We start from the raw sequence: 248,513 nt of genomic DNA, 5'->3' as shown, positions 1-248,513 counted from the left end.
CTGCAGAGGTCGGTAGGAGAGGGTGGTAAGAAGAGGGGGGACCGAAAGAAGAAAGACGGGAAGACGACAAAATCGTCACTGCTAAAGTTTGCGGATGAGCCAAAAATTGGGGAGGGCAATGAAGAGGCCAGGTCACTCGTTCCAAGCGACCTGGGCCCAAGCAAACCATGTGCATTCTAACTGCAAGTGTGTACATCAGGGGTAGGCAACCTATGGTACGTGCGCCGAAGGCGGCACGCGAGCAGATTTTCAGTGGCACTCACACTGCCTGGGTCCTGGCCACCAGTCCGGGGGGCTCTGCATTTTAATTTAATTTTAAATGAAGCTTCTTAAACATTTTAAAAACCTTATTTACTTTACACACAACAATAGTTAAGTTCTATATTATAGACTTACAGAAAGAGACCTTCTAAAAACGTTAAAATGTATGACTGGCACGCGAAACCTTAAATCAGAGTGAATAAATGAAGACTCGGCACACCACTTCGGAAAGGTTGCCGACCCCTGGTGTACATCTTGGAACAAAGCCCTTCGGCCATACTTACAGGACGGGGGACTCTGAAGAAGATTTGGGGGCTGTGGTGGATCATCAGTTGAACATGAGCTCCCTGCGTGACACTGTGGCCAAAAGGGATCATGCCATCCTGGGATGCATAAACAAGGGACTCTCAAGTAGGAGCAGAGAGATTATTTTACCTCTATATTTGGCACTGGCGTGTCCGCTTCTGGAACCGTGTGTCCAGTTTGGGTGCCCACAGGTCAAGAAGGGTGTTGCTAAATTGGAGAGAGTTCAGAGAAGAGCCACAAGAATGACTGAAGGGTTAGAAAACCTGCCTCACAGTGATAAGCTACATAGACTGAGCAATTTGAGTTTAACAGAGAGAAGGTGAAGGGGTGACTTCGCTACAGTCTAGAAGTATCTACATGGGGAACCAAGCTTTGATAATGAGATCTTCAGGCTAGCAGAGGAAGGTCTAACACGATCCAACGGCAAGACGCTGAAGCTAGACAAATTCACACATTTTTTAAGAGTGACAATAATTAGCCACTGCAACAATCTACCAAGGGTCATGGTGGATGCTCCATCACTGGCAATGTTTAAATCAGGATTGGATGTGTTCCCAAAGCTCTGCTCTAGGAATTATTGTGTGATACAGGAAGTTGGACGAGATCAATGTTTCCCAAACTTGGGATGTCGCTTGTGTAGGGAAAGCCCCTGGCGGGCCGGGCCGGTTTCTTTACCTGCCGCGTCTGCAGGTCCGGCCGATCGCGGCTCCCACTGGCCGCGGTTTGCTGCTCCATCCCAATGGGGGCTGCAGGAAGCGGTGGCCAGTACGTCCCTCGGCCTGAGCCGCTTCCAGCAGCTCCCATTGGCCTGGAGCAGCGAACCACGGCCAGTGGGAGCCGCGATTGGCCAAATGTGCAGACGCGGCAGGTAAACAAACCGGCCCAGCCCACCAGGGGCTTTCCCTGAACAAGCGGCGTCCCAAGTTTGGGAAACACTGGACTAGATGATCACAGCGGTCCCGTGTGGCCTTGAGATCTCTGAATCTATGGACCCGTAAGAGCGGTTTGGGCTTATCTTTCTGCAGAAAGATCTGGCATGTAAATCAAACACCATGGGATGAGGGGAGATGTGTCCAGATGGCAACGTAATCTAGTGGTTAGAGCAGGAGGGGACTCTGGATTCTGTGCCCAGCTCTGGGAAGGGAGTGGTGTCTAGTGGTTACAGCAGAGGGGACTGGGAGAAGGGGGTGTAGTGCTTGGAATGGGGGGAGTAGGAGTGAGGGCTACTGGGGTCTATTCCCAATTCCAGGAGGGGAGTGTGGGATAGTGGGTAGATGGGGTGTGTGTGTCTGGGAATCAGGATTCTGGGTTCTGCTCTAAGCTCTGGGAGAGGAGTGAGGTGTAGTAGCTATTGGGGAAGGGTGAGGAGTGGGGAATTTCAGGACTGCTGGGCTCTGTTCCTAGTTCTGCCGTGGATTAATGGTGCTCCGTATTATAACTATTGTACAGAGAGGGCCCATCGTCCCAGTGTGGGTGCGGGTTTGGATTTCAAACCCCCCTTTGTTTCCTGGATGCCTAGCCCTGCTAGGGCTTTGGCCCCGGCCTGTTTCTGGTCCCAGCCCCATTCCTGCTGAGTGAGTTATGGGTGTTGTTATTTAATCTTTGAGAGGGTTTTTTATTATTATTTTATTTCTTATTTCAAAACCCAAAAGTCTAATTGCTGCCTGTGTAGGAGGTGCTGATTGACTCAACAGTTACGCACCTTTGGGCATCTGTTATCAGGAGCGTAGATCAACACCGAAGACTGCTTCTCCAGCTGCACATGGGAAAATGCTGGTCGGCTGGCAGATTGGCCAGGAGTACGGCGAGTGGATGGCTGTTCCAGACTCCATGGGGTTATCCCAGCCAGAGTAATTTACAAACTACCTGCCTGAAAAATAAATAAACAAACAAACCCCCTCATTTGCGGCCAAGATTCTCTTCGCCTTCCTAAACAGCTGGTGCAAGTTGTTAAGACAGCTGCCAAGTTCCACCTCAGAGGTGGCTGCATTTCAGTGGTGGGAGGGTGATGCCTACATACACAGTTTGCAAATCCTTTAACACAGAACCTGTAGGGATGGCAAGAATGCTTTACGGGCTTGCACAAGCTGTCTCCAGGGATTGCTGGGATCATCCATCGCTGAGCGGCAGCCATCTCTGGGATGGAACCGGCAGCTGTTTTACAAGGACGAACTCTAAGCAAGAGTTTAGGACAGGAAGGAGAGGATCCTGTATCCAGCTGAAAGTGCAAGAGGCTGATTTAACGAGGTATAATAGAATTGAACCTATCTGAGCAACCCAGCTGCTGTTTGCCTTTTGAACAAGCAAAGGGAAGATTTAAGAGCATTATGCGCTGAGCAATTATGATTTGTTTACGGTAGCACCTAGGAACCTCCGTCATGGACCAGGACTGATTGTACTGGGCACTGCCCATTATTTATTAGGTGTATTACTGTAGCACTCAGGAACCACAGCCATGGCCCAGGACCCCATTGTGCTAGGAGCTGCACAAACACAGAACAAAAGGGCAGTCTCTGCCCTCAAAAGCTTCCAATTTAATTCCACTTCCCCTGCAACTCGTGTGCTCTTAAGGCAAAGCTGGAGTGTCGTCATGTCACAGGCAATGAGGCACAGTCTCTGTTCATTTCTGTGCGGATTCAGCCATCTAATGGGACCTTCTTTTTTTTAAAACTAGGCTCCTTCGGGACTTTTCCCTTATGGGAAGGCTAAGACGTTCTACTCCCCCACCCTGCACATCTGACTTGAGCCAGCAAAGATGCTGTTCCGGTCCAGACCTCACCCCAAAATATCCCAGCCTCTCACCCCTAGAATGGAGAAACACTGATCCAGACCTCCAGAGTTACTGGTGCTGGAGAATATATCACCCCACTCCCTGAGCTCTCTGAGTCCGCTCAGTTTTATCTGACTCAGACACCTGTTCTGGTCCCCACCCAAATTAGTCCAGTTTCCACCAGCCCCCAACTGACCTACCTTTAGTCTGAGCCCCCCCCACCCCCGCATATGCAGCCCACAACTTTCCCTATACCCCTCCCCCCACAACTGCGTCTGGAACGGCTCATTGATACTGTACTAATTCCCCTGCCTGTTCTGAGCAGATCACAGAATCACAGCACTGGAAGAGACCTCCAGAGGTCATCGAGTCCAGTCCCCGGCACTCTTGGCATGATGTTCTAGCCCTCCTCCCCCTCCCAGCTGTGTAGAGGATGCTGTCCTAGAACCTCCCAGTCTGGTTTAGATCCCCCCCTTAACTATGTCCTTCTGCTCTAAATAGGGTGACCAGATGTCCTAATAAAATCGGGACTGTCCTGATATTTAAGTGTTTGTCCCAATCTTTGGTCAGGACGCAATTTGTCCCAATATTTTGCTCCACCGGACCCCCCCACACACCCAATGTGTCCCGATATTTTCTTCCTCTCATCTGGTCCCCCTAACTCTAAAGCACCTCATCTAAGGGAGCAGAGCAGAGGCGGTTCTAGACTCGCTAGCTCTTCTAGAACCCAAGTTCCAGACCTCTCTGGGCCAAGGTCCTAGTCTGCGTCTGCTGTTCTAGGCTCCCCCTGTACAAGACTGGGCGAGCCGCCGCCATTGTTCTAGACCTCTCTCCTGCTCTAGGCCCCATCGGCTGCGGATGGCCGAGCAGCAATTCGTGTTCTAGATCCCACCCCTGTTCTAGACCCGCGCTCCCCCCCCGGGTCCCAGCCGCACCTGCCGGGCTATTAGGAGGAGTTCGGCCCAGCCCGGCAGCCGGCAGCGCCCCGGGCATCTCGCTGCCCGCCCCGGGCCAAGCCCGGCCCCTTTCCCGGAGCTCGGGCGCCCCGGGACGGGCGGCTCGGAGACGCGGCCCGGCCCCTGCCCCGCCCCGGGTAACCCGGCAACGGGCCATACAAACTGGGGACATGGGGCGCGCGGGGGGGCTGAGATACAGAGCGGTTTGGGGGGCTCGGGGAGAAGGTGGGTCTCGGGGGGGCTGAGATACAGAGGGGGTTGGGGGGCTCGGGGAGAAGGTGGGTCTTGGGGGGGGCTGAGATACAGAGGGGGTTGGGGGGCTCGGGGAGACGGTGGGTCTCGGGGGGGCTGAGATACAGAGCGGGTTGGGGGGCACGGGGAGAAGGTGGGTAGGGGGAGCTGAGATACAGAGGGGGTTGGGGGGCTCGGGGAGAAGGTGGGTCTCGGGGGGGCTGAGATACAGAGGGGGTTGGGGGGCTCGGGGAGAAGGTGGGTCGGGGGGCTGAGATACAGAGGGGGTTGGGGGCTCGGGGAGAAGGTGGGTCTCGGGGGGGGCTGAGATACAGAGGAGGTTGGGGGGCTCAGGAGGGAGATGTGGTCAGAGAGCTGGATATTCAGATGAGGGTGGGGGCTCAGGAGGAAGAGGGGTTTGGGGTGAGGAAAGAATGGGAATTTGGGGGTCCTGGATATACAGGGGGTTTGGGGACATCCAGTGCTCCCAGATGAGCGTGGCGGTGTTTTATCCCAGTGTCAATGATGACATGAGATGTCCCTTGATTTAAGGACAGGAAGTGAAGGAGAATCCTGCAGCCCATGAAAACTGGGGAAGAGGGGGGGTGTCAGGATGGAGGGGGGCAAAATGGAATTAACTCTCTAGTCTTCCAAAAAGCCCCTTTATTATTCACAAGGACTTCAGGGCAGTTGAAAGATCTGGGCGAAGCAGGAATAACCTATTGTCAGCCCACCAAACAAGTGGCTTGTTTAGGAGTGGGGAAGTTCTCCCTCCCCCAAGCCCTTTAATACCAGAGTGGGCAGTTAACATGTCAGGTTAATACAGGTGAGGAAACTGAGGCACAGAAAGGTGCAGATTCCCATGACAAACCGGATAGGATTAGGATTAGGATTCACCACACTGAAGCTGCACTGTTTTAATGCAATGCTACAACCCTCTGCACCAGTATAAAGGTGCTGATACAGGCAGGGAAGAGGACCAGGCTAGACTGGTATAAGGCACTTTTATTCTGATATAACGGCATCCACACTAGGGGTACGGGTGGAGCTGTATTGGTAAGAATCACACCCCTAATCAACATGACCACACTTGTACAAACACTGGGAAGAACAAGCCTACCCAGTTAATTCAGGGCACAGGAACATAGGACTGGCAGGGACCTCCTGGGTCACCAAACCCAGTCCTAGCTATCGCAGGCCCCTCCTTCCGATAATCCCATTTGTGGATGTATCGAGCGGAAATCTGAGCACGCAGCCCTTTGCAGCTAGGTGGGGAATGGATGTGGGTAGCGATTGTGTGGGCTGGAGTCTGTTCTGGTGTGGAGCTCCATTGAAGTCGGTGGAACTGGCCCCCATGTGATTTTTAACATCGAGGTAGCTATCTCAGTGTAAGATCCTAATGCAGGTAAGGCGGAGAGGTAGCAAGTTGTGGTCACGCCTGTATCCCCCCATTTGGGGTTTACACCATGACTTGCTACGTGGAGGTTAAAGACAACAGAGCCTTGACTTTGCTAGGAGATAGACCAGTGGTTCTCAACCAGGGGGATATGTACCCCGGGGGTACTCAGAGGTCTTCCAAGGGGTCTCAACTCACCTAGATCAGTGTTTCTCTACTTGGGGTTTGCAGCCCCGAGGGTGGTCCCTGGACTGGTTTAGGGGCTTGCAAATGCAGAGCTGGCATTAGGAGATGGCGAGCAGGGAAGCTGCCTGGGGGCCCACGCCATAGGAGCCCCCCACGCAGCTAAGTTACGTGCTTCAGCCCCGAGCGGCAGGGCGTGGGCTTCAGACGAGGCTCACAAGTGAAAAACGGTCAGTCTCAGTGTCGCACTGAAATGTCCGTGTAATACTTACATTCCAATAGATTCATTTTATAATTCTGTGATAAAAACAGCCCCGCCAGCAATTGTTCAGTGACAGCGCGGCTGTGCCACTTTCGTATTGTTATGTCTGATTTTGCAAGCAAGTCATTTTTTACTTGCTCTCGAGCACTCAAGACAAATCAGATTCCTGAAAGGGGGACAAATCGTCTGAAAAGGTTGAGAGCCGCTGGGCTAGACAATCCCCCTCGTCTTGCTAGACCTACCCTGGATTTCCACACTCGCTCAGCCCACTCCCAAGGCAGATGAAGAGAGAAGGGGCTGTGTGGATTCTTGTCTCAGCTCTGCTGCCCGCCGGGCCAGGAAATACAGGCACCAGGTGGCACAAAGGGGATCCGAATCTCTCCTATTGTCTCCAAAGCCACATGCTCCCAGCCGCACATGCTGAATGAGACATGCCTAACTGTGGCAGCCATGCGCTCTCCAACCAGTGGGATGTTTGCTTGCTGTGTTGTGGTACAACACACTGTTGCCAGTACAGCCGTCCGCTCCATTGTCTGCCTATGCCTTCCCTAGCAGAAGATTAGGGAAAACCCAGGAATTCCCCTCTGCTTTTGTCAGCCCATAGGTAACAGACCATCTCTGGCTTGCGTCAGACTCTGGTCGAGGCCAGATTTGCTTTCCTGTGATAAGCCGGGCCGCACACACACACACACCAGGCTATTATCTCCATAGCAACGCTACACACAGACATTAAACAGTGTTTTACTTCGGAAGTCGGCAAAGCCGCAGGACGTCACTGTGGTTATTCCAGCTATGCGAGGCCTATAATATAACACTTAATTCAGTGCAGGTTGCCCATGGGGGCTGAAGCTAAGACTTTTTTTCTCTCAATGCAAATCTCTGTAATTTGAGCAGCCGTCGACACCCCCGCCCCCAACTGTTTTTTTTCTGCCATAGCAACAGGCCGTTTTATTGACTGTGGGTATCCCCGTGCAAGTGTCTTTCCCGGAGTCCCAGACACAAAGTAACCAAGAGCCCAGGAATGACAGTCACACTCACACGTAGAATCCAGAGATCTGAAAATACTTCAGACATTGGTTAACTGTGCCTTGAGACCCCTCCCATCTCCTTTGAGGGAGAAGTTATTAGACTCTTTGTATAAAGGGGGAAACTGAGGCACAGTGAGACAAAGGAATAGCTCAAGGTCACATAGTGAGCCAGGGACTGATTTTGAGTCCTGACTCCAAGTCCCCCGCTCCAGCTGGGAATACAACTGAGCAACCCGGAGCCACGGTCCCCTCCTGCTCTAACCACTAGAGATGGGCATACAGCCTGTTTGTCCCCTGCTCTAGCTACTAGACAACATCCTCCTCCCAGAGCTGGGACTAGAACCCAAGAGTCCTGAACACCCCCCCACACACACACAGAGACAGCTAGGAGGCTCCAAATCTCCCCCATTTGGTGTTGCGAGGTGCTGAGAGTCAATCAGTCAGATCCCCAGCTGGCCTAAATCAGCCACCGTGCCACTGGAGTCAATGAGGCCCAATCCCCAGCTGGCCTAAATCCGCCACCGTGCCACTGGAGTCAATGGGGCCCAATCCCCAGCTGGCCTAAATCCGCCACCGTGCCACTGGAGTCAATGGGGCCCAATCCCCAGCTGGCCTAAATCCGCCACCGTGCCACTGGAGTCAATGGGGCCCAATCCCCAGCTGGCCTAAATCCGCCACCGTGCCACTGGAGTCAATGGGGCCCAATCCCCAGCTGGCCTAAATCCGCCACCGTGTCACTGGAGTCAATGGGGCCCAAGCCCCAGCTGGCCTAAATCCGCCACCGTGTCACTGGAGTCAATGGGGCCCAAGCCCCAGCTGGCCTAAATCCGCCACCGTGTCACTGGAGTCAATGGGGCCCAAGCCCCAGCTGGCCTAAATCCGCCACCGTGCCACTGGAGTCAATGGGGCCCAAGCCCCAGCTGGCCTAAATCCGCCACCGTGCCACTGGAGTCAATGGGGCCCAAGCCCCAGCTGGCCTAAATCCGCCACCGTGCCACTGGAGTCAATGGGGCCCAATCCCCAGCTGGCCTAACGTAACATGACTCTATGGAAGTCAATGGAGCTCTGCCAATTTTCACCGGCAGAGGCCCTGGCCCAGAAGGTGGAGCGTTACCTCGCCTCTGGCTCTGTCCAGAGCTGACACATCTTGCTTCAGCCGCACGTGGTTGTAGTGAGTCAACATGACTGGGGTGGCCACTGCAGTCTGGCCATGCCATGTGGGTGTCTCTGTCACTCAGACCCAAGGGGAATTGGTTAGTCGGGCCATGGCTTGGTTCCTCAGCTGGGGAGCGCTCCCAGGCACGGATTCATCGTGAGTCCCAAGGCACTGGGTTTAATACTGACTCGGAGAAGAGCACCTCTGACTGAGTTACCCACACCAATCCCTGCAGCACTGCACCCCCTAGCATCACATTGGGGTCAGCACTGTCAGGGAGGGGAGAGCGCCCCCTACTGAGCCCCCCACCCTGCTCCCTGCAGCACAGCGCCCCCCAGCACCATGCTGGGGCATGGAGCTCAGCGCTGACTTAGGGGACAGAACGCCTCCTGCTGCGTTGCCCACATTGCTCGCTGCAGCACCCTGAGATTTCCTTGGTAGCCGCCCATCCAAGGAGTAACCCACGCCAATGCTGCTGAAACAAGCACAGCCCCATGGACGTACAGCAAAGGGTTTCGCTGTATTTTAAAAATCTTTTCGCCTATGGGGAATAATTATTTCATTTCTTTTCAAGTAGCACTTTGGGCAGTCAGTGAAGTAGAAGAGTGTCCACCTACCTACTCTTTTTCTTTCTTTCTTTCTTTCTTTCTTTCTTTCTTTCTTTCTTTCTTTCTTTCTTTCTTTCTTTCTTTCTTTCCAAGATCAGAAGGGACCTCTGTGATCATCTAATCTGACCTCCTGTGTAACAGGCCAGAGAACTGCCCTCCACACATTCCTAAAGCAGAGCTTTTACAAGAAAACATCCAGTTTTGCTTTTAAAATGGCCAGTGAGGGAAAAGCCACCACAACCCTTGGTAAATTGTTCCAGTGGTTAATTACCCTCACTGTTAAAATTCTATCCACCCATTCTCCCCTCCCCTCCCCATGCACACCTCTCTCTCTCTGAGACAGGGGACTTATTCCCAGAGTGTCTGGCCGCCCCATGGTTCCTACAAGAAACAAATGCCCATATTTGCCAATCCTTCCCAACTGCCCCAGCCTGGCCCAGGAGGGGTTAACTAATGGCGCGTGCTGTGTGCTGTGCTCTGGCTGAATATTGCAACCTCACCACCTCGGTACTGACTGGCGTCACAGCGGGTCACCATGGAGACGCTTGGAAGTTCCTAAATACAATTATTGTGAGGTTTTAAATTTCCTCTATGCTCAGAATGAAGCTAAACAATAGCAGGATAGAAACAATGTGCCTTGTGCATCCCAGTGTGGGGACCAGCACTGGCTCTCACGCACACTCCCTCCGGTGTGCTACCCCCTCTGTCCCACACTCCCTCTCCATCGCACTCTCTCATGCCACACACGCGCCCACACTTTTCTCTCATGTCCTTTTCACTTTCTGCATCTCACTTTCTTTGTCCTTTTAATACTCCTTTTGGTCTGTGTTTGTACAGCGCCTAGCACGTCGGTCCTGGTCCATGACGATGCTCAGAGGCGCTAATTGATAACGTGCAGCCGCCCTCACTCGTCGCACAGATTCACAGCAATGAATTCATACGCAGTGGTGCAAACAACTGCTCAAGGGGCAGAGAGACAACAACCCAGGCCCTGTCCCACATACAGCCAACTACTAACCCTGCTCTATAACTGCGGGTTCTGGGAGGTGTCTGACTGGCAAGTGTGTGTAGGAGCTTTTCGCATGCTAGTGACTCACTCCTCCGCTGGATGATGGTGCATGGGCTTCTTCCTTAGTTTTGCTTTTGTTTGGTATCCCTGCACCATGTTGTCATGTTCCACGCTCCAAATGTCTCCCTGAAATGCGGGCTGCAGCAGACCCACAATGAGGGCAAATGAAAACCCACAAAGCTAGGGAGAAATGTGACCTTAGTGTTTAAAAATAAACCCAGGCAGCATAACCAGGATATAGGGCCGGGTTGGGTTTTTTTTGTTTTTTCCCCCTTTCCTTTCTTCTCCTCAGGGCTCTACCTAGACAATCACAGACTGTGGCAGCCCGTCCAGCTGTGTCCATTCCCCATCGCCTGGCCCAAAACATCTGGATTGCTCCAGAATGCTCACTTCCTGTTGGCGCCCAGACGATGAAAGCTGGAGGTAAAAATAAAATTAGTCCTTTGGAAAAGCTAAAGCGGGCAAACCACATTCTCTCAAGTGCCTCCAACTGCTCCGCTCAGACATTTGGTATCAGTTAGGACAGACTTTTTTTTTCCAGTTACTAATTTTAAATGTACACACGCCGTATTCAGCTACACACAAAGAACATTCACACACACACACTGAATTCAAATAGTTACCCACACATGCTATATACAAACGCACACAAACGTGGCTTCAAAACACTATTCAAACACACGTACACATAGGCTGCCTGCACACACAGACATGCTGCGTTCAAATACACACACAGCCGCTGCATTCGCTCTCTCTCACACACAAGCAAATGCACACAGAGGTACAGCAGAGCTGAGATTGAATTTAAAAGACTCAAACTGAGAATCTGTCCATGATTATCCTTGTGTGACAATCTGGGTGAGAAATCACCAGAAAGCACAAATACTAGTACTTTGGGGGCAAATTTACAGCTGACCAGCTGCCTGTGTGTTTCTATCCAAAGCTCTCACAAGCAGAGGGATTATTAACGCCGTTGGAAAGATGGGGAAACTGAGGCACGAAGCGAGGCGGTCGTTTCCCCAAGTTCACACATGTTGACTCAGGATAACAAGCAAGTGGCCCAGCTCCTACTGCCACCTTCGGCCATGTTACGGTGTCTCGCCAGGTGATTTTACCATCACTACGGTATCTGCGCACATAATGCTTTTGCCAATGTTTGTACGCGGTTATGGCTCCTACGATTCTAAAGGAACTCCCAAAGCCCTTTCAAAAACCGCTAGTGATCACTTTGCTTTGCCATGGAAACACAGGCCCCTCTAGAGTGGGCCACGGCTCTATGCTATTTGGTTGCTGACCACCCAGATCATAGGTGGCTTCGCTATAGGTGTTTACCTGTGGATCGGCATCTTCCAAGAGGAAACACACTAAACAACTGGAAGATATTATTCAAGAGGCAGCTAAGAAGGCCCCAGAGGCAGTGGTACCCAAGGTGGTTAGAGAAGGTGGAGCTGGGAGTCAGGACTCATCACTCTGGGAAGTAAGTGGGGTCTACTGATAGAGTGGGGCAGCGGGGTGGTGGAGAGCCCTGACTCCTAGGCTCTATTCCTGGCTGTGGGAGGGGAATGGGGTCTAGTGGTTAGAGCAGACAGTGAAGAGACTTAGGATGCATTCCCAGTTCCAGGAAGGAATGCTGATGAATGGCTAGTGGAGTAGGGATCCAAGCCAGGACTCCTGGGTTTCCTTCTTGTCTCTAGCAGGAAGTGTTGCCTAGGATTGAAAGCACAGGGCAGGAGAGCTGGGCCAGATGTAAGTCAGCATCGCTTCATTAAAGCCAGCTGAGGACCAAGATCCTGCATTCCACTGGCAGCTGTGCCACTCACTCACTATGTGCTGGGGGCCAAGCTTCTCCCCCGCTCTGTCCCTCAATCTCCTCTTCTGTAAAATGGTGGTAGGGGCTGGGGGAAGGCGGTGATGACATTCCTCCATCTCCGGGCAGTGGGGGGAGGGTGCGGCGCCGTGGGGGCTCGTCGTTGACCAGGGACTGCAAAGCTCTCCCCGATCCACGAAGAGGGCAAGGGAGTCTGACCATGAGCCAGTCAACTTTCCCTTCACTCAAGGCAGACATGTGCTGAACATGCATCCCACACGTATGTGCACACACTGGCAGTTTCTACTGGAGACACAGATTTTCCAAAGCAACTGCCTCACTCCCCTGGCACTCCCCTTCCCGTAAACAACTTCATTGCAGGCCGGAGCTTTAATCGCTCTGGCACCGTCGCCGGTCTGAGGACGCTGGCTGGATTTAGCCCCGGCAGCAGCGGCTCTCCAAGACATTTCAGCAACCAGGGCCTGATTAGGAGTTTAAAATCCCCTTTTCAAGTGCCGTGCAGACCTCCATTAAGCTTTAATTTAAAATCCCTGGCTGCCCCCTCCTCCTGCCTCTCTATAAATACAGGGTTGCTATAAACTGAAGTCTCAGCGACTGTTGTTTTTTTCTTCGGTGGAAGGTTTATTTTTTGCGTTTGATCTTCCTGGGTGGAATGGGCGTCGCTTCCAATCCAACCGCGCTGATCACTCGTTCGAAAGAGCGATTCCAGCACGAAGGGCTAGGACTCCTGGGTTCTGTGCCCAGCTCCAGGAGGTCTAGAGGTCAGAGAACAAGGGACTGGGAGTCAGGATAGTCCAGAATCTGGGAAGAAGTGTGGGGAGAGCTGGAGAATGAGGGGCAGGACTCCTGGCCTCTGTTCTGAACTCTTGGGCAGTGTGTGGGCCACAGCAGAGATTGAGGGAATAGAGTCAGTGCTCCTGTCCTCTACCCACAGCTCTGGGAGGGGAACGTGGTCCAAAAAATAGTGCAAGGAACTTCAGGAGATCTCTGTTCTATTCCCAGCTCCGCCACTGGCTCATCTTTGGGAAGGTCATGTTACTTTTTGTGCCTCGGTTTCCCTGTCAATAACACATGGGTGCTAATACTTCCAGACTCCCCGGGGGACCAGCCAAGCTACATTAATTAACGTAAATACTCTCCCACAGGTACTCTGGCCGGTATTTCAGAGCAGTCACTGGGGACCCTGCCTGTGCTATATTAACTCTTAAAACGCTGGCATCCTTCCAGCCTGGCAGCCAAATGAATATTTAGGAGGACGTCCGCCTGTCTATCTATCTAATCTCTCCAGAGACTCGTCTAGTGGCTAAAGTGCAGGAGACAGCCAGTCACGAGGCCTGGCATCTATTCCTGGTCCTGAGATTGACTCCATGGGTGACCTTGGGCCAGTCCCTTCCCCTCCCTCTGCCTCAGTTTCCCCCGCAGTGTAAAATCGGGGGGAACTTGACCTCTCTCCCACGGGGAGGCAGGTAGATGGTGAGGCTGAATTTATTAATGATTACAAAGGGTATGGAGCTCTTCAGAGGGGAGTTGGTGGAAAGGGCAAATACTTGGCCCTTAGCATTCTCCCCTGCACTACCGGGGTCAATAGGAGTTTTGCCATTAGCTTCAGTAGGAGCTTAGAGGGCATCTACCATTCTGGGATTTCAACGGGCTCCAGAAATAGCAATGGGGCTGAGTGGGAGGGTGGCCTTGTGGTTATAGGGCACGGGACTAGGACCCAGTCAATATAGCTTCTAGTCCTGGGTCTGCCACTGTCTTCCTGGGTGACCTTGGGCATGTCACTTTGTCTCGCTGGGCCTCAGTTCCCCAATCTGCAAAAGGAGGCGGAGGATCCTTCATTTGTCTGACTCCTGTCTAGTTAGTCTGAGGCTGCGACTGTCTCTCCCTATGTGTCTGCGCAGTGCCCAGCACTATGGGGCCCTAATCTCAGTCTGGGCAGTACATGGTACAGTGGGGGCCCTGATCTCACATGGGGCCTCCAGGTGCCACTGTAATGTAATAGCAGCCTGTTAGGAAGCAGGGAGGCCATATGGGGAAACTGAGGCAGAGAGAGGGGAAGTGACTTACCAAGGTCACAAAACAAGTTGGGGGCAGAGCCATGAATAGAACTCAGGCACCCTGTCCCCCAGTCCTGTACCATCACCACAAGCCACCGTTCCTTCCTTAGATGTTGTGTTTGTACAGCACCCACCACAACGGGATCCTGGTCCATGACTGAGTCTCCTTGGTGCTCCCACAATATACCTAATATATAACGTACAGTGCCCAGCCCACTAGGGTCCCGTCCATTTGATGAATAAGAAGATACATTTGCCTTTAGTGGTACAGGGTAGGGTGAAAAGGAAAATAGGGGATTCAGGGCACTAAGGGGATTACAGAGGGACAGGCCCACCGTTCTCCCGGGTGTCACGTGGCTGATTTATTAAAGCACCAAGTGGTGTCAGCGTCCCTGTTCTAAATGGATTTTGAATGCGAGGAAGATCTAGTCGTTGCAGACACGGGCGTGGCAGGAGGGGGCCAGGAGCCAAGGGAGCTATTTCTGTGTTCATATATTTAAAATCCCTTGTGTCTTTCCCGCAGGGCCACAGGAATCAGACAGCCCCAGGACTGGATAGAGCGCTAAGGCCCATGCCCAGGGCCCCAGCACCTGGAGTTGCGTGGTGAGATCAGAATCTCAGTTTTCACTACAAAACTGCCATGTGTTTCTAGCCTTCCTGGATGCAGAGGAAAGCTGGATAATGCGAACTGAGGGGACGCAACGCCTGCCTGAGCCATGACACTGGCTCTGAGATGTGGAACTGTCCTATTCATCTTCACCTGCTGGCAACCTAAGGGCTGTGGGGCCACAGAATGGGGGGTGGGGGTTGCTGTCATAGGGGAAGCCCAGGGTTGAGCTCTGGACAGCACCAGAGTTTGCAGGAGGCCTTTCTGAGCCGGTGTCACTGAATTGGATTGATTTTTAGGCCTATGGAGCTATGGTTTCAGGGTCTCTGTAGACTCGGGCAGGCATTGGTTACACTCAGATCACACCATGCTATTTGGACATGTTGTTTCCATTCATTTTAATGGGAACCAGTAATCCAAATCCCTTAATCCACTTTGAAATCCTCAACCCACTCCGTGTTGCAGCTCCATGCCCGCCGACATGCTTTTTCTGAACCACAAGCCCGTGGAACTCATTGCCACCACATGCCAAGCGCTGAGCAGAATTCAAGACCAGCTCAGTATGGGGAACAGGAATATCCAGGATTGGTTTAGTAAGTATGAAATAAATAACCAAGTAAACTCTCCTGCGGGAGGGCCCCGGGCAATTGCTTCGCTTGCTACCCGCTAGTGCTGGCCCTGGCTTTTATATGCAGAAAAAGTTGTTATGGCCCAGGTGAGCAGTGGAGTTTTTATAGCATGTTTGGGGGGCCTCAGAAAGAGGTTGAGAACCCCTGCTCTAACCCATGAGATGAAGGAGAACCCCTGCTCTAACCCATGAGATGAAGGAGAACCCCTGCTCTAACCCAGGAGATGAAGGGAACCCCTGCTCTAATCAATGAGATGAAGGAGAACCCCTGCTCTAACCCAGGAGACGAAGGAGAACCCCTGCTCTAATCAATGAGACGAAGGAGAACCCCTGCTCTAACCCATGAGATGAAGGGGAACCCCTGCTCTAATCAATGAGATGAAGGAGAACCCCTGCTCTAACCCAGGAGACGAAGGAGAACCCCTGCTCTAATCAATGAGACAAAGGAGAACCCCTGCTCTAACCCGTGAGATGAAGGATAACCCCTGCTCTAACCCAGGAGACGAAGGAGAACCCCTGCTCTAACCCGTGAGATGAAGGAGAACCCCTGCTCTAACCCGTGAGATGAAGGAGAACCCCTGCTCTAACCCAGGAGACGAAGGAGAACCCCTGCTCTAACCCGTGAGATGAAGGAGCAGTTTTCCCACCTGCTTCTTTCGGTGTTTCCTGCACTTTCCTCTGACGCATGGACTGCCGGCCACTGTCTGAGACGGCCTATCAGACTAGATGGGCCATGGGGCTCTGATCTAGTCTGGCAGCTCCTGTGTGCCAGTCCCTCACACTGGGTATACGCAGACACATGCCACTGACTGTAGCGTATCACTCCACCTCCCCATGTGTGACCCACTGACGAGTGTGTGTTACAGGCCCCCCCGCCCCCCGAGCCGATCCGCAGAAGCGATGAGTGCATTACAGCTCTAGCTACAGCCCATCACCTCTTAGCTCAAGCTTTTAGCTCTGCAGGTCTCCAGGTCAGTCCCTGGTGCCAGCCAAGGGGGGCAGCCATAAAATGGGGATAATACTACACTCGGAGTCCGCTTTCCTGACGCCAGTCCATTGCTCTAACTGCACTGCCCTAGGGAAAGCGGACTTGCCCTTTAAATCTGATGATCACCTAGAAACTCAGAGCAGCGCTGCCAACTATTACAGTATGCCGTGTTTCTCAAAGCCCCAGCCGCCGGAGCCAGGTGATGACTTAGAACCTTGGCTTTCGTTTCAAAAAAATAAAGTCAGCTTCTAGTCCTTGTAATCATTCTCGTGGCTCTTCTCTGAGCCCGCTCCTCTTTGAATTTTGGACACCAGAACCGGACACTGGGCCAGCAGCGGTCACACCGGTGCCAAGGGAACATAACCTCCACCAGGACCCCCCAAGACCTTTCCAGGTCGCTGCTGCCCAGGGTCAGGCCTTGAGGAAATTCAGAAGCCTGGTAAATAATTTACCTGGCTTCATTTTTATTTGTACTGATCGAGTGAGGGGCTGGCGGGTTTAAAGAGATGCGGCTGCTTTTGTTCTTTGGGGGCAATAAAAATTAATGAGTCGGCCGCATCCGGGACCTCCGGCGTGCTGGGGGAGCAGCTGCTTGTGCTGTGTTGAGGGCAAGACAAGGGTTGATCAGGGAGGTGGGGAAGGGAGCGAGACCTTTCTCAGGAAAAGAGAGGAAGCTGAAAGGGGGGATTGGAGCATTTACAACCTCTGGTCCCTTCAGTCTCTGCTAGTAAAACAGAAGGGCCCTAGTAAGGAGGTGTAGGTAACTATGGTCACATGTGGCATGCAAGAAGGTTGAGCGGGGAGGGATGTTGGCTGCTTTCAGGAGTTCTTGCTATGGGCCCTTTGTCCCTGGATGACTGCTTCCTGGTGACCTGCACCTTACCAAGACGGTTGGGCTCTTGGTCAAATCGGGGCTGAGGAGTGTGCTCTGGCCAGGAGTCCTTTTCCAGCCCAAGAGGGACTATGGGGCTGAGATCTCAGGTGTTCGTGTAGCCCAGGGCCTGGGGAAGGGTGAGCCAGGGATCCCATGGCACTCGTGAGTGGAGGTCCCAGGACAGGACTATATGGATTCGAGAACAGGTATATCCTAGGGAATGGTTTCAAGCCCCAGTACGCAGGCTTTTGTACGTACACATCGAAGATTGTCCCTGTCGCAAGGAGTTTATAATCCCGAAATGGACAAGACAGACAAAGGATGGGTGGGAGAGGAAAGTGAGGCACAGAATGAGGCTATGACCGGCCCAAAGGTCAGCGGTAGAGCTGGGAATGGAACCCAAGCGGCCCGACTCCCAATCTGCTGCCCTATCCACTAGGCACCACTGCTTCTGCTCAGACGCAGCTTGCAGACTTGGCACACAGAGCCAGAGTTCCCCCAAAGCCTTCGGTCTTCTGCCTCCTTCGCTCCAACTCTGACCCTCCCCCTCCTCAGCTCCGCACTCTGCCCAGCTGCTCCCAGCTGTAACAAAAACTGTGAAAGAGTCCGGCCAAGGTGCTGGCTGAGAACAAGTTCTTGGCCTCCCCCTTCCCTTCCTTCAGCCTGCCTCTGCGCCTTCAACCAGAGAGAGGCCCCCCGAGGTGGCTGGCAAGCGGCCCCACTCTCAGCAAAATCCCAAGGCAGAAATGTCCTTTCTAGGTAATTACTGTTAACCAGACGGCAGGGTCCTCCGAGCTGGCCCTGCACTCAGCACACCCACACGCCCAGACGGGACGCATTCCACCAGCCTGACTCACCCGCGCAGGGTGTAGGGGGGGCGCGCGCCGGGCAGCGGGAATGATTGTTTTGACTATTATGGGATGTGGGCAGCTAAGCCGTGAAGGAGCCAAGGAAAGGAGATCACAGCTGTTTGCGCTCCATTTGCTCACGCCCTGGTGTAAATCAGGAGTGACTCCAGTGAAGTCAACGGGGTTCCGCTGGTGTAAATCAGGAGTGACTCCAGTGAACTCAGTGGGGTTCCGCTGGTGTAAATCAGGAGTAACTGCACTGGGAAGTCAGTGGGGTTCCGCTGGTGTAAATCAGGAGTGACTCCAGTGAAGACAACGGGGTTCCGCTGGTGTAAATCAGGAGTGACTCCAGTGAAGACAACGGGGTTCTGCTGGTGTAAATCAGGAGTGACTCCAGTGAAGTCAACGGGGTTCCGCTGGTGTAAATCAGGAGTGACTCCAGTGAAGACAGTGGAATGTTGCTGGTGTAAAACTTGTGTCCATAAGAACGGTATCAGCCCCCTGCACCTTCCAGCAGACAGGCCCACAATCCTGCTGATTGTCCATTCACACAACCACATGCCTTCCCCCCATGCAGGCACTTGTGACCGTGTTCACTACTACCCATAGGCGTGCGCCGCACATTTCATTAGGGTGTGCACCCAGGGAGCCCTGCCCTAGCCCCGCCCCCACCCACTCCCTCCTACTTCCCACCCCCCTGACTACCCCCCTCAGAACCTCCAAGCCCCCTGCTCCTTGTCCCCTGACTACCTCCTTCTGGGACCCCTGCCCCAACTGCCCCCCCAGGACCCCACCCCCTATCTAAGCCTCCCTGCTCCTTGTCCCCTGACTGCCCCCCTAGGACCCTACCCCTGACTGCCCCGACCCTTATCCACACCCCCACCCCCAGACAGACCCCCGGGACTCCCACGCCTATCCAACTGCTCCCCACCCCCTGACAGGACCCCCAGAACTCCCGACCCATACAACCCCCCCCCCCGCTCCCTGCCTGCCCCAACCCCTCTCCACACCCCTGCCTCCTGACAGCCCCCCCAGAACTCTCGACTCATCCAACCCCTCCAGCTCCTTGTCCCCTGACCACCCCCTCCAGAGACCCCCCACCCTAACTGCCCCCCCAGGACCCTCCTTGCTCCCTGTCCCCTGACTGCCCTGACCCCTATCTACCCCCCACCCCCTGACAGACCCTGGGACTCCCATGCCCCATCCAACCCCCCCTGCTCCCTGATTGCCCCCTCCAGAGACACCCCCCCCGCCCCTAACCACCCCCTCCGGGATCCCACCCCCTATCCAACCCCCCCTGCTTCCTGATTGCCCCCTCCAGAGACCCCCCCGCCCCTAACCACCCCGCCGGGATCCCACCCCCTATCCAACCCACCCTGCTCCCTGTCCCCTGACTGCCCCCACCCCTTATCCAACCCCCCAGGCCCCGGATCCCTTACCATGAGGCTCCTAGCAGCATGTTTGGCTCCGCGCAGAGCCAGACACGCTGCCCCACGGGAACGGGCAGCCCCGCCCCTCAGAATGCTGCGCGCGCGGCGGCATGGCTCCGCATGAGTGGGGAGAGTGTCTGCCTCCCCGCAGAGCCAAACACTGCCCCGCGGGAGCGCACAGCCCCGGCCCCCAAAGCGCTGCGTGCGTGGCGGCATGGCTCCAGGGGAGAGGGGAAGGCAGGGGACAGGCCGGCGACTTGCTGTGCTCGGCCGGGCGCTCCGGCCCAGGAGTGCGGACCCCGCGGCTTGCCGCGCCAGGAGAGTGGGACCATTTCCCCACCCCTGCATTAGGGTGTGCCTGGGCACACCCGGCACACCCCCTGCGCACGCCTATGCTACTACCACAGGCAGCACAAACACAGGCATAAACACCACCATGCCCAGCCCCAAATGCTGCATATTGGCCAGTAACATTCACACCAACCACACCTACTCCTAGATACAGGCACAAATGATGTGCCCACATGAGGAACTGTTCACATCCACCCACAAACTGTACGACCCATTGACTGAGTGTGATCAACACACATGGCAACACACAATATTCATACACACACCTCCCCCTGAATCACAACCTCAAGCCTGCGCAAACACAAATCATACCATTACTGGTAATACTCGCTCAAACACACACAGCATTCACAGTGCTACCTAGTGGGTAGAGCACTAGATTATGACTTAAGAGACCTGGATTCTATTCCTGGGTCTGGGTGACCTTGGCTATGTCACTTCCTAGCTCTGCGCCTCTGTTTTCCCATCTGTAAAATGGGGATAACAATACTGCCCCACCCCCTTTATAAAGCACTTTGTGATCTGTTGAAGAGCTAGCTGTTATTATTTTAATATTAACACAACAACAACACAACACATGCACTTACACCCACAACCACATACACAATTATACACAACACACATTCAAATGAACATTCTCTTTGTCTCAATGCACATTCACATACGACCGCAAACAACATCCCAATATACAACCACAACGCACACCTAAGCTTCATGCTCAGCCACAGAGTACTAAGCCAGGCTGTACAACAAAGGAGAAGAGGCACAAAGAACACACACAAACACTCCCCCACTCTGCAAATATTTGCACACAACCACTAATAAGGCTCCAGCAAACCCCACACAAGCACAACCATGAGATGGTGATGAATTAATGTCTGTATGTGGCCACACATCACACACACACAGCTATTACAATTGTGCAACTAGTATTCAAATGTAAACCCCACCACAGTCTCAAATATTCACATGCAAGCAACATTCATAGCCAGAGTATGGATCACTCTCTCTCTCTCTCACACACACACACACACACACACACACACACACACACACACACACACACACACACACACACACACCCCTACTGAATTTGTACAATTAATATTCAAATACAGTATGGCCAACCCTGAGAGTGCAAAAATCAAGAATCAAACCTAAAAAATCATGTGATCTTTTAGAAAAACATGGGTTTCTTTGCAATCGGGTTTCTGAGCTATTTGGATGGGCACTTGGATCACATGTTCTGGATTTTCTCCGCAGTTGCGAGGCCTAGGAACTTCCTTTTTTTAAAATGAAAGCTGAGATTCTAAGCTAACCACGGGACTCCGGGATTTACGTGACTCACCAACTATCGTGACCAAATCGTGAGAGTTGGCAACACTACAAAGAACAACCACGCTCTGAGTCCCAGATACCCAAACACCACTTCAAATCACAGCCTTGTTCACACACCCCTCTCCCTCCCTGGAGTCTGTTTCTGAGGAGTGGGTGGAGAGATTTGCCTGACTTGAACCCGTTAATGAGTCACTGGGCTGCTGCTGTGAGGGGCACAGATGTAGATGCTTGCAAACATACATCCCTGGCTCACACACACATGGCCAGACACAGGCATTCCAGATGCTACGCGGACTCATGCACCTTAGAAAGCCAGCAGACACTGACAGATGATCATAGGCTGTCTTGAGGGATGGACTGCAGGGGTGTGTGTGTGTGTGTGTGTGTGTGTGTGTGTGTGTGTGTGTGTGTGTGTGTGTGTGTGTGTGTGTGTGTGTGTGTGTGTCCAGTTACCTTTAGATTACCCCACCCAAAAAAATTCCATAGCAGTTTAACTGCCACCGTCCCAGATCTGCGTGGGAATAAGGGATGTTTTAATAACGGGCTGGATCCAAGACTTTATTCAAAGCTCCTCACTCAACAACAGCTTGACTCCATTAATACTTCCCCTGACTTCTCCTCTTTGTCCTAAACGTACATGGCTTTATCAAGGGCCCGCTGGCACGCAAGCCTGAGCTGGGGTTTAATTGGGTCCTGGCCCTGCTGGGCTGTAGCCAGATCCCCCCTGATGAGCTTAATTTTGTAACGCAGAATAGACCTTTATTGCTGTTTTGTAACCGACTGAGTTTGTCCCAACCTGGGTGGGGAGTCCACATGCCTCTAACTCCCAGTCCTCTCTGTCCCACACTGAAATCCTGGGGCTACAAACAAACTAAATAGTTCACAGAGCAGGAAGGGCTGAGCATCAGGACGCCTGGGTTCTGTCCTCAGCTCTGACAGAAGAGCGGGGTCTATTGGTCAGAGCTGGGAATCAGGACTCCTGGGTTCTATTCCCGGGCCTGGGAAGAAAGTGTAGCCTAGTGGTTAGAGCAGCAAGGAACTGGTTTCTATTGATTCGAGGCAGCCGGGTTCTGTTCACACAGCTCTGGGAAGGGAGTGTAGTCGAATGGGGTTGGGAGTTCTGGGAAGGGACGTGTAATCTAATCGCCTGAGTCCTTTGTACTCCCATGCAAACTCCCACCTAGCACCTCCAAAGAATCCCACCGCTGTCGCTGGGTCTCCTCCTAGCATTACCTGGCAGCATGCTTCCTGGCATAGGCCTTCTTGGTCTTTCCCACGCATTGGGCCACATTTGAGTAAGGAGATTGCCTTTGAGCCCCGCCAGTCTCATTCACTCACGACTGCGCGTGCAACACACCCGTGGCCCCCCTCCCTCCCCTTTGCTGATCAAATAACACCAGGCCTATTGCTGCCATGGAAAAATAATATTAGGAGGCGGGTGTCACATCCTCTCAGCTTCTTTCAATGCACTTTACCAGCTGGGAACAAGGGGGAGGAGCCAGAGGTTGGGCCAAGATTTTAGTTCAGGTTCAACTCCAGCTCCAATTGTAGTACCATAGTCAGGAGCCAGGTTTCCAGCCCAGCCCAGAGCTCGAGGTGAACTCGGCACGCAGAGTCCTGCAAAACAATCCCACCTGGTGTGCGCCGATCGCCGTTCACTGTTGCCTTGGGCTTCCCACAGAGCTGTTTGTTGTAGCCACCTGTCAGCATCTGGTCTGACACACCGAAGCTGGACTGTTTTCACGCTACCGGAGTGGACGCAGTTAGATTGGTATGAAGGGGCTTAGACTGGGATAGGATACAGCTATCTCACCGTGGGGACTAAGGCATTCAAAAGAGAATAGACCCCCGGAGCTCCTAAATCCCCGTCCAGGGTTCTAGCCACTAGGCCACTGATTAGTTGAAGTAGAAAAACATAATCCAAAAGAACTTTTGGGTGTACTTACGTCCTTACTTCCCTTCCCGTACCGGTGTCTATGGGACTCAGGGGGCTCCAGGTGCGAGCCCCTGCTTCACCATTGTCTTCCTGTGTGGCCTTGGGCAAATCACTTAGTCTTTCGTGCCACAGTTCCCCCACTGGTAAAATGGAGGAAACGGCCCTGCCCTGTTGTGGGGCTAAATACACTAAAGATTGTGAGGTGCTCTGATAGTATGACGATGTCAGCCGACAAGTATCTTAGAATAACAACCACCTTGCTCTCCTCGAGTGCTTTTCATCTGTAGATCTCAAAGCACTTTCCAAAGGAGGTCAATATCATTATTCCCATTTTACAGATGGGGAAACTGAGTCACGGGGAGGGGCAGGGACTTGCTTAAGATCACCCAGCAGGGAAATAGGAGAGTTGGAAATAAAACCCCGTCTCCTTAGTCTCACTCCAGTGCTCTCTCCACTAGACCTACATCCCAAAGAAGTCATCCAACGACCAGATTTTGCTTCGCTGCGCCAGTGTGTTATGCCAGTCTTTGTCCTGGTGAGTAATACTGGGAATACTGACTAAGGATTGAGCAAGGATCTCCGGAGGTGGCTGTCTAATAATAATAATAATATATTGCGTTTATAGCCAGCCTTTGATCCCAAGAGAAATTAACGAGGCGCTGCTGTAATTAGCAAAGTTCTGCTGTTCATTGAAGTAACTCACTTCAAAGCCTTTGTCGTGGGGGTGCTTTTAAATCTTATTAGTCAGCCACTAGGTAATGGCTTCCCTTCTAATCGCTGCAGGTTCTAAAGGGCCTGTTTTTACCCAGCACTAGAGTAGATCAGATTATTCGGTGCAAATGTTTATCCTGACAAATTTGCCTCTTTTTCCACTTCGGGACTCATTCTCAAATCAGTCCAGTCTGACTGTTGGTGCTGACTGGAAAAGATGGGAAATGTATGTCACCAAATGGAAGAAGCAGGGAGGAGGAAAAAAGGGAACAGAGGTGAGGGAGGAAGAGAAAAGGGGAAAAACACCAAGAAAACAAAAAACACATTGAAAAATCAGAATACTCTGAACAAAAACGCACATTTTGGGGATTGGAAAAAGGCCATTTTTTCATTTAAAAATATTGATTGAAAGATTTCAACCACTTCTAAAACTTCTCTTTTTATCTCCGAACACCCCCCCTCTTTCCATCCATCCATCCATCCATCCATCTCCACACCACCCCCCCATCTCTGGATCTAGCCACACAGTAGCAAAGCCAACAAACCAAAACAGGGAATTACCACGTTTAGTAGCAGCCAGTTTGTCATTCCACTCATGCACATTCACTGCATTTGCCACCGTGGGGGAACACTCAGAGCCCGTGGCCTCTCCTGCGTTCCAAGCTGGCAGCTGTTGAAATGTGTGAATGAAGCAGGATGTCAGGAGAAAGAGATGGCCCCTGTGTCCAGGTAGCCAGCTGCATGGAGAGGAAGGATGGTTTTGTAGCTGAAGCACAGGCCTGAGAGTCAGACCCCCCGGGCTCTCGTTGCAGCTCAGGGAAGGAAGTTGGGTTTAGCTGTTAGAGTCAGGGGGAGTGAGAGTTAGAACGCCTGGGTTCCATTCCTTGCTCAGAGAGGGGAGTTGGGTCTAGTGGTTAGAGCAGGGGGGGCCTTTTGGTCAGGATTCCTGGGTTCTATTGCTAGCTCTGGCAAGGAGGTGGGATCTCGTAGGAGAGGGAAAGAACTACAGAGCAGGTGAGCAGACCTGACACCGCATTTCACCTTGGAACCTTGGCCCTACGGGCTCGGAGGAGTTAACCACCTGCCTGCGTAGATGATAAGCCAGAGGCACAAAGCACTATTAAAGCAATCTGAACTCAGCCCTTTCAGTGCTCGGTGTTCACCTTGAGCCCTGCATTGCACCTGGCCTTCTACAAGCGCACATGTCAACCTGCAGCCAGTGAGTAAAAAAACGTACACCCCGCCCCAGCTCCTGGGTGTTTTCCTTATATGCACGTGGGCCAGATCCCCTGCTGGTGGAAATCAGCATGGTTGACTGAGTTACACAAGCTGAGGATTCAGCCTTTATACTGTTGAAGACGGCCGAGGTTTTTTACACCGCGTGTCATTCACACCAGTGAGTGTGAGAGAGCAGCAAGTCCGAATGGCCGTGTTTTAAGCCTGGGAGTAGGTAGCCACACACAGGGTGCCAGGCAGGGGAGAGTTCAGACAATTTAATAATTCAGCAGGGCGGAGGCTAGCATGGAGCCACTCATCTGCCCAGAGGGCTGAGAAGAGGCAGAGTTGTATACACACCCTGTCTCTCAACCAACAGCCGTTTGCTCACCCTCTGTAATGGTGCTAAAATACTACAACGAGAGCTACCTTGGGAATACCAGGGAAAGAGGGAGGGATACGCAGAGATGACCATTCTAGCACTACAGATCCAATTACACTTTTCCTACAAGCTGGGGTCTTATGAGATTCATGCACCAATCTGTTTGCAGGGGAGAACAATCAGGAGCGAACCCCGGGGTCCTAGCCAAACCCCATCCTGGTTCCCTAGTCTTCACACATGTGCGTCTTCCTGAGCGGTCTGCAGCGTTGTCCTGCTCTGTCCAACAGCTCATCCTCGTGGCCCACCCCAGTGGTAGCCGCGTTTCTCCCTGCAGTGTACTGGGAGCCTTTGGTATGAAAGGTGCTGCTAAAGTAAATGCCAGGTAATTATTGTCATTATAATAATCTCTAATGATCAAGGACATGTTCAGCAGGCTAAGCCTGTGGGAGGCAAATCCAGGGCTTGGAACCCATGATGGGTTTTATAATCCCGCGGCAGGTACCAGAAAATTGCCTGATGCACCTTGGCTGCCTAAGGGTGAATTTGGGGAAGACCTTTTGATTCACTGAGCGAGTAGGATCCAGTCCAAGGCTAATGTTGTGTGTCAGTTTCCACCCATCAATTATCTGAAGGAGAAAGAGAAAAGCATCTCGGCCTGCTGCTGGAATGGGGCACCTTTTCACACGCAGCCCGGGGGCTGTTTCACAATAACAGCCACAACAAAGGGCAGGCGGAGGAACTCTGTGTTCCAGCGCAGAGTTACTAGGTGCTGTGGAGTTTCGGGATGGGTTTATTAATATGATCACAGCTGGGAGCTAGTGGAGAACCTCGGTGGCCTGACTGAGCTGATCTCCTTTGAGGGACTTGGGATTGTTGTTTTGGGTGATGTGCTAGAGGGTTATGTTTAAATGCTACATAATTTATGGCAAGCATGTGGGGGGGGAGGGTGTGTGGAAGAGAAGCAGGGAGGTGCAATTGACAATGGTTCATCGGTTGAGAAGTATCAGGCATGGGGCAGGGGAGAGGTGTAAGTTAGTTGTTTCCTATTGCAGGACCGAGGCAGGGCTGGAATTGGGTCAGGTCAGTACACTTCTCTTTCGATGCTGCTCTTGTATTCTCCCAAATGTTAGCTTCCGCTGGAAAAACAAAGTAAGTCTCTAGCACGAATGGTTGTGAAAAAATGTGAAACAAATGTAAACTGAGCCTGCCTGAGTTTGCAGAGAGCCTGAAACAACTGCTCTGAGACGTATGGGGGCGAATGGCCCCGTGCATTCCAATGGGGTGTTTACGCAGATGCTGCTGTCCAACATGTACAGAGGGAAAGGCACCAGGCACTGGGAGTTACATCACATTTTGGTGCCACAGGTGGGTGGGTTTTTGGGAGAGGTATTACCACTTTCTTTCCTCCCCAATTTGACAAGTGGGTGGAGGAGTGGGGCAGAGGGAATGTCTACACTGTAATCCCAGCTTGTGTAGACATAGCTGTCATCGAGCTAGCTTGGGTCCAGGAGCGGCGACGCTCCAGCAGCACCGGCTTCAGTGCGAGTTGTACAAGCCGGCCATGGCTTAGCTGTTCCGGTACCCAGCCTAGCCCGGGTATGTCTACACGAGCTGCAGTCACCCCGTGATAGCGGTGTCGTCATACCCAATGGCAGCTCACGGGGGAGACAATCGCAGGGGTTCACCCAAAGTCCTGGTGTCACAGCTCCTAACTCAAAAAACAATCAGTCAATGCCAGGCGGGGTTGGCAGGAAATGCCACAAGCCGTTCACCTGGGGCATGTCTGGGTTGGGCTCACATTACTTGTGCCTTATGAGCTCACACCAGTGCATCATGGGAACAGCTGCAATCGGGGGGGGGGGGGGGGGGGGGCTGGACCGCACTGTGCTATGGCTATTTTCTGCACCCCAGGGCCCATAGGGGCAGACAGTGAGTTACAGCAGCCCCGAGGCTGCTCTAATTCACACCAGACATCAGGAAGGTCCCTAGACTACAGAGAGGTGGCTAAAAGCCTCCCCCCGCTTCCTGCCCTCCCCCACAGAAACCGAGTCATTAAGAGTCAGCCCCTCATATGTTTATCCACAGGGGCAGGGACAGAGGGAGCAGCCCCCATAATGCCCCATTTCCACCAATCAAGATGGCCTGATATCAGTGGAGGGAAGGAGCCCTAAAGGGTCTGTGGGATCCCCTTACGCACTGCACCTTTTACATCATACCATGGGAGGGAACAACTCAGTAAGGGAGTCCTTGCCAGGTACGGAGTTGGTGTAGCCAGCTCTGCACAGCTTCCTCCACTCCTCAGAGCAGGGGGCATGTCGAGGGAGGAAGGGGGGTGCGGCTGGGGTGTTCTTTCACCCCACCTTTTCCCTGCTATTGGGCACAGCCTCAAGCTGCTCTAAGCTATGTTATGGGCCAAATTGGCCTCTGATGCAATTTTGGGGGTTTGTGCCTTTAAGGGCTCAGTGCCCTGCCCAGATTCTCTGTCTGGGAAGCTCAGCCCTTAACAGCACAGAGCCCCATACCAAACCCAGCAAGGGCTGGCACAGGGGAGGCACAAAGGTGGAGTAGGACTGTCCTTGCCCTCCCAGGAGACCTTGGTGCCTGCACTCAGCCAGGGAGCAGAATATGACCCAGAGAGGAAAAGGCAGAGGTGGGGAAAGAAAGAAAGATGGTGAGAGGCAGAGGAAAGAGGAGGAGAACGGGTTTGAGAGAAAGGGAAGGAGATACAGAAAGGCTGGAGCCAGACGGAGTGCTGGGAAAGAGAGAGTGAGTTAGCGGAGGGAGAGAGAGGTAGGATTTCCCTTTCCTCTCCCCAGCATATTTTCAGTTTTCTCCCGCACCCTGTTCTCCTCTCCACCTGCTTCCTTCCTTCCTTCGGAAGCTTGTTTTGTTCTCTGGAAGAAATCGTGTTTCCACGGCCACACGCAGGCCCCCTCCCACCCAGCGCACACTGGCTTCCTCCAGCCCTTCTGGACTGCAGCCGGCCAGCGGGAGGATTCTAAAAAAGGAAAGTCTCCCAAGAGAAACCCAGCCCAGAGGCAGTGGGAAAAGCCCCAAAGATCTGGGAAAGCCATTCCCAAGCAGAAACGCAACGAGGACCTGGAATCCAGCAGCGTGGGGGCCTGGCAACTGGGATTAGCTAGATGGGAGCTGCCCAGACCGACAGTCATTAGCTGTCTCTCTAGCTAGAGGGACCCCGCGCCACCCTGTCTTTTACCCATCTATCTGCCTGGGCAGTGTGGTCCAGTGGCTAAAATACTGGACCAGAACTCCAGACACCTGGATTCTATTTCCAGCTCTGCCTCTGACCTGCTGGGTGACCTTGGGCAAGTCACTTTCTCTGTGCCTCCCCCCCTCCCCCCCCCCCCCATCCTTTATCTATAGCTGTGAGCTCTGTGGGGCAGGGCCTGTCTCTCACTCTCGTCTGGGTAGTGCCCAGCACAATGGAGCCCTGCTCTCAGTTGGGGCCTCTGGACCTGACTGTAACATAAATACCACTAATAATATCTATCACCGGACTATACAGGGCGAGGGGGTGATCTTACTGGTAGAGCACAGGACTGGGAGTCAGGACTCCAGTCTTCTGCTCCCAGTTCAGGGAAGGGAGCAGGTCAGAGCAGGGAGGCGAGAAGACAGGGTTCCTTGGCTCTAGCCCCAGTGGGAGGGGTGTGGGTCTAGTAGTTAGAGTAGACGGGAGTGGGAGGTGGGTTAGGGAGAGGAGTGGGGTCTAGTGGTTAGAATGGGAGGGGGAGGTAGGGTGACCAGATGAGAGGAAGAAAATATCGGGACACCGGGGGGCCAAAAAAAAAGGCTGAGTGCTGCCGGTGGAGCGAAATATCGGGACAAATTGTGACCTGACCAGAGATCGGTCGGGACGCGGGACAAACAGCTCAAAATCGGGACGGTCCTGATAATCGAGACGTCTGGACACCCTAGAGGGAGGCTGGTTGTCAGGAGTCTTGTCTTTTATTCCTAGCGCTGCCATGGAGTGAGTGCGCTTGGGGAAGTCACCCCACCTGCTCACAACCCAGGCCTCAGTTTACCCGGGGGATGAGGAGCACCACAGCGTTCGGAAAGGAATTAGCAGGATTCCTGGCTGCCTGACGAGCAGGGCCGCACGTGGACAGCCGTGCAATGGCCAGATGTCCACAGCCAGTCCGAGAGCCCTCCCCCCTTGCAGGACGCAGCAGTCGGAGGAGGAGTGGGGGAACGGGATGCCCAGAAGCGTAAGGAGAGCTGGATTGCAGCCTAAGCCTGACCACATCTGAAGGCAGAGTCCTGCCTCGTTCCCAGCCCCCAGGCCCCAGCTTCCTGGAAGTAGTGTGTGCTCCTTGCGAACAGGCGGCTGGGCTGCGCCAAGACGCAGGACGGCCTGAGCCTGGGAGCCTGTTTGTTTTGTTCCTCGTGGGTGTGGGGAACCTCGCTCGCTGTTGCCAGGAGACGCAGTGTTTGTTAATGCTCTAAAGGGGGGCGTGAGTCACGGCACAATGACTCACCAGGACCAGAACCATCTCGGGCTGGCCGGCAGCCAGACAGCAGCCCTGTAAGACACGGTTCCAGCTCCTGCAACATCCCCTTTTCCCCAGGCGCAAGGCACAAATGACTTGCTGCTTTCCTGGGTAGGGCGGGGACGTTTTCATGAGGGGCGCTCATCTAAGAACAACTTGGGTCCCGAATCTGGTTGCCCCTGACAACCTGGATCCTGAATTTGATTGCCACCTGACCAAAAAAAAACCAAGGAAATGAACTGGTCCATTGGTAACACCATGGCTGCTACAATACATGCCAGGGGACCCCGAACGACCACAAAGGGTCAGGGCTTGCTTCCTACCTCCCGTGAAATCCCACAACGTTCTTATCTCTTCCAAGGTGGGCCTGCAATAGCAGGCAAGGATCTGATTCATTCTGCACTGGCAAATCTCTCCCTGATCTAACTTCCTGGAAGACCCAGGGGTTCCCCCAGGGACGGATCGAATCCCTTGTGCATTCAGCATGTCTAAGCACTGCTGCGGATTTGCCCTGATCTGCTATTCTCTGAACATCTGTCTCCTGTGCTGGCCTGGCGGTCGGTAGGTGCGACGAGCTGCCGGTATGCTGGCCTCAGCCAGGCTCACGGAGCTGGATGGACCTCTCTGAGCCACAAAGCCCAGCCCGGCAGCCCGTGAGTGAGAGCAGGATCTGCCCCAGGGGAGCAGCTGTTTGTGTATCTAATCCTTGTCCTCAGAGCTGAGTAAACGCCACAGAGGCAGGGATCTTGCAGGATTGGGATGCCAAGGCCTCGCCTGCACGAGGGGCATCAGCCAGGCGGCTCTGCTTCTGAAAGCCTCCCCCAGCCCCCCACTCTGTGCAAACACCCATGCTGCCAAGCCCTGCTTGAAAGCAGGCTAAGCTGTGCCAATGCAAATTGTGCTAAGAGCGGCATTGCCCACCTTGGAGCTCGCACTGCGGGGACGGGGCTGGAACTGGGGCAAAGGCTCCACTGAAGACAAGGCCAAACAGCTCTGTGTCCACAGTGCTCCTCCATTCCTCCTCCTATCATCCATCTGGGTCCCATCCCAGCAGCTGGACATCCCCAACACAGCTCCCTCCCTCTGCTTACCCACTGGCAGTCCAGGCCTACCTCTGGCCCCCTGGCACCAAGCCTTGCCTGCCATTGGCAATCCCTAAGGCACTGATTGCAGGCCAGTCCCATACAGCTCATATGGGAATCATCTCTCATCCACAAAGCCCACCAAAGTTAAAGGAGAAGCTCTCGCTGAGTTCAATGGGCTTCTGCCTAGGCCCCCCCACTCTGCAGCTGCTCTAATTATGGTAGAGATTCACGGCCTAACTTTTGTAAGTGCTCTAAAATCCACACACTGACTCGGAACATCTTGAAAACGGCTGAGCCTCATGGAGGTCTGGAGCAGGGCTAGGGAGCCAAATTTGGGGTCATTTGAGCAAGGGGTTTGCAAGATAAAGCCCCCCCCCCAAAAGCTGTGTGATATGAAAATGTGCTGATTCATCCAACAGGGCTTTTCCCCCCCTCGACACACACCTGGAATTCAAACCACGGCATTTAACTAATCGTTTCTCACACTATTTAACGCTGCACTGAGTTTCAGGACACGCCTTGTGTTTGAAGCCCGGGTGTGCGTGGAACTTACTACCAGGACCGTGCTGTATATATAACACTGCAGAGCTCTCCCAACACGTGAGAGATGCAGACAGAAGCCAACATGCTTAGGCCTGGTGGGTAGCACCCAAGTAGCATAAAGGGGGCAAAGCCCTGCCCCAGATGGCCACGCCCTAGTCAGCTTTGCAGAGAGAATGCCCCTCTAATCCTACGACCCTGTCCCCCGCCCCAGTTCAGTTGGAGGAAATGTAAAAAATTGCTACATCGGAGCAGAGTGATCCCATGCGATCCAGTTGGTATCCCCGGCTCCTGAGATCCAATCCAGTATTGGTGCCTCTCTGCTGTAGCAGATCAGGGTAATGGGCCCATCTCACCCAGTATTCCCACCTCCCTGCAGCACCAGGTCAGACCAGTGCTCCATCTAATCCAACATCTCTGCTTCCTAATCTACCGGATCAGACCAAGGGGCCCATCCAAACTAGTTTTGCTTCGCCGCTGTGCGGTATCTAACCACTAGGTCCAGTCAATCTGCTCTCGTGCTGATCCACTTGACACCATCAGCCCCTCTAGTCTGACACCCTGCTCCCAGTGCTCCAAGAGAGGCGTAACCCCCATGCCCCATAATGTCCCTTCTTTTCCACAATAGTGGGGAGGGGGGAGTCCCTCGGCTAAACTGTGGGGTCCCAATGCTTCTCTCCTATAAAATATCATAGGCGGGGGCACGGGTGTGGGTGGGGTTTGAGATCCAGCCTAGGGAAGTTGGGACCTACCCAGGCTTCCCCAAATGCTCCCTCCTCCCCCAGGGGATCTGGGGTGCCACGTTACTAGGGGCAGGGGCAAACGGGGCACCAGGTTTTAAGCCAGAAGTTGGGCTGAGAAGACGGAGAGCAAGAAGCATCCGGAGGAGGCAGCTGATTAACCCGTGGGAGAGAAAGTGAGCGGCACCGGTGACTCATCATCCGGGACGGCCTGGGGCAGAGGCTTGCTTCTGCTGGGCAAAGGGGGCGGTGGTTCCAGGAGGGCAGTGCCCCTGCAGTCCTGGAGTTGCCCTGCGACCCCAGAAAGCCGGAAGGGGTTAAGTATGTACTGGCAAGAGCACCTGCTCCCGCTGCTCCTGGCACCGATCCCTCCCCCCTCCCCGTGTGGGAGGGCAGGGGGAAGGGAGGTCTGACGGGCGGTGAGTCAGGCCCTAGCAATGTGCCAGTGAGTCACCCGCTGGGTGGGGTCCCGGGCGACAGGATTCCCACTCCAGTTACACAAAGGCGCTTTGATACTCAGAATCCTCCATATGCAGCCTTGGCGGAAAGAGCCCTGTAAGTCCCCTCCCCACACCTCACAGCGGTGCCAGGCCGCCTGGGTCCTCGCCATCAGCAAAAGGGGCCCGTGTCCCCGTGCCCAGGCCTAGAGAAATGTTCTACATCCTTCAGAGTAGGTGCCGGCTGGGGGCTTAGTCGGGGGCGTTCTCTGCCAGTCAGTGCTGACCCCACTACCCCAGTGCTGCAGGGTACAGGATGGGTGTCTCAATAGGGGGCTCTCTCCCCTTGCAGCCAGCCCAGTGTGGCACTCGGGGGCTCTGTGCTACCCTGGAGTGTGGCAGGGGGCTCAGGAGGGGATGCTTTCCCTTTAGATTCAGTGCTGACCCCAATGCCTCCGCATGGCGCTGGGCTGTGCTGTGCTGCAAGGAGCAGGGCGGGGGCTCAGCAGGGGGCGCTCTCCCTTGGCAGTCAGCGCTGACCCCAGTGCACAAGGATGACACTAGGGGGCGCTGTGCTGCAGGGAGCAGGGTGGGAGCTCGGCCGGGGGCCTATGGAATCAGTCCTGAACCTAACGCCCCAGGGCCTGGGCATTTGTGACTATTGGTACTTCTGGCAAGAATTGTGTGTTAGCCCTAATGTCCTCCAAATGCAGACTCTTATTCCCTGCTAAATTCCCCCTGCCGCTGCAACTTGATTGCAGGACTCTTCTTTGCTTCCTATCCTAAAGTGATGGGCAGTGTTACTGTGGTAATCAGCTGCCACGTTTCACCCCAGAGGGGGCTGCATTTCATTGCTGGGTGAACCGATCCACATCCCTCGTTGGGATCCTTCGACAGGCCTGTGGGAATGTTTGATGCCATGGAGGGGGTCTCTACATGGGGTGAGAGAGGGATCCACTCGCCCGGCGAGAATCCTGCACCACGTCTCTGAAGCACTTCTTACCCACAATAACTCCACGCCCCTGCCCGGTGCCAAGCAGCCTTCCCCTTCAGCTCTGCACCACACCAGGCTCCCTTGGCATCCCTCTCTCCCCACTCACTGACTCAACCGCCCCTCTGCTCCGAGGAGAAGGCGGGAGGGGCATCGGCAGCCTCTTGCCGCCCGCTGCCTTCTTGGCGCCTGGCAGGCTGGGAATGGGCGGCCCAGCCTTAGCTATAAGGGATGGGCAGGGAGGCCTAGCGGGCACCTCCCTTTGAAGGCTGAGTCAGAGGGGTGGGACCGGTGCTAGCTGACCCCACCCCGAGCAGGTAGCTCTGGGCACTCAGTCAGGTTTCCATGGCGCCCTGGATCCACATCGAGGCTTCCCCAGACAGGGGGGCAGTGAGGGGGGGAAGATGTGGAGTTGGAGGGCCGGGGTGACTGGAAGTAAAGAGGGGACTAGGCGGGTGGGGAAAAGGGGGAGGGGGCACCTAGGAAGGGGTCGGGGTATGAATAGGGAAATGGGGGGGAGAGATTGGGATGGGGAGTTCTAACAGGGAATGGCAGAGGGGTGGAGGGGACTGAGTAGAGGGTGGGTTTGGAAGTGAAGCTGGAAGGGGAAGAGAAGGAAGGAGAATGGGGACATTGCAAGGGGCAGGAGTTAAGCGGGAGCTGGGCAGAGTAGGATGAGGGGGACTGGGGAGGCTTGGGGGCTGAGGATGCATGAAGGGGAACCAGGGATGGGGTACTGGGGGGGCTGAGAATTGGAGAAGAGGGATCCAGGATAGGGGACATGGGAGACTGGGAGGGGGCTGTGGATGAGTGAGGGACAGGAGAGTGGGAGTCTGGGGTGGTTAATGATGGACAAAGGGGGAACCAGGGATGGGGAGTTTTGGGGGAGCAATTGGATTCCCCCATGCCACCCCTCCTAATCAGTGTATTCTCCCCAGCCTGCCTGGGCAGCGCAGCCCACGCCTGTCCATGGGCTGGCGTTCCCTGCCTGGAGAAGGTGGCGGGACGGGGAGCTCCCCAGGTGCCCCTCCTTGCTGCACACAATAGCGCTGTTTCCGGTGGAAAAAGCCCGGCCACTTGTTATTGTTGCCCAGCGCTTTTCCTGATGCACAAACACCTCACCAGTGAGTACAGGACAGCCTGGGGGCGGGGGGGCACAGCCCCCCAGGGACCCCGCTGCTGCCTGCATTGTGCCCTCATCCGGCTCAGTCAGCACGGTGTGTGTACGGGGGTGTCTGTCCAGTTCACTCCCCCAGAGGCCCAGCAGAGGCTGGGAAAAGCCATTGGCTCTGGGGACGAGCCCTGGCCCGTGTGAACTGGATAGGCCCAACGGTCTCTGGGACATCTCCTGGGTGGGTAGGACTGGGGTGGAGGATGGCAGCCCATTTCCCAGGTGTCTCTTCGGCACAGCCACTGCCCAGTCTCCGAGGCACTGCAGGTTAGACCAGGAGCTCTTTAAATGCAGGTGCCAGGACCACAAGGTGCGAACTGAGGATCTCCATGCGCCTGTGCAGCGGTAATGACTAGACCCAGCAGCTCTCCTATGGATCAGCCACTAAAGGGGGCCAAAGACCCACACGCACCTAGTGGGCCCTGCATGGGCAGCCACCCAGCTCTCGCTAAGCCCAGGCCCAACGTGCACTGGGCTGAGACGTGGCCTGGACACCAGCACTCAGACTCTTGGTCCCACTGATTCCCTCCCCGCATGTGGGTCAGGGGTCTGGGAGGGGACGGTTTAAGCTTCCGTCCCACTCCCCATAATCTAGGCCCGTGCCTGGTCCCCAGTGTAACTCAAAGCTGTCTTGGGGCTGCTCTAACGCCCCGGGCTCTGGGAGGCAGAGAAAAGCCTGAGTATAGCACACTCCTTACAGGGGGAGCAGGCTGGGGACAGAGTGTTTCTACACCAGCCCCCTATGCAGGGTGGGATACTCAGAGGGCTATCTCCACCCCCTTTGCCCTATCAGAGTGCCCTGCCTGGGCGGATCCCTAGTGAGCCCATGTGCTTGGGGAGGAGATAATGGGGAGAGGGTCAGTGACCCCCCCAGCAGCATGTCGGGGCACTGGTCTAAGGGGCAGAGAACCACTTTGTGAATCATCCGCATGGCTTCCCACAGTGCCTGGGTGTTCCCAGCCCAGCACCGGCCTGGCTTGACCTTGCTGAGCTGGCGAGAAATGACAGCATCACAGCTCCAGGTGCGAGGAGTGCTGGCAGAGCTCATTCCCAAAGCTCCTCACCTCTCCTCCCCACACAGCGCAGGTTGGAGCCGGTGAAAGGTACCTCTGCAGAGCGGGGGCTGGAGAGTGGCTGGTTTCAGTGGAGCTGCTCCAGCTTACACCAGTTGGGGATCTGGCCCCGTGACTCCGCTGGAGGGGCCCGTTTACACCACTTGAGGATATGGTCCCATTCCCTCCAGTGGAGCGACGCCCTGGTACACCAGCAGGTGTTCTGGCCCTGAGGGTTTGTGTGTCTTCGCAGAACAAACACAGCCTGAGGAAGCGCAGAGTGAGCTTCCCCTGCCACCCAGCCCTGCACTGCAGGGACCCTCTGTAGGGATGAGCAGCGGGGGCGCCGTGTGCATGGCGTATCCAGTTCTCTGCCTCTCCGCAGACTGCCGAGGAGGGGTGGGGAGTTGGCGGCCAATGTGCAGGCAGCGTCTGTGACCTGGATGCCCGTCCCACTAGGAACAGACTGAGACCTGACAAACTCATCTCATGCCCGTGCCCCCAGACACTCATCGGACAGGAATGGCTTTATGTCGCCAACCGTCTTTTCCCCTCTGGCCCATGCTCCCCCCCGCACCTGCCCGAGTTATAAAACTCTCCTGAGGCCCGGGCCTTTTATCTATCCCTCTTTGTAACTCTCTTTCCTACCGAGAATAAAGCTAGAAGCTGGGGGGGCGGGGAGCGAGGAAGGAAACGATATCCTCCCCTTTGTTAGAAATCAAACAAGAATCCCTCCTGACTGGAGCTCTTGTAAAAATGCCACCGGGCCATAAAGCGGAGGCTTGGAGGGAGCTGGGGTGAGGTCTCGCTGTCTGGGAGGCAGTGGGGAAAGCCTGGCAGACGGAGGAAACGGGGGGTTAATGGGATGGGATATCCCCACCCCGTAGGAGAGCTCGGAAAGGCAGTCCAGTTCTCTGTCCCGGTGTTACCAGAACTCCAGCCAGGCTTCTGGGCCCAGAATCTCCTCTGGTGTAAATCAGAAGTATCCCTATTACAGTCAGTGGAGTCGCCTTGGTGTCAGATGCTGTAAGTGAGAGGAGGTCCTGGCCCAGGCTGCTTTCCAGTGGGCCTGATGCTCATCACTCCAGTCACTTCTAAGGGGATGCTTTACAACAGGGCGAATGAGTGGGGAGTCGGGCCCCAAGGAGTCACTTCGCATCTCCACTAGGCAAAGGAGTAGTGGGTTTCTTCCTAGCTCTCCCTACAAAATAAGCTTCACCCACATGAGATACCACTTCCAGGAAATTCTGTAGACTTATGTTCCAAATGTGATAATAGTCCACTGGGCTTGACTTCGCTGTGGGGGGCGCTCATCGTCTCTAGCGATCTAGCTGACTTCAGTGGGAGTTTTGGATACGCAGGGAGTGCAGGCTCAGGCCTTAACTTGTCTTCTCACCCATCCCAGACACTCACAACGTCGGGAAAGAACGCGCCACGCTCCTACTCTGTCTGTTTGTTCTCAGGGCTGCTCGGAAAGACAGTTACGCAGCTAGAAACTCACTCTGCAAGAGCTTCGGCGCCACAGACCTCCCACTTTCATGGGGCTCAAGTCACACGTGCCAAAGTGAGATCAGGATCGGGCCCAAAACACAGCCAGTTTTTGAAGCCTGGAGTTAGATCCCAGAAGACGGGCGGCTATCCCTAATATGCACAGTGAGGACTCCAGTGCCCAACCGTTTTAGCTTAACAAAGAGAAGGTTAATATCAGTCAATGAGTACTTCCATGGGGAACAAAACTTTGATAATGAGTTCTTCAGTCTAGCAGAAAAAGGTCTAACAAGATTCAAAGGCTGGAAGTTGAAACTAGACAAATTCAGACTAGAAATAGGTGCAAATTTTAAACAGGGAGGCTACTTAACCACTGGAACAAATTTGTCCAGGGTTGTGTGGATTCTCCAACACTGGCCATTTGAATCGAGACTGGATATTTTTCTAAAAGAACTGCTCTAGTTCAATCAAGAATTAAATCAGGGACGTGCTACGGCCTGGGTTACACAAGACGAGATGATCACAATGGTCCCTTCTGGCCTTAGAAGCGATGAAGAAACGACCCAATAACCACGGGGAGAAATGTTACACAAAGGCCTGCTGCAAAATGCATTGCAAAGGAAATGCACTGGAAAGAAAAAGCGAGGCGAAATGGTGCAGAGGAGAGGAATAGGAGCGGAAAGCAGGTGTTAAACACTCAAGGAATGTTTCCAGTGAAAGTGCCAGACACTTCAAGCAAACACACTTTCCCACCCCCTTATTCTGCAGAGAAGAGGTGGAGATGTTTTTCTAAGGCATACAGGGATATTTTTGTTTCAGGAAAGTCATTCTCCTAATCTCCCGATTCCTCCCCCCCCCCTTTTTATATTTTCCAAAGTTCTTTTCTAAACATTGATTCTCCGTCTTTTTATTATGGCATCTGACTGGGGGACGCTGGTTTGATTTGGGAATATTGTTATAGGAAAGGAAGAGAAATGATTATCAGTGCAGCTCTGCTGGTATCTCCGGGTTTCATGGACCTTTGCAGCCATCCCATCGATTGGTCTGCTTTTGTGTTATGCCCCTTTCTCCTAAGGGCATGTCTATGCAGCTTAAGCTATGCATGAACTAGTTTACCCAAGCTAGCTTGAATCCGGCTAGTGTGGGTCACAATAGCAGTGAAGAGTGTCCACCGCAGGCTTCAGCATGGGTAGGAAAGCTTGGCACAGATCTGGGTACATACTCACCTAGCTAGTCTGCTCTGAAGCCTGCGCTATGCTGTCTTCACTACTATTGTTACTTGCACTAGCTGTAACAATAGCTATTAGACTGTGCGCTCTTTGAGGCAGGGACTGTCTGCTACTCAGTGTTTGTACAGCATCTACCACAGCCCGATATTCATTGGCCCCGAGCCACTACCATAATAAACATGATGAATAATAATTTTCTTAAAGCCCCAGCTCCTGGAATCAGGTGATTACATGAGAGCCTCGTCTTTCTGATAAATAAATGAAGGTTCTAGCCCCTGTGGTTGCAGAGAACAGCTTGAGAACACGAGCCCTACAGGCTCAGAAATCAGAAAGCAAAGGAAAAAGACCTGAATTTGATTATTCTAAACAAAACTCAGGATTTTTAAGCCAATCTCATGATTTTTGAACCCTGACTCATGGTTTTTGAATGGTTTGGGTTGGCAACACTGGCATGCACACGCGCTCTTTCTCTTACACACACACACCCCATACCCACTGCACATGCTCCTTCCCTAAACGCACAGGCCAATATTTTATCCCAAATCCACAGTCAGGCACCTCCATCTGAGCTTGATTTTGCCTAGTGCTGAGGGTTCTGCAAAGCATTAAGCACCCGTTTAACTTGAAGCACACGAGTGGTGCCAGAGCTATTGAGAAGACGGCTCATGTACTGGGCTGCTTTGGTAAGTCGGGGCCAGAGGGCTCAGCCCCCTGCAGACCTGAGCCCCACGTGAGCTGATTCTGAAGGGTGCTGAGCTGTGACAGCTCCCTTTGAAGTGAGTGACAGCCCAGGGGGCTCAGCGCCCGTGACAGCCCGGCTACTTACTCAGGTGCCTTGGGGTGGATTCATTATAGGTCCCTCAGCTTGAATGTTCTGACACTCACAAGCGCACACCCATGCAATGAAAGGCACACTCAGCCAGTGTGTTAGACACCAACGCACAATCACTCATAGAGACAATCACGCTGTCACAAGAACCCACACATAACCGCACTCTCTCTTAATCTTTCCCCCTCCCACACACACATAAGAACATAAGAACGGTCATACGGGGTCAGACCCAATGGCCCATCTAGCCCAGTGTCCTGTCTTCCAACAGTGGCCAGTGCTAGATGCTTCAGAGGGAATGAATAAACCAGGGCAATTTACCTAATGATGCATCCCCTGTTGTCCAGTCCCAGCACCTGGCAGTCAGAGGTTTAGGGACACCCAGAGCACGGGGTTGTGTGCCTGACCAGCTTGGCTAATAGCCATTGATGGACCATTGATTGGTGTGAGAGAGAGAGAGAAAAATATGCCCCCCCAACACTTTAAAAAAGTTAATTTATTAATTATTTTTTTCCTACCAGCAGGAAGGGGAAGTCAGAGATTACAGTAGAGGCCTCTGGGAGTTACAGGAGGGCAGATGGGGGTTCTAGGAGAGGGAGATGGGAGTTAAGGAGGGGGAGATGGGACTATATATAACCCCGACGTCTGCATCCATTTTGCGAAGCATGTGGACTTTCCATTGTCGGTAGCTGGGCAGGCTGGCAGCCTGCAGTGGAAATCCGAACGGTTGGCTAGCGAGAGCCGTTGCCTCTCAAAGGTGTCCATTGTGTGTCACTTTGGAGGGGTAGGAAAGAAATGGTGCTTTGAAGAAAAAAAATAAACGGGAGTGAGTGCTAATTAGTTTCTCAGCTGGCAGAGTTCGGGCCAAGACTTCTCAGGGAAGCCTTGGTTAAGAGGCATCCAGAGCGAATCGCTGGGCTTTCCAGTCTGCTATAGAGGATTCCTTGGGAAGCCAGTGGTGTCCCCCTCCACAAGGGCCTGATCCTGAAACGCCTCAAAGTCCATGAGTGCCGAGGGCGTTGAGTCCCTTTCAGGACCAGCCCCCGTACTTGGCAAAGTTTATTCTCATGGGGCTTTTGCAGGGGCATGACTTCAATGGGAGTTAGCTGCCTAACTTGCTTAGCTGCGTTTGAAAACCCCACTAGGCACCTAGCTGCACCTTTAGGCGCCTGAAACCCTTTAACATCTGGCCTTAAGTCACTTTTGAAAACAGGACTTCGGCTCCTGAGTCACTTGGGTACTTTTGAAAATGTCACCCCAGTCTCATTCTCTCTCCTTTACTCCACTGCTGTTGACAACGGATTGAATTCTGCTGCAAATGCTCTCAAACCTTCTACAAAAAATTCTCTCATCCTTCCTCTTATTCTGGGTTTTCTTCCCTTCTTTCTGACTTACTGGTTCCTTTTTCCCCCTCATCCCCACATCCCACCCACATTACACATAGGCCTAAAAGTCAAGAATAAAACATAGAAGACAGATGCTGAGAGCAAACCCCGATTTACATCTGTCTGTCTAGCTATCTACCCAAACCTAGAGCCTGTGTGTAGACCTGGCTTTCTAATCTAAACACATTGGAAAGTTCCCTAAATGGTCTCCTTTTCATGGCTCTTTCCACCCAATCCCACACACAGTACAATTCCTCCTGGCACCGGGTCCCTAGCTGCTGTAAACTGCCACCCTGCCTTTGAAGTCCAATTGACAGGAGTCAATGGGGCCAGATTCCCAACTACTGTAAGTCTGGTGGAGCTACACTGATTTACACACGCTAAGGATTTGACCCAGAATACGGGGGGGACGGACCCCTCCATAAGTAAGCAGGAGGAGGCAGGTTCTCCCTCATTGCAGGGGTGGGAGCCCACAACTGTAAATCTTCATATTCCCCTGATGACCCGGGCCTCCGCTCCCGTCCACCCCAGGGCTGTGCCTTGGTGCTACCAATCAGCTCTTTACATCAGCTTGTGTATTTTAAGCCCTATGAAAATCCCTCCTAAAGACTCATTTCTCCTGCATTGCTCACAATACGTGAGTCATTAGTAAAACAACAAAAATAGTTCATGTTATTCCTCCTCTGGGCTTCCCGGCACATCCTGCCTTCTCCACGGCCGTCTTTTAAAAGTCCGATTCTGCAAAAGCTAACCACTGGGCGTGGTGCTTACTGAGCCACTGGTATCCCTGGGACTATTTTCTGAGTGAGGTCCCAGTCAATGGGTACAATGCGCCAGAATAAGGCCTAGGCACCCTTCAGCCCCTCTTTTGAGGTGCACAGACTTCACGTCCTCTGACACCGTTTGAAATTCCATCTCTGAGGTTTAAGGATAGCACAGCAGGGCCTGTAAGAAATCAATAAGCAAAAAGAGGCCAGAGTCTGATCACCGTTATACTGGTAGAAATCCGGAGTCGCTCTCTTGGCTACAGTAGAGCAACTGGAGCTTGACACGGAGCATCTGAGCTCAGGTCTGGCTCTATTCGATTTGACGCCCTAGGTCTCTTGTGCCACACCTCTCCAGGTGGTTGAATTTCACCCAGGATTAAAGTTGAGGGGTGACTTGATCAGGCACAGGCAGAAGAGATCTGATCCGAGAGAACTCTTCATTTAGTAGACGAAGACTCAACAAGATACAACCGCTGGAAGAATTCAAAGTGGAAAGTCTTTTTAATAGCAGGGCTGATTAACCACTGGGCCAGCTCACTGAGCGAGACAGTGCATTCTCTCTCTCCTGTAGTTACAGGGCCCGTATTGCTGCAGTATCCGAGCACTGCAGGGTTTGAATAGTGCATAGGCCTTATGCTGAGCCCCTCACAGCCCCCCATGAGGTCGGGCAGGTCTATTACCTTCCTTACACAGATGGGGAACTGATGCTTCGAGAGAGGTAAGTGACTTGCCCACAGTCACATGAGAGCTTCTAGCAGAGCAGGGACTTGACCCAAGGTCTCCCAAAGTCCCAGGTTAATACAATAACCACTGGGCGACCCTTCCCCTCTAGCCAGTGTTTGGAGTCTTTAAATCCCAGTGCATTCTGACAACATACTTTGTATCCTCATGTGGGCAAGGCCTGAAACACCTGCTGTAGTTCAACCACAAATGATCAGGCTTACCAGGACTCAATGGCCATGTCTACACTAGGAAACAAGGTTCATACAGCACAGTTTTACCAGTGTAGTGTAGACAGGGCAGTAGTAGTCTTAACACATGCTAACTGATCAGGGTAGCCTCCAGTTTACCTCGACCAGCTAACACATGTTAAAACTACAACTTGCCTTATCTACACTAGGATTTGAACACATGCTAACAACGGGAAGACAAGACTATTGGGTGAATTCCTGCAACCTGTGTTCTGAAGCAGGACAAACTAGAGGATCATAATGGTCCTTCCTGGCCTGCACATCTACGAATCTTGCAGTGAGGGTGGTAGAATCTTGACTGGAAGTCCCTGGGAGCTCAGACCATCTTGACTGTAAGATCCAACGCTGCACTACTAAGGTCAACATGAGTTTTGCAGTTGACTTCGACGGGCTCATGACGAGGCTTTGCGTGTCTTACCCAGTGCTAAGTGCACTGGTATTAATCCTACTCACACCAGGCTAGCAATGCTTTCCATGCTGCTATGTATAACACACACATGGACAAAAACGAGGTGATCATTTCTTTCCACTTGGAAAAAGAGCTTTCAAAAACTTTTATTGGGAGGCATAAGTTGAAAGCGGCTGAAGAAACTTTCCACATGCACAAAACACCCCAATAATCTTTGGGGTGAGACCAAGGCTAGAACAGCTCACACCACAGAAAACAGATGACTCCAAATGCTCCTCTTCTCTTCTCTTCTCTTCTCTTCTCCCTCTTGGTGGCCCCATTGTGCTGGGTGCGGCACAGACACATGGTGAGAGACAGTTGCTGCCCTAAAGAGTTTACAATCTCAACAGGCAGGTCAGCTACAGGGAGGAAGATAGGAAGGATTATTACTAGAGTGGGGAAATTTTTTCTTTCATAAAGTTTTTTGTGACAAAAAAATGGCTTTTTTAATAGAAATGAATATTTTCATGGAAAATGTCCATTTCCCTCCGAATTTTTTAGGTTTTTGGCCCCAAAAGATGACAACTTTATTTTATTCTTGGTACCCACACAACAGTAAAATTTCAGCTAAAAACTGAAAAATAAAATAAAAATTGAGGGTTGATATTTTTGACTTGTTGACAAAAACCTGAGAAATTTCAGTGAAAAAAAAATAACGCCTGTTTTCATCAACATTTTTCTTAGGGGAATAAAAAGTTGTTTGACTAGTTCTAATGATCGCCCCCCCGGACACAGAGGGGAAACTAAGGCACAGATCAAGGCCTGGTCTAAAGCCATATATGCCAATTTCAGACCCAGGGACTTGCCCAAGGTCACCTAGTGTATCCCTGGCAGAGGCAGGAATTGAAGCCAGAGTGTCTACGTCCCAGTGCAGGGTTGTAATCACAAGACCCTCTTTCTTTTCTCCGCTTGTACAAACAGGGGTTGTGATAGAAACTGGGCTGCAGCCCAGTAAAAGGCTGTACTGATGTAGCACCATCTGAATACACACACAGGTGATTGAGAAGAGCCGTTAACATCAATCAGACTTTTCACGTGAGTACCTGCTCACCAGTGAAATCCATCTCTGTGCAAAGAGCCAGCACCAGGTCTATGCACCACTTCAATCCTAATCAGAAATCTTAAGTAACATGTAGTCGTCTTCTGACCCCTCCACACGGTGGTAAAATTCCCCACTTTGAGTAAGGGGCCTGTAAACAGACAAAAAAACTTGTCCAGATTCTGATCACTACGATACTGGTGTATTAGCTTCAGTAGAGCGACTCCGGATTTACACGGCTGCATCTGAGATCATTCATTTTCCACCTCGCTCATTTGTTCCACTGTTTCCTTATTATTTCTGCCCTGCCTTATTATTTATTAGTACTATTAGCAAGAGTTGGAGCTGAGCCAGAAAGTACTGGATCCAGATCTCGGCTTCACCCGAGATTCAGGATTGGTTGGGATTTTGTGATTCGGCCCAATCCAGAGATCAGGGTTAGCTGTGATGTTTGGAATAGGATCAGAAGTTCCCGACATTGTGTTTGTTCAGTTCTGGGGCTTCCGTTCAGGGCCCAACCAGATAGAAACAGTTGTTATGAAACACCATAATATTTGATAGATGTTCTTTCTTCAGACTCTTAATTCAAACCATCCCTCCACAGAGCCTTTTAGCTGTATGTCTGTAGGGGGACCGTATAGCTAGTGAGAGGGAGAGCACGCTTCCGTAGAAAAGACAGCTAGGACTGCTGGGTTCTAATTCCATGCTTTGCCACTCACTCACAGTGCGTCCTTGGGCAAGTTGTTTCCCTTTTCTGTGCCTCAGTTTCCCCACTCGTAAGAAGGGGGATCCTAGCACTCACTTATGTGCTTTGATGATTGTTTGGTGTTATCATTATATAATGAAAGAGCAAACTGGCACATGGGAGATGTTCGGTAGCATAGTGCCATGCTATACTTAAGAACAGTTTCTTGTGACTAGATGGAACGGACATCCCGAGCATGGCATGCCCCCTGCTGGAACGTTTTGACATAACCTGCGTCGCATTTCAGCTGTAGACTGTCCACACTGTTTCAAAAGAATGGATAATGTGACAAAGATAAAGGACACACAGTCTGGTACACCAGTGTAACGTGTAGGTAAAATGACGGGTGGAGGGCCAGTGATTGGATTTAGCTGATGCATGTTCATATGCTGTTCTGGCACCTCTCTCAAGCAGCTCTTTTGTTCCTCAAAATCTCAGCTGTTGTTTAAAAAAACCACCTTCTAGCTCTCATGATTGTGAAAAAAAACCCTCCGAAATGTGACGCGAAGTGAAGCAACATTGCCTGAGTCTGCAGAGAGCCTGGAAAGATAGCTTGGAGAGGTGTGAACCACCCCATTCACCTTAGGGAGGAGTTAACACGGTGTCCCAGTGCTGATCCGTTACATTTTGACATTAACTATTTCATCTGTCCTGTAAGAGAGAAGGGGATGAGTACGGATTGGCACAGTTCACTGTGAATGACGTCTCATTTTAGTGCCACAAGCAGGGCCGGCTCCAGGGACCAGCTTAACAAGCAGGTGATTGGGCGGCCAAGGGAGAGGGGCGGCACCTGCGGCAATTCGGGGGCGGCAGGTCCCTCACTCCCTCTAGGAGCGAAGGACCTGCCACTGAACTGCCGCCGCCAATCGTGGCTTTTTTTTTTTTCCAATTGCTGCCACCGGTCGCGATTGCGATCGCGGCTTTTTTTTTCGCTTGGGGCAGCAGAAACGCTGGAGCCGGCCCTGGCCACAAGTGGCTGGTTTATGGGAGATCCCCCCACTCATAGCTCTCCCTGATTAAGAAGCCAAGCCCAGCTGAGCCCCCAGCACGTTCAAGCCACATCAAGGGGGAGCCAATTTCAAGCAGACCAGTGGAGCACGACCGTTTTGAACATCTGCACAGTTTACTGTGAGCAGCATCTCAATCTAGTGACTCAAATGGCAGAGCTTATTTAGTGGGCAGAACTTGGAGGAGACCCCCCACCGCACAGTCTCCCCAATTTGACCCCAGTGCAGGACAAACATGAATTGGTCCCAGTGTTCTCTGTCCTTTTTTACCATCTTCAGATCTCAAGCATCTTACAGACATCCCTGAATTCAATTTCACCATCCCACCAGGAGATAGGTCAATACTATCCCCACTTTGCAGTTAAGGAAACTGAGGCACAGAGCGGGGAAGTGACTTGGCCACGGCCACATGGGGACAACAGGACGGTGAGTATGGGATGGAGCAGGGAACAGAACCAGGAATCCTGCACCTTAACGAAAGGACAACCCTTCATCTCTAATAGCAAATTTCCTTGCCACCACCTGAAAACAAGCACTCAAAAATGTGGAACCAATAAGACGTGAATGAGTATCACGCCTGCTTTGGACATCCCCAGAATCGGTCTCTGTACTGCGGTCCTTGTCGTTTCCAGCCCCTCGTCTTTTGTCCAGTTGCCCAGTCCTGCCGCCAGAAGCTCTGCTGGCTTCAGTGAGATTTGCTGCATCCCTCACCTGCTGAACCTCTTCAATTAAAGATCATGAGGTGCTAAGATCCTACAGTGGTGGGAGTGAGATAAGTACCTAGGCCCCATCCTCAGAGAAGCCTGAAGGAGGGTAAAAGATCTGCTCCGAACCCCCAGTTACAGTCTCATTGTCCCCTTTCGGGGCAAGAGGCAGAAAGGGAACAGTTAGGGTGACCAGATGTCCCAATTTTATAGGGTCAGTCCCGATATTTGGGGCTTTTTTTAATATGGGCTCCTATTACCCCCCACCCCCATCCCAATTTTTCACGCTTGCTATCTGGTCACCCGAGGAACAGTTAAGGAAACCAGTGGATTCACTCCAAAACCCCCTGTGTGGTTCTCAGTTTCATATGCCTCCATATGGAGTGGTTCTGTATCGTACCTACATCTTATTGTGCTCTCCGGGGGCAGTACAGAGCTGTCCACTCCACCAGGAGTGGTTCCTGCACAGACTGCACTCTGCAGAGAATAGTGTGACACATCCCTCAACCACCCTTCACACCCATGGAGCCTCAACCCCACGGATCTTGCATGGAGGGACTTCTGCAGCGTCTCAAGGCTGGGAGAAACACACTTTGCCCGATTCAGTGGCCTTTCTGCCCCATTTACTCCCCTCTGCACTTGTGAGGACAGAGAAGCACGTAGCCCCTTAGTAGTTCATCAAATCAAGTGAAAGCCTTATATCCTTATACATACTTTTCACATAAAAGCTCTGTGCAAAGGCATGTCTCAAATTCCAAGGGAAACCTAAATAACCAGTTCCAGCGATTGCCACAAGGGGGCAGCCAGACATTGCAAAGAACACGGCTCGAGTGTAGATCCCAGTTACAAAGATTTCCCATTCCCAATTAATCAGTCCCCACTGATATTGGGAGATCACTTCGCAAGGGATAGGACCTCATCTGGAACTTCCGCCCTGGCTGAACCAAGCCAATGGAATATTTTAGATGGCAAATGGCATCAACAGATCTGAGTTATATGAAGGAATTGACAAGCTTCATTCAGCAGCTGTAGGACATGCTTGGTTTCAACGGATGAGTCCTGCGAAACCCAGGCCGGTTGGGAGGTGTGTGATGTAGGGGGCTCTGTCCCCTCTGAGTCAGTGCTGGCCCCAGTGCAGTCCTAGGAGGTGGTGTGCTGCAGAAAGGGACTCAGTAGGGGGCACTCTCCCCTCGGAGTCGGTGCTGGCCCAGAGTGGTGCTAAGGGGAGCTATGCTGCAAGGACCAGTGTTGGGAGTTTCAGTAAAGGGGGACTCTCCTTGCAAAGTCAGTTTGAAACTAAATACCCTCCCGGCAGTTTCAAGCAGACATGGGATTCTTCTTCACTTCTGATCCCATGTTGTTGCTCGGTGACTGTTAAAGAGATGCCACATTCCACCCAGAGCCAGTGGTTTTTCAGCAGCAAACAAGAGAACCCTGTACATAATTTATATAGCTTATGTGTTGTCAGTATATTGCCTTAAAACCCTTTGGGACAAAGGCTTCTGCTGTTGATAGAAGCCCTCATTATCGCAGGGCTGCCTTATATCAACCTGGAAAGTCACAACTCTTAATACATCTATTTGACATTTTCAAATAAAACTGTTTTTGGGGGGCCCCATGGACACAGACACCCTATAGAAGGTGGCGGTTTCAACTCCCCCCCTTTGCCCTGTGGTAGTAACAACATCCCAAGCTGAGCAGTTTAATAAAGATTCCTCCGAGTGCTCCAGTAACATTGTCAAGCTCCAAGAAACACAAACCCTGCGTTTAACTCGGACCGAAACTCACCTGAAGGGGCAGGAAAGTGAGCCCCCATCCTGTCCCAGCCTTGGAATGTCCTGACCTGGACTGGCTGCCCCTTGCCGCGCAGGTATGTAAACAGATTCCCCCAGCCCCTCCAACTCCCTGTTGTTGCTAAGAGCCATCTGCCTCCTCAGGAAGACACCCCACTGTTAGCCCTTATCCCAAAGGGTCCTGTCCAACTGGGCAATGAAGAGGTGGAGGAGCAGGGAGGAATCATCCCTGGTGGTTCCTTAATGAGCCTTCAAAAAATGCACTGTCGGTGCAGATTGCCCTGAGGAAACGGTTTCACACGGCGGCAGAGACAGCAGAGTCCAATGGTTAGGGGGCCGGACTGAGTTCTAATCCTAACTTTACACAGAGTCGTACCTGATTTCATCAGCAGCCCCATTCATTTCAGTGGGACTTCTCCTGGAGTAAGGTCTTACTGCACATAAGGGGAGTGATGAGAAGCTGGCCCTGTGTGACCCTAAGGCTGTCTACACTACAGGCCTTACAGCGGCACAGCTGTACCGCGGCAGCTGCGCCGCTGTAAGGTCTCCCGTGTAGCCGCTCTGTGCCGACGGAGAGAGCTCGCCTGCTGGCGTAAGTAAACCACCCCCAGCGAGCAGTGGTAGCTGTCGGCGGAAGACGCGGTCCCAGCGACCTAGCGCTGTCACACCAGTGCTTTTGTCGGTGAAACTTATGTCAGTCAGGGGGGTGGTTTTTTCACAGCCCTCACTGACAAACGTTTTGCTGACAAACGTGCTAATGTAGACAAAGCCTAAGCAACTCACTTCCCCTTCCAGAGCCTCAGCTGTAAAAGGGAATAATGCTCTTGACCCCCCTTTGTAAAGTGCTTTGAGATCTGCTGTTGACAAGTACTGCGTGAGTCAGTGGGACCATTAGTTTAGGATCCTCCACTTTATGCCATATTTATACCTAGAGACATACTCGGGAGAGGCACAACAGGTATTGCCTCAATGTTACCGTGTGCTCCCTCATCTTAGACTCACACCGCAAGCTCTTTAGGGCATGGGCTTACCTTGGGTGGCTTCCGGTCAGCAGCGCAGCGGGGGTGCTAAGGCAGGCTTCCTGCCTGTCCTGGCACCGCGGACTGCACTGTGCCCCGGAAGTGGCCAGCAACAGGTCTGGCTCCCAGGCGGAAGCGTGCATGCAGCTCCGCGCAGCTCTCGTCCACAGGCACTGCCCCCACCCCAGCTCCCATTGACCGGGAACCAGCCAATGGGAGTGTGGAGCCGGTGCTCAGGGTAGGAGCAGCGTGCAGAGCCCCGTGGCCCCCCCATCTGGGAGCCAGACCTGCTCCTCGCCCTTCCGGGGCGCAGCGAGGTGTCAGAACAGGTAGGGACTAGCCTGCCTTAGCCGGGCAACACTGCCGACGGGATTTTAAATGGCCCGGTCAGTGGTGCTGACCAGAGCCGCCGTGACCCCGTGCCTTAGATTCCGCAACCTAGTACTGAGTTGTGACCCTCACTTTGAAAACCACTGCACTAGGTGGACCAGCCACTAGATAGTGGGGGAGTCCACAGCCAGTGTGTGGCACTGGCCCTGTGGATAAACAGAGGCCTTCAGTCTCTGGCACATTTTGCCAGTGTGAAATATTATTCCTAATAAACTTGCTCTCACAGCAGCTGATGGCTAGGAGAGGGTCCCTAGTTTTGGTGGTGCAGCGTGTATGTATGTGTGTGGGTATGTGTGTTCTTCCGCTGGTGGGGCAGTGTGTGTGTGTGTGTGTGTGTGTGTGTGTGTAACCTTCCACTGCCAGTTCTGATCATAAACAGAGTCCTTTAGTCTCCAGAACTGTCGACCTGGCACCTTTCATCAGTGTAAAAATAACTCACTGTGTGATGATTGAGAGACTTGGCTTCCATTGACAATCTCCTTCCGATCAGCTGGGGTGGAGGTGGTTAAGTCCTGAGCCTGAAGCGTAGTGGTAGTGCTTTGTTCGGCCCATCCCAATGCGTTAATGGGTATAGCACTGCCTCTTTATCGATCTGTTTCCATCTCTCTCTCCTCTGCCCTGACCACAATCTAACGGTTTCCTGCCCGCACCAGGATGCAGCAGCCTGGAGAGAAGGCTTGTTTTTAACATACCTAAGCACAGCTGTGCCATGGGGCTGCTGCTTCTCCCTCCTGACTCTGCAAAGGGTTGTAAGTTCTGGATTGTGTCAGTGTCATTATTATTATTATTTATATCATTGTAGCACCAAGTAGCCCCAGTCATGAACAGGACCCCATTGTGCTAGGGGCTGGACATTATTTATTAAGCGTATAACGGTAGCCCAAGGACCCCAGCCCTGGATCAGTATCCCATTGTGGTAGGCACTGTACATTGTTTATTAGTTGTATTATGGTAGCACCTAGGAGCCCCGGTCGTAGACCGGGACCCTATTGTGCTAAGTGCGGTACATTTTTATTAGGTGTATTACGGTAGTGCCAAGAAGCCCTCGCTCTGGACCAGAACCAGGATTACACTAGGTGCTGTACAGACACAGAACAAAAAACAGTCCCTGCCCCAAAGAGCTTCCAGTCAAATTAGGCTGAAGTTCAGGTTTGCAGGGTTGCCAACTCTCACCGTTTTATTGTAATCCGCCTTGGAATATTTGGTGATTTTCTTCAAGTCGCAGGTCCTGGAGGCAGGTGACTAGGTGAGAATTTCACCTTTTATTTAAAAATAAAATATAAGTTTCTCGCCCTCCTGGTTGCAGAGGAAAGTTCGAACTCATGACCCAAGTGTAATCGAAAGACTCAAAAAACAGAAGGCAAATAAAAAGAATTTTTAAAATGACGATGTTTTAAAAATCTCTCTGTTTAATCCAGTCTTGTGATTTTTGCTGGCCTGGCTCGTGATTTTTGAACGCTTAGCATTGGTGATACTGGGTATGAGACAGAAGGAGAATGAAGCTTCGGGTTCAATGGGGCAGGAAAATTGTGAGCTGTTGCTGCACCAGGATGGAAAAAGTCTTGTGAGATTAGTTGATATTGTGCAAGATTTCCACCATCTTGAATCACTGAAGTCTGGTGAGAGAGAGTGTCTCATATGTAACACTGGGAGAAATGACTTGTCCAAGATTGCAAAGAAAGACACATCAGCAGAACCAGGAATAGAACCCATGAATCCTATTTTCCACATCTCAGAGTACTAGATCCACTCCCCATCTGCAGTGCTAGAGCTTAAAGCCAGGAGGCCTGCGGCCAAGGCCCCTCCTCTGACCACTAGATTGCACTGATACTATCCTCAAAGAATCTTGACTCCTGGTCCTGGATTTTGTCCAACCCCCCCCCTCAGAACTGGGAAGGGAACCCAGAGGTCATGAATCACAGTCACTTGCTCTAAGCCAGAGGTGGGCAAACTACGGCCTGCGGGACCCTCCTGCTTGGCCCCTGAGCTCCTGGCCCTGGAGGCTAGCCCCCAGCCCCACCCCGCTGTTCCCCCTCCCCTGCAGCCTCAGCTCACTGCGCCAGCCAGTGCAATGCTCTGGGCAGCCGGGCAGCACAGCTGCAGAGCCACGGCCTGAGCCGCGGCTCTGGGTGGCGCGGCTGTAGCGCCGCCAGCCACTGGTGCTCCAGGCAGCGCAGTAAGGGGGCAGGGAGCAGGGGGGTTGGATAGAGGGCAGGGGAGTTTGGGATGGTGGTCAGGGGGTGGATAGGGGTCGGGGCTGTCAAGGGACAGGGAACAGGAGTGGTTGAATGGGGGCAGGAGTCGTGGGGGGGCAGTCAGGAAGGAGAAGAGGGGTTGGATGGGTGGCGGGGGGCAGTCAGGGGTGGGGAGTCCAGGAGTGGTCGGGGACAGGGAGCAGGGGGTGGTGGATGGGGCAGGAGTTCCGGGGGGGCTGTCAGGGGACAGGGAACAGGGGGGGTTGGATGGGGCAGGAGTCCCCGGGAGCGCTGTCAGGGGGCGAGAAGCAGGGGGGGTCGGATAGGGGTCAGGGGCCAGGCCACACTTGGCTGTTGGGGAGGTACAACCTCCCCTAACTGGCCCTGCATTCAATTTTGGAAACCCGATGTGTCCCTCAGGCCAAAAAGTTGCCCGCCTCTGCTCTAAGCACTTGGCCAGAAATGCCAGTTGTTAGTCACTGGAACAAATGACCAAGGAAGGTTGTGGCGGTTTTTAAGAATGGGATAGACAAACACCTCTCAGGAGCGGTCTAGAATACTTAGTCCTGCCTCGGTGCAAGGGACTGGACTAGACAACCTCTGGAAGTCCGTTCCAGCCCCGCGTTTCTATGATTCATGTGTGCAAATGCTGCATTATTAACCTGGCTCTTCTTCACACAATCTGCAGCCTCTTGCAGGGGGAAGCAGTTTCTTGTGACCGATTCTGCCAGGAAGATAACACTGTCCCCTTTAAGAGACAGCCCCGGTTCTTGCAGTGCTCGATGATACCTAAACTGCAACAGTAACAGCTGCTGTCTGCCACCTGCACGGGGTTATGGGAGATCACAGGAGCTGAGCTGGCCCCATGGGCCCTGGAGCTCAGCATCCGGATGCCAGAGCTCTCTCTGCTGCAGCAGGGCGGCCCCTTCCTCTCCCGGCCCAGCTCTTTAGCGAGTCCCCCACACACAACATAAAATCTGCACGCCCACACACTCCCTTACACATACTCCCTTGTGTGCCCAAACACACACTCGGTCTATGCACACATACTCTACCTTACGTGTACACACATGCACACGCATACACAGACAGGCATACATTAGCTATATACACAGGGGGAGTCACACAATCTAGACACATACACACACAAACTGTACACGCTCATGCACAATATATGTACACACATATACCTACACAATCTATGCACACATTTTCTACACCCCCCCCACACACCTTTTCTTATACATACACACATTAGCTGTACACACACAAAGGCATATACAATCTACATACGCACATCCTTCCTTACATGTACATACATTAGCTGCACACACATACTCCCATAATAAATTTAGACAAAAGAAGTTTGTAAAAAAACGTCAAAAACAAACATATTGAAACAAAAACATTTCAATTGACCCAAGTTGATTTTTTTTCTAGTTCATCAGTTCACAAATTTTTTTCAGGTTTTGACTTTTCGTCTTGATTCAGGATGGGAACATTTTCTAAATCTCAAAAATTCTTGGGGATGGGAAACATTAAACGTTCAATATCTGTCTATCCCCATTCACCCCATCTATCTATCTATCTATCTATCTATCTATCTATCTATCTATCTATCTATCTATCTATCTATCTATCTATCCCCACACACCCCATCTATCTATCTATCTATCTATCTATCTATCTATCTATCTATCTATCTATCTATCCCCATCCACCCCCTCTATCTATCTATCTATCTATCTATCTATCTATCTATCTATCTATCCCCACACACCCCATCTATCTATCTATCTATCTATCTATCTATCTATCTATCTATCTATCTATCTATCTATCCCCACACACCCCATCTATCTATCTATCTATCTATCTATCTATCTATCTATCTATCTATCCCCACACACCCCATCTATCTATCTATCTATCTATCTATCTATCTATCTATCTATCTATCTATCTATCTATCTATCTATCTATCTATCCCCATACACCCCATCTATCTATCTATCTATCTATCTATCTATCTATCTATCTATCTATCTATCTATCCCCATCCACCCCCTCTATCTATCTATCTATCTATCTATCTATCTATCTATCTATCTATCTATCCCCACACACCCCATCTATCTATCTATCTATCTATCTATCTATCTATCTATCTATCTATCTATCTATCCCCACACACCCCATCTATCTATCTATCTATCTATCTATCCCCACACACCCCATCTATCTATCTATCTATCTATCTATCTATCTATCTATCTATCTATCTATCTATCCCCATACACCCCATCTATCTATCTATCTATCTATCTATCTATCTATCTATCTATCTATCTATCTATCTATCTATCTATCTATCTATCCCCACACACCCCATCTATTTATCTATCTGTCTATCTATCCCCACACACCCCATCTATCTATTTATCTGTCGCTCTATGGATGGCCTTGTACTGCTACCCATAACCCTCTGAGCATCTTCTGTAGAAAACAGATTGGGCAAAAGCAAAGTCATGACTCCCTGGCCCTGAAGAAGCTCATGCCACAAGTTCTGCCCAGCTTGGATCCATCCATCTGCCTGAGGATCCCCCATTCACATTCCCAACAGCCTCAGGGGAAAACAGCTGCTATTTGCTCCAATTCTTTAATAACGTTTAAATCCAAAGCTTCTCTGGCAGGGAACCAAACGACCCAAAGCCCTTTTGAACGTGGTTGGTTCCCACCTCGAAGTGAGACACGCACAGGAGAAACCTCCCTCCCCTTGTCCAAGGAGTGGCTCGGGGCTGTGGTTAGGAGACTCGAGGGAGAGGTGCTGTCGGTTTAACTGATGCACATAGCAACCAGCACGGTCCAGGGCTTTGGTCAGAACGTGTGCAGGCTTTGGGCTCTCTCGAGGCTAACCACACAGTGAATGTTAGAGATGAGGAACTGTTATTGGGCTAAAACGTATTGCAGACATATATAGCATTGCTCTACCCAAGCCTCTTCACTCTGCCTCCTGGGGTTAGTTTGTAACAAGAATAGTTTGATCTTCCTTAGCCCTTTTCACACGAGATCACAAAGCTCTACAGGCGTTAGCTAAACTGAGCCTTATTACTTCCAGGCCAGTGAGTCAATATTGTTCGAATCTATTTTACACATGGGGAAGCTGCGGCACAGAGCGATGAATTGACTGAATGGCACCAAGGCACATACAGAGATGACCAAAAAAACCCCAAACAAAACTAGACCTAGAACCCAGGAGTCCTGATTTCCAGTTCCCTGCTCTAATCACTCTTACACAAGGCTAAGAACAGAATGCTGGCTTTCAGCTGCCACTGCTCTAACACCTAGACCACACTTCCCTTCTACAGATGTGAACAAAAGAACCCAGAAGCCCCGTACTCTAATCACTACCCTCAAAGCTAGAACCCAAGAGTCCTGATGTCTACTCACCTTCTTTCAGTGCTAGCTCACACTCTCACCTGATGCTAGGAATAGAAACAGGGAGTCTGGATTCCCCGTCCCTTGCCCTAGCTGCCAGAGAACACTCCCCCAAGCGAGGAACAGAATTTAGGATGCTCATTATTCTCCTGCAAGTTACAAGTCACTCCAAGCAGATCTATGCTAGTGCTGTCCAGCTGACCTACAGCATCTGCACTGTTCTTCTGTAATATGAAATAAATCACGACTCCAGAAAAACTGGCTGCTGCTAAAACTTTCCATCCATCCCCAGTGGGGCTCCTGTTCTTTAATGCCAGGCTTACTGGACCAAAGCATTAGTGTCCCAGTTGTTCACTGGTGCATCAAATTCAGCTTTCAGCTGAAATGTGTTTACCGCATACGACTGAAAAGGAGGCAATGTGGCCTGGTGGTTGGGGCTGGGGACTGGTGATCGGTGATCAGAGCTACTGTATTCTTGGCGTACCTCGGGAAGGGAATTCGAGATCTTGGAGCTACAGTAGCAGTTTAGGTGTCAACACAGTATACTTTAAGGTTCTTAGATTCTAGACTCACTTGTGGAGGACAGGCCAGAGGAGCTACCAGCGTAGAAGATGAGGATACTTAGGTCCCCGTTTTCCCTTCCCTCAGCAGTATATGAAGAGCAACCACTAAAATCAGAGAATAAAAATTACAAACAACAATTTTATTATCTAATGCTTCCATGCTTCTGCTGCTCTCAGTAGCTCCAGCATCCCAGCTGGCTTTGTGGCCGGCAGTGGCCCAAGAAGACAGACACCGAGTCTGCCTGCAGGCATCCGGGAGCTGTCAGGAGTATAAACCCAGCAGAGGGCAGTGTTGGGCAGGACAAGTATGGCTCTGAAGTTGTGGGATGTACCCATCCCTGACATGACTTTCTGTCTGGCTCTCCAGTGGCATTGTCCATGGGGAATCTCCTTCGTGGGGGAGGGGGGAATAATCCACTATACAAAGGTCTAAGAGGGAGAGACCAGAGATGAGCCCTCTGGAAGGATTTGCTTGGTGTTTAAACACAATCACAACCATAGAAAAGATGGAAAAGGCCTAGTCTCTATTACTATGCATATTACAGCAGTGCCCATGGCCTCCCAGCTTAGATTAGAGCTCCATTGTGCTGGGTGCTGTACACAAAGAGAGAGACAGTCCCTGCCCTGAAGAGCTTATTGTCAGGGAAACAATGGGAGAGGAAACTGAGGCATGGAGAGGAGAAGTGACTTGGCCAAGGCCAGAGACAGAGCCAAAAACAGGACCTAGGTCTCCTGGGTCCTAGTCCAGTGCTTTATATACTAGACTATGTTAGCCTAACGACTAGATAGCAGCCAGAATAGGGTTATCTATACAATCTACTCCCCATGGCGCTGGTTTGAAATGTCCCAAGCAGTAGAGTTTTCATTCCTTCCCTGAGGGAAGCAGTTCTCACTGATGGGAAATATTTCCTGTCTGTCTGTTCATACTAAATATTCCGTCTAGTTATACCACCACTCAAAATTCCTCACCCCCCATTACCAGAGGGGTAGCCGTGTTAGTCTGGATCTGTAAAATGCGACAGAGAGTCCTGTGGCACCTTATAGACTAACAGACGTATTGGAGCATGAGCTTTCGTGGGTGAATACCCACTTCGTCAGATGCATGCAGTGGAAATTTCCAGTGGCTGCACTACATGCATCTGACGAAGTGGGCATTCACCCACGAAAGCTTATGCTCCAATACATCTGTTAGTCTATAAGGTGTCACAGGACTCTTTGTCGCTTTTCACCCTCCATTGTGTTCGGGGAGAGTCCCGGACTCATGGACTCTATTCCCAGCGGAGGAGTGTAGGTTCTAGTGGTTAGAGCAGGGTCAGGAATTGGAACTCCTGGGTTCTACTGGTAGCGCTGCATGAATTAATGGTTAGAGCACGGGGGGACTCAAGATGGCAGAAATCTTGCATGATAATCTCAGGAGATTTCTTTTGCCCATTTCATCCAGCTGGGACACAAGAACACTGCTCCACTGTCCCTCATAGACTCTGCCATACTGAGTCAGGACTTGTAGGCTCTGTTCTGAGCTACAGGTGTGGAGCGGGATCCAATCGTTAAAGCAGTGGAGCTGAGAATCAGAACTCCTGGATGGAGTTTGGTCTAATAATTCTTGGGGATGGGAAACATTAAACATTCAATATCTGTCTATCCCCATTCACCCCCTCTATCTATCTATCTATCTATCTATCTATCTATCTATCTATCTATCTATCTATCTATCTATCTATCCCCACACACCCCATCTATCTATCTATCTAATAATTAGAGCAGCAGGGACTGGGAATCCTGATGTCTATTCCAAGGTCTTGCACAAACTTTTTGTGGGATCTTAGATAAATTGTTTCCTCTCTCAGTGCCTCAGAGTCAGATAATGATTCTTCACGACTTGACTGTGAAGTTAATTTAATTAATGTTTGTAAAGCCCTTTGAGATCTTTGGATGGAAAGTGCTAGGGAAAGGAAAACGATTATCTTCAATGCACAGCTCAGTCCTGAGCTAATTCAACTTCCCAATGCCCCTGTGAACATAGAGAAGTAATTTGCTCCAAAGTTATTGTCCTCTGCTTGGATGTTGGAAGGTAGACAACCAATACACCACGTTATAGCTTTGGTCCTAGTACTCAGCCCCACTCTGAGACATTACTGTCAGCACTGACCCCATGGAGAGAGTGCCCCCTACTCAGTCACCTCGCAATGCTCCCGGCAGTACAGTGCCCCTAATTTCTTGCTAAGGCTTTTGGGCAATGCTGACTCAGAAGCAAGCGTGCCACCAGTACTGCTCCTTTCAGGGCCCTGGGTTTTCCTGGCAGTTTTCAATGCAAGAGTTAACCTGATTTGCGTTTGTTCAGTTTTTGAGATCCCAGACTAAGGTGGTATGGAGGCAGGCTGTCTGGCTTGTCAGGAAGTCACAGGGGCCACCAATCCCCTGGGTAGCTGGTAAGATCCCAAGACTGCTTCATTCTCTAGTCCTGCTCCCCAGGAGACCTGACCAGGAAATAAGAGGGCGAGAGGGGGAGAGTGTGGGGGATAACAGCCTGGAAAGGGTATAATTATTATTTACTCTGTCTTGCTGGCACTGGAGACCCAGGAGGTGGGTCATTAGGTAGTAAATAATTAAAGACTCATGGAATAATGTGCAGGTTTCCAGATCCAGGGGAGGCTCTATGTAGGGGGGAGGGGATGTAACTGTTTCTATAAACATGCAAGGATTCAGTTGGAACCCTGCCCATCCCATACTCACCAAAGCAGCCTCCTTCATTATAGCTTGTAGGTACCCCTTCCTTCAAGGGCCTCGGCACCCCTCCTTTCTCCCCCTGTATACGTTCACCACACACACATGCTTTTCTCCAGATCTGGGAAAGGCAACGGGCCTCACTGTCCGTTGTACCAGTGCAAAGTGGGTTTAGAATGGTAGCATTTTTCTTTAATCTGCCCTGGTGTCATGACTGCACAAGGGGCAGGGCAATGGAGAATCAGGCCCCTTGCCTGTGTCCTGTCTGGTTCTAGCAACGCCTGACCCAGCTCTAGGCGGGGAGCAGTAGGCATCTGTCCAGCACCAAGTGCAGATGCTTTCCCATCCTCACTGGGGCATCTATGTGCTGCCATAACATATATGATAAACCATCTTCTATCCAGATTTAATATAAACATAATCATAGACGTTAGAGATGGAAAGCCCCCCACCCCTGCCCCCGTTCCTCTATTTCAGCTGGTAGAAGATTATTGACTATTGTACATTCACTAGCAGTCTAGTTCTGATGTCGCAAGGGAAGGAGCAGGTCAGGCAGGGCAGGGTACACAGTGGTAAAAACCCCACACCTCCCTTTTCACTACTGGTAGGACCCGATGAACTAGGGAGTGAATTCGGGTGGGGGCTTGATTTTACTGGAGTAGCTGCATCAGTGCAGGGCCAGACTCTGATCTCAGTGACTACGGTGTAAAGCCGGGCGATCCCATTGACTTTGCTGGAGTTATTCCCAGTGTACACTGTTATTGTCACTGACACAGAAGTTGGCCCTTCCTATTGCCGCAGATTCCAGCACAGCAGGGTGAGCCACGGGAGGGAGGGGTGGCAAGCTGCAGACGGGAATTTCCTGATTGTCATCTGCATAGAATCAAGCAGAACGGTCCATCTGCCCAGGGCAGGCTTGTTATTCCCTGGGGCTTTGCCCAGCCTAGGGTTAAACATCCCAGTGGATGGTGGTCCCACGCCTTCCTTTAGGAGCCAGCTCCACTATCCAACGGATTGTTCAATCACTTCTTCTTTTCCAATTCATCCACAAGTTCTCTTTGCTCATTTCACCCCATTACACTTCATTCAACCCCCCGGTTCCACCCTAAACACCCCCCCGCCTTCTTAGGGCCAGATCCTGAGCTGGTGTAAGTCAGTGGAGCTCCATGGGCTCCAGTGGACCTGTGTCCATTTACACCAGCCGAGGCGCTAGCCCAGACAGACCAGTTTGCTCCCATCGTGACAAGGGAGCCAGTGCGGGATCATTCTCTACAGGACATTTTCTAGCCTTTTGTCCAGTTTTGAATTCAAATGCCTGCAGGCAGGGGGGCCTGGCAAGACTACTGCCCAGTAGAGCTGTCACACTCCAGCACCCTGACTCGGACAAGACGGGGTCCCTTTGCATAGAGCCATGTCCCAAATTCATGCACCGCGGGGTCCAGGGGGCGGTGAGGAGAGGGTCCTTGGCAAAGATGGAACAAAATCACACGCCCCAGGGGGGGAAAAGGAAAGAGGAGGGGGGACAAATCACTCCGCTTTTAGTATCCTCAATGGTTTCTTCTTGCGCGTTGCAGCCTGGCAGACTGAGGGTTAAAGTCTGCTACTTGGCAGCTTGTCTGCAACCCCCCCTTAGATATCCAAGAAGTGAATGTTCTAAAAAAAATATCAGTCTTTAGGGCCCGTGGCCAATGAGAAAAGCCCTCGGCTTTCCAAGCGGCCAATCCTGTGACACCATCTGCCCTGATATGACCCCCCTCCACCACCACATTCCCCCCCCCTTTTCCTGGCTGCCCACATATGGGATGTATGTATATATTTATATATATATAACTATATATTCATATAGAGAGAGAGAGATTTGACTGGGGCTTAGGGGAGGGAAGGCGAGAATGCGAGAGCGACAGAGAGAAGGAGCGTGTGTGTCTGGATGCCCCCAAATAACCTCCCTGAAACTGTAACAGACAAGAAGAGACAACTTCATCTTCAGCCCTCCCCCTCCCAGTCCAATTTACAGTAGGAGCACAATAAGGAGATCTCATTAGAAAGCACTCCATTTATTTTTCTTCCTTCCTTCTGTGTTACACAGCTGGCTACCACACACACACACACACACACACTCCTTTACAACAGCAGCACCCTCAACGCCACCTGTGAGTATCTGAGTATCTTGCTGGGGGGGGGGGGAGATGTTGCATGTGGGGTGGTGGAAGGGCAGCTAAGATTTGCCTGCTTTGCTCCTTCAGTTCTACCCAAAGCATCTCTTTGGGAATCGAGCTCGGGGAAGGCTCGAAGACTATTCAAGGATTTTTTTAACCCCTCTCCCCTTTTTCCAAACCTTCCCCCAGATTCCTGACCCCCCCCCCTTTGCTCCAATTAACCGAGAAATGCAACAACAACATCAATGAAAAGCGATGGGGGAACTATAGCAAAGAACGGAGAGAGACAGGCAGCATCGGGGGGGGAGCCCTGGAAATGCACAACAGAAAGATGTTTCCGTCCAGATCCCCACATTCACACACCCACCCCGCCGGGAAAACGGCCCATGTCCACTCCGCTTTCTTGACTCTTATTGTTATTAATTTTGCAGCTACCGAAATTGCAGCCCGACAGCCGGGGAGACCCAGGCTCCGAGCAGCTAGACCCGGTAAGTAGCGGGTTTGTTTTACTTTACAAAGCTTTGTGTGGCTGTCCCACCGTGAGGGAAGCGTGGCTTCAGACTGCAAGGTCCCCAATGCCTGCAACGCCCCCCGGCCTCACCCCACCGCTCCTGAGTCCCTGGCTGATTTGAAGCTGGTAGGAGACATTCCTCTTGCTTTGGGCTCCCCTCAGCGAGCCCTTTCCTACTGATCAGTTCGATGAGAGCAGAGAGAGCGAGACAGCTCCTCCTTGTCTCTACAGCCATCAGCTCCTCGGAAGTCTCCCTGCGATCTTGGAGAGGTCAAGAGCGACACTCCCCTCTTTGCAGCAGTCCTTGGGCTTCCCTCGCCACTCTTCTTTCCAGCCTGGAGGGTGGGGCAGGAGGGGAAAGCGAAGATCTTTCCCCTCGTCTGGCTCCGGCGGGAGCCGGCCTGTGATGCCGGGAAGGTGCAGGAGCTAGGGGTGGGCACACCCCCCCTTGACTGCTGGGGAGAGAGAGCCTTTCCTTTGATCTCACGCTAATATATTGCAGGCTGTGTCTCTCTCATGCCGTGTAGGTATTAACTGATGTTTCTAATGGATGGTAAAGTTGGTGGGAGCCCTTTGGAATGAAGGGGGTAAGAGACATGGCCATGGTTTGGTTTTTTTATTTTACTGATCAAATGGGAAGGGGATGCAAAAAGGCAAATCCTTAAAGGGTGCAAACAGCCAGAGCTCCATGGCCTATGCTGCGTTATCCCAACTGAGGGTCTGGGCCAGTCTTTATAGGGAAAATCAAGGGGAAATTGACTGTCTTTGGTCCAGCCTGGTACATTCCAGAAGTCAAATGGGAAAAAAACATGGTAGAGGCAGTGATAAAAACCATCCCTGAGCAGAGATGGTTTAGTGCTAGCCACCTCCAGAGGTGGGGGAGGACAAGGGGAATGAACTCCAGCTAGGGAAGTCCTCTCATCAATTCCACAGCTGATAGCTTGGACCCTCAGTCACCTGGAGGGTCCTTTTGCACATCTCAGTTAGAGAGGCTTCACATACAGTGAGGATCAGATATAAAGGGTGGCAGGTCAGTGAACTGGGGAGGATTTCAAGGCATCATTTATTTTTGTCATAGGTAGATACAGGGGTAAGGTTGTAATACTACACTTATGGGGACTGTATATGTAACCTAGACAGATAGACAGGGCCTGGTTCTGACCTCAGTCATGCCAGTGTCAATCGGGAGTAACTCTAGTAACCAATGCAAAACTGGTGTAAGATCAGAACCAGCCCCATAATCTATCATGTAATCAATTTCTATTATGACCATTACTGACAATATTATCTATATTGTGGAACCTCAGTCAGGGACCAGAAACCCAACATGATAGGCACTGTACAAACACAGAACAAAAGACAAAAAGCCCTGTCCCTGAAAAGTTTACAATCACAGATAGATCGTAGCGATAGTAATCTATATCATTTCATCTGTAGCTATGTCAGAGACAGCTATGGCCAAATGATGGGTCTGATCCTCAGCTCTTTCTTATACCAGGGTAAATCAGGAGTAACTACAATGAAGTCAGTGTGTAGTTACACCAGCGTAAAATGCCATGAGAGAAGCATCGGACCCTCTGATCTTAGTGACACCAGTATAAAACAGGAGTAACTCTGTGGACTTCAGAGGAGTCACTCTGGATTTGCACTGGTATAAGTGAGATCAGAATCTGGCCTCTAGTCTGCTGAACATTTTGGGATCCTGCAGCATGGAAGAGCATACAAGTATGGAGCCTCGTTTATGCATGGAGTAAGGGATAGGTCTCGCCTGTGCTTATTGTGCTACCACCGTTTCAATACCTGTCCCTGCTGATGTAGCTTCCATTGCAGGGTGCTATTTGCCCATACAGACTGGCGCTCCGATGTGCCAGGGGTGCTGCTAGCTCTTACGTTTTGCTTGGCTTTGTAAGGAGACATGCTTGAGAGAGGCTGCACTGCCAGGCAGCTGTGGAGAAGAGGGAGGCAGAAGGGAGGGGCGGGAGAGGCTGATCCTGGAGAAAGGGAGGCTCTGAATCTGCAAATGACGTGGAAGTCTAAGGCTACGTCTACACTAGAAACTTCAAAGCGCTCCCGTGGCAGCACTTTGAAGTGTGAGTGTGGTCATGTGCGAGCGCTGGGAGAGAGCTCTCCCAGTGCTCCTGGTAATCCACCTCCACGAGGGGAATAGCTCCGAGCGCTGGCTGGCAGCACAGCTCCCAGCGCTTGGAGTCTGTCCACACGAGCGCTTTAAAGCGCTCAAACTTGCTGCGCTCCAGGGGGTGATTTTTCACCCCCCCCCCGAGCCAGCATGTTAGAGCGCTATAAAATGTAAGTGTAGACAGGCCTTCATGGTGTTAATGAATGGGAAACAATGAGCACGTTTACAGAGTGAAGGAGAAGATCTGGAAGAGGAAGGACAGAGAGTCTGGAGGAGACCAAGAGCCCGTTCTTAATAGATGCCAGCCCCTCCATCCCCTTCTCTGGAATCCTTAAGGGCAGGAAGGTCTCATTCTGGATCAATACTGTCTGCCTGTTTCAGTCTGGAGGTCAGGGGTCAAGTCCATTTCTCTGCAAAGGCGGAATATGGCCTCCCCAATAAAGATGTCCTAGCCCTCCCCCGGAGCGTCTCAATGAGCTTCACCACCATTAAACCACTAAGGCTCACCCCACAGCGCACATGATGTGGGAATCATTATTCCCCATTTCACAGAAAGGTAAACAGAATCAATTGACCTAAGGTAGCACAGCAAGTCAGTGGGCAAGGCAAGAACAGACTGCTAGTCTCTGTTCTCCCTGACCAATAGATCACACTGCCCTCCCAGAACTGGGAATAGAACCCAGTTATCCTGACTTTCAGCTCCAACTGCTCTAACCACTAGACTCCATTCCTCTCCAAGAGCTGGGAATAGACCCGAGTCCTAATTCTCAGGCCTAGGATTGACCTGAATTCCATGCTCTCACTAGGTCAAAATGCAGGGCTGTGAAACTAAAAGAGGGATGAATCATACCATCATTAGAGCCACATAGGACCAAATATTCAAATAGTCTCCTATTTCTATTTCCTGCCTGTTGGATTTCCAAGCATGTCTGTATCCAAACTGGTTAGCTGCAGGTACAGTTGGATAGCTGAGCATGCCCCTATGTGATTAGCATGTGCAAAGGACTGTAGTGGCAAATATATTGCAGGCACCATTAAGAAGGCCCTTTGGGAATGTGGCCCTTAAAACTCAACTAGACAAAGCACTGAGGAACAGACTGTGCAACAGGACATGCTCTATTCATCTGTGTTAATCTCGTTAGCTTGATTTATATCCCTCCCTTCTGAGTCGCTCCCAGCTAGAGAGGTTTCCTTTGTGTGCTGGTGGGGGAACAATCCTCCAACAGACAGGGAGATGGGCCCTAACAGTTCTTTTTTCTATGGGAGGCAGTATGGCCTAGGGACGAGATCTGGGTTCTATTCCGCCGCCTGACCTTGGGCAAGCCACTTCACCCCGTGCACATTGTCCCCACCTATAAAACGGAGATAAAGATACTGACCTCCTTTCATGAGCTTTGAGATCTAGGAATGAAAAAGTACTCTGTAAAGAGCTATGTATTGTTATTGTCCGTCTTGAACTCCCATGAGTCTGTCACACCCGCCCAAGGAGCACAGGGCCAAGTTCAGCCCTGGTCTAAGCAGGTGCAACCACACAGACTCCAGCAGAGTTACAACTGTCGTTAACACCCCACTGGGATTTAGCCAATCATTTCTACAGGCTCCCTTCCTTGGCTGCTACCCGCTAAATGTGTGTTGCTCACCTAGTCAAAGGCACCATTTCATGCTGAGAGAAGCAGTTTGGCTTAGTGGATACAATACTGGACGGTGACTCAGTAGGCCTGGATTCTCTTTCCTGCTCTGCCAATGGCCTGTTGGGTGACATTGGGCAAGTCACTTCACCTCTCTGTGCCTCAATTCCCCCATCTGTAAAATGGGAATAATGATACTGACCTTTGCCCTGCACCATGTATATTGAATTACACCAGTGCAAAATGGGTGTCAAAACACCCCTGTTCTGATCTGGACCTTGCACTCACTTTTGCCCTGATGTAAATGACTGCACGAGGTGAAGGGCAAATGGAGACTCAGTCCCAATGCAACTGAGGACACTGCCTTTATCCTTTATTTAAACACAACTTTCTTCCAAGGAGATGACACACTGATGGCGCTTCTCCCCATCAATTACAGCATCGCAACTCCCAACACTATAATTACGGTGGTGTCAGCTTGTCGCCAGACCTTGCTTTAAGGGGATCAGAAAGTTGGCTTGCAAAGTCCTTTCTCCTGGTGTCGGGCTTGTTCATACAGATGAAAGGGGGGATGGGGAGAAAATCTTTTTGGATGTTTATGAAATTGTTTGAGTCAAGCAGGTCTGCCTGCCTCTGGGCTATAGGGCCTTGTATCCTCTTGTATTGCTTTTGTTCCAGCCTAAGTTGGGAGTGACAGAAATCTGAAGGCTGGTTGGCAGCTGGTGTGATGTAGATTTGCTGGCTCTCAGTTCTGCTCGGTGTAGAAAGGTTACAACCCACCATGCAGTTGTCCCTAAGAGGCCCCCCCGTTGACTGAATTATCCTCTCCCCCAGTAGTATACCCAGCAGTCTATTCCCTAGGAAGCCTTGTGTGCTGATACCAGGCAGTACAGGCTGGGAGCCAGAGAGAACCACAGGGTCTGTCTGTATCCCACAGTCTGAATAAAGAATCTCTTTTATACTCATCCCAGATGACTCTAGTTCTTCTTTACCAGGAGGAACATTACTCCACTGAGAGGTGGGCCCCAGATCGGGCTTGAGGCACCCTCAGGTAGCAGCATGTGATGGGTGCTGCCCAGGCTGTCCCTAAGCCTGCAGGGTGGTAAATCTGGCGCCTTTCAGCAGCTCAAAATTCACACAATTAAAAAGAAACAAGACTGAGTGTTGCAAAAAAAACCCAAGAACTTTGCCATCAATGACAGATTTGCTTTGCTAATCTATTCAGAGATTCCAAAGCCAGAAGGGACCATTGGCCTTCTGTATAACACAGACTAGAGACCTGCCCCAAAATAATTCCCAGAACAGATCTTTTAGAAAAAACAAACCATCTTGATTTAATAATTATCAGTGATGAATCCACCATGACCCTTGGTCAATTGTTCCAGTGGTTAATTACCCTCAGTGTTAAAAATGTGCACCTTATTTCCAGTCTGAGTTGGTCTAGCTTCAACTACCAGCCATAGGCTCATGTTAGACCTTTCTTTGCTAGACTGAAGAGCCCATTACTAAATACTTGTGCCCCATGTAGATACTTATAGACTGTGATCGAGTCACCCCTTCACCTTCTCCTTGTTAACATGAATAGATTGAGCTCCTGGAGTCTATCACTATCCGGCAGGTTTTCTAACCCTTCAATCATTCTCGTGGCTCTTCTCTGACCCCTCTTCAATGTATCAACCCCCTTCTTGAATTGTGGACAGCAGAACAGGGCACAGGATTCCAGCAGCAGTTGCACCTGTGCCAAATACAGAGGTAAAATATCCTCTCTGCTCCTCCTACTCAAGATTCTCCTGCTTGTGCATCCCAGGATGGCATTAGCTCTTTTGGCCACAGCATTGCACTGGGAGCTCAGGTTCAGCTGATGATCTACCCATGACCCCAAATCTTTACCAGAGTCCCAGGATAGAGTCACCCAGCCTTTAAATATGGCCTACCTCCTTCGTTCCTAGATGTATATATTTACATTTGTCTGTATTAAAACATATATTATTTGCTTGTGCCCAGTTTACCAAGCAATCCAGATCACTGTATCCGTGACTTGTCCTCTTCATTATTTACCACTCCCCAAATCTTTGTGTAACTTCGAAGATTCGATTTCAAAAAACAAAATTGAACTGGCGAGTGATTGCTCATATCATGTAATCTGAGAGGGTGTGGAGTCTAATGGTTAGAGCATATGAGTGGGAGTCAAAATCTCTGTTTTCTATTCCCAGCTCTAAAAGGGAGTGTGGCCTAGTGGTTAGAGGGTCTGCTCCTCGGTATCCCTTTGTTCTATTCCCAGGAATGGGAGAGAATATTGATCTGGGGAAAGGAGGGAAGGCACAAATGGGAGTGAGGTGTCCAGTGACTTTCAGTGAGATATGGGCTCCTAATTGCCTTTTGTGCAATAGAGCTTGTGATTCGGATTCAGGATATCTGGCTATTTCTATTCCTAGTCCCTGGAGGGCGCGTGGATTTAGTGGTTAGCGCATGTACTGGGAGCCAGGACTCTCGCAACCTATTCCAAGCCCTGGGAGAGGAGGGGGGTCTAGTGGTTAGATGAGGAGCCAGTTTGTTCCTGGCTCCACCACTGACTGGCTGTGTGAACTTGGGCAAGTCACTGCATCCTACACCTTTAGGAGCTCTCCTACGCTTGGGGATGGCAGTGAAGGAGGCACGCAATGTGGCACATAGAGCCTCTGAAGGTCCTCATCACACTGGGGCCAATTAAGGAGACCTGAAAACTGAGGGGCTGCCAGATGTTCTACCTGAGGCTATGCCCAAAGGCCACTTGGAAGCTAGTGCAGAATCATAGACTCCTAGGACTGGAAAGGACCTCAAGAGGCGTCTAGTCCAGTCCCCTGCACTCGTGGCAGGACTAAGAATGTGCTGCTCCCTTTCTGCCCATGGGGAATACTTGTATTCCAGGCTCAGCCCATGATCTTCCAGGTGCTATTCAAGGTGGTCTAGACCCTCGTTATCTTAGGGCCACCTAGGCTGCTAGCATTGCTCTGACGGCCTCTAGCCTGGAGCTTGTGGAAGTCTGGCAGGAAGGTGTCCCTAGCCTCTGTTTGCCAGAAGCTGGGAATGGGCAACAGGGGATGGATCACTTGATGATTCCCTGTTCTGTTCATTCCCTCTGGGGCACCTGGCACTGGTCATTGTCAGAAGACAGGATACTGGGCTACATGGACCTTTGGTCTGACCCAGTCTGGGTGGTTCTTATGTTCTTAAGGTGTGCTTTGTAGCAGACCCTCGCCTCTGGAATTTGCTCCCATCAGAAGTAAAGTTAAACTGTGACATGGCTGTATTGAAGTGCATGCATTAGCCGAGGCCAGGCTTCCCCTTCCCACTGAGTGCAGGCCGTGAAATCAAGAGGGTTTAGGCTACAGGCTGGTATCTCCTGTCTCTGGACTTTTCAAGGGGAATTGGGTAGGTGTGAAGGATGGATCAGAGAGTACATGCTCCGCATTTGGGGGTGGGGGAATTTCTAAAGGGTCTGTGTTCAGATCTGGTTTGAAATTTTCAAAAGCACCTAAATGACTTAGGCACCTAAGTCCCATTTTCAAAAGTCACTTAGGCACCTAAGAGCCTAAGTCTCATTGTGAATCAATAGTGCATAGAGACCACAACTCCATTTTGCTGGACCTGCACAGACATATCGTAAGAGACAATCCCTGCCTCGAAGAGCTTACCACCTATGTAGATGACAGACGACAACAACAAAAGACCATTGTCTCCATTTTACAGATGGGGAAGTGAGGCCCAGAAAGATAAAGTGACTTGCCCAAAGTCACACAGGGTGTCCGTGGTAGATGCAGGAACTGAACACATATCTTCTGAGTCATACTGCAGTGCCTTAACCAGAAGACCGTGGTCCCTTTCTAAAAGTCAGCTATGGGTTTTCTAAGAGTTTATGCTGTGTCCCTGTACAGAGCTTGTTTAGATGGCTGCATGGAATGAGGGTTAATATTGTGAGGAACTGACTTCTGTGCCCTTCTCTGGATGGAATCAGAACTGCTCAGCTGTGAGTCATGGACCCTGCACTGCTGACAGCTAGCAGTGATTCTCCTTTCGTTCAAGTGGTAGTCCACCTGTGCTGTTTGGAGCATGATGTCCTGAGATTTATCTCCACTGTTGCTGTGAAGTTCTGAGTAGCCCAGCTGTGCAGCACAGTGGTGACTGTAAAATCCTAGGTGGTCATGGAATTGTTATATTGCTACCGGATCTTCTTCTGATCTTTCAGATAATTATAGGGCTTGCTACTGTTCTTTAAAAACGAGGGTGAAAGTGGCATTTGCAGTGTCAGCAGCAGCAAAATGTTGTGGTTCCACTGATGTGCTTTGCAGGATCTTGTGTTTTCTATCTAAATTAGTGCAGTGGATGGTTATTTTAATAACCCAGGAAACATCCCTGAATAACTCTCCAAATTTATTCATTCCACTGGCTTCACTTGCACCAAAGATGAATTCAGTCCCTTGTGTTTTGAATCAGGCTGGGTGGGAAAGAAAATTCTTCTTCCTTCCCTGTCCTACACACTAAACAAATATGGACATTGCTGTAAAAAACTGCTGCATTTCAGTGAGGTAGTGATCTCTCTGTATGTGTATGTATAAACGCACACACAAACACAGACACACACATGTTAGTGATTAGAAGAGGACTGTGTGAGGATAGACAGATAGATAGGTAGGCAAGCAGTATGTATGGGGATGGACAGCTAGCTAGCTGGCTAGTTGGCGGTATGAGTGGGGATAGACAGATCAATAGAAGGGGGTTTGTATGGGGATGGATGGATGGATAGATAAGATTTTGTAAAGTGCTTTGGGATTCTTTAGAATAAAACGCACTAGAGAAATGTAATCTATCATTATTACTCTTTTAATGCCATGATGACGTTAATCCAATTCCAGGTTACTTTTAGAGCAGTTAAATAGTCTTTCAAATAATGTTCATATTCTGGGGAGGCTAGAGAGCCCCGAATAATGTAGTTAGAGAGTGCTGAGAAAGCCTGGGATTGCCCCAGTATAAATGGAACGAGCCATCAAAATTCAGAATGGGCATCGACTCTATTCCCAACCAAAAAGAAAGAACCAAGCGAGAGTATTCCTTCTGAATTTGGAGGAAAGTTGCTGGATGGAGACAAAGTCTCTATTCTGTCTGAAGATAAAGTGACCCTGTTGCTCCCGCTTTTCTATAGGATACATGTTGATCCAGCGCTTAGGGAAGGAAAGATTCTGTTCACAAACAGAACACAAGACCAGCCTTCTCCCCTGGGGGTTTAAATAAAAGACAACACAAGGAAAGAAAGTTCAGGGTAAAATTTACCCTGTCCACAAGGAATAAACCCAAGAGAAATGGGAAGGAATTGTTGATCCGTTACTTCTGCCTGGCTCAGAAACAATTAGCTGCAGCAGAAAGGGGTAGGGGAGACCAAAGGTCCCATCCATTATCCCACTGCACTATGGGAAATCGCCACAACCTCCAGAATCGGTTTCATCAGCTCTGGGTAGGCTTTGATTTGTTGGGGATGGTTATGATGACCAGAGGAAGTGTCAGTGTGTGTATTCCCATGAGAAACTAAATGGAAGCCAGGGAGGTGACACTATTATTTAACCTTTATGCAGTAGTAGCGCCTAGAGGCTAACCAAGTTGGGGCCCCCATTAGGCTACATGCTGTACAAACAGAGAAAATGACAGTCCTTGTCTAGCTAGGTAGGTCTCCATATCTGGGCTGGTGCAGTCAGCTCCCACCCTCTCTGACAGACACCAGCCCGACTGCAGATCGATGAAGAAATAATTAATTCATTTATCAAGGAACCATGTGGTCCAAATTCATCCCTCCTGTAACTCCACTGACTTTGAGGGAGCTACAGCAGGGATGAATTTTCCCAGCCTGCCTCCAAGCACAAGCAACACCAGAAACTCCTCTGGGTCTTCCCTTTTATGGGGCCCCCTGGGAAGACATGCAGCTCATGGTCAAGCCCATTCTTCTGAAAGTCAGAGACAGTGGGGCGCTCCCACCCTGATTCCCCGGCCCCTCACATCTTGGGGCTCTGCAAATCATGGAGGTCAGCGAAAAAACGTTCTTTTCCCCTCCCACCAGCAAGGATACCTTGTGTCCTGTTTGCAGAAATTCAGCCAGCGTTTAAAGCAGGAGGAGCCAAGATCCTTTTAGTGTATCAGGGAGACAGGCTGTGCGCCATGTTTTGCGGGGTCATATATTGTCAGAGAAGTCACCCTTTTAGCACCTATCTTCCCCCTCCCCCACCATCCTGTGCCACCCCAACTCAAGAAAATCAAACCAGGGTTTGTGCCACCAATTTTTGCCTTCTCTAACATGGAGAGGGGTCCCCACCCCCACCCAACCCCACTTACAGGCCAGAAGAGATGAGAAACCTCCTCGTTCAATGTAAAATCCAAGCTGAGCCTGGATTCTTTTGGTAACTTCCAGTAACTGGGAGGAGTCTAATTTGGCGGGGGGGGGGAAGGAGCGGGGGGATGGAGAATTTGGCTGCCTCCAAATTGATTTTTTTGTCTTTTTGGTGCCTTTTAATTGAGCCCCTGCCCAGTGCTCCGGGTTTTATTTTGAGCAGGGAGCCTGCCATGGTGAATTAATCTCAGCGAGGGGAACTGAAATTGGGGTCTGGAGCTCAGCCTCTCCACAGACCTACAATTACTGCTCCTTTGAGTTTTATTTATAGCTCCAAGAGGTTTACTTAAAGGAACACACCCACTGAAATTCACTATAAAAAGGAAAAATGGCCCCTTATTGGAGGCCCACAGAGCACTGTTAAAGAGACAGGGTTTTCTTTTTTCTGGTGGCTGACTCTGCCAGTTTCAGAAGTTGTCTGATACCTCACACACACTCACACATTCAGGCACTCGACAAGCAGACACACACACACACACACATACAGATTACATAGTCTCATACACACACAGACATACTCATACAGTCTGACAGGCACACAGTCACCCACCCACATGTACAGACACACGGTAACAGAGATATGCAGGCACACACACACTATCACACAGACACTGATACACTATCATTGACACACAGAAACACAAATACAGTTTGACATATAGACACTTACACAAATACACATACAGGCATGCATGTAGACCCACACTCACTGATAGCACTTGACATAACACGTACACTCAGGAATACACAGTTGCACACACATACACAAATACACATATACAGGGAAACACAGTTGAATCTGAACACAATGGTGGTAACATACAATCATTTTACTTCTGATATTTTTTGACATTGGTTTTGCATTTGAAATGAATTCTTTCAGACTAGATAAGCATAGATTGGCATTTATGTATACTCCAGCCTGGCTCTGACCATAGATCCTGTATCCCAAGGACTTTTTCACTGCGCAGAGAGTCAGCAATAAGAATGAAAAACAATAGGAGGAATCCAAATGTCTTTCAACACTGCAAAAAGGCTCCCACCTCAGAGTGGAGATTCAGAGTGATTGGTTTGAGTGGGGGGAGGGGGTGACGGCTGAGAGGAGTTGTTTTGGATTTCCAGGTGAAGATTCAGGGGTTCAGGATTTTGGGGTCAAGGTTTAGAAGAAGGTTTCTAACCACCAGTGGGGGCAAACAACCTAAGTGGTTTGAAGATGGAGCTTGATAAGTTTATGAATGGGATGATATGATGGAGTTGCCAGTGATATAGCCGCGGACTGGATTCAATGACCCAAAAGGCCCCTTCCAGTCCTATGTTCCGAGGATTTGGGTTGAGAGGTCATATGAAGGCCAGAAGGGACCATTATGATTATCTAGTCTGAGCGTCTGCCTAACACAGCCAGAGAACCTCACCCAGTAATTTCTACATCAAACCCATAACGTCTGTTTGAGCTAGAGCATCTCTTGTAGACAGACATCCTGGCTTGATTTTAAAACTTCAAGTGACGGAGAACCCACCACATGATTGTTCAAGATTTGGACCTAAGTTAAGCTTGATCCCTATTGTATCCTCATTAGGTCGCTCCCAAGTTGAAATCTGTTGTTAGTTAATTATTTTATTACAGTAGCCTGCCCAGGGTCCCCAGCTGAAATCTGGGCCTCATCAGACTAGGCACTGTACGTAATATGAGAAAGCCCCTCCCCCCCCCCCGAGTTTGGAAACTAATTAAACAGCATTCTCCTTATGTTGTAGACGTTCTGTGCTGGGGATTTGTTTCCTTGCTGGATGGCTTCACATAAGAGAGGAAATGGGGAAAGAGGCCAAAAAAATCGATGCCTATAAATAACTTTTCATGAGATTAGATTGGGGTGGGGGAGAGGCTGAGGCTCATGCTGGAAAGCAGTACATGCTCCTATTTCACTACTGAAAAAAGCAGAACAATGTGTCTAACAGCCAGGAGGAGAAGAGCCAATAAAACACTCTGCAAAACGTGCAACTGTCCAGAGCACGTCGTAACACGGCCAAGATAAAAAGACCTTGTGCTCCATGAAATACGAGCTGCTTTCTCTTGTGACAAGGAGAGCAAGTGAGTCTGTAGGGTCAGAGCCGTGGAGCGCTCCTCTGTGCTGTATGGAGAGAATGAAGGGAGCTGGTCCAAGACAGGGAAGGGAAGAGAGGCAGAAAAAGAAGGAGGGAATGTGCAGAGAGAGAGAGCTAGATAGACACAGAGAAGAGAGGAGGGAGACACAGGATAGGGAAGAGGCTGACAGTGTGAAGTGCATGTGTGTGACAGACACAGGGATGGAATGTGTGTGACAGAGAAAGAAAGAAAGGGAGTGGAGTGTGGAGGAGACAGAGCAAGACAGGGAGCGGTGCCTGACTGAAGGTGTGTCTGATGGAAAGAGACAGTGTGAGGGGGAGGGAGACTTAGATGGGAGTGTTTGCGATGAGAGAGACAGAAAAAGGGAGGGAGTGTGTGAGGGAAAGAGGAGACAGGGAACACCCTAGAGATGGGTCTGTTCAAAATGCATATAATGATGGCGTTACAGGACAAGGGAGGAGCTGGGATGGGGCTGGAGGGAGAACAGCTATAACAGGTGTCAAAGCAAGGAGATGCATCCCAAAGCTATAATAGCCCGTGACCTCCCTCCCCTCAGTGCAGGTGCTGGGAGCTGACATGTGAGTAGCTCGGGGTGCTAAGAGATGCAAGCAGTACCACTCAATCCCCTGTCACTCCAGCCACAATGGGGGCCTTTGTCTGCCTGGCAGCTCCCAGTGCTGCTAACTAGGCTGGGACACAGAGGGAGAGCAACACAGCTCTGTTTATCCCACAGCTGCAGGGCATGGCTCGTGGGCCTTTCTCCCGCAAAATCCCGCCTCTCTCATTTTTTCCTGGCAATACCTAGCCATGCAAAAGAATGGCCATGTACTCCAAGGAGTGACCATCTGCAACACCCAGAAGTGACCAACTATAGCACCAAAGGGTCACTTGGCCCAGAGGACCAAAGAATTACTTTCCAGATCAACCCGGTGTGAGAGCACCCAGAGCTGCAAAGAATGGCAGCAATCGTCTATGCTAAGAAGATCAATCCAGGACAGGGGGTAACCGACCATGCAAAGCAATGACTATTCACCCTGGGGTAGTGTCTTGCTATTCTGTGCGATGACTCAAGGCTGATCAGCCATGATTGACCCTTGAGAATAACCATCTTCACTGCAGGGGTGGCTTACACACTGGAGAACCTCTTGTCTGTGCCTGGCTATGTATCTAATGCCACCATCATCATGGACTAGGTATCATATATACAAAACTGCATGACGTTCCGGCTACAATCTGATTTAAACTCTCCACCTCTGTGTCCAAGGGGGATCACACAGATGGTTGTGTTCCTTCCAGCAGACTGTTGCTGAGTTGTGCCGCAGTTCCATTACTGTGAGAAGGCCTGTGCAAAGAGGTGGCCCTTGCACCATAAAAAGACTGGCCTTCCCAGCAATATTCTTTTGTATTGCAATAAAGTCCAGAGACCTAATCGGAGATTACAGCCCCATTGGGCACTGAGAAATACAGAGCAAGAAACTGTGCCTCAAACTGCTTCCAGCCTAAGCACTTGTCTACCCAGGAATTTTTTCCAGTAATACGGCTATAGTCAAACTGCTGTAGTACTACCAGTATCACTCCCCATATGGACTCGCTCATTCCAGAATGAGAGTGGCAGGGAGTTTATACTGACAGAACTATAGTGGTTTAAATTCATATCCTATCTTATACCAGTATAACTTTGCTGTGTAGACAAGTCCTAGTTAGACAAAGGTTGGGAGGGGAAACTGAAGCACAGGGAAGCAAGTTTACACAGCAGGTCTGATACTGGTTGTGACGTGTTTAAACTTCATGCTCTCACACCATTTGCACTAAAACCGCCGGAAACGTGCCTGTATCTCTTCAGAACACACCCTTGCTAGCTCCTTTGGAGGAGGCTTCGGTACAAGCTGGCAGATATAGAACCCCACTGCACTAGCCACTGGTCCATGCTAGCCCTCTAGCATGCCCTAAATGTGACAGCACTTGGGCTCCTTCTGATTGCCAGGGGGAGGAGCAAGGAGTGGTTGGGAGCCTAGCACTCCACCCTATGCTTTTGTATTTGATTGACTATTTTAAAAAAAGTGATGGAGGCCGAATGAAGGGAGGGCTACTTTGTGGCACCAGGGAATCTAGGAATTCAAAGTGGGAGGGGCTTGGTGTGGCTCATTTCCATAGGATTACCCAGCAGGCTTGGTTGGCTCAGAGCTGTTTGACAGCAGCCTAAGCCCTGGGAACGAACTGAAAGGTCTGGGCTTTGCTTATGGCTGCACTGAGCTTGTTTCAGTTTTAGGGGTTTTTTTGCATTAAATGACTTTAATTTCTATTTTCCTAGGAAGGCTCTTTAGCTTCGCAATGGGATATCAATAACTTTTCAGTGGGAGGGGGTGATGCTGCTGTGGTCTCTCCAGCTACTGACAAACAAAGTGGCCATTATTTGCCTTTCTGAGACTTTTTTTCTTGGGGGCCCCTTTAAGGTTTATTGCTTAACTATAAACACCATTATGTCACCATGAGCCAATCAGACGGCAGGGTAAGAGTGGGCTTTGCTGCAGGTCCTGGTAGCTTCAGCTTGCTGAACTCCTACCTAAAGGCATTAAAAATGAATTGGTCCCAGAATGGAGTAAGGAGAAACACTGATTTGTAAAACTGGATTAAAGGGGGTGGATCTTGCTTTATACTGTTTGGGGTGAAAGGACGGTGTGGCAGCGGGATCAAGGTTTATTTTATTTAGGAATTGTCATCTAGTGATTGGAGCAGGGGTGGCTGGGAGCTGAGATTCCTCAAATCTATTTTCCTGTTCTTGGAAAACATGTTCCCAAGTGGTTAGAGCAGGGGTTGATAAGTGGGTTCTGTTCCTGGCTCTGGAAAGGAATTTGGTATAGTGGTTAGGGGATGGGGGAGACAGGGCTCCTTGGGTTCCATTCCCAGCTTGAAGAAGCATTGTAGGCTGGTTGTCAGAGCAGAGGAGTGGGAGTCGGAAAACCTGGGCTCTGGTACACCTTGGGCAAATCACTTTTGTTTCATTGTCCTTAGTTAATTTGGACATGGCAGAGTTCTGGCTGGCATAGATGGGGCACTGTTGTGAAGGAGTTCACAACACTGCAGTTGGTTGGCTTCGGCTAGGGACTTCTGTGAAGAAGTCTGCCCTACCTGGAGCTGCTATCGAAAAGCTCACACTGTTGGGTAGAAGCCAGCTTTTGCAGAGTAGAGCTGTACAAGGGAGCACGGCCACCACCAGCAGGAGATTGCTGGTGTACCTTCAACATGGCACTGAGTAGCAGAAACAGACGCCAAGTCCTGGGGAAGAACACACTGGGGGTTGGGGGAGGTCCAGGAGCATGGCTGGAGGTGGGGGGAATAGGGAGAAGGTTACTCATGGAAATTAACAGCATAAAAAGCAGCCAGACCTTGGGACAGGAAACGCAGTGATTTCTGCAGACTCTGTCCTGTTCTGGCCCTACACATCTGAAAAACACAAGAGGTTCAAAAAGCTCGGCATTAATGTTTAAGGAGCTTGGTTTGAAGTACGTGCAGCAGTGAGGCCTGGCGGAATGAAGCTGGGCACAATATGTATCTGATTTATAATTAATAAAGGAGATTTATTTCCCCTGTGTCTCTCTCCCTTGCTCTGATTTTGATCTCCAAGTTTAAAGAGGCAGATTGTGTGTTGTTGGTTTTTTAATGCACTCTTTGTCCATTAATACTGCACGGCTAGCCTTGCATAGCTGGGCACACCCTTCCGGCTTTACCCTTTTACCCTGCGTATTCAATCTGCTTCAATTATTGGTCCGGCTTTCTCAGTGCTGCAGTTGCTTGATTTCGTTAGTGCAGAAAGCAGAGAGGCACAGCAGTGGGTAGATTAGATACAGCCCAGAGCGTCTGGGGAGGGGTGGGACACTGTGGGTTTATTCTCAGGGTCTTAAGCACAAACAACTGGTCATCTGGTTTGCTCTGCCCATCTCCAGACAAGAAGGGAAAGCAACTTGCATCACAAAGAGGCAGCCAGGATGGTCCATTCACTTCCTCTTGCAGCAGGAAAGGCAACATGCCCTCAGCCCTCCCTTCTAGTATTATTAGCCCTGTTTCACATATGGGGAAGCTGAGGCACATAGAGGGGAAGTGACTTACTCAAGGCCATGCAGTGGTAGAGTCACGATCAGAACCCCAGATGTTCCTGGTTCCTAATACCATGCACAGGTCACTAGACCATACCGTAGTTCTCACTGCAAATTGGATACTGGCGGCCACAAGGTAAGAATTTCAAGGGCACAATCTTGCACCCCTTAAGTGGGGAGAGGAAGAATGGGATGTATAGGACCCAGTTTCTTCTCTCTCTCCCATCACTCTAGTGGGTGAAGGGAGAATGGATTAGTATGCATCATGGTCGAGATCAGAGTGGATAAAAGCACAGGGTGGTATAAACGATATATGCCACATTGGACTGTGTTTTATTCCCTGATAGCTAGATTTTAACTGGCAGGCTTGGGGATGGGCGGAGGGGGGAGAGATGTTTTCTTAACAGCCTCACTGTCTCTCTCCCTCTATGTGCGGTGTTCACATTTGACCGTGGCAGGCTTGCTTCTCAGTCGTGCCAGTTTTAGTGGAATAAAGATTAAATATTAATAAATAAAGCAAAAAGCCAAGTATCCTGCAAGCTCCAGCCAATGGAGATTACAGTGAGGAAGAGGCTTTCTGGACAGGTTATTTCAGCGTTGTGACAGCAGGGATCCTTGCATCTCCCCCCGAACAGCCAGTCAGAGACAAGCTTCTGGCCTACATGAACCTCTGGTTTGATCCAGTCCGGCAATTCCTGTGTTCCTGTGGGTTACTCCTGATTTACACCATCGTCAGTGAGGTCAGAGTCATACTCGTTACGTGCAACAAGAGGAGGGTGGCTTTGTGGTTCAGTTACAGGAGCAGGGGTCAAGAGATCTGGGCTTTACTTCTGGTTCTGGGAGGGTGTGTGGTCTGGTGGTTAGAGCACTGGCTGGGGGATAGGACTCCTGGATTCTAGTCCCTGCTCTGGGAGGCAGTGGTATAGTGGTTAGAGCAGAAAACTGGGAGTCAAGACTCCCAGGTTGTACTCTTGGTTTCGGGAGGGAGTGTGATCTAATGTTTAGAGTACAGACTGGGAGACAGGACTCCTGGGTTCTATTCCCAGCTCTGCCACCTACTTCCCATGTGATGCGGGACAAGCCACCTCAGTTTCCTTTCTGTAAATGGAAATAATAATATTGACCTGCTTCCCGGGGGAACTGTGTAGCTTCATCCATGAATGTTTGTAAAGTGCTTTGAGATGCTTATTTGGGAGATGCGAGAGAAGGGAACAGTCCTATTACTTTTATACCTTGGCCAGCATTTCTTGCCAGAGAAGTGAAAGCATTCTTTCATGGCAGCTCCACCTCAGGAGGCTGTGAAGATAGGGCCTGATTCAAAGCCCACCGAAGTCAATGAAAGTCTTTCCACTGACTCCTATGGGCTCTGGATCAGGTCCACACGGTGGGGGAGAGTGTGATGGCTGGGGCAGCGGGTGTTCATGTTGCAGATTGCTAGTTCCACCCCTAGGGGGCTCTGCTTAATGGCTCCATTGATCAAGATGTCCCTTTTCTTTTCTTTCCCCCCCCCCCCCCCCGCCCTGAGCTGTTCCTTGTGCTTGTCGTGGCCGAGCACAGCATGGCCAGAGCAGACAAGACGTCATTGAGATGCTCCAGTTGGCCTGATAGAACAGAGCCGAGCGGGAGGAAACATCATATAAAATAAAGATGACAGCTTGTGAAATGCAGGGATGCTGTCTAAAAATAATCAACCCTCCCCCCCCCCCCCCCCCCCCCCCGGCTCTGCAAAGGAACCACAGCTGCAGTGCAGATCCAGCCACAGCCACGCCAGAGGAATGGGGGCGTTGGGGAAGTTGCCCTGTCTGCGGGAAGGGCTCTCTCTCCAGAAGGGTTAATAATCCCCGAGGTGATACGTTAGCATTCATGAAGAAGACTCAAAGCTGCATCTAGGGAGCGATGGGCGCAGCCCGGGCATGTCTGATGAACTCAGCCCGTGCGGCTGATAGATTCACAGCCAGGGAAAGCTTCCAGGACAAAGATACGAGACAGTAATGGCTCTGACAGTCCCCATTACAAGCAGGAGCTGCCGAGGTCAAGCTCAGGAAAAAACATTGTCGTTCCAATAATCTCTGTTCTTTCCTTCCCCTTGTTTCACCCATTCCTCATTTCCCCACGGTGCATTTGGTGCCCATCCCCCAGACTCCCAGAGGGCAAATCAGCTGATGCTTTTAATTCTTAAGCTAGACAGCCCTTGACTTCCTGCTTGCAACTGTGAGAACTATAATTTCTCTTGAGTCACAGAAGTTTCCAAAAAGCAGATGGAAAGAAGGCTGAGGATAGAGAAATGAAGTGTGGAAATCGGATGATGAATGGGAAACAGAAGCTATTTGTTCAGAATGCAGACACAAATCACACACAGTAACATGGACCTATGCCCAAACACAAGCACACAGACATACAGTAACACAGTCACTGAGACACTCACAAACACAACACAGCATAGATACAAAACACACAAACACAAAGACACAACAATGTAGATGCACACACCAAGGCCTGCACATAGATATTACTACAGATATGTACACTGAGATGCTCCAACAAAATAACAGCGATGTACAAATGAAGACACAACCACACCATAACAGCAACACACAAACTGACACACACACAATAATACAGAGGCATAAACTGAGATAAACTCACATGCTTATAATCAGGGTAATACATCCAGTAACAGGGACATGAAAGTTGAGAGCATCTCACGACACACACACCTGCATGCACACAATATCAGGGATACACAAACTCTCACAATAACAGACGCACAAACTGAGACAAAAAACCCACAGTAACAAAGATATGTAACTTGAGATGTTCTCACCATAGCACACACACGTACATCTAGATAGCTTGACACATATAACAACAAAACTCACACAATAACAAAGACACATGCTGAGTCACATACACACAAACAGACTAGTGCTGGTTTTCCTAGCGGGGTCCATAAATCCAAGGAACCTGGCTGTGGTCTGTTTGTTTTTTGGCTAAGCAGTTTGGATCCAGTCCCTCGCTAGACTCCCCAGGGACCAGTGCAGTGGCTACAGGGGGAATCTCAGATATCCTAGTCCTCCAAACTCGAAGGAACTGTACTCTCTATTCATCAATTCTTCCCTCCCCACGGAGTCCACCAGACACACAAAAGGCTCGGTCTCTTCTGCATTAGGCCATTAAAAGCAATCTTTATGTGCTTAATTGGAGGATATAAACCTTATTTGACCTTTGGAAGTCAAATCCTACTGAGGAAAATAGAAAGGAGCATAAACACCGGCAAGTCAAGTGTAAAAGTATAATTAGGCAGGCCAAAAAAGAATTTGAAGAGTAACTAGTAAAAGACTCGAAAACTAACAGCAAAAAATGTTGTAAGTACATCAGAAGCAGGAAGCCTGCCAAACAATCAGGGGGCCACTGGATGATCAAGGTGCTAAAGGAGCACTCAGGAAAGACAAGACTGTTGCAGAGAAGCTAAATGAATTCTCTGCATTGGTCTTCACTGCAGAGGATGTGAGGGAGATTCCCACACCTCAACTATTCTTTTTAGGTGACAGATATGAGGAACTGCCCCTGATTGAGGTGTCAGTAGAGGAGGTTTTGGAATAAATCGATAAATTCAATGGTAATAAGTCGCCTGGACCAGGTGTACTCACTCAACAGTTCTGAAGGAACTCAAATATGAAATTGCAGAACTACTAACTGTGGTATGTAATCTATCACTTCCTTGCTGATGACTGGAGGATAGCTAATGTGATGCCAATTTTTAAAAAAGGCTCCAGAGGTGATCCTGGCAATTACAGGCTGGTGAGCCTAACTTCAGTACCAGACAATTGGTTGAAACTATTGTAAAGAACAGAATTGTCAGACACATAGATTAACATGATATATGGGGAAGAGTCAACACAGCTTTTGTAAAGAAAAATCATGTCTCATCGCTCTATTAGAATTCTTTGAGGGGGTCAACAAACATGGACTAAGGTGATCCATTGGGTATAATTTACTTGGACTTTCAGGGGTCACCTAAAGAAATTAACAGGCAGCAGGTTTAAAACAAACAAAAGGAAGTATTTCTTCACACAACACAGTCAACCTGTGGAACTCATTGCCAGGGGATGTTGTGAAGACCAAAACTTAACTGGATCATTCATGGAGGATAGGTTCATCCATGGCTATTGGCCAAGATGGTTGGGGATGCAGCCCCATCCTCTGGGTGTCCCTGAGCCTCTGAATGCCAGATGCTGGGACTGGACAACAGAGGATTGATCACTTGATGATTGCCTTGTTCTGTTCATTCCCTTGGAAGCATCTAGCACTGGCCACTGTTGGAAGAGAGGATACTGGGCTAGATGGACCATTTGTCTGACCCGGTATTATCATTCTTATGTTCTTACAACATGGGCCTGGCAGGGATTAAGGAAACAGAGAGTGAAACAAGGAACTAGAATTAATTGTCCTGTGGATGGAGCAACTAATTGCAGCATAGGTGCATTGTACCTTTAGCTCTGTTCAATAATAGCAAGAGCAATTTGTACATTGAGGGCCAAATTCTGCTCTTTGTTACACCTGTGCGATGACACTGACTACCATGGTGGAACTGAAAGAAGAATCAAGCCCAATGGGTCCAATTGTCAAATCTGAGCACATCATTCAGAACACCCAGTTCTACTCATGATACTAGGCACCCAAGTACCCACATTACATGCCCAGTAATTAAAAACAGCCAATGCATTTGGCACTCCACAGAACGCACAAGGAGACATAGGCACTGGCCCCTAGTAGCTTAGCACAGACACAGATAAGAAACATAATCCCCTGTATGACAGTTCAGACACAGAGTGGAGCAGATCAACATGGAAATGCTTCTGGGTGCCTTTCTTGATTGCCACTGACTCCCTGTGTCTCTTTCTATGCTGCAGGTTTCCCACCTGTAAAACTAGAGTGGAGAAAATGGGAGAGCTGAGATATCAGCGGGAACTGAGTTATAAAGGAAACTGTTGCAGTTGCGGATCAGAGCAGTGAGAGGGGAAACTGATTTTGCTGGGAGCATTTTGGATGGGTTGAAGGGGGAAGTTTGCAGTAGATAACTATGACATGGCAGCAGTCCAGGGCAGCTTCCCGGGGTGATGCGGGAGGGTCTGATTTTAGAGTTACTGAAACAGGACAATAGGGCAGCATTCTGGGATGTGAAGGGACAAGAAAAGCGCTGGGGGATGCAAGCCTACATGACGAGACAAATGTCAGCATTGTCTTTCTACATCCAGCTATACCCATTCCCTAACGTGGAACCAGACATGACTTCCTCCATCTCCGTATCTTTTCTCACCATGTCAGTGCTGGCTGGAATAGGGACCTGTATGTAATTGGGGCACCGAGCCGGATGCCTTCCCTAAGCTCCTTACTTTCTTTCTAATTTGCTGTCAGAGCTGAATAAATTAATGGGGATGGCTATCAGCATGATAGGCAAATCCCAGCAGGGCCCCGGGCCTCCCTGCAGATTAATCTGCCTGTCTCGCAATAACCTGTCTCCCAAATCACCACCTCTTAATTCAGATGGTGCTCTGAAAAAACCTGCCATAATGCCGTGCCCTTGCCCCTCCCGTCACTGCCAGGGAGAAGATCACAGGGATGGGGGAGTAAATCATCATGGAGGTATTAAAAGGAAACAGACAGTACAGTGAGCTTCAAAGCTGTGGCTCAAAAAGTCAGTGGCTGGGGAATTGATTGCATCTTTGCATTATCAAAGCAGAGAAGAAGGGGTGGGGGAGTTTGATTTTAAAATGGCGGCTTGCCCAACCAAAATGTAGTTTGTTGTTTAGGTTTTTGAAATCAATATCAAGTGGATTTTAGATTGTCTTTAATCCTAGTTTAAATTACTGCACAGGTGGTGTCGTTCCCAATCACCTTATACATTCAGGAGACACAATCGGGAGGGAGGGAGAGACTGGGCCCTGACAAGGAGGTTTCTTTTTGCCTCCAGCTTATTTGGAGGAGAGGGTGTGCAATGTATTGTCATTGCTGGAGAGAAGGCGTTACGTTGTTTCCTGCAATTAGTTCCCCCCAGTCTTCGATCCACTATCATGAGACCAAGATTCAGAGCCTGTGATAGCAGGGCTGGGGAGTAGGAATCATAGCGAGGGTAGCTTGCCTGTCCCTCTCATGCATGCATACATGTTTAGTATGTTTATGTGTAGTGTGGTAGTGCCCATTGTGCTAGGTGCCACACAAATATAAATAAAAGATGTCTCTGAGCTGAATATCTTACAATCTAAAGCCTTGTCTTCTCTAGGAAGAAAGATGTTTTCTAGGTTCCCATGGAGTCTTCACCTTGACCTCGTGTGAGAACTGCAAACTACTTTGTCTTCACTTGGATTTTACCTCGTTAGTTACTGCGTGTTAGCTAACACATGGTCAGAAAACAGCTTTTTTCCTAGTGAAAACATACGGGAGGACAGGAGACAACAGATGGAGACAACAAAAAGGCAGAGGGATCCCAACCTAACAATGAGACGCTGATAAGCTATGTAATAAGCGACAGTTATGCCTCAGCATGCATAGCCCCCATTCCCACATATTCACACACATGCACAGACCCATCTGCAAAAATAACAAAGACCTAAGCCTAGGTTATCTGAATATGATGCTGGCTTTTCTTCCCTTGGTATTAATTTGCCAGTGCCAGGCCGAGGCAACGTCTTTGTATTTCAACAGCACCTTCTATCCAAAGATCTCACAGCACATTATGAACATTCTTTAATTAAGTTTCCCTGTGAGGTCGGCAAGTAAAATATTAACATCCGCATTTTGAAGACACAGAAACAGAGGTTTGCCTCAAGATCACACAACAAGTCAGCAGCAGGGTCAGGAACAAACCTCAACAGTCCTGATTCCCTGTCCTCCCTTGCTGTAACCACTAGACCACATACCCTACCAGAGTATATAGAACAGTAGTGTTTAAGGCCAGAGGGGTCCATGAGCTCATCTAGTATAACGCAGGCCACAGAATTTCATGCAGTTACTTCTGTATTAAACCCGGTAACTTGTGTTTGGCTAAAACATATCTTCCAGGAAGGCATCGAGTCTTGATCTGAAGACTTCAAGACCTGAAGAATCTGCCACTATCCTGGTACTTTGTTTCAATGGTTAATCCCCTTCCTTGTTACAAATGTGCACCTTATTTCTAAGGCTATGTCTACACTAGCACTTTTGTTGGAAAAACTTTTGTCTCTGAGGGGTGTGAAAAAACGCTCTCTCGCTGACATAGCTGCCGCCGCTATATCTGTAATGTGGACATAGCCTAATATGAATTTGACTGATTACATTCCAGCTATAAAGTGTTCAAACTCCCAGCTTCCTGCCCTATCCACTTCCTCTCAAATCTGGGTTTATAATACAGGTCCCCAGTTGTCTATCTTATCCCTTTTAACCACTGGACACCAATGCCTATGAAACTATAAAAGAAGGATTATTTTTGTAATGGGGGTGTACATTTTTGTTGTTGTTGTTGTTGGTTGCCGAGACAAATCCTTTTATCAGTTACACTTTGCCCAACCCTACTGGCTTCCATGGAACTGCATGGGTCTGAAAGGAGAATCTGGCCCAAGGCCATATGAAACTTTTAGGACATTTAAAAAAAAATCATTGAAAACTGTTAGTATTATCAGTTTAAATTGTCCCCTGAATTGCTGAGATCCAAAACTCAGTGATATATTGATGTATAGTGTAGTAGGAGAAACAGAGTGAAACTGACAAGAAAGTGAAACCAACTAACCTATTAGCACCATCTCCAGCTGAGTGAAGTGCAAACAAGTAAACAAACAGCCAAAAGGAAGAAAAGTAAATTTAAATGTTCTTTAAAATCCTTTGAGTAATTTCAGGTGTTAAAGAAACTGGGGCTCTCAGTTACACCAATGTAAATTCAGGGTAACGCTGCAGGATTTACATTGTTATCACCATGGGCAGAACTGAGCACGAGTTTTATTTTGACATTGTTCCTTCTCTGCAGACCTCATCTGCCGGGGGCCAAATTATTTCTGGCCCACAGGCTCAGGGATTTCTTTTCTTTCTTTTGTCAGCTGAGGGAGGGTGGATCAGAAAGGATGCACGCCCTTAATTCTCTAAGCCCCTCATGAATTTAATATGATGCTTGAATTAGCACCCCCATACCGTCTCACACAATGTATATGAAGAACCTACTGACAATATCTGCAATGGGGGAATAATGTGGGTCTCACTGTATAATCCCTCCTCTGCAAGAAAATCTCCCAAGGTTATTGGATTTATTCAGTCTGCACTCCCTTGGCTCAAGAAGAGAGCTGCTGAGGGGTGTGTGAGTGTGTGTGTGTGTGTGTGTGTGTGAAGGGTGCATGGTGGGGATCGAGAGGGGGAAGGAAATCCTATAGAAGAGCATTTAAAAACGAGCAACATGAAAAGGTTGCTGGATGTTTAAATGCAGTGACTCACTGCAGCAGGCAGGCTGTGTCTAGACAAACTCCTGCAAATCTCCCAGGCACTTATCCCTTCTCATTCATTTCTGATGGACTGTCTAGTGTGAAGTGAACACAGCTGTCTACTGAGGAATGGAGCCCTTGCATGAAAGGCCACGGGCATGCCTTTTATCTTCCTTTTGATTTTTCTTTGACATACCTTTGTTTCCCTTCTGGACCTCTCCTGCCTTCCATCTCCATAATCTCCTTTATAGAAAGACATATACAGGTACATAAGGAACTTTAACTGGAGCATTAGGACTTGAATACATACATAGAATGTGCTTAACTGAATAAATAGTTAAGCAACTCTTGTCCACAATACTCTCAAACAAAAGGCCTCTACCCCCTTACAGCCTGGTGGGATATTCATTGCAGCGCACGGAACAGGGGTGCTGTCTCTGTGATCACAGCCACTCCCAGCAGCAGGTAAGAGTTGAATGATGGCTGTAAGGGGTGCTCCTGGCTACCGCAATCCCAGCCTCTCCCAACAGAGGCACTAAAGTGGACAGTGCAGCAGGGTGCTGGCTGTGGGGAGCTGGCACTTAGATGCTACAGTGATGAGCACAGCACAAACACCTAAATAAAACTCACAGCTCCTCCATTCCCAGGAGGTGGTGCTGTAGAGAATAATGTCGGAGCGCCAGCTCTGAGGGGAGGTCCCTGCTACTCCACTTCCATCTTCTCCCAGCAGGAAGTACTGTAGGGAATGGTGCAGGAATGCTGGCCATGGGAGGAGCTCACAGCTAGTCCAGAGGCCATGGCCCTCAGCTAGAATCCCTCTGGCAATGATATGAAGCTGCTCCGTTGTCTCTGAGCGTATGTCTACACTGCAGTTCAAAACCCGTGGCCGGCCTGTGCCAGGTGACTCGGGCTGCGGGGCTCTTTAAATGCAGTGTAAACTTCCAGGTTCAGGCTGCAGCCCGGGCTCTAGACCCCTGCCAGGTAGGAGGATCCCAGAGCTCGGGCTGCGGCCCAGGCTGGGAAGTTCACATTGCAATTAAACAGTCCTGCAGCCCGAGTCAGCACAAGCCAGCCGCGGGTGGCTAACTGCAGTGCAGACATGCCCTAAAGCCAGGTCTCTACCGCAAACTTACGGCACTCAGGGGTGTGAAAAATCCACGGACCTATATACCGGTTATACCGACCTAACCCCCGCTGTGTCGATGGGAAGCTGCTCCTGTTGGCACAGCTCCTGCCTCTCACGGAGGTGGATTAACTACGCAGACAGGAGAAGCTCTCCCGTTGGCGTAGTACAGTCTTCACTAAAGCGCTGCAGCTTTTGAAGTGTCGACCTGCCCTAAGGGACCTCCCAGTTCCTCCAGAGAACCACATTTCTGAGATGGATGTGCTGCGAATGACAAAAGAGCACTAACATTTCACCCAATGGAATTAATAGGCAGCAGGTATCAAACAAACACAAGGAAGTATTTCTTCACACAACGCACAGTCAACCGGTGGAACTCCTTGCCACAGGATGTTGTGAAAGCCAAGACTATAACAGGGTTCAAAAAAGAACTAGATAAATTCATGGAGGATAGGTACATCAATGGCTATCAGCCGGGATGGTGTCCCTAGCCTCCGTTAGTCAGAAGCTGGGAATGGGCGACAGGGGATGGATCACTTGATGATTCCCTGTTCTGTTCATTCCCTCTGGGGCACCTGGCATTGGCCACTGTCGGAAGACAGGATACTGGGCTAGATGGACCTTTGGTCTGACCCAGTCTGGCCATTCTTATGTAGCTACTCCTCCCCATGCCTGTCTGAGGACATTCTCTCAAACTGCACCTTGACAGATACTTTATCTACTTTGTGTGTCCATTGTTCCTTTCCTATGAGGATCTCAAAGCCTTTTACAAAAATGAATGAACACGCACTGACCCGCCTCCAGAGGTAGATCAGTCTTACCACCCCCATTTTATAGAGTGGGGGAACTGTGGCACAGAGAGGTGGAGGGACTTGTCCACAGGTTGGCAATGGTAGAGCCAGGTACAGAATCTACAAGAACTAATTCAGAGTTCCTTGCTCTAATCACTGGAGCAGGCTCCTCCCTAAGCCAACATTCCTGGAAAGATACGGGTAGTTGATAGGATGCTGTGGAGGAAGAGAGAGGGGGAGAATGCCAGCAGTAACTGGAATGCTTATTACATAGATATTGTTGTTTCTTTATTGCAGTGATACTTTTTCTTTGCCTTCTAAAAGAGACATGACGCAAGTTCATTTGGACACGTAGAGGCTGTTGTTTCACTTTGGGCCTCTACCATCTCATCACTGCAGCCCCTCAGGAAGGTAAGAAGGTTACTTCCACTGCCCTACCCAAACTGGTTAGGAATCCAGGTAGCTCATACGCTGGTTTGACAGGGGCTGGGATCACCGTGAGCTGACACAGTCTCTGCTGAGGTGAGGCCCTGCATTGTTCCCTGTCCTGCGTCCCTTAATCTCCAGCTGACTCAGAAGCAGCACTGAGCAGTTTCTGAGCCAGATACATCCACCTGTCATGGAAGACAGGATGGATGTGACTCAGGCTTTTTAGTCTGATGATGGGACAGTAAATGGAGGAGAATCTGGAAACACACTCATCCCTTTCCCCCCCAAATTAGCCACGGGAACATATATTTGCAGAGACTTGTTTCTCTTCAACCCCAAGCCCAGCCATCAGCACTTGGCATCAGTTGTGATTACTGGAAAGTTCAGAGCAGCAGCAGTGGGCGTGGACGAAGGATGGGCCAGGGAGCAACAGATCAATTGATCAGAGCTAAGTGCTACCCCTAAATCAATGGAGACAGCAATTTCTGGCCAACCCGGGATCCAATGAATCCCTGCCAGTGACACACCCCCTTAACCAGCGCCCTGCTTCCCCCACCCTCCACATACCCCCTTTCCCTGTATGACTGGGGCCTGGTATCTGCAGTCAGTCAAATCCATCATGAGCTTGCTGCTGGCCCCTAAATAGTTCTAGACATGAGGGGAAAGGTTTGTCAGCACAAGGGAGTTGAAAGAGCAAGATAATTCCAGTGGGATTGAAAAGAGGTGATGCTGTGGAGGGAACAGCCATCTCTGGCTCCTCTCTTGTAAGCTACACTCCACCCTGAACCATAAAGCTCCATATAGATGGAGGGTGGTGGGGAGAGTATCTATCTATCATTTGTATATAAACCCTTTTGTGGATTTATTATCTATCACTTTTATGTAAAGCCTATCAACGCAGGGTGAAATACTGACCCTACTGAAGTCAGTGGCAAAACTCCCATTGACTTTGATGGGGCCAGGCTTTCATCAATGGCATTTTGAGAATGATGCTCCTACTCCCTTTCCTGTGGGATTCTGGAGGGGACATAGTGGGGCCTGAGTTTGCACTGGATCCAGGGGCCACAGCTCCCCATAATCCACCCTTGCATGAGGCAACAAAGTGGTCTGAAAAGAACCCCCTAAAACAGCCTGAAATGGAAGGGCTTATCCCACACCATGCACGTACACACCACGTTTGACTCATGGAAGGGAAGCTGAAGGCTGTGTCAGTGTTGCTGGGTAATACTTGGAGGGTCTTATGTAAAGAGATTGCAAGAGGCAGGCAAGAGCTGCATTAAATATGCAACACACTGGGTCTGGTTGAAATTTATGGAACCGGTTGCACAGAACCTGTCACGTGGCTTGAAGGGGAGGGGGAAGAAGATGTCTGTGCCGGCAAAGAAAAGAGAAAGAGACTTTTTGAACATCTTTGCATACTGTTAATATAAAGCCATGGTTTTCTCGGACATACTGTACCCAAGACATCTCCACAGTAAGAGGGAATGGAAAGAGCAGAGCTAGAATTGTAAAAGAAATCAGAGTGTGCAACAAAATTCAAAAGAAAAAAAAGAGCTGCTGGATTTATTCGAAATGGTCAGAGTCCATTTCATCCCACTCACTCCAAGGAAGATACCCGAGTGGACGTGAGGGCAGAATGTGACCTGTTTCCACTTTACAAGGGTATTTGAAGGGCTAGATCCTCAGCATAGCTCCTCTGTTGACTTCAATGGAGTTTTACCAGAGCTGCGGATCAGGCCCAGGGTTTTAGGTTCTGTGTAAAGACACAGATTCAGACTCCCCGTCTACAAGCGGGATGCAGGGAGCACGGTTCCTACTGTGGCCATACTCCGGGGGCTTGCGCTCCATGAATGCAAGTGTCCATTGCATGGCGTCTGGCATCTGCTGCAATATGGTGCCCTGCTATACCATCCCACCCGTCAACTTGGCTACAGCTCCTAAAGAACGTGGTCCTAAAAGCGTGCACGGGTATTTGGTGCAGCATTGTCTAGTTCTACCAGCAGCTGGAGCAACATTCACTCCTGGGCAGATTTCCCCTGGGAAATTTGCTATGCTCTGGGAGCACGCCATGTCAAGTAGCTGCTGCCCATCCCCCTCGTCACATACTCCCTCCTGACCCACAGTACCCCAACTCTGCAGTACGTCTGGGAAGGGGCTTCCGGAGGCTGAGAGAAGCATATTGCATAACTGCGGCTTCTAGCTAATGTAATCTATTCTATCTAACCTACGTTTTTATACCCTGCTCATCACAGTGGTATCTGAACTTATCCCTAGCCAATTCCACTGGCTTTTTTGTTCCTGTGTAGGTCAGAACAGTATGGGGCCTTCAGTTTGTAAAGCATACTGGAATTTTTCAAGATGAAAGGGTCTCTCTCCATATATATTTAAAATATTAAATAAAAAGTTGTTTAAAACTCTCAACCCTGCACACCTACTGGCTGCACAGAGTAATATCTAGTCCTTTTAAATTCTCTTAATCAGGAACATTTTTCTGAATGGATACAAAAATATGGCAAGAGACAGATTTCCCCTGATAGGTTCATCCTGATCTGCTGCTACTACCAATAGGAAGGGATGGCTGGGCTGCACTGCCACCTGCTGGTACTGATAAAGTAATGCACAAACAAATTCTTTTAGGGTCATACGTTGCCTGATGTTGTTGAGTGGCCCTCAGCTCTCAATGACTTCAGCAGGAGCTGAGCGACCTCAGGAGTGTGCAGGATTGGATCCTTAAACAGCATACGTTTCTACTCTGCAAATAAGTTGAGCAAGGAAAATAGGATAATGCTCCCCTAGTCTGGCATCTTTCATCTGTGGATCTCAAAGAGCGTAACAGATGTCAGTTAAATTAATCTCATACTGTAACCCTTCTATGAGCTAGGTGTGGATAATAACAGCTGTTTCACAGATGGCACAGATGTGTGGGTTAACAGATCAAGGTAAAGATTATGGGGATGCCTACGGTTTACTTTGACCTTGTGTTAAAACTACACATTGCCTGTCTTCACTAGGATTTTATCTCATGTTAGTTACCATGTGCTATTTTACACTAATTAAGAACACACTTTTTCCCTAGTGAAGAAACACCCTGTAGCTATGGGGAAGACTAGGTTTTTCCTTGACCAGCTAGCACTTGTTCAAACTACAACTTGCCTCGTGTTCACTAGGATTTTAACATGTGTAAGGTGTCATGTTAAAGTATATCATTTCTTAGTGAAGCCAAGACCTTTAATGTGAGTCGTTACAGTCGTTTTATCTAGTTCTGTCTAATTTCCACTTTAAAAACTCTAATCTTGGCTTGACTAGTGTTTTGGGCCTTAGTTAGGGGTATGTCTACATGGGGAAATTGACTTGCATAGCTATAGTGGCATAATTATGCCACTATAACTATGCCAGTATAACGCCACATAGCTATATTCAGTGGTATAATTATTCTGCTATAGCTACACCGGTCAGTTTCCTCATGCAGATCAATGATTCAGCCCTTAGACTAGGACAAAAGGTACTTTTTTTCAACGGAGCTGGCTCAGCTGAGATTGAGAGTTTAGTTTAATTCAACTGAATACTCCACATAACACCAATGTACACAGTTTAACACATTTAACTTGATTGTAGCAGGTCGTCTACATGCTTGCCTGTGGCTATAGTATTTCTGCAAAATTGATCAGCAGTGAAATAATTAAATGACTTTAATGGCCTCTAAAATTGTTCTTTAAATCCTCAGCATTAAGCTTTGTCATCAACACCTCATTGAGATGAATGGGACATTTCAGACTTCCCTCAGCACGCTGTTACCCGCTGTAGATTCAGACAAGTTGGCATGTGTTTGTGTTTGGAAGATTTTCTGCACAACCACAGTGCTGGAAATGTGATTTTTTTTTTCCCTTATAGGAAATCATAAACTCTTCAGAAATAGATGTGAGCTTCCAGAGAAGGAAATTCATCAGAGTGATTAAGGCAGGAAGGCCTTTTCTCACTAGGGACATGTTGCTCTGTCTTGTATTAGCCTTTCTCATCAGACTTCTCTTGTGTGCAGGGAATGGAACAGCATGGAATGCCATCTGCTGAGGTGTTGATGTGAGGAGCTTGAAGCCTAGCATTGCTGGAATTCCCAAGAAGAAACCCAAGATCTACTGTACAGAGAGGGCCAGCCAGAGACAACGTGTGTGTGTGTGTGGGGGGAGAGTGTGATGCAGGGTCATATGCCCCCCCCCTCTAATTTGCTGCTTGGCTTGTATTGAGCATGCTCAGTAACAGTGCTGAAGCCAGCTGCCCTCATTCTGCTCCCCCCTTTATCGGCAGGCACGGGTTGTCTGTGCCCAGCAGTGAGTTTCATATCTGCAAGCTCCTCAATCATCCTTCTCTTTGTAGAAGGGGAACACAAAGCCAGATGCAGTCAGTATGAATAAGGTGTTGAATTGGTGCTGAAACCTCTACCCACTATGGTATGCACTACAAAATTAGGTCAACTAATTTAGGTCGACCTAAAGCCACAGCAGTAATTCAATTGGCTGTTCGTGTCCACACTACCCTCCCTCTGCCAATGGTGCATGCCCTCACAGGAGAACTTGCGGGGCACCAACTGAACTGGGGCACTGACAGCTGCACAGGGCTCACAGCTGGAGCCCCCCACCTGCCACGGGGTGACAGCTCAAGCTGTGAGCCTGGTGCAGGGCTCAATTTCATAGCAGGGAGCCTACCAGCCTTTCTTGTCAATTTCATGGTGGCCTCAGGTTCAGAACAGCAGGCAGGGGCTCACAGCTGGAGTCCTGAAATTGACAAGAAGAGTGGGTAGACTGCGCTGTGAAATTGAGTCCTGTCCAGGGCTCACAGCTGGGGCTGTCACCCCAGAGTAAGGGGCAGGAGCTCCAGCTGTGAGCTCTGTGCCTGGCTGACCACTGGGGGTAGGGGACAGCCGTTGTAGACACAGCCTGAGTTCGTTTCTCTGTGCTTGTCTATACTGTATATTGGGGCACAATTCTTTGAGTCAGAGGAAGTCACCATGCAATGGTACTGAGGTGAGGGCTAGGTAAAGAGGTGCCTTCCGCTATGCTCTAATGCAGGGGTTCTCAATCTTTTTCTTTCTGAGCCCCCCCGCAACATGCTTTAAAAACTCCAGGGCCCAGCGGGGGACGGGGGGGGCTCGGGCATAGATGTAGTTTGACCTCTATTTTGGCTGGGCAGGAGCCGGCGGGGCTCGAGCCACCTCCGCATGGTGGGGTCTGGGGAGGGAGCACCACCTCCACCCCGACTCACCTCAGCAAGCCACCCAGCCTGGGTTGTGGGGTGGGGGGGCAGGGGCACAACCAAAAATGATAACGCAAAGGTGGGGGGCTCATCTCAAAATGTTTGAAAAGAGCTCAGGGTGCAGGGAGGGGGGTAGCTAGGGGCTGTGTGCTGGGAGGGCTGCCCTGCGGGTCCCTGTTCCCCAAGGGCTCTGCCAGCCACAGAGCTGGGTCCCCCGCCCAGGCGGCTCTTACCGGCTGCGTGAGCAAAGGGGCCTGGGCGCTAAGGAGCAGCTTCAACCCCCTGGAGCAGCAGGGGCCAAGGGAACAAAGCTGCCTGCTCTGCCCGGCTCTTGCTTCCCGCCTCCGACCTGGCTAGAGGGTGGGGAGAGGAGGTGGAGCTGCCCCGGGACTACCCTGCTCTTGCACTGTAGTTTCAGGGAGGGGGCAACATCTCCGTGTCCCCCCCAGCTCTGCCCATGGGCTCAGGGTTTCTTCCCCATGGGGAGTACTGGGGCTCTGGAATTCAGCCCTGCTGCTCCCGGCTTCAGCCCTGCAGGGGGCACCAGAGATCGGGGCGTCAACCCCACGGCTCCTGGCTTCAGCCCCACGAAGGGAGGTGCTGAGACTCTGGGTCTTAGCCACAGGGCCCTGTAGTCCCCCGAAAGGGTTTGCGGACCCCCAGGGGGCCATGGCCCCCCCTGTTGAGAACCGCTGCTCTAATGTAAGCAAGACACAAACTCCTCTCCACTAGGGAAGTCCACAGGCAAGAGTCCTCTCCTGAAAATTCCTGGCCCCGATCTCTTAAAAGCTTTGTGCTGGATCTGTCCGTTGTTCATATCAGATATCAAGACAGAGGGTTCCAGGAGGGCTACTAACATTAATTGTTGCAGTCATGCCACCTCAACTCGAGATCTTGTCACATCTGCCAAGCTAAGAATGACTGGGCAGGCAGGGTCATTGGGGGGCAGGGGGAGATCTCTAGGGCTGCAAAGTGATGACAACTTGCTGATGTGTTTTCATGCAGTGTTGTAATACAAGTGTGGCCTACTGGACATGCTCACAAAGGTGGCAAACCTGGGGAGTTCCCTTCTGTAAGTACACCTTCCACTGTCTGGGGTGACTTCTGCGCGGTTTTGTTTGGACTAATTCTAAAGAAGAATTGATATCAGTTTCCACTGGTCTATCCTAAATGACTAGCCTAGAAGAGCTTTCAGGCAAATAAATAGGGGCTTGCAATATTATGCCACATCAGGCCCCATGCACATCATCATGTGGTGGCAAATCTGTGCAATAGATTAGTATTGCAATCTAGTCTGTTAATCTAATCTCTCTTTCTCTTTCTCTTCTAATCTAGTTGATCTCTTTCTCTATGCTTTTCTAGTGCATCCATCAGCATAGACTCACACAAGAAAGAACCCCCTAATCGAGAGAGGATGGAGAACTTGGGATGAATGAGCTAAATTGAACTATTATTATTAATAACCATGTAGGTAGTGTTGTAAATGCCTATGGCTCTATAGAGTCAAGTCAGGGGATAATAAATAAGAAATCCATGCTCCAAAAGGACTTGTCCCTCCCTACAAATAATTACTACTGTGGGTAGCCTTGACTTCAATGGGGCTGCTCACGGTGGTAAGTTCTATGTGCAATAAGTGTTTATGAGAGCAGGCCCCAAAATCAAACTGAGCAACACAAGACAGAACATAAGTGGACATACTTGGCTACTATGTTTCATAAACTCAGTGGGGCTTAACGGAGAGCTTGGTGTATATTAGTGGGAAGGTTACTCTAGGTATATGGGTGGAATAGAGGAAGTTGTCAAAGGAGACAAGGTCCAAGGGTATATTTAAACAGCAAAGAAAAACTCACAGCTGGCCTGTGCTGACTCGGGTTCACGGGAATCAGACTGTGGGGCTGTTTCATTACCATGTAGACTTCTGGGCTTGGGCTGGAGCCTGGGCTCTGTGACACCTTCAGGGCTGAGCCTAGAAGTCTACACAGCAATGAAACAGGCCCACAGCCTGAGCCCTGCGAACCCAAGTCAGTTGGCACGGGCCAGCCATGGATTTTTCTTTGCTCTGTGGATATACCAAAAAGGAGCAGTGAGAAGGGTAGCTTGAATGGAATATAAGGAGTGGGGAGGAATATAGGATGAGATGAGGGCAGAAATATACATGGAATAGAGCAGTCCTGCAGGTGAGGAGAGGCAAATGAGAGATATGGAAGCTAGATGTATATTTAAGGAGTCAGGAGACATGGTCGGAGCAGAATGAACGAAGAATGACGATGGCAGCTGTATTTGGGATTGGATCGGGCATAGGAAGTGGGGGGAAATAACAGAAGGAGGGCAAAGCTGTCTGTTGTGAGCCAAGACTCAAAATGTCCAGCAATGCATGTGGCCTAAACTACAAAGATGCAAAGGTTTCAGTGAACATTCAACGCTGTCGGTGAGTTTTCTCAATAAGGTTAAACCATCGACCGTTGAGTGTACCCTGCGGCCGGATTAGCAGCAGCTGAATTGAAGGATTTGGGTTTAAAACCAGGTCTCTCCCAAGGTCTTCACTCAAACAGTTTAGCACATTCTAAAATACAATTCCTTTGTCTTGGTTAGAAGGTGTTAATTACATTGAGTTAGCTATCTTAATCTAATATCAGACTTTTAACTCCTAGGGCTTGTCTATAAGGGAAAATGAGTAGTCTAGCTATTGCGGAATAGCTCAGGACTCCTTATTCAAAATCCCCTTCCCCAATCATAAATCCACAATGCCTTTCCCAAAGGGTACTTTAGTACAGGGGTGACCAACCTGAGCCCGAGAAGGAGCCAGAATTTACCAATGTACATTGCCAAAAAGCCACAGTAATACGTTCCCCCAGCAGTCCTCCATCAGCTCCCCCCCCCCCAACTCCCAGCACCTCCCGCCCACCGGCAGCCCCGCTCCCCCTCCCTCCCCGCACCTCCTGTCATGATGTGGAGGAGGCTGGGAGGGGGAGGAGCGAGGGCACTGCAGGGTCAGGGGAGGGGGCGGGAAGGGGTGGAGTGGGGGCAGGGCCTGTGGTAGAGCCAGGGGTTGAGCAGTGAGCACCCCCTGGCCCATTGGAAAGTTGGCACCTGTACCGCCAGCCCCGGAGTCGGTGCCTAGACAAGGAGCCGCATATTAACTTCTGAAGAGCTTCAAGTGGCTCCGGAGCCACCGGTTGGCCACCCCGGTAAAGTATCTGCCCCTGAAGACAGTTCCTGTTCTAAACTGCACAGTTGCTACAACTTGTGTGGATATAGGGTGACCAGATGTCCCGATTTTATAGGGACAGTACCGATATTTGAGGCTTTTTCTTGTATAGAAGCCTATTACCCCCCACCCCCGTCCCGATTTTTCATACTTGCTGTCTGGTCACCCTATGTGGATATCACAGCTCAGCTAATGTGAGGCATTTCAGAACACACATTCTTGGGTAAAGTCAAACAGAGTTGACTAATCCTCTTGCTCATATGTCTGCCAGGAAGGCCTTGTCTAGACAAGGGGCTTGTCTACACAGGGAAATTGACCAGAATAGCTATTGTGAAATAAGATATTCTGCAATGATTATTGCAGAGTAGCTCCCTGTATGGACACTCTGTTCCAGAATAAAAGTAATTTTATGCTAGAATATTTAGTGTACTTCTAAAGCAGAATAAATTATTCTGGGATAAAATCAGTAAGTAGTGTCTCAGTTTCCCTAGCTTTAAAATAGGAATAATACTGCCTTTCCTGTACAGGACGTTGTGAGGTTTAATTAATTAATTAATTAATGTTTTTAAATTTCTTTGAGAACTTCCTGCTATATAAGCATGAAGATGTTATATATGCTTAATCTCAGTGCCCCAACTCCGTTCCTGTGGTGCTTGCGGACAGATTCTTACAAGCCCGAAAAGTCACAATCAACATTCATTGCTGTCGGTGGGTTGTGTTGTTGAAGGAAAAACTCACTGATCAATGAATGCAACTGTGATTGGAATGGACACATCACATGGGAATGACCTTGTCTTCTGACCTTTTGCTGACAAAGGGATGGGACATCACTTCATTGGGAATGCTAAGGACCTTTCAGGAAATGACCATCTAAATGCAATATAGGAATGCAAGACAAAGGCTGGAGAATTTCAAAGTCCTTGTGAAGTAAATAATACTTTTAAAAAACAAAGAATAGTGGACTGATTTTCATAGGTGCTTGCCTCTCCCATTAACTTCAATCATCATAGAATTTAAATATAAAAGACTATTAGGGCTTTATCCTCAGGTAGTCTATATCTCAATTAGTGTATGCCTGTTCTCTGCAGGCTATTGTCAAGTGCTTTGTGTAGTTTTAAAAGACTTGAGCAACAGGGCTTAGATAGGCACTCAGAAACTACAGTGATGAGCATGGTAAAACAGGATAGATAGATACTTCCTCTTTTCTTGGGGAGATTATTCCACTAATTTTACCATTAGGACTTGTATTTTCAGATATTCATCTTAAATTTCCTTTTATTATTTATGTCACAGCTCCTTGGGCTATCCGAAATAATCCTTTTCTCTCCTTGGTGTTTCAGATACTTGTAGACAGCATTGTATATCTTACAAAGATCTTCATTTACAAGAATGAACTGAAACACATTAAAACAGTGAGACTGGAGATGGCAGATGTTTTGTGAAGCATTGGCTGAAAAGTTAATATTATTCTTGAGATTTTGAATGACAATCCTAGCAGAATTGGCTGCAGTTTCGTCAATCCTGTCAGTCAGACCATAAATTTGAAACCAAAAATGGCGAATCACAGTTTAATGGCAGGGAGCATGTCTAGTGGTTAGAGCAGAAAACTGAGTTCTGTCTGTGGTCAGGATTTCACCCTATATGTCTGTTATTTAGTTATTTTGCAAAGGGGACCTGAGCATACTGAAAAGTATTTCAGTTGTTCCCTGAAAAGCAATTTTTATAGCCAGGTCTCCTGGAGCTTGAAAATCAATTCTAATAAGATGGAAATTTGCTATGGTTCCCTCATTGTTGCAGTGGGTAGATTTCAACTGATGAATTCTACTACCTGGATGTTTGGGTATGAAAAGCCAAGAGAACATTATGGGCCCAATCACACATGTCCTTCCTCAGCAAAAATCCTGTTGTTTGAGTAAGGACTGCAAGATTAGGCCCTGTAAAATTTGATAATGGGAATGCAAGTTTACAAAGACTGTCCAAAATAGTTAGGCCCAAAATTCAAGTCTTGCTAAAATGGAGTGGGGGGTGGGAGGCAAACCTGGCATACATTGGCTTAGCTCCTATAGCTGACTGTAATGACAGTTTACACCAGCTGAGGACAGGGCCGAGATTTTTTTTTTTTAATCTAAGATCAATAGAAATATTTACATGAATTACCAAAACATGAAATCATAACAGCTTTTTGTTCGCAGGTACAAAGGTTCGGCAGCCTTGGAGGCAAATTTTAATTGGATCTTGATATAAATAGAGAGCCAGGGAAGTTGATTTATTATTATTTGTGTTATCATAGCATCTAAGAGCCCTAGTTATTGTGGTAGGCGTTGTACAAACACAGAACCAAAAGATGGTGCCTGCCCCAAGGAGTTTGCAATCCAAGTATGAGACAAGAGATAGATTAAGGGCTCATCTATATTTAAGACGCTGCAGCAGTGCCGCTGTAGCACTTCAATGAAGATACAACCACATACAACAGGGGTTCTCCTGTCAGCATAGGTACTCTGCCTCCCCATGAGGTGGTAGTTAGGTCAACAGGAGAATTTTCCCATCGGCTGAGCCCTGTCTATACTGGGGGTTAGGTCAGTTTAATTGCCTTGCTTAGAAAGTGGATTTTTTACATCACTGAGGCTACGTCTACACTATGGGGGGGGGGATCGATTTCAGATACACAAATTCAGCTACGGGAATAGCGTAGCTGAATTCGACGTATCTGATACGACTTACCCCGCTGTGAGGACGGCGGCAAATCGACTGCTGTGGCTCCCCCGTCGACGGCGCTTACTCCTACCTGGGCTGGTGAGTACGCCCGACGAGACGCGATAAATCTATCCCCGAGAGATCGATTTTCTACCGCCGATCTGGGCGGGTAGTGAAGACCAGCCCTGAGTGATGTAGTGCCCAATTTCCTAGTGTAGACCAGGCCACAGACAGACAGGGGAGTACAAGTGAACAATGGACAATATTGGTCAGCATGTATTCAAAGATGCAGTTGGTGGTGTAGCTGATCCACTTTTTGTATATATGAAGGAGTCTAGAGAGCTGGGACTGGGAAAGGCCTTAAAGAAGGGAATTGCAAAAGTCAAGGTAATAATAGAAGAAGAACTTGATGAGAAATTCAGCAGAAATGGAGTTTAAGCAGCAGCATTTACAATCAAATGTTTAGCCCATGTCCTATTTGCCATTAAAAAATCTCTTTGAAATACTACTTGCGATTTCAGCATTGTTACATAGCTATATAATTCTTAATACTTGGTCTAAAAGTCACAGATTTTTGTGACTTTAAACCCCAGGTTTTCTGACAAGGTTATGTTGCAGGACAGTTATCTTTTAGAACTTTTCTTTGAGATACCCTTTAAAATGAAAAAGGATGAAGACAAAAAAGCAACCAGACTCATTGGCTCCAGGCTGACTGATGGGGGAGGGGAGCTGACTGTATGTGTCAGGTAGGATTCCAAAGATGTGATTGGCTCCTTTGGAGAGACCTCTGATGGCCCTTTTAGAAAATAAAAGCACATTTTGCTATTTGCTCCCCAAACACATTCAGGGGAGGGACTGGGAGCCAGCTGAGAGTTACAAGATGCAGGATTTTCAGATCTTTGACACGTGGAAGGACTATCTGGGGCTGACAAAAGTGGTGGAAGAGATACAAAAACAGCAGAATAAAGGGGACAACTTGCAGGTGACTGCTGTCTCTGAAGATGAGGCAGACAGTCCCATATTCAGAACAGACCCTTCCCCAGTGACTCTGACAGGAAATTCTCTCTGTGTTTTTTGCAAGCACAATGGAGAGTCAAGGAATATTTATATGACGCACAATTTAAAAGACAAGAAGGGACGGGTGGAATGTCCAATCCTGCGTAATTACATCTGCCCCCAGTGTGGGGCCACACAGGATGAGGCTCACACCAAACGATTCTGTCCCCTGACCCAGAAGGGATACACCTCAGTGTACAACTGCTGCTCCAGGAATTCAGTGGGAAAGCGGGTGAGTTGGCCTCCCAGTGCCCCTTCTGAAAGGAACAAGGACGATGTCACCCCTGCCAAATGACTTTTAAAATGGAAAGGCTTCAGTTCCTGGACTCCATGCTCAGGTAACGTTTTATTTTACATATTTTTTGCTGAGAACCTAGCTATTCCACTTAAATTTGGAAGTAGTCCTGCTGCTGAACTCTCATAAGTAAAAAATGTTGAATGTCAATAACCTCAGTATTGTCAACCCCATGAATATATGTGGGAAGTTCATGACTCAGGCATGCATTCCAGTGATAACAGCTCCCTGACTGAAATTTCCAGAAGAAAGAGGGGATTGCACTGTGACTAGCGCACAGGACTGAGAGAGGCAGTAGACTTCAATTTTATTCCTAGCTTTAGCCCAATTATGACTCTGTCTACAAAACAGATTTTAATGGCATTGCAGCCAAATCAGGGATCAACTGTCCAGTAATTGTCCCCCTGACTTGGGTTATAGTTGCAGTGTAGACAGGATCTAACTTGCTCTGGGATCTTGTTGGGCAAACCACTTCATCTCTCTGCCTCAATTCACACTTCAATAAAACTAGGATAAGACAAAAACTTCACAGAGGGTTGTCAGGCTAATTTTGCTATATTATAAACCATAAATGATACTCATTGGGTTTTTGTCCTCTCTACCTAGGAGGAGGGGATGTTTTGGGACATTGTTACAATATCATGAAAATGTGTTACTACCCACATATCCATGAATTAAATATTTAGAACCAGATTTGGCATTCAGTTCCACCAATGTAAATCCTGAGTAACTTTAGTTGACTTTTTCTTCCCTACTGCAAAATAAAACACTTGTTAGTTAATCCCTTTAATTTCTGGGCCCTGCGCTTCTCTGTGAATTTTCTGGGAAAAAGTTTTCCAGGTGTTTAATGTAATAATACTTTACACTTCTATTGCTCTTTTCATCTGAGGAATCCTCACAATCCCCTTCTGAAATGGATAAATATTATCTCCGTTTTAAAGATGGGGAATCTCAGGCACACAGAGATACTGTGAAAGTGAACTGTTCCAAGTTTATCCAGTGAATCAGTAGCAGAGCTGGGAAGAAAGAGTAGGACAGAGTCTCCTACTTTCTTCCTGCTTTAACTACTAAACCACACTTGGCCCCATAGCTGGGAATATCACCCAGGAATCCTGATGCCTTGTCTCCAGGTTTAACCACTGGGAGAAAATAAACCTAGAATCCATAGAGCCACACATTTTATGACAAGGGAAATGCTTTTAACACTAGTGAGAAAGGGTAGGCTTGGATTTTTTTTTTTTCAGTTGCTGTAACTTTAAAGAAATCGCCACAGGATGGGGGGTGGTAGTGTTGACTAAGAGAGGGCTGCTATAATTTATAATAACTGAGGCCAGAGCTACACAGTTGCACCAATTTAAATACTGAAGGTATGATTTTAAATTAAACTGATTTATTTAAACTGGGGCAACTCTGTGTGTGGCTACTCCTATATCAGTTTAAACTTGGCTTATAGAAGTTTAGTTTGCACCTGCAAGGGCTTGTCTGCATGCAAAATTGTAGATACAGCTATGTCAACAGGGGCTTCCCTCAAAGGTCGTGTAACTAACTTTGGGGAGGTGGTGCTCCTATGATGTAACTATGCTGGTATAGTCTCTGTAGTGTAGACACAGCCTTATGTTGGTTTAAACAAGGTTTGTTTTGGTTTAGCTTAAGTCAGTTAGGACAGGTTTAAGCTGAATCCAAATAAGCCATTCTTAAACCAAAATAAAGCAGTTTCCATCAGGTTAAATCGGTTCAAGTCTGCATTAACTGATGCAAGTTAAATCAGTATTTACTATGTCTAAATCGTTATGAGTGACGCCATAGGGGGTTACATACTATTAACTAAATTGTTTTTTTAACTGACTTAAAGTGATGCAACTTCTGTGTGTCACAAGCTTTGACTCTGAGATTTTGCTCCAGGTCACTGATATTTACGATACATTTTTCAACTGTAGCACTCAAAGTGACTTTTTTTTATAAAGCAGTCATGAAAGGATTAAAACTCCCAAATTGAGGACCAAATTCAGAAATCCTTACTCAAACTTTTACTATGGCAGGATTCTGGGGTTTGCCTAAGTAAAAACTGAATAAGGCCTTGAATATGCAAGGAAGTTTCAACTGTTTAAAAAGTGGTTTTTAGTTAGGCTTAGGAATTGGTTTAATTCAAAACAAGCTGATAGTCTATAGGATGGTTTGGGTTAAGAAATAAGCATAAGGTAGATTTTGTGTCTAAGCTAGGCTAAGTGTCGAGGAGAAGTGAACATGCTAGTGTGAGAAAGTTAGAGATAAGTTGGAGACAGAGTGTTATGTGAAAGTAAGAGTTAGCAGGATGTGACGCATTATGTTTTGGTTATAACTGATTTAAGCAAGGTTTTTAATTAATATTTTATTAAAATATTACCTATATTGATAGAATGGAAGGACATTGGTGCAGATGTTAATTTAAATAATAGGTAACGTAAAGAGCCAATAAGAAGGTGGTAAATGGCAGTTTAATGCTAATTAGTATTATAATTGAGTATAAAAGGAGTAGTTTTGCTAAATTGCAAAGGAGCTCCAATTGACATCAGAAGGGTATCATTAGGTTCCAGGATCATAAGGCTCTCCTTCACTCTGTTCTCAGTGGACTGATCACCCGTTGATACACAATCTCATCCTTGAGGTGAAGTATAACTGTAATATTGTGTAAACAGTAATTGCATTCTGCTTGCTTATCGTTTTCCTTTGGTTGTATCATTCCAAGTGTCTCCTTGTGGTCCTCTACTAAATAAATTTTCTGTAACCAACCGAGAGGCTCAAACCTGAAAACTAAGTTTGGTTTTATTGCATCCTCATTTTTAACCACTTAATATTAATTGGGAACATTTCAACATAAAGGTTACATACCCTTAAACCAAAATCAGTATCCATACAGGGGTTCGCACCAGTTTAAAATAAAAACTTTAGTTCAACTGATGCAACTTTCTCATGTAGATAAGTCCTAAATTGGTCAGGATTTAGCCCAATAATTACACGTTGTCCTCTGAGGAAAAAAGGGATTACGTTTGCTTAATTTTTTTCAGGTCCCAAAGAATGAGGCATCTTTTTCCTCATCTTCCCAACTCTGCCTCAGGTGATGTTCCTTCTCTGGCATCTGCTGTTCCATCTGCATCAATACTAGAGGAGGATGGCATGGAGGAAGCCAAAGAGATATCATGAGTAATGCAGGCAATGTGGAGAGAGAGGTCTGGGAGCCATCTGGCTCTTGGAGTGAAGTGGCAAATAAGGGGAGAGAGTATGGAGGTGAATTCTCCCAGCATCATTAACTTGCCTACCATTCTACAGGACCATTTTACCTTTCTATTCAAGATAGATACCTGCCTTGGCTTCCATTAGATGTTCCAGGTCATGGAGGGGTAAGACTTAGACCTGGGAAGCTGATGGCAGATGCCTCAGTCTTCACGCAATTATGTCATTCGGTTGAAGAGAGTGAGAAAGAATATCAACAAAATAGTACTGATCTGAAGACTCCGACAGAGCACTCTGGCCATTTGTGAAAGCTCACACAGCAATCAAATAGCTCTTAAAAGCTAGGTGTTCCCACATTTGAGTTTGAGGGGGCATTATGTAACATGGTTAATAATTTACCAGCTAATGTTAAGTGGGTGAGTGTTTAAGTAATGATTGTTTTTCCCTCACAGTCTCAAGTCTTCCTGCCTTTATTTTCTTTGAAAATTGTTTTATATGTTATACATATATATTATTTTATTTGCCAGTTATTTCTGAAAGTTATTTTATTTGCCAGTTTTTGGTTGTCATTCTATTGAAAATTTTATGTTGTTTCCTTAGTAAAAAACTGTATTATATAATTCTGTCTTTTTAAAAAAAAAAAAAAAAACAATGGTGCATGATATTATAGAGATAATGAAGTACTGAAATGTTTGAAGACTCATCCGTGGATTATGAAGATTGTGTTCAACTAGTATTGTTTTTTTTTTATTGCACACAGAATGAAAAGAGGAAAGAAAAGAAATTAATATCAACGTTCAGGTTTGCCATCCCTTATAGATTTAAAACAGCTGGTAAACAGTTTCACTTTTAATTCAAGGGCCAAAGTTTTGCATAATTTACACCAGAAAAATACCGCACCAATCCAGGCTGTTGCAGGGTCATAGGACTGAAAAGAGCACCTCAGTTCTGGTTTCCCCTGAAAACATGAAGAAAGCCTGCTCTACAAGGGGTCCACAGCAGAAGTGATGGAGGCTTGGCCTAGATAAGGATGAAAGGTATTTTGAAAAGTCTGGAACCTTAAACACATGCTAAACTGATTGAGGTGAAGTGGGGAGACTAGGGTTTACCTTGAACAGTTTAGCATGTATATGCTGCCTTGTCTACACTAGACTTTTCAAACATGGTAGCTAGAATGGCTCAACATTTCACCTTTAAATTCTAGTCTGGACAAGGTTGGAAGGGAAAGACCAAGGGTTTACAACCAGAATTTGAGCATACAGCTGTTGATTTTTGAAGTCTGTATATGTGCCTTTTGGGGAGGCAGGAGATGAGTGGATATTATTCCTGTACTGCAAGCAGCCAGTAGCCAGCAAGAATTTTGTTCTAAGATACTGGGCCTTATTCTCATTTATGCTACAGCCTCATGACTCCATTCTGGCAGTGAAAAGGAGCCTTAGCATGGCTCAAGTGGTGTCACGGGGACTCAGTATAAATAAGAATAAGGTTCAAAATGCCAAATGTAGGAGAGTAAAAGCAACACCAGAACAGAACAAAACCGCTGGCCATTTAAACCGTTAAACCAAACAATGCTATTATTTGGCTCTGATTTGATGCACAGTCCTAGATCTCCTTCCATTTTTTTACTGAGTACAGAGTATTTGTCGCTCCCTTCAGGGCATGAGCAATAAACCTTCCCGATTGTCTGCTTTTTCTGTACTTCAGCCTCTTTAAAGACTCCAGATCCCTGTGGGTGTTCATTATCAGTCGACTAGAAAGAATGAAAACAAGATGTGTTTCACATTAGCAACAAACTCTCCACACAGCTGCAGGAATGAGATTCCAAATATCTTTAAAAAAACCCACTCATAAAGATCACTAATTTGTCCTTCATTAATCTGAAAGCTCTATAATTTACACACTGTTTTTCTTTCCCTTGCAGATCACCTTTAATTGAAAGAACGGGTTTGTTGCGTCTTTCACCAAGAGAGATTTTCTCCTAAATATTAAATAGGTACAAATAAGCAAAAAATCTTAACAAAGCATTAGGCCCCATTCAGCATAGCATTTAAACATGTGCTTACCTTTAAACGTGAATAAGGAAGGGATTGCTCATTTGATTAAAGATGAATAGGGGCCTAAAAGTAAAAACTCTTCAGATTTTATGGTTTGTTTACTTGCACTTATGTAATTCAAATTCCTGAATAGGAAGCTTAAATAAATGAAATCCCCTCCCCTCTCAGGCCTCGTCTTCACTATGATAAAAGGAGTGGGGGGTTTTAAATCATGAAGACAGGAAAAGTATTTTAACATGTTATCTGCTAGCGGCTGACTGTAGACTAAGTCTACACTAAAAAACTAACTAGTAGAGATTAGGACTTACTTTGATCAGCTAACCCATATTAAAAAGAAAGATCTTGGAGTTATTGTGGATAGTTCTCTGAAAACATCCACGCAATGTGCAGCGGCAGTAAAAAAAGCTAATAGAATATTGGCAATAATTAGGAAAGGCATAGATAATAAGACAGAAAATATCATATTGTCTCTATATAAATCCATGGTATCCCACATCTTGAATACTGGGTGTAGATCTGGTTGCCCCATCTCAAAAAAAGATACATTAGAATTGGAAAAGGTACAGAAAAGGGAAACAAAAACTATTAGGGGTATGGAACAACTTCCATGAGGAGAGATTAAAATGACTAGGACTTTTGAGCTTGGAACAGAGATGACTAAGGGGGATATGATAGAGGTCTACAAAATCATGACTGGTGTGGAGAAAGTAAATAAGGAAGTGTTATTTACTCCTCATAACACAAAAACTAGGGGTCACCCAATGGAATTAATAGGCAGCAGGTTTAAAACAAATAAAAGGAAGTATTTCTTCACACAATGCACAGTCAACCTGTGGAACTCCTTGCCAGATAATGTTGTGAAGGCCAAGAGTATAACAGGGTTCAAAAAAGAACTAGCTAAGTTCAAGGAGGATAGGTCCATCAATGGCTATTAGCCAGAATGGGCAGGGATGCAAAACCATGCTCTGAAGAGTCTCTAGCCTCTGTTTGTCAGAAGCTGGGAATGGGGGACAGGGGATGGATCACTTGATAATTATCTGTTCTGTTCATTCCCTCTGAAATACCTGGCATTGGCCACTGTCTGAAGACAGGATACAGGGCTCGATGGACCATTGGCCTGACCCAGTATGGCCGTTCTTATGTTCTTAGGTAATTACAATTTGCTGTATGTACATTAGGATTTTGAAAATTTTATCTTTTTTTCCTAGCAAAGACAATGCCATAAACTTTGACCCTTCAAATCCTTGTGTGGTTTGCAGCAGAGTGTGTAGTAAGGCTGTTACACGCCAGCATAAGTGTGAATGGAGGTTTGTGGCATAAGTAATCTTAAGCAAAGTCTTTCACAGTAAGCAGTAGTTTTAACCTGCTGGTACACAGGAGTGATATGGTAGCCCCACGGTAGTTCTGTCATTAGTGCAGGAGTCCCTCTCCTGTGCTCCCTGCTCTACTAATCACTTTTTAACCTTGCCCTTATGCCCACGTAACTGTGCACATGCCTTGTGCAGGTTCAACCTCTTACAGGGCATACAAAGACCTGGACATTTGACACTAAAACAAACCAAATCTCTGAAGCTGTCTATATTATAAAGCACAGTAAACTAATCCTCCTATCTTTCAGTCAATAATCAAGAGAATCACATGCTGTGAAGAGTTCTACATGTACCATCCCCGATACCGAAGTATGTTCTTACTTGAGATTAGAGAGCTCAATAATCAGACCACAAACAACATCTGTTGCATCTTCCTCTTTGGTGGGATCACAACCCCCCTCCATCATCTCAACCCTGATGAAAAAAGGAAGGAGAGAAGAACTAAAACAGTCCTAACCACCAGCTCATCAATACCCACTCAGCTAAAACATTAGGCCTGATTCGCATCTATACTAAGGCCCCTATACAGTATATGACTAAATGCAACTTTAAGCTTCTGTACACTGCTGAAGGGGTAAAAGGGCCTTAGCGTAAACAAAAATCAGGCTCATTATATATTTATGCTGCAGTTGCGCTGTTGTAGCACTTCAGTGTAGACACTCACTACAGTGACGGGAGGGGTTCTCCCATCGCTGTAGTTAATCCTTGAGAGGCAGCAGCTAGGTCAAAGGAAGCATTCTTCCATCAGCCTAGTAATGTCTACACTGGGGGTTAGGTTAGCTTAACTACATCACTCAGAAATGTGGATTTTCACACCCCTGAGCAACGTAGCTGGGTCGACATAACTTTTCTACAATCTATATCTAGTTTCCATTTTTTCAAGCTCCAGATAAGTAAGAATGAGGGTCTAGGAAGAAAACTGTATTACCTATACAATGAGAAGTTCCCTATATTTGGTATTTGACCAGAAACTAGTATTTCACATTGCTTACACATTGCTCATCTGAAGGATTGCGAACTATAGTAATGACTTTGTCCACCCTCTCCAGAAAAGTATGGAACAAAGCAGTTAGAAGTCCTCAGCAACGTTATGCAATAGTTTAGGGCAGGAAGTAAAGAATATTAGATCCATTTAAAACTGCAAGGGAAGTTTTAGGTAGACAAAATATAATTGCCCAATTCCAGATTGTCCACAACTCTAATCCATGTGTAGAGTACACCCCTGCATACGAATCCACTATGCCATCTCACACCTCCTCCCCCCCGTATGGAAGGCTAGTACCCACATATTTATACATGGATACTTATCATATAGAGTGGCAATGATAGAGCATGTCTGTATAGCTCTAAAATCAGTACTACAGCCAGCTCACACTTTCCATTCTTTCCATGATAGCTTGAAATACAATTGAATCTTGTTATCCCTTCTTGCCAGAAATGTTCCTAGTACCAATGAAATCAGTTGAAATAACAATTATTCTATTTCCAGTAGTCAGGATTAATATGTACAGTCCTGGACTGGTGAAACGCAATATTGCTTACTCCAGAGCATGAAACTATGAATGGAAAGAACATATTGAAAATAAGGTTTCACACTGCTCAGTAGGAAGTCTCCTACCTGGGTTGCAGCTTGTTTGGGTAAGATACATTAATGATTGGGACTGGTGTCTTTGGACCACATAGTTCTCTTTCAGGATACAGATCACTTTCAGGAATGGAAGGACTACAATTACTATCCACAGAAAATGGCTGAGAGGGAGGAAGTTAATACAAAAATAAAGAAATGCTCTGCAGAACGATTTAATTTGACACACCAAGAGAAGTTGCTTAATGCACTATTGGAAAGTACTCAGATATTATGGTGATGAGCCTGGTATAAAAACCTATATAGAATAGAATATAGATGCCCCCGATTTACATAATCGTTCTGTTCCGGAAAGCCTTGCGTAACTCGAATTTTGCATAAGTCGGAAACGTATACCCCTATATTACGCAAAAATTTCCGCAACTCGAAAATCCTATTTCTGGCTTATGGAACTTTTTCCGTAAGTGCGAATTTGTGTAAGTCAGGTCTTGCGTAACCCGGGGAGCATCTGTAGTATAGAATAGAATTCCAATGTGTAGTCATCCCTCTCCCATGCTCCATCTATTATTGTTTTGCACAAAGTTTCTGCAATCTGGTATAGTAATAATAAATTAATTATTAAGCAATCAGTGATGAGTACAGGCAGAAGCCTGATGCAGGTATAGCCTCTAATGAGTTGTCCAAACTGTGCAACACTAGAAGCCTCATTGGCAACTTTTAGGGAGCCCAAAGGCTGTATTTAGACCCCAGTCCTAAAAAGCCTTAAAGCTATGCACCCAAAAATGGAGGCACACAAAAGTAATGGTCACTTTTGAAGATTTTGCCTTTTAGTTTATCAGTTTTATTCTCACCTTGCAGGTTTTGGCATTTAGGGGGAGTGTAGCCAAAAGCTACATTTTGAGACTCTAGGCTGCATTTGGCCAGCAGGATGCATTTTGGATAGTTCTACTCTATGGTAGCATGTTTTAAACAAATGTCATCAAGGCTAAACAAAGTGTGTGGGGGTTGATTTTGTTCTTAAAAGAAGTGTTTTAAATAAATGCCCTTATTAGAAATACCTTACCCAATGGGTCTATATTTAAGCCCCAATTCAACAGAACACTTAAGCACATGAGGAGTCCCATTTAACTTTAAACATATCACAGCTCTAGTCAAGCTCTCTCTTCTGCACACTCACCTGGCTGTAGTGTTTGGGTCCCGCCATGTTGGACTCATGCTTTTAAGCTTCCTAAGTCTGAGCAGAGTCCAGGTACTGCCTCTGGCTTTGGGTTTCTAGGCACTTTCTCAGGTGTAGATCCTCTATTCTGAGAGCTGAGACACATAGTGTAACTGCCCAGGCTCTGTGACTAGTGCCAGCGCCCCAGACTCCTCAATAGCTTACACACAACCTTCCCAGAGTTACAGCCTTGTGGGCACCCTCATTTTCAGGGACATGCGATAGTTGAAGCATATATTGGACAGACTTTGCAAAGATTTCTAACACAATTTAAACAGCACAAGAGATATACAGATAATAAAACACCTACACACCATTCCTTGCCTCAGTTTTCTCACCACTCGAGTGTTCTTTGGGATACGGGAGTCCTGTAGGGTGTCCCCCTCCTGCACATGGCTTTGCCTCTAAATCATAGAATCTCTCTGCTGCCGCTAGTTTCCTTCTTCCTCAGCTGGTCCTTCAGTCAAAAAGGACTCCTATGAAAGCATGAGCCTTTGTTCTTCTCTCCTACCCACTCTTCCTTTCTGGCTCTATGAGTTTTTACCTCCTAGTATTAACACCTGGTTTCTTTGTTTCCTCATTCCACTGTTCAAACCCCTTGTCCCCTTCCCTGCAGACAAACTTGGTCAACCTGATTTCCCTGGGCATTCAATTACACAGCAATTTAATGAAATCAACCAGAATTTGTAAGATGTAAATAGATTCTCCAAATTGTCATAAAACACAGGAACAGTCCCTCTGATTTCCAACGGGATTATTCACATGCTCAAAGTTAAGCACTTGCTTAAGTGTTTTGCTGAATTGGGGCCTGAGGTAGGCCTAATAAAATCTCATAATATACACTATAAACTGATCATAAAAGGGGCCAGAAATTTTGCATCTATATATAAAACTCCATGTTTGGCCAGGTGTGTTTTGAATGTAGTTTTCCTTTGTATGCTAGGTGGGCCCAATTCAGTCCAAAATGGGTATTTATGCTCAACAATATTGTAACTTGACAATCAGCTTACCTGCTGTAGTGGAAATTCAACTCTGTTATCTTTAAGGACAGTCTGTAATGGGTTGTCAGGCAACAATTCTAGATCCAGCGAAAGTGCATCTTCCCAAGGTGAGCAGGTTTGGTCCACTGGGGAAGGATCCCTCAGTGCACCACTAGACAAACCTGTATCTGCTGCAGAAAGAGATTTCCAGACACCTGAATTAGCATCAGTTTCTCTTTTATGATTGATTATCACCTTTTCTCTTTCCAGTTGCTCAAGAACATCTATAGGGGAAAGACAATTTTCCATGGAAACAGGATCCATCTTATTTTTCTCACAAATGACCATTTCTTCATTGTTTTTTACATTCAACGGGAGGCCAAATGAAAGGGGAGAAGACTTTATTCCTGCTTCTGGAATTTGAGTTGCTGCCTGTGGGACAATCTCTGTATTTGACTGTTTCACTTCTAATGCATTAGGTCTTGAGTCACAAATACTAAATGGTGACTGTTTCCTACCAGGCCTCACCTCCTCACTTCCATTTTCCTTCCACCACTCCAAAGTGATGTCATCTTCTTGATTGTTCTCACATATAAAGCTATTATCAATCAAGAGGGTTGAAGCATTTGGGTCAGAGTCTGCTCTGGTGCCTATAGATGTCTTGCTCTTCTTTTCTGCCTCTTCTTTGCCTGTATAACTCTCTCCATTGTAAAAAGCTGGTTGCAGTGAGGTGTTGCTGCACTCTAAGTGACCACACCCTTCAGTTTGTAGGCAGAACAGACAGGTTGTTTCAGTAGCTTGTATGCTTTTTGATTCAGTAACCTCTACGTCCATCTTCAGATCAACAATCCTGGATTGAGTACTACTAAGAAAATCCTTCCCAGAAATATCTCTGTCTTTGTCATTGTTGATTTTCTCTGAGACTCTGACACTGTTGTGAGGGCTGCTTTGCTCTGCAATTTTACCACTGCTTTGCAGGCTCTTTTGCTCCAAGACTCTGCCACTGCTCTGTGGGCTGCTTTGCTCTGTAACTTTGCAATTGCCTCTGTGCTCTACTACAACTTCAGCACTTATGCATGGGCTACTTTGCTGTGTGGTTTTGCCACTGCTTTTTGAGCTGCTTCGCTCGGCAATTTTACCAGCGCTGCACAGGTCGCTGTGTTCTGCAGTTTTGCCACTGCTGTGAAGACTATTTTGTTCTGCAGCTTTGCCATCTTTGAATGGACTGTTCTGCTCTGCTCCTTTGTCACTGCTGCTTTGCTCTTCACCCCTGCCCCTTGTGCATGAGTTGTTCTTTTCTTTATCTTTGGTGATGTTTAAATCTACTAAAAATTGAGGTTTCATTAGGTTGCTCTCCATTTGGCTTTTGATGCTTGTATCCATCAGATCGAGGACTTCCCCATGCACATGTTTAGTCTCTTTTTCTTCTTTAACAAAGTTGCCTAGTTTTATGGCAATTTCATCCTCTGTGGGTTTCTTTTGGTCCATATTCTCAAGGCAACTATTCAGAAGGGCTTCATTTTGATTGCCTTTACCTCTGTCAGAAATTCTGTATTCTGTTAGTATACTACAGCGCACATCCTTTTCAATGGGGAATTCAAGTGACCCTAGAGATAGGTTCCTGTTTTCATGACTATCTGCATCCTTTTGACATAAAGTATCTGGAAATAAGGGAACAAGTTCCACGAAGGTGTTTTTGTCACAGTTGTCTTCTTGTAAATTAGATGCTATCCCTGTTTCTTGGTGAGAATCACCTACCATAGCAGCCTCGGTGCTTATGTTTTTAATCTTCTGCTGGTTTTCAGTTTTAACATCCAGCCCTTCACTAGTACATTTCTGACAGTGAGAAATTACCATATCTCCAACTTCTTGCACTTTGGATCCCATCAACTGAAATGACTCTGGTGAGAACTTTGCTTCCTGCATATCTGCTTCTGAGGACTCACATGCCAGATTGCTGTCTGTGCATTGGAGATCAGACTCTAATATTTCCTGAAGTTTGTGCATCATTAGTGTCTTGGAGGAAAATAATAGAGCAACTTCAGTGTTTTCCAGTATATAGATCTCTACTCCAATCTATACGAACAATTACCAGGCAATTTATAGGAGCTGTGCACTGAATTCAGAGGATATTTACAAAGGTGAAAATTATATGTAAGTATGTGATAAAGTTAATAATAATCAGTTGTTCCCAAAGGTGTCTGAAAGTTCATTAGGCAGACAATGAAAAGTAGTGGGGGCTAATCCTCAGATGGTGTAAATTGGCACAGTTCCATTGAGTTTAATATACACTGGCCCAGGATCTGCCTGAGGCTTTGTCCTCACTCTCTCAGAACAGTTTTCTGAGGCCTGATGAAACTCCCAAGGACCCCTGCCAACAGCAGACTGTGCCGCACTTCACAGAATTCAGAAAGATTTTTAAATATACCCACTGAACAGCTTTCCCTTTTTTAGTCTTCCTGGATTTATTACTCCCATTTGTATGGGAATATATAGTAGTTGTTCCACTCTCATGAGGCAACTTACACCGTGGAATAATTTCTCAAGGGATCTAGTGGAAACCCTGTCATTGAGTCATTTAAAATTGAACAAGACAAAGCACTAGAAAAGAGATAGCAGAGCAATCTCACAGGCCTAATTAAGAGGAAATAGACTAGAGTAGATGGACTTAACAGGGTTTTTTTCCATCCTTAATATTTATGGTTCTACAATAAGCAGAGCCAAGATTTATTATATCTTGTTGGCTGGTCAATTATTGTATATTCCTGACATCAGGAAACATTTTCAGAAGTGCCTAAGTAACTTAGAAGCCTAAGTCTCATTTTCAAGAGTAACTTTGACACTTAGAAACCTAAGTCTCATTGAAAGGGCCTTCAACTCTAAGTGCCTTTTGAAGAAGGGACTTAGGCTCCTAAGTCACTTAGATGCTTTTGAAAATTTCATGCATAATGTTTTCATTCTCTTCATATCTGGGCAAAACTTTTGGAAGAACCAAAGGGGCTCATTCCTGGGCACTGTTCCATTGAACTGTGTTGCGTGGAATATGTTCATCTTTAATTACTAATGTGAAATAAAATGTACTTTAAATTTTAGAGTCAGAAGGAATTTTTGCTAAATGTTCTCCAACATCTAACAACAACAGGTGCCTGTAAATTTTAGGTTCTCTTGTATATAACTGCACATGCATTGGTAGGGCTAACATGTTAATTGATGATCAAGTGCTGTACCTGTTCTGTTTGAAACCCTGCTGCTTCTCCATCATTTCTCTCAGGTGTTTCAGTCAAACCTTTCTTTGGTTTTGCAAAGACTGGCACAAACTTCCCTGCTGAATTCTACAACCAAGTTCAATAATGATGACTGTAAAGGGTGGTTATTACCAAATGAACTAAGTAATACAGCACTCCGAGCAACCCTGACCCAAGCTCCCTCAGATCAGACACTTTCAGTATTGATTAGAAAGATATCAAGGGAATGAATGTATCTGGTTTTATAATCCTGTCTAGTTAAATAATGCAAACCAACCCATTTCAATCTACCCAATAACATGTTAAGCCTGAATCTAAACTCACATAGACTACTTGGCTGAACATAGAAAACAGAGCTGAATAATTTAAAGAATGCATTTCACATAATTTCACATATTTTAACATTTATTTGACAAGAGAACAGAGGATTATATTAGTTGTACATTATTAATATGTATTTAGGTCTTGTGATGAATGTGTGGTCCATAGGCAGCATCTCTATGAAGTTAACCTTTTTCCAATGCATGTTGCTTTGGTAAAACTGCTGCCAACAAACCATGAGCATCCAAGTTTGAGGTGTAGGAGATAACAATATGTACACACAGCAAATCCATCTACATAGTGGAATCAAATCCAGCTGTGCCATGTCTAGACAGCACCTAGCAAACCACAGCCCACAATTTATTGCTCATATTAGTTTTGCATCACACCATTAGAACAGATTTACCTGAGATAAAGGAAGAGAAATAAACTCCTTTGCCTGACTTAACTGTTTCAGCTCAGAGGTAGTCTTTCTTTCTTCGTCATTTGAGCTGGTTAGAAAAAGAGAGCACAACAGCATGCATATTTAGGAACTGTAAGTTAACAAATTAATAAATTCCCTAGGGAGAGGCTAGAGCTCAGATTCTGGGCCCCTGCATTCTATTTCCAGCTCTACCAATGCCTTGCCATGTTATCTTGTCATCATAATTCTGTGCCTGTTCTTCCTTCGGTAAAAAGGGGATAACAATATGGATCCATTTCAGAGGAATTCTGTGAGACTATCTGTAAAACACTCTGAGACCCTCAACTGAAAGACACTACTGAAGCACAAAGTATTATTATTAATATACACCAGTAAAACTGAAGCAAACTTATATAGTATAAGGGCCTGATTTTCAGAAAGGCTGAGCCACCACAACTCTACAACTTCATTTGGAGTTATACATGCTTAATAACTCTGAAAATCAGGTTCATAGGGACAAATCTTGCAGTTCTTGAATTATTAGGTTTGCCTGAGTAAAGAATTGCAGAATTTGGCCCTCAGGCTTCAAGTGAACATTCTCCTATAAAGAAATCTTATGTGAGAGAAATTCTGTGCAAGTGATCAAAGACAGTGAAAATTAAACGTGCAGGGAGTCAGAAAAAGGGAGTATTTCTCCATATTCATCCCGCTCACCCCACTCTACAGGGAGAACTTCCCCCCCTGCCTTTGTTACTCCAAATGTCTGTCTTCTATCATCCAAGAAACTCATGTCTGATGATTCCAGTGCTTCATGGGGAACAAATTCAATTACCTTGTTTGCAAGTTTACTGCCAAAGCTTCAGTGTTTTCCTGGCTTTTCTCTTCCCGTTCCTGCTTTGTTCCTGCTGTGGTTGGTTTTGATTTTCTTTTGGAATCATTGGATTGAGGTTGTACTGGTATTTCAAAATTATTCTCTGCTGTCAGCTGGGAGTTCTCCCTAAGGCTTCTTTTTGCTTTGGAAACATTGAGTTCATTGTTTCCTTCTTTTAAGGGAAAAAATCATTACAAAGTCAAATTGATAATGTTCTATGCAACAGGAATGATTACACTACATCTCTCATCTAGAACAGAAAAAGAGTGCAATTTTATACAGTTACATTGTAGCTTGGGAGCTGTGGCAATTACTCCACAGGCCCTATCAATGGAAACTTAATAAGCTCAAGGTATCATTATATAGTTGGCCAAGTGATCATTAGTGCAGGTTTTGCATTAATTTTTGTGGCTATATAAAAATGTCTAACACTAAATTTCTAATGCAATCTGTGACACAACATAAAATGCAGATAATTTTGGATCTGATAGTCAGTTATGCTAAGGACCCTTTGCAGCACTCTTGCAGTGTTAAGGTGCCTTAAAGGGGGTGTAAAGCAGCATTTTTCAACTGCCAGAGACGTGTAAATTGGCTTTAGTGTAACTAAGAATCAGGCCCTTTAACTGTATCCAGCAATGCTCTTAATGATGTGGCACAGGGATTTCCAGATTTAGCAACACTGAGGTAAGCTACATTAGATATTTGCTAGCTGCCAGAACCTATTTTATATATATATTGTAATAATTCGTTGAGCATCTAGGAACTTCACAGAAATTACTATCCTGCACATCATGGTGATATTATTTTTTAATTTTATTTATTTTATTATTTTATTTTAAATTACATATAATTACAATAGCAAAGATGAATCTTATATCCTCCTGCTAAAGAAACACACATCTCTACCATTTGAGCTAAAGGAAGATATTCTTTAGTTGTTAGGAATATAGGACCTACGATACACAGTAGAGGACTTCTGATCCCAGTTGAGGGCAGTGGTGCCTTAGCCAGTTCAGTACAGTATTTACATCAGTTTAAATAAAGATGCTGGTACTTTTATTTTTCTCAGTAGATGAATAAAACATATGGGTTGGATAAATTCATGACCAATAAAACCTAAATTTGTCCTTGTTTGTCTTTATCTTGAGGTTGCAAGCAGATTAGCCATGAGTGATATTTTAAGAGGCTACAGGCTATATTTGTCCCTCCTGCTGCACTTTGTGTACCTCCTGATTTGGCTGATTGGAAAACAAATGCTAAGCAAGGAATCCTGAAACCCCCTCTGCATCTTGGAAGAAAGCCTCGTGTATGTTACCAGTGTTAAAAGTTAATTATCCAGTGGTGAAATTCCAGGTCTCCTTTCTAGAGTAAATCTGTAAGCACTGCCAGTTGAGAGAGGCTGAACAGGAATTCTCAGTGATCCTCCACCTACCAGAAAGCTGCATAACACAAACTACATAATAATTATGCCACAACATATAATTTGACAAAACTCAATCTCTGAGTAGATTAAACAGGTTCTACTCAGGGGAGGGAGCTGAGACTGAACTAGTTCAGCAGTAGGAACTAAAAATGATCACCCATATGGGTAAGCTTAGTTTGGTCGTGTCATTCCTTGGATCCAATTCTTCTTTTACACAATGGTGTAAATTGAAGTCAATGCAGTTACAACAATGTAAATAGGTTTCGCAGAATTTGATTTTTATTTTTTCATAATTTTGATAGATAATATCAATGTTTATTTTTAAGCATTTTTATTTTTATCTATTTAAATTTTCACCATTGTGCAAAGTTACGGGTTTCAAGTATTTTTTTCTATATTATCGATTTAAATGTTCACAGTTGCAGGAAATTATGAGGTGGTCAGACAATTATTTGATGACAGCAGACATAGTTTTAAAATTAAAATTTTATAATTGTTAAAACACAAATTAGCAACATCAAAATATACAAAGGAAATATCCAGAAATCAAATTCTTATAAATTCTCAAGCAGCATTTTTCTTACTTTGCCTTTCTGTAAATGTTGATTATTATTGAGGGAAATATTTTTTTCCTCAGTTTGTGTATCCTGGGACCAACTCAGCTACAACACTGCAAACTAGGATGAAATAGACATTTACTGAAAAAAATCTAATCCTTCCAAGCCTAAGTGTAACTGAAAGCAGAATCAGGTGCTTTGCCTTTCTGTCCTTACTGCAATGCATTGGCAGGAAGCTTGCTCTTGCATGCATGCACTGCCATCTGACCTTTGAATAGAAAGTTCAAGTGCTGCTAGCCCTCTAGGAGTACCAGTTTCCCATACTCCCCATCAAAGTTAAAAGAACCTAAGCAGATCTGATTGATTCTAGAGTGTTTTTTAAATGCACTGTCGTGCTGTGCTGGATTTTTAAAGATGCAGCATTTATTGATTCTTCAAAGTGTGTTTCGGTTAGGTGAGGGTAAAAAGATGAGGATTGTTTCCAAAGAACTGCAGACTGTGCTCCCCACTTGAAAATCATCAACTTTATTCCTTTATTACCAATTGTACTAAGAGGCACCAGGCCAGACTCCCTTCTGATAGCCCATGGTGTAAGAACAAACGCAATCAAGAAAGACAGCAGGAGCACACAATGCAAATGGTGAATTCTTGTGTACCCAAACAAGAAGAAATGGGCTTGCTACCTGATAAACAGCCAGGGTCTCTAAGTGCGGACTACTGAGAAACTTCATGAAATATTTATTAAAACAAAACCACTTGAGAGCAGAGCTTTACCTCTTCTGTCACTGACATACAAAGTGTGACCTCGTATGTCCAGTGCATGTGAGGTCATGCTGTGCAGAGGATGCCATTGTTATTGTTTGAGCCCAGGCACCTCTTTCTTTACAAATTAAGCACTGCCTGAGAGGAAGTGTTATAAAGGAACTGGAGGAGCCGACTGGGTGCTATTCCCTGCTTTGTCAATGGCTTCTTGTGAGGCTACGAGCAAATTGCTGCACATCTCAGTGCTTCCATATCCTCATCTGCAAAACAGGGATAATAATAGATATCTACCACACAAAGGGGTTGTAAATGTAATTGATATCTGTAAACTGCTTTGAGATCTTCAGATGAAAGTTGCTATAGAAGTGCAAAGTATTGTACAGCAGGGTGAAAGGAGGGGAAAAGGTGGTGGCATAGGCGCCGACTCTGTGGGTGCTCCAGGGCTAGAACACCCACAGAAAAAAATTAGTGGGTGCTTAGCAGCCACACACACACCCCCACTGGCCCTGCAGATCAACTCCTCCCCCTCCCTCCCAGCGCCTCTTGCCCGTTCCACAGCATGCAGGAGGCACTGGGGTGGGGGCTTGCTCTGGGGAAGGGGTGGAACTAGGTGGGAAGAGGCAGGGCAGAGGTGGAGCAGGGGCGGGGATGGGGACTTGAGAGAAGGGGTGGGGGCAGGGCCTGGGATGGAGTAGAGGAAGAAAGAGGAGAAAGAGGCAGGGCAGGAGTGGGGGTTTGGGGGAAGGGGCTGTGTGGGGGTGGGGCAGAGCGGTGGGGCTGAGCACCCCCCAGGGCCTGGAGGAAGCCAGCGTCTGTGAGTGGTGGTACTCTTCTAAGCTCCACCCACAAAGTAAGATCTGCCCATGTGAGGTGCCAAAATGAGACAGCAGTGACTCACAATAGATTGTGCAGTTGTTTAAAAATATGAGTGTATGTACTCCCTGAAACTCCTTGAAACCAGATTCCTCTCAGTAGTGTAGCAACCTGCATGGAACTTAGATGGAGAAACACATTTTGCAGGGCGGAACGGTTTGGAGGAGGCACCAGGCAGGAACCAGTCTGCCTACGCATGGTTTGAATGCTAGAGTAGACAACATCTCTGTAAAAAAATATCTTAATAAAGAGCCAATTCAGCTTTAGAAACACGAAGCCCTCTTATTATTCTCCAGCACCAGGTACATGAAACTAGTGGCCTTCAATACACCCCTGGACTCTACTAGATTGGGGGGGGGGGGGGGAGAAAGTGGTGGCATCTCACACCCACTTGTAGCACCAAACTAGGCCCTGGTATTACATTATTATTACCTGACAGTTCTTTCTTCCTTTTATTCATCTTGACGGCTTGGTAAATCTAGATGGGGGAAACACATGAGAGTGCTCAAGATACACAAGTCTTGGTGTATGTTATTTCATACAAGGCAAAACACATTCAACATAAATGTTGACATTTTACTATGGATTTTTTAAATTATTAGTACATAATTCCAGAAGATACTTTTTCCATCCATAGCATTTGAGCAGATATGCCAGACAAAGGTATCTGCAGTGTTGTTGCAGCCGTCTTGTAGAAGAGCACTGTGTAGCTCAAACGCTTGTCTCTTTCGCCAACAGAAGTTGGTCCAAAAAAAGGTATTACCTCACCCACCTTGTCTTCTCATGCAAGACAGCATGAAGTTATGCAGTTTATTCGGCTACAGGGATACAGATTTTGCCCACATGTTGTTATACCTATAATCAAAGTATCTAGACACCTTACAAAGTTGACACTGAAATATTCAAGATCTCAATTAGAAAGGCCAAGCACCAAGCACCCCATCTGCCTGCAGTTTTATCAGTGAGCTAGGAAATCAGGATTTAACCAGCTCAGAAAGCGTGGGCAATGAGTTGCTTCTTTTTGCAGCTCCTTCTATTCTAAGAGTGGCCAGCTTCCCGGTAAATCACTTTTCTGCAGGGAGTGAACTCCGGTGGTATGGGCCTGCTATTGAGAAAACCGTGCCACTCCGATGCAATGTAGTGATGTCGCTGCGAATGGCACATCTCCTCATCACCAGCTGGCATTATGGTCTGCCAACATTGTGCCAGCACTAGAGCTGGCTGGAAGTTTTCCATTGGAAAACGCTATTTCAACTAAACCAATTTTTGTATTATTTTGGCTAAATTTGGTTTTGAAAAAAAAAAAAAATTGGAAAAAGTTTTTAAAATGTGGAAACATCCCGTTTTGACGTTTTCAGAAGAGAACGCTTCAATTTTTCATTTCGAAGCAGCTTGGGGTTTTGAAAATGTACAGTCAAAACTATGTCAAATAGTCAAAAATCAAACGGAAACATTTCGAATGTATCAAAAGCGAACGTTTTCAATGGCCCTAAAACCCTCATTTTATTTAGACTTTTGAAACTTTAGCCTTTTGTCTCAATTCAGGCCACGTTGCCTCAGAATTTGTAAATTCGTCACGGGGCAGAAAATCCGTTCCCCGGCCGGCTCTCGCCAGCACGGGGCGACGGCGCCTTCGCCAGCGCGTCGCTATCTCGTTGTGACCCGGTGGCATCTTGGCATCACGCCGTTACACCAACACCGGGATCGCGAGCGGCCTGTTGGCACAACCGCGTCCTGCCGACGCACTGTCACGTGTTGTCTGGCTGCGGCGGGAGGGCGCCGGGCAGCCCAGCGACAGCCCTGCGGCCTCTGTTGAGGCCCAGGGGTGTCCTCGGGGTGTGGGCCTCCTGCCCCCAAGGAAGCTCTATATTCACCTCAGGAGAGAGGAGAGAAGAGGGGTATTCGCTCCCCTCAGCACAACCAGGGTTTTCCCGCCCATTCTGAGGCTCACCCCCTGCCCCACCCTTCGCCTCAGCGCTCGCGCGCGCTTCGGCTAACACTTTTCCCGCCCTTTCCTTGGCTCCGCCCCTCTCGCTTCGCCGCTCCGCCCTCAGCTCCCTGGTCGGGCATTTAGATCCGCCCCCTAGTCGGGGCCGAGCCCAGGTGTCTTCCGCTCTGCCTCTCAGCCACGCCCTCCGCTGAAGCGTTCCAAATTCCCTCCCGACCTTTGGCTGTTAGCCCCGCCCCTCTGTAGGGCACGCCTCCTCCCCTATTACACAGGCGCGATTCTGCTACCTCCCTGCGGTGTCTTCTGGGAAATGTAGTCCCCTCCCCTCAGCCGGAGCGCTCTGCTGCGTAGGGCTGCCCGCGAGCCCGGGTTCCACCTTCCGCAGGGGGAGGCCGGAAAGCAAGTCGACCGCTGCGCTGGTTTTGCGACAATGGTGTGCCGGGGGCCGTAAAGCAAGGCGTGTTGTTGACAGCTGCCTGGGCAAAGCAGGAAGTGAGTTGGGGGGGATAAGGAGGGAATGGGGCCCCCACCCCTAGGGGTGTCTTCGAAGAGAGCCCTCTACTGGGGGAGATAGCGGGGCTCTTGGGGGGCCAGGAAGTGTGGGGGGTGCTGGGTTGGGGGAGCAGGGTGTCGGGGGGAGGGGTCAGGACGTGGGGGGATCGGGCTGGGGGAGCAGGGGGCTGGAGAAGGGGCCAGGAAGTGTGGAGGTGCTGGGTTGGGGGAGCAGGGTGCTGGGGGGAGGGGTTAGGAGGTGGGAGGGTTCTGGGTTGGGGGAGCAGGGGGCTGGGGGGAGGGGTCAGGAGGGGGAAGGGTTCTGGGTTGGGGGAGCAGGGTGCTGGGGGGAGGGGTCAGGAGGTGGGAGGGTTCTGGGTTGGGGGAGCAGGGGGCTGGGGGGAGGGGCCAGGAAGTGTGGGGGTGCTGGGTTGGGGGAGCAGGGTGTTCGCGGGAGGGGTCAGGAGATGGGAGGGTTCTGGGTTGGGGGAGCAGGGTGCTGGTGGTGGCAGAAGCCTTGGGGTTGGGGGGAGTAGGCTTATGGAGTAGTGGACAATGAGCTGTGTGGGGCTTCAGGGTGTGGTTGCTGGGGGTGAGGGAGCAGGAGCTGGGGATGGGGGGCATGTGGGTAGTTCAAGTAGGGTGAGAGAGGGACCACCTGGGCAGGGAGGATAGTTCGTTATGCATCTCCTGGGTTGAGAGGGAAGCAAGGATCTGGGAAGTGTGTGTGTTGTGTTGGGGATTTGTGGGAGAGCTCCTGGCAGTTGGGGACTCTTGGGAGGAGAGGGGGCATTGGAGGTGATATGAGGGGGAAATTGGGATGGCGGCAGAGGGCTGAGGAGGGGAAGAAGAAAGCATTAGGAGGAGGAAGGAATGAGGTTGGTGAACCAAACTGCCCCATGGGGTGAGGGAGCGGAAACACAGGGACAGTGCCTGAGTGATCCCATTGTAACCATCTAGCTCCATCTGACCTAATCATGCACTGATTCTCTTCAGATCAGTCTGAGGGGGAGAAAAAAGAAATGAGCAAGAACAGGAGGCCGCCTCCACCACCAGGACGCAGTGGTGCTGCCAAAGCCAGACAGGTGAGGCCTGGGTTTCCTTTTTTACCTCTCCCCTGTCTGTACAAGGAAACACCTCTCACTCCGGATCTGCTTTGAGATTCTTGGTGTAAAAAAATGTAGTTGTCCTGTTGTCAGAATCTGAAATCCCCTCAGTCCCTATGGCTGCTGCTCCCACCCCTCAACAAATGATTTCTGAAGTAACCTTTGTGTGTATAAAGGCCACAACCTTGCTACTCTTGACTTCAGTGGGGGCAGGTTCAGGCCTGTAGTTTATAAAGTTTGGGCTCCTGCAGGATGAAAAGTTCTATAGAGGTGAAAAATTGTTGCTGTTTATTAATATTGGTTCTTTCATTGTGGGTAAATTTTTGTCCGGCTGGTTTTATGGTATAAATACTGGTTTAGCCAGTGGGAAACTGGCCAGGTTGTAACCCAAGTGGCCTCTGCCTCCATCCCAAGGTGGGAATTAGATTTGCTGTTATTTAGAAATCACAGCAGGAGAATTGACAAACCAGAAATAATAGAAGTAAACAAATCATCATCATACCTCTCACCCTAGCCCCTTGGGACAAAGATGGGACCAGATGAAGAGGAGTGATTCATCTGTTCCCAACATCTCTCTGCTAACGCATAAAATGTGGAATTAAAAGTAAACAAGAAAAATACTAACGTGTGGAATTTAAAATAGTGTTGCGTACATTTCCTTAAAGCACAGCATCTACTTTTACCCTAGTTTCATGATGCAGAATTCCTGATGTTAATGTTCATTTGTGTTTACATACTGAACTAGAAATCTGAGATTTCTCAATCTCTGTGTACAGGCAGATGGGCAGGGTGATCTTTTGAGTTGCAGGTCTCCTTTCTGACAGCAACTGGCATGGGCATGGTCCAACAATTGCTTTATTTTCCTAGAATGACTGGGGAGGAGAATTTAGGATTTTGTTGAAGATGATTGGAATGAATGGTGTTAAATATTGTTTTGCAAATGTCAAAGAATCAGTTTTAACTTTTCAAAGCTCATTTTTCTGTCACACTGTGCCTGCCACTCGCTAGTCTGTGGAGCACATGTGCCAATCTAAGGGTGGGAACTTGATTGCTCTTAAGTGAGTGTCTCAGAGGAATAAAATGTGATGTCTTGTCCTAGATCCCTGGTTAAATTGCCACTCTGTAGGATGGATGGTCCAACATCCTGCAGCATTTTCAGTCTGTGGTGGATAAAGCTGGGCATTATTCCAGGTCTCTTGTATCAGCGGATGTGGATAATGGAGCTTCTGTAGACCTTTCTTTTGCACCCTTTTTACTGAACTTACCTATGTGCTAAAAGATGGAATGGCTGGAAAACCTGCTAACACTTTCAGTGGTATTGTGTATATGGTATTCCAGTCACTACGGTACCTCGGCACAGCTGACAGTAACTAGTACTGCTGTCTGCCACCTCACCGAATTATTGATGGAGGTACCTGTCTGCAGGAGGAGCACGTTAAGAATGGCCAAATTCACAACATGCAAGTCGTGGACCAAACCAGAGATCTAGAGCAAGTCTATGGAGGACAAACCGTCCAGTGACATATGGTAACAGCCTTCCCTCTCTTCATATGCTGGAGGGCTTTCTGTCAGACAGAATCCAATTAGGTGTGGATAATGTGTTAAACCTCCCCCTTCGCTTGAATCCTGCTTTCAATAAAATTAATGTATGACCAGTCAATTGGTGAGAGCTTTCAATTTCACTGGCTATAAACCTTGATAGACTGTAAAATTTATCTGACTGTGCTGCAGCTTGGCGGGTGAGAGGATCGCATGTTACTTCCCCATTTTCAGGCTGTCTGAAGGTTTACAGTACTTGCATTGGCCTTTCTTTTAGTAATCTACCAGGAGGAGGTACAGAGTTGAGTTTTGCCATCTGTCAGGGATTTTTACGTAGTGGTGCATGCATATAGGATTTGTATTACCCTGCCCTGCACTGTCTCAGTTGAAAGTCTGGCCTCCTCCCTTATGCTTTCTTCTTCCGCCCATCAGGGATTGGGTCAAACTCCAAGCTAGACAGGTGTTGGGAAGTGCAAACCAAACACTCCTATAAAAGCACAGACACACCTGCAGTTAAGTCTTTGCAGGAGTCTCTATAGGAGGGAGAGCTGGTTCTTCTTAACAGCAGTATGAAAAGTGAATCCTCTCCGATATTACAGTGAGGTGCCCTCCACTATACAAACAGCAAGACACGCCCTGACCATACGTTGGGGGAAGCTGTCATAAAGAATGTGTTGTGCAATACGATTATACGCCTGTAGCTCCTCTCATATGAGGCTGTCAAAATGCTTCATGAACATATGTTAAACTGTGCAATGCCTAGTAGTGTAAGTAGGTGTCCTGTTAGTTTCATTTTAGCAGTGGGTAAATTGGCACACAGAGTTGAAGTGAGTAGGGTTGCCAACTTTCTGATTGGAGAAAACCAAACACCCTTACCCTGCCCCGCCCCTTCTCCGAGGCCACTCTCCTTCTCCGAGGCCCCTCCATCGCTCGCTCTCCCCCACCCTCGCTCATTTTCACTGGGTTGGGGTAGGCAATTAGGGTGCGGGAGGGGGTGAGGGCTCCAGCTGGGGGTGCTGGTTCTGGGGTGAGGTGGGGGATGAGAGGGTTTGGGGGTGCAGGAGGTGGCTCTGGGCTGGGGATGAGGGGTTCGGAGTGTGGGAGAGGGTGCGGGTTCCGGGCTCTGGGAGGGAGTTTAAGTGTTGGAGGAGAGTCAGGGCTGGGGCAGGGGGTTAGGGTGTGGGAGGAGGTGCAGGCTCTGGTGGCAGGGAGTTTGGGTGTGGGAGGGGACTCAGGGCTGAGGAAGAGGGTTTGGGGTGCAGTGCAGGCTCCAGGTGGCGCTTACCACTTTCAGAAGGCAGGATACTGGGCTGGATGGACCATTGGTGTGACCCAGTATGGCCGGGAAGAAAAAAAGTACCCCCTCCTTATTTTCTGCTCTAACCATCAGATGACACTTCTCCCTCTTTTAGTTGAGACTAGAATTCAGGAATCCTGACGCCTAGTCCCTGGATCTAAGCACTAGATACCACTGCCTCTTGTTGCCTATTAGGAAACCATGGACTCATGGTTTGTCTTTTATCCTCTCTAGATGGGTTTGCTAGTGGATTTCTCTCCACATGGGATGATGGACAATGATAAGGAGGAGGATGGTGAACTGGAATCAGAATTAATAGCTATCGTGGGAGGCCAGCCAGATGCAAAAGAGAAGCCGAAAGGGAAAAGTAAGTGGTCCTCAACTCTATGCCCATTATGCATCTGCTCAGCTAGGACACATCTGAATCCCAGAAGGACTTGATTAAAAGAGTTACAAACTAGACCTTTCTTCCCCCCCCAGCCCTCCCAGCACACTAGTCTGAACTCTGATATTAAATGGTTATGTGAAATGAGTTGTGTATTTGTCTCCTCTTCTTTTCAGCCCCTTTGCCCATGGAAGCTATTGAGAGAATGGCTGCTCTCTGCATGAAAGACCTGGATGAAGAGGATGGGGAAGAGGAAGATCTGGAAGATGAAGATGATCTGATGGTATGAAGGACTTTGTACTCGGTGAAGGACTGGGAATGTTACACAAAAGTCCTTGTTATCAGGTCGATGCCTCATATGTGGGGAATGTCTAAAGTGACATGTCTGAATGGGAATTCTTGTGTAGCGACAGGCGAATAGATCCATTCATCTGCCATCTCCCTGCTCCCTCTGGGTCCTCTTGGAGAAACAGGATTTTTTTTTTTTGTCTCCAAAAAGCTTTATACCTCAGTGTATCACTGACCAGGGATCCTTCTATTGAATTTTGCTCACAGCTGCATTGTGAGTCAAACCCATTATACTGATATTCATACAATCCCGCAATGTTACCTATCTGTAGATACTGGAGTTAGTGTCTTAACTCCTAAGTTATTCCATTTCCTTAAAGTTGGGGTGTTCTACATAAGTGCCTGTCACATCCTAAGAAGGAGGAGATACTCATGAAGTGCTGGGACTTTTGTTGCAATGCTTCTCCCTTGCTAGTTGTCACCCTTAATCTCTCTCTCTGTAGTTTATAAGTTGCTGCTCAACTTCCCATCAGTGTGACTTACATTTTGAGCATCTCTAAACAAAATTAAGAGACTCAATTTCTTTGTTTTGTAGGCGGAACTCAATGAAGTCCTGGGTGAAGAGAAGGAAATCAAGGATACCACAATACCTGCTGCTAAGGTGCAAAACTACCCTTCTGACTTTGCTTCCTCTTTCATTCTTCTCACTGTTTCCAGTTGAAAGTGTGGCCATAGTACAGAAATGGCTCCTCCTTGTGCTACGTATCTGTTCCCTGTATGTCTGCAAGTTCTATATGCTCACCCCATTGATGCAAACCAGCATGTGTGCCTGTTAACATTGCAGAGTCTGAAGCGTTAAAGATGTAAATGACCTATGAGGTCAAAGTCCATCTTCTTGTCGGTTCAGGGGGGGACGAATGAGCTGGAGCCAGGTTCTGACAGCTTACAATATTGGGTTTGGGTTTTTTCAGATACCAGATGAATTGGTGACATTGGTAGACGGTCAGGAGGCTTGTTTTGTTCCTTGTAAATTGAGCAAAGTAATTGGGTGGAAAAGATAAGGCACGCTCCAGAAATTTGCAACGGATGGGCAAAATGCTGTGACTGCTGGGAGCCACATTGCCTCAGTAGCGCTCGGCAGGTGCAGCCACTGTCCCGTGTGTCATAAATTGCAGGATCAGGGCCTAAATGTGCACCCCCAGTAAAGTCACTCCTCAGAACCTTCAGGAGCCAAGTCCCTAAGGAAAAATCGAGTATTTAGTGGTCTTGAAATCAGAGGGGTTTTAGAATTATAGCGGGTAAAGTTGGAAAAAACCGTAAACCTCTGAGTCTAGGTCATTGATACTAGCAAAAAAGGCCTTGTACTATTGCCATTAATTTCTCACTTTCATTAGAGCTTGTGTCATAACTACCGCACTTTCCTGTGGCCATACATGGGCGTACTGTTCCTTTGGTTTTGTTTTAAAGGCTTTTCTGAATATGGAAGACGAATGCATCCTTCCTCAGCTTCAGTTTTTAGTAGCCGTTGCTTGAACCCTGGTATACACTGAGGAGAGTTCTTATTCCTTTACCAATTCCCTTCACATAATGTATTGTTTTTCCTATGAGTGTCTTTAAAAGACTCTCAACTAGTTGAAGACCAGTTCTGTTTTTAAAAACAAAACAAAAAACAAAAACGGGGAAAATCTAATATGAATAGGGACATTTTTGTTGTATGTGGTTGGATTAGTTAACCCAGACTCAATAGCCTTGTGCTTTCAGACCTTGCTAAGGCACCTATTGCTTCACCAGCTGCTCACCTTCAGTCCTTAGTGTCTGAACAGAGAGACCCTGAGTTGTGGTCACTCTAGACCAGGGATCGGCAACCTTTGGCACGTGGCTCGCCAGGGTAAGCATCCTGGTGGGCTGGGCTGGTTTGTTTACCGGCCGCGTCTGCAGGTTCAGCCGATTGCGGCTCCCACTGGCAGTGGTTCGCCGCTCCAGGCCAATGGGGACGGCGGGAAGTGGCGCAGGCCGAGGGAGGTGCTGGCTGCCCTTCCTGCAGCCCCCATTGGCCTGGAGTGGCGAACCGCGGCCAGTGGGAGCCGTGATTGGCCGAATCTGCGGACGTGTTAGGTAAACAAACCAGCCTGGCCTCGAGCCGCGTGCCAAAGGTTGCCGATCCCTGCTCTAGTCCAGGTTGTCCAGGAGAATTGTTCTAGCATGTAAGAACCAGAAAGTGAAACTGGCCAGTCTAGTTTGACTGTCTTGAGCCCAACAAAACCAGTCTCTCGTTGGAAGTGTTGCTATGGCTGTCCCGCGTTAGGCCAGTGCTTTGGATTAATTCACAACACTTTTTCCTCCTCTTCCCTGGGCTCTTACAGGTGAATGAAACTTCAGCTGATTCCAGCGGTGTAGAATCTACTCTGGTGGAAAGGCTGGAAATGTACAGAACAGCCATGACTAACGCAAAGCAAGCTGGAGACAGTGCCAAAGTGCGCAGATATGAAAGAGGCCTCAAGGTGAGTGTTAAATAATGCACCCAGAACACTATGTGCCCAGGCTAGCGGCTTGGTAACCATCTTGTCTTGCAAGATGCTTTTTAGGAAGAAAACCGAAAATATTTTTTAGAAACTTAATAGAAACTGCTTGATCTTAAATTTGCAACTGAGCATGACCAACGTTTTCAGATTTCAAAGTATGGCACTTAAATCCATATTTAGGCACCCATGTAAGGGGCCTGTTTTTTCAGCCTTGCTCCTAGTGCCTTTGGTGAAGCTATGGGTCTTGAGCCCTTCTGAAAATGAGGCCATTTTTATTGAGGTGCCTAAATATGGATAATACAATAGCTGATAACCTCCTCAGCAACAGTATATTGCAGGGGGTGCAGCGCTCTGATGTCTTCATTTTAGTGATATTGCTGTGTCCTCAGAGATAATATTGAACCCAAAGGCCCCAGCGTGGTCCTAATGGTCCCTGTACAACTGCAGGTGCGGGCTTTCCAATTAGACGGAAAAGTGAGGACCTGATCACTCCTGGACATTAAAGTTCCCATAGTGCTTTTCTCAAGTCAGAGGGCTCGTCCCAGCATCCTGGCCAAATTCCATCTTGGGTACTTTTATTCTGCCGCCCTAAAATTCTCCCTGCATCTTCATTTGGGTCTGGAGTCTTCCCTTACGAAACTGGAGGTGCTCTGACCATGTGCTGTTGCTAATCGCCCTGCCGCTTCCCACCACTGAGAGCTGCATTTCTGTGATGAGATTTGTCCATAAAGAGCATGCGGTTTGTACAACACTTTTGGCTCCCGTCGGATGAATGGCACTCATCTAAGAGGCTGCTACCTTCTAGTCATGAAAAATGTGGGAATTAGGAACTTGCTGTTTGGCTGAGGAATGGCTTTTTAGCTGATGACAGGCTGTGGGTTTCTGAGGTCTAATTAGGCTGCAGATCCTGGGCTGACTAAGGTGCTGGTATCCAGTTTTCCTGCAGTCAGGCTCTTAGCTGAAGTTCTGGCTAATTTTAAAGCGCCTGTTTTCCATAGCTGTTGGCAAAACCAAGAGTGAAAGTTTGGAAGCTTATCGCTAATTAGCCATTGTTGTTTTTTCCCAAGACATTAGAAAACATGCTGACCTCTGTAAGGAAGGGCAAAAAGATTGATGAGGAAGAAATCCCCCCCGCAGTTGCACTAGGAAAGAGCGGGAACTCCCAGCTGCCGTCCCCTTCTCCACTAACTCTGTCATCCCCGAGCTCCACACCCAACGGAAGGTTCAGTTTATCCAGCCATCCTCCTCCACAGCCACCCACTGCAGCACCTCCACAGGGACCCTCTGCAGCATCTCCCAAGCCGCCACCTCCTGTGTCTCCCAAGCCGTCGCCTCCTGTACTTCCAAAGCCAGCCCTGGCCTCGCCTATCAGATCCCCAGAGACACCAGAGGAAAAGCCTTTGGCACCGTCGGGTAAGCATGGGGGACCTTTTCATTCTCTCTCATCGCAGAAGGTTGAGCTTATAAATTCCTACTGATCTATGACCATGATGTTCCCCCGATCTTGCATCGGATGATTCTGAAACACAAAGCACAATGTCTCTTTTCTCTGTCTCTCTACAGGTTCTGAAAACGTCAGCACCCAGGCGCTCCTACATGACAGGCAGCGGGAGTACAAGCTAGCCGCGCTGCACGCTAAACAGCAAGGCAGTGTCGAGATGGCCAGTAAATACTACCGCATCGCTAAGGTAGGTGCCTGCCAGCCAAAGCACTGCTCTGTTAGCCTGGCAGGGGCTTTGGTTTAGCCCTAGAAGTGACGCTTTCAGTGGGTGCAATTAAGAAGTTGACCAGTTGGTGCTTAGAAGGCTGCTGGTAAACCACATCCACTGGTTCTGTGGCATGTTTGTGACTCTATTTCACCTTGGCTAGGCTTCTTCTGGGACAGGCTTTTCCTTCAGTTCAGCCGTTCAGCTTCATATGGAGAATTAAAATCAAACTGTGGTCTCCCCTCTACAAAAAAAAGACCTTGAAAATTGCAGTTAATGCAGATGCAGTTATTGTCTCCATAGGCCAGCTCAGGTGTGGCTAAAGAAAATACATTCCTCTGCTCCTATCTGTCCTCCACCTTTGGAGCATCCCTCTATAACCAGCATGAACCTGCGCTGGGAGTATGGTTCACTTACTGTAGCAGGAGCCTGGGAGCCCAGAGACCTGGGTTCTGTTTCTGAGTCTGGGAGGAGAATGTGGCCTAGTAGTTAGAGCAGAACATTGGAAGCCAAGACTACTGTGTTCTAATTTCAGCTCACTGTGAAACCTTGGGCAAATTGCTCTGTTTTTTTCAGTTGTAAACTGGAGATAAATCCCACTTCACATGGGATATATGAAGTTGGTTTGAGTGGTTTTGAATGAGGAGTTTTAAGATCTTTGAAGAAAGAGGTTAAAAGTACTATTCTCCCTGTCTTGTGTCTTTCAGAGCTTTGATCCCATTGTAGAAGCTTTGGGGAAAGGTGAAACCGTGGATCTGAGCCGTCTGCCCCCACCTCCAGGTGAGAATTGATACTCGACTTTGCCAAACAGCTGCGTCTGCTTTCTGGAGGGGTTCCCACTGACTTCATTGATATAGCAATGGAGGCCCTGGCTGAGTGGAGGAAAGTGCTAAAAGAGCGAACTCGGCAGTCGTGATCTTTCTTTGCTAAGCCAGGCCTACAAAGTTTTGCCAGCATAGCTATATCGGTCAGAGACGTGAAGAAATCCACCACCTTGACTTACGTGGCTATGCTGCAAAACCGCCCGTGGACATGCAACTGGACTGGTAAGAGTCCTTACGTTGTCGTTCGGGGAAGTGGATTGTACCAGCCAAAGGTCTCCTGATGAGAGCTGCACTAGGGGCCTCTGGCAGTACCGCTGTATCGGCAAAGCCTTTCTAGTGTAGATGAGCCCTTAGCCTCACCCAGTGGTTGGAAGTCGGGACTCATGGGTTCTATTCCCAGTTCTGTCACTTCCTCGCTGTGTGGCCTTTAGAAGGGGACTCCACCACTCTGTGTCTCAATTTCTGTTTGTAAAATGGGGCTGGGAGGAAAGGGGCGGTTTAATTAAGTGCTTTGGGATCCTGGCTTGGAAGGTGCGAGAGAAAGACGGAATCTCATCATTGCAGTGTACCATCTGGGTGCTGCTCCTTGTGAGGACTGGGTTGGCTGGGCCTGGTGGGAGAGGAGTAACCGATCTCCTTTCTGTCAATCTGGGTTGATTTTTTTACTTGTCGCTTACAATCTTACTTTCACAGACCAGCTGCCCAAGGAGCTGTTGTCCCCAGGTCTACAACAACACTCTGCTGTGTCGACAACCATGCCTTTAGCAAAATCAGCAGCCCCTGCTGCAGGTATGATCTCCAGAACGGTGCCTTGGTATCTTAGCTGCCCCAGCGTGACTAGAGGTTGCTCGTTATGCCGTGCAGCCGATCAACCCTGGAATTTCCATTAGCCAGAATGGGAGCCGCATGCGGTACTGCCTGTTTGGTAGTTGCTGTGTATCTTGCCAACCTTGCTTTTGTTCCTAAGGACAGCAAACCCCCTCTGTAGTGAAAGGAAAAACCTGCCCAGAAAGCAAATGGGACCTGGAGGGGAGGAGGAGGCCAGCCTGGGAGTATCACTAGCTTGAGTGGTGTTACCGTGCAAACTCCAGCTCTGCTGTTACCTGCAGAGGTCACGGCATCTACCAGAAAACACTGGAGAGCCTTGCAGAGCGTGTGCTGCATGTTCGGATAACCAGAAGCATCGTCGTGACACGGGGATGGGTGGGCATGTGAGTGCTGGGGTGGGAACATGTTTGCTCCCTGGTTGGCAGGGCACATCTCTTATTTATCGTCAGTGCTCAGGGAGGAGTCCGTGTTGCCGAGTGGATAGAGCACTGGGCTAGGACTCGGAAGGACCTGGGTTCTATTTCTGGCTCTCCTGTTGGGTGACCATGGGCAAGTCGTGGCCCGCTTTGTGCCTCAGTTTCCCCATCTGTAAAAAGTGGGGATAATTCTATGACTTCTTATGTAAATCACTTTGAGATCTACTGATGCAAACTTACGATAAGAGCTAGATATTCTAGGCAGGGGTTGGAAATGAAACGCTGAATTGCCTCCTTTCACCACCTCAGCGAGGGCTGGGGCAGAGTTCCAGATTTTTGTTAAGGAGGAAGAAGTTAGAAAAGTAAACCCAATAAACGTGTCGTCCCTTTCTCCCCACCCCTGCAATAGATATCCCTCCACCCCCGCGGGACATGCTGGAAGCCCTGCAGCAGAGGATGGAGCGGTATAAAACAGCGTCCGCTCAGGCCAAGAGCAAAGGAGATGACCGGAAGGCAAGAATGCATGAGCGCATTGTGAAGGTGAGAAAAGCGTGAAAGTCCTGTAACCTACAGCTCTGAGTGGATCCTGGCTCCCCTCACCCCCACAGATACCGTTCTGAATTAGAGCTGTACAGCAGGGCAGTATTCTTTCTGGGGCAATGTTATCTGCTGTTGGGGATTCAATGGGTGGTTGCCTTCTCTTTGAGTCAGTGCTGACCCCACTTGCTGGGGGCACAGTGCCTCTGGAGGTGCCATCTTTTTGAGTGAGATTCTTTCCCACTCATAGTCATTAGCGTCTTTAGTGCTTTCCCCAAAAGTTGGGGGGTACATTCTGGGTAACTGCATATTGCCTTCCCAAATCCCCCTGCAGTTTCATTTGGATCCATGATACATTACTTCAAGTAGCATAAATGTTTCTGTGCGCTGTTAAACCAGCTACTCCGTTCCACCCCAGAGACTGCTGCATTTCAGTGATGAGTGAAAGGTCCTTGTGCCTATCATCTTTATTTGTAAAGTCCATGAGTTTTCTCAGTATCGTCTTGAAGGCTGAGCACTAAAGCCAGGTGCAAAATGCCAATATCTTGACAGAGAAATGGAGTGCTTAAAAAAACCTGATCCTTTAGACCTAAATAAAACACTGCCATGATTGGAATCTAATCTGCCACTGGTGGCACAATTCCAATGGATGTCCGAGTTAGCCAGGTTTCTTCTCTCATACCACACTCAATGCAGTAAAGGGAGGAGTAACTGGTGCCATGGGATAAGATTTGAACTCCTCCGTAAAAAGATTCTGGGGCACAAGCTGGTTGGCTGACTCTGATTAGTTGATGGGACACCCCCCTATTGGCAGCTTGCATGCGGATTGTCTTATTGTTTCCTTGTGCTGTCCCCCCCCCCCCATCTGACTGTCGCCACCTGTTGCCTCTTGGCTGATACTTAGATTGTAAACTCTCTGGAGCAGGGACCACCTTTTTGTTCTGTTTGTACAGTACCTAGCACAACAGGGTCCTTGCCCACAACTGGGGCTCATAGGTGCTACCCTAGTGTAAATAATAAGGGATACGTCTTTCTCAGAAGGGCATGTCTGTGAGGCACCATGGCGGGGTGCTCAGTCGTGATTTCTCTTTCAGCAATACCAAGAGGCCATCCGAGCTCACAAAGCAGGGAAAACGGTGGATTTTGCTGAACTGCCTGTTCCACCAGGTATTTTCCGATTTTATTTTGCTACCAAGGTAGAACAGTAGAGGATGCTCTTCACTCACCATTTTTTAAAGCTTCCATATGTGTGAATTTCACTCTGGAATAGCAGCTTTGGAGACCTCTCTATTTACAACACATACAGCATTGGCAGTAACAGGGCACCCTTCTACGCTCCATCCCCACCAATTTCTCTGAGTCCTGCCCTGGAAGGACCTTTCCCCTAGGAGCAAGAGGGAATTTCAGTCTCCTTTCTGTGGTCCTTGGCATTTCTTCTGAGATCGCCCCCTTGTTCCCTGCAGTTCTGTTATCTAGCACGGTTCACTCAGCGGGTTTGAATGGCATTATCACACGAGTAGCTAGATGTGGATTCTTCCTACCTCTTTAGGGCGCTCAGGTACGCAGCAGCTCTCGATAGTAGTTTGATCAGTTTCGATCTCCTCTTTAGACTTGCCATCTCTTTGGCAGGCTTCCCACCCATCCATGGCATGGAGGCTTCATCAGGAGACCAAAGCATCCTGGGAGTCCTGGAAACCGCTATGAAACTAGCCAATCAGGAAGACAGAGAGAATGATGAGGAAGATGACAATGTGGAGGGGATGAAAAAGGTCAGGTTCTGCTAACCTGGGAGCCTGATCCGTTGGGCACAAGATGGCTCAGTTAAAACCAATGCTGAGTTGTATTAACTGATTATCAGGGGTGGGACCAGTTTATACAGAACCCCATTCATTTGTGCTATGAAACTTTTTTTCTCCATGGAAACTGGATACAGGTCACTTGCAGGTTTAAACTAGATTCTCTGTATTTTGAAGGTGGATTCTCTGAAACTTGAAGTCTTTAAACCATGATTTGAGGACTTCAGCAACTCAGCCATAGGTTCGGGGTCTGTTACAGGAGTGGGTGGGTGAGGTTCTGTGCTCTGCAATGTGTGCGAGGTCAGACCAGATGATCACGATGGTCCCTTGAAGTCCTATGGGTCTCTGTTGGGGTTGAATTTTATAGTGCTGGCTAACGTGGGCTTTTTTCCTCTCCATTTGTTTCAATTCCCATCTTACCCGAGTCCCAGAGTTCAGAAATGTTGTGTTCTGTTGCAAGAAAAATAGCTTCCTGTATTTTTCTGGTTGTTAATTACAGCCGGGCTCCCGCACTGCGCTGTCAAAGCCAGCCGCCTCGTCCCAGCCCAAGCCGGTTCCACGTGTGTCTTCGGGAGGTACCCCTGCAGCAGCCAATGTAGCTGGGACTGGCAAATCCACCGCAAAAGCCACCACAAAAGGTACTTGTGCTTTCCAGCTCACAGAAACGTTCCGTCTTTATCAAGGCCGATGCTGTCGGAAGTGGTCAGACTGCGTTCAGGGCCACGCTGTCCTATATGCTGATCTGTGGTGCTGGTGCCAGTCCCTGCTACGGTTCTCTGGCTGGAATGGTTCCCTTGTCTGACTCGGTACCTGTGGTGTAGTCAGGAGGCCAGGCCAGATTTAGGGAGCGCATGCACGATGACACCAGCCAGCACAGGCTAAGAACCAGAGAGGACTGTAGGGGCTGATGGGCCCGGTATTTTGAATACACCAACGTTCCCAGCTTCCCTTTCCAGCTTGGACTACCTATAGCATGAGGTCCTGACAGCCACCCCCGATGTGACTATCCTCTTTCTCCTCCTCCCGGCAGCCCAACAGCAGCTCGCTTTCCTGGAGGGCAGGAAGAAACAACTGATGCAGGCGGCGCTTCGAGCCAAACAGAAGAATGACATTGAGGGAGCGAAGCTGTTCCTGCGTCAGGCCAAGGGCCTTGACCCCATGATCGAGGCGTCCCAGGGTGGGCTTCCTGTCGACATAACCAAAGTAAGGAGGTCCCTGCGGTGCATTTAGTTTGAGACCAATCCACGGCATGAGAAATCCTGACCACTCGGTCGTTAAAGATTCCCGGCCTTTTCAAAAGCCCAGAAGTCCTGGGTAATTCTATTCTGCCTCTTTCAATTCCAAATGCATTGATTATGGCATCTTTCACTCCCTCTCCCACCATGTTGTGCACCATTGCTGTGTGCTAGGTGGATAGCTGACACTTCCCACCCCAGCAGTGGCTGCATTTTAGTGCTGGGCATTGTGATCCTCAGAGACAGCGTCTGTCACTGTTTGTTAGTTTGTAAAGATCGCTGGGGATCCTGCATAACAAAAGGATAAACGGTTATATTGCTACTTATGCTGTAATGATAATCTGTCTCTAAAACTAGCCGCTACAGGAATATTCATAGCTATGTGTTTTGCCTGAATTCAGGAGTATTGGATGCTCAAACTCCTGAACTTAGATATAACTGGAGCTGTGTTACGTACTGACCACTGGAACACCCCGCCCCCTGCACTTGCTTTCGGAGTGCTGACGTCTCTGCCTGTATCCGAAGATCTGTCTAATGGCTAGATTAGGGAGTGAGCATTCAAGTCTCCTGGATTCTATTCCAAGTTCTGAGAGGGGAGTTGGGTATAGTGCTTAGAGCAGGAGAGTGGAAGTCAGTACTCCTGGGTTCGGGTTCTGATACTGACCTATTGCGGGACTTTGGAAATGGAGATGCAAAGAGGAAGTGACTTGTCCAGTTTGCAAAGTGGGGATAATCTCTAGCTTCCAGGGGCTGTGGGGCTTGATGAGATAATGAAGAAGGGTTTTGAGTGTCTCGGATGGAAGACGAGGTCCAGCATGGGCAATTCCTTACTCCAGGACTGACTTTTGCAGATGGGTCTGTAGGTGAAAATCTCTTCTCTTGAAACTGCAGGTCACTGTCATGCCTCCCTTCTGTTTCAGGTGCCTCAAGCCCCAGTGAACAAGGAGGATTTCGTGCTCGTGCAGCGTCGTGGGGTCAGCATCTCCCCAGAGGCTGCCAGCCAGTACATGGAGTTCATGAAGCTGATGAGGCAGCAGCACGAGGTAGAAGACCCAAAGGGAGATGCGCTAGGAAGAGAGTGTTCGGTTGGGCTTTCAGAGGCTTAGAATCTCCTGGGAAGCTCTTCAGAACAGCAGTGACAGGGGAGTGGATTCCTGGGGGACTGGAGTTTTCACGCCTAGGCTTAAGTGAAGTTTCTTGCCCTTCTTCCTCCAGGAGGAGATTCTGCCAGCTGTGATCCCAGGAGTGTTAGAGTCACACCTGCTGCTGCATCTTGTTAAGTCAAACTTGCTCTGCCTCTTCTGGAGTCGTCCTTCTCTGCAAAGGATTGTGGGATTTCGGTGGGCATAGCAAGAAAACACAGGTGGCTGTTGGTTCCCAGATTGAGAGCCACTGATCCAAGGCATTAGGCAGGGGGCTGAGGGAGACTCCAGTTTTGTTAAGCAGACTTGTAGTGCTCTAGTGTGTGTTGGCAGGAATGCCATCCTGATGGCCATGTACTGGTTGGATTGTAAAGGCCTGTATGAGGGAGAAAGGATAACTTGGGAGACAGGACTCAGGGTTCTATTTCTGGATCCGCCATTGCCCCATTGAGCGACCTTCCCTTTTCCGTCTCAGTGGCTCCATCTGTAATTGTGAATGAGAATACTTCTTCACAAACACGCAGACACAGCCTCCTGTGGAAGTGCTGCAGATCCTTGGATGGAAGGCGCCAGAGGAGGGCAGATTGTAGTAACTTTCTCTCTCGTGTGTTTTTGTCCCAGATGTGTTTGAATTACTCCAAGCAGTTCACTCACCTAGGGAATATCGCCGAAACAACCAAGTAAGTATGTCAGCAGGAGTGCTTTCCATCCCCCTTTCCCTCAGGCTCCTTTCCTTGTGTTGGTTGTACACACCGTGACGCTGCTGCAGAATTACCTAGGGTGTCCTTCCCGGTTGCTTTCCTCAGGGAAGTCCTGCATTTCCTTTCCGAAATGTGGCTGTGTTGGGGGCTCTGCTCAATGTTCTGCCTTTCAGGTGAGATGCTAAGCAGAGGTCCTGACTGCTCATGGGTTAATGATCCTGTGGCATTTTCCCCAGCCCCAGTGTCCTGGCTAAATTCCAGCATAGGTAATTCCATACTGCCTGCCTAAAATTCCTGGCTCACAGGACACCTCACTGTGCAGTGTTGTTTAACAGCACACACCAGTTGCTGTTCTCTACTCCAGAGGTGGCTGCATTTCAGTGGTGGGCGAAATACTTAAAAGCATTGCAACTTCTGGAGCATTTGGATGAAGGGTGCTATATTAAATATAGAAAGTGTTTGTAGTGCTCATATTAAACTGGTAACCCCATGTCTCCAGTTTCTCTCTCCATCCTAGAAGGTGCTTTCACTAAATTCAACAATCTATCTTCCACTCCCCACCCTGAGTCAAAGCTAGGACTGCAAATTAAGATTGCCTTGGCCCAAATGGGTCCAGTTTGCTCCACATCTGTTGGACATAGGCTCATGGTGTGCATTTGTGAGATAGGAACTGGTTCAATGGGTCAGGCACGCAGAGATGCCTTCAGCAAGGACAGAGGCCAACAATACCAGATATTTATGCGATGTGCACAATATAGGTTACAAAATAAAACCATTGGGGTATTTTTTAGTGCCACTCATGGGAAGTTTTGAGGCGACAGTTCAGAGTTTAATAAATAGAAGGCGAGAGAAATTGTGGGTATGTCCACACTGCGATCCTGAGATGTGATTGCAGCTCTACAGGTATACCCACGATCAAAGGTACCTTGGGTACATACTCCGACAACGAGCCCGTGTAACCACCTGTGCTGTTGTGGTTAAACTGCTACTGTTCTAGCTAGGCATATAGGAGCTGAAGTCCAGCCTCCTGATTGTAGTGGAGACGTACCCAAAGCCACAGACAAGAGGGGGAATGTGATAGGCCATCTCCTGCAATCTGTAGTGAGATGGAGAGTGGACCATGCAGGAATGCTCTTCCAGACAACGGGAGCTGCAGGCGTGAAGGTTCTTCCACTGGTCTGTGAGCAGAGCACAGAATAACGGGGAAGCTACAAAAGAATCTCCATCAGAGTAAACTCCTGGCTCATTTTAGCTCTTCTCTCTGCAGGTTTGAGAAGATGGCAGAGGATTGCAAGAAGAACATGGAAATCTTAAAGCAAGCCCACGCCAAAGGCTTCCCATTGCCCAAGTACCACTATGAGCAGAGGACCTTCAGTGTGGTCAAGTAGGTTAATTTGCTGCCTATTGCTTCCTGCTCCTTTCATTCCAGCCATGCTATCCCTCATTGCAGGGTGGGAGAAGGTAACCAAGACCTCGCCGATGCTGATATGTCTGGCCCTCCACTCGGGCCGCTTCCCGTGGCCTTGCTTTTTGGGGAGATCTTCTATACACTGGAGTGTACGTGTTGACCTCTGCCTCCCAATCGGTGTGGAGTCCTGCCTCCCACTGTATTCTCAGGAACAGAATCATTGTTTTGAGTTCTTTCCTGATCTGGTGTGTGCGTGAGATAGAGATGGGGGCCCACAGCAGGGGGAGTGGATAGGGTTGTTGTATGTTTCACCCATGGCTAACCCTATGTGCCGCCTTCTTGCCATACTCTATAGTCAATTAAACACAACATTTGTTAAGACTGAGATCTATACAGCCCACTCTGTGCCTGTTTCCCCATCAGCCAAATGGGGATAATACGTTGCAGTTCTTGGGTGGAAGGTGGTAGAAGTGCCGTGTTTGATCATTTTATATAAAAAGGTTGTCCTGGCAGATCTATTTTTACTGGTAGAGTTGAGACATACCTGTGTTGGTCTGCTGTTTGCAAGAGCAGGAAGTGTCGACCTACAGCACCTGCAGGGGGCACTGCAGAGCATACCAACTCCCTGTCCCCAAGTCACTACTGGGCTGGCTGGAGGAGGTAGGAATTATTTGCTGTTTAACCTTCTTTCTGCCTTATTCTTGAAGGATCTTTCCTGAGCTGAACAGCAACGATATGGTTCTTACTATAGTGAAAGGGATCAACCTCCCAGCTCCTCCAGGTAAAACAGCAGTTGGCTCTTTTTAGCAAAGGAGGGGGTGAAGGGGAAGTGTCTTATTACCGCCATGCCAAATAACCATAAGCAGAAGTGCTGAATGGTGGTTTCGCTCTGCAGTGGGAATAATCTGTTCTGCTAATGCGGTGACCGATTGGAGCAGGTGAAAAGCCCCAGGCACTGGGACTGTTGTCGAGTGGGGTATCAACCAAAGAGGGTGGCCTAGGTGCAGTGGGAGCATGGAGCTTTGTCTGACGATATTGTGGGTGGGGCGGGATGTTGCTCCAGCGTCTGCTCCAGCTCTTGGACTCCCACGCAAAGTGCCCATTTTCAGCTGCTTTTTAATGACCTTTTGTTAAATGCCCCAGGGACTGTTAGTCAGAGCACCAGCAATTATCACTGGTGCTTTTCCCTGCTCTTCTCGCATGGGATCCCCTTGCGGACTGGTAGGTGTATCAATAATTGTGGGTCTGAAACACTGTTATGCAGAGCTGTCCCAATAAGGAAAAGAGCCCCACTGGGGCTGGGGCTCAGACGATTAGAATACGGGAATAAAAGTCAGGAAAGATGAGTTCTGTCCCAGACTCTGCCACTGATCGTGTGACCTTGGGCAAGTTGTTGAGCCTCCGTGCCTTGATTTCCCCATGTGTAAAATAGGGATAATACCACCTAGCTCTTGGGGAAGGGGACTGAGAGACTTAATTTATGAATTGTTGGCAGTGTTGTTGTGGCCGTGTTGGTTCCAGGATATTAGACAGAAAAGGCAGGTAAGGTGAAACCGTTTATTGGATTAATTTCTGTTGGTGAGAGAGGCAAGCTTTCGCACTTACACAGCACTCTTGTCTGTGTAACTCAAAAGCTTGTTTCTTTCAGCAGCAGAAGTTGGTTCAATAAAAGATATTACCTCATCCACCTTATCTCTTTAATTTAATTTATTAATGTTTGTCGTAGACTTTGAGGTCCTGGAATGAAAATTGCTATGGAAATGCAAAGTTACAATTTATGAGGAACTTAAGTGCTGTAGAAGATTTGCTGTTTCCATAGTCCCCATATTTTCAGCCTCAGCTGGAAATAACCCTCCCCTGCAGCAACTCCCTCTATTCGTCTAGGTACTTACCTAGTACTAGGTACTCGTGTAGGTACTACTCCATCACCCTAATAGCTGAGTGTCTCACAGATGTAGATCGGTATTTCTATCCCCGTTTTACAGAGGGGGAACGGAGGCACCCAGAGGTTATGTGACTTGCACAAGGTCACACAGGAAGTCTGTGGCAGAGCCACACACTGAAGCCATTTCTCCTGAGGCCCAGTCCTTAACCGGAGCCAACGCTCTTCAGCAGGATTAACTGTTAGTGAAATGTATCCAGTCATTAGCGGAGGAGGAACGAAGTGAGATATGGGACGCTAGGAGGGTATCAGACAAAACTAACACCAAAATATGATCCCATAGCAATAGTTGGGCATGAGGGGTGGTGGTAACTGTGAATGTGTGGGAAGAAATGAGCAGAACGTGAGACTGCACAGCTCTAGGATGGATTATAGACCCTCAGAGTGAAAGTGTTCGAGCTGGTTGGGAAATGGTTTCCCTCCCTCCCCCCCCCCCCCCCCACACACACACACCCACACCCACACACACACACCCACACACACACACAGAAAATGTATCTTTTATGGGAAAATTTGAAAACTACAACATTTCTATTAGGAAATGCTGCCTTATGGGAGTTGTAGTTTGGGTACCTTGTGCTCCCATTCTCCTACAGACTGGGCTCCCTGGTTCATGTGCATCTGCCATGATGCACCCGCTCCCCAGTTGGAGAGGGAAATCAGTACATCCTGGGAGTCCCTGGCTATAGTGCATCATGGAAGATGTAGTCCAGCCAGGGAGCTCGGCTAGTAGAGGAGAATGGAGACATGAGACAGTGGAACTACAGCTCCCATGTGGCAGCGTGGCTGATTATCCAAATAGAAATACTTAGGTTTTGGCTTTTCTGCAAAAACCCCAAATGCTCCAAAACCATTGTGTGGAAATTGGATACTTCTTGTGAAAAATATCGTTGAATCGAAAACTCACTTTTCCATCACAGAAGAGTTTTTGACAGTTTTCAGCCAGTCCTAGAAAAAGGATTTGTCTTCAGTGTAGGCCGGAACCTTCCGTCTTAAACAACCATTTCAACTATCCCAGACGTCTCCAGTACAAATTAATCTGCCCTTTAGTTAAAAAGCTCTCTTCTCCCAGATAGACAGCTTCAGGGGGATTGCTCACTCCTAGCGATCCCAGCAGAGTCCTTGGATTTTTCTCTCATGTGTTGCATGTTAGGTCTTCTCCTTTAAGCTATAAACTGGGTGGGTTTTTTTTGTATTTTAAGGCGTGACTCCCAATGACCTGGATGCCTTCGTACGCTTCGAGTTTCCCTACCCCAACGCGGTGAGTTATGAATGCTGCTCGGTGGCATTCCCAGGCTTCAGTTGGGAAGGCTCAGTTCTCACCCTCTCGTGTCTTGTGTTGTAGGAGGAAGCTCAAAAAGATAAGACCAACGTGATCAAAAACACAGATTCCCCCGGTAGGTTCCCGTCTGGAGTTATGGATGCGTGTGTGTGCGTTTGTGTTGGGAGGAGGGTTCCCTTGTGTTACTAGAGCTCTGGCCTTAAGGTGATCTGCATGTGGAATGAGCCCAGGTGACAAAACACCCCATATGTAATCGGGCAGTCTCTGCTCAAGAGAGTTGCAGAGCAGGGATAGAAATGATGGGGACAGGTCAAGACTGATTCCACAATGAAGCACTTAGGTACTGCAGGGATCCTGGATAAACAGCTTTGCAGGTGCACGTCAGTTTTCTGTCTGGGGACTTGGAACTAGGAGAGCAGAGGGGGGCAGGTCAGGATTGAGGGACAGGCGCTAAACTGTGTGTGAGGAGCTCGTGGGCTGGAATAGTGGGGAGCCAGCAGGTTGGGATTGAGAGCGGGGCTGTGTGCGTGGGGAGCCCAGGACTGGTGTATTAGGGTGAGGTGGGTGGTTGGTAAAGGGACAAGATTTCACTGTGGTGGCAGAGCTGTGTGGGCAAGGACCCCACAGTCTATGCCCCCTCGGTGCATTGCTGGATCTGTTTTTAGTCCCTCTCCTGTCAGCATCACCATTTCCTCTTTCCTGATTGGGAAACTCGGTCTGTGAAATAAGTTCTGCGTGAGGTTGACAGGCCGAGAGGCTGTAATCTCCAGTGACGCCAGCTGGTGCCTCGAGGTCTTTCTTCCCAAGACTCTGAGAGGCGATGGCTGTAGTGGCTAAAGCAGGGGACTGGGAACCAGGATGCCTGGGTTCTGTTCCCAGCTCTGCTGCTGATTCTGTGATACCTTGGGGGCAGATCACTTCACCACACCGTTTCCTTTTCTCCAGCTAGAAAATGGAGCAGGTGGAGGGGGTTGTACTGAGGCATAACGAACGGCAAAGTGCACCGAGATCCCAAGGCGAAAATCAGTGCAGCTGTGCAAAGTGTTTCCTGCTAATCCTATTCCTGGCTCATGTCTTGCCCAGGGATGCAGTTGGTGGCTCTTCCCTTGCTGTGTAATCCTCATGCTAATACCATGATTTGCTGCTGTTCCCTTGGCAGAATTCAAAGAGCAGTTCAAGCTGTATATTAATCGGGGCCACCGAGGGCTCAAGAGAGTCTTTCAGACCAAAGGCCTCAAGTTTGAGGTTGTCCACAAAGGGTGAGTGAGATGCGAGGCTGGGGGCACTGGAGGGTGGGTTTAAATGTCATCCGCAGACGCTGGAGGGAACCTTCCTTATGACTCTCTTGATATGTCCTGGGGTGGAAAACTCATGAATATTGGGGGCAGGCAGAAGGTCCGTTGCAGCGTTCAAAGGTGAAATAAACAACGGCCGTGGGGCGTCACTGCTTATTAACCGCTTCACCGCTGCCGCCAGTCGGGCTTCTGCTGAAATCAACACCTGCAATCCTGTGAGATGGACCAAGTGTGCACATCTCCGTGTACCCGGAGCGCTGGTCAGCAGGTTATTGTTACCTGCCTAGCAAAGGAATGGCGCCTGCTCTCTGCCCTGCTGGTAAGCGCTCTGTGCTGCCGGGCAGAGAGCTGGGCTCATTCCCTGCCTGTGTCCCGCCCCTGTGTTGGGAGCATCGCAGAGGTAGCCTGCTTGGGGAGGAGCACAGTTTGTCACTTCGCTGCAAGTGCAGGTGTGATTGTAGCACGGGTAGGCATACCCATGTGGGAGCCCACCGGGGCCCCTGGCTGCGTACTCGAGTGATTAACACAGGGCCACCACGTTTTCACTGGCGCTGTTGTCCGTACTAGCTAAATTAAAGCTAGCACTTGGCTATGCCTGTGTGTGCGACAGTCACACCTCCCCTTGCACTGTAGCCTACCCATAATGGCGCCGCTCACTAGGCCACTTAAGAAGCAGCAGTGAATGTGTGGCCCTCCTTAGCTGGAAGGCTAGTGGTCATGGTGGGGGAGAGGGTTTGCTGGGTTGCCAGGGCTCTGACAAGGGAGGAGGGGAGAGGACTGGGTTGTGAGAGTCTAGGAAACATGTAGCTGCTTGTAGAGAGGCTGCATGACGCCCTGGCACTAGTGCATAGGAGACGGGGGTGTGGGACTCAGCTGAAAGGAGCAGCCGCTGCCAGAGGAGGAATATTTTGTCCTCTGTAGTTAGCCCGCTGGTGCTGTCCTGGTGCTGCACCTCCAGAGCACAGCTGGCCCTTCGGGGGCATAGAGACAAAACCTTCCCCCAAAAGCTGAAACCCTCCTGTTAACGTGATCGATCTGTGGGAGCGCTGCTGGGATCGGCCATTGTGGGAATGGGGGGGCGGAGTGGCAGGGTTACTCCCATTAGTTACTTCTGAGAATTTGATTCCCACTTTGGGGACGTTCTAGGGACAAACATGTCTTTGTGGGAGCTGGGATTGGATGCACTGGGCGAGGGACTGATGAGGACTTCAATTTTATGTTGTCATATCCCTTTCTCCCCCCCACACACAATCTCCCAGGGGGCTGTTCAAGACAGACCGCGTTGTGGGCACAGCACAGCTGAAACTGGAGGCCCTGGAGACGACTTGTGAGCTTCGGGAGATTGTCGAGGTAGGAAACCGTGGAGAGTTCCCCCTCCTCCCTCTAAGCAGCACCTGTGTGCACCTGCCTATAAATCCTGCCCTCTTATCTTCAGAGTCTCAGTCCCAGAGCTTCCTCCCGGCCCGAGGAGCTGAGGCTAGAAAGGAGCAAACAGCAGACCAGGGGCAGGGGCTGGATGTTATTACCGGCTGCTTTGAACTCTCTTGTCAATTATCAGAGGGGTAGCCGTGTTAGTCCGGATCTGTAAAAGCAGCAAAGAGTCCTGTGGCACCTTATAGACTAACAGACGTATTGGACCATGAGCTTTCGTGGGTGAATACACATGCATCCAATGAAGTGGCTATTCACCCACGAAAGTTCATGCTCCAATACGTCTGTTAGTCTATAAGGTGCCACAGGACTCTTTGCTACTTTCTCTGGTCAATGTCGGGCTGGTTCTGTTACTGGGGACCCCGGCCATTTCCAGCTGCAGTCAGCACCTCTCTGAAATGCCTCCCTGCTGTACAGTGGGTAGGGAGTGCACTGCTACAGGAGCAAAGGCAGACACGGTGTCCGGATGTTTTTTTGTTTAATTGGGCCGGATAATTGACCAGTAATACAGCTAATTCTGCTAAAATGAGGATAATGCAATCTCATGCTTCCCGGCAGGTGGCTGCAGGGTCAGGAAGGAATTCCAGTCTCCTTCGGTGTGCAGTATTTCACTGGTGGCCCAGGTGCCAATTATGGGCTTGAGGCTGTCTCTGAAGACTCTGCTGGAGAGAAGATACTGGGCTAGATGAACCAGGGGTCTGTTCCAGGGGGGCAGAATGCTAGACTAGATATGTCCGGAGATGGGAGATTGGACTAGACACCATTGTTTCATTTTGCTTTGGCCTCTTCTTGGTTTTTTCACTATGTTTCTCCTACACCCACGTCTCTGCTCCATTCTTTTCCATGCCTAGCTACTGGATGGCCGCCGGCCCACAGGGGGGAAGTTGGAGGTGATTGTGCGTCTAAGGGAGCCTCTGAGTTCTCAGCAACTGGAGACCACAACGGAGAAATGGCTGGTTATTGACCCTCAGACCATGCCGGCGGTAAGGGCCACTGTCTTGATGGGGCTCTGGGTTCCCTGTGACCTAGGCAGGATGATTCTAGGACTGACTGGGAACGTGAGTCAGGTCTGGCTCTGCAGAGACTTTGCCTTAGCCCCAGGCCACTGGAGTTGGGCCGCTAGTCAGAGGAGGCAGCATCCGTCTGTCGGGGTGTTGGCGTGAGGGAGGGAATGTCAGTCGTCCCCAAACAGAGCGCTCACATCTCCCCTTTGCCTGCAAAGCTTCATCACGCGCCGGGGTCTGAAAAGCTGGGACTCGACCTGAAGGAAAAATTGCCTAAGGGGCAGCGTGCAGCAGATCTGCCTTGGGTCGTCCATGTGAGCTGTGCTGATGCCCCTGGTGATTTTGCTTAAAAAGGCCCTTTTCCCTTCTAATAGAGAAGCAGCAGCGTCCAGTGTGCAGGGCTCTGTACTGGGGAGATTCTCTTCCCAGCTATACCACTGACTTGTGTGAGGCTGGACGCTGCACAAGTCATTTCCCAATCGGTTAAGGGGGGTAGTGATCTCGTCCCGGCCTCTTGTAGAGCACCGGGAGAGCCGTGGATGAAATCCATCGCTTATTTTGAAAGCTTCTGCCTCTTCTTTCAGGTTGCTGTCCCCAAACCAAAACCAGCAGTCGGTCCAGTAAGGGACGTGGGCAACAGGTACGTCCCACTCGCGCTGGCTTGGCTTAGTGGTGCGGTTTGAGGTTTTTTCTGTGCTCTAAGGAAACTGTGAGGATTTGTCTGCGTAACGATCCTTCCCCTCCCCCCCCCATTCTTTCGGGGCTGGGGGTGGGGGGGGGATTCCTGCTGGATGTTTTGCATTCCTGGGGTGAGCTTCTGCTTCTGTAGCTTTGGATGATGAGACGTGGGCATAAGCAAACTACCCTCAGCTGGCAGTGCTGATATTGTAGACTGTAAACTCCAGCATAATAATAAATAATTCTTTGCCCTTCTCTAGGACCTTCTGTCCACTCACAGAATCTCCCTGCACTTCACAATGTCTTCTCTGGGATGTAGGTCAGAATTATCCCCATTGTACAGGTGGGAAAACTAAGGCCCAGAGCGGGGGAAGTGAGTGGTTACGGAACATACTGTTGCCAGAGTAGGGAACAGAACCAAGATGATTATTCAGTCACTAATTATCCCTTCCCTGCATGGTGCTCTAACAAGCTGTGTTATTGCACAGTATGGTAGCTGCTCGTGGTAATGCCCTATGCCAGTTATCAGAGTCATTTTGTAACTGGAGTGGGGGGGATGCTTTTGTTAGAGCAAGGAACTGAGCTCAGCTCGTTCCCGGCTCTGCCACTGACTCACTGTGTCACCCCAGGCAAGTCACTTTGCTGCCCCGTGCCTCAGTTTCCCCAGCTCTAAAATGGAAAGAACGCTTGCCTTCCTTGAGCGCTCTGAGATCTATGGATGAGCAGTGGTGTAGAAGTGCAAAGCTGTGCTCATCTGCGAGTGATTTTCCATTTGCTCCAGTGGAGAAAGCAACTCCCTCCATCCTGCTGGACAGGCCCGACTTCCTGGGTGGGGTGAGGCAAGATCCGTAAAACAGCAGCACCCAGGGACAGACTTGCCACCCTAGTCAGGACAGCAAAACAGAACATTTGTGTAGCTGTCTAATGCATGGGATTGCCGCCACCCTGCCCTTCCCCTATTCGTGTGCGGAAAGGGGGATCTGGATACGTGGGGAGGGGATCCTGGCAGTGCTGGCTGAGAAGCGCTTTGAGATGGCAGTGTGCTGTGCTTAGATACCGTAGGCTGTATGGCCCCTGCCTGGCGAGTCCTCTCTGGTTCTCTGAATGGGATGAGCGAGTCTGCGCAGGCCCTGCTGAGATCAGGGCGCAGCCTTTGTCTGGCAGTCGCTGTTTATGGTCTCTTGTCTCTGTCTTTAATTTCCTTTCAGAACGTCCATCTGCTCAGTGCTCTAGCAAGGCCGGCTCTGACTGGACCCTCCTCCTCCTCTTCCTCCTCTCGGGCCCTGGAAGTTCTTACGTGGAACACCTTCCGCTCCTGCTGGCCCTGGAAGAGCGATAGCTTAGAGTGACTAGCGCATTTAGGGCCCCTGGTATTCCAGGAGCTTCCTGCTTCAGTGTAACCCAGGGATACTCTCCCCTTTGCTGGCGTCTTACAGACCCTGCTCCCTACTTCATCCTCCTGCCACCTCTCCCCAGTGGCAGAGGTGAGGTACGCGCCTGCTGAGGGGGCAGAGAAAAGGTATGAGGTGATGTGTGCAGAGCAGCATGGGGGTCTTGAACAACTCCTCCGGGAGCTAGGGGCAGAGATGGAGGGAGTGGGGGCCAATGGGTTTTCTCAGCACCAGGCTGGAGGCAGGGAGGGAGAAGGAGGAGACTCAGAGGGGACAGAGAGAAGTGGTGAAGAACAGAGGCTCGAGGAGGAGGAAGGCCAAGTAGATACTCGGGAGGAGAGGAGCAAGAAATTGGGTAGGACTCGGAGCGGGAGAGAATAAAATGAAAAGGAGCTGGGGGGGGAACAAGCAGGGGCTGGCGAATACCGTGTAGTCACAGGAAGGGTCACAGCAGTGATGCATCCCGGGCTTAGGATCTGGACTGGGGAAAGCAAGTGGACTGCGGGGGAGGGACAGCAGTTCCTTATCTCCCTTCCCTGCCTGGATCCCTGATTCCCCGTGGCGGAGGTCCCGGTTCTGAAAGTATCTGTCCGCCTGAGTGCAGCAAGTGATGTTCTGAAAGGAAATGGCAAGGATGGGACGTGCGAGTGTCTGGATGTGTTGGGGGGGGGGGGGGGGGGGGGGGGGTGAGAGAGTGAAGAGCTCATGTCTGTGCAGCTGTAAAAAGAATGTTTCCATGAGACAAACTAATCCATCCCCAGCAAAAGGTTGGCCTTAGTTTGTACCAGAGAGGAGACAGCAAAACTGTTAACTACAAGGGGAAACTGAGGCACAATAGAGGAAAAGTGACTTGCTCAAGGCCATGCAGTGAGTTAGTGACACATCTGGGAATAGACTCCAGGAGTCCCAACTCCCAGGCCCATGGTCTAATCTCCCTCCCACTAGCTGCTTTCCGAGAGCCCACCATCTTTATGCAGCGGGATTGGTGTGGCGGCAGTGCTCACTTTTCTGCTTTGCCTTCACTCCAGAGACCCTCCACCTCCTCAGGGGTGTCAGAGTTGGGGGCCCTTCCTTTAATCTGACGAATGTTCCCTCTGTGCATTTGGACTGACCCACTTGGTCTAGGCCATGACAGAGGGGCGCAGACTCTCCCCGGGGGCCTGCAGCCCATCAGTCACTCTGCTGCGTGACAGGGCTGGGAAGTGAGGGGTAGCTAGAGCTTGACAAGTGGGGGTCTGATGGGAACGCGACACGGCTCCTGTGTTTCCAGGCTGTTTTACGAGCGCCGGTAGACCACAGTGCGCTGAAATGCACCGGCTCTGAGATAATACCCCCACCAGTCTCCTAAGCTGTTGGCTCACGTGCGGCAGGTGGCTTCCCTGAAGGCTGTGGTGTTCTCCAGTCTGCACATGGGCTAGTGATTGGAGCCAGGGACTGGGTCTCTGGACTCCTAGGCTGTAGTCACAGCTTTGGAACGGGAGTGGAGTCTAGTGGTTTGAGCTGGGGGGCTGGAGTTGGGAATCAGGTTTCCGGAGTTGTAATCCTGGCTGTGGTGGTGGACAATTCACTTCCCCTCTCTATGACTGAGCTCTGTTTCCTCTGTCTGATACAACGTGACTGTACTTGACCCCCCCCCTCCCTGTTCCTTTGTGACCCTCTTTCCTTTCAACACCCCGTAGAGCACCGAGTGCCTGTCTGAGGACAGTGCTGCCTCTGCACCCCTCCCACCTTCACCAACGCGACATCTAGCCAGGCAAAGCCATCGAACTGGGAGCTAGAGCTACCGGAGATGTCGGGGGAGCTCATTTCTGGGCAGTGGGAGCGGGTTCAGATGCTTGCTATCCCTTCAAGGGGCTGATGCCTGCTTTGGAGTAGCAGCTCTGGGGTGAAGTCAGGCATTCTGGCAGGGCAAAGCTTCCCCAGGCTGAGGATCTCAGTAGGGTAAACCCTGGGATCTCTCCTGCACTGGCGTGGTCTCAATTCCTCTGTCTGGAGTCAGAGCGTGTCCCCTCTGGGGAAGCCAGAGCGAGGGGAAGTTCTACCCACCTCCGGGGGATGAAATCCTGCCCCTTTCTTGGGTTTAACCAAAGCTCATGTTTCTCTTCCCCCAGCAAACCCATTCACACTCTGCACAGCTTGAACGTTTTAGCCTTTGACAAGGAGAAGCTGGAAAAGAAGGTGAGTGAAACCCGATGCCCTCCGCCTGCCCAGATTCTCCGGCAGCACCGGCTCGGCTAGGCCTCAAGCAGAACTCTGTGGGGAAGGGGTGGGGGTCTTCTACAGCTGCTGGTTATGCCACGAGGGAACTGGGTGATCTGGAGGTTAGTGGCAGAGCTAGACATAGCAACCCGGAGACCGGACTCCCCATTGCCTGCCTTGACAAAGCCTGCACTTACCTTTCGGCTGGGGAAGCCGCTCACGCTGCGCGTTTGGAATGGTCTCTGGCCGCGGGGGCGGGGGGGTTGAATCCAAGAGGTTGACTGAGGCCAGTCTCTGTTTAGGATATTACCCTGCTGGTGGCGTGGTCCGAAAGCCAATAGAAAGACTCCCTTTGACTGCAATGGGCTTTGGATCAGGCCCCAGCACGTTAATACTCCCTCTGCCTGGGATGGGGCTGGGCATTTCCCTCTAGGGCACCCTGGGGTTCACCTTCCCCATGGAGCACCTGTTCAGACCACACCCCGCCCTGACTGGGCGAGGGTTTTCAACCGTGTTGGCTCTCTGTCTCTCCCTCGCGTAGGCACCGTCTTTGGGGCAGCGTCTAGCTGCTGTCTCCGCTGGGCAGGTCCTCGCCAGCCCTGCTCCCGGTGGGGGTTCCCGATGACCCGTAATGTGAAATGATCTTGAGTTCAGGAACCCCCCCCCCACCCAGTGTCCGCCGAGGGGAACCAGCCGCTTACGACGTGCAGGTTCCCTGCTCGGTGGGCTGCGATGGCTCTCCCCGCACAATCGCAAGGGTGCCAGGTTATGGGAGACGTGGCCGCAGGTCATGTCCCCTTCTAGGGGCAATGTGAAAGGGCTAGAGAGTCCAGGACGGGTCCTGCCCTGCCACTGGGTGCATCCGCCATTGACCTGCACGGGAGATCTGTGCTTCGGCCGCTTGGAGGGCGGCAGTGTGTGCGCTCCCCACGGGAGTGCCGGGCTCACCGGCTCCTGGCTGCTTTCCCGGAGCTGCTCCCTCCCCAGCCCGTGCGTCTGCTACCGGCGCTGATTCCCGCACACAGCTCGGAATGACTTGACGTATGGCAGGGCTTTGTGGGCTCCTCTGTGTTTGCCTGGGAAGCCAACAGGCCTTCTGGCTTTGCTGGCAGGTGTTGGCGTACAGACAGGCTCACAGGCCGCTTCCCAACGAGCTCGTGGAACAGTACCAGGACGTCACGCAGCGCAGCCAGTGGCTGAAATCCCAGCTGCAGCACGGGGGCCCTGCGTTCAGGAAAGGTCAGTGCAGCCCTGCAGTCGCCGCTCGTTTTGGGGGGTGCTGCCCATCGCGGTGCTAGGACTTCTGCCCCAGGACGGGTACAGCCTGACGTCGCAAGCCTCCGCCCTGAGCCGTGGGTGAGCCGGGCGTTCCGTCGTGGCTTCTCCCTCCTGAAAGGGGCTTGGGGCAAGGAACATGCGTCCCACTAGGACTTGGGCAGAGACCAGCGATTTGTCATGTCTGTGGTAGTTCCTAAGCCTCGTTCCTACAGCACCTTAAGGACCCCCCTGCTGTTCTTAGTCCTAATTCCCGTGCCTGCCTGGGCCTGTTTAATCTCCCTCCCTCACACCGTAGGCACAGGGGTGGTGCCAAGAGCAGAGATTCCCAAACCTCCGAGCGCTGGCTAGTCACGTGCTGGGGCTGCCTTGTGTAACTGAGGGATTGCACTAAAAGCAACTGGCCATAAGGGCTTTCCTAACGCTGCAGGACTGTGTGAGCAACCGCCACAGGGAGCGTTCTGCAGTTCGGGAGGGGAGGTGTCCTGGAGAGAATCACTATTCAGCTACATTCCCCACCACAGAAAGGTTTCAAGACCCCCGCCCTGCCCATAGAGGCTCAACTGACTCTAACCTTCCTCCCCCTAGAGTACCTGTCGCAGCTGGAGAGGTTCCTGCAGTTCTACACCGATTCGGCACGGCGTCTCGGGAACGAGGGCAATCGGGTGAGGAAACCACTTGCCGTTCTCTTCTCCCTGGCGGGAAGCTGGGGCAGAAGCCGAGCGTTGGTTCTGTGATCGTGTGTGGTGGGACAGGGCGGGCGCCGTTGCATGAGCTTGTTCCACTCGTGATAAGTAACACGGGGCGACTGGAATCTGTGGGATTGGGGTCTAACTTCACGTGCTCGCTACTGCCCGGTGGTTCTGTGGGGGTGTAGGTAGAAACCTGGCTAGACTGTTGTGCCAGGCCCGTCCCCCAGCGCTGCTAAGGTACCTGCGTTAAAGCAGCCGAGCTGTCAGACTTGGCATGGTCCCTGTCGCCGCTGCCCCCTGCTCCAGGGGAGTTCGACATCCTGATGCTTGTGGTGTTGGTTTAACAGGACGCCGCCAAGGAGGCCCTGTACAAGCGGAATCTCGTGGAGAGTGAGGTAAGTGTCCCCTAGCAGCTGAGCAGGGTCAAAGTGATTCGGCCACGAGTCCTGGGCTGATCCCAAGAGCAGGGTCAGTTTCCCGCCTCTCAGCCCTGGACCCCCCACTGGCAGCTGGAGGGGAACTCTTTCTCCATGGCCCATTCCCCCCTCGGCCTCTCTGCCCGGACTGTCAGGGAGGGGGCTGACCCGCGACGGAGGTCGATGGTGCTTCAGAGACCGTTCAGTAGATTGATGGTGGCCCCGACGCAGTAGATTTTTTCCCAATCCTTCAGGCCTGGAAGCTCCAAATCTCTCCTGCAGTCCCAGGATCTCAGGGGTCCCGAGTGCAAGCGTTAGCTCCCTCAGGCGGTTCCTGTAACCCCGCCCACGAGTTACGTGCTGCTTGTCCCTTCCCTGCCCTGCCCCACATGGCCCCAGGGGCTGCCACTCAAATACCCACGTGTCTCTTTCTCTTCCAGCTTCAGAAGTTCCGCAGATGAAGCCCTTGGTGTTGTGAAGGCCTGGGACAGAATGGCCTGCCCCTCATACACTGCACTCCTCTTCCCTCCATGACCCCAGGGGGGAGAAACTAGGCAGACACTAATGGGAGGGGTGGAGTTCCTTTCTGCCGAGGGCGGGAGATATACTTGAGGGGATGGGAAAGGCCCTGAAATTGACCTCGCATCCTCTGCTAGTGTAGGGAGGGTGCTGTCCTTGTGCCCCGTCCTTGTGCCCCTTCCCCACCCCACTCTGGTGGTAGGAGTGAGCTCAGGCCCTGACCTCACCCCTCCCCCCCCCGAACAGCCCCACCCCGACCCCCGAGGTGCATGATGCCCCACAGGGAGACGAGCCAGACAATCATGTGACAATCACTTTGCCCCTCTGCTCACCGAGACGCACAGGTGCTAGAGGCCACCCCGCTCCTGGTCCCCGGCTCTGCTGGCCGCCTGCTAAAAGGCTTAGCGGGAGAGCACTGTCTTCACTAGGCCAAACTACAGCAGGGTTTGTCTCCACAAGGGCTGGGCCTGCACTAGGGCAGATACCTGTGGCAAATGGGTGGTGACCGCAGGTCCCGTCTCCCCTTAGCAAGCTCAGCACTCTTCATTTGTGCAGGCCGTTACCTGTAATATCCCCCGTCTACGCTAGCCCCTGGCCTGTTCTCAGCACCGTCTGACGGGGGCCTGGGGTCGATCTGTGGCTGCTGCACCCTGTTCTCAGCCACAGGTCCCCGTCCTAGTCCAGGCACGACCTGGTGCAAAGGGAAACCGCCCTGTCCCTCAGAGCCCGGTCTGACCCTGGGCGGGAGCTGGGCTTGAATTCTGTGGGAAAACTCCCTGCCTGTCATGGGGCACCGGTGCCGGCTGGAGCAGGGTTCAAGGCCAGCCTAGAGTACAGCCACTCTTCCCCCCCCCCTTCCCCCCTACCTTGGTAAAGTGCAATCCGTGCTGTCCTTTTGGGCACCGGTTTATAAGGGGGCTTTGTACTGCATGCCACCGTGGGCCAGGCGAAGGCTGCGACCTGTGAGCGCTGCCCTGTGCTCCCCCTCCAGAAGATAGGGAGGCCCCGGGCAGGGGGGCATTTATCCGTCGCTCAGCTAATCCACTCTCTGGTGCTGTTCCTGTGGAGTGCCCCTGTCCCATCTCCCGGGGACGGCTCCAGTGCCTGACAGCGTCACACAGACAGACTGTGCGTGGTGTGACTAACGCATGTCCCTGGACGCCCCCCGCGCCCTTCCCCAGCCCATATCACCAGAGCTCCTGCGTTGTGGGAGGCAGGGGCTGTGCGCGCAGAGATGGGCAGAAACCCCTTTCCATAGCCCCGAGACGCTGTCTGAGACCCCCCGCCCCCCCCAGCAGGGTGAGAACCGGGGCGGGAAGCTGCTTTCAGGAGTCAGAGCAGGGACGCGGCGAGTGTGAATGTGGCACTGCCTTGGGCTCCCGAGGGCTCCAGGCGAAGGGAGGACATGTTCCTCCAGCCACGGCCGGGACGATCCCAGGGAGCGAAAGGCGCCTCAGTGTGGATCCGAGCAGCTGCCCCAACGTCCGGAACTGGCTCCCGTGTAAATACCCACTAAGACTTCCGCACCTTGTCCGAACTAGATGACACTAAAGATGCTCCCTCCCCCTCCTCCCCAGCATGGCAAATGGGGACCCTCTCCCCACCCCCGATTTGCACTCTGGTCACAGCTCATCTTGCACGGAGGGGTCCCTGCACCAATGCACTTTGCACACACCTCTCCCCCAGGGACGGCAGGCCCCAGCTGCTCACGCTGCTTTGTTCAGGCTTCGCAGGGCTCCAGGCAGAGGATGCCTGGGGAGGGTGGTACACGTTGTGAACTGCCACCCCTGTCACGGGCCTGCTGCTTTAAGGAGGCTGGGGAAGTGGAGAATAGGGCTATTTCTCGCTACTTACCTGATCCACCCAGAAGGGCTAACGGGCCCCACTTTGAGTGCTGTCCAAGATCCCCCTCGCCCTGCATGTCCCACTAGACCCCAGTCACTTACTGGTAGTGGCCACAGAGGAACCTGCAGCGAAAGCCCCTCTCTGGCCGCTTGTCTCGCTCCCATGCCCATTGCACACACGGGCCTGGCTTTCTCGCTCTACGGCAGTAGGGTGAAACACATCTGCAGTTCACCCTACTGCCCTTCTCCCTTGGCGCCTGGCTCCAGTGAACCAGCTGAAGAGAACGTATTCAACCGCTCGTCAGGCCCTGGCAGGGGCGTGGGACAGGGCTCGGGATACCCTGGCTGGGAATGGTTGATTTCAAAAATCCCATGCTCGTTAGGAGGCTGCAGCTGGGGGCAACTAAAGGTACCTCCGGCTCTGAGCTGCCTGAACAGGAGCTGAGCCAGAGGGGAGCGGCAGAGCTATCGCACAAGCAAGCAGCTGCGGGGGGGGGAGGCGGGGAACTGTCCCGTTCCTCAGAGCTGTCGGGAGTCCCACTGACCCACAGGCCCAAACGCCAGAGGGGTTGAAATCCTTGACTTCAGTGGAGCTGGGATTTCCCCCTGGATCTCTCTCCCTCCTGCAGTGCCCAGCTCTCGCTGGCATCTCCGGCCCAGCTTGGCCATGGGCTCTTCCTTGCGTGCCTGGCACTGAGCGCCGCGTGAAACTGCCAAGGGCGATGAGCCCAGTGGAGCCGCGCTGCAGCCTCTGCACGCTAGCCGGGCTGCACCACTACTCGCTGCCCCCTGCACTGGCAGGAGGTGAAGGGACGTGCTAGGCTGATCCGGATTCTCCCCACCCCTTGCAAGTGACAGCCTGGTTTAAACAGAAACATTCCTTTAATCCCTGTGACTAACCAAATTCAAAGAGCTGCTGCTGGGTGATGGATGAGGTGATTAGCTGTCGAAATGGTCCAATCTCAGCTCCCCCCCTCCCCCCCCCCCGACCTTCCTTTTAAACCAAATTTTAAACCTTTCTGTCTCTGGCCCAAGAGTAGATAATGGGTAATTGTCTAATGTCTATTGATCCTCCTCGTCTGATTCCACAGCCCAGTAAAGCTGTGTGGTGCTGGGTCTGTTTTTACATGCTGTAAGTGCCTGGCTCTGGGGGCGTCTGTCTGTCCGGAGAATCCGAGAGCGAATGTAAAAGCGGAGATGTTGGAACTGACTGCGTTCTGGTTTATTTTGTGCTTAGAGAGACCACAAATCTATATGAAGTTTTTAAGACACATCTTTTTTTCTACCAAAAAACAAAACCAAACCCAGCTCTACCCTGAACTGAAATCCTGTAACAGATACCAATTAAACCTCTCTGGAACCTCTTCCGTCCTTGTGTTCTCTGCCGGCTTCCCTTCATGCCAGCTTCCCCCCCCCCCCCCCAGGGGAAAGAGAGCAGCTGAAATCAATTGTGCCTCCACCGTCTCTGTACCCATCCTTCACTGAACTTACCTAACCAGACCCCTGGGCTTAGGATATTCTCTCCAGCAAGGGCTATGGCTTGGTTAGTGGAGCGAAGGAGTTGGCTCAAGCTGTGTTTCTAGTAAATTAATGTACAAGTTCTCTGGAAGCCAGTGTGGGTGAAAGCCCTGGAGACGGGCGTCCTACCCCCAGAACAGCCAGGCAGTGGGCATCGCCCAGACCCCACTGTTCTCCTCCAGTCTCAGCTTCTTTCCCAACAAAGGGGCTAGTTATGAATGGGGCTGCCTGCCCCACCCGCCATGAAATGGACCGAGATCTACCGTGCTGATTGCACACGCGGGCTACCGAACCGTTTTCTGACAGTGCCGCATGGTCAATACCAACCTGAGCTGTCTTCAAACGGGTAACCTAGATGCCTCAGGCATGCCTGGTCTGAAAGGGGGAGACCTGAGCACAGCCTGGAGATGGCCCCAGGCTCTGCCTAGGAAGAAGCAACCCCAGTAAGTAACACCGTTGCCCTTTTACCTGCTCCAAGTGCTGTTAACTTTGTCTCGGGATGAGTTAGCCCCATTTTCCAGATACTAAAACAGGCACAGAGACAGGGCTATAGGCAGAGAGTGAATTAATGACCGAGCAGGGCTAGAACCCAGGAGTCCCGGCTGCCCACATCGACCTCTAGGCTACACTGCTTCTCAAATTAGCTGCAGTCACTGTGTGCTTCATGCAAGCGGAGGAGCTGCGTACTGCTGATGGGGGCGTGCTATCAGGGCTCTGCGCCGCGCATGCGACCACTCATTCCACGGCCTGCTCCTGCTGCCAGCTCCTCCTGGCGGGCTTAAAACAGCTCAGGGAGTTGGAGAAGATTTGGTTAGATTCACGGACCTGGAGGGAACCTCAAGAGATCACCTAGTCCAGACTCCTGCACTGAGGCAGGACCAAGTAAACCTAGGCCATCCCTGACAGGTTTGTCTAACATGTTCTTAAAAACCTCCAATGATGGGGATGCCACAACCTCCCCCCCGTAACCTAGTCCTGTATTTCACTAGCTGGAGAGAGAGTTTTCCCTAATATCTAACCTAAATCTCCCTTACTGCAGCTTAAGACGATTCCTTCTTGGCCTTCTGTTGCCATGAACCGTTGATTGCTGTTCTCTTTGGAACAGCCCTTAACATATTTGAAGACCTACCAGCTTCCCCTCAGTCTTCTTGTCTCACAACTAACCATACCCAGTGTTTTAATCTTCACAGATCACGTTTTCTAAACCTTTTAATCAGTTTGGGTGCTCTGCTCTGTCCTCAGGGCCAGCTCCAGGCCCCAGCTAAGGAAGCAGGTGCTTGGGGCGGCCAATACAAAGGGGCGGCACGTCCGGGTCTTCGGCGGGAATTCAGGGGCAGGTCCCTCAGTCCCTCTCTTCCTCTTTGAGCTGCTGCCGAAGTGCCGCCGAAGAGGAATGATCCTTTTCTGCTGTCCTGCCACCTACCCAGGTGTGTCGCTGGGCGTTTCATCTCCTTCCCAAGTGCAGGACTTGCACTCTATCGAAGTTCATCTTGTTGAATTCAGGCCCGTTTTCCAGTTAGTCACGGTTGGTTTGATTTCTAATCCTGTCCAACGTGCTTCTAGCCGCTCCCATGGTGTCCTCTGCCATAAGCGCACACTCCACTCCGTTAGCCAAGTCATGAACGAAAATATTGACTAGGACCGGCCCCAGGGCAGAGCCCTGCAGGACCCCGCTAGCTCTGTCCCTCCGGTTCGACAGTAAACCACTGCTAGCTACTAGAGCGTGGGGTTTCAACCAACTGTGCACCCATCTTACAGTCATTTCCTCTAGCCTGCATTGGGGCCAGATGAAATCGATTTGTTAGGGATTCATTCGTGGGGATGGGAGCTAAGAGGCCCTGGTTATTCCATTCACTCCGGGGTCCTTTGCTACCGGACACAAAACATGTCACCCCCGCCCGTGGCTCAGAGACATGGAGACACCCACTGGCTCTGCTGGCACCATTGCCTGGGTCCAGGCCCATTCCCCGTCCCAGTATCTTAAATACCTTCCTTGGGCTTCATCAGCGCTGCTGCTGGGTGGCAGCGTGGAGCTGTCTGTTACCTGGCAGCCCTGCAGACGCAGGTTCTAGACCCCGACCCCAGCCCTTACGGTGCCTATGCTGCAAGCACCGCACAGTCCCTAATCTACAGGGAGGGTCCCTTTCCGCTGGTTTGGAGTTCGGGCCCTGGCTGATGCATGCCTCCAGCTGGCCTAGCAGCGAGCAGCCCTGTCCCCTGTAAGGCTGGTTCAAATGCTTGGCTAAAGTTGAGTGAGGCCTTAAGTGCCCGAGGGGACGTGCTGATTCTCAGGAGGCCGGGGCAGGGCCTACAGTGGGGTGTCGGCGCGCCGTGCAGCTCAAGGAGCCCAGAAGAGCAGGCAGCGTAATCCCTCTGGAACGCTGCCTCAGGGAGGATCTTGAAACCATGTTATCGCTGTGATCTGGGATGTGGTGCGTCAGAGCCTGGGAGGGAGGGAAGGCGGCTGCAGGAAATGACAGCAGGAGAGAGGGATTTCAGTAGGGGATATTGCCAGAGCTCCTCTCAGCCCAAGCGATCCCAAAGCACCGCCAAGTTCAGAGCTGGTTGGTGGTCTCAGAGGAATCGCCCCTGCTTAGAGCAGCTCAGAATTTAGCCCCACATACAGAGGGAAATAACTTCCCCGGCACTGAAATGCAGCCACCTCTGGGGTGGAACATGGCAGTGCTACGTGACGGTTTGGACGAGAGGTGAAGAGCGGCTGATCCAGTGGAGAGTGCAAGGGGGAAGTCGCCAGGCTGACCAAGGGGCAGGACCCCAATTCTGTGGTTGGCTGAAAGAGCAGGAGCGTGCCCCCTGCTCCCGGAAGCACAGCACCCCCAGTACTGCTGACTCTCAGGGAAGAGCGCCCCCTACTGAGACACCCACCCTACTCCCCACCATAGCTGGATTTTCCCCTGTCCAAGTACCGAGCCTGCCGAACCCTGCTTAGCTGCCGCTCCCTGACAGGACCATCCGAGCCCACAGCGATAACACAGTCTAGGACCTGAACAGCGCAGCTGGAGAAGGAGAAAGCTGCCCCGGTTCCTCACTTCCTCGCTGCTATTCAAGCTTCCCTGACAAACCAGGCCCAGGGCAGACACTGACCAGCTCAGGCTGACCTGTCCGCCTGTTAGGGGCCTGGGTGAGATCTGAGCCAGCGCCCGGCCCGTGGCATCTTGATACTGATGGGTTCTGGGTTCCCCGTAGTGTCCACAACCTCCAGCTGCTTCAGGGCCGCGAAGGCCTGGTCAGACACGCTGGCAGCCAGCAGGCGGTTGGATCTGAAAGAGCAGGAGGACAGGTGAAAAGCTTCATTCTCTGCCAAGAAGAGGCCTCCCGAGACGGCATTTGTTGGCCAAATACTTCAGGGAGATGGCACCTAAGACTCTGTCCTAGGCAGTGGGCCCCTCAACACCAGAGGCCTCAGGTCACAGAGCAAGGACGGGACAGTCCCATTCTCTATGGCTCCGGGGAGCCCAAACTTGGGCTCCAGCCTGGCCCTCCCCACCCCATAAGTGTTGCTGAAGTGCTGGAGGGGGTGCAGAGAGCAGCGATTTGGCTCGAGGTCACCCAGGCGACCTCTTGCGCTAACGCTAGCCGTGTGGATGTTGCAACTCTGGCAGGACTCAGGCTGGCCACCTGAGTCCTAGCCTGCCCAACCCCATGGGTTGCAACTCCGGGGGCTAGCCGGAGCCACCGCCCCTGCTCCCCACCATAGCTGGATTTTCCCCAGCGAAGCTAGTGCGAGTCTGTCTACCTGCACTGCAAGGCGTGCTCCCAGCTGCAATGTAGACACACCTCCAGCGAGCCAGGGGTCCTGACACCCAGCCCCCCCCTGCTCTGACCTTCACCCCATACCCCTCCCAGAACCAGGGACAGAGACCAAGGGGTCCTGACTCCCAGCACCCCCTGCTCTGACCCCTTCACCCCACACCCCTCCCAGAGCCAGGGACAGAGACCCTGGGGTCCTGACTCCCAGCCCCCCCCTGCTCTGACCTTCACCCCATACCCCTTCCAGAACCAGGGACAGAGACCAAGGGGTCCTGATGCCCAGCCCCCTGCTCTGGCCCCACCTTCTGGAAAGCCGGTCAGCAGGACGGCAGGGCAGGAGCCTGCCTGTGTTCCCAGCACTAACCTCCCTGCTCCGGCTGTTACCTGAGGACGATGGCTCGGATGTCGGGGATGGTGTGGAAGGCTTCGGCCCCAATGACGGCAATGCGGTTGTGCTGGAGATACAGGTACTCGAGGGACTCTGGCAAGTCCGGGGGGATGTAGGACAATTCGTTGTTGCTGAGATCCAGGAGCTGGGGAGCAGAAGGGACGGGGTTACCCAGGCCAACAGCAGAGTTCTGACCAGCATCTTGGATTCGCTCTACGCCACTAGTGGCTGGTAACACCCTGCCAGGCCTGACTGTTCTGGACAAGATTCTTGCAGGGCAGGCTGGTCGGGGACTTGATCACAGCCTTCAAGTCCCTACACTGGGAGAGGGGAGCAAACTCCATTCAGCATGTTGTTAGCCTGTGGAACTCCCTGTCACATGAAGTCAATGAGGCTGCGACCAGTCAGACTCGAAGAGGGGGCTGGATGTTTGTATGGATGACAAGGAGATCTGGAGTTAGAACGGTTCTGGGAGGGAGATTAAATCTCGTGGTTTTAAGCCAATCTCTATTAGGAGACCTTCATGGGGGGCTGAGTGTCCCTGTAGGGGTTCCTGCACCTTCAGCTGAGGCATCTAATGCTCTGATCCTCTCTGAGCCCGGATAAGGGGCTCCTTGGCCATTGGTTCTGATCCTGTCTGACATTGCCATGCTGCCAGAGGGCTCTTTACCCTAGCAATGAAGGTACAAGCTCAGGAGTTCTGGTGCCTCATCTCTAATCACCGAGCCATGTCCCCTCCCAGAGCCAGGATAGAACCCAGGAGTCCTGGCTCCTAGCCCCCCGCCTCTAACCACTCAACCCACTCCCCTCCCAGAGCTGGGATAGAACCCAGGAGTCCTGACTCCCAACCCCCTGCTCTAACCACTCGACCCCACTACCCTCCCAGAGCCGGGATAGAACCCAGGAGTCCTGGCTTCCAGCCCCACCGCTCTCTAACCACTCAACCCACTCCCCTCCCAGAGCCGGGATAGAACCCAGGAGTCCTGGCTTCCAACCCCACCGCTCTCTAACCACTCAACCCACTCCCCTCCCAGAGCCGGGATAGAAGCTGACTCCCAACCCCCTGCTCTAACCACTCGACCCCACTGCCCTCTCCAATGACATCATTAGGGCAATCGTCCCCCCCCTCACCTTGAGCCCCTGCAGCTCCTGCCACGTGCCAGGGGTGATGGAGCCGATGCGCAGCCTGTTGTGGGCCAGGTGCAGCTCCTTGAGGCCGGCCAGGTTGGCCAGCAGCTCGGGCGAGAGGGAGTTGAGCTGGTTCTTGTGTAGCTTGAGCACCTCGAGGCTGGGCGGGAGGCCGGCGGGCAGGAGGGTGAGCTGGTTCCCCGAGAGGTCCAGGTTCTCGAGCCGGCGCAGCTTGCGGAAGGCCAGCCGGTGGATCTTGGCGCTGTAGAGGCGGTTGTAGCTCAGGTTAAGCTCGGCCAGCAGGTAGGTGTTGGCGAAGTCGTGCAGGCCGATGTGAGTGATCTGGTTGTGCAGGATCATGAGGGAGCGCACCCGGCGGGGCAGCCCCGGGGGCACCCGCTCCAGCCGGTTGTTGTAGAGGTGCAGGGTGTGCAGGTGGCGCAGCTTGAGGAAGGCGTCGGGGTGGACGCCGGCGGCCGTCAGGCGGTTGTTCTGCAGCAGCAGGTACTGCAGGCCGCGCACCCGGCTCAGGCTGTCCCGGGGCAGCGAGCCGATGCGGTTCTTGCCCAGGTGCAGGATCACGATGTTCGGGGGGAAGCCAGCCGGGATCTCGGTCAGGTTGTTGTTAGACAGATCCAGGTACTCCAGGCTCTTCAGCTTGCTGCAGAGAGGAAGGGGAACGGGGCGCTGGCTTGGGGTGAGCAGCTAGTGCCGTAGCCTCCTGCTGTACTGGACCCAGGAGTCCTGATGCGCTGGTCCCCCCCCGCTCTAACCACTAGCCCCCACTCTCCTCCCCAAGCTGGAAATAGAGCTTAGGAGTCCTGGCGCCCAGCCCCCCGCTCTAACCACTAGCCCCCACTCTCCTCCCCGAGCTGGAAATAGAACTTAGGAGTCCTGGCGCCCAGCCCCCCCGCTCTAACCACTAGCCCCCACTCTCCTCCCCGAGCTGGAAATAGAACTTAGGAGTCCTGGCGCCCAGCCCCCTGCTCTAACCACTAGCCCCCACTCTCCTCCCCGAGCTGGAAATAGAACCCAGGAGTCCTGGCGCCCAGCCCTCTGCTCTAACCACTAGCCCCCACTCTCCTCCCCGAGCTGGAAATAGAACTTAGGAGTCCTGGCTCCCAGTCCCCCTGCTCTAACACCTAACCCATATCCTCCTCCCAAAGCCAGAACAGAACCCAGGAGTCCTGTCTCCCAGCCCCACTGGCTATAACCACTAGACCCCCCTCCCTGCCCAGAAGTCCCATCTCCTCTGCTCTAACCACTCCGCCACGCTGCAGCTCCCGCCCCCAGTCTCACCTGAAGGTGGCAGGGTCCATGCCCTGGTTGGACAGGTTGTTGTTCTGCAGGTAGAGCTCTCGGAGCTTCCAGTGGCTGCTCAGCGCCCCTCTGGGGATCCGGGAGATGTGGTTGTTCTGCAGGGAGGGGAGGTCGCGGCCACTAGAGACGGGAGAAGCTCCCAAGCCCGCCTCAGACACCGTCAGCAGGCCTGGGGGGGAGACTGCCCTCGATACGGTACCAAGATAACCACTAGGCCACCCAGCCCAGACGCCATCTGAATGGCAGAGCTGGGGCACAGAGAGGGGATGGGCTTGCCCAAGGTCCCAGAGTGAGTCAAAGGCCACGCTGAGAATAGAATCCAGGAGTCCTGGCTCCCAGCCCCCTGCTCTAACCACTATCTCCCACTCCCCTCCCAGAGCTGGGGAGAGAACCCAGGAGTCCTGGCTCCCAGCTCTAACCACTAGATCCCACACCCTACCTGGAGCTGGAAACGGAACCCAGGAGTCCTGGCTCCCAGCCCCCTGCTCTAACCACTATCTCCCACTCCCCTCCCAGAGCTGGGGAGAGAACCCAGGAGTCCTGGCTCCCAGCTCTAACCACTAGATCCCACTCCCCTCCCGGAGCTGGAAACGGAACCCAGGAGTCCTGGCTCCCAGCCCCCTGCTCTAATCACTGCACCCCACTCCCCACCTGGAGCTGGAAACGAAATCCAGGAGTCCTGGCTCCCAGCCCCCCTGCTCTAACCACTAGATCCCACTCTCCTCCCGGAGCTGGAAACGGAACCCAGGAGTCCTGGCTCCCAGCCCCCAGCTCTAACCACTAGATCCCACTCCCCTCCCGGAGCTGGAAAGAGAACCCAGGAGTCCTGGCTCCCAGCCCCCTGCTCTAACCACTGGCCTACACCTCCTCTCCCCATATCAAAGGCAAACGGCTGTGGGGCTTTGGGATGTGTCATGCCTCAGGGCTCCAGGCCAACCACACGGTTTATACAAAGCACCTGCGGAGGCAGACCCCCCCCCCCAACCCCGGTCATGAGCCCAGGCCCTGCCCCACCTGTAAGTGGAGCCGGACGAGCGCAGGGGGCAGGTTCTGGGGCAGGTAGCTCAGCTGGTTGCTGGAGAGGATCATGGTGCTGACGGTGTCGGAGCCGTTGAAGGCGTCATAGGGGAGCCCGGTGTTGGTCAGCTGGTTGTTGTGAAGATACACGGACCTGCATGGAGGAGAGCTGACACCAGAGTCTCTGGGGTAGGGTAATGCCCCTGTCCTGCCCCCAAGGGGAGAGCGCCCCCTAGTGAGCCCTCCAGCCCTGCAGCACAGCGCCCCCTAGTGCCATGCTGGGGTGAGCACTGACTGCAAGGACAGAGCACCCCCGAGTGAGCCCCCATCCCGCTCCCTGCAGCACAGCGCCCCCTAGCACTGCATTGGGACAGTGAGGTCAACACAGAGGGGAGAGCGCCCCCTACTGAGCTCCCTACCCAGCTTGAAGAAGAGGCCCACACTAATCAGGCCCAGAGCTTGGCTTAGCCAGTCCAACCCACTGAGATCAGCAAACACCCCACAGCTGCAGGCCCCGTCCGTCGGACTCCCGCGTGCCCGAGGCAGGAGGCCTGGATGGCGTCTCTACCTGAGGTTGGCTTTCTGCCCAAAGGTGAGCGGGTAGACTTCGGTGAGCAGGTTGGCAGCCAGGTCCACTATGCGCACTGTGCTAGGGAGGATCTGCGGTGCTACCGTGAGCTGGGAAAAAACAAAGGGGGACGGGCCGATTCTAGCGGATCAGTGTGGCCCTGGATTTACCCACTGCCGCCAGAGGGCCTGGACAGGCTTTATACAGGGATTGCTTCACTGGTCAGTGGCATGCAGCCACCTCGGGGGTCAGAGGCAGCAGCTGTTTCTACAGGGACTGCTCAACATCTGGTCTGGGGTAGAACACAGCACCTGTTTCACAGTGCCCAGGAACACCACACAAAGGTTTAGGACAGGAAGTGGAGAGGAATCCTCTCTCCAATGAGCACAGCAGCAGGAGGTTAGGAAGACAGGATGGAATCACACCAGGGTTAGCACAGACACTTGAGGGGAATGTGTCAGCATCTCTAATGACCCTGTGGGACCTGTCTCCTCTGAAAGGCGGCACCTCCTGCAGCACGGCGCCCCGGAGTGCCATGCTGGGCCCCGGGGTCAGCACGGACTCAGAGGGGAGCGCCCCCTAGTGCTGCACGGACTCAAGGGACAGCGGCGCCTACTGAGACCACCAATCTGCTCCCTGCCCCCTAGTGCCACATGACAGAGTCACCCATAGCACCCCCTGCAGCACCCTTGGCTTTCCCTGGAGGTCCCATCCCACTGGCGACCACACTCAGCATGGTTTAGCTTGTGAAATCCCCCTCACACACACACACATGTGCAGAGCCCCCTCCACCTAGCTGGACACCAACCCCTGGCACCATCCCTGCTCGTTAAAGCCGCTGTGAACGCTGCGCACCGGGTCAGAGGACAGCCGCGCACACACCTTGTTGTTGGCCAGGTAGATGTACTGCAGCGAGTCCAGGGACTCAAAGGCTTCATCCGGGAGGCCTAGAAAGCAGCAGAAAGAAGAGCGGAGATTGCCTAGTCCGGGCACACCCTGCGCAGAAGGGAGGCCAGGACGTGAACCTGCTCCATCCAGCTAGTGAACTCAGACCCTGCCTCCCTCCCTGAAAGGCCCCGTGGCTGCTTCCACTCCCCCACGGAGCTACGCATCCTGTAACTGGCATCCAGCTACCCAGAATGCTTTGCATCCAGCTTCCCACCAGGCTTTTCTAGAACGGTCCCAAAAATCTTCCCAGGCTGCTGAAATGCAGCTGCCTCTGGGGTGGAGTGTGGCAGCGGTTCACACAACACTACATAGGGATCGTTCACCCAGTGCTGAAATGCAGCTGCCTCTGGGGTGGAGTGTGGCAGCCGTTCACACAACACTACATAGGGATCGTTCACCCAGTGCTGAAATGCAGTTGCCTCTGGGGTGGAGTGTGGCAGCGGTTCACACAACACTACATAGGGATCGTTCACCCAGCGCTGAAATGCAGCTGCCTCTGGGGTGGAGTGTGGCAGCGGTTCACACAACACTACATAGGGATCGTACACCCAGCGCTGAAATGCAGCTGCCTCTGGGGTGGAGTGTGGCAGCCGTTCACACAACACTACATAGGGATCGTTCACCCAGCGCTGAAATGCAGCTGCCTCTGGGGTGGAGTGTGGCAGCCGTTCACACAACACTACATAGGGATCGTTCACCCAGCGCTGAAATGCAGCTGCATCTGGGGTGGAGTGTGGCAGCGGTTCACACAACACTACATAGGGATCATTCAACCAGTGCTGAAATGCAGCTGCCTCTGGGGTAGGAACCAGCAGCTGTTTAACAGCATGCGACAAGGCTGCACAAGAATTTAGAAGTGGAAGTGGAGGAAATTCCTGTATCCCGCTGAAACTGCAGGACGGGGGGACGGCGTGCAAGGGCATCCTTCTGGGATTCAAGGAGAGGAGGATAAAGGGACGATGGGCTCGGATACCGGACCATGGGGATTTCTGTTCTATAGGAGGCCGGGAAGAGCTCTCCCTGGACACGCACACTCACGCCCAGGTCACGTTGGCACGGCCCCTGCCCACGGCACCACCCCCTTCGATGGCATCCCAGCCCCCTGCCTGCGATGGCTCCCTCACCATCGGAGATGATGTGGTTGTTGTGCAGGTTGAGGGTTTTCAGGCTGGTCAGCTGGGCCAGCTCGTCGTAGGGCAGCTCCCGTAGCTGGTTATTCTGCAGAAGGAGACCCGCTCACCTCAGTCCCTGGGGAAGTGGGAGGCGTTTGCCCAGGGCCAGAGGGCAGCAGTGAGAGAGAGATGGGAGGTGGAGAGTCAGGGAAGGGCTGCTCTGGGCTCTGGAAGTGGTTCCACTGGGGCACCGCCTCCAACGGCCCCCGGCCACCCCGCCACCCCCGGAGCACCGCCTCTGATGGCCCCCGGCCGCCCCCCGACCCCCAGGGCACTGCCTCCGACGGTCCCCGGCCGCCACCAACCCTCGGACGCCCCCCGGGGCACCGCCTCCAACGTCCCCCGGCTATCCCCGACACCCGGGGCGGCGCCTCCGACGGCCCCCGGCTGCCCTTTGACTCCCGGGGCACCGCCTCCGATGGCCCCCGGCTGCCCCCTATAATAATAATGGAGATAATAATAATAATAATTAATGGAGATATCCCATCTCCTAGAACTGGAAGGGACGTTGAAAGGTCATTGAGTCCAGCCCCCTGCCTTCACTAGCAGGACCAAGTACTGATTTTGCCCCAGATCCCCAAGTGGCCCCCTCAAGGATTGAACTCACAACCCTGGGTTTAGCAGGCCAATGCTCAAACCACTGAGCTATCCCTCCCCTGACCCCTGGGGCACCGCCTCCGATGGCCCCCGGCTTCCCCTGACTCCTGGGTTCCTCTATAGACCCTCCTTGGTAACTGGGATCTGGCCCTGGCTGGGCTCCCGAGTTCACTGCGGGGCAGGGCCGGGGACAGTTACCTGCAGAGAAAGATGCTGCACGGCTCTGGAGACGTTGCTGGGGAAGACGTGCAGGTCGAGCCCACCACACTCCACCGTCTCCTCTGAGGGGCAGGTGCAGTTGGCCGGGCAGCCCGGGGTGTTCTTTGGGGGCAGGGCCCCCCCGCCGAGCCGGGGGGATGGCGCCGCGTCCTTGTCATCCTGGCTCCCGACCAGGCAGAAGGAGGGGATCTGCACAAAGAGGACCAGGAGACAGCCGCAGCTCAGCCGCTGGGGAGAGGGGGAGAGGGTCTGGTGAATTCCGGAGCGAACTGAACCGTCTGTATGCCGCGGGCCTGCGGAGCGGGGATCCCGAGGGCTCCTACCAGCCCAGGCCTGGCGCTGCTCGGCCCCATCAATGCAGGCTCTGTCTCAGAGCACCAGCAACTGCTGCGGGGGGATGAAGGGCCCCACTGAGCCGGGCCCACTGGGGATCCAGGCAGGTCGGTTTACAGGGCACTTGGCAGCTCTGAAATGCCTTAGTTGTTGTTTTAGCCGGCCTGGCAGGCGATCGGCTCCCCCCAGCCGCACAGGCCGGCTGCCGGATTGTGTGTGCACGGGTGTGTGCATCTGTAAATTAACACATCAGCGCCTGGCACAACGGGGCCCTGATCTCGGTCAGGGGCTGCAGTCTGGGCAGGCTCTGGGGTGGAGTTGGGGATGAGGGCTTTGGGGTGCAGGAGGGGGCTCCGGGTTTGGGGAGGCTCAGGGCAAGGGGTTGGGGTGTGGGCTTACCCTGGGCGGCTTCCGGGCGGTGGTGCTGCAGAGACAAGGCAGGCCGCCTGCCTGTTCTGGTGCACTGCTCCGTGCCGCGGAAGTGGCCAGCAGGTCCAGCTCCTAGGCGGGGAGGGACAGGAGGCTCCACGGCGGAGTGTGGAGCCGTTCCATGGGGCGGGGGCAGTGTACGGAGCCCCATGTTCCCCCCACGTAGGAGCCAGACCTGCTGGCCGCTTCCGGGGCGCAGTGTGGTGCCCCAGGACAGGTAGGGACTAGCCTGCCTTGGCTCCGCAGCACCACCGACTGGACTTTAAACGGCCTGGCTGGCAGTGCCAACCGGAGCCGCCAGGGTCCCTTTTTGACCGGGTGTTCCAGTCGAAAACCGGACACCTAGTCACCCTAACTATAATACAAAAAACCCCCGCTCTCCCACTGCCTGTTTCGTTCCCTGGCCACACGCTTTATCGGAAGCGACGTGTACATTTGTGGAACGACAGATACACACTACAGGGCTCCCACGAGCTCTGTTCGGTATCCCAGGGAGGGTAACACCAGATGGGACAGAGCCCTGGAAAGCGGCCTGGAGGGACTGGCCCTGCAGGGCTAGATGGGCTCCGATAGATTCCCCCACAGAACAGGTGCGGCCCGGACACACTCCTGTCCTGTCCCACCAGAGCAGGATCTGTTCAGTCTTCAGCTTCTCCGCTGAGGCTGCCAAAAGGGACCCAACTGTGACGTGGTTAGAAATGGGCCGGGACCGGGGCACTTGCTCCCTTCCCCTTTGGGAGCCGAGTGTGAAATGAGCGGGCAGGATCCCAGCCTGACGGGCAGGAAATGGCCCCTTGCTGACAGTAGCTCTGCTCTGACTGGGGGAGGGGGGTTGTACCTGCAGGGCAGGGCTAAGGCGCATTGATTGCAGGGTCTGGGGACATTCGCCTTAAGGCCAGGCCCCTGCTCTAGTCACTAGACCCCACTCCCCTCCAAGAGCGGAGAATCGGCCCTGGGGTCGAAAGCTGGATCTCCACTGGGCCTTGCCTGGGGAATCCCCTTGGACACAGCCGCACCAGGAGAGCCCTAGCAGCTGAACCACTGGGTCATGAACCCTGCTCAGAGCAGGTGGGGGGCAGGGCCAGCGGGAGACTGTCCCCCAAAGGCTGGGATGAATCCCTCATAAGATTTCCCCCTTTTGGCCCGTGCCACGGGTCTGGGAGATCTCCTCCCTCCTCCAGCACAGAGTGGGATTGCCCCCAACTGCCCTCGTGAGTCACCCGCCTCTCCCCAACCCAAGCAGGCGTCACCGGAGCCTCTTCGCCAACAAGCCATAACTCCGCTGGGTCCCCAAAACGCCGGAGCCGAAGCTCTCCCTCACCATAGCCAGGTCCCAGCTGCGAGGCTCCCAGGCTCCACTCTGCAGTCTTCCCAGGATCTTTAATTGAAGCCAGACCAGCACAGGGCTCCTGACTCCCGCCGCTCTGTCCTCGCCTCCGAAATAAAGATCGTCCTCACATGGTCCCCGCAGGAACAGTCGCGTTCCACACACCCCCACGCTCGCCTCCCGGAGCACTGGAAAAGGAAACGGAGAAAGCAACCTGCCAGGAGCTGTCGCGCTGCCTGGGCGTGAGCTGCAGCCGGGACGCTGTGTCTTCGCTTGCTGTTGTCTTCTAGTCTGATCAAAGCCGAGGGAGGGAGGTGGGATGGGGGGAGAATCGGGCTCTGGGCAAGTAGGGGGGCTTCGTGTCTGCTGCGATTGGGGTTGCATAATGGGGCTGGCAGAGGTCCTGAAGAAATGTTTGGAAGGGATCACATTTACTGGCTCTGGTATTCCAACCATGTAAAAGGCAGATAGGACTCTGGGGAAACGTAACTGTTGCTGTTTGTTTTTCCTGAGTGCGGTCGGAACCGCCATGTTCTGCCCACGCCCCGATCCTGTGCTGCTCCGCACTCAGTCGCTAAGCTGCCCTCCACGCAGGCTGGCTTGGTGCTAGCGCTGCCACATCACCCGGGGGAAACTGAGGCATAATGAGCTGACGTGACTTGCCCAAGGTCACCCAGGGCATTGGAAAGAAGTCAGGGGTTCTTCCTCAAAATCCCCTCACTAGACCCCACTCCCATCCCAGAGCTGGGAATAGAACCCAGGAGTCCTGGCTCCCAGCCCCGCCTCCTCTAACCACGAGACCCCACTCCCATCCCAGAGCTGGGAATAGAACCCAGGAGTCCTGGCTCCCAGCCCCGCCTCCTCTAACCACTAGACCCCACTCCCATCCCAGAGCTGGGAATAGAACCCAGGAGTCCCGACTCCCAGCCCCGCCTCCTCTAACCACTAGACCCCACTTCCATCCTAGAGCTAGCAATAGATCCCAGGAGTCCTGACTCTCAGTCTTCCTGCTGTAAGCACTGGACTAACATCCCCCCACCACCACCACCACCAAGCTGAGACTAGCCCCTACCCCAGGAAACATAAGCCCCCAGATCATGCCCACTAGACCACAAGTCTCTGATCTCTGGGCTCTGCTCCCACTAGGGACCCCAGATTTCTCCCACTAACCAATGGGAGGTGGGAATTCCCAGATTCCCCCCTCCCCTCCGCCAAACCCTGGGATTCAGCTTCCCGGCTGCCCATTCCTTGTTGCTGAGTTATCCAGGGGCAGAGCCCAGGGGCCAGCAAGGGGACGTTGCCTGATTCCCATATGGGGTAACATTGCTGGCTCCCGATGGGCCGTGAAGAATGTAATTTGTCCAGCCTCAAAGACCTCCCTGGGAATCGCAGTGTTTGTGCTTCGGAGTCAGTGGTAATGGCCAATTACCGTAACTGAAATACTTGTCACCCGGCCAGCTGTCAGCCGCTACACAGTTGCTTCCAGCAGGCTGGGTGCAAATTCAAGAGACCACAGGGGCTTTCTCCGAGCCCGTCTGGACAAGCCCCATGGGCTCTGCAGGGAGCAGGGGCTGACTCCCTGGATTGGCTCCCAAACCATCCCCCTCTCCCACGATCGCCCCACTATCGAATGAGCATCGTTCGATTCAAGGCAGCTATTTCTCTGGGCCCATCCATCACACAGAAGGATGAACTCCTCTCTGGCTCCCGTTCTCAGTGCTGCTGTTGGCCCCTCTGCTCCAAACCCTTCATAACTCATGCCCCTCACGCAGATCTCGCAACGGGAGGTGGGGCCACATCTCTGGGCTTCTGTCTCTTCTAGCGCCGGAAGGACAGCTTATCCCAACCCAGCCCTACATGCTGCTCTAGGCAAAGACGGATTGGCACCCCTTGACCCAGATGGCTTGCTGCTTCCATCTCCTCCCAATCCCCCCTTGTCTGTGTCATTCCCCCTGCCTGTAGGGGCCCCCTGGTTTCTGCTCATATGTCTGTAGCTGGTGCTTCGAGATTTCAAAACATGCCCCCAGAATTCTTTGCACCTCCTGCAGGGTTAGCAGTTCAGAAGTGCTGAGACAGCTGCCACAAAGGATTCTGGGACACTGAAGTGCCACTACTGCAAAGGATTCTGGGGCACTGAGGTACCTCTGCAGCAAGAATCGACGCCGTCATGTTTCTGAACACCGTCTAGTGGTAGTTCTCATTACAGTACTTCTTAGTACAAGAAATGTCTGTTGCGCTACACTACCTGGAGCCCCCTCCCGTCCGGGGTAACATGCACGGCTCCACAACACACATGCAATATTGCCAACCCCAACCGTTCAAACTCCAGGAAATGTTTGAGTCCTTTTCCTTTGCCTTTTTGAGTCATACAAGGGCCATGTTTCCAGGCTTTCCTCTGCTGTGCCGGGCTAGAATAGGAAGGCTTTTAAAAAAGAAAAGCCGAGATTCTCACAAAATAACATGACTCCAAGAGCTGGAGCTTTAAGAAAACCACCAAATATCACAAGACTGGGCAAGGCTGGACGTGGCTGAGTGTGCCTTTGCCCTGGGCTTGTTCTCATAAGCCATCCTTGGCCCAGCCACAGTGTGCCATCTAAGAAGGCAGCATGGCCCAGTGGCTAGGCCCTGGACGGGGACTCAGGATGTAGGGTTCTATTCGCTCTGTCCTGTTGGGGGCACCAGACAGGCCACTTCACCTCTCTGTACCTCTGTTTCCCCATCTGTGATGTGGGGATGACGATACCTCATTTAAAGCTGCTTCGAGAAGGGGCAGATGAAATGCGCTACCTGAGAGCAAAGTATCAGACTCGTCCCATTTCGACCCAATGTTTCAGCTTCAATTCTTTCATTCCTTAAAAACTGATATCCAAGAAGGATGCTAGAATGTGCTCCAGCCACTGCCAAAACCAAATCATTACAAAGCCTTAGCTGTGTTTTAAGCTCTTCTTTCAATGCCACACACTTCTTATAATTACAGACTCTCAAGACCAAGCCAGGTCACTGGAAAGCACTGAAGCTGTTAAAGCCATGGGGCCAGATTTCCAATACACCTCTACCCCGATATAACACTGTCCTTGGGAGCCAAAAAATCTTACCACGTTATAGGTGAAACCGCGTTATATCGAACTGCTTTGATCCGCTGGAGTGCACAGCCCCGCCCCCCTGGAGCACTGCTTTACCGCGTTATATCCGAATTCGTGTTATATCGGGTCGTGTTATAGCGGGGTGGAGGTGTACCACCATGAAGTACAACAGAGAACCCCACCATCCTTAAAGCAAAACTGAGGAGTACCCAAACTCCTTACAAGGTCAGAATCATCCTTGGCTCCTAATTGGCAACGCCCAATTTCTTTCAATCTAATTTACTTTCATGCCGTTCGTGTACTTTGCAATTTGCTCCTCAAGCGGTTGATCCGTGAAACTGATGTGTACGTCGTTTTTCTGTAGAGGACAGGAAGGAACTATGGATTTGCTATATCCAATCTGACCATCCATCCAGCTAGGCCTCTGTCCAGCTTCTTAGAGTACCCGTTCAGAGCACTGTCCCATGTAATTTAGTACACCTGCTTCACTAGTGCATTGGATCAACATCCACCTACTCTAATATCTCAGCTCCTGCTGCACAGGTTTTGTTAAAAGGTTAAGTGACTTTACTGGCAATAGCTCTGCCGCTGACAAAGTTATTTTGGCAGTGCACACTCCCGCATGGGTGCTGGCACCTTGAGGCCACACACGGCATCAGGGTGTATGGGCAAAAAGGCAATGAATTATGGGTAGGCATCCCAGCATCCTACGTGTCCCACCTGCAAGTGTGCTGCCTTGTGGGGCATTTTTAGGCTGCGTGGTGGGATATCCGTACTTCTCTCAGGGAATTGTGGGAATTTGGGGTCAAAGGCCCACAACTGCCTCTGTCCCGTCCCATAATCTACCGCCCTTGCGCATCATCTTCAAACGCGCTGTTGCAAATCCAGATGGACTTTTGAAAATGGAATTTAGCTTCCTTAGTCACTCAGGCGCTATAAAAATGTGACCCCCTAAGCCAAAACGCCATTTAGTCCCACATCCCTGACACCTGCTGCACTGGATCAGACCAGTAACGCTGGTCCACTAGCCTCCTTTCACCCCTGGGACTTTACAGATGTCACTCTGTTGTATATAATGAATGAGGAGAGACCTCAGATTCTCTGCTCCAAAATCACCATCACCAACTTGAACTACAGGAGACTCTCCATTAGCCAGGGACAATATAGAACCTATGACCCACAACTGAGCAGTTTTACATTGATGTCCCATGGCCACTTCTTTGTAGGAATACAGGTGTTTAAAAAAAAACCCTTGCTGAGCCCTGCAGCAATCAGATGATGCCTTGTAGCACAACAGTGGATTAACACTTACCTTGCCTTCCATCACTAACAATGCTATAATGGTAGCAAGATTCCCAAGCCCCTGTTTTAAAAGCATTTCTGGTATTTGACTGGCTGACCTTTGGAAGCTAGTTTTAAAGGTCTATTTATAGGTCCAGGCTCCAGCCTGGTTTGGCTGGCTCAAGGCCGGGATAGAACTGTAAACATATTTTTCTGGCTTTTCTTTTCCAATTCCCACATTCTGACCATTTGCCAGTGTATTAAGAGTCCTGCCAGCTTCTGAGTCAGACAGGGAATGGAGTCATGACTCTGCCTCTGTCCTGCAGAGAGCCGGGGATCTGGGGAACGGGGTATTTCCCCCCTCGCTGATCCTCTGCTCTCCTGGCAGGTGAATTTCAATGCCAAGGCTGAGCCGAGATCTGAAATGCCTCCTTATGCCAAGTGAGATGAATTTGGTCCTAAGGATTTATAGTGCGAAAAATGTCTCGTGGCAAAAGGCCAGAACTTGGAGTCAGGACTCCTGGGTTCTATTCCTGGCTCTGGGAGGACGGTGTGCTGCAGTGGTTAGATCAGGGCTTTGGAAGCCAAGACATCTGGGTAGAAGGCAGGATTGAGCGTCACGACTCTTGGGTGCTACTTCTGGCTATGGGAGAAGCCTAATGGTGAGAGCACAGGGAGTTGTCTCTATCACAGGCGCTGGAAGGCAGTGTGGCCTAGCGGTTAGTCCGAAGCGCTGTGCTACATCCCAGGCTCTGTGATCTTGGCCAATTCACTTTCCTTCTCTGTGTTGCAGTTTCCCCTCCATGAGATAAAAGGGGTTAATCATACCGACCTACCTCCCAGAAGTGTTGTGAAGCTCAGTCCATTAATGTTGGCAAAGTGCTTGAACGCGTTGGATGGAAGACGCAGGAGATGGTCAGAATATTATTAAAACCCCAACACTGATTAGAAGGGGGAAGCTCTCATCTTGTTTTCTGACTGATTCCTTCAATATGCTTCCTAAATAAGTCAGTGATCATTTACTTAAGTCATGCATAAATTATGATGGTGGATGCTGCATATCACAAGCCTTCTAGGATTCTACAAGGGATGGGTGACCCATCGTTTATATCCATGGTTTCAGACCTCATTTTCATGACCCATGCAGATGATTTCACATGCTGTTCAGTTGTGACGAGATGACACTGGGCTGAAGCAATGACATTTTTAGGCAGTTAGATGATGTTTCCTCTTGGTCTTTTTGGTGGTGCTCATCACCAGACTGAATGCAACAGAGATGAAGGCATTTATATTCAGAACTCCCCTGGGGACATAAATCAAGTCTGGATGTCTTTCTAAAGGAGACGCTCAAACTCAGACAGAAGTTTGGGGCTTGATTCAGGAATCACCAGGTAGGATTCCCCGGTCTGTTTTCTGCCAGAAGACAGATCAGCGGATCAAAATGGTCTCTTTTGGCTTCAACATCCACGAATCTCCCTCTTTACAGATGGGGGATGTTTTAACGCAGCCTGATGACGTTTCAGTGCAGGGCGATGACACAATTTGGGTGGGATGTACTGACAGTTTAAAGCATCACCCCACCGGGCACAGTGTCGTTTGGTTGGCATTGAGCTGCACCATCGTTGGGCGTTTAGCTGTTCCTACCATTGGGCTGCACCACCATCGATCACGACATGCTTTGGTTGTCAGCCCAATTGAGCAAGGTGGTACAATTTGGCTGCCCACCATTGTGGGCCATGCCACTGGGTTGCTGCCCCATTGGGTCCCAGGCCGTTTGGCTGCCATTGTCTTTGGGCTACACCATCATTGGGCACAATGCCATTGACTTGCCATCCTGTTGGGTGCCATGCCTTTTTCCCGTGCCACGTCTTGGCTTTTGCCGTTGGGACACACCACATTTGGTTGCCATGCCATTTCCTGTGCCATATCTGGGCTGTCATTTTCATTGGCTGTCACCGCCCAATGGGCACTGTACTGTTTGGCTATCATTGTCATTGGGCGCCATGCCATTTGGCTGATGCCCCATTGGGCGCCATGCTGTTGGCTGCTGCCCCATAGGGTGCCATGCTGTTGGCTGTGGCCCCACTGGGTGCCATGCTGTTGGCTGTGCCCCAATGGGCGCCATGTTGTTGGCTGTTGTCCCAATGGGTGCCATGCTGTTGGCTGTGACACATTGGGCGCCATGTTGTTGGCTGTTGTCCCAATGGGTGCCATGGCTGTTGGCTGTTGCCCCATTGGGCGCCATGTTGTTGGCTGTTGCCCCATTGGGCGCCATGCTGTGTTGGCTGTGACACATTTGGCGCCATGTTGTTGGCTGTGACAATGGGCGCCATGTTGTTGGCTGTTGTCCCAATGGGTGCCATGGCTGTTGGCTGTTGCCCCATTGGGCGCCATGTTGTTGGCTGTTGCCCCATTGGGCGCCATGCTGTGTTGGCTGTGACACATTTGGCGCCATGTTGTTGGCTGTGACAATGGGCGCCATGTTGTTGGCTGTTGCCCCAATGGGCGCCATGCTGTGTTGGCTGTGACACATTGGGCGCCATGTTGTTGGCTGTGACAATGGGCGCTACACCATCTCTCATATCAGGGCTGGGTTGTCACCACCGCGGGATGCCTGGGCCTCATGCACCCTGAGGACACATGGACCCTGTCGCCATGACGACGGCCCAGCGCCCTGTATTTCTCAGGCACCGCTTAGACGCCCCGCTCTGGAGACCCCCTGCGCCCAAGGGCCCTTGGTCTCGCCGCCTGCCAGCCCGGGAGGCGGGGCCTAGCTGATAGCGCTTCTCCATAGCAACCAAACGAGATAGAGACTGACAGGAGACAGCCACCAATCGGACAACGCGGACTGACGGGGCGGGGCGAGGAGGCGCATTCTGATTGGTGCGCGAGCCCTGCAGGGGCGGGGCGCTGGGATTGACAGACCATCTGATGAATGGGAATCGCGGAGAGATCTTAAATCCCGGCGGGCGCCGGGGCTGGCCAATGGGAAAGCAGCGTGGGCGGGCCCGGGCGCAGGAGGCGGTGGCGGGCCGGGCTGCGCCGGAAGCTGAGGGGGCCGGGGGGAAAATGGCGCCCAGCTCGAAATCGGAGCGGGGCGGCCCGGGGGGGAAGCGGGGCCCGGCTGGAGCGGGGGGCGGATCCTCCTCCGGGGGGGCGCGGGGCCGCCGGGAGCACGTGGTGCGGCAGCTCGAGCGGGTCAAGGTGAGGGGGGGCGTTGGGGGAGGGGCGGGGGGGGTCTGTGGGGAGGGATGTGGGGGGCGGGGCGGGGGGACCTTTGGGGGGGCTTTGGGGGCGGGGCGCTCACTGGCGGGGGGTCTCTATGAGCGGGGCGGTGGGAACGAGGCGGCTCATTGGCGGGGGGCTCTGGGGGCGGGGCGGGGGGACAGGTGGGGGGCATTGGGGGCGGAGCGGCTCAGTGGGGGGGGCTCAGGGGCGGGGGGCTCCGTTGGGAGGAATGTGGGGGATATTGGGGTGAGACACTCACTGGAGGGGGGCTCTGTGGGGAGGGATGTGGGGGGCAGGTCGGGGGGGCCTGTGGGGGGGCGTTGGGGGAGGGGCGGCTCGTTGCCGGGGGGCGCTGTGGGGAGGGATGTGGGGGGCAGGGCGGGGGGGCGTTGGGGGAGGGGCGGCTCGTTGCCAGGGGGCTCTGTGGGGAGGGATGTGGGGGGCAGGGCGGGGGGGCGTTGGGGGAGGGGCGGCTCGTTGCCAGGGGGCTCTGTGGGGAGGGATGTGGGGGGCGGGGCGGGGGGACCTTTGGGGGGGCGTTGGGGGCGGGACGCTCACTGTCGGGGGGTCTCTGTGAGCGGGGCGGTGGGAACGAGGTGGCTCATTGGCTGGGGGCTTTGGGGGTGGGGCGGGGGGACAGGTGGGGCGACTCATAGGCGGGGAGCTCCGTTGGGAGGAATGTGGGGGACATTGGGGCAAGACACTCACTGCAGGGGGGTTCTGTGGGGAGGGACATGGGGGTCAGGGCGGGGGGTGAGGGACTAATTGAGGGCTGGGCTGCGGTCCTGTGAGGAAAGGTTGGGGCGGGGGAGCTAACTGAGAAGGGGCTCATTGATGGGGGAGGCCTGAAAGGGACACGGGGGGGGGGGGGGAGGCTCCTGTGAGGGAGTTCGGGTGGAGGGGGGGAGCTAACTGAGAAGGGGCTGCTTTGCGGGGGAGGGGTGCTTCCCACGGGGAGCTCATTGAGGGGAGGGGGATGGGGGGTTCTGTGAGGGGCAGTTGCACAGGGAAGGGGGGTCTGACTGATTGGGACTGGGGTGTGATTGTGGGAGAGGGGAGGGTCTCTGCGGGGGGCAGTAAGAGGCTCTGTGAAGGAAGAGGGGGTGGTTTCTACAGAAGTGGGTGAAATGACTTGAGCAGAGAGCTGGGGATAGAACCCCGGAGTCCTGACTCCCAACATCTCCCTCTTCCCCCCCACCCACTTCATTAGACCCCATTGACCCAGGAGTCTTGTTTTCTATGTCAGCCTCTGTTCTGCTGCCCTGACCCTGCAGCGAGGTTGCTCCGTGCAGCCATTGCCCCAAAAGCCCCGGCCCCGGGGGCTGCGATGGTGACTTGTCAGGAGAGCCCCAGGGCAGCAACTAATGTGGTCACCGTTACTAGAAATAAACACCCCTGACTCCGATATCTGCTCATATAGCCCTTGTCTAGCTCAGCTCCTTCCTCACCCTGGGATCACAAGCAGAAGGCATCCACGGGCAGCAATTCAGGACATGTTTTGGGATGTCTTGAGCCCGCTTCTTGTTGGCTGTACCCCCGAGCCTCTGACACTTCCCTTCTTTCCAGATCAGCGGGCAGCTTTCTCCACGCCTCTTCCGCAAGCTGCCCCCAAGGGTGTGCGTTTCCCTGAAGAATATTGTGGACGAAGATTTCTTGTGTGCAGGGTAAGATGTGGCATTTCTCTTGTGCAGGTTGGCAGGGTCATCCATCATTCTCAGCTTGACTTCCATTGGGCGGGGGGGGCAGATAAACTCATGGGGAGTTTCCATGCCCAGCAAGCTTGGCGAGATGGGGATGTGAATGAATGTGAGTGCTCTGGGCTGACCTATAGTCCTGTGCTCATCTTCCAGACACATCTTCCTCGGCTTCTCCAAGTGCGGGAGGTACGTCTTGTCCTATACCAGCAACAGCGGCGACGACGACTTCTCCTTCTACATCTACCACCTCTATTGGTGGGAATTCAACGTGCACAGCAAACTGAAGCTGGTACGTATGATGCCCCCAGTCTGGCGCTGGGGGAGGGAAAGCGCCTGAAGCAACTGAGCGTGGTGAATGGGTTCACAAGGAATGAAGACCCACTTCCTGCAGATATTCCCCCTTTGGGCTGTGATCCAGAGCGTTAGGTGTGGCTGGTGCTTGGAAGGGAGACTTCAAAGGAAAACCCAGAAGGGGGATTGGGGATTCATTAGGGGACACTCTTTCCTTTGCGTCATTGCCCCTGTATGAGACTAGAGGGTGCTGGGCTGACCACTGTTGCCCAGTCCGGTTGTAGGAGGTACTAGGGTGCAAGAGGCATCACCTTTTAAACAAGGCATAAAACTGACGCCTTGATCAGGTGCATTTTGCTAGAGTTGAGGAGCTGCTGTCCTCAGATCCCTAATCAGCTCATCACATTTTGCCACCCTAAATTTCCCCCACGGTTTCAATTCTTCCTGTGCTAAATGCTAGTGCAGTGTTGCTGTGCACTGTCAAACTACTGTCATGCTCCACCCCAGAGGCAGCTGTATGCAGTGATTCTTGTATGTAATCAGTTTGTAACGATAAAGCATTTTGAGACCCTCCTGAGTGAAAGGGGCATCTGAAATGTAAAATCACCTATCTTCTCGTGCCAAACAAACATCTTTCAGAGAATGCCTGATCTCGGCTAAGGGTATGTCTACACTATGAAATTAGGTCGGTTTTATAGAAGTCGATCGTTAGAAAATGATTTTATACAGTCGATTGTGTAGGTCGACGGAATGGTGTTGGTTGTATAGACAAATTGACCTAATGCAGCTAAATTTGACCTAACCTCATAGTGTAGACCAGGGCTAAGCCTCTTAAAAGACCTTCCCAAGTAACTTAGGCCCTACAGTTGTCTGGGGGCGGGGGTTCTAATTCCAGATCCCACTGCTTGGTCATCTGTTTTCTCACATCAGGTTTCAATCTTATTTGCTCTGTTGTTCCCATAGGTACGACAGGTTCGCTTGTTTCAAGATGAAGAAATCTACAGTGACCTTTACCTGACTGTGTGTGAATGGCCCAGTGACTCCTCCAAGGTCATCGTTTTTGGCTTCAAGTGAGTTCCATTGAATGAGTCTTGTCTTGGGGGATGAGGGAGTGATTTGGACAGAATTTGAGTTCCCGCCTGCGCTCCCAACTTCACATCCCCCCATAAAAGGTTAAGGGAGGCTGAGGGACCCATAGCAAATTCTTCTTTGCTGCCGCCAGCCTCCTCCCTGAGGTTTCTGGGTGATACACTCCTGCCTCTTTAAAATAGTTACAAATACTTCACTTAACTCACAAGTATAGGACTGACAGCTTTGGAAACTGATGTCTTCGTCCTATTCACAGATTGGGTGCAGCCTGGTCAGCGCAGGCCATGCCTTCCCTTCAGTCTCTCCCTGCGTGCGTGAACACACCATCCGCTCTCCCCAGCCCTAGAAGATGGAGTGTCTAAGGCTGTCAGGAGTGGGGAAGCGGTGCTTTGGGATATTAAGGGGAGAACTATGGCTCAGTTACTCTCCCACCTCCTCCTGAGCTGAATCTAAGGTTGGAAGAGCCAAATGCTCTGACCTGACAAATAAGAGAGGCAGGTGGGGTGCATCTGCTGCAGTTGGTTAGCATAATATAAACTCCTGTCGAAAGAGGCTGCAGTAGGGTTCCAGTTTAGGGAAAGGCCCCTTATCAATTGAAACCGTTTGACTTCCCTTGTTTCTTTGTTCACGTTTTGAAAAAAACCTGCTTTGTTCTCCATCTGTTTTTAATGACTGTAAATACTTAGTTTTGTGTGGTGTTAGATTGGCAGAGACGTGTGTGTGTTTGCTTTTTTCCTCTGCATTGTATGTATTTGTGATATGATAGCGCCTCGAACCCCTAGTCGTGGGCCAGGACCCCATTGTGCTGGGCGCTGCACAAATCGAACCAAAGCACTGTCCCTGCCCCACAAAGCTTGCAATCAAAGTAAATGTTAACGTTTTACTCACCTAAGCCGTAACTGGGAGTGGGGCTGGGAGCTCTGTGTAACGTCACTGCACGTGAAACGTGTTCTTAAAGATCTGAGAGCAATTCAGTCCTGCCTCTTAGCCCCAAGGCTCTTGTAAAAGAAAAATAACAGTTTAATTTAGTAGCGGTTCCAGTTTGGATTAAACCCTTTGAAGAGAGAATCCCATTGCCCCCTCTCCCATGTAACGACTGGCTAATAGGCCTGATTTGCAAGCTAGGACAGAAATCAGGGATGGAAGATGTGGGTTTAAAAGAGGGAGATGAGGGTTTGAATCCCTGAACTTCTCTGAAAGTGACCAAAGGTGTCTCCTGTCTCCCTGGCAGCACACGCTCTGCAAACGGCCTGCTGATGAACATGATGATGATGAGTGATGAAAACCATCGGGATATTTACATCAGCATGGTGGCCATGCCCCCACTCATGTACTGCCCCGGCTGCAGGGATATGGCCCTCGCCCATCCAGGTGAGCCAGTGGGACGGTTCCCTAGCTGTCGAGAATATGCTCGCCGGGAAAGCTGATGTGCATCTTCCTAAGGGGGTCAGAGGAGGCAAGCCTGGAGGTTTGGCGAAGGTGGGGTGATAGACTTGGTGACGGGACAGAGTGAGGTCTCCTGATTCGTTTAGGGAACAGTTGGGACTCCTGGGTCCTCTTGCCAGCTCTTCCACTGACTTGCTGCATGATCTTTGGGCAAGCTTTCATCCTCCGTGCCTCAGTTTCCCCATAGGATAATGTAATCTGACTCCCAGTGGGATTCGTTTAGTGTTAGTAAAGGAAATGTTCTTACCCTGCCAGGTGCTAGGCTCGGTCAATGTGGGTGACTCTGGGACTGGCGCGTGGGAGACGAGCAGTATCTGACTCCCCAGCTGTTCTCGTCTTTTGGGCAGGGATGATCTCACTTGTCCCTCTCCTTGTGTGTTCTCAGGGGACCCAAACGCCCACTGTCTGCAGCATGGCTTCATGCTGCACACAAAGTACCAGGTGGTCTATCCGTTCCCCACATTCCAGCCAGCCTTCCAGCTCAAGAAGGACCAGGTGGTGCTGCTCAACACCAGCTACTCCCTCGTAGCATGTGCTGTTTCCGTACACACCGCAGGTAAGCGCCTCGCCTCTCTGGGGGCAACTGGAATTGGAGAGCACTAACGTGTGGATTTCCTCCTGGGAAGACGCTGCGTTTGGAATTCCAGGCCTTGTTGGGTGTTTCTGCAAGGTCAGCGGTGAGGCTTTGGATGTGTGGGAACGGCTGCTTAGTGTAGTCCGTCTAGTCAGGGTACCTTCTCTCCCTCATCTTGGATTTGAAGGGACCATTAGCTCATCGAGTCTGCCCTCCTGTATAACACAGGCCAGAGAACTTCATTGCCATCCTTCTCTTGCAACCGGCTTGAGCATCGCAGCTACTAAGAGTGGCGCTTTCAGCAACCCGCAGGCCTGTGGCTTGGCCAGGGGTTGGAAACTCCGTGGCTTCAGAATGAGTGCAGTCTACCTTCAGTGCGGGAAACTGCTGCTCAGAGGGGGGAACCCAGGGGTCAGTGGAAGGTCAGGTATCTTGCAAGCCACTGGACCTAGAGATGAGTAAGTGATGCATGGGAGAGCTGGCAGTCCCAGCTTCCCAGGGTAACGTAGGGCATTCTTTGTATGGTTCAACCATTCAGGTGGTTGCAAGATGCATTGGACCTCAGGTTCTCATTCCTCACTTAACAGCTGCTGAACTACCTAAGAACAAAGCAACTGCCTCGGCCTTGTTGAGGTTTGGATTTCCAGATTCAAACGGTCTCAAACACTAACCTCAAGGGAGGGAAGGATGGTCTTATAGCTGCTTTCTATTGTGGTAGGGCCCATTGGCCTGTTGCGCCAGGCGTTGCACAATCAGGTGTCCCTGCCCCAAAGAGCTTGCAATGCAGGAAAACCAGGAGAGGAAGGGTGGGGGTGGGGGGGAGTGAGCGCCTGTGTGTGTGTGTGTGTATATATATATATATAATATGAGTAGACCAGGGGTCTCAAACACGCGGCTCGCCAAGCTCCCCGTGCCCGCCCTCCCCGGAGTTATTTCCTGTGGCCACCTAGCTCCCCATACCCGCTGCCCCCCCTTCCCTCTCCGTGCGCCACGTTCCCACTCCTCTGCCTACCTCCAGGTGCTTCCTGCCGCCAAACAGCTGTTTGGCAGCACTTAGCGCTTTCCAGGAGGGAGGCAGGGGTGGGGATTTGGGGAAGAGGTTGGAATAGGGGCAGGGAGGGGGTGGAGTTGGGGTGGGGACTTTGGGCAAGGGGTTGGAATGGGGGCGGGGCAGGGGTGGGGCCTCATTGAAGGGGCGGGGGAGGGTGGTGGTGGTCAGTGATGCAGCTCTCGGGCCAATGTACTAGTCTTTATGTGGCCCTCATGGTCATTTGAGTTTGATAACCCTGTAGTAGACAGTGTGGTCTAGTGGCTAAAGCATTGGACTGGGACCCAGGTTCTACTCCTGGTTCTACCACTGACGTGCTGGTTGACCTTGGGCAAGTCACTTCCTCTTCCCATGCCTTAATTTCCCCATCTGTAAAATGGGAAGAATGTACATCTGAGAAATATGTACCTCTTAGCATTCGCCCCATAGTAGAGACTGAAAATATACATACCTCTAGTGCAGGACAGGAAACTGACATATTTAGAAAGTTGGTTTTCCCCTGATTCTGTATATCAGTGGTTTTCAATCTGTGGTCCACGGACGCCTGAAGGTCCACAGACAGTCTAAGATTTCCAAAGGGGTCTGCACCTTCATTTGAAATTTTTTAGCAGTCCACAAATGAAAAAGGTTGAAAACCACCGCTGTATATAATCCAACTCATTAACCTTTGAGGAGACCTCATTGACACAGCATATTTTAATTTATTTAAATGATTTGCGTAGATTATAGGGAGATTAGGTTTTAACATGGGTGGTTGTCATTTCAAATTTAATCTTGGGTGTATTTTTTAAAAGAAAATGTATTTAATTTAAAGACGCTGTTTTCAATAAATGCAATTTTCAAAAAGAATCACTTTTGCTCACTGATTAAAAGGGTTGCGAAGTGCTTTGAGATCTGCTGGTGAAAAGTTAGAGCTACTAATTATCCACTCTGTCTACCCCCTGGGATTGCGAGGGTCAATCTGTGATTGTAAAGTGCTTTTGAGATCCTTGATTGCAGGCTGCTGGAGCAGTGCACAGGTATGTTGTCCAGATCTCGCAGCCTGGCACAATGGGAGCGTGTGCTGTTCCTGGGGGCCAGGAACTGTGTCAGCCTTATGAGGCCCGAACGGCTTGGTCCAGGGTGGGTGTCCCATACCTAAGGGCAGCGTGGAAGGACGTGCTGAGATGGGGAATCTCCGTCATTGAAGGCTTTTAAGAGCAGGTTAGACAAACACCTGTCAGGGATGGTCTAATACTTAGTCCTGCCCTGAGTGCAGGGGACTGGACTAGATGACCTCTCGAGGTCCCTTCCAGTCCTGCGATTCTAGGAGATCCTGCGAGTCTGTTTGAGTGAGAGAAGTTGACAATGGAGCAGAGATCTGGTGGGTGAGGTGGGAGACACGTAAGGGACACGGAGGGGAAGGGCCTCAAAGGTGAGAATGTGAGGCAGGGACATTGAGTCTCGTTCTAACTCGCCTACGGGCGGCTGGAAGCACGTGACATGCTGGTTTCCCAGCGTTTTAGACCTTGGGAGAGGTAAACTGGACCCATGTTAGCGAGGAGACCAGCCCAATGGGTGTGATCTCTCGTTTTACAGAGAAACTGGCTGCTAAAATGAGGACACAGAGAAATGCGGTGAAGGGGTGAAAGCCACACCCCGCTGGCGCGACGGGGAGTTGTGTTTGGGGTATATTAGATGGAGTTGTGTGGTGTTCTAGGGAAATCCTGGTGTATCTACGAGCACGTTCGAGAGTCCAGCGCCGGAGGCTGGGAGTTGACTCCTGGGTTCTGTTCCCAGTTGTGCTGCTGCCTCTGCCACTCGCTCACCGTGTGACCTGGGGCGAGTCCCTGCACGTTTGTGTGCAGGTTTCTGCGGCCGGGACCTGCCTCCTTCGTGCCGGAGCTTTGGAGGCTCAGTTCTTTAATGTCTGCAAAGCATCTTCCGGTCCCAGAGAGCCGGCCTCAGGGAGGGGGCAGCTGTTTTGCGAATTAAGGCTTTACGTGTTCGTTTCTCCTTAAAGCCAATGGGAAGTGGGCATCCGACTCCCTTCGATGGCTCTCCGAATCTCAGCCTAACTCTGAAATGATGTGCCCAGCAATTGCATTCAGTGGTGGGGCCCAGATGAGAGGAAGGATGGTCCAGTGGTTAGTGCACTAGCCTAGGGCTTGGCAGACCTGAGTTCAGACTCCGTGTGTGACCTCTTTGCCTTGGTCCCCCCTGCCCTGCTTCCCAGGGGGGTTATTAGGGGAAATACATTAAAGCTTGTGAAGCACTTTCAGATGCGCCGATGGGAAAGTATTGCCCAGGTGGTACCGCTGAGCCCGGAGTCCTGACGTCTAAACGAAGGCAGAGGTCTAATACTCTTCATCCGAGTATCTGCCGGCGTCTGACGAGGGCACGTGAGGATCTGGGACCTGAGTCACAGCACGGCAGTGGCAGAGCCCGGGGAATGGTTTGCATGCCGTGCCCATCACTCTGGTATTGGGGCACTCGGGGCTCTATCCACTAGACCTTGCTGCTCCCACTTGTCCAGTGGAAAATGCTGAGGGATGTCTCCATGGAAACTGTTCTCTGTGTAGCCATGGCCTCTTTAACCCCTTCCTCACCTCTCTCTGGTTTAGAGGACAGCAACTTCTGCCAAATCCTCTACGACAGGCGGAACCAGCCCCAGTCGCCCCACGCAGGGGCTTGTGATGCTGCAGGGGCCACGCCGGGCCCAGTGGCTGCGGAGGAACGGATGGAAAGAGATGGCTGCCCTTGCCGAATGGCTGCCGCACCATCGCCCGCCAGCAGAGCTTCCCAGGGCCCGGAAAGCCCCGTCAAACCCATGGAGCTGTCGCCAGCCGTGGCCAAGGCGAAAGAGTTTGTGGCCGATATTTTCCGACGGGCCAAAGAGGCGAAAGGCCCGGCCCCAGCGGAAGAGGAGGAGGTGGGTGGGGGCCGGTTTGAGTGCCGTCCTGCCCAGGAAGCCGGCCCACACAGATCCCTGTCCCAGGGCACCCCTGCTGATGCACCATGGGAGGCAAAGCCGTGCTCGGGGCCCTCCGGGAGTTACTGCCGCCTGCATCATGGCCTCTCGTCTCCCAGGGGAGACCGAACTCCAGAAGGGGATCAGCCCCCGAAAGATTCTCCCCTTGCCGGACCGGAGATGGAGAGCCCGCCGGCTGAGCCCGGCTACGTCAACTACACCAAGCTGTGCTATGTTCTGGAGCCCAGCGACCTGTCGGAGACGGAGGACGGTAAGCAGAGCTTCGAGAGGCCAATCCACTTCTCGGGGCGGGGATCGCGCGGAGGGCTGAGCTGACTGGTTTCGGCTGGAGCCCGGGTCCTTTCATCCCTCAGGCTGCTTGTAATTGGACTTACGTGCGTTGTAACCGAGAGCTGTTAACGGTCTAGTGTCCGGCCCGTGCAGTGAGTTTGGGTCTCCCTCTGGTTCCCAGCAGTCAGGCCTCCATGCTGCCAAACCACCCCCCTCCCCTCCCCTCCAATCCCTCCATCCCCGAGTGCCACGAGGCCGTTTTGCTGGAAGCCTCAGTGGAGAGGCTGAGGACTGAACTGCCCCTTGCCCCTGTATGGGGTCCCTGCAGGGCACAGCTTACCTTCCTGCTGTGTCCGGTCTGCATTCATGGTGTGGATTGGGACTTCTCTTCTCCACCATCCCTTGAGACCCCTCCACCCCCAGTTACTGGGTCTGTAATGCTCAGAAGGGGCCCCTGGCCGGTGGGGCCCTGTCCCCTCCTTGGGGAGATCTCTCCATAGCAGCCTCGGGGCACGTCTCAGGCTCTGCAGCCTGGGCTGGGGCGGGGGAGCCGGAGCTCCAGCTCAAGCCACAGCATAAGCTGTTTTTGGAGCGCTAGCGCAAGCCCCCACTACCCCAAATCTGGGGCCCTGGGCTGGGAGGCTGGGCCCTGAGCGGCCAGTCTCTGCACAGGCCCCTCCTTCAGCTCCTTGGTACAGCACACGCCTGGCCCCGGGCTGCCAGAGCAGTTCTGGGCCTGTCACGTTCGGCACTGCAGTCCCTCCCGTACCAGATGGCACGGATGTGCTCTGGCACTTGGTCTCTTCCCTGACGCAGCGAGCAGGAGGCTGGCTAATGAGGCTCTGAGAGACCAGAGCACTTGCCTGCCCCAGAGTCCCACCCCGCTCCCCCAGACAAGTCCGCAGCACATCCATCAGATTCAATTGCCAGAATCTCCCCTGACTTGCCTAAATGTTCCTGTCCCAAGTAATGTTAACTGAAGGATGGACGCCTTCGTTAATTGCCCTTGTCCCGCTTGGGAAGGTGCCAGTTCACTTCAGCAGGTCCAGCTTTTTGTAATTAGGTTCTTTAATTGTCCCTTCTCTGTCCCCACCAACCACTGGCCCGGCCTGGTGCTTTCGGTTGCATTGCCCGGGTGTAACTGAAGGCAGGTTTTATTTGTACCACGGTAGCACCCAGGAGTCCCAGACATGGGCCAGAACCCCACAGCAAAAAGCAAGTCCTACACTCCAAGTATTGGAGCTTGGGAAACGATCCTACTTGCAATACAGGAGTCCTGGCATCTGGCTCGTTCCCCCAGAACTGTGTTGACTCTGTCGGGCTGATGGAAGCAGGAGCTCTGCTCACCAAAGCTGGCTCGGAAAGGCACATGGAGTGGCTCTGAGCCGGAAGAGCCACTCTTCGGACTATATCGCACTAAACCGGGGGGCAGAAACCAGTGTTCTGTTCTTGCCCCCTTAGCAGACATCTCGCTTCCCAAGCTCTTCCACGGGGGGCGACTTTGCGGACCCCTTGGGATTACAGGCCCAGCCCCTTCGCCAGCCACGTGGCCTCTGTCTCATGCTGCCTTCCCTTTCAGAATACGAGGATGACAAGATCTCGCTGCCGTTTGTCGTAACTGACCTGAGAGGGCGAAACCTCAAGCCGCTGAAGGAGAGAGCCATATTCCAGGTCAGGCGTGGCCTCGGGCTCTGGTCCTGTCATGGGGTGGGGGGCGGGGACTTAAAGGGACACCGTCAGCTTGAAATCTAGTCCGTTTCAAACAATGAGCTAACACTCCCGCAGCTGCCCCGGATCGCCCGGCCGGTTTCAGGGGTTTGACAGCCATGTTCTGTTACCGCTGAATGCATTCGATCTTGCCACATTGCTGGACATGGAGGATTTGACCATGTGATGAACGAGGCAAAGGTGTCTGACCCTGTGCTGTCAGCGTAGGTGTCAGGCGTAACAGTGGTGTGTGTGTCTGAGACTTGCAGACAGAAGTGGGTGTCCTTTTTAAAGCTTTCATCAGCCGCTGCTGTTCCATAGAGATGTAGTCTCCATGGAGACTACAAGTCCCAACGTTCAGTACTTTGTCCGGAGCCGAGTGTTGCATTTTAAGGTGTCAATTCTGGACTGGGACACCCTGGGGCGAAAACTGACCACGCTGCTCCACCTCCAGTCAGCCGTCCCCAGAGAGGCAGCCGAACCACGCTGATTTCACAAACGCTTTCTACGTTCCCAAAAATTCTGATTTTTCACCTTCTAAATGGGCTGGGCTGGAGGCAGATCCCTCCCTAAGAGAGGGGAGGTTACCTAGTGATCTGCTGGGAGAGGGAAGTGTGAATGGGGCAGTGTGCTCTAGTGCAGGGGTTCGCAACCTTTTTCTTTCGGAGGCCCCCCCACATGCTATAAAACCTCCACAGCCCCCCGTGTCACAACAACTGCTTTTCCGCATATAAAAGCCAGGGCCGGCGTTAGGGGGTAGCAAACAGGGCAGTTGCCCGGGGCCCCACGCCAGAGGGAGCCCCATGACGCTAAGGTGCTCAGGCTTCGGCTTCAGCCCTGGGCCCCAGTGAGTCTGATGCTGGCCCCGCTTGACAGGCACCCCTGAAACGGCTCACGGCCCCCCAGCAGGCCCCGGACCCCTAGTTGAGAACCACGGCTCTAGTGGGCAGAGCACTGGCCTGGGGCTCAGGGGACCTAGCGTCCATTCTTGACTCTGCTGCCAGGTGACTGGGCGAGTCGTGTTCCCCATCTGCATCATGGGGGTATGTTCCCCATCACCTCCGTGCAATGATGACCAGCACTTGGTGGGGGGATTACTCACGAGCAGGTCTGTTCTGAGGAGGGCTGCTGAATTCAGCACCGTGGGGCTTTGTGGCCGAGCCGTGCCGTGGTTTTTATCCACCGTTGATCATAAAAGATTCTGCCAGCCAGAGAGGTGCCCCCGTCCTACCTGTCTCGGCGCTGATGGACTTGGTACAGGCTCCGGCTGAGATGGGGCCCTAGAGCGCCAAGCACTGTACAAACCCCCAGCGACCGCTCCTCCCTGACAAGCTTACAGACGAGAGAAAGGGCAGGAGAGGTGAAGCCGACAAGGCGTAGTGCTCAGTGCCCACGGTCACACGGAGTCTGGCAGGGCTGGGAATCTCACCCAGGAGCGCCACAAGCGGCTCCTCCCTCTAACCTGGCTGCCAGCTCCGGAGGAGGTAATGGGCTTGAGCCCGCAGTTAAACCTTTGGGCACAGTGCTGGCGATGGGTGAGCTGTGTCCAATCTAGCTGGTGCCCTCGGAGCAGGGTTGGACTAGCGACGTGCGTCTGTCTCTCTCAGCGCAGAGCGGTGGGCTGAGAAAAGGGGCCCTGTCTGCGGAGTCCCGTGGCGGGCTGGGACTGGACTTTGAGGAGCGAGTTCCCATAGCTTTCTACCGAGCCAGGACCTGCTTAGCACAGCTGGGCTGAGGGTGGGAACTGAAGTGACAGGCCCTTAGGACCAGGGAGAAACAGCTGCTGAGGCGTCTGGGTTCTCTCCCCCCGTTGCAGGGCCAGTACCTGACGGTGGAGCAGCTGACTTTGGATTTTGAGTACGTCATTAACGAGGTGATCCGGAACGACGCCTCCTGGTCCAGGCAGTTCTGCTCCTTCAGCGACTACGACATCGTCATCTTAGAGGTGAGTGCGCGGGAGCGTCCCTTCCCCTGCAGAGCCGGGCGAGCCTCGGGCTGCCTAGCGAAGCCGTCGGGCGGACCGCCTCCGGCTGCGTGTCTTGAGAGCCGCAGCGCCTTGCCTGGGCTGGGAGCCGGCACCGAGGCGTAACCCCCAGTGGCTCCGCCGGCCGCTCCTCCAGCAGGATCAACAAACTTCTCTGTTGGCTGCTACAGACTGGAGCAAGGACCTGGCCGGAAGCCGTAGTGCTGCCTCTGAAATGAAACCGATGGCAGAAGCCCTCCTCTGTAACAGGGCGTGGCCCCACAGCATTGCATGCCTGGGAGCTGTGTCCTTCTGTAGGTAGCAGAGTTGAAGGGTCTCCGTGTGGAACCGGGTGGGGAGGGAGAGATGGTCTGGCCAGGAACCCGGAGAAGGGACAGGGTCAGCCGCTGCATTTCCCCTGGCTGCTGCACTGGGATGGGGCGGTCAGAGGGGAGGGATTGGCACCTGTTCCCTCTTCGGGGGGTGGGGATCTCGCTTCCTGCTGCAGCACCTGGCTGCTGACCGCTCTGGGGGGCGGCTGTTGGAGCTCCTGACCCACCTAATCTGAGGAGAGGAGGGGTCAGGCCCCCCTCTTTGGTCTCACGTTTCTACTGTCTTGACTCTGCCGTGCCCGGTGTGTGGTGGGAATCCCTGTGGACAGGCATCTCTTGTGCACATCAGCTGTCCTGGGCTGCTGCTGTACTCGGTACAGAGAACCCTGGGCTCTGGAGGGACCGTCCAGGGCTAAATACAACCAGGCCACCCTTCCTTCTGCCTGGGACCCATAGCCGCCCTGCCAAGCGTGATCCATGCCCAGCAGTGCTCCACAGTGATCTCTGCCAGGCTCCGTAACCTCCCCGAGTCAACTGTCCAATCCCCTCCCTGTAGGTGTGTCCAGAAACCAACCAAGTCATCATCAATATCGGATTATTGCTCTTGGCCTTCCCAGCTCCTGATGAAGAGGGCCAGCTTAGGTGAGTACAGCCGCTGCCGAAACTCCCCCCGCGACGTCTCTCCATCCCCTCGGCGTGTGCTTTATGGGGACCCAGTCCCCACAGAAGGGGCAGGAACTGGCGTGAAGGGAGGTCATGGAGAGCAGATGCCGGGGGGCGGGGGAGTCTGGGAGGAATTCCAGTAGCCAGAACCCCTCCACCCAACCTCAGTCCCTAGCGGGCTCCAGGAGTCCTGGTAACTGCCCAGATTGTACCTGGGGCTTGGGGAGGAAATGGTTACTTTCTAGCCGACCCCTGTTCTAACCTGCCCAGGCCGGTGTGTGTCCTGTGCCTCCCCTCCAGACCAAAGACCTATCACACCAGCCTGAAAGTCGCCTGGAATCTGAACACTGGCACCTTCATCACCGTCAGCGTGGGAGACCTCACAGAAGTCAAGGGGCAGACCAGGTGTGTGGCAGCGGCCGTGGCTGGTGCCTGCTGGGTGAGCTGGGGAAAGTCACTCACTCCAGAGAGCTGGGCTTGGGTCCGAGTCCCAGATCCTGGCGCCGTCAGACCTTTGCTGGTTAGAATCAAGAGCCCTTCACTGAACCTCTTGCCATCCCAGTTCAAACCTCCCTTTTCCCAACCAAAGTGGCCCTGCCTTCCGGCCTTCTCCCCTGGGAACACAACTCCCTTCCACCTCCCCTGAGCTGGCGCTGGGGCAGCTGCGTCCGGAGGGACCTGGGGCTGTGGGGCGTTCCGGGGATCTGCTCAGCCCCAGAACTGCCTGGCGCTTGTGTTTGACAGCACTAATACAAACCGCCCAGGGCGCTGCCTCTGGAAAATCACAGGCTGGGGGCCTCGGCCCAGGGCGGGCCCCTGCTCTGCCCACTCACGGTGCTGTCCCCTGTCCGCAGCGGCAGCGTCTGGAGCTCCTACCGGAAGAGCTGCGTGGACATGGTGATGAAGTGGCTGGTGCCGGAGAGCAGCGGGCGATACGTCAACAGAATGACGAACGAGGCACTTCATAAAGGTAAACGCCCCGCCCCAGGCCGGGCGCTGAGCCCTGGAGGAGGGGCTGCCCGGCTTCCCCTCGGGGGTGCAGCCGAGCCCTGCCGAAGGCGAGGGATCCCCTAGCGAGGCCTGTGTGAGTGAGACGGGGCTGGGCGGTGTGACGCAGCACGGCTGGCTGATCCCGTTCACCACGCGGCTTCCCCGCTGTGTTCTGCTGCCCAGTCCGCTGCCATGCAGTGGCTGCTACGCTCCCAGCCTTGTCAGCCTGCCTGGGCTCCAGACCTGCGCTCTGTGCCCCTGCCAGCAGGAACGTGGCGCTGCAGCCACCTGGGGCCGGGGCAAGCCGTGCGCCGTGCTGCTGGAGGCTGGATCTCTCCGTTCCAGCTCGGGAGGCGAAGCGTGTCTGGGCTGTGCTGCCAAGGGCGCGGTTCCCTCCAGAGCCCAGCGCGGGGGCCTCTAAGCTCCCTGGCGTGTTGCGGGACGGTTACTTTCTGCCCCAGACTCCATGTGTGGGGGCGTCCCTCCCTGCCCTCTACCCCAGGAGGAGTTCTATCTGCCCAGTCATGCCTCTTCGCTGCGTGGCCCCCGGTTTAACTCTAGAAGCATGCAAGAAATAATTGCATGCTCCTAGATCCCTGTGTATCGGTGAAGGCCAGAAGGGGCCGCTGGGCTCACGCAGCCGAGACCCTCGCCCCAGGGATTCCTGCAGCTGGCCCCTGGCTAAGCTTGGGCAGATGGGTTAGACACAGAAGCCGAACCCCCAGCAGTCCTGGTGCAGGTGGTGTCCGACCAAACCCCGCCCAGCCTGGACCCAGCTGATCCCTTAGCCGGAGCCCTGGGTCGTGCCTGGAACCCCAATGGGAACGGGGGGAAGCGGGTGCAGCTGCCCTCGCTGTTCTGGGGGCAGTTGGTCCCCGCTGTCTGGGTGCAGGACTCTGTCCCATCTCTCCAGGGCCTGCTGCTCCCTCGCCCTGTGTCTCTCCTGACTCCGCAGCTGAGCACGGGCAGGTCAGAAGCCTCCGGCCCCACAGACGGAATTCCCCGCTTGGCTGGCGGCCGAGCCAGGCAGAGCTGTGCCCGTGTCAGTAGGCAGGGGACGGCAGAGCCATGCCGGGGGATGGGGGGCGGGCATGGCAGGCATGCCACGCTGGGCTTTAATCGCGAACCCCCAGCAGGACCATCTCCTGCACTGCTGGGAGGGAGGGCCCACGCGCTGCACTGAGCACACCCCTGGCTTGACCCCTTGCTGCCCGGTGGCTTGTAGCCACACTGACTCCTGGCCCAGGCCCCGCTTCCTACACGGATCCTGCCACCTTACTTTGCCATCGGTGTAGTGGGGAGACTTGGATCCTTCCCCCACCCCCAACGCAGCCCCGGGTGCGCCCGCCCTGCCTTGGGAGTGGGGAAATGGCCACCGAGGAGCAGCTCCTTCAACCCATCTGCTCTTTGCTCTCTCTAGGCTGCTCCTTGAAGGTCCTAGCAGACAACGAGCGCTACACCTGGATCGTCTTGTGACGCGGAGGCGAGCCTGGTTTGGTTCCTGCCGTACTGTACGTCGGATTTAACTACCTCCTCCTGTTTGAGTTTCGTTGGGTTTTAATTTCTCTTCATCCTTTTTTTTAATTAGAGTAACTCGTGCTTTTGCTGAAAGTGGATGTAAGTAGGAGTATCCCTAGGGGAGGGGGAATGCCTGTCATCCCAGGGCCCAGCCCAGCGTCTCCTCTGGGGTTGGACCGTGACGCTCTTGCCTCTGCCGACGGCGTTTCCTGTGGTGCACGTGCTCAGTTGGGGCTAGCGGGATGCTGTGGGAGGGGACCTGACCCTCGTCACCGTGATCTGCGGTGACTTAGCAGTAACATGTCCTGGCTCCACCCTTTCTGAACAGGGCAGCCTCTTCCTCCGGCTCGGGACACCACTTTAACCATCTCCCTGCTTTCTGGAGACGGTGAATTCTTCTAATACTGCCCCGGCCACGTGCTGCCAAAGCCGTCAGCAGCACGCCTGGCCCCTGGGGAGAAGGCCCCGCGCAGCCCCTCTCCCGGGACCGTTCAGGTGTCATTGAGGGGGCGAGAGGGCAGCATTCCAGCTTCCCCCGGGCGTAGCGTGATCCTGTGGCAGAACAAATCTCCCGCCCTCCAGGGGGCCAGATGGCCCGGTTCTGTTCGATGTATATTTAAGTGTCATTCTCTGTTCAGTGTTTAAGGCACTTTTTCCAGTGGAGGAGGTTTTTCCTTTGAGTCCAGATAACACACCTCTCCCCCGCCCACACACTTTGTGGATCATTCCACAGTCCCCGGCCCCACTGTTAATCATTTAGTTTCTCCTCAAATGGGCTTTTGTTTCCCTGTAATAAACATTTTAATTTCCAAGACTTCGGTTTGCGTCGCTTTCTGCTGCGGGCGCAGGGGAGAGTGCCTGGCCCTAGAGTGCACGTGTCGCGCAGCTCTGGGATCACTTCCCAGCTCCACCTTGCAGGTGGGCCGAGCACCACGTGACTTAGGCCGTGCTCGCAGGGATTAGCAAGAAGCATTCCCCCGCAGCACAGCTGAAAGCTTCCCGAGCGCGGCTCCCGCTGCCAATAACCAAGTGGCGCCGGAGGCAAAGAACACGGCTGAATTTATTTCTCTTAAGAAAGAACTACAAAAGGTAGAAAACAGCGTTTGCACTCTAGACTACACACGTCTACATCATCCGATCACAGGCACGGCCCATCTCCTGGGCCGGGACACCTACAAAAGCTCTTCACACTCCACGTGAAGGCTGCAGCTGCTGCACAGAAGATTGACACAAAATATATATTTTATACAATATGTAGATTTTTGCAATAAACATCTATCTCACAGGTTTAAACCACTGGAAAAAGTGAACAAATAAGGCCATGATGGTTGAAAAAACCCAAAAATATCAAGTAATTTATAGCTTCACCAATCTCACAATATTGAAGTGGTTTATAGAGTAAGGATTAGTCATTACATACAAAAGCACAGATTTCTTTTCCTCTTTAAAACTAGAATATCTAATATTCAATTACGAACCGGTAGAGTCGAGCTTGGTTTCTGGAGAGCAGAGAGTAGCCGAGACTGACTGATGGGCTCTTGGTTACTAGCGTAGACGAGGGACGCCAAGGAGAATTTGGCTGTTCTCTGAGAGCAAAGCCAGGGGCTAAGCACGATCCCAGTGCCGCCCACTGACTGAATTGTCTCACAGCCAGACCAGAAGCTGCCCGAGCAGAGGGCATCTCTCATGGGTTGGGCAGAGGGTATTTTTATAAGGCAGCAACTCAAAAGAAAGGCAAGATTGTGTGTCTGGCCGTCCTGCTCTGTGGGGGTGCAGCGGCGGGGTCATGCCACAAGTCTGAATGGCAACGTGACTGGACAGGACTTGAACGTTCCTAAAGCCAAAGCCAGGGTGGGAGCTAAACTGCAGAGGAGGTTCGTAGGGGGTGGGCGCAGCTACCCTCATGTAGCCCTACCGCTTTGGCTGGAAGCTAACCAAGTGAAACTACCTATTTCTTGAAGTTTTTGGTGGCTGCTGCCTCCTTCCATGTGCTGGCCCAGGGATGCCAGCGCTGGTGTACGTTTCTCTAGCCCCTGATGGGGTATGAAATAGGTCTTCGCTGGCCCCTGGGCTGGTCTAAAGCTCTCAGTGGCTCTGAGCTCGGGCCTGTGGCAGTCAGCGGCCCAGGTGGGCGTGAGAACTCTGTGTTGACGTAGCCGCGTCACCTCTTGCGGGGTTTGCAATAGGAAACATGGGGACACTTTGCTAGCGGAGGGGAAAGCTGTAGAAGGCGCAGACAAGCGGCAACAAGGTGTTTGCAAAGCAAGGGCCCTTTGCTGTGAGCCGCGGCGGGGGCGGCCTGGAACCATGCAACAATGGAAACTGGCTAGCCTCTAACTGAGGGGGGGCTGGTGGCCGGCAGAATGGGTGTTGACTGCAGTTCTCCTGATTCTCTCCACTGGGGGGGGGTGAATGGGCCTTGCCCTGGGAGCTACAGCCTGGGGCAGTTCTCAGCAAATCAGCTGCTGTGGGGGTTCAGCCTATTCGGGGGGGATTTGGCACCTGGTTAGGGCCCCGCCTTGGAGACAGCGAGCACGCTCAGCACCTCCAGCAGGCAGGGGAGGGGCTGGGTCTGCGTGGGCCCCCGGGGCAGGTCATGGAAGAGCCCTGGCCGAAAGCCGTGCAGCACCCAGCTGGAATTGCACTTGAACAAGGAGTGGGTTCCTGGAGCCACCTGCCCTGCCAATAAAACCAGCCCCGCAGGGGAACACGGAGCCTGGACCTGGAGCGGGGACAAGGGCAGAGAACCGGCTGCATTCTGCTAGCTAGGTACGTCCTGTGCTCCGAGCTGTGCAGGCAGGACAGCAGGGGGCGCTCTGGGCTGCAATCTCCGGAAAGGGCGTGTAGGGTTGGACTCCTGGGAGCCATGAGGGAGCAGGTGAGAGGAGCCCGGGGTGGGGGTGTAGGGAAACTTCCCTTATTCCAGAACCCAGCCCCTCCCTCTGACTGGCTGGGGGAGAGCGAGGGACGGGTTGTATCCGGCCCAGCAGCCGAAGCCCCCGTACCCGCTGGAGAACGCTGCACCCTGCCAGAGCCTCACTCCGGCCTAACCAGCTGAGACCTGGTGGGTGCCCTGTCCGGATTCACTCACCCGCTTTGCCCTGTCTGCTCTGGCAGTGCTGGGCTGGTGGTTGGCAGGGGTCATCTTACAATCTTGGGGGGAGAGGTCAGGGGGTAAGTCAAGATCTGGGGATGAATATGATTGCCAGGAAGCCCCCAGCGTGGGGGTTCAGACATTCTGAACTGCCCCCCCGGCCTGCGATGCTCAGAACCCTCCCTTCATTACAGCCCAGCTCTTGCCTGAGCCCCATGTCCTACAGCCTGAGCGGAGCTCAATGCTCCCGCTGCCCGTGGGGCTTGCTGTCAGCACGGCAGGCTGCCCCAGCGAGAGTGCTTGTCTTGGCCTGTTCGCCAAGACGTTACGGGCCCCAGCAGAAAGGGGACTAGGAAAGGCCGGGCCGGGCCGGCTGCCTGACCAAAATCAGAGCGTCCTGGGACGGTGCGCAAGGGGGTGCTGTGGAAGAGACGCTAAGAGGCCCCCAGTATGTCTCACTGGGAGCACTGGCCAAGCGTAGGGAGCTGCCAGCTGCCAGCCCAGCAGCACTAGCAGGGGCAGAGCTGGGAGGCCCCTCCCTGGGGCTGGCCATCGCTCTGCCCTGCCTGGCACATGCAGGCCAGGAGGGAGAGCTGAGCGCAGCTAGACTGGCCAGGGGATCCCTGTGGGGAGGGCCGGGGGAGAAGGTCTCTCTGTCTCGAGCGCGAAGCAGAGACCCAGCCCCTTTGCGGGATGATCTAGCAGAGCCAGGACCGTGGGCAGAGTGCAGACAGGGCACGAGCACTAGGGCTGCACTGCACGTAGCCAGAGGCTCTGGGACCGAAGAACTGCCCGTGAAACAGCTCTGCTCTCTGGAGACGCCTATTCCTGCCGGCTGGGGAGACAGCGAGCGGGAGCCCCAGACAGAGACGGGATCTCAGACAGCTGTTAGCACGAGCAGCCAGAGCTCCCTGGGTCGACCAGGGAGGGTTTAAGCAGAGCCGCTGGGAGAACAGCTTCTGTGTGAGGATGGGAATGTCGAGGGCTGAGATCCCAACCCCAAGAGGGGAGAAAATACAGGAGAGAGAGAGAAGAGATCCAAGACCAGGAATGAACTAGGCCCGGGGGGAGGGAGATTCCCCGCCCCCCTTCCTGGAACCAGCAGGACCAAGCGGCAGCGTGATGTGCGGGAGGGGGAGATCCAAGCGGCGAGGGATTGTGCGGGGGGAGGGGGACGTAACTCCCCAAGGGGCTGCGACAGACTCAGTGATCCCAGATATGATCACTGCCAGGGCGGCTTTGCCACGGCTCCTGCTCTCACGCACTAAGAGACGCCGCTGGTCTTCTGGCCGTGGCTTTGCCAGTTCCACTGGTTCTGTGATGTAATCCCCCACTGCGGCCGAGAGGAGAAACATCCGCTCAGCCCCCATCCATCTCCCCCACCCCAGCCTGTTCTCTCCGGAGCCTCCTGCCCGGGGCTGCTCCGGCAGCCTGGGGCTGCTCCGGCAGCTGAAGCGTATGGCACAACAAATGCATATTCCCTAAGGCACGTGGGTTCTGCTGCACGTCCCCTGTATGGCGAGCGACCCCTGAGGCTGCACAGAGCAGGACCCGCCCCCCAGGCTGGAGCTGACCCGGAACTCCTGATTTCAGCCCCGTGCAGGCCGGCGGGTGGGACAGGGCAGCGCTGAGCAGTGCAGGGAGCGAAGGGGCTGGGCCCTGGAGCCTTCCCCGGGGCGGCTGAGCGCTCTGATGACACAGAGCGGGCCACTGTGCCTTTGCCATTTATAAATGACCTCCGATGTCAGCCAGGGGCTAGCATAGCCAGCCCCCACAAGCCCCGCTGGGGGCTCCCCTGCACGAGTCCCTTAGCCACTAAAAACGAGGGGCCACGTCCCTTTGATTGTGCAGCTCTCGTCCCTGCTGGCCCCAGGAAAAGCCTCTAAAGGACGCTACACCTGCTCTCGCTGAGCCACTGCCCGCCCATTGGCACTGGCTTGCCGTACCGTCCTGGCGGGGGGAAGCTGGGAGCCAGACTGGCTGTGCAAGGAGTTTGCCGGCGGGAGGACTCTGTGCTTGGCTTGGTGCCTTCTCATGGGGGTGGTTCAAAAGGGACTGGCTCCCGTGTAGACAGGGGAGCTGGTCCAATCGCTGCCTGGGTGAGAGTCCCAGTGAATCGTCCCGCTGGACCGCGGCTCTGACAGCTAGGAGGGGCTGGCAGGTGAGGGGAGCCTGCGGCCAGCAGGGGGTGGAGACAGGTACTTGCCTCCTGTTCAGAAGTCCCCTGATGCTCTCTGCCAGACCTGGGAAAGGGCAGAAGCTGCATCTCGGGAAAGTAAAAAGCAGCGAAGCTGGAGGCTAGCAGCCCTGTGCCCGGCTGGGGAGGGAGCTGCCCCCCACATGGCAGGAAAGCAGCCCTGCAGGAGCCACCCGGCCCGTGGGGTCGGAGCGGGGGCGAGGGGCGTAGTGGTGTTAAATGGCATCTTGCTTCGCCTCCCCCATAACGGGGCACTCACTGCACAAGCCTTCCGCTGCCCACAAAGCACCCGTGCTGGGGAGGGGGGCAGCCGGGGCGGGGGGCGGAAATGAAAGCGCTTTGCATACCACTCGGAGACAGGGAATAGCTCATCTTTATCACTAGGCAGCAGCCGGGAGGAACTGGACACAGGACTCGGCTCTGGCTGGGCGGTTCTGACTCCAGGCCCACGCAGGCGTCTCTGGCCTCTAGCTGGAAGGCAGGGCTTGCACAAAGATCCCCCTGGAGTCCGTCCGTGAGAGCTTGGAGGGGGGCTCCAGGGGCTCGGCTGTCAGGCTGCTGGAGTCATTGGAGTTGAGGGAAATCTCCTGCTGCATCTCGTCGTCGCTCTCCTCCTCTTCCTCCTCCTCCTCATCTGAGTCAAAGAGAGCAGGAACGAGAGAGGGAGGGTGCTGAGAATCCGGGGGCTGCACGGTCTGTGCCCGAAACCCTGGATTTCTCTGGCCCCGCCCCGCATGGCCACACCCCTCTCCCGGTCCTGACCAATCAGGACGGTCCCTTCTAACTATTCCATTGTCCCACAGGTGCGGCCTGCGGCAGATTAGCGTGATGGGGGAGCTGGGGCCCGAGTCTCCTCTGAAGCCCCTTTGCGGCCCGACTGGAGGGGACTTGATATGGAGGGGGCAGGGGGGGTTGAATTTTTTTGTTCAGGGCCCTGGTGGCGTCTGCTGCTGGACCGAGGAGCTGGACCCCCGGGAACTGCGGCTCTTGGCAGCTTAAAGGCAATGGCCCCATTCGGAGAGACGCGGCAGGTGGGCAGTTACCTTTGTCTGCGTCCAGAGAATTCAAGGAGCTCGTCAGGTTAGCAAACTGGAAAGACAAACGAGGATGAGTGCTCAGAGCCCCCAGCCCCGCAGGCACTACCCTCCCCGAGGCAGGACGATAGCAGGTGGGTTGGGGAGACCAGCATCCGCTCTCCCTCTCCCTCTCCCCCATTGCAATGGGCACCTCCACCTTCCCCTCTGACAAGGGGGTGGCAGGACTTCAGAGAAACACATTTCCTGTATGGGGATCGTTTAGTCCAGGGCATCAGCCCCACCCGCTGCACCGGCTCAGAGCAACGGCACATCTCGGCTGGTAACCCCGCGGCACTCGATCGGCCCATCTCAGCTGGTAACCCCGCCTCCCCGCGGCACTGGATTGGAGCAACGGCCCATCTCGGCTGGTAACCCCGCCTCCCCTCTGCACCGGCTCAGAGCAACGGCCCATCTCGGCTGGTAACCCCGCCTCCCCGCGGCACTGGGTCGGCCCATCTCGGCTGGTAACCCCGCCTCCCCGCGGCACTGGATTGGAGCAACGGCCCATCTCGGCTGGTAACCCCGCCTCCCCTCTGCACCGGCTCAGAGCAACGGCCCATCTCGGCTGGTAACCCCGCCTCCCCGCGGCACTGGGTCGGCCCATCTCGGCTGGTAACCCCGCCTCCCCGCTGCACCGGGTCGGAGCAACGGCCCATCTCAGCTGGTGTCCCCCTCTCAGCTGCACTTGATTTGGCCCACCTAGTCCTTAGTACGGCAAGGCAGGGTGATACAGGTGCCTCAGAGGAAGGCCCCCGCCACCCCACAGTGCAGCTGACCTAATGCTCTACAGGGGAGGGGCGGAACTTCCTTCCTGAGCCCAGATGTTTGCAGTCGCCTTAGCCCTCCCTGCACCTGCACTGCCAGCAGCGTTCCCAGCCAGGATGAAATTCTCCAGCCCTTTCTCATGTCGAGTTTGACCTGATCCGGCCCCATAAATCCTGGAGCAGGAACCCAGCACTGAGTCATGGCAGTTTCCCCTTTTTAAGCTGGGTTTTGGGGAGATGGATGAATTGATCTGACGGCCAGAAAGGACCATTCTGACCTCTGGTACCACACTCCTGCCCCGGGATCCTGCTGAGCTACAGCAATGTTTCCGAAAGACGGCCCGTGTCGACTGAAAGAGGGCAAGTGCTGGACAATCCACCGGGTGCAGGGCAGCTGGTCCAATGGTTAATTCCCCTCCCGGTTAAAAATTTGCCCCTTCTTTCCAGTCTGAATTTGTCCAGCCTTGGCTCCCAGCCATGGGGTCTGGTTCTGCCTTGTCTGCTGGATTACTGAGCCCTCTGCTCTGAGATCTCCCTGTGAAGCGTTGACGGAGCAGCACCCACCTCTCCCATGACAGCGATGGGGGTCTCTCCCTTGGCCTGGGCCACTCGGTGCTCTATCAGATAGTACATGTACTCGTCGTAGAGGAGCCGGATGAGATGGAAGGAGCCGAAGCTGGCGGCGCTCCTCAGGGTCAGATCCCGGATTACCATGGAGCTGTGGAAAGAGAGCCCGGCTCTGGGGTTACCCCTCCCTCTGGGTCAGTCATCCAGTCCCAGACTGGGAGCGGGGGAGGGCAGGAACGTACCTGTAGAAGGACCACTTGAGGAGGAAAAGCTTGGCGGCCTTGGGGAAGCTGGAGCTGCCCTGGTGGGGCTTGAGGACCTGGGTGACCACCCCGTCCAGCCACACCGCCCACTGCTCCAGGGAGTTCTGCTGCTGCAGGGTCAGCTTGAAATCCTGCTCCAGGCGCTGCACCACGCGGTCCTCACAGCGGCACACCCACGAGGCCTGCTCCTGTGGGCGGGGGAACGACAGAGACACCGGCACCTTCAGAGAGGGGAGCACGGCGGCCGAGGGCCAAGGCCAGGGCCGGGCACTGGAGGAGTCGCATCCCGTGAGCTCAGCCCCGTCCACACTGTGACCCCCCGAGGGGCCAGCTCCATTTGCCTGGAACGCGGGGAGTTCGGAGTCCCCAGGAATGTCCCACTTGCCAATGGGCAGAACCCTCGGGAGCTGGGGGAGTCCCTGGCCTCAGCTTAGCAGACCCACTGGGATGGTGGCGCACAGGGAGGGACGGAAGGAGCCAGCCTCTGTCGGGGGTGCCCCGGGCACCTCAGGCCCCCCCACGCCCATGGGAATGGCTGGCGCGTGGCACCTCTAACCAGCAGACTGGAGGTGTCTCACATTAAACATCCCACAGCAGAGGCAGCTTTAGAGAATTTGGGTCTAGATCATTCGGATTCACAACCTGCTTTATCCGCATTCTCCAGAGGGCGCAGAGAGGTGACAGGCCCCGGGCCCCGGGATGGAGCTGGGCCTAGAATTCAGAGGACCTAAACCCCAGTCCCCTGCTCTAACCACTAGACCGTGCTGCTCCCGTTACCACGGCATTGGGATAAGAGGCTGGTGCCAACGGGTTCTGGGTCGGCTGTTGTGTTACTGTTCAGTCCCCCAGGGCACTCAGCAGGACTCCAGACTTCATGGGCACAGAGAGTCTGGGCCAGTCTCCTGGGAATCACCTACCAGCTGTACCCACTGCAGAGGATGAGAGAAGCCGATGGCCCAGCTCACTTCACTCAGCTCCCTCTGAGCTACGCTGGCAGGTGGGTCGGCAGCTCTGACCCAGCCCAGGGGGTTCCTGCCTGCACAGCGCTGGGGCAGACAGGCAAGCCCCAAAAAATGGCTCATCGTGCAATTGGCCAGGGGAGGAGGGATTCTGTTACCTGGACGTTTGCAAAGTCCACCCGATTGAGGTCGCTCAGCATCTGGTTGATCTGGGCCGTATTCTGTAATACGGCCCGGGCAGCCTGGGCGAGGTGGTTCAGGGAGGTGTATCGCCGCAGAGTCTGGGCAAAGGCACTTGCTGCTGCCACCTGCGGAACAGACAGGGGTCAAACCCCCAGAGAGCGGGCTGGTTCCACGCACACGGCCTACAGGACAGGCACCGTGCCCTACGGTTGGGCACTGAGAGCTGGATCTGACGCCGACCAAGAGCCGGAAATCACTGCCCAGCACTGCCCAAGGGACGCAGAGCCACGGACCACGTGACAATGCAGTGCAAGGATCAGAGAGACAAGAGCCTGGCACTGCCAGAGATCAGAGCCTGGCGCTGCTCAGGAGACACACTGCCGAGGTCTGGGTCCCAGGCCACTCCCCCCTACGCCCCTTGCGCATCTCACCTTCACTCGGACCATCTCTTCAGGAATATTCATCATTGCGTTGGTTAACCAGCTTTCCAAACTCTTGGCGAAATTTCGGATCGCTTGCGTCAAGGCACCTGGGATAGAGAGGGGCAGTGAGACCCTCGCACAGCCATGGATTGGCCAGCTCAGGACTAGGGGGAGGAGCCCATTCCCTGGCATGGCACTGGACTGATGGCTTCGAAATCTAACCCTAGGGGACAGCAGCTAGGCCTGGAGCACAAAACCTGCCCAGGTGAGGCAGTGTGGCTTAGAGGATAGAGCATAGGCCTAGGCCAGGCCTTGGGAGACCCGGGTTCAATTCCTGGCTCTGCTACTGGCCTACGGGTGACCTTGGGCAAGTTGCCACCCTGCTCTGTGCCTCAGTTTCCCCATCTGTTCAATGACGCTAACGATACTGATGTCCTTTGTACAGTGCTTTGAGATCTACAGGTGGGAAGCTGTCCTACGTAGGAGGGGGCAAGATCAGCTGTGTTGTGGAGGTACCATCACAACTCTAGTGTGGTGACCGTGGAAGAAGTGTCCAAGCCTCCAGCCCTGTGGAGTCAGCGCAAGGAGCCAGGCTAGGCAGCTCTAACTCAGCCCTGCACTTACTGGGAATGGGCCGGAGAACGTCGGGGATGAGGATCTCCACCAGCCCCTGGTACAGCATGTTGTCACAGTCCTTGGTCCATTTCAGGACAGGTTCGTATTTGGACAGTATCACCAGGCAGTTCTTTGGGAGACGCTTCTCTGCTTCATCGTGACTAGACAGACACGTTTGCCCCCGTTAGTGCATATAAGAGCCACATCTCAGTTCACCCCAGAAACACTACCGCCGAGGCCCCGTGTGCTTCGGACTATGCTAGAACTAGGTTCTACAGTCAGGCCTGCTAGGTTGCACAGCAGTCTAGAAACCCTATGGAGCAGCTCTGTTGGCCTAGTGGTTAGAGCACTGGACTGGGATTCAGGTGTCCTGGGTTCTATTCCTGGCTTTGCCATTGGCCTGCTAAATGCCCTTGGGCAAGTCATAGAAGTGGAATGATAGAATATTAGGGTTGGAAGGGACCTCAGGAGGTCATCAAGTCCAACCCCCTGCCCAAAGCAGGACTAATCCCCAGACAGATTTTTGCCGCAGATCCCTAAACGGCCCCCTCAAGGATTGAACTCACAACCTTGGGTTTAGCAGCCAATGCTCAAACCACTGAGCTATCCCTCCCCCCGTCCCTCAGTTTCCCCATCTGTAACAGGGGGTGAATGATACCATCGTCCCTTGAAAAGAGCTTTGAGATCTACCAATGAAAGGCGCTACGCACGAGCTAGGAATTATTTCGGACAAGGCTCGGCTGCACTCGGGGAAGCAGGAACATTTAGCAGTTGGGAGCAGAGTGCTTGGGGAGGCAGTCTTGGGTTGTGGAGAGGCTCTGAGTGGCTTCTCCGTCTCCTTCCCCACCCCAGCATCTCTTGACTGCAATGAGCTGCCCCTGCCCTGCCACTGAATTCCACAGCGCTGGCTCACCCGCATTAGCAGGCTGTTTTTGCCGAAATGCTCAGCAGGGAAGGAGTTAATGCGATGATGATAAACAGTCATCAGCTATCTCCAGGGGTGCTGAATGGGGTGGTTCACACCTCCCAGCTACTAGCTGCAGACTCAGGCGGTCTTCCCCCCACCCCCACCCCCACCCCGCCACATACACCATTAAACCAACTTTTTCCTGAACTGAATCTTTAATTCTGCAAAGACCGAGGGCCACCCACTGCAGAGGGGCTGGGGCAGTGCCCCAGCAAGGGCCAGCTCGCTCCAGCCCCCGCTGCCATGGCAGGGAAGAGAGGTACGGTTCGCGGGTACTCACACTGCTATGGGGGTGGCTTCACTGGGCTGGTTCAAGTTGTACCTCCAGAAGGTCTTCCATAAGGTCTCCACCAGAGTGAACTGCAGGTTTATCATCACGTCCACAATGGCCTGAAGAGAAGGAGTGGTGGGTCAGCACTGATGTAGGCCATGGGTCAGTAGCTATGAGGTGAGTGGCCCCTTGTCCCCAGTCTTCTGCCCTGGTCCTCCTAAGATGTTCCCTTCAGAGCACGCCCCAGGAGGAGCAGCTGCATGGGGGGGCCTGAGATGAAGAAGACCAGTGGGAACCTCACACTGAACTGGCCAATGGGGCATTCAATGATCCATCTGTATTAACACAGCCCTGGCGCTTTAAAATCCCCCGGTGCTGCTGGACAGGAACAGCTAGATTTGGACAGGAGCTCAGTGGAAGTCACCAAGCAGGGCTGGAGGAATTTTAAAGGGGCAGAACGGTACCACTATCTCCCTGAAGGAGGATGTCATGGGGTGGCCTGTGACAGATCAGCTCACCTTCCCAGGTGGGAGAATGATTTTGGTCATGTGACCGGAAGATCATGTGACTAACTCAGGCCAGACCTAGGGATGTACGGTCTGAGGCAGATCTTAGAACTCCAGCTAGGCAGAAGATTCAATGGATTCCGAGACCTAAAGGGACCACTGTGATCATCAGGTCTGACCACCAGCGTAACTCAGGCCAGAGAACTTCCCTGAAGAAAATTCCCAGAGCAGATCTGTTAGATAAACATCCCCGCTTGGTTTAAAACTTGTCAACAGCAGAGAATTCACCACAGCCCTGGGTAAGTCGTTCCAACGGTTAAGTGTGCATCTTATTCCCATTCTGCATTTGTCTAGCATCAACCTCCAGCCATTGGATCGTGTTAGACCTTGGGCTGCTAGATTGACGAGCCCTCTATAACCCAACCTCTGTTCCCCAGGGAGGTACTCACAGACTGTGATCAGGTCACCCCTTTGTTAAGCTAAACAGACTAAGCTTCTTGAGAAGCGGGGGAAGCTGCAGCGTCTCTGAGGAAACAGCTGCAGGTGAGTGTGACAGGGAACGAGACTGGTTCCTGCAGGGAACGACGGGACTGTTGGACCAGAACACAGCTCTGGGAAGGAGAGGGGGTGGGGGACGACGACTCCTGATTCAAGGAAAGAAACTCTGATCTGGGGTTGGGCCTGGAAGACCAATGTCTGTATGGCCTAAATAAACTGGATCCTGCTCCAGAAGGGGAATGTTTTAAAAGGACATGGACTGGGTGAGCTATTCAGGGGTCCAGGAGGGGAAACTGAGGCAAGGTAGTGCAGAAGCACCAATGAAAGCAAAAAAAAAGGTCTACATTTTTAGTGGAAAATTTAGATTTTTTCCCCCCCCCCACATGAAAATTAAAATATTTTGACCAAAAACCTAGAGGTTTTGATATGGAAATGCTGCTGAAGGACCTTGTGGGAGCTGTAGTTCAGTACCTTCATGTTCCTGTTGTCCTCTATAGGCTGGGCTCTTGTGTTGGGCTACATCTCCCATGATGTATTACAGACTCACCTTTTGGAGGAGGTGGTGCACCATGGGAAATATTGGCAAGTTCAGCCCATAGAGGAGAACAGTTGCCTTATGTCCCTTATGAGCCAGGCTCCCCAACTAGACTACATGTCCCATGATGCACCATGGCCAGGAAAATGCAATATGCACCATCTCCTCTCTGGAAAGGAGACAAAGGTGCATCACGGGAAACAAATTATAAATATAAAAATAAAATAAATTAATGGAGATATCCCATCTCCTAGAACTGGAAGGGACCTTGAAAGGTCATTGAGTCCAGGCCCCTGCCTTCACTAGCAGGACCAAGTACTGAGTTTGCCCCAGATCCCTAAGTGGCCCCCTCACAACCCCGGGTTTAGCAGGCCAATGCTCAAACCACTGAGCTATCCCTCCCCCCTGTACTGAGCTATCCCTCCCCCCTGTAGTACAAAATGGTAGCACAGCCCACAGAGGAGAATGAGAACATGAGGTAACTGAGCTACAACTCCCATGAGGCACTGCAGTGGCATAGCCAAATTAAAAACAGATTGGGTTTTTTGGGTGCTTAGTTTTCTACACAAAGTAGACACTTCCTCTTCAATTTTCCATTGAAAAACAAATTTGATGGGAAAATTTCATCCAGTCCTACATACAGGCCACCCAGTGGGAACAAGGTCTGTCCCTACCAGCCTGTGCTGGATTTAAACCAGTCGCCATGAGGCGAGAAGGTCCATGTCATGTTGCCAGTGCTTCCCAGGGGAGATTGCCCCCTTCTGCAGGTGGCCCCATACCTCACAATGCTCTCGGTAGAGCAGCTGGAAGGCCTTCACATCCTCTGCCCCGATGCCATCAGGCAGAGGTTTCCCTTGTAGGTCTATCTCAGAGAACTCGGAGAGGGTCCGTGACGCATCTATGGGGAGGGAGATGAAATCAAGCCAACGTGAGGAGAGAGCAACAACACGACTGCCTTTGAGGGCCCGAGGGCCTTACTAAGCTTAACATCCATTGGTTTTAATGGGTCTTGGCCTAGGTACGGCCACCAGGGTTTAGCTCGGTATCTCCAGCTTCCCTGGGCTGAGAGAGAAGTTTGGACTCTGTGGCCCATTCAGTCCCTGGCCTCTTTGCTGACGCTACCAACCACACGTCAATCAGTGAAAGCAGCGGTGGTGACGTCTGGGATGGAGACACAAATGAATAGGCTGAGACCCACGAGCACATTTCACGCACTCCCCGGATAGCAATGATTTGACCACTGCTGGCCGGACCTGGATTTGATCTGGCAAGCTAGAGGCGAAAGGCCCCTCTGCTGTTCCTCATGCCCTGGAATTCTGTGTTCCCCTCAGTCCCCTGGGTTGAAATTTAGGACGTGAACAGAACTGATCTCCAAGTCATGAGGGTGCGCTGGTAAGTGCCCCGCTGGCAATGTAGTGGATCCATTGTGAGGACCCCACCCAGTCTGATACGATTGTATCATGAGCATCAACCTCTGAGCGCTGACCGTTCCCACCTCCCTCCCCCACATAAAGCGCGAGATAGGAAACTGCGCTCTCTTGCCTTCCATCGACTCAGTTCATTCCTGCCCCAGCCTCAAGGCGCCACGTTGCTAAACGTGCTCTACCACCAGGTCTTACCCAGGAACTGCTGATACTGCTGCACTTGAGCACTGATGTCAGACAGCCCGGAGCCCGGCTGCTGGCCCACCGCCGCCCCGTTGGTCATCCCCTCCATCTTCTGAATGGGCTTGAGTCTGAAAGGCAGAGGAGCCAAAGGTCAGGTGCCGACAGAGTTGCAGGCCTGCGAACCAGGCCGGGAAATGTGGCCCCTGGGAGGGTCGTTGTATGAGTGGTTGCGCCCTGAGGTCACATGGGCGTGGAAGGGTGTCGCAGGGGATTTCCCATCCAGGCACTTCAGACAAGAGCAGTGGCCCTCTGTGTCTGTAGTCACCAGTGACTGATGGTGGATCTAGACGGGATTGCTCCGGCTGGGTGTGCAGGAGCATACGTGGGTACCCACGCGGCTCTACGCCGCGCTGCCTCCTACCTTTGCTTCTGGGAGAAGGGCTGCTGCCTCATGGCCAGGTGCTGCTGATCCTCCATCAGGCGCAGCAGTGGCGAGTTGGCTTTGATGCGGAGGCCGTAGTAGTGGTACTTGGAGTTCCCTCTGAAAGGAAATCAGGACAGATAAGAGCTCCGGGGAAACACAAACCCACCGTCAAGTGTCTGGTATCGAGGAGGAAACATGATTCTGCATTGCCAGATTCTTCTTTCCCTTACCCCAACCCAATCCCATCAGCTCCAGTGGAGTTTGCTCTGGATTCATGCCAGCATTGCAGAGATCAGAATCCGGCCCTTCAGCTCTGCGTGGGATGCCAGGAGAATGGGAATCAGGCGTCTGTATTTCCAGTTCCCATGCAAAGCAGTTTTCTGCAGCTCTTAGCAGGTGTAGGAGCCCGGCTGGGGCTGGTGGCAGCGCACCCACAGATGAATGGGAAACGAAGCAGCAGCCCTATACTAGGGGCCAGCACAGACCTTCAGCATGACAGGCCTAATCCTGTGGTTTTGCTGAGCACCCTCTGTTTGCCCGGATCTCAGTGGGTGAGGAGGCCACCAGCACCTTGCAGGTCTGGAGCCTGAAGTTCCCTTCTTGCTACCGGGGAATGTTACCCAGGGCATGGTGGATTGTAAAGGGTTAATACCCCCAGCCACTGGAGATGCCTTTACCGTGTGCCAAGCCTGCGGGTGCGGAGTCCCATGAACACGGATCGGATCAGCTTGCCGAAAGACGCTGCGTTTACTGGCTCCAGTTTCTGCTCCTGGCAGTGCAGCAGGTAATGGCAGTAGAGAGTGCTGCGCGGCAGGCTCACGCCCTCGGCCGTCTCGTAGTTATCCAGCAGCCACTGGACCTTCAAAGAAACCCAGCAGCGGTTAGAGGGCTTCTTCAGGGCCACGACTGTGTCCACCAGACCCCCGCTGGCACAGACCTCGCCCCTCACATCTCCCACACTGACCCCCCTGTCTCCTTCACTGCCCCAATACAGGTGTCACCGTCACCCTCGTCAGCATTACCAGCACTGGCCCAGTTTTCAACCCCTGCCACTCCCTAAGCCAGTCCCTGTGGGCTTGGGCTGAACATAAATGGGGGGAGGGATAGCTCAGTGGTTTGAGCATTGGCCTGCTAAACCCAGGGTTGTGAGTTCAATCCTTGAGGGGGTTACTTAGGGATCTGGGACAAAATCAGTACTTGGTCCTGCTAGTGAAGGCAGGGGGCTGGACTCGATGACCTTCTGGGGTCCCTTCCAGCTCTATGAGATAGGTATATCTCCATATTTTAGGTGCCTACACGTGGATTTAAAGGGGCACAAGTCAAATTTACTATTAAAGCAACCACTCCCCCTGCCTGGGGGATGCGTTTTGCACATACTCGCTACCAGGAGACATTCCACTGTCTTATGAGCATTATGCCTGGTAGTCAGTGTTTGTAGGACTGGGTCCTAGGGTACTAACAGGCCCCACGAGAGGCAGTGTGGCCTAGTGGATAGAGTACTAGACTGGGACTCAGGAGACCAGGGTTCTACCCTTTAGCTGAACATACACATTTGCCACTGGCCTGCTGGGTGATCTTGGGCAAGTCCCTGCTGCTCTGTGCCTCAGTTTCCCCATCTGTAAAATGTGAATAATGATACTGACTTTCTTTTGTAAAGCGCCTTGAGCTCTATGGCGACAATTGCTAGGTAAGAACCGGGTGTTAATTGTGAGAAGTATTATACACTTCTCCAGCCCCTTCCACCCAAGAATTCCAAAGTACTTTGCAGGCCCTAAGTTTTACAATCCAGCCCCCTGCTCCCCCACCTCTGACACAGGTTGCTGTTGTGAGCCCCATTTCCAGACTTGTCCAAAGTCACACACAGCACGTCGGGGCAGAGTTGGGACTAGAACCTCAGAATCTTGACTCCCAACAAGGCGTCTTAATGACAAGACCATCCTCCAGCCCTGGAAGGTTAAAACTGACCCTTTTTTGACTCCCTTTGAAAGGATTAAAACTGACATGATGAATATCAAAAGTATTTTAAAAATCTAATTAACTTTTCCCTCTTTGCACTAGTTCAGGGTTCTGAACTGATGTGGGCTTGGATAGTGAAGACAGACTAGTCAGTTTCATAGTTGTTTCTAGTCAGTTTCACTTTCCGGCTCTCCTATGCTAGCACAAGGCTGCAATATTTGAGCAGTAAATGCTGTGGTTTATTTGTTTTGTTGCTTTAAATGTTTCCACTGGATTTCTGCTGGTCTTGGGTTCGGTCAGAACTGATTTATACAAAGTATTCGTTGCCAGATTTAAGACGACAGTGTCCAAATTAAGAGCCCAAATGTGGATGTCCTGTTACGATGCGCAACTGACTGCAAATATTTGATATAAGGGAAGTACAGTAACAAACCAAGCCAAGTTCTGCTATAAGCTATACCACTGGAGTCAGGAGTGCAGGATTTGACCCAGAACTATGTAAAGAAGACACTGTGGGTTGGATTCTCTGTTAAACCAGTGTGAAGCCAGTGTAACCTCACTTTTACACCAAAGGACCTACTCTGGTTTTACGCTAGTATCCAAGATCCGCCTCCAGTGGCGTTATTCCAGATTTACACTTGCGTGATTTGCATCAAAATCTGGCTCTGTTGCTTTAAACAGCAAACAGGATTTAAAAAAAATCGAAGTGCTTTGAGTCAATATATCAGATGCTCCAAATAGCTGAGGTAAGGCGCATGTACAACCTGTCCTTCCCAGAGCTCTCAGACGGGAAGATCTTTGGACAGGGGCCATCTTTTTGTTCTGTGTTTGTACGGTGCCCGGCACAATGGGATCCGGAGCCCGACTGGGGCCCCTACATGCTACCGTAATATACCTAATAAATATTAATGATACCTCTCAAACTCCAGAGCTGTCACCGATGAACAATTCCCAGCCAGCAATAACAATGCCCAGCAACAGCGTGTCTCATTCGAAGATCTCAAAGCTCCTTACAAACAGCAGTTCATTAAACTTCCCAATCCCTCGCCGGGCAAGTCAGCACCATTACACCGACCTTAAACGTTTATCGTTCCTTGTTACCACAGTGACGCCAAAAGGCCTCAGTTCAGCTTGGATCCTTGTTTACAGTGTCTCGGGTAAGACTAAACTCTTCAAGGCAGGGACAATCTTACCATCTAAACAGACTGTGGTAGAAGGAGGGGAAACTGAGGCAGAACAGAGGTCTCCTGGTTCCCTTATCAACTGGATTTCCTTCCACAGGGGCAACAGAACCCAGGCGCCCTGACTCCCAGTCCCGATTCTAACCACTAGCCCATGCCCTCCCTCGGTCACAGCCCTCTAGGCGTATAGGTAAGTCCTGGTTTGGTTTTATGCTTTGATGAAGTTTTATTTTATAAAATCAGAATATTTTTTAAAAAATCTTTGCAAAACTGTGCCACGATGTAACTCAACAGCCCCTGTGGGGCAGGGCTGTGTGGGGAAGCCACTAGCAGAATTGCATTCTGGGACATAGCACAGAGCTAGTGAGTTGGGATGGATCCGAGCTAAACCCGGCGGAAAGGCACGCCAGGGCCGCTGTCTAGCCCATACATGTTGACCTCCATTCCCACGCGGCTAGGCCCTGCCTCCCGATTCTTTAGGCCTGGTTCCGCGTTTGCAAACAGCTGAGAAGGATGAATGTATTCCAAAGGGGGGGTTCCAGTTATGTGGCCCGAAAAGGAGAAGCAGCCCCATGGATGTCTTGGCGACTTACGGTTGCTGGAGAGGCACGTGTGGTGTGGGAGTAAGACTGACTGGAGCTTCCTAACATGTATCCTCCCTGAATCACATAGGTTCCCGTTCCGCCACCACCACCACCTCCTCCGCCTCCGCCGCCTCCTCCGCTCGGATTGGCTATGATCTGCCCTCCGGAGACGTACATAGGGACGGATCCAGTGCTGGCCACGGTCTGGGAGGTTGCAGGAGTGGTGACCTGCGCCGGGGCGGCTTGCGATTCATAGTAATTAGCTCCTGTGTTCTGTGTATAGAGGGGGGTCTCTGTGTACGGGTAAGTGCTGGAACGTCTGAAACAAGAGGGAGGTTTAGCCGAGCTGTGGAGCAGGTGCCGCTGCCGCTGTGCAAACAGACATTTCACATTTATAGAGCCCCTTTCATCCGCCAATGAAATGCAGCCACCGCTGGGGTGGAACACAGCACCTGATTAATACCACAACAGTCTACGGCAGGAAATGAAGAGAAAGCTTGTATCCAACAAAGTGCAGGGTAAATTTAGCAAGGCAGAACAATTATCCAGGCTGGAATTTGGCCGGGGTGATAGGGTTAATATGCCCAGGGCCTCAGTTCTTCATTTCACCAGAAAGATGATGATAATAATACAGTGGTTTCCATACCTGGATTTCAAAGTGCTTTACAAAGGAGGGCAGTGTAGTTAACCCCATTTTACAGATGGGGAAACTGAGACACAGAACTCATCCAGCAAAGCAGTGGACAAGTGCTCGTTAGTGCCACGTTGACACCACTTCCTGCAGCGCTCTAGCTGCCAAGTTTGCATCTCTGATTCTCTCTCTCTCTCCACCCCACAGCCCTCAAGGACCAGGAAAAGATGGGGAGGTTCAAGCTGACCCCTCCTCCCCCGAGATCAGTGGGAGCAAGAGAGAGTGGAAAGCGGAGGGGGGAGTCTGTTGGCCAGAAGCAGGTGGCGGGAGGTAGGTGGTGACGGAGGTTCCTGGGTAGCTATGGGGAAGAGGAGGTGTATGTGTTGGGGGAAGTGAGTGATGGAGAGGGTGGGGGTTGCCTGGGCCGTTGGAGTGGCTGGTGAAAGGATGGTTTGGTGAACGCCTGGCAGCTGGGGGGCAGAGGAATGCCGGTGGCAGTTGGCTGAGTGTGGAGGGGGAACCAGAGCCAGTCGGCTGCAGGGAGAGAGGTAGCCTGGAGCCAAGAATGGGCCCCTCAGTTGCATGCCCCCAGCTGCCGCCTCTTCCACTGTTTCTGACTCAGATTCACAAGGGAATCAGCGTAAACAGGAGCAGAGCGGCCGCCCGGCTGCTTTCACAGGGCAGGACAAGTCATGGCAGGGCAATGCCTGCCTCCTGCCTACAGCCCCGCTGGGTGCAGTTAGTCAAGGCGGGCGCGGGGCTGCAAGGCCTAGCTGTTCCTTGGAGTCTGGCTCTGTGAGAGCTGAGAGAGCCGGAGCCTGGCCTGGAAAGAACAAAGCCGGGAGGCCGCTGCCCTTTAACTGCCCCCGCTGACATCTTGGGAGGCCGGCACCGAAGATCCCTGGGAAACGGGGGCAGTGAACAGGGTGCTCGCCTCTCTCGCGCCATGAGCCGGGCTGCAGTGGCTTGGCATGGGTCACTTACATGGTGCTCGCTGTGTAACTGGCGTCGCCCCCTTCCACGTACTGCACCTGGTTGGGATAGACATGCTGGACGGGCACCTGCTGCAGCTGCTGCACCTGAACGAGGCAGGGGAGAGAAATTCATAACAGCCCGAGTCCTTCGGTACGACTGTCCCCCTGCCCGGCTCTCACATGCTTCCTCTGAGGGGCTCAAGGCCCTCTGCACCCATTGAGCATCACAACCCCAGCAACGGTGGGCCAGTATTCCCGCCCCTTGCCCCCTGGGGAAACTGAGGCACAGAGGGGTGATAGTGATTAAATACTGACTTGGAGGGGAAATTACACGTAGACTGGAAGCTCTTTGGGGCAGGGACTGTCTCTTTTTTTGGTCTGTGTTTGTACAGTGCCCAGCACACTGGGGGCCTGGTCCATGACTGGGGCTCCAGGGCATTACCATAATACACCTAATAAATACTGTACGGTGCTCCGAACAGTGGGGACCTGACCCTAGGCGCTATGGTCATACGAATAATAAATACTAATCGTTACACCGCGAGTCAGTGATCGGACCCAGGAATCCTGTCACCCAGGCCCCTGATCTACCCAACAGCCCCCACAGCCTCTTAACGAGCAATGAATGTTTCCTCCAGGAAGCTGGGGTTCCTGCTAGATAACGAGCTGTGTCAGCTGTTCGAAGCTCCTATTTTCGGAAGCTCCTGCTTGTATCTTGTCACTGTTTCCCCCTCACACACACACACACACGCACACGCGCGCACACGCACACACACACACACTCTCTCTCTTACAGGTTTCCAGCGACACTGGCCAACGCAATCGCCTTACTTTATAAATCCTGCGACGTTACTACTCAGACTATTACAATTTCTGAAACTGTTCCAACCCCGTCCATCACCAAGGGATCCCCAGTCATTTTATACCCACCACGAAAGGGCCCCACCCTCTGGGGTGGGGTGCAGCAGCTGTCTGACAGCTGCCTAGCAACCCTGAATGAGAGTTTACGGTAGGAAGCGAAAAGGAATCCTGCATCCAACTGAAATGACAAGGAGGGTTTCAGGGAAGCAGAATGTGAACTGCCCGTCCTGGCGTTTGGCAGGACATTGGGTTTAATGCAATGGGACCTCCAATGGCCAGAAGTCGCCCTGCCCGTGGGTTTCTGAAGGGAAGAGCTCAGTATTCTAACTCACTCGTATTTGACAGTGAAATCTGCTGCACTGAAGCAGAATTGTTTGTGAACGGGAACGAATTTGGTGCCAGTTCTCCCATGTCCCAGCCTTGTCTCTGTGGATGGAATCCAGGCACCTCCCTCCCTCCCCCAAAACTCGGCTCCTGGGCTCCTATTTCACTCAAATCCGAGACACAAACCAAATATCTGCTTTCAAGAGGTCCAAGAATTTCAGTGCCCGTGGCAGGGACTGGCCTAGGTGGGTAAGGAACGAAGGCAAAGCGGGGATCCCCGGGGCAATGCTGCTGGCTTCAGCAGAAGGAAGTAGTCCGTGGCTGGGGCTGCTGGGTGGTTCCAGCTCTGCTCTCTGGAAGGAGCAGGGAGGGCAGAGGCAACCATTCTTGGATCTCCCGGGGGAACCTCTCCAGGACCTACTTTAAGAGCTGTAGCTGCTGTCCCAAACACTAGCACCTGAGGGACTCTCTGAATCTTGACTCTCTGGTCGGGACTGGCGTGATGAGAGGAGAGGAACGGTGGCTGCTCAATCACCACCTTTTGCTGCGGGAGGAGGAGGTGCTGAGGAAGCATTCGGACCAGTTCCACCCACTGCTCCGAAGTGGATTCTAGCGAGTGGAGATAGTGGAGCCTGTGCTCTTGGCTGGCTAGACAGCAGCTGGCCAGCGGATGCGTCCCGCTACTACACTCTAAGGAGAGAGGATGCTGCACTGCCCGCGGCTGCTGCTGCTCACTGTTCCTAGCCGGACCAGGGAACTCACTGCCTGCGCTCTAAACAATAAACAGAAACACTGAGGAAATCAGAGCTGGCATTGCGCCCATGAGCTGTTCCACTGCTTCCCTGCTCATGGGGGAAGCTCCGGCTCAGAGTTAAACCCAGTCGCTACTTAATACACCACAACTGTACTCTGCATTTACATGGCATCTCCCATCTGAGGACCTGACCATGCTGAGTAACAGCAGGGAAGGAGAATTATTCCCATTATACAGATGGGAAAAGAGAGGCACTGGAGGTGACGTGACTTGGGCCTGTATTCTCAAAGGTACTGAGGCACCTAATTCCCATAGATTTCAGTGGAAGTTAGGAACCTAAATACCTGTGAGAATCAGGGCCTTGGTTAAATTGACCCAGTGGGTGATCTGGGAACAGAACCCAGCTGTCCCAAATCACAGTCCCCAGCTCTAACCCCAAGACCACATACTGGTTACTTGGGGGAGGAAGGAGAAGCCCACAAGATGGCTGCAAGCCAGAGATGGGTTTGAGGATCTTGCCATCTTACGACCCTGTAGTTTGAAGATCAGACTGTTAACTTTTGCAGCACCGGCTCTGTGCAGCGTTGCGAGCAGGTTCCCCCCGCAGGGGGGGCGAATGAGATCAGTTAGACCATGCTGGCTATACAGAGGCAGGAATCTAAGTAAAATTCCGGGAGCTGGATTTGGCCCTAGGGCAGCTCAAAACCAAACGTGTGGCACCAAAGCCTGGGTGCGGGATTTCAGCGTTTCCAGAGCTTCCTTTGTCCCAGCGCCAGGTCTATGGGGTGGGGATAAACATGGGGGGGAAGAGCAACTCTTTAGGGGATGTGAAGGGTAATGGGAACACAGGACTGGCAGGGACCAGTCATCATGTCCAGCCCCCTGCTGTCACAGGCCCCCCTGTCACCTCATCCCATTCACACCCTGAACAAACTCCATCTTCAGAGGAGTCAGGTTGTTGTCCCCACTGCTCCTGTTGGAGGCTGTCCCAGACCCTCCCTCCTGTGAGGGGCAGAAACCTGCTTCTCATAGTCAGCCTCAATCTATTCCTGGCCAGTTTGTCCCCACTGGTTCTTATGCCAACTCTGTCCCTTCGCGCCCTCCCTGGGTCTACCCCCCAGTACAAGGGCTGGGATGAAAGGTCAACCCCAAGCACAGACTGGAAGCTCCCTTGCTCAGAGAATGGAAAACGGCCTGGATGAACAGGGACCAATGGGGCATGGTCTGCCAAGGGAGTGGCTTGGAGTGGACCTATCAGGTCTCTTCCCTCTCGGAAAGTGTGGCCAGTGAACAAGGAAGTGTGCTCAGTACCGGGGTAACTGGTTGAAATTCCCTGGCCTGGGTTATTTCTATGACATCATCCAGTCGTCACAGATACCCCCCTATTGAGCCCAGTGACTTTGGTCAGACCAGGCGGTTCAGCCCTCGGAGAGCGGGTGCCAGCGGCAGAGAACAGGAGGGAGCGAGGTGCCCCTGCAGTGGCCGGGGATTGATGTGGTGAGATGTTCCTCCAGGGGAGGTCAGCCCAGATGATCTAATGGTCCCTTCTGACCTTGAATTCTCTGCCCAGGCTGGGATCAGCTACTCTGCAAAGAGACGACTGTCGGTCTAGCTGAGGAGCGCCACGGCCGAGGGCAGAGGATGTCTGCCTCAGAACTAGCCGAAGGGCACAGCCCCCAGGCGGCTCGCTACGTGACTGGAAAGCTCTACCTCTTGAGTGACGTGAACCTGCTGGAGTCCTTGCACCGTCAGCTGTTGTACTGTGCCCGATTTCGGGGCCTGGGGGGTGGTCTGCACGACTGAGCGCTGTGGAGGCAAACAAACAGGCCATCAACAACCTCCCCGAGTGAGGGCCGTGCTGGTGAAAGGTACCACCTCAAGGCCCCAGAGAGTCCAAGGCTGGTTACTCCGAGATCACAACCAGGCAGGGCACGTGCCGTGAGGCATGCACACCGCCCTGCATCAGAGCGATCTCGGGGGTGAGAGGGGAGCTCCATTTCTCTGGCTATTCTCCTCGGCCTCAGTGCTAAGGCTACCAACAAAGGGGTCTGTTAGCGCAAGGCAATGGACAGACCCAGAAAGGCCGTCTTGGCTTTGATGGCACTCGCTCATTGGGTCACTTATAGCCCAGCCCAAGCTGATAGTAACCAACAGCTGCTCCTATCGGACGGCTGCTTGGTGGCTCCTGGGTGGAGTGAGTTAGGCTACAGGAATGGCCAGGCTGGAGCCAAGCAGCCCAGCGTCCTGCCTGAGAGAGAGGCCAGCACCAGATGTGTCCGCAGGAGGCGTAAGAACCCTCCAGAAGCAGATGTTGGACAATCTGCTCCACATTATCTCTCAGTCTGGTCTCTAAGAGTCTGTCTGCACTGCAGTCGGGAGGGGTGGGGTTGGAGCGTGTGTAGACGTGCTCAGGCTAGCTCAGGTACCACTAGCAGCGAAGCTGTGGCAGGATGGGCAGTGACGTGGGCTAGTTCCGCCTCCCCAGGACTCTGGCTACATGTTCAAATGGCCATTGCCAGTGGTGCTGTGGCTTCACTGCTACTGTTATTTTGATCTCGCTCGCTTGGGTTTGTCTACACATGCTGCAATCACACCTCCCGTCTGCAGTGTAGACAGGCCCTAATAGGCAGAGATTGACTTAAACCCTGAGGCAGGAAATGTAACATCTCTTCCAAAATGGTTATCATTAATTATAACAATCCTGGGTATTCTTGTTATCCATCGGAGTGGCCAGTCCCTTTTTGAATCTCGTTAAGTTCTTAGCCTCAATGACTTCCTGTGGCAGGGAGTTCCACAGTCTGATTCCGTGTTGTGGGAGAAAGTATTTCCATTGATCAGTTTTCAAGTCACCACCAATTATACCCCCAGGTGTCCTCATCTAACTCAAACAGGTGCCGCTAGAAGTGAGGGCAGCCAAGGATGGAACAGACCCCGGAGATTGAAATCCCCCTCTCGCCCCACAGGGCAGGGCTCGGGCACCCAGGCTGGGGCCAGTGAGTGGCCACATCACTCTGATGTTGCCCGGACTGTATCTGCCCAGCAATAACAAAACTTTGCAAGGTTCATGTTTGTTTCTAAGTAGCAGAGACGGTCTGAGCTGCTGCCTCTTTGAAACATCAACAGCTGTGAGTCGCTATTGGGGGGAAGATACTAAAATTGTATTTGGTAGCTGTTGTGGTGGGGACACTTTTCTCAGATCCGCGATCCACGATCACACCCAATGGAGCTCCAAAGCCAAGCTCTTGAGAGCATTTACTACCATCAGCCCCAGGTGGGGTGGCTTTTCTTTCCCCACCAGAGAGGGCTCAGGTGACACCCCGGGGGGCTACTTTGGGATCTGCAACCATACAGCACCTCTTGCGAGACGGGCACTTGCTGGACTCCATGCACCTGAAGCTGCTGCACTTGTCCTGGTTTGGCGGTGGAGCTGTTGCTCTGGACAGGGGAGTGCTGGAAAAACAAGGAGGACGTGTTTTATCAGCTGCTTAGTGGGAAGGAGTAACACAGATTGTGTTTCCGTAACACATACCCCCTCCTTCCTGTTTCAGATCCCTCCTGGGAGCTCCTGGCTCTGCCAAGCCCACCACCCACAGCCGTGTGCTGTTCTGAGGGGTGACTTCGCTAGCTGCCAGATCTGGATGGTGCTTTGTGGAACAGATGAGAAGCATGCAGGTTAAGACAGGAACAACAGGAAGTGACAGCAACACAGGAAGTGGGTAGACAAGAGCACAGTACTGTAATGTCACCCTTCCCCCCTCCCCCTGACCTCTGGGGAGACAATGTGAGGAATATAGGAATTGCTAGACTGGATCTACTATCCCAACTTCCATAGCAACCAGTCACAGCTGCTTCAGAGAGGAAGTTTCTTGCTACCACCTCTCAGGCAGGGTTTGCTCCTAACCCCTTTATTCAATCTAATGTAATTGTTCCTGTTATTCATGTAAATGCCCCACCCTTTTGTGAATCCAGTTACATTCTTGATCCCAATAACATCCAGTGGCAGAGAGTTCCACAAGTTAATTCAGAATGTGTAACCAAGAGTGTTTCCTTTCTATATTATTGTCGTCCTCTGCATCGCCAAGAGTGTTCTTGCCTGATTTTTGCCTAGCTTTAAAAAGTAATAATAATAATTCCTAGCTCTTATCTAGTTCTTTACATCAGTAGATTTCAAAGCACTTTATAAAGGAGGTGAATAGCATGTCCCTATTTTACTGGTGGGGGAAACTGAGGCACAGAGCGATGACGTGACTTGCCCAAGGTCACCCAGCAGGCCAGTGACAGAGCTGGGAACAGAACCCATGTCTCTTGAGTCCAGTCCAGAGCGCTATCCACTAGGCAGCACTCCTTTGGCTGGGCCCGAGTTAGCTATTCTAGTGTCCTGCAGTGCTAAGTGCTCAGTTCACACTCGATAATTTGCTCCCAACTGTGATTTCCAAAGTAGGTCTTTGCCTCCTTTAGCACAACTGTACCGCAGCCTCCCTGCTCCTGGCCTGAACTCCTGCTCCCTTCATGTGTCCCAGGCCAGCAGGACTGGGTCTGAGTCACATGCTTCCATCATGTGACACCATCCAATCATTCCCTTCATGGGGGGAGCTCACCCCTTGCCAGTTCTGTTAGCAAGCTCTTCCTTCCAAGTTTCCTGCACATCTACGGTGTGTAAAAACCACGATGGGGAAAAGAGACATTGCCAAGCTAAAAGATCACGTACTGCCAAAGGTCCTTCTCGGAGTTATTAACACTGGGAAGAATTTCATAACATTTTGCCTCTTCATAAAAGATTCCAGGACCAACCTTTCATCTGCCGGGACTCAGAGTCCTTGACATATCTGGGGCCTTCCAGGGAGCCCTAGGTTTGGCCCTGATGTAAAATAGGATCCTGGTGGAAGCGACGTCACTTGACTCATGCACAAGGTCAGTGAAGAACCCTAACAGTCCCCGCTCCTCCAAGGTGCTTAGGAGCCGAATTCCCACGGAATCAATGGGCGTTAGGCACCTAAAGACCTGGGAGGATCTGGACCAAAGTCCCTCACTAATGAATTACTTTAGACTGAAGCCAGGAGCAGAAGCAGAATAAGAAACATCTTGATCCCTCCCTACCCCCGCCCCAAAAAATTAAGGGCGACCCTCTGATTTCACTGGACTCTGCATTAGCAGGAGGAGAACAGGGCTAGTCAGAGCCGCTAGGGAGCAGAGCCCAGATCCTCAAACATCCTTCAGCTCCTAACCACCCTTGGGGCCAGCCCCTTAGGGGAGTGAATGGGGTGAAGGTGTCAGTTACAGCAGCTGGTCAGCAGCCAATGAGAGCGCAAGGGGCTGAGGGGTTAGAGCTATGGTAGAAACTGTACAGAATAGAAATATACCTCATTCCCCGCTCCGCTACACCCCACTCCCTCCCAGGGCTGAGACCAGAACCCAGGAGTCCTGGCTCCCCACCCCCTGCTCTGATCACTGCACCCCACTCCCCTTCCAGGGCTGAGACCAGAACCCAGGAGTCCTGGCTCCCCACCCCCTGCTCTGATCACTGCACCCCACTCCCCTTCCAGGGCTGAGACCAGAACCCAGGAGTCCTGGCTCCCCACCCCCTGCTCTGATCACTACACCTCACTCCCCTTCCAGGGCTGAGACCAGAACCCAGGTGTCCTGGCTCCCCACTCCCTACTCTGATCACTGCACCGCACTCCCCTTCCAGGGCTGAGACCAGAACCCAGGAGTCCTGGCTCCCCACCTCCTGCTCTGATCACTACACCCCACTCCCCTTCCAGGGCTGAGACCAGAACCCAGGAGTCCTGGCTCCCCACCTCCTGCTCTGATCACTGCACCGCACTCCCCTTCCAGGGCTGAGACCAAAACCCAGGAGTCCTGGCTCCCCACCCCCTGCTCTGATCACTGCACCCCACTCCCCTTCCAGGGCTGAGACCAGAACCCAGGAGTCCTGGCTCCCCACCCCCTGCTCTGATCACTGCACCCCACTCCCCTTCCAGGGCTGAGACCAGAACCCAGGTGTCCTGGCTCCCCACTCCCTGCTCTGATCACTGCACCCCACTCCCCTTCCAGGGCTGAGACCAGAACCCAGGTGTCCTGGCTCCCCACCCCCTGCTCTGATCACTACACCCCACTCCCCTTCCAGGGCTGAGACCAGAACCCAGGTGTCCTGGCTCCCCACCCCCTGCTCTGATCACTACACCCCACTCCCCTTCCAGGGCTGAGACCAGAACCCAGGAGTCCTGGCTCCCCACCCCCTGCTCTGATCACTACACCCCACTCCCCTTCCAGGGCTGAGACCAGAACCCAGGTGTCCTGGCTCCCCACCCCCTGCTCTGATCACTGCACCGCACTCCCCTTCCAGGGCTGAGACCAGAACCCAGGAGTCCTGGCTCCCCACCCCCTGCTCTGATCACTGCACCCCACTCCCCTTCCAGGGCTGAGACCAGAACCCAGGAGTCCTACTTTACTTTCATTATTTCGCTCCGCACAACGAGTGAAAGCAGACTCTGTTTTGTCAGCTGCCCTTTCTGGTCACAACCCCCCCCAAGGCTGGGGGTGGGAGGGGAGTTGTGCAAATACAGCAGGGGAAGGTACTTACATTTATTAAACAGCTCTACAATGAATCATTTATACATGTCATTATGACATTCTGGCCTGCACTAAAATGTGCCCAAAGCAGAGCCCGAGGGTCTGACCCTGCAGCCCTCATTCCCCACAAGGGTCCCACTGACTTCAACCGGACAGCTCCACACAGCGCAGGGTCAGGCGGGGAGCATGACAATGGCCCAGACCCTCAAAGCTACGTAGGAGCCGCACTCCGACTGATTTCAATGGGGGTGAAGTGCCTGCACTGTTTGGAAGATCTGGGCCAATGTCCCTTTAGGTTATGAGGATTGTGTATACCCCACGCTGGCAGTGACAGGGTTACAGGACGCCTGTCAGCCCAATTAGCCTCTTCTGGGACATCTGGAGGGCAATGGGGAGAAGCAGGCCGGGTGGGCCCTATAAAGGAAGGACTGCAGGGCCAACAGGAGGAGACCCAGGAGACAGGAAGTTGGGGATTTCTGCTCTCTGGGAATGGAACTACAAAGGGATCTGAAGGGAGCAGCTTGTGCTCTGGGGCCATCCCTGAAGGGAGAGGGCAGCCAGAGATTCGTAAACAGGCCTGAGGGAAGAAATCTGAGAATCAGCGGCAGGGCAGGAGACAGGCCTCCCGGGAGAAGGCCCAGGAGGCAGTACTGTCACAGAGCGACAAAGACTCTGCGGGGGTGGAGCCTGGGAAGGGGGGAAGTTTTCATTCCTTTGAGCTGGGCCTTGGTTGCCCCAGAAGGGCTGGGGCGCTCAGCGTGAGCTAGCCAGAGGGCCAAGTCACTGCACAGACCCCTGACCGCCGGAGGAGCTGCAATGCCAGATCTTGCCACGAGGAGGTGCTCCAGGATGGTGAGTCTATGCCAAGGACACACACAAATTATGGTGGCTTGATCCCCTCCCTCTGTGCCTCTTGCACCCCGCACCAATCCCCTTCCTGTGACAAAACCGAGATCAGTCTAGATCCCTGGGAGCCGTTAGCTCATCTAGCCAGAGCTGTCAAACAGAGGACGGTTCCCCCTGCACTGAGCCCCCTCCCTTGTAAACGAACACTTCAGCCCGAATGATCAATGCCGTGCGACTGTGAGTGACCATGGAGAGCAGCTTTCCAGACCTGCCAGTTACTCAGGGCGCAATGGGGATCACTAAACCATCAAACAAATATCCCTTGAACATGCCCCTGCTCCGGCTTGAGGTCTGGACAGGATCTGGGGCCAAACGAAACCCTGGTGTCAAACTCTGGGCCAGATCTGGGGCCAAAACATAAACCCAGAGCTAAACACTTGCCAGTGGGGTGGCTGAATCTTTCCCCAGGAAGAGGCTGATGTCTTGCTGTGAAGGTGAAATGCTGCAGTGATGAGACAAGGATGCCGGTGGTGAACTGAGGGGGTGGGGTAAATAATGAGCGACAGAGAGCAATGCAAACGTTGTGGCTGTCTGGGGGCCTGGTCATGCTTTCCCCAGGCTAGGGAGGAACAACATCCCACCACCCACCTCCGGTGGAGAATGGACCTGCTGCTGAACACTGTGCACGGCCACCGAGACTTGGCTTCCTTTGCTAGCCTGGGAAGTACTCTGCACCACCAGCCGCTGCAAAGGGAGGATACAAAAGAAGTCCTGGTTAATGACCACCTCGCAGTCAGAGGAATGCCAAGTTCTGTTGGCCGCTGGGGAGCAGAGCAGATCGTGGCCAGCGCTGGTCCAGAGAACCGCCCGAGCTGGGCAGCCGGCGCTAGTCCAGAGTGTAAGTGAAGCTGTATTGGCTTTGGGTAACAATACTCACCAGTACAGCCCGAGCCAGAGTGTCATTCGGAACAGTACTCACAAGTACAGTCAGTTTCCATTCGGCATGTTCGCTATTTGTCTGGACTAACTCCCGCACAGAACCGTGACTAAATCAAAATGACCTCTTTGGCTCCCCTGGGCAGCAGAAACCTTCATCTGCTTGTGTCTGGCCAACATCAAACAGGCTGCCCACTTGTGTCCCTAGGCAGGGGGCGTGCCATCACTTGGGGACTTTAAACACTAGACAAACAAAGCAAAGAGAGAAATACACTGGCTGGGAAATGGGGTAGAGAATACAAGGGCTTTTTCATCTCTACTTTCTTTGAGTCAGTGAAAATAATATGCAATGGGGCAAATTCTGTAGCGTTCCCTTTTTGTAGCTCTGAGGAACGGCTGCCTTCCATCATGCAGACTAACACCACGCTGGCCGAGGACGTTTTATTTCTCTTTCCAAATGCAACTGCAACCCGCCAAAAACTGGAGGCGTGATGCAGCATTTGAGCCCCATTCTCTTCTCCTTGATCCCACTTCCAGGAGACGCCAGCACGCAGAAAATCTTTGCAGCCGGTTGATAGGCGGTTTCTTCACCTGCCTGGCACGCAGACAAGCTGAGATGTGGTTTTAGGTTCTCCGCATTTCGTCTAGCACTGCACTGTCAAGGCAGCTGCATTACCCAGGAAAAGGCTTTTCAGGTCATTCCTAAGGAGAACATTAGCCGAAATGGCCAAAGGTTAACCCAGGGCACTGTGAAGCAGGCATGAAAGCTGGCCCAACTAGGGATAATGGGGAAACGTCTGGGACAGCATCTTGGCTTGGAGATCCGGCTGTGGAAGAGCCTCTCCAAAGGGAGGGGTGGGAGCTCCAACACTTGGGACTTTAAAATCCGACTGGATAAAACATTAGTGAATATACGAAGTTAAGCCTCTAATACAAGGGCTTGTGTCTCAGGCTTTCTTCTTACTACAGTGTCCGTCATGCTAGTCCGAACAGATGGACCTCAACTGGCATGTCTGAAGAGCCCATCACTGAGGTCTTAGGCACTACACACCGATGACAAATTCCAGTAAGATCTGTCCAGATCGGACAGCCAAGACTCCGTCCAAATCTTTAGATGAGCTGTTGGCTGTAGGGTTCTGAGCTATCTGGATTTTCTACTGCTCCGATCATTTGAGTGACAGTCTGAGAAAGAGGCAAGTCATGAAGCTCACCCAAAAGTGGCGAGCGCTGACTCACCCTGACATCTCGCTATTGAGACGGCTTTGTGATGGAGGAGGTCTGACTCATTAAGGTCACTGTAGATCAACATCAGAACCTTGTCAGGGATCTAATAGGAAATAGGAACCCAGCAGAAGCTGTGAAGCACAGAGGTCGTCTGCAGCTTCTTGTGCTTAGGAGATGATTTCAGGCAGGCTTTTGAAAGTCCCAAGTAACATTCTCATAAGAAAGCTAAGGAAATGTGGTCTAGATTAAATTACTGTAAAATAGGTGCAAAACGGGTTTGAAGACCATCCTCAGTAATTATCAGGAGTTCGATGTCAAAATGGGGGAACGTATCTACTAGGGTCCTGCAGGGGTCTGTCCTGAAACAGGTGCCATTCGGTGTTTTCATTAATGACTCGGATAATGGAATGGAGAAAATAGTTATAAAATCTGAACATGACACCGACCTGTGAGGGGTTGCAAACGCTTTGGAGGACAGGATTAGAATTCAAAACCACTTTGAAAAATTGGAGAACTGATCTGAAATCAACATGATGAAATTCAGTAAAGACAAGTGCAAGCTACCAGGCTTAAGAAGGAAAACTCAAATGCACAACTACAAAATGGGCAATAACTGGCCCGAGGGTAGCACTGTGAAAAGGAGCTGGGGGTTAGAATGGATCACAAATGAAATAGGGGTGAAAACATTATCTACGATTTGTTCTTATCAGTTTAATAGGAGCCAACGATGTGATGGAGTTGTGAAAAAGGGTAGTATCATTCTGGGGTGTATTCGCAGGAGTGTGGCATGTAAGATATTGGAGGTAATTGTCCGGCTCTATTTGGCACGGGTGAGGTCACAGCTGGAGTCCCCTCTCCAGGGTGCCACGCTTTAAGAAGGATGTGAACAAACTGGAGCGAGTCCACAGGAGAGCAACAAAAATGACGGAAGGTTTAGAAAATCTGACCTAAGAGGAAAGATTAAAAACCCTGGGCATGTTTAGTCTGGAGAGAAGCAGGCGGGAAACCTGAGAACAGTCTTCAAATATGCTAAGGGCTGTTTCAAAGAGGACAATGGTAAGTTGTTCTCCACGTCCACTGAAGGTAGGGCAAGAAGGAATCGGCTTAATCTGCAGCAAGGATTTTGGTCAGATATTAGGAAAAGCTTTTTAGCGAGAAGGAGAGTCAAGCTCTGGAACAGGCTTCCAAGGGAGGTTGGGGAATCCCCCTCATTGGAGGTTTTTAAGAACAGGTTGGACAAACCACTGTCAGGGATGGTCTGGGTTGACTTGGTCCTGCCTCAGTGCGGGGGGCTGGACTAGATGACCTCTCGAGGTCCCTTCTAGCTGCACATTTCCATGATTCTATGAATCTCCATGTGATGTGCTAGCTGCAGCTTCCTCATCCTACGCCCGTCCTTCAAAGCACTGTAGCCATCTCCAGCCACGTCCACCATTCAGCAAATGCTCCCCCCATTAGCCTGGCAGGTTTCGGTGTGAAGAATCATCACACAGGAGTCGCTTTCCTCGAGATCAGCAGAGACGACAGATTTGGGGTCTAAACATCGTTTAACTCTGTCCTTGGCCAAAGTTTCCCACTGCACCATCTGGTTGTGAGCTAACGCCCAGAGGCAGCTGCATTTCAGTGCTACGGTGTGTAGTCTGTGAACTGCTTTGGGATATATTTTATTTATTTCATGTAGAGAAAGGAAGCTGCCAAACCAACCATGGACTGGAAATATGGGAACGTTGCTTCCTCTCCTTAATCTTGCCTAGTTCAGTGTCTGCGACCCCTCTGCTTGTGTGGAGCTGTCAAATCCACATGAGTTTCAATCACTGATGAATTCAAGGCAAGACAACTTCTTGCCTGGCAGTGTTTTCTAACATGGAAAGGAAAAGCCAGAGGCAGAGCCAGGGCCGGCTCCAGGGTTTTGGCCGCCCCAAGCAGCCAAAACAAAAACAAAAACAACAAAAAAAGCCGCGATCGCGATCTAAAAAAAGCCGCGATCGCGATCTGCGGCGGCAATTCGGCGGGAGGTCCTTCACTCCCAGGCGGAATGAGGGACCGTCCGCAGAATTGCCACCGAATACCTGGACCTGCCGCTCCTCTCCGGAGCGGCCGCCCCAAGCACCTGCTTGAGAAGCTGGTGCCTGGAGCCGGCCCTGGGCAGAGCGGATCAGTTTGCACAGAAGTGAGACTCCCTTATGCTGGGCATGCTCCAGTCTGTCCCAGACGTAGAGGAAACCACTGTTTAGATAATGATTAGTGGCCCGTCAGCTGTGCTAGATGAATGATAGAAACTCACAAATATTCTTGCAGTCTCCGGATGCCTGTCCATATGCCTACAGCTGCATCTTCATTACAAATGTAATGCTTTACCAAGATAGCACCTTCTGGCAGAGCGCACCCCCCAGGCTATTCTGACTCATACTGCCTGCCCCAGGAGAAGTAGGTAAGAATTATCCCTGATTTGCAGATTGGGAAACTAAGTGGTAGGGAGAGTATGTGACTGGTTCAGTCACAGAGACAGTCAGGCCAAGAATCCAGGAGTCCTGACTCCCAGCCCCCTGCTCTGACCACTCACCTCTCCTTTCCCAAAGCTGGGAACAGAATTGAGGAGTCTTGCATGCCCTCAAAGTCCACCAGGCAGACAGACAGTGGGTGAACTGGAAATGGAACCCAGATCTCCTGACATGTGTGTGATTTATTCTGTGCTTTAATCACATGACCACCCTTCTTTCTTAAGACACGGTCACTGTTTTTAGAAGGTTCATTCCACAGGCCAAACAGCCCCGCTCCCCGTTTGCCGGCACTGCAGGAAGAGCCTCTGTGTCTTCCAATGCCTACGCCACAATTCCAATTACGAGCCATCTTTGCTGCTGCGCGTTTCCCTGAGAACAATGTTGGGATCAGGTAACCCAAGCATTACATAAAGGATCTGATTAAATTCCCATTAAAGTAGGTGAAAAGACTCCTATTGCTGTCAATGAGAGTTGGATCTGGCCCTATATGACCAGGGATTAATTGAGCCTAATGGGTCCAGTTACCACTTAAGTCCTAGGGCTACATTCAAACCTGGAATAAGACGGGGCAGTTCTGATGGCCTCTGATCCAGAATCCGACGTGGCCATAAATAATGGTGTCAGTTACGCGGGGTGTAAAGTGAGTGGAGAATGGGGTGTAGGTGCTATAGACCTCTCTGGCATTCAGTGGTCATGCAAAACATATGTCAATTACACACACCAGTGGCGGAGTCAGATTAGTGCAAAGGAGGCAGAACTCACCCAGCAGCTGTGAGGCCCTGAGATATGTAGGAACAACAGAGGGTGCTGTGCAAAACGCATGACAATTACACAGCAGGGAGATGCAAAACGCACATCAATTACACATCAAGGGGGCAGAAGGCCTGGGGAAGTAGCAGGAAAAGCAAGTAACAGGTAGGGGAAATAAATGAGTTGGCAGGGACTCTTTTATCTTCCACCCTCCTGTGATTTGCTTTTCCGGTCTCATGCCCCTTACACCAGCTAAGTAAAATCCTGCTCCCATGTAAGACAATCCACCTTTAGCCACTAACACACTGGTGCTGGGGGTGCTCCCACACTCCCCGGCTTTAAGCCGTTTCCATCATACACAGGGTTTACAGTCTGGGGATGCTGAGAGCCGTTGAACCACTATACAAATTGTTCCAGCTCCCCTGCACTGATGTCAATGAGGCCTGGATCCAACCCACTTCCATCCATTCTTCTGACCAGCGTTGCACCCAACACGCAACCCCATTTAAGGCACCACTAAATCTGGACCCCAATCTGGCTAAACAATAAACTTCCCCTGCACCAGTTGGATTAACTGATCTGCATGATTCTTACCCACCTCTAACTTCTAATCTCTTATCCGCTAACACGGCGGTCGTTTCCGAGGAGTTACTCCTGCTTTGCGCTGGTCGAAGGGAAAGGAGGATCAGCTCCTCAGGTTGCTAATTGTAGGTATGTGAATGAACTCAACGTGCAGTGAGGGAGCTGTGCCTACAACTATGTTCTGGGGGCAGTTTAACACAGAGACGCTGTGAGTTGCAAGGTTGCCAAGCACAGGGAGGAGTTACAGGGGAGAAGCGTGGAAGAGCACAGGGCATGGGGCTTTCTGAACCATCGCTTACCTGCTGGGGCACTTGAACACCTGTTAGCTGGAGGGGGGATACCGAAGGTGGCTTAGCCTGCACACTGGCTTGAACCAACAGCCTCTGTCAAACAAAACACCCAGAGTTCAAGGTGAATGGAGGAAACAGGAGTGATTACAGCAGCGGCCCCCAGACATTCTCCGGTTAGCATCAGGCCCCAGCATTTAATAAAGTACCTAGCAGCAGAGGGCGTCAACACACTTCACAAAGGGGATGAAGTATCATCATCCCAGTTTGGTCCTAGGGCGCAGAGCGGGGAGTGACCTGCCCAAATTCATACAGTAACTTAGTGACAGAGCTGGGAACAGAACCCAGGAGTCCTGATTTCTGGTCCTTCCCACCCTGTAACTTGGAGACACATTCCCCTTCCAGAGCTGGGAATAGAACGTAGGAGTCCTGACTCCCCGCCCCCTGCTCTAACCACTAGCTTCTGCTTCCCGCCGCCAAGCTGGGAACAGAATCCAGACATACAGCCTGCCCTAGACTACTAAAGCTGAAATGATTTCATGTTCACCAGGCCCAGAAGCAACAAACAAATCCAAGGAGCCCAATTCTAGTCTGATTTATTCCCCCTGCAACAAGTCTAACAGCGCCCAGCTATCCCCCAGGAAGATCGCCTGCTTGCCCACCTACCTGCTGCGTGGCCTGGACTTGCTGCACCACCTGTGTTGGCACCCCAGACTGTGTGGCCGTCGAGCCTGGGCTGGACTCGGAGACGGAGTCACTGGGTCTCATGGCACCTTCTGAATTTTGGAAAAGGAGAAGAAAAGGTGGCATGAAAAGTCTGAGGAAGGCAATTCAGCAAAGGTGTCCAAATCCCTCCTGTATATTTCAAGGGAGTTGCCAAGAGGTAGCCGGGGCTAGTGGACTGAGCACAGGACTGGTGTTGGGACCTATGGGGAGTTCTAGTCAAAGCGCTGGGAGGGGAATACAGCTCCCAGACTTGGGAATGGAACCCAGGAGTCCTGACTCCCAATCCCCTGGCTCAGTGGTTTCATGCCCACATGTAGAATGGAGCTCTCGGCCATTGGGCACCACTCCTCTGATTACCGTGCAGCACCCGGTGTGAATTTCCTTCTAACAGAAAGAAACAGCCAGCAACTGCCCCTACCAAAAACTAGTGAGAAAACAGGTGACAGGCCTCTCATACAGTCGGCCTGTTCGATGGACCCTTAATGCAAAGATTCCCTGCGAAGCAAGCCAGGTACTTACGATCACAAGGAGCTGTACAGAGACAATCGTAATACATGGTGCAGTGGGCACAGGGGTGTGCGTGTGCATTTGCGTTTGCTCCCGTTCCTTGCGAGACAGGTAATAAAAGACCCAAGGCTTTTATAACCTGGAGCCTTGGCCACCTAATCCCTGCCAGTTCTCACCAAAGCTCCAGTGAGGCTGGTTTAGTATAAACATCCCCATCCTAGAAGGTGCAATCCCAACCCTCTGATCCTTCCAGGGAGGGGTAGGGGGAGCTCATCTGGGGCTGATTCTAATCGAGAAGCAGGAGATCACGTTTCATGGGTGTCTCGTTTGACATTATCAACAGAAGAGGAGGAAAAAAAGAGCTCCGTGACCTTCCAGGAGGGTGAATTAGTCTGTTTCCTTAGGGCACTTGAACAAATCAATGTTAACACTGGGTTCAACAGCGTGGGAACCCTGGGAGACAGGACAGGCTAAGTGGGAAGTCCTTTTCCCACTTGAACAGCTAGGATTCCATGGAGCAGTGGAGATGGATTTTGAGGAAGCTTTTGCACGATGGGTCATATGGGTCTGGCGCTCTGGCATTTACTGATCAGTTGAGCGAGGCCCTCACACTGGTACTATGCAGAGTAGCTGGCCCTTGATAGCGACCGTATTTGTGTTGGTTACTTTGCACACCACAGAATCCGAGACACTGAAGATGGAAAAAGAAGTCTTAGCCCAGCCAGGCCTGACTCCTGCAATCTACTTTTCACACAGGAAGCTGCATTGCTAACCCCAGTGATTCCGATGCAGCTTCCACAGCCTGAGGACCTTATTCGACTGATCTGCCCGAACTCCCACGGACTTCAGTGAGCAGCCCCGGCCCCTTCTTTCCTAACCCAGACGTCGGGAGTTTGGACAATGATCAGTGAGGTGAAACTTTGTCCAAAGCCTTCTGAAAATCCAATTCCACTGGCTCCCCCATGCCAGCCAGCAGCACAATGCTGTCATCACACTAGGTCATTAAAAAGGAGGTGCAGTGGCCTACTGGACAGAGCACAGGACTGGGCCACTTCCTAGCTCTGATACTGCTCTACAAGGCAACCTCGGGTGAGTCACTTTGCTGCTCCGTGCCTCAGTTTCCCCATCTGTAAAATAGGGACGATGACAGTGAGCTGCTTTGTAAAACGCTATGCGATCTACTGGCGAAAAGCGCTAGATAAAAACGAGGGATGTTTCTTTTTATTTTGTTAAAGATCCCATCCCATGCTCTGTAAAGTATTTTGGCCAAAATTCCTGCTCTCCCCACTAGTCAATAAGTGGCTGCAACCCTCTGCCCCAGAGGCAGATGCAGTTCAGTGAGTCTGTGTGTATGTGCGTAGGTCAGGATCAAAGACCTTAGAGAAACGTAACATTATTATAATATTCCTTCCCTTTAAATTCTAGCTCCTCTAATTTAGATGGGTATTTTTAATGTGCCTAAAACTGCAACAGCCATTGATCCTACCACACTTTAAGTTTACAAAGCAGGTTCAGACCTTAGTTAGGCACCACAGCTACTCTCCAAGGTAGGCAACTATAAGTATTATTACCTCTGCTGTGCAGGTGGGGAGATGAACGTCAAAGGTATTTAGATGCCTAACTCCCATTCAGATCCCGGGGCCTAAATAACTTTTGCAAAGGAAAACCAGCTCTTTCTGCTGTCTGCAAACATATCGGTGCCCATTTCAATTAGATTAACTGGGAGATGAATGCAGAAAGAAATCAGCCCCTCCACAAGTGCTTAGGTGGCGAGATCTTTGCTCAGCTGTGCATCAAGTCACTCCCACCCCCTCCTCCTTCACCTAAAGGCCAGATGGTAAGTAAACCTTTCATTATTATTGCTTTCCTTCTCTCTCTCTCTCTCTTTTTAAAGGCAGCAGAGCGTGGGCTCCTGGGATTACAAGGCATTTGGTGTTATTAGAACTGTTTCCACTGCTACACTGGTGGGGGGAGTACAAGAGCGGCTTGTCTGATTGCACCAGGGTCAGTGTTATTGACTAAGGACCAGATCTCGTCAGGTGCAAGAGGGCAGCAGTCGGTGACAGTTTGCGGAGGCTCAGCCCCTCTTGGCAACTTCTCTCCCGATGGAGTTGAGCGCCTCCCAGGTAGGGTCCCCCTCTGGGTACAGCGCTGTTCACTTTGCTGAGAGGCGCTGGAGAATGCTGCGCCTGGAGTGCCCTAATGGCTTCCCAGGAGCGAGAAGCGATGCCCGAGAGAGGCACGCTTGCTTCCTTCACAAGGCAACAAAGCGAGGAACTGGATGATTGCTCTCCCAAGACCAGCTTCGGGGGCTTTTACAGCCACAGCTCTGAGCTGGTCCAGTAGGAAATGATTTCTGGAAGAGTGAAGGACACCAATGTCTTCTAACTAACTAGGTGCCTATGCATCACCCCTCACACTCCCCCTCTAGCCAGCCAGGTACTCGATATTGGGGCCTGATTTTCAGAGGTGCTGGCACCCACAGTTCCAGCTGAAGTCAACGGAGCTGCATTGATCTACACTTGGTGAGGATCAGGGTCTTTATGCCAGGGAACTAGAAGGAATAAGATTTGTGGCAGATCTCTGGCCTGCATCACTCCCGGATTGCGAACAGAAGCGTCAATCTATGATGACAGGGTCTGCACGGTGGAAAATCTGCCCTAGCTCACACTCCCCTTTGAGAATCACAAGGAATTTTCTCTGAATAAAATCCAAGCTAGCTTTAAACCCTAGTGTCTGCAGACAGCCCTTCATGGAACTGAACTGGAGAGGAGGGACGTGTTGCGGGAAGTCTGCTAGAAAGATAAACTCCAGCTTTGGTTGTGGGCGGATGTTTTAGGACCTTACAGGGAGTGGCTCGATAGCTAGACTCTGATCCCCAGCACCTTCTCCAATTAAACTTTCCACTGCTAGGAAAATACAATCCTGTGAAAACTCCCAACCGGAACATGAATCAAAAGGCTCAAGAGATTTCTCAACAGCTTAGGTGAAGCCTGATTATTATCTCAGGCTATCCAGGTTTCTTTGGATGATATTTCATGCAACTCTGCAACACGCGACTGAAGTCAGCGGGAATATTATCCGTCTGTTTTCCTTGCCTGCCCTCAGCTCCTTAGTAACAATCTTCCTTTCTATAGGAAACCGACAGCTCCTGATCTGGGGGTGTTTAGATCTAGAAGGGATGGTTGGTTGGTTCTGAGTCAGTTAACTGGAAATGTTCCCCCTATTAACCAATGTCTTTCTACTGCTTATTCAGACCCTGCCCTGAATCACAATAACGGGCTACAATAAGAATTTCCTAGTATGATCTGACAGGGGACAAAGGGCCTTCACGCACCTGCCTTCTGAGACAGAAACTAGAACATAGCCCTGGACAAACTGTGGTACCTACAGATGGAGTTCAGTTCTTAATGCATCTTAACAAACAGGCAAGCACTCAAGTGTTTCTACTTACTCACCATTCATCTACTCCCGGGATGACTTAAAGGATTGGAAAACCTGCCGTACAGTGATAGACTCAAGGAGCTCAGTCTAACCAAGAAAAGGCTAAGGGGTGACTTGATCACTTGCACGGGGAACAAAACTTTGATAGTGGGCTCTTTAATCTGGCAGCCAGAGGTCTAAGAAGCTCGGATGGCTGGAAGCTAGACAAATTCAGCCTAGACGCAGGATAATCAACCATTGAAACAATTTACCAACAGCTGTGGTGGATTCTCCATCTCTAGCCATTTTTAAATCAAGACTAGATGTTTTTCTAAACTCGTACACACAGGAATTGATTCAGGGACGACCTATAGCCTGGGTTATACAGGAGGTCAAACCAGAGGATCACAACAGTCTCTACTGGCTTTACAATCTATGAAACTCTGATAGATTGGCTCTAGACCAGGGGTCGGCAACGTCTGGCATGCGGCTTGCCAGGGTGAGCACCCTGGCGGGCCGGGCCAGTTTATTTACCTGCTGACGTGGCAGGTTCGGCTGATCGCGGCCCCCACTGGCCGCGGTTCACCGTCCCGGGCCAATGGGGGCGGCGAGAAGCCGTGGCCAGCACATCACTCACCCGCACCGCTTCCCGCCGTCCCCAGGTGCTTACCCTGGCGAACCGCGTGCCAAACATTGCCAAGCCCCCTGCTCTAGACCAATAAATAATGTGGTTACAGCAGCGCATAGCTATGGTAATAGATAGGTTCTACAGTGACTAACCTACGTTTTTATGACTTCTTGTTTCTGTTAGACCTGCAGAGGAAACCCAGTCCTGGGAGAACGAGCTGGATTCTATTCTAACTCATGCATCACCAACGGAATACACTAAATTCCAAATTCAAATCTGAATTGATGATGCGTAAGCCGGAAAGAACCTGGCTTGACTCCCCAATCTCAGGGGGAGTTTGCGGGTCTGGTGGCATTAAATGATTAGCTGTTTACTTGAAAAGCGAGTCCATGTGTATCTAGAGTTGCTGAGAGATGATAAAGGAGGCGCCTCGCATGGACATTCTCAATAGCAGCAGTGCATTGGAATAAGTCCATCTCTTGCTGTTAGTTCTCAGGGCAGAGTCAGCTCTCCAGATCACTGTATAAAGGTGCCTCTGTTTACCTGAGCCTTTTCCACAGCTTGGATTTATTTTAAAGCGCGTGTTCTATTCTGAAGCGTGATTATTGCTCCTTTTTGCCTCTCAGACCTTCGCCTTGGCAGGATCTACCTGCTGACTGTAGTGGCAACAGTCAGATTTGGCGGCTTCTCACGCTGGTTAGTCCTGTGGGGCCAAGAGAGCTCTGGGAGAGCAAAGTAGAGTCTCTTGTGGCTCGTGCCTCATTGAGGGAATTGCGGATTCAATTCCGAGGGGGTTACAAAGGCAATGGGGCTGCACAGCTGTCCCGGGGGGCAGAGATTCCCTGCAGAACCGTACTACTGGTGCTGATCCAGAGGATGGCAAGAGGCCAGTTGGACAGGGAAGACCAGGCAGAGAGGAAGGATGGTTCCAGTAGTTCAGGCCCTGGAGTGGGATTTGGGAGACCCAATTCAATTCTCTGCTCTGCCCTCAAACTCCCTGTGTGACCTTCGCCAGCTCACTTAATCTCAGTTATCCATCTGTAAAATGGGGATAAAAATATTTCCCTGCTGCCTGGGGGGTCCTGATGATAAATACAACAAAGATTGTGAGGCGCTCCGATACTGTGGTGATCCAGGTCATAGAAGGACCTAAAACAGATAAGAAGGAGCTCATGCCATCTGTTGAAGGCAGAGGTGATAGCTATTTGTTTCAATTATATACGTGTACCCAGAGGCTGTGTCCATCGACAGCTCCTGTTCTCGCTGAAGTCAATGGTCTCCTGAGGGAGCAAGACTGGAATAAATATACATCATGTTCTGCTGAAAGGGGCTAGCAGTGAATCTTGTATCTAAAGACAATCCCAGACCTCGCTAAAACTTATGTTTGTGGCAAGCATAGTTTTAGGCCCAACAGAAGAAACAATCAAGACCCTTTAGGTAGCAGAGACAGCTGCAAACATGGAAGCTACCGCCCAAGGCGCTAGGCCACATGGTAGGTCAGAGCTAAGTTGTATGGGCTGAGGGGTTTCCCTGGTTGCAAACACAGGGGCTAGGATGTTGGTTGCTGCCTGTGTGTGTTGGAAAAAACAGCCAGCAGTGTGAGTGTGATCTTGAGGTGAAGCAGAGGGTCTAAGCTTCTTGGGCACAGAGCTCGCTGGAGGCGCAGGCATGGGGATTTCTGAGGAAGGAAATTGCCTGCTGCTATTTGTTTCTATGGTCAGAGAAACAGCACTCCGTAGACATTTTTTGAAAATAAACAAGATAACACCAAGAATATACCTGGCTCGTATAATCGATTCCTCAGCCTAAACAATTCTGAAAGGCCCCTGGCACTAACTAACCACTCAGGCTGAAGGAGCAACCATAACATGTGAGAAGCCATGAGGCTTTCCCCCACCACACTCCTCCCAGACTTACCGGACACCGTGACTATGATATACTGCTGCGGGGCTGGTGTTGGTGTTTGTTGGCCCGTGGCCTGAGCCTGCGGCTGTGGGGCCTGGATTTCCGAGACATACTGTTTCTGAGCGGCTGGTTGTTGCTGCGTGCTTTGCAATTCCGCTACATACTGTTGCTGGGCTGCTGCTGGTGCCGCCGTTGTCGCCGTCGCCGCCGGCTGTTGCTGCGCCTGTTGCTGTTGTGACTGTTGCTGAGCTGCCTGTAATTCCGTAACGTACGCCTGTGTTGCCATGCCAACAGTGGGGAAAATGATAATAAATAAGGCTTTTTTTTTTTTTGCTTCCTTTTGTTGAGAAAAAAAAGAGGAAAAAACAAAATAAAAAAAAGAAAGAAAAAAAAAACAATTAATCAATTGTAAAGCGATCCGGGGATAGAAACAGCTCCCTGCTGTTCTATTCGTTAAGCAATAACTTAATTACACCCCGTGGTTAATAACTAATTACAGTCAATTACAGCAGGAGAAAGCAGTAGCAGCATTCATCTTTCTCTGCAGAAACAGGCCTGGAAAAGTAACGGTTCTGGAGAAACTTGTTCAGAACCAATCCCCACATTATGACTGGATGCGATTTACGAAGCTGCGTCAATGATCTTTCCCAGATCCCCACCACTACAACACACTCTTTTTAACTGTACTGAAATTAAAGATCAGCCTGCTTCCGCGCTCGCTTCCACTGAGGGAAATCCACAGTGACTCCACCAAAGCCAAGGGGCATGAGGGAGAGGAGAAGCAGCCCTTAACCTGGCAGTTTTGGTAGTGGCCTTGGATTGTGGGTGCCCAACTTGAGATGTCTTGGGCCCGGTTTCCAGAGGTGCTGAGTGCCTGCATCTCCAAATGAAACGGGGATTTTGGAAACTGCATTCATTTCCACATAACAAACAATCAAGCTTCAGCTTGATGGATCAACTTCAACCCCAGGGGCAACTCTCCTCTTACACCAGGGCTGGATTTGGTCCAGCACCTGGGAAAGGAGAGCTTTGCACTCAGACGTGAAACCCGCTTGACCAGATTCTGCAAATCAGTGACACTGACGTAAATACACAGATTCACATCAACGGAGCAGAATTTCGTCTCCAGGCCTGCTGGAGGTTCTGACAGCATCACCAGCTCACCCCTTCTGAGGCTGTCCTGTGCAGTTCACTGGGTTGGAGATTCATGGATAAAATTGAAATAAAACAAGGTCCCATCAGCTCCTACGGATATGGAAACATCCCAGGACACTTTTCAAAAGAGTAAGGCAGGGCTTTCTCTCATTCATGGCCAAAATTTCCCTTCTTTTTGCTGTTGTGCACCCACTGATTGCCCCTCTACGCCCCAGAAGTGACTGCATTTCACTGGTGGTATATGTTGAAGGGTTTACGAGAAGCTTTGCAGTGAAAAGTGCTATGCAAAAGTCAAATATTATTAGAAATCTGAAGGTCTGAAGCAGGCCGGATCATCAGAAGGGTGCCAGGCCTCAGATATATTCGAGAAGGAGAGCGCTCACTCATATACCTGACACACATCACACTTACTGTTACTGAGCATGTTCATGTTACAAGAGAGCCCATGGCGGTAGAGTCCAATCTACAATAATCCCTTGACACTCCCGAGCCTTGGACTGAGGAGCTCAAAGCAATTTACAAGCATTCGTTAATGAGGCATCTCACAGCTAGTGAAGTGGGTAAACTGAGGCACAGAGCGAGGAAGTGACTCTTCCCAAGCACACATAAATGAGTCAGTGGCAGATCCAGATTTCTTTTCACCTGATCCCTTACTCTACCCACTAGACCACAGTGCCTTCTAGCCTAGTAGAACCTCACCACCCTGACTGCCAGCTTTAGTGTGATCTAACGGTTAGAGCAGGAGCCTGGAAGTCAGAGCTCCTCTGTAAAACAGAGATAACACTGAGGATTGATTAATATTTGTAAAGTGAGTTGAGCTCCTCAGAGGGGAAATGCTTTGAGGAAGGGCATGAAGAAACTCCACTCAGCTTTGCATAGACCAATCCATTTCCCGCACTGCTAAAGATCAGGACAGAAGTCAGACAGCCGCATTTCTGGTGTGCGTGCTCCTACGTCAGGGTCTCCGAGGGGGACGTAATAAGAATCATGTGCTGTGAGCAGCAGTCAAGGCCATCAGTTGCTTCTCAGAGACAACAACCCTGACTCCGGAGTCAGAGGAGTCATGACTGCCTAGAGTCTGCCCTGAAGCTTTCCGACAACAGTTTTCATTTGTCACTCTGATCTGCCAAAGCTCCCACCCCAGAGCCATTCTGGGGCTGCCTGTTTGCCCTTGCTGTGCTTCCCAGCTCCATGCCTCCCAGCTCTCCCTGTCCCTTCCACCTCGCTGGCTCTCAGAGCCCACAGAGCTACCGGAGCCTTTTATTTTGCTCAGCAGTAACGCAAGGAATCTACGGGCCCGTATCCTGTAAGACACTGGGTCAAGCAGGTTAGCTTAAGTAAAGCAGGCCCATGACCCTTAGCACTGATAAAATGGCCTGACAGTTACCCTAGATTTTGGGGAACTGGGAACAGCTTGCTCAAGAGAGGGAGCTGGTTCATAACGCTACCAGGCAACCTCGGGAACACGGAGCTGAGCCTGGGCGTGGGTATTTTAGGGTAGAATCGTGGGCAGATGTTTAACCACGATCTTGCTTTAGCAATAGGCGATGTCTATGATGATGAGCTAAAAAACATTAATAGCTTAACCTACAGGATAAGGGCACCCTGATATTCTGAGGGGGGGGAGCTGGATCTGGACATGGAAGGCTGGGCATCTGAATAAATATGATAGGGCCCAGGCCCTACAATAGGCCAAGCCCGATGGGTTTCCATCAGTGACCCTTCAGCTTTTCATTGTTATCTACCACCAACCTTTGGGTGTGAGGGTTCTGCACCATCGGACTCATTGGACATGCCACGGGCAGGGCTGATCCTGTGTCTCTCACCGCCAGGTCCCCAAGGAAGGGTGTGAGTAGATACACACACACACACACACCCCTACCTCTTCAGACCGCTGCCACAATCACAGCTGGGAGAGATGGCCAGGGCCGGCGTTAGGGGGTGGCAAGCAGGGCAGTTGTCTGGGACCCCATGCTGCAGGGGCCCCCGCAAAGCTACATTGCTCAGGCTTCAGCTTTAGCCCTGGGTGGCAGGGTTCAGGGCCCCGGGCTTCAGCCCCATGTGGTGGGGCTTTGGCTTTCTACCCTGGGCCCCAGCAAGTCTAATGCTGGCCCTGCTTGGCGGACCCCTGAAACCTGCTCGTGGCCCCCCAGGGGCCCCCGGACCCCTGGTTGAGAACCACTGGCTTAAAGGTCTAAGCATCAGGTAGGAGAGAACTACTGCCTAGAGCAGGGGTCAGCAACCTTTCCGAAGTGCTGGGCCGAGTCTTCATTTATTCACTCTGATTTAAGGTGTCGCGTGCCAGTCACACATTTTAACGTTTTTAGGAGGTTTCTTTCTATACGTCTATAATATAGAACTCAACTATTGTTGTATGTGAAGTAAATTAGGTTTTTAAAATGTTTAAGAAACGTCATTTAAAATTAAATTAAAATGCAGAGCCCCCCGGACCGGTGGCCGGGACCCGGGCAGTGTGAGGACCACTGAAAATCAGCTCGCGTGCCGCCTTCGGCACGCGTGCCATAGGTTGCCTACCCCTGGCCTAGAGCCTCTGGAAGGAGGAGTTCTAGTTCTTAAAGCAGACTTTTGAGCTGGTTCTATTCCCTGCTCTGAGAGGTATGTGTGATCTAAGAGTCAAGACATCTGGATTCTATGCCCATTTCTGTGACCTTGAGCAAGCCATCCCCCGTGCCTCAGTTTCCCAATATGTAAAATGGGGATAAGGATAGTAACCTCCTGTGGGTTTACCTAGTTAATATCTGCAAATCTCACTGACGATGTGAAGAGCTTCTCACCCAACGAAAAGACCTCTTTTTTCTGACATTACTAAGTGTCCCCTATGGGTCATTTGCAGCCATGGGCACATGCGGTTAGCCAGGCATTTCCCACATGTCAACAGCACTGCGAGAGCCAGGATCAGGATCGCTTTCTGGCAGGCAGGGAGGCCACAGCATGTGCAAAGCCGCCGTGCTCAGCTTAAGGCACAAGGCACAATCCACATTCCAAAGGTTCCTGTGCCCTTGGTCACTCCTTTAGGAACATGCCAAGCTTGGAAATAACCTGTCTGTTTTTAGATCCATTCCCCACCCCCAGAATGAATCACAGCAAACAAATACAGGGCCTGATTCTCCGAGATGCAGAAGAGCCTGCATTTCCACGTGGGTGCAAGGCCCCTTCTGAGGCCCAGGCCTGGGGCAAGTTCCTGGCTCCAGCCACTTGCTGATTCTTCTAATGCTGCAGAGCAAGAGGGCCAATCTCTCAAATCAGGCACATAAAACCTTCTGAAAGGGCCTCCGGATTGCATTAACCTGTCCTCCTCCCTTCTCCCCCAGAGCAAAGGAACACTCGGGGCTACTGAATGCCCCAATCAGAGGCTACATCTCACAGGTCTTCACCAACAGAGGCTGCTACGATCTTTGGATTGTGCCTTTTGTAGTCTAACAATATGTTATGGAAGCTTCCTCTACACAAGATGCTGAATGCAAACGGCGGACAGCTGGGAGACTCAGTGATCACTTGGAATGAGAGAGAGACATTCCAATCCAGCGGCAAGGTGTTGGGGGAACTGGCTGGTTCAGGGGTCACCTCTCGGCTGCTGGTCCCAGTCTACATTAGGGTGACCAGATAGCAAGTGTGAAAAATCAGGACAGGGGGTGGGGGGTAATAAGAGCCTATATAAGAAAAAGACCCAAAAATTGGGTCTATCCCTATAAAATCAGGACATCTGGTCACCCTAGTCTACATTGGTAATTTGGTAGTGACCAGAAGTTGCCAGCACCTAGAGTTACTTTAGTGACCCCTGTAAAATGAGTTGGGAAATGGTCATGGGCCAATTCTTAGTGACCACCTTAGGGGCTTGTCCACATTCTAGTTCCTACTGGGTTGGGGTAACAGCACAGACAGGTGGCTTTTGCACGGAAGACAGGATTGGAGTGTGTTTAAGCAATGATCCTGAATTGTGCTGCACATCATGGTTTAATCTCATAGAATCACCCAAATGGGCTGGCAGGGATCTCAAGAGAGACATTAAATCCAGCCCCCTAGAGTATCCCTGACAGGTGTCTGTCTAACCCGTTCCTAAAAACCTCCAATGATGGGGATTCCACCACCTGCCTTGGAAGCCTGTTCCTGTCCTTTGCTATGCGTATAGTTAGAAAGCTTTTCCTAACATCTATCCTAAACCTCCCGTGCTGCAAATGAAGCCAATTCCTTCTAGTCCTACCTTCAGTGGTCATGGAGAACAATTGCTCACCATTCTCTTTATAACAACCCTGAACATATCTGAAACTGCTATCAGGTCCCCCCCTCTGTCGACCTTTCCAAGACTAAACATGTCCAGTTTTTTATTTTGTCCTGATAGGTCAGATTTTCAAAACCTTCCATCATTTTTGTTGCTCTTCTGTGGACTCTCTCCAGTTTGTCCACATCTTTCTTAAAGTGTGACTCCCAGAACTGGACACAGAACTCCAGCTGAGGCCTCACCAGTGCCAGAGTAGGACAGCGACCTCGTGTCTTATATATGGCACTTGTGTTAATACACCCCAGAATTATATTATATTAAGAATATATATTATATTATATTATATTAACCTTTTTCGCAACTGCATCACATTGTTGACTCATATTTCAACTTGTGATCCACTATAACCCCCAGACCGTTTTCAGCTATATTACCACCTAGCCATTTATTCCGCATTTGATTTTTCCTTCCTAAGTGCAGTACTTTGCACTTGTCTTTACTGAATTTCATCTTATTGATTTCAGACCAATTCTCTAATTTGTCAAGGTCATTTTGAATTCTAATCCTGTCCTCCCAAGTGCTTGCAATCTCTCCCATCTTGGTGTCATCTGCAAATTTGATAAGCGTACACACCACTCCATTACCCAGGTCATTAGTGAAAATATTGAATAGTACCGGACTCAAGACAGACCTGTGCCAGGTCCCACTAGATACTTCGTACCCGTTTGACAACAAACCATTGATAACTACTCGTTGAGTACAGTTTGTCAACCAGCTATGCACCCACGTTATGCTAATTTCATCTAGATCACATTTCTCCAGTTTGCTTATGGGACTGTCATGTGGGACTGTGTCAGAAGCCGCACTAAAATCCAGATGTATCATGTCTACTGCATCCGCTAGCCCAGTAACGCTGCCACAGAAGGAAATTAGGTTGGTTTGGCATGATTTGTTCTTGACAAATACATGCTGACTATTACCTCTAACCTATTGTCCTCTAGGTGCTTACAAACTGATTATTAAATAATTTGTTCCACTATCTTCCCAAGCATCAAAGTTAGGCTGACTGGTCTATAATTCCCCAGGTCCTCTTTGTCCTTTTTAAAGACAGGTATTATGTTTGCCCTTCTCCACTCCTCTGGGACCTCCCCCGTCCTCCAGGAGTTATCGAAGATAATTGCTAATGGTTCTGAGATTGCTTCACTAGTTCCTTAAGCACCCTAAGATGAATTTCATCAGGCCCTGATGACTTGAATACTTCTAATGTATCTAAACATTCTCATCTACCCTGCAAGTCTGAACCAGGCTGCTATAGTATCTGGGGACAAGGGTGCTGTGAACAAGTTCCCCCAGCATGTTAGGGTTTACAGTGGATCTAGCTGACTGTCTTGGCTAATGGTTGAATGGGCCATACTTGCCTCTTACCCCAGAGTGGGTCCCTCCAAGGCTGGAGGAGGGGTACATGCACAGGGGAAGCTTGCCTTGTCATTGTTCTGCAGAGACACCTCAATCCAATACCTTTCATCAGCATGAAATTCACCCAGGTTTGAAGGTTAAAAACTCTTACACAATGAGCTCAAATAACAATAACGATCTCATGTTCCTGTAGCGCCTTTTCCTTCTCAAGAACCCCAGGGAGCATGTTACACATTGGCATTATCACTAAAATGCAGCCATCTCTGGGGAGGGGGATGTGGCAGCTGTTTAACAGTACACAGAAAGCATACAGTTTAGGACAGGGAGCGAAGAAGAAGCCCATATCCAGCTGAGAAGCAAAATGCAATCACCTGAGTTGGAATCTGGCCAGGAACCTCGGGTTAACAGCCTGAGTCTTGTGATTAAATGTCGTATTTCACAATGTGTAGGACCCAGTCTGGAAGTGCTTTACGTGGGTCTGTCAGCACACAAAGATGCTCGAGAAGACCCATGTCCGCTGCACAAAGGGGGGGACCACGACAGCAAAGACCCCAGTGGCTGCCAACTGTGCAGTACTGAGCTACTGCTTGAGAACCGGAAGGTGAAATTGGTGAGGAAATAAAAGTGAAATTGACCAAATTCAGCCTTGGACCCAGCATAAATAGTGAGAAGTGAATCTGATTTGTAAAATCTTTTCATTTTATAAATTGAAGGTGTCAGGAGTAACACAGATAATGATAATTACTACTATTCTGTACTTCTCTAACACTGTCTATTGCAAACATTTATGAATTCAATTTCTTAATGCTTTTGGGAGGTGGGTATCATGTTCATCTTACAGGGAAAGTGAGGCACAGAGAGGTTAAAGTGGTTTACCTGCAGTCAAAGAGGAAGCCTCTCCTATAGCTAGAAATGGAATCCAGAACTCCTAACTCCCAGTCCTGTACTTTAATCACAAAACTACTCTTCCTTTCAAAGAAAGGCAGGAACACCTTTAAAACCATATGATCTTTAACCTGAGTGTGTCCCTTTATTTGTGTTAATTTTAGTGTTTAATGACACAAAGTGTCCACTCACACCAACTCCACTGGCCCTTTAAACGATAGATTTGTCTCACCAAGGATCAAAGCAACAGACTATTCTGCCTAGCTTGTCTCTTTTTCTCACGCACTTTGTTCTCCAGTTAGATCCTGTGAACAGCATCCTCCCCTCCACACGCATGAGACAAAGTGATGGAATTTCTTCACAAAACATGTGATTTGCTTAACGCTGGCTGGGGCCAGACTGATACAAAAGGGCATCGATGACAGGAACGAATTAAAACTCTCCAGGCTTTTGGAATGACAAATTTACAACCAAGATCCCTGATTAGAGGGCGTGATCCTGTAAGATGCTCAACTCCCTCTGGCTTGCTCAGCACCTCACAAGGTTATATCCTGTATCCCGACTTTTGCAACATAAGAGCCTCCTCTTCCTGCTCACTCAACCTAAACTGAGCAACGTCCGTAGAGCTCCTAGTAGCTATTCCCCCCAAGCCTCCTCTCTATGTATAACAACATCTCATTCCTCCCCATTTTGCCTATCCCCTTGCAATTTATTTGTGAAATGCCCAGCAGGAGATCAAAGGGAAAGTCACACAAAGGACCCACAGCCACAGACCAAGATAAACGCAGCATCATAATAAAGTTATGAAACAGTAATGCGAACCACAGGAAAATATATAGAAGGTGCAAATCCACCCCCTACTGAACATTTAAAGCCACGGAATGGGTAATTTAGAGCCAGGGAGAAGGTAATTTCCCTGGCGAATGGTCCCCATCCCTAATTTTCCTGAATTGCTCCAATTTTGTTGACAGGATTCAATTTACTGAGGACATTCATGGGTCTGGAAATTGTTTCCAAGGCCTGGGAAATGTGATCGTGCTGTGTCTGCTCTGTGGTATTTTGATGCTATGTTGTCATCTCCCAGTGCCACAGTGTGACAACGCAATGATACTTTGACACACTGTCACAATGACATTTTGCACAAGCATGAGCAGCGGCAGCTTTGATGCCATTTTGACACAATGCTGACGTGTCACCCACAGCGTGATGGTGTTTTGAGACATCAGCGTGCTGCCTTGTGATGACATTTCGAAGACACTGTCACCGCCCGTCACCTTTTGACTCCACACGACGGCCATCGGGTTAAGACATGAAGTTCTCAACATATCATCACATCTTGTGGCCCAACGCTGCGCTGAGGCAAGACCCGCTTTTGCCGGGGCGCGTTTGACATCATACACTGATATTATAACGCATCGTCGGTGCATGCGATGCGGATATTTTGACACCATAGTATATTTGAGTACATCACCACCACGACATGGTGCAAAGAGGTTCTGATGCCACACTTGGGCATTTTGAAACCTGTGGCATTGGCATAACGTCTCAATGCCTCCTCGTGCTGGGCCGACACGAGGCTGTATCCTCAGGCATCGTCACGGCGTGGGGGTGATGTCACTGCGAGGCCTGACTGTGCGCAGCCCGCTGACCTGGCAACGCCTCATCCTGATGTCATAATAACGCATCAGCGGGGCCGGGCGGCGGGCTCCCGGGGCCACACTGTCGGGGCCGGGGCGCGCTGGCCTGTTAACGCCTCGGGCTGGCCCCCTGATGCCTTGCCGCTGGGCCTTGTGATGTCACCGCATGACATCACGGCCCCTGACACGGCCGCAGGCATTGTGATGTCACTGCATGACATCATGGCCTCTGACGCGGCCGCGAGAATTGTGATGTCACCACATTACATCACGGCGTCTGACGCGGCCGCAGGCATTGTGATGTCACCGCATGACATCATGGCCTCTGACGCGGCCGCGGGAATTGTGATGTCACCGCATGACATCATGGCCTCTGACGCGGCCGCGGGCATTGTGATGTCACCGCATGACATCACGCCCCCTGACGGCATTGTGACCTCACGGAGGGAGCCCCGCCCCACCGTGGAAACCCACCCGAGTGTTGGGGGGCAGGGAGGGGGCTCCCCATGTTGGGCCCCGCCCCCTCCCCTGTCCCCATTGGTGGCCCCCCGCTGCCCCGCTTCTTCTGATTGGCCCGTCCTCCCACCAATCACCGGGGAGCGCTGTACGCCCCGCCCACCGGGCCTGGGCCCTTCTTAATCCCGGGGCAACGGCCGGGCCCTCACTCGAGCGAGGGCGGCGCCTCCCTCTGGCGCGAGCGGCCTCGAGACTCCGAGTGACCGACTGTCTCGCCCCCCTCCCCCCTTTCCCTCTCAGGGGCGCGCCCCCCCCGCCCCCGCAGCCATTTTGTGTGGCGGGGGAATTAGAGTAGGACCCACCTGAACTGTCCCTCCCCGCGGCCCGGTCCCGGAGCCCCGCGGAGGCCGCTTCGCTTCAGGGTCCGACGCGCCGGGGCCGGGTGGAGCCGCCGGTCATCGGCCGCGGCGGGGCCGGATTTTGGGAGGGTATCGATTAGTCGGTGGGGGGGGAGGGGGTCCGCTCGGGGCGGTTGTTGTTGTTGTTGCCGGGTTTCCTGGTCGCCACGACTACCGTGGCTATGGCGCCCTCCGTGTTCCCTCACCGGGGCAACTGTTGCTACCCACCTCGGCTGCGGGCGGGGCCGAAGGGGGAGAGAGGGAGGCCCCTGGGCTGATTGGACGCAGCGGGCCGCCGCATTGGGTACCCTGGCTGTCAATCGGCACC

The 248,513-nt window shown here is 51.4% G+C and overlaps 5 protein-coding genes and 1 long non-coding RNA gene across 29 annotated transcripts; 3 read left to right on the top strand and 3 right to left on the bottom strand.

The window, feature by feature from the left end:
* The first annotated feature begins 60,690 nt into the window (after positions 1-60,690).
* On the top strand, positions 60,691-88,485 carry LOC101947818 (uncharacterized). Its single transcript, XR_006173044.2, has 3 exons — positions 60,691-60,827; positions 61,265-61,321; positions 88,372-88,485. It is a non-coding gene; the product is annotated as an uncharacterized LOC101947818 (long non-coding RNA).
* A 16,564-nt stretch (positions 88,486-105,049) lies between these two features.
* BRME1 (break repair meiotic recombinase recruitment factor 1) lies at positions 105,050-122,246 on the bottom strand. Of its 6 annotated transcripts, none has more exons than XM_042844411.2 (9): positions 122,109-122,246; positions 120,306-120,351; positions 116,220-116,430; positions 115,391-115,475; positions 114,646-114,750; positions 111,449-113,434; positions 109,256-109,386; positions 107,959-108,051; positions 105,050-105,963 (listed from the first exon to the last, which is right to left on the bottom strand). In XM_042844411.2, exons 2-9 carry the CDS (start codon positions 120,331-120,333, stop codon positions 105,816-105,818), a joined length of 2,787 nt encoding a protein of 928 aa, XP_042700345.2. In that variant the 5' UTR covers positions 120,334-120,351; positions 122,109-122,246; the 3' UTR covers positions 105,050-105,815. The 6 variants fall into 6 exon arrangements, with proteins under 6 accessions (XP_042700345.2, XP_065431833.1, XP_065431829.1 ...); XM_065575761.1 differs by lacking the exon at positions 122,109-122,246 and adding an exon at positions 121,748-122,030; XM_065575757.1 differs by lacking the exon at positions 122,109-122,246 and adding an exon at positions 121,825-121,933.
* Positions 122,170-157,375, top strand: CC2D1A (coiled-coil and C2 domain containing 1A). Of its 3 annotated transcripts, none has more exons than XM_005310668.5 (30): positions 122,170-122,313; positions 123,310-123,398; positions 126,490-126,622; positions 126,817-126,923; positions 127,524-127,589; positions 129,292-129,429; positions 130,518-130,863; positions 131,014-131,138; positions 131,864-131,936; positions 132,674-132,769; positions 133,634-133,764; positions 134,856-134,928; positions 135,391-135,530; positions 136,057-136,195; positions 136,588-136,760; positions 137,713-137,835; positions 138,556-138,614; positions 139,903-140,019; positions 140,751-140,824; positions 143,188-143,246; positions 143,331-143,382; positions 144,427-144,526; positions 145,822-145,912; positions 146,845-146,976; positions 147,582-147,637; positions 151,178-151,244; positions 152,378-152,504; positions 153,129-153,205; positions 153,580-153,627; positions 154,089-157,375. In XM_005310668.5, exons 2-30 carry the CDS (start codon positions 123,336-123,338, stop codon positions 154,107-154,109), a joined length of 3,006 nt encoding a protein of 1,001 aa, XP_005310725.2. In that variant the 5' UTR covers positions 122,170-122,313; positions 123,310-123,335; the 3' UTR covers positions 154,110-157,375. The 3 variants fall into 3 exon arrangements, with proteins under 3 accessions (XP_005310725.2, XP_065431827.1, XP_065431828.1); XM_065575755.1 differs by lacking the exon at positions 122,170-122,313 and adding an exon at positions 124,845-124,946; XM_065575756.1 differs by lacking the exons at positions 122,170-122,313; positions 151,178-151,244; positions 152,378-152,504; ... (1 more) ...; positions 153,580-153,627; positions 154,089-157,375 and adding an exon at positions 148,884-149,050.
* PODNL1 (podocan like 1) lies at positions 157,219-171,399 on the bottom strand. 11 transcript variants are annotated; one of them, XM_065575764.1, is made up of 10 exons: positions 170,741-171,394; positions 168,637-168,846; positions 167,794-167,887; positions 166,604-166,668; positions 165,722-165,831; positions 165,151-165,322; positions 164,116-164,256; positions 162,820-163,503; positions 161,685-161,833; positions 157,219-160,810 (listed from the first exon to the last, which is right to left on the bottom strand). In XM_065575764.1, exons 1-10 carry the CDS (start codon positions 171,275-171,277, stop codon positions 160,660-160,662), a joined length of 2,313 nt encoding a protein of 770 aa, XP_065431836.1. In that variant the 5' UTR covers positions 171,278-171,394; the 3' UTR covers positions 157,219-160,659. The 11 variants fall into 11 exon arrangements, with proteins under 11 accessions (XP_065431836.1, XP_065431834.1, XP_065431838.1 ...); XM_065575762.1 differs by having other exon boundaries at positions 168,637-168,885; positions 170,741-171,392; XM_065575766.1 differs by having other exon boundaries at positions 165,151-165,307; positions 170,741-171,392.
* Positions 171,400-178,155: 6,756 nt separating this feature from the next.
* Positions 178,156-195,709, top strand: DCAF15 (DDB1 and CUL4 associated factor 15). Of its 2 annotated transcripts, none has more exons than XM_005310678.4 (13): positions 178,156-178,314; positions 179,905-180,002; positions 180,189-180,324; positions 181,290-181,396; positions 182,647-182,786; positions 183,247-183,417; positions 187,087-187,704; positions 189,304-189,395; positions 191,248-191,376; positions 192,283-192,368; positions 192,660-192,794; positions 193,244-193,359; positions 194,800-195,709. In XM_005310678.4, the coding sequence occupies exons 1-13, from the start codon at positions 178,180-178,182 to the stop codon at positions 194,853-194,855; spliced, it is 2,019 nt and encodes a 672-aa protein (XP_005310735.2). In that variant the 5' UTR covers positions 178,156-178,179; the 3' UTR covers positions 194,856-195,709. The 2 variants fall into 2 exon arrangements, with proteins under 2 accessions (XP_005310735.2, XP_005310736.2); XM_005310679.4 differs by having other exon boundaries at positions 178,157-178,314; positions 192,690-192,794.
* A 4,834-nt stretch (positions 195,710-200,543) lies between these two features.
* RFX1 (regulatory factor X1) lies at positions 200,544-248,286 on the bottom strand. 6 transcript variants are annotated; one of them, XM_065575752.1, is made up of 22 exons: positions 248,150-248,286; positions 238,011-238,335; positions 231,476-231,585; positions 230,822-230,905; positions 225,178-225,273; positions 220,465-220,560; positions 218,821-218,916; positions 216,778-217,128; positions 215,182-215,276; positions 213,576-213,885; positions 210,523-210,704; positions 209,843-209,962; positions 209,434-209,549; positions 208,594-208,712; positions 206,285-206,394; positions 205,047-205,198; positions 204,432-204,529; positions 203,976-204,125; positions 202,838-203,046; positions 202,593-202,746; positions 201,232-201,277; positions 200,544-200,822 (listed from the first exon to the last, which is right to left on the bottom strand). In XM_065575752.1, the coding sequence occupies exons 2-22, from the start codon at positions 238,282-238,284 to the stop codon at positions 200,656-200,658; spliced, it is 3,135 nt and encodes a 1,044-aa protein (XP_065431824.1). In that variant the 5' UTR covers positions 238,285-238,335; positions 248,150-248,286; the 3' UTR covers positions 200,544-200,655. The 6 variants fall into 6 exon arrangements, with proteins under 6 accessions (XP_065431824.1, XP_005310734.2, XP_008161508.2 ...); XM_005310677.5 differs by having other exon boundaries at positions 216,778-216,900; XM_008163286.4 differs by lacking the exon at positions 216,778-217,128.
* Positions 248,287-248,513: the final 227 nt, after the last annotated feature.

The sequence above is a fragment of the Chrysemys picta genome, chromosome 22, assembly GCF_011386835.1.
Source record: "Chrysemys picta bellii isolate R12L10 chromosome 22, ASM1138683v2, whole genome shotgun sequence".
Lineage (NCBI taxonomy): Eukaryota > Metazoa > Chordata > Testudines > Emydidae > Chrysemys > Chrysemys picta.
This window is presented reverse-complemented; position numbering and strand designations above follow the sequence as displayed.

Bases quoted from the DNA above. Each gene is read 5' to 3' on its own strand.
- BRME1 (XM_042844411.2), bottom strand. From the start codon at position 120,333: ATGAATAAAAGGAAGAAAGAACTGTCAG. The intron at 113,435-114,645 runs GTACAGCACTTG...TTTTCCTCCAAG, and splicing joins CAGGGTTTCAAACAGAACAG to ACACTAATGATGCACAAACT. The intron at 108,052-109,255 runs GTAGGAGACTTC...TTTTTTCATCAG, and splicing joins CCAAACAAGCTGCAACCCAG to GGTTGAGATGATGGAGGGGG.
- CC2D1A (XM_005310668.5), top strand. From the start codon at position 123,336: ATGAGCAAGAACAGGAGGCCGCCTCCACCACCAGGACGCAGTGGTGCT. The intron at 135,531-136,056 runs GTCAGGTTCTGC...TGTTAATTACAG, and splicing joins ATGTGGAGGGGATGAAAAAG to CCGGGCTCCCGCACTGCGCT. The intron at 147,638-151,177 runs GTACGTCCCACT...CTCTTCCCCCAG, and splicing joins GTAAGGGACGTGGGCAACAG to CAAACCCATTCACACTCTGC.
- PODNL1 (XM_065575762.1), bottom strand. From the start codon at position 171,277: ATGGCGGTTCCGACCGCACTCAGGAAAAACAAACAGCAACAGTTACGT. The intron at 166,669-167,793 runs GTGAGGGAGCCA...GCTGCTTTCTAG, and splicing joins CAACCACATCATCTCCGATG to GCCTCCCGGATGAAGCCTTT. The intron at 165,832-166,603 runs GTGTGTGCGCGG...GTTTTTTCCCAG, and splicing joins TCTACCTGGCCAACAACAAG to CTCACGGTAGCACCGCAGAT.
- DCAF15 (XM_005310678.4), top strand. From the start codon at position 178,180: ATGGCGCCCAGCTCGAAATCGGAGCGGGGCGGCCCGGGGGGGAAGCGG. The intron at 180,003-180,188 runs GTAAGATGTGGC...CTCATCTTCCAG, and splicing joins GAAGATTTCTTGTGTGCAGG to ACACATCTTCCTCGGCTTCT. The intron at 181,397-182,646 runs GTGAGTTCCATT...TCTCCCTGGCAG, and splicing joins GTCATCGTTTTTGGCTTCAA to CACACGCTCTGCAAACGGCC.
- RFX1 (XM_065575752.1), bottom strand. From the start codon at position 238,284: ATGGCAACACAGGCGTACGTTACGGAATTACAGGCAGCTCAGCAACAG. The intron at 209,550-209,842 runs GTAGGAGGCAGC...TCTGCCTTTCAG, and splicing joins CCCTTCTCCCAGAAGCAAAG to ACTCAAGCCCATTCAGAAGA. The intron at 204,530-205,046 runs GTAAGTGCAGGG...TCTCTATCCCAG, and splicing joins CGTTCTCCGGCCCATTCCCA to GTGCCTTGACGCAAGCGATC.